General features: G+C 42.2%; 2 protein-coding genes across 2 annotated transcripts in view; one reads left to right on the top strand and one right to left on the bottom strand.

Annotated features, from left to right (window-relative positions):
- Nucleotides 1-1181: 1181 nt before the first annotated feature.
- LOC145346381 (cyclic nucleotide-gated channel beta-3-like) lies at nucleotides 1182-123429 on the top strand. The gene is made up of 18 exons (XM_080193541.1): nucleotides 1182-1277; nucleotides 1380-1467; nucleotides 14276-14417; nucleotides 30097-30263; nucleotides 34000-34191; nucleotides 40925-41133; nucleotides 54707-54757; nucleotides 54864-54950; nucleotides 62336-62400; nucleotides 66421-66543; nucleotides 72893-73034; nucleotides 78375-78534; nucleotides 78623-78720; nucleotides 85990-86073; nucleotides 96217-96335; nucleotides 109820-109966; nucleotides 121736-121907; nucleotides 123403-123429. The coding sequence occupies exons 1-18, from the start codon at nucleotides 1182-1184 to the stop codon at nucleotides 123427-123429; spliced, it is 2169 nt and encodes a 722-aa protein (XP_080049667.1).
- Nucleotides 123430-193239: 69810 nt separating this feature from the next.
- Nucleotides 193240-243793, bottom strand: part of LOC145346725 (copine-3-like) — an 84861-nt gene continuing 34307 nt past the window's right edge. Inside the window, exons 2-16 of the mRNA XM_080194370.1 lie at nucleotides 240412-240548; nucleotides 239178-239357; nucleotides 238216-238290; nucleotides 234111-234182; nucleotides 233900-233983; nucleotides 228818-228907; nucleotides 228150-228248; nucleotides 224483-224569; nucleotides 222072-222131; nucleotides 217575-217708; nucleotides 202196-202250; nucleotides 202052-202103; nucleotides 200389-200522; nucleotides 197777-198013; nucleotides 193240-194508 (exon numbers count right to left, since the gene is read on the bottom strand). Of these exons, the coding sequence (XP_080050496.1) occupies nucleotides 194401-194508; nucleotides 197777-198013; nucleotides 200389-200522; nucleotides 202052-202103; nucleotides 202196-202250; nucleotides 217575-217708; nucleotides 222072-222131; nucleotides 224483-224569; nucleotides 228150-228248; nucleotides 228818-228907; nucleotides 233900-233983; nucleotides 234111-234182; nucleotides 238216-238290; nucleotides 239178-239357; nucleotides 240412-240540 (1596 nt within the window). The 5' untranslated portion in view covers nucleotides 240541-240548 and the 3' untranslated portion in view covers nucleotides 193240-194400. The remainder of the gene's footprint in view (nucleotides 194509-197776; nucleotides 198014-200388; nucleotides 200523-202051; nucleotides 202104-202195; nucleotides 202251-217574; nucleotides 217709-222071; nucleotides 222132-224482; nucleotides 224570-228149; nucleotides 228249-228817; nucleotides 228908-233899; nucleotides 233984-234110; nucleotides 234183-238215; nucleotides 238291-239177; nucleotides 239358-240411; nucleotides 240549-243793) is intronic.

Raw genomic sequence — 243793 nt, 5'->3', positions numbered from 1 at the left:
ATAGGATTGCCTTTACTTCATCTTCTTATTTAGCTAGAAATCAAGCTTTGTAATTAAATAGAGTGAATATTAATGCTAATTCTGTCAATCACATATATCTGATATTTATTTTAATTATGCAATTAATGTTATTTTTATTATTTTAGTTGATACTAAGATACTTATCTTATTGAATGTTAATGTACATATTCATTAATATCTATTCTCCAAAATGTTACTAATATTTTAATATTATTTATTATGAATGGCATCCCAGAAGCATATAATGGGATAATGTTTTCCCATTTTGAACATTCATTTTTTTTCCCTTTCTGAAGATCCACCTTTATGACATTAGGCACCATTTAAAAGAAGCCACAGGTGGCAATGGAAAGTGAGCCCTGGCTATATGCCTTTTGGGCATATGTCAGACCAGTCCTGACATAACCCAGCACCCATACCTATACATTGCTGGCACTAAATTTTATAACAATTGAAATAGACACTGACTGATTTCCACTCACTCTAGTCTAACGACATTAAGGTCAACTAGAATAGCTCAATAATGCTACTGATGCTGGAATCAGTTATGCAGAGCCAAAGCATAATTCCAGCACAGAAGGATGCCATTCAGGCTATCGAGTCTATGCTAGCAGTTTCCCTTATAAACATGAAACAAGGAATATACAAAGGAAATTTCAAATCGGGACATAACTACGTTAAAATGAGAACTGATTTATGCCTGTGCATTCTGGTTCAACTATTTCCCAATACCAAAACCAATCATTCACTGGTGTACAAATGTCAATGTCCATAGAAAGTTTCTGTTGCAAATTTCAAGTCCGTCTTAAAAGTTTTGTCAGGATCAGTGGTGCTCTTTCCTCCTACCTACCTTATTTTCAGGAACATGTTAGTATTATCCAATATGTAATCACATGGTGGGATCAAGCGAGGTGCTATAGCAGTGCCTGTAGTGATATCAACTAAATGTAAAAGAGGAAGCTGAGGTGGAAAACCAAATTGTATTCTAAACAAAGACTTAGCTTTTTGACTGGAATCTCACTGAGGGAGCTGGGATTACTAAGACCTTAATCCTGAGTAAGCCACGATTACAGTGACAATCGCATTTGCTTTTTTTAAACTAAATCAGAAAAATGCCTTTCAGGTTGTTTGTGTTGCTACAATAAACACATTGCCACAAAATGTTTCGTAAACTGTGGTTCAGGAAAATTACACCAAAACAGGAAGAGCCAAAAGACATTCAAAAGACTGGACTTCAGCTGGAATCAAAGGGGCAGGTTAGTTAACAACTAATTGGTTTTCCTCTTGGGTTCTGTCATTATTAGTGCATGAATGCCTTATAGGTCTGTTCCCCCATGTTTGTTTTTTGTTGTTTGTAGGAACCTGAGACATGTGGAAATGACTCCAGGAATACTGAGGAAAAGGATACAGAGGCCTCAATAGCTCTCACGATCACTCATGAGCAAGGTCTGGATTGAGCTATAGATACTGTGCACTGTTAAAGCACTATCCTCAATGTTGTTAATACACTTGGGACCGAAATAATGTAAGAATTAGGTAAAAATCATTGCTATGTATGGCCTTTCAGCTTAGTACTACATTTGTTAAAATTCATAAAATACTGAATTTTAAACATGGAGATAGTGGGATAAATGTCCACAGACTGTTGCCAGTTTTAGCCCTTTGATATAGTTGTAAGTAAAAAAGATTAATGAAATCTTTGAACATAGAGGGACCTGGAGACTAAATTAACAAAATAATGAATCTGTTTAAAAATATGAGGAAAGCCTTAATTCAAAAAAATCCACATTACACGATTTCACCACTCTTTTCTTACCCTACCACAACACAAACGTGAATTAGGACTTGTAACTTAAATCTGTTTCAACACCAGTAGAAGTGTCACAGTGATTAACCAAGTTCCTGGCGCTCACTCATACGTGCAGAATGGTTTATATTAATAACAAAGTTAACCTTTCACAGTCTCTTTGATCTTCACCCTTAGCGAGTGTGGATTTGGTCCCGGAGAGGTAGGTACCAGTCTTGGTACCTACTTCCATCATAATGCAGATTGGTCACCATCCTGTTCCATATGCTTTATTAAAGGTATTTTACACTGATAATACCATTCTTTTTAAACAGTACAGCACTGTACAGGCCCTTTGTCCGAAACCAAGATCAAGCTATCCCACTCCCTATCATTCTGGTGTGCCCCATGTGCCTATCCAATAACTGCTTGAAAGTTCATAATGTGTCTGACTCCACTATCACAGCAGGCACACTCCTTTACTCTCTGAGTAAAGAACCTACCTCGGACATCCATCCTATATCTCCCACCATGAACCTTATAGTTATGCCCCCTGGTAACAGCTACATCCACCTGAAGAAATAGTCTCTGAATGTCCACTCTATCTATCCGTCTCATCATCTTATAAACTTCTATTAAGTCGCCTCTCATCCTTCTCCGCTCTAAAGGGAAAAGCCCTAGCTCCCTCAGCCTTTCCTCATAAGATCTATTGAGGAATGCTTTAATTCAAAAAAAATTCACATTACACGATTTTGCCACTCTTTTCTTACCCTACCACAACACAAATATGAATTAGGACTTGTAACTTAAATCTGTTTCAACACCAGTAGAAGTGTCACAGCGATTAACCAGCTAGTGAGGTGACCAGAACTGCACACAATATTCCAAATGTGGTCTCACCAAAGTCCTGTACAGTTGCAGCATAACTCCACTGCTCTTAAACTCAAATCTCCTGTTAATAAATGCTAACATAAATACTATAGACCTTCTTCACGGCTCTATCCACTTGAGTAACAACCTTCAGAGAGATCAGTGGATATGAACCCCAAGATCTCTCTGTTCCTCCACATTCCTCAGAACCCTGCTGTTGACCCTGTAATCCGCATTCAAATTTGTCCTACCAAAATGAATCACCTCGCAATTAATATACGTAACTATTTCACCATTTCATTTTATGGCCGCCATTTGATGTTTCTTCAGCATCTAGAATTTTCTGAAGGATGTGAACCAAATTTTGCGAAGAATTGAAGGAGTAATGTGCTATTTTAATGATATGTTTATTTCAGCTCTAACCAGGCAAACCTATGACGACAGACGGAAAGAGGCGCTCAAGTGTTTGGAAAAGAATTGAGTTCAGATGAAGAGACACAGATATGAAATATTTAGAGTTTTGTGTAGAACACAGTTTGGAACTGTGTACAATTTTGGTCAGCCAATTATAAAAAGGATATTATTAAATTAGAAAGAGTGCAGAAAAGATTTACTAGGATGCTACCGGAACTTGATAGTTTGAGTTATAAGGAGCGGCTGGATAGACTGGGACTTCTTCCTCTGAAGCGTAGAAGGCTGAGGGGTGATCTTATAGAAATCTATAAAATAATGTGGGGTATAGATCAGCTAGATAGTTAATATCTTTTCTCAAAGGTAGGGGAGTCTAAAACTATAGGGCATAGGTTTAAGCTGAGAGGGGAGAGACACAAAAGGGTCCAGAGGGGCAATTTTTTCACACAGAGGGTGGTGATTGTCTGGAACAAGCAGCCAGAGGTAGTAATGGAGGCAGGTACAATTTTATCTTTTAAGAAGCATTTAGACAGTTACATGGGTAAGATGGGTATAGAGGGATATGGGTCAAATGCAGGCAATTGGGACTAGCTTAGGGGTTTAAAAGAAAGGGCAGTGGGGACAAGTCGGGCCGAAGGACCTGTTTCCATGCTGTAAACCTCTATGACTCTATGATTCTATGATTCTATGTTTCAAAACTTTGTACAGCACTTGAGTCACAGGGTAGACAAGATGGATTACATCCATCTTACCATGTGGAAGGTTCAAGAAATAATAACTGCATCATATCCTCACAGCATTTCTAAGCTCAGCTATTTTTTGGCTCCAGTGAATTAATGCAGTAACTTCAGAAGAAGGAGTTTTCGAAAGAATCGAATTAGACTCTTGAATCAGATAGAGAGGATACAAGTCAATTGTCAATAGTTACTCCAACATAAGTTGTGCCAAAATCTAGTTCTAATTCGAGTCTGAATCAAACAAATATGTCTGATGAAGTGAAATATTTAAGTGTAAGTCTAAATCTAAATCAATCTTTGTTGGAGAAAAGTCAGTCCAAGATGAGTCATAGTCTTACCCAGTTGACATTGTCCCTTGCTTCTACTCACCCACGCACAGATTCACACATCCATTCACTCAAACACTGAGAAACTTGGGACCTTTAAACTACTTAAAAGAATATGGCGACTAGTCCTGTTAAAAAGGTCACATGACTTCTGTGCCGCTTCGGTGCTGAGGGAGTTCTTCAGAATCCTCCATTGGAATCAGAACCTTTTCAACAAATGCAAGTATTTGGGTCTTTTTTATTGTTTGATCAGAATCAGAGACATTGAGCAGGATCTCCACCCCACGACCCCCCGCCCCCTGCCCCATGGCATGTTTTGTGGTGGTGGGAGGCAATGCGCCATTTGCTGACAGTTTGACCTTATGGTCCCACCATTATCAACAAGGTTTCTCAATGAACGTACCTCTAACCTTTTGCAATTCGTACACTACGACAACCAGATCCCTCTGTATTTCAGAGCTCACTATTTAAGTAACATGCTTCTTTTATATGGCACAAATGTTATTTACCACTTAGCCCAAGCAGAACATTATCTTGGGTCTCGCTTCATATGGGCAAAGAATTGAGAAGTTGGAAATGGTGCTGAGCGATGTGCAAACAACAATATTTATTTACATATCTGATAACATGTTTGTGGATGTCTATCATCTCAGTCACAGGGAATCGTTGCAGGAGTTCCTTTGGGTTGTGTCCTATATTTGGCTGCTTCATCAATGATCTTCCCAACAACATTGTTGGAAAACCCCAATAAGACTAGGCAGAGTCAATTTGGTTTTGTGAAAGGGAGGTCATCTTTGAAAAATTTGTCAGAGTTCTTTGAGGATGTAACAGCAGGGAGGATAAAAGTGAATCCATAGAGGTAGCGTATGTGGACTTCCAAAAGTTATTTACTAAGTTGCTACCTAATAGGTTACTGCACAAGATAAGAACTCATGCTATTAGGGATGATATGACAGCATGGATAGATGATTGGTTAACTACAGGGAACAGAGTCTGAATTAATTGCTAATTTTCAGATTGACAAGTGAGTGGAAGGATCGGTCCTGGACTATTTACGACTTATATTAATGATTTGGATAAAGGGATGATTTGGATATTAGCCAAATTTGCTGATGATACAAAGATAGGTAGGAAAGCAAGATGTGGGAAGGATACAAAGAGACTGCAAAGGGATATAGCTCGGTTCAGTGAATGGGGAAAAATTTGGCATTTGGAGTACAATGTGGGAGAATAAGATATTGTCCACTTTGGCAGGAATGAATGAAAAGCTGAACATCATTTAAATGGAGAGACAACACAGAATGCTACAGTACAGTATTAAAAATCAATAATTATGGTATGAACCTACATGTGTAATTTCATGTACATTGCAGTATAAATTTTAATCTGGTGATCTGATGTCCTAGTACAAAATGTTAGCATGCAAGTGCAGCAATTAATTTGGAAGGCAAATGGAAGGTTGGCCTTCATTGCAAAGAGGGGCGGAATTTGAAGTAGGGAAGTCATTCTATTTTGTATGGCTATACGCTGTATTGATGAGATTTGAGAATGTAGTTAAGAGTCTACAGACGAGTGAAGGAGCAGAGAGAGAGATAAGATTTTACCTGTTAAAAACCTGTTTAAATAAGTTTAAAGCACTTTATTCTTTGTAGAACTGTTTAAAGCATTTATTTTATTGTATTTACTGCTTTAAGAATTCTGAGGGAATGGTTAGAAGGAGTTGTGGGCCAACAGCTTTAAATCAGCGCCAGGTTTAAAAGGAGGCCTGGTGTAGACAGCGGGCAGCGTCTGAGCGGGCAGTGGAGTGAGAGGGAAGTAGAGTGAGCATTTAGGGCTTAATATCAAAAGGGCTGGAGAGAAAAAGGGCCAGGTGGTGGAAATTTTCAACATTACTACAGTGAATAATGGAGGGGCATGTGATGTGTGGTTTCTGTATGACGTGGGAACTGGTGGACCCCAGGGTCCTCCCCAGTGACCATGTCTGCAGTAAGTGCAGGTTGCTGGAGGAGCTCCAGCTCAAGGTAGATGAGCTGGCCTCTGAGCTACAGACACTGAGGCTCATCGAGGGGAGAGAGGGTGCCATTGTCAATGGGGTGCAAGTGACATCCACCCCCCCGGACTGGCTAACTCTAAGGGTCAGGAACAAGAGGGGGCTGCTGGGAGGAGGAAGGGGGGTGGAGAGAGGAGGAAGGAGGGAGGGGAGAGGAGGAAGGAGGGTGGGGAGAGGAGGAAGGAGGGTGGGGGGAGGAGGAAGGAGGGTGGGGAGAGGAGGCCTCAGACTCTCAAGCTGCATAACAGGTTTGAGGTTCTTGCTTCCAGTCTGGATGAGGACGAGGGAGGTGAGGTCGGTGAGCAGACAGCACACGGTACAGTGAATCAGCAGGACATAGGCAAAGAGAAGGGGAAAAGGAACGTAGTTGTAATTGGGGATAGTGGGGTGAAGGGTATTGACACTGTCCTTTGTCACAATGACAAAGTGCACAGAAGGTGTGTTGTCTGCCTGGTGCTCGGGTCCGGGATGTCACATCTGGGCTGCAGAGGAACCTGGAATGGGAGGGTGAGAATCTGGTCGTTGTGGTTCATGTGGGTGCTGACAACGTAGGCAAAATGCAAAACGAGGATCTGGGGAGGGAGTATGAAAAGATGGGAATGGAATTAAAAAGTAGAACCGACAAGGTGGTCATCTCTGGGCTACTGCCTGAACCGGGTGCAGACGGGCGTAGGGTTGATAGGATTAAGGAAGTGAATGGGTGGCTCAGGGATTGGTGTGGGAGGAATGGGTTTGAATTTATGGGGCATTGGCACCAGTATTGGGGTAGGTGGGACCTGTTCGGGTGGGATGGGGTTGGTCTGAACCGTGCTGGGACCAGAGTCCTGGCGAATCGAATAAAGAGGACTGTAGACAGGGCTTTAAACTAATTAGGGGGGGGGAGGGTGCGAGGGTAGGTGACGTTACGGGGTCTAAAGTTAAGGAGACGGTACAGGTAAGGATAGAGGCCGAGGATGTCCCAATAATAGAGGGAGTAGGGGGCGTGAGTATGGTTGGCGGCATTCCAGCAAATAAGGTCCAGGTGAAGGCTGGGATGAAGGCGCTTTATCTGAATGCGCGAAGCATTAGGAATAAAGTGGATGAGTTGGTGGCGCAGATCGACACAAATGGATATGATCTGGTGGCCATTACAGAGACGTGGCTGCAAGGTGACAGGGACTGGGAGCTGCATGTCCAGGGATATCAAGTGTTTAGGAAGGATAGGCGGGAGGGAAAAGCGGGGGGCGTAGCTCTGCTGATTAAGGATAGCATCACGGTGGTAGCAAGGGATGATATTGGAGCCAAGGAGCAGAAGGTGGAATCGTTGTGGGTAGAGATTAGGAACAGCAAAGGGAGGAAGACGCTGGTGGGTGTCGTCTATAGGCCCCCAAATAATGATCTGGAGGTGGGGCGGGCTGTTAACGCGCAAATAAGTGCGGCGTGCAGGAATGGGACGGCCATAGTTATGGGGGATTTCAATCTGCACATTGATTGGTCGACCCATGTTGGACGCGGTGGGCTCGAGGAGGAGTTCTTGGAATGCTGCCGGGATAGTTTCCTGGAACAGTGTGTGTTGGAGCCGACGAGGGAGCGAGCTATCTTGGATCTGGTGCTATGTAATGAGGAGGGTAGAATTAGGGAACTTGCGGTGAAAGATCCTCTTGGGGAGAGTGATCATTGTATGGTGGAGTTTCTGCTGCAGATGGAAGAGGAGAAAGTGGGTTCCCGGACGCACGTCCTTTGTTTGAACAGAGGGGAGTACGGTAGGATGAGAGAAGAATTGGTGAATGTGGACTGGGGGAGCGCGTTGGAAGGTAGGTCTGCTGAGGAGCAGTGGAGGATCTTTAAGGAGATCTTTCTTGGTGCTCAGCAGAAATTTATTCCGATGGTCAAAAAGGAATGTAGGAGGAGAGGTAATCAGCCGTGGATAACGAAGGAGTTGAAGGAAAGTGTTAAATTAAAAGCGGAGGCGTTTAGAGTAGCTAAGAGTAGTGGGCGAGAAGAGGATTGGGAGAGGTTTAAATGTCAACAAAGATTGACAAAGAAGTTGATAAAGAAGGGTAGGAGAAACTATGAAGCTCGGCTAGCGCTTAATATAAAAAAGGATAGCAAGAGTTTTTATAAATATATAAAAAGGAAGAGGCTGGCTAGGGTGAACGTTGGTCCCTTAGAGGATGAGAAGGGGGACTTAGTGGTAGGGGATGGGGAAATGGCTGAGGTCTTGAATAACTTTTTTGTTTCGGTCTTCACGGAGGAGGACGTGAATAATTTGCCGGGTGTTAGAGATGGAAAGGTGGTAGGACTGGAGGGTCTTAATGACATTACTGTTACTAGAGAGGTGGTGCTAGACAGACTGGAGGGGGGGCTGATTGTGGACAAGTCCCCAGGACCGGATGGAATGCATCCAAGGGTCCTGAAAGAAATGGCGGAGGTGATAGTGGATGCCTTGGTGGTTATTTTCCAGACGTCGCTGGATTCCAGGGAAGTGCCGGAAGATTGGAAAGCGGCTAATGTTACGCCGTTGTTTAAGAAGGGTGCCAGGCAAAAGGCGGGGAATTATAGGCCTGTTAGTTTAACGTCTGTTGTAGGTAAAATGTTAGAATCCGTCATCAAGGAGGAAATAGCGAGGCATCTTGAGGGGAACTGCTTGATAGAGCAGACGCAGCACGGTTTTGTTGAAGGGAAGTCGTGTCTGACAAATTTACTGGAGTTCTATGAGGATGTGTCTAGGGCGGTGGATAGAGGAGAGCCGGTGGATATGGTATTTCTTGATTTTCAGAAGGCGTTTGACAAGGTACCTCACAAGAGGTTATTGCAGAAGGTCAGGGGGCATGGAGTTGGGGGTAGGGTGTTAGCATGGATAGAGGATTGGTTGTCAAATAGGAGGCAGAGAGTGGGGGTCAACGGGTGCTATTCGGATTGGCGGATGGTGACTAGTGGAGTGCCCCAGGGGTCGGTGCTGGGGCCTTAGCTTTTTACCATTTATATAGATGATCTGGAGGAGGGAACCGAGTGCAGGGTGTCGAAATTTGCTGATGACACCAAAATTGGTGGAAAGGCAAATTGTGCAGAGGGTGGTGAGAGTCTACAGAAGGATCTAGATAGGCTGGGCGAATGGGCCAGGAAATGGCAAATGGAATTTAATGTTGGCAAGTGCGAGGTGGTCCACTTTGGTAGGAATAATGGTAGGAAGGATTATTACTTACGTGGAGAAAAACTGCAGCAGGTGACGGTGCAGAGGGACCTCGGGGTCCTTGTGCATGAGTCGCAAAAGCCCAACTTGCAGGTGCAACAGATGGTCAGGAAGACGAATGGGATGCTGGCCTTCATCGCGAGGGGGATTGAATATAAAAGTAGGGAGGTCTTGCTGCGGCTGTATAGGGCATTGGTGAGGCCGCAGCTGGAGTACTGTGTGCAGTTTTGGGCGCCGTACTTACGCAAGGATATTTTGGCCTTGGAGGGAGTGCAGAGGAGGTTTACTAGGCTGATGCCGGAGTTGAGGGGGTTGAGCTATGAGGAGAGGCTGAATAAATTAGGCTTGTACTCGTTAGAGTTTAGTAGAATGAGGGGAGATCTCATTGAGACGTATAAGATGATGAATGGGATGGATAGGATAGAGGTGGAGAGACTCTTCCCGCTCAGAGAGGGTAGTAGGACTAGGGGGCACAGCCTCAAGATAAAAGGGGGGCGGTTTAGAACGGAGTTGAGGAGGAACTTCTTCACTCAAAGGGTGGTGAATCTCTGGAATTCTCTGCCCGTTGAAGTGGTGGAGGCTGCCTTGCTAAATATTTTTAAGACACGGGTTGATGGGTTTTTGATAAGCGAGGGGATTAAGGGTTATGGGGAGAGGGCGGGAATGTGGAACTGAGCCACGACAGATCAGCCATGATCTTATTGAATGGCGAGGCAGGCTCGAAGGGCTAGCTGGCCTACTCCTGCTCCTATTTCTTATGTTCTTATGTTCTTATGTTGCTGTGGATTGCAGAAAGGAGATCAATCGGCCCACTGTATCTACACCAGCTTTCCAAATGTGCAATTTATTTAGTGCCATTTTCCAACCATTTGCTCTGTAGCATTGCAGAGTCTTCCTTTCCAGACTACAGTCTAATTCCTTCATGAATGCCTTGGTTGAACCTACCTCCACCACGCCCTCAGTCTATACATTCCAGACCATTATCACTTGCTGCATGAAAAAGCTTCCCCTCAATTCACTTTTGCATCTTTTGCCAATTACTTTAGATTTGTGCCTCTCATTATCAATCCTTTCTCCCTATCTATGCTGTCCAAATCTCACATGAAATTTGTTAATTGATCCTGGCTCACTGCTTTAATATGAATGTTCTCTGCTTGAACATGAGGTGGTTGTGTCTCATGTAGGCCAGACCACATAAGGATGGCTGACTTTCTCCCCTAAAGTGCATTAATGAGCCGGATGACTTTATAACCACAATCCACTAGTTTTATGAAGTGTGAACTAATTGAGTTTACAATCTCCAGTTGGCAATGGTACGATTTGAATCAATGTCTCTGATGCTTTAACTTGGAAAATTAGTACCATACTATCTGAGGAGTGGCGCTCTTGTGCCTTTCGAATATTGCATTAATCCTCTCATCCCACTTGTAGTTCAAGTTCAGGCTTGTGTATCACAATCAAAGCATAATCTCAAGTTCATTTTCTCCTACGTAATTCAGAGTACCGTGGCACAATGTCGCTTCACAGCTGCTGCTCCAGTTTCAATCAATGAATTCAGTGCTAACACAGGATTCCATTTTTGACCTTGCTGCTTGTATAGCTTAGCTACTGATGGCTGAAATTGGTTGAACATTCAAAGAAGACCCTCATTATTTATTCGGTTTCTGTAAAGGATGTCTGGTTTCTGTCTTTACTTCTGGAATTGGCATCAAACATCATTGTTTTGTAGCCACGCACTTTATTACAACCATTTCTTTTTCTGTCCTTATTTCACCCTCCCCTGGTATGCTTATTGAAGGATTTATCTTACAACATTGCCCCTAGAGAGGAAACCATGCAATTAATAGCACATTTACTGTGTGGAACCACTCTGGAACAAGAGCAGGTGCTGCTTATAACCCCAGCTGTTGGTATATTTAATACTTCAACTTCTGCAAGACCGAGAAGCACTGACAGCTTTCTAAAGCCTCTTTAAAATTAGGATTTACAATGTAGTGTTCATGAAATTCCACATATAGTTTCATTTTATAGTTATCGATTTTTAAATACTTGTTCAAAAATAACTAAAGGGAAGTGAGGTGCATTCTGATCAGAATATGTGTAACAAAAATGCCATTGGATTTCAAGTTGTTCAGTGAATTTAGTAAGTGACTAAAGCACTAGTAGCTGGCGTCAGCAGGTAGTATTATTTAACCAATGGAATTATAACATGGTTCTCTATGTCACCAAAAACATTCTGAAACGTAATGTCTCGGGTGACAGGGAGACAGGGAGTCTCAGGTTGAGTCTTACTGGGTGCAAGCTGTCATATATCACACCTGACAACTTTCTGCTTCTAAAGATTTGGATAGAAAGGAACGAGAGAAAGGTCTGACAGAGAGAGAAAGGTCTCAGAGTCCAGCCTCCTGAACTATCTGGATCCACTGCAGTTTGCCTGCCGCCACAACAGATCTGCAGTAGACGCCATCTCCCTGGTCCTGCACACAACCCTGGAACGCCTAGATAACAAGGACACATGTCAGACTCCTATTTATTGACTACAGCTCAGCCTTCAACACTATTATTCCCATGAAACTCATCTACAAACTTAATGCCATCTCCTTCTGTAACTGGATCATGAACTTCCTAACTCACAAACCACGATCAGAAGCATAGGCAGCAATACCTCCTACATGATCACCCTCAACACCGGTGCCCCACAAGGCTGCGTTCTCAGCCCTCTATGGTACTCCTTATACATCTATGACTGCGTGGCCAAATTCCCCTCCAATTCAATTTTCAAGTTTCTGACAACACCATCGTAGAGGGTCCAATCTCAAACCATGATGTGACAGAGTATAGGAATGAGAAAGAGAATCTGGTGAACTGGTGCGCCAACAATAAACTCTCCCTCAATGTCAACAAAAGAGATCATCATCGACTTCAGGAAGCATAAAGGAGAGCATGCCTCAGTCTACATCAATGAGAATGAAGTAGAAAGGGTTGAGAGCTTCAAGTCTTTAGGTATCCAGATCACTAACAACCTGTCCTGGTTCCCCTATGCCAACACTATACTTAAGAAAGCCCACCAACTTTCTCAGGAGACTAAGGAAATTTGGCATGTCAGCTATGGCTCTCACCAATTTTTACAGATGCATCATAGAAAGCAGTTTTCTGGTTATATCACGGCTTGCTATGGCTCCTGCTGTGCCCAAGACCACAAGGAACTACAAGAGGTTGTGAATGTAGCCCAATCCATCATGCAAACCAGCCTCCCATCCATTGACTCTGTCTACACTTCCTGCTGCCTCGGCAAAGCAGCCAGCATAACTAAGGACCCCATGCACCCTGGATATTCTCTCTTCCATCTTCTGCCATCGGGAAAAAGATACAGAAGTCTGAGGTCACGTACCAACTGACTCAAGAACAGCTTCTTCCCTGCTGCTGTCAGACTTTTGAATGGATTTGCCTCGCATTAAGTTGATCTTTCTCTACATCCTAACTATGACTGTAACACTACATTCTGCACTCTCTCATTTCATTCTCTAAGAACGAGACACTTTGTCTGTATAGCACACATGAAACACTACCTTTCACTGTATATTAATACATGTGACAATAATAAATCAAATCAAATCAAATCAAACAAAGGCTACAGCTAGTGTGGTCACCAGCAAAAGGACAGTTGAGAGTTCTCTAGAAGTTTGTGGGCAGAACATGAAAGGGAGGGCTGTCTCTGGTCAAAGAAATACATTCCATGGAAATCTAGAGACTTGAGAAGATTTGCCCTGATTAAACCAGGAGGAGAAACCACCAAAATAGATCTTACTCCTCACAGTCATTTAGGAAATTCTCCAAAAAACTGAGGAAAATGCTTTTTGACCGTCAGTAAAAGTTATGACTTGGCAAAATAGGGACATGTGAACCCACTGGAAGCTGACAGTGGTGTGGACAGTTTCCTATAAAGATTGTAATCCTATGGAGAGAATGTTGTAACATATGTGTATTCAACATGAGGTCCTCTGTTCAGGTTGAAGCATTTTATTTCTTTAGTTTACAGTATTAGTTGATTACTGGAATACTGGAATTTGAAGTATCATGTGCAGTTTTTGTCTCCATGTTTCAAAAAGGATATACTTGCACTGGAGGTGATAAAATGGAATTTCATTAAGTTGATCCCTGGGATGCAGGACTGAGTAAATTGGAATTATGTTCTCTGGGGTTTAGGAAAACAAGAGGAGATCTCAGTGAAACGTACAAGATTTTGAAGGGGTTTGATAAGGTGGATGCCAAGAGATATTTTTGCTGGTCGAGGAACCTAAAATGCAGGGGCTCGGTCTCAGGATAAGAGACCGATCATTTAGGACTGAGATGAGGAGTAATTGCTTCACTCAAAACATTGTGAATCTTGGAATTCTCTATCCCAGAGGATTTTGGATGCTCAACAATTGAACTTACCTAAGGCTGAGACAGGCAGATTATTGATCTGTCAGGAACTCAAGGGATATTGGGAGCAGACAGGAATGTGGAGTTGAAACCCAAGATCAGCCATGATCAAAGTGATTGACAGAGCAGGTTTGATGGGTCATATAGTCTATTCCTGCTCCTGTTATTTGTGTGTGTTCTTGTGTATCAGGTAATATTTTGTCATATTGCTTTTAGTTGGTTTGCTGCAATAAAAGCCTTAAAACCTGAATACCTGCCACGCAATTCTTTTAATTTGTTTACTGGGAATTCAAACCTCTTGTTTAAAATTAATGGTCACTGTGGAGATCTTAACAGTATTCATATTTGTAGGTAGAGAATTACATGTTTTAATTGAAACAAACGATTTTTAATACTACCCAATTGGTTATTTTTCAAATTATAGAAGTTACAAATGCAAAGGCCTTTGGTTTAATGCACAAAATAATATTTTAACAGCATCATTTACCCAGGATCCTCCTTGTTGGAAAAGTACTGAAGAACTGAAGTCAGAGACAGCAGATAAATCTCCCCCCAAGCAGGGGCATGAATCAAACACACATATAGAGTTGGAATCAAATGATGAAGAAGTTGGATTTAAGTAAGTAGTATTCAGTTATAACAATTTATACCTTGATGTGCACAAGTGTTTGAGTTAAAAGACCATAAAACATAGGAGCAGAATTAGGCCGTTCAGCCCATCGAGTCTGCTCCACCATTCAACCATGGCTGATATTTTTCTCATCCCCATTCCCCTGCCTTTTCCCCAAAACCCCTGACCCCCTTATTAATCAAGAATCTATCTATCTCTGCCTTAAAGGCACTCAATGACCTGGCCTCCACAACCTTCTGCGGCAAAGAATTCCACAAATTCAGCACTCTCTGGCTGAAAAAATTCCTCCTTGTGTCTATTTTAAAGGATCATCCCTTTAGCCTGAGGTTGTGCCCTCTGGTTCTAGTTTTTCCTATTTGTGGAAACATTCTCTCCACATCCACTCTATCCAGGCCTCGCAGTATCCTGTAAGTTTCAATAAGATCCCCTCTCATCCTTCGAAATTCCAATGAAAACAAATCCAGAGTCTTCAACCGTTCCTCATACAACAAGCTTTTCATTCCACATTAAAATGAGTTCATATTAAAATGATCTTAATCTTTAAAATGTTAAATTCAATATAGTGTGAGACCAGATAAACTGAAACAAAAAATTAATATTCCTCACTTTGATCATAAATATAAAAGAAAAGATAATTTTGATATGGTAATGGAAAGAGCGATTTTGTTCTGCGTCATGACTAATTAAATGCAGGTTAAGAGTTTACTGGAAAATAAACAATACTTTGACAGTGATGAAATGTTCCAGGTTGCTATCACTTGCATTGAATACTCAAAGCTCACCCCTGTCCTTGGACGTAAGATTTAAGGACTGTCTGGATCGAATAAACCAGCTGAATTTAAACGTAAACATGGGTTCTGATTTTCATTTACTGGATATTCAGATTTGAATTGCTTTGTAACATGATAGATTTTAGTGGGAGCTTTAAGTGCTATCTGTTGCAACAGCTGTCCCTGTACTTACAGATTATGTTGTGGATGAAGATGAAAATAATCCTAACTGGGAAATTCAGAAAAGTCCCAGTAGACTTCTGGTGGTTTGGTTCAGACTCAAACATTTCTTCAGAGCATCAGCTACATTTTCTTTTGCGTTGCTGAGGGAACTAACCAGACTATCATTGAGTGTTTGTGTAAAATCAAAAAGAGATTTTGTTTTCATCTGATTGTACAACTTCATGGCATAAACTATCCTCCAAATATTGGGTCCTATTTAATAATTTCTGTATGCTGATTGTAATCTTAGTGCCAGCTTCTTCAAGTCTGCATTGTCATCTGAGTAGATGAATTATTTTGCTTGGCAGCATGTAGCAATGCATGTACCACTATAAAAAGTTTGGCAGTTGCGTGTGAACATATCAATTAGGAGCAGCAATATGCAATTCATTCCTTCGAGTCCCCATTGCCATTCCATAAGACCTTGGCTGAACTGATTATAATCTCAACTCCTGATAACCTTTCAGAAAATCATAGTATGAAATTTTCCCGTCCTGCTAGCCACAGGGATTGTGGCAGGCGGGACCAGAAAATCCTGCCCTTAGAATCCATATAATGCAGAAAGAGGCAATTCAGATCTTCAAGTCTGAACTGCCTCTTCAAGAGAGCCCAGCTAGACCCATCCCATCCCCATGCAGTTAACCCACTAATCTTCCTAACCTACACATCATAGAATCCCTTCAGTACAGAAGGAGGCCATTCAACCCATCGAGTCTGCACCGACAACAATCCCCACCCTATTCTCATAACTCCACATATTGACCCTGCTAATTCCCCCGAGACTAGGATCAATTTAGCATGGCCGATCAACCCAACCTGCACATCCCCAGACCGCGGGACGAAACGGGAGCACCCAGAGAATGTGCAGACTCCGTACAGACAGCGACCCAAGCCAGGCACTGAACCCAGATCCCCAGCACTGTGAGGCAACAGCACCAACCTCTGTGCTAACGTGAGAAGATATTTGGACAGGTGACCAAATGCTTGGCAAAGAGGCAGATTTTAACCCCTTAAGAAGGAAGAAGATTGAGGAAGCAAAGAAATGGAGAGAAAGTGAATAGAAATTTCTAAAATACAAGATTTTGCTAAGAGCGGCACTGTAGGTTAGCACTGCTGCCTCACAGCTCCAGGGGCCCTCACTCGACTTCCGGCCCGGGCAACCATCCACGTAGCGTCCACACGCCACTTCCCCACCGCCCCCCCCACATGGGCGGGCCTCCCCTGGGTGCCTTGGCCCCCAGCCCCACACTCCAAAGATGCGTGGGCCAGGTGGATTAGCCGCGCTAAACTGTCCCTTAGTGCCCAAAGATGTGCAGGTTAGGTGGATTGGCCATGCTAAATTGTGCTTTAGTGTCCAAAGATGTGTGGGTTCAGTGGACTGGCCATGCTAAACTGTCCCCTAGCATCCAAAATTGTGCAGGCCATGCAGATCGGCCACACCAAACCGCACCCCAGTGTCCAAAGACACACGGGCCAAATGGACCAGCGGCTACAAATTGCCCCCCAGTATCCCAAAATGTGCAGGCCAGATAGACCAGCCACCCTAAACATGTGGTCATTTCGGGGACAGAGTGGGGAGAGGGGCCTGGGCAAGACATCACATCAGAGAGTCTGCACAGATCCACTGGGCCGAACGGCCACTCTCTGCACTGTAGGGATTCTATGCTAGACTGGGAGCCATGTCCATCAGCAAGAACTGACGGAGATGGAATCGTTAAAGTGTCATCCCACGGATCACTGCTGGGGATTGTCACAGGGAAATGGCCACTCCTATGAAAAAAGCAGGGTGTTTGAAACTATACCAGCAAGGGTGAAAGTCTTTGGAGAGATAGGGAGAAAAATCAAGACTTGCATTTTGGAATTTTTTTCAAAACAGGGTGACACCAATCCCAAGAATGCCGACCTCCATTTTGCTCCTCTTTAGCTCCCTTGTGTCTAATCAAATCTCACATTTCTCCACCTTTGGGCTTCCCAATTTCTTCTTGCATTTCGTCAATGACATACCATAGGATCGAAACTGGGCAAGTTAAGACAAAGAAAAACCACACAAATAAGTCACTGCAGTTGGACCGTACAATATTCGGTTATGAAGCGTTTCTCTTGGGTCTTTCTTTCCAAAAAGCAGTCTCAGCAACACACCAGGTTAAAGTCCCAACAGGTTTTTTGGGATCACGAGCTTTTGGAGCACTGCTCCTTCATCTGGCAAGTCCAACATTATTTGTGAATAGCATGAGCATCAGTGGCTGCTATGAAACCCTCGCTCAATCCCCTTTTCACTCAACGTTATGCACACATCATCCAACAGAATATATGACAGTTTTAGGATGGAGAGAGTGTGTGTTTGTGTTGGGAGTTGGGGGAGAAGGTGAAGGATTGGATTGAGGTGAGAACTATCAAAAATAGGAGCAGGAGTAGGCCATTCAGCCCATCAAAACTGCTCCGCCATTTTGATCATCAAATTCAATAATATCCCGATCCCCCTCTTCCTTCCCATATCCCTTTAGCCCCAAGGGCTATATCCTCTTTGGCATGTCAGCTACAACTCCCACCAACTTAGAATGCACCTGGAAAGCATTCTTTCTGGTGGTGTCACAGTTTGGTACGGCTCCTGCTCCACCCAAGCCCACAAGAAACCACAAAAGGTCGTGAACGTAGCCCAATCCACCACACAAACCAGCCTCCCATCCACCGACCCCGTCCACACCCCCCCCGCAAAAACAGCCAGCACAATCAAGGACCCCACGCACTAAGGATCTATTTAGTATGGCCAATAAACCGAACCTGCACATCTTTGGACTGTGGGAGGAAATTGAAGGATCCAGAGGAAACCGACAGAGACACGGGGAGAACACGCAAACTCCACATAGTCACCAAAGGCAGGAATTGAACCTGGGTCCCTGATACTATGAAGCAGCAGTGCTAACCACTGTGACACAGTGCCTCCCATTGGCTTTTCAAGAATCTATCTACCTCTGTTTTAAAAATATTCGGGGGGGGGGTGTTATGTGATGCGAGCACGGGAACAGCTGTGCTTCCTTGAGCAGTGGCTCTACTCAGCTTGTATCCTTTCATTTATTGCTCTTATACAGCTTGTACTTGCCTAATCATGGAGTCAAAACTCCATATTATGTCCCTGGAAGATTTCTGGTTAAAACATTGGTGACAAGGTATCAAAAAATATTAAGAAAATCATCCACAAAAGAGAGCAGTCAAAAGTAAATTGATTGGAGCAAACTCTCCAAAGATGTGCTATTAGGCTGATTGGCAGTAATAAATTGTCCCTAAATTAGTTTTCCTCAATGTGGATGGCCATAAAACAATAGATAAGGGTCATGGATGGAGGGGGGGACTGGTAGTGTTAAAATGGCGGCGCGGGGTTGTTGGGTCGAAGGGCCTGTTCCCTGGGCTGTTTTGTCCTTTGTTCTTTGTTCTTTGTTCTTCAATATGGGAACATAACAAATGAACAGGCTCTCAATCCAGCACTCTCAAAGACATTACCATTGATGACTGCTAATATTATTATGGTCATTGATGAGAAACTCGGTCTATTAGCGCAAAGTATCGATGCTCATACTACAGAACTGTAGAATACTGGTAAAAGACTTGATGAAGTAGAGGAGAGAATTTTCACTATTGAAAATATAACTTCCTCCATAGAGGCCCACTTATAATCCTTGGAAAAGCAGTTGCATGATACATTAGAATTCCTTAATGATCTGGAGAATTGAGACCAGAGGAAAAAATGTTCGGACAGTCAGTTTGTCAAAAGCAGCTCCCAGTTAAATTCTTGAGAGCTGGCTACCATGTTTCCTTAATTTAGAAATGAAAGCTGGGTGCATGAAGTTAGGAGGGGGACATCATATCTTGTCTGAGGCCTAGGGACAATCAACGACCCCAGCCTGTAATTATACACTTTCATAACTTCAGGGGTGGCCAAAGAGTATTGGAGGCAGCTAGCTGTAATTGGGTCTTGTTCTATGATGGAGCAAAGGTCAGTTTATTTCAAGATTTCTCAGCAGTAATACAACAAAGGCTCAAGGACTTCAATGAAGTTCGAAGATAACTGAAAGCCATTGGAGTGCAATATGTCCTCTGTATCCTGCTAGACTGACATACAATGGGGGAATTTTCCTGTCCCCCCACCACGGGAATTCAGAGCAGATGGGGAAGACCATGCAAAGGTCCGTTGACCTCGAAAGGGATTTTCTGGTTTTGGAGCGAGCATGGAAGAAAATCCCACCCAATAATTCTATAAAGATGATCAATAATCCGACTAAAGACATGACTTTTGTCAACTCTCTGGAAGGCAATAATTTTGAGGAGCAGACGGCAGTTCGCTGTAAAATCCAGACTCTGTCTCTTGTCATTATAACTTCTTCCTGATTCTGTAGTTGTATCTATCACTCTAATAATGGGATGCCAGTAATTGAGACTACAGTGCATTTTCATTCTTAAGATTGGCAGAGATTTCCATTTGTTCTTAAAGGAAAACATCCCTCAGTATTCTCCTTCTATTTAAGGAATACACTGTGAAAACACTCGGACTGTGCAAAACATATCCTTCTTCCTTTCTTTTCATCTATATGCTTATAATAGTGGTATATGTTTTATGGTCTCTGTTGCTCTAACCATGATAAAAATGAATAGTGTCATTGATGGGAGCTGGGAGAGTAGCTTAAGTCTCAATAGGAGGGGTTAGAATGTAGAAAAGGATGTTTTGCACTCACCCTTTTGTGACATATCTTGTCTCCTCTTTTTTGATGAGAAAGACTCTTTGTTGTCATTGTGGAATGTTTGTAGGTTTAGCCGTACAGGGCCTCAGATTTGTTGGAGTGAGTGCTGCCATGAGAATGATCTCTGATCAGGATGTTGTCTCCTCAGTAGGAATGGTGGGAATGCTGCTAGGACAACACACAACTGGTCGTCTTGACCCAAAACTGTGCTGTAAAGGCATTTAATTTTTTTTCATCAATGGGATGTTAGAATTGCTGGCAAAGCTATAACACATTGGCCATTCCTAATTGCCCTTAAGAAAGTGGTGGAGAGCCACATTCTTGAACCATCTGGTGCAGTTACATCCTCAATGCCACTGGGAAAGGAGTTCCAGGATTTTGAGCCATTGACAGTGAGGGACTGGCAAACAGTTCCAAGTCAGGAGAATGTACATAACTTGGGGAGGACCTCGCAGATTGTGATGTTCTCATGCATCTGCTGCCCTTGTCCTTCTAGGTGGTAAAGTTTGTGGATTTTGAAGGTATTGTCAAAGAAGCCTTGGTGAGTTGCTGCCATGTATGTTATAGATTACACACACCGCTGCCACTGTGTGTTAGATGTGGAGGAAATTAATTATGTTGGTGAATGAGGTGCCAACCAAGTTGGTTACTTTGTCCAAGATGGTGCCAAGCTTCTTGAGTGTTGTTAGAGCTGTAGTCTTCCAGATAATAGAGAATATTCCATCATTCCATCACAATACTGACTTGCGCCTTGTAGAATGTGGACATGCTTTTGGGAGGCAGGAGTTATTTATCCGTCTCATAAATCCCAGCCTCTAATCTGGCCTGCTCTTGTAGTCACAGTATTTAAATATTTATATGGCTGGTCCAATATAAAGTGTCTGGTCAATGTAACACCCCATTCCCTACCACCTTCACCCCAGGATGTTGATAGTTGGGGTAATGCCATTAAATGTCAAGGAATCTTGAAATCCCTGTAATGCAGAGAAGGTCATTTGGCCCATCAAGTCAGCACAAAATTCCCCAACAGAGCATCTCACCGAGGCTTATTCCCCCACCCTATCCCTGTAACCCCATGCATTTATCCTGCTAATCCCCATAACCTACACATTTTAGGACACTAAGGAGCAATTTAGCATGGCCAATCCACCTGACTTGCACATCTTTGGAATGTGGTTAGAATGTATTTTGTTAGAAATAGTCATTGCCTGGAACTGTGTGGCATGAAAGTTACTTGGCACAAACTGTTCCGTGTCTGATGAGTTGTGAATTGTACTGATCACTGTACAATCACCACTGAACTTTCCCACTTCGTGATGTAAGGAAGGTCATTGACAAAACAGCTAAAGATGGTTGGGTCTCAGACACGGCCCTCAAGAACCCCTGCAGCAATATCCAGCCATTGAAATCATTGGCCTTCAACAACCACAACTTTATTTAACAAACATTCATTCCCTTCACCACAGATGCACAGCAGCAACCATGTGTAGCAGGATTCATCAAAGTTCCTTAGGAAGCATCTTTCAAACCCACAACCACTGACATCTAGGAGGATATGATAAACAAATATCTGGGAAAACTACCAGCTAGAGGTTCCTTTCCAAGTCACTCACCACCCTGACTTGGAAATAGATCACTGTTTCTTTACATCAAAATCCTGGAATTCCTTGCCTAACAGTGCTGCGGGTGTATCCATGCCTAAAGAACTGTAGCAGTTTAAGAAGGAAGCTCACCACCACTGTCTGATGGGCAACTAAGGATGGGCAATAAATGCTGGGCTAGCCAATGATGCACACATCCCATAAATGAAAAGAAAAAGCTTCCTTTTTGTTACATATGACTCCAGGAGAATTTTCCCCTGATTTCCATTGACATTGATTTTCCCAGCATTTCTTGGTGCCACACTTGGTTAATGCTGCCCTCATGTCAAGGGCAATCACTATTACCTCTCCTCTTGAGTTCAATGCTTCTGTCCATATTTGTACCACGCTACAATAAGCTCAGGAGTCCAGTGACCCTGGCAGAACCCAAACTGAGCATCATCGAGCAATTTATTACTTATCTTTTACCCAAAGCAGCCCGAGCCTCCTTTGAGCTGCTGGGTTTCCCAGGCCTGGGAAATGCACATGATCCAGTTTAAACTTGTAAGATAATCAAATGTTTGACTCCCAGACTCAGTATAATGTAGAATGGACAACCTGCCTAGTTAAACTGGGAAATGGGAAGGTTAGAAATGGGTTGGGTTCGGAACTGATATTTAAAATCCTATTCAAACTCAGCCATTTTTGGATGTTAAAATTGCTCCCACAGTGCTGCCCATTTTAATTTGATCTTCCACATTAAACCTGACTCATTTGTTTCTTGAAATAAGGCTAGTTGTCTGTCAATGAGCGAAGGATGTTCTGCTGGAACAGGAATGACATTTGGATTGTGTAAAATAACAACTTAATTTAAAAGTTGCTTTGCAATCTGTAGAAATGAGTTTGTCACTAACAGATGACAGGTATTTATTCAACACCTTGGGTACGTACTTTAAAATGATAAAATCCAATTTACATGCTCTGATATTTAAAATTCTATACAAAGTTCTTTAGAAATTCGTTAAACTCGTGCATGCCCCATGTTGTTGGAAAATATAATAATGGTACTTTGTTAACTGTGTTAAGGCAAGATTACATGAATAAAATATTGATTTTTGATAGGATAGTGCTGACATTTTCCACTCCTAATGTAGGCAAATGTCATCAAGTGTTGTATCTAACATGAACAATGGAATAACCATCCATCACTGGCTGGTGATGGCAGTGCGTGTTGTGTCCTTTGAGCACGCACAGTACAAAGACAATTAAGAGATTTATGGTGTGTCACTATTTAGGCATTAAAGGAATTGCCAGAAGCTTTGATGAGAAAAAGTAAACAGACTTAAGAATTCAGGACAACAGTGCGCTAATACTTTCCACATTGGCCATGGCTTTTTTAGCATCTCATAGCGAATCCCAGACTACAACAAAGCAATTAGGATTAGTGTGTGTGGTCATGCAGTCTCCATTTTGAAAGAATGTGTACAACCTGACCTCAGAGCCAACCTTTTACTCATGCAAGAGCTGTGAAGAAGATAAAGAGGTGATGGTGAAGGATATGTGAGCAGAATTTTTTCCAAAAAATGTCTAAGAGAGCAATCTTGAGCCCACACTTGCTATCTGTGCAAATACCAGTCATTGCTGAAGATTCAGAAATCACAGATCTCACCAATGAGATTGTGATCTCAGATCTTCCTTACCCCTCGCGGGCAAAGTTATCAGGTTCAAATCCACAACATGAGTGAACTTGTTTTACATGAATTTCAATATATTTCTATATCATTAATCCACTTCCACACCAAATATTGACCTGCCACCATATATTGACGCCGCTTGAAACGGACAAAGCTTATTTAAATATGTATTTAAATGTATTGAGATAGATATAAAATTGGTTGACAGATAGGAAGTAAGGACAAATGGGTCTTTTTCCAAATGATAGGCAGAGACCAATGCTGGGACTCCAGCTATTCACTATATATAAATGATTTAGATGAGGAAACTAAATGTACTATCCCCAAATTTGCAGATGATACAAAGTTAAGAGACAGGGTGAACTGTGAGGAGGATACAAAGACTTCAGTTTGATTTGGACAAGGAACAAAGACCAAAGAAAATTACAGCACAGGAACAGGCCCTTTGGCTCTCCAAACCTGCACTGACCATGCTGCCTGACTGAACTAAAATTCCCGACCCTTCCAGGGACCATATCCCTCCATTCCTATCTTATTCATGCATTTGTCAAGACATCCCTTAAAAATCACTATCGTATCTGCTTCCACTACCTACCCCGGCAGCAAGTTCCAGGCACCCACCACCCTCTGTGTAAAAAACTCACTCATACATCCCCTCGAAACATTACCCCTCGCCCCTTAAATCTATGCCCCGTAGTAATTGATTCTTCCACCTTGGGAAAAAGCTTCTGACTATTCACTCTGTCCATGCCCCTCATACTCATGTAGACTTCTATCAGGTCACCCCTCCACCTCCAACATTCCAGTGAGAACAAACCAAGTTTCTCCAACCTCTCTTCATAGCAAATGCCCTCCATACCAGGCAACATCCTAATAAATCTTTTCTGTACCCTCTCCAAAACCTTCATATCTTTCTGGAAGTGTGGCAACCAGAATTGAACACTATATTCCAAGTGCAGCCTAACTATGTTCTATAAATCTGCAACATGACTTACCAATTTTTAAACTCAATGCCCAAGTTGAGTGTGTGGGCGAACGAATGGCAATTGCAGAATAATTTGCATAAATGCAAGGTTGTTCGCTTTGGTAGCAAAAACAGGAAGGCAGGTTACTATTTGAATGGCTATATATTAGAAGATGGAGGTGTGCAACAAGACCTAGATGCCCTTGTACACCAGTCACTGAAGGTAAGTATGCAGGTGCAGCAGGCAGTAAAAAAGGCAAATAGTATGTTAGCCTTCATAGTGAGAGGATTTGAGTGCAGGTACAAGGTTGTCTTGATGCAATCATATAGGCCTTGATGAGGTCTTATCTGAGGAAGGGTGTTCTTGTTCTAGTGGGAGCATGGAGAAAGTTTACCAGACTGATTCCTGGGATGGCGGGACTGATGTATGGGGAGAGATTGAGTTGCTTAGGATTGTATTTGCTGGAGTTCAGAAGAATGAGGGGGGAGGAATCTCGTTGAAACATTAAAATTCTCACAAATAGACAGGGTAGATGCAAGAAGGATATTCCTGATGGTGAGAGTATCCAGAACCAGGGCCACTAATTGAGAATAAAGAGTACACTGTTTAGGACAGAGATGAGGAGAGATTCCCCCAACCAGACAGTGGTCAGCCTGTAGAATTTGCAACAACAGATAGTAGTTGAGGTCAAAATGTTGTACTCTTTCAAGGAGCAGTGAAGTATAGCACTTGTGTGACAGGGATCAAAAGATATGGTGTAAAGGTGGGATCAGCCTATTGAGATGGATAATCAGCCATGATTATAATAAATGTCAGAGATGGTTCAAAAGGCCAAACGGTCTCCTCCTGCTCTTATTTACTATGTTTCTATGTAAATATTTGTTCAAGTATGCTAATCTAGTCCCCACTCTCATTGGACGGGAACCAGATTACCAGGAGCTGTGGCTGGAAAGATTCCGAGGTTTTGCATAATCGCTGAATGTAATCGCCTGAGATTCTCCGATCCCAAGCTGCCCTGACATGATCTGTGCCAGGTGCAACATGGCTGGAAAATTGCAGCTATGAAGCCTAGTTATTGTGGCATTGTTGGATTTTTATTCTAGATATTTTTCTCAGGTTTAGGTCAAGCTCCTCATAGAAACTGATCTTTGCACTACATTGGAGCATAGATGTTCATGAGATTCATGGGCTCTGTTTGAGTTGAGAGGCTGTTGGAGTGAACACTTCTGAACAATTGTGTGGTGATTCCCATGATCAAAAGTAACAAATTCCTTACAATAAAGCCTAAATCTTGCTCATGATTTCCTCTGAACCCTCTTTCCATCAAATGAATATATAATGCTTCTCTGTCAGTAATCTGCTCTTAGCAAGTCTGGTCTCTTAAATGGAAACTATTTTAATGCTCAGTTTATCAAGTTCTTTATTATTCATGGCTGTCTCATGCACATTATTGATAGTTGCAAGTCATTCATCAGTCCCACGCTGACATTGTCAAAGAGTTGGCATGCTCCTTGTTTTCAACTTGTTTTATTTGTGATGGTCTGATAGACTCCATCCATTTGTTGAGCAGAGACTCAAATCTCCAAACATCCATCAATAGCTAGGTCCTAGGCAGTCAGAACATATTTTCTGGGTCACCTGACTCTGCCCATGTCAGGTGCTCCTTTAAATGACGGGCTATGACTTAATTCTGTGTCATGGCAATGACCTCTGACACTGGATTCCTGTCTTCCCAGATTGGTTGGGTGAAATCATCAATCCCTTTGGGGCTCAACCCACCTTTGGGATTGGGAATGTAAGAAGGTGGGAGCTTCCAGCTGCACTCGCCCAAAACTTGGAAAATCCCGCCCAAGGTCAATAGACCTTTGCATGGACCATGTCCTGTCTGTTACGATTCCCATGCTGGACAAGATAGGAAAATTCCACCCAGAATCTTTGGCGTTCATGCAGTCAGTGGCTCCCTGTACTCTGGGAAAATCTGCAATTGCCACAAACCCACTGGCTCTTTCTAGTTGTATCTGGTAGTCCATTGTGAAACAGATGTAATGTTCTGCCCTTCTGAAGCTAGCATCAATGCAGACCTTGATGCAGTGGCGTGCAGCATGTCATGTTATGTCACTACTGCCTGAAGGGACTCTGTTACAAAGAGATTGAGCACAGCAATGACCTAGACAGCGACAGCCATTGGTGGCCCCCAACACAGTTGGTCAAATCCCTTCACCCAGTATTTCACAAAGGGATGCGACTGTGGCACTTGATTTGATTTAATTTGATTTATTATTGTCACGTGTATTAACATAGTGAAAAGTATTGTTTCTTGTCCGCTATACAGACAAAGCATTTCATTCATAGAGAAGGAAATGAGAGAGAGCAGAATGTAATATTACAGTCACAGCTAGGGTGTAGAGGAAGATCGACTTAATGCAAGGTAGGTCTACTCAAAAGTCTGACAGCAGCAGGGAAAAAGCTGTTTTTGAGTCAGTTGGTGTGTGACCTCAGACTTTTGTATCTTTTTCCAAAAGGAAGAAGGTGGAAGAGAGAATGTCCAGTGCGTGGAGTCCTTAATTATGCTGGCTGCTTTGCCAAGGCAGCGGAAAGTGTAGACAGAGTCAATGAATGGGAGGCTGGTTTGCATGATGGATTGGGTCTGAGCCTCCTCTTGTATTGTGCTTCAGACAGTTGCTGATAGCTCACTCTGCCTTCATACTTGAGGAACTGTATAATTCCTCGTGTGCCTCTGATGAGGATGCACAATGGCTTCATCACCCTCTCTGTCTGCCTGGCACAGCTCAGGAATCCTCATGCACCATCAGTGCATTCTGGACCTTCTGCTCTGCCCCTCTTCCTCTCACTTTCCTCAACCTCTTCACCCTCCTCATTGGAAGATATGTATCCTTGTCAGACCCCACTTGGAGCCTTGTCAGACCCCACTTGGAGTACTGTGCGCAGTTCTGGTCCTTGTCAGACCCCACTTGGAGTACTGTGCACAGTTCTGGTCCTTGTCAGACCCCACTTGGAGTACTGTGCGCAGTTCTGGTCCTTGTCAGACCCCACTTGGAGTACTTTGCACAGTTCTGGTTGCCTCACTACAAGAAGGATGTGGAAGCTATTGAAAGGGTGCACAGGAGATTTACAAGGATGTTGCCTGGATTGGGTGGCATGCCTTATGAGGATAGGTTGAGGGAGCTAGGTCTTTTCTCCCTGGAGAGACGGGTATAGATAGGGTGGATTCTCGGAGGCTATTTCCCAGGGCTGAAATGGTCGCTATGAGAGGACACAGATTTAAGTTGCTGGGGATCAAGTACAGAGGAGATGTCAGGGGTAAGTTTTTCCCTCAGAGGGTGATGGGTGAGGGGAGTCGGCTGCCGTCGGTGGTGGTGGAGGCGAATTCGTTGAGGTCTTTTAATGGAGTCTGGATGAGTACATGGGATTTAATGGGATTGAGGGTTATAGATAGGCCTGGTAGGTAGGGATATGATCGGCGCAACTTGTGGACCGAAGGGCCTATTTGTGCTGTAGTGTTCTATGTTCTATCTCATAGACATCACAATCCCCATATTTATCCTAGCTTGAAGGCTAAGGCGATGATCGGGTCTAAATGGACTTCTGTGCCGGAGGAATAAGGCCTTTAAATAAATTAAGTCTCAAATGCAAACTCTGCTTCTTGCATGAACCACCTCCAGCAGTCACAGAAGCCTCAATTGTCAAGGTGAAACTCAGCGTGCAGCTGAAGATGTTAAACCTGCCCTAACAAGCTGCCAAATTAAAGGAACGATTAATTCATCTGGCGTGGAACACATTCTGCAAGTATTTTATCCTCTCTTGCTCTCTCTCGCTCTCTAAAGCATTCTGCATTCATTACTCATTTTCCTTGTCACTTCATAGAAAGTGAATGCCTTCAGCCTAAAGCAGCAATTGAACAAGAACTTGAACCTTAGACCTGCAGTTTAAAAATCTGGTACTCTACTGACGAAGCTGCCCAGGCCCTGCAAGCATTTTATTGCTCAAACTACACATGATTCCAGTCAATTTCCTGATTAACGAGTTTAAATACTGCTTTTAATGAAATTTGAATAATACAGGCGAACTCTCGATTCTTAGCCCTGCCCACTAGCCATGTTATCCAGAACTGACGTGATGACATTGGGAATATAACCCAAAGTCATTGCACCCCATAATACTTCGGTGGCTGTACGTCATGTTCCTGTTGTCACAATGTATTATTCAGCCCATACGGTGTGCCTAACAGCTCAATGCGATGTTTCGTGTCTATGGTTGAAGTTAGTATGTCTTCTGCTTTTATGGGCTAGTTTGCTTCTCATTTTCAACCTATACCACTGGCTGGCAGAATGTGAAAAAGACAGCAAAATGCATCAGTCTGTCTCACCATTGGGAAAGTTTCAGATGTGGCTGCTCATGGCGACGCGGGAAAAATGTGCTAACTCCACCCAAAGCCAGTACCTCTGCAATTTCCAACTTCACTTCCTCAATGTTCTTTGATGCATCCCAGCTGGTCCTGGTCGCTTATCAACTTGAAATAATTGAAAGCTTTTATAATACTATCTCTATCGATTACTAACCCATCCGGCATCTCAACTACTTCCTCTTTTACTTCTTCCTTGATAACGACAGATTCATTTAGTACCTCAAGTCATGTCCCCTTCTTCTGTGCCTCGGTCTTTTTGGCCACTAATCGTTCTACTAGTTCACCTACTAACCTTTTCCCATTTATTTGCTTGTAAAAATTTCAGATTTTGCTTTATGCTAGCTCTCAGTCTCTTCTCAAACTTCTTTGTCTCTCTTTCTTCGCTTCCCCTCTGAATTCCACATATTTAGTCTGCTTTAAATGAATTATCAACTGGTGATCTGCACCATGCCCCCTTTTTCCACTTCATTTTATTCTCTATCTCTTTCATTATCCAAGTAGCTCAGGCTTTGGTTGCTCTACCTTTCCCCTTGTGGGAATGTATCACGACTGTATCCACGACTTTACCCAAACCAGCCCAGACGTCTGTTATCACAAAGGCATTTTATTAATCTGTATCTGCACCTCTCTAGCCTTCTGCGCAGGAGAAGCTGAAAAACATTGAAGTGTGTGTCATGCTGGCATGTAGAATGGAGGTTATGCAATGATATGAGATTCTTACAAAAAGAGCAAAGTAGAAATAATGTGGCACCTTCAGTGTTCCAAGTGTGTTCCAAAGCATTTTGCAGCCAGTGAATTACTTTTGAAGTGCAATGTTGCCTAGGTGGCCACTGCCATCAATTTGCACAAAGCAAATGAACAGTCAGATAAAAGCAAAATATTGCAGATGCTGGAAACAGAAACAAAAATAGAAAATGCTGGAAAATTATAGCAGGTCTGACAGCATCTGTGGGGAAAGAATAGAGCCAACATTTTGAGTCTAGATGACATGTGATTGTCATCGGTGCAGACTCAATGGGCCAAATGGCCTCCTTCTGCACTGCAGGGATTCTATTTTAAAAAAGCCAGAATTGTCCCCCGGTCCCTGGTGCTGCAGTGCTAACCACTGTGTCATCATGCCATCCCAATCATCTCACCACTACAACCATAAGAACATAGCAACTAATTAATAACCTGATTAATGAATTTTCCAAATAGTTTGAAATAGTTTAAATATTTTTTGTGCATAAGTGTTAATTTTCATTTTTGTGTTTCTTAGCAACACTTTTATTTTGCAGCATTTCATCCTGCGATAAGTGTAACCAAGAACAACCTGTACTTAACAATGATTTAGCTGATGTACAGCTGCAGAGCTTAGTGACACGTATGCGGGACAGGACATCGCTGTATAAAGAAAAGTTACTTGATCAGGATAACTCGTCAGCAGAAGAAACTCCACCAGTTTGTAAGTTCTATCTTGAAAAGCAAAGGTCTGTTAACTAATGAATCACATAGCAGGCGGTAATTAATGTACCGTGACATTTAGTCATGTAAACTGATGAGTAATGTATCAAGAGATAATGTAATTAATAATATGCACTTGTGTTCAGAGACCAAAGCTTGTTTTGGGCTTATTTTGATTACATTAATTTTGGTTCCAAGTGCTTTAATATGATCTAAAACAGAAGCAGCTAACAATCTTGTGAAATGTTGGATTTCCACTATTAGGAAATAAAGTTTGAAGGACTAAGTAAACTTCTCTTGCTTTATGAACATCCCTTACGGAGTTCAATGAGTATGATAGAGTACATGCTAGAGTAGACTGTGTATGGTTTTCAAAATGAACTGACGTAATGGGCTAAATGGTCCTTCCTTGTTCTGTGAACCCTTTCTTTCTTCAGAAGGTGGCTGCAAGATCGCCGGAATTCTACAGCCCTGCCCACCACAGGAATTGGAGAGGGCAAGGGGCGAACAATGGGAAGATCCGTTGACCTGAAGTGGAATTTTCTGGTCTCGGGTCGAGTGAGGCTGTAATATCCCACCTGGTGTTGTCAGACTTTTTACTGTGTATATCCCACCCTCACAGAGGATGGCATGATGGCACAGTAGTTAGCATGACTGCTTCACAACGCCAAGAACCTGGGTTTGATTCCCGGCTTGGGTCACTGTCTGTGCAAAGTCTGCATCTTTTCCCTCTGTCTGTGTGGGTTTCCTCCAGGTGCTCCAATTTCCCCCCACAGTCCAAAGATGTGCTGGTTAGGTGCATTGGCCACGCTAAATTCTCCCTCAGGTGTATCCAAACAGGCGCCGGAGGATTCTCACAGTAACTTCATTGCAGTGTTAATATAAGCTAATAAATAGATTTAAAAAACTTAAATCTTTGTTACATCTGACAGATGATAGAGATTCTGTGCAACAGGAGATCATTCTTCTTCTTTTTCTCCATAATTGAACAGAAACTAGTGGTTGGATACATGGCAAGGAGCGACAGGCAGTGTGCATGTGGCTCTGCAGCCCACATTGAAATAGGGAGGTTAACACAATCGCAACAGATCCCATTCAATTATATTTTCATGCACTTGTAGGTGCGCCCTCTGCATTATCAGCTAAGTTGGAGGCATACTTCTGACCTTTCTCTTCTGTGGCCTTCGGCAATTTTGAGTGTTGACCTCTGTTTGCCTCTGAGGCCTTGTGGGTCCCAACATAGTGGGGGGGGGGGGCCTCCTGCGTGCCTCCGCCATCACAGAGGACAGTGGGACCTCCATGCAGGATCTCCCTGAGAGGAACTCCTAAATGCTTCAGGCAGTAACTCTTCTTCCCTTTCAGAACATAGTTGTTCCCCCTGATTAACCTGAAGTGTTTGAGTTCCAGACCATACTTTCAGGCATCTTGATTCCCTCTCACCTAGCCATTGCTGAACTCACAAAAAATGCGATGGCAAGCAGGTCTGCACACATCTGTGGGATCCACCGCATGGCTTGCTGGATGCGGCTCTCCATGAAAGCTGCCACTTTGTCAGTGGAGGATGTAATGGGTGGCGCTTATGCCAGAATCATGGCTACACTCATGGACTGGATAGATTCCTCCATCATTCATGCATGGGTGCAAAGCCTCTGGGAACTCTGCCAGATATATGTATCTCACCTAATGCTCACCAATCTCTGCTATCTCCATCTATGTCTGCTTGCTGTAATAAGCCAGCCTCCTCCTACCCTTTTCAGGGAACTGGACGTCCCTTTAGAACATAGAACATAGAACATTACAGCGCAGAACAGGCCCTTCGGCCCACGATGTTGTGCCGACCAGTTACAAAACAATGACCCTCTAACCTAAACCAATCCCTTTTCGTCCATAAACCTATCCACGGATCTCTTAAACGCCCCCAAACTAGGCGCATTTACAACTGCAGCAGGCAGGGCATTCCAATCCTCACCACCCTCTGGGTAAAGAACCTACCCCTGACATCTGTCCTATAACTACCCCCCCTTAATTTAAAGCCATGCCCCCTCGTGCTAGATTTCTCCATCAGAGGAAAAAGGCTATCACTATCCACCCTATCTAAACCTCTAATCATCTTATATGTTTCAATAAGATCCCCTCTTAGCCGCCTTCTTTCCAGCGAAAACAACCCCAAATCCCTCAGCCTCTCCTCATAGGACCTCCCCTCCATACCAGGCAACATCCTGGTAAACCTCCTCTGCACCCTCTCCAAAGCCTCCACATCCTTCCTGTAATGTGGGGACCAGAACTGCACACAGTACTCCAAGTGCGGCCGCACCAGAGTTGTGTACAGTTGCAACATAACGCTGCGACTCCTAAATTCAATCCCCCTACCAATAAACGCCAAAGTTGTGCAGGCTGAAAGCCTGCACAACTTAGGAGAAAACTTCCTGGGAGATATTAAATGAGCCTGGAATGTCATTATTTCCAGAGTTGCCAGACTTCCTTTGCTGTTCCCTTCCGGGCTGCTGCCTTTTAAAGATGGCCTGGCCTGATACTTCCTTCTGCCTACACCTCTTAACAGGTTGTCTGCCATGCCCTATTAGCCACTAATTGAATAGTGCTGAGAAGACCATGCTCCCATTTCTGTCTCGCTTCTATGCAACTATGCCACCTGCTTTAGGTTCTGATGTTAGGGCTTTGTTGCAGTTGGTAAAATTCCAGCCATAGTTTCTATCCTTCTGATAACTTCTTGAACCAAGACTTTTAGTACCACATCAGAAGCCTTGGAGCCTGTACATTTATCTATTACTCCACAAGGTGTCCTTTGCCTTGCAACCACTTGCACTAGAGGCATTGAAGAGTAGTTTCTGTGCAATTAATGCAGTTCCCTTTTAAGAGTAGGAGGCTGCTTTCAACAGATGAAGGAACGAACATGTGTGAGCCACTCAAGTTGCTGGACCTCCTGTGGCGTGCTCAGCCAGCCAAAAGCACAGATCACGCTCTACTGAACACTGCAATCATTCAAATGAGGAGGTAGCTTTAGGCTTTAGTGCTATCTTCCGCAACAGGACTGGTACGGGCTAATCATAAATTGCAACCCCAATGCCCAATTTTAAACAGGAGCAATTCAATTTTGATCCCTTAGTTTATAGTTCTGATGAATCCCATCAACCTGAACAATTTAACTCTTCTGTCTCCACAAAGGCTGCTGGAGCTGCTGATTTTCTGTTTCTAATTTACATTTGCAGCATCTGCAGTATTTTGCTTTTGAGCTAAAAGGAAGAACACAGCCTCTTATCAGCACCCACCATTCTTTTTACTCAATCGCAGGGCAGTTTTAAAAATGACCTCCAACCTTCTAAGAGCAGCTGGTATTTGATAATCCATTGCTTGATGGACTGGTCCTCCTAGAATTTAATGCAATCTATGATAAAAATGCTGAACATTTAATTATAATTAGCTGATTTCTTGCACAAGGTCATCAGGAAACAGCCCCACAATTAATTTAAGGATTGAAATTCTTTCAAATGTTATCTGTGAGCTACAGGAAATCCATTAGTAGCTGATTATTTCCAATTACTCTGATTAATATTGCGAAATTACATTTCACGTTTTTGTCTATACGTGTTGTCGAAGGAGTTTAATCAAGAATCTTGCAGGTTTTTTTCAAAGTAAGCTTGGAGCACAAAATATCTCAGTAGTTTGGCAAGATGCGGGAAACATGATTTAATATTTATATATATTTCTCCTTTGCTCAGCTCCAGTCAAGAAGCTTCCTCCACCAAAAGAAGACAAAAGGGAAGAAGTTAAACAAGAAGAAATAAAAGATGACAGGATCAAATCCGAAGAGGAATATCACTGTGATATGATTTGCGGAAAATTCAAGAAGCCTCTACTCAAAAAGTTCATACAAAAGTTAAGAGTCCCTGAAAGCATTGATATATACACAGGTAATTTGTTGTAATCCACAACTTCATCAGTGCAGATTGAACAGTGAACCAAGTTTTGAATTCAGGTGCCCCATTTTGATCAGCAAGGACCAGTTTGGGCCCCAGGTTCTGTCTCCGTGCCGTGGATTCTACTGTTTTATGATTCTATGATTACATTTGATCCAAAATTCTCTGGCTCCACCCTGCCACTGCTGCCAGTGAGAATGGAGAAGTTGATGCTCAACCAAATTTTCATTCACTGCAGTGGGATCAGAGACTCCCAGCTGTCCCAGGAGTCGGAGAATCTAGCCCTACATTTCCTTCCAGGGAAAGGCATTTCCTTGCTGCGGGCTAACGGAGGCATATCTAGGAATCGAGTTGAGAGCTTGGATTTCTTTTACTTATAGTTTGATGTGAGAGAAGGGAAAATCCCAGCCCAAGTGGTCTACTAATGCAATAGATATTTGCTTTACTTACCTTAGTTGGTAGACAATTCCAATTGTGGGTGCCTACTTCTACCTTGTTCATCATTTTTGTTTTTTTTATAGTATACTTGAGGAATAAATCAGTATTTTCTGGCAATGTTGAGAGGAATCATCCTTCGATTAGGATTCTATTGTTTCTATTGTCATGAGATGTGCTTTATGCCAACTAATGATTTCTAATCCGTAGGCTAGAAATTTGAATTTAATTTGAAAAAAAACAGACTTTTTAAAATAATAGAGACTAATGTGTCTTGAACTCACAGCCCAGAATGGCATGCCTCGATCTTCACTATTCTATGTTCCACGTTCCAATTCATTGGAGTGGAGTCATTTGAGCATCTCCTGTCTCATTAGTAAGGCATCTTTCACAATCAAAAATTCATAAAGTTTATTTATTAGTATCACAAGTAGGCTTACATTAATACTCAATGGAGTTACAATGAAGCAAAATTCCCCTAGTCACCACACTTTGGGCCTGTTCAGGTCAATGCACCTAATCAGCACGCCTTTCAGATTGTGAGACGAAACTGGAGCATCCGGAGGAAACCCACGCAGACACAAGGGGAACATGTAAACTCCACACAGACAGTGACCCAAGGTGGGAATCGAATCCAGGTCCCTGACTCTGTGAGGCAGCAGTGCTAACCACTGTGCCACTGTGCTGCCCCATGGAACTGAAGTATTCAGGTGTTGGAGATTGACCATTAAGGCTAATAGCTTGGACAATAGCACCCTGGCTGAGTTAGCTTATACACAAGCTAATCAAGTCACCTTTAGAATACATGAAAAATGTCTTTCATATTTTAACCCCTCTTGCAATCAGAAAGGAAGGTCACATGACAAACCAACCATTTGTACATTACAAGCACGTTTCCTGAGCAGAACTGAGGACAAGCAGCTTCAGGAGAAAACGTAAGCGAGGGCCTCCTGGTAAGCTTTGAACACTGTTTGTAACTGTGAACACTCAGGAACATTGCAGAAATAAATTTCTTGAAAGAATCCAGCCCAAAACAACCGTCTCCCGAAGAACAGACAACTCTGTCATTTACATCTTTGAATCAGAAGCATCAAGAACATTGGATTTAGCCTGAAGCCTGTTGAGTCACCAAACTACAGACGGTATTTTGTTTATAGATTCTAATTTTGTCAAACTATCCTCCCCCATTCTGTAATCTGTATTTGTACATGTGTGAACTGTGTGCGTGTGTGTGTGTGAACTGTGTGTGTGTGTGTGTGTGTGTGTGTGTATATGTGTATGTGTATATGTGTGTGTGTGTGTATATGTGTGTGTGTATGAACTGTGTGTGAACTGCATGTGAACTGTATGTGTGTGTGTGTGAACTGTGTGTATTGGCAAGGATATCTTTCACAAGGACCAAAACCTGTTGTGCTCAAAGAGAGAAGGAATTTGATCCTTCTTCAACTGGCTGTGGCACTATCATTAGGTTTAGAACTAACCACATTTGCAGAATTCAAAACTGAAAATGAACATTTCCTGACTCCCATGAACATTATTTTCCTGCAGATAGGATGATAGTTGTTGGAGGCCAATCATCTCAGTTGCAGGACATTGCTGCAGGCGTTCCTCAGGGCAGTGTCACAGGCCCAAACATCTTCAGCTGCTTTATCAGTGGGCCTTCCCTCTATCATAATGACAAAGGTGGGATGCACAAAGAAGAATGAACATTTCTCAGTACTGTTTGCAACTCCTGACATAACGAAGTAGTCCATATTAGCATGCAGCAAGATATGGACAACATTCAGTTGACATTGATAAGTGGCAAATAACATTTGCACCACACAGGAACCAAATAATGACCATCTCCAAGAAAACAACTAACAACCTTTCCTTGACAACTCAGCCATTATCATCTCCAAGCGTCCCTACCAGCAACATCCTGGGAGTCAACATTGACCAGAAACTTAGCTGGATTAGCCAAGACATATACTGTGGTGACAAGAGCAGGTCACAGGCTGGGAATTCTCTAAAAATTAACTCCCTTCCTGACTCCAAATCCTCTCCACTATCTACAAAGAACATGTCAGGAGTGTGATGGAATACACTCAGCTTGACTCAGTTAGTGCAGCTCCAACAACACTCAAGAAATGTGACTCCATCCAAGACAAAGTAGCCCACTTGACTGGCTACTCTCCAGCATCTTAAATATTCATTTGCTTCACCAACATTGCAGTGTAGATGCAGTGTGTACTACTTACAATATGTAGTGCAGCAACTCGCCAACAGCAATCTCATCAACAGCACTTTCAAAGCCTAAGACCACTATTAGAAGAACAAGGGCAGCAGGGACATGGGAAGATTAACAATTGTATATTCCCTCCCAATTCACACATTTTAAACTTGAAAATATATCACTGTTTTTTCATTGTTGCCCAGTCAGAATCTCCACCTAAAAGCACTATAGGTGTACATGCACTATATGGATTGCAATGGTTCATGAAGGCAGCTCAGTTCCACCTTCTCAAAGGCAATGTAGAGAAGGACAATAAGCGCTGGCCTTGTCAGCAACAGCCACATCCCAGAAATGAATGATTAAAAACAATGTGTTGCTGCTAAATCCAAGTGCAAGTAGTGATGATAGGTGCTTTGTAATATTGTGCAGTTCCGGTTCAGGCTGTGCTACACTACTTCCTGTGCCATCCTCTGTAGATACTAAAGCAGGTAGCTGATATGGAAAACAGATAAAACCATTCATGTTCACTGATCCACGAAACAAGAGAAATTAGCATGAATGTGCAACACAACAGGGCTCATGCATCTCTTGTTCAACTCCTTAACAGCCACTAATGGCCCCCATATCATTATAGGTCTCATTTATTGGTCAGAAATTGTTGGGAGTGTCATTGTGTTATATCCCTTTTTTGTATTACACGGTATGCTATCATCTTCTACATAAATATATTAAAAAGACTGTATTGACTTATATAAAAACAAATTAGTTTTCCTGGATTCATGGGGGGCGAACTTTTCTATCCTGTCCACCGCAGGAATTGTAGCAGGCGAGGGGTGGACCATGAAATGGTCTGTTGACCTCGAGTGGGATTTTCCAGTTTTGGGGCGAGCATGGCTGGAAAATCCCACCCATTGGAGTTTATGAAAATGAGATGCAACATTAATAAGATGTAGAGGATTCTGAGGGAGCTTGACAGGGTAGATGCTGAGAAGTTGTTTCCCCTTATGGGGAGTCTAAGACCAGAGGGCATAATCTCAGAGTAAGGGGTCACCCATTTAAAAGGAATTTCTTCTCTCAGAGGGTAGTGACTCTGTGGAATTCTTTACCACATCGAACCATAGAGGCTGGGTTATTAAGGATGTTCAAGGCTGAGATGGATAGATTTTTAATCAGTAAGGGGATCAAAAGTTATGGAAATTAGGTGGGAAAGTGGAGTTTTATCATATGAGATCAGTCATGATTTGACTGAATGACAGAGTAGACACGATGGGCTTGATGACCTACTGCTGCTTCTATGTCTTACAGTCTCATCATTGGCATTCACAATGCTAATTTTAGGAGAAAGAAATTGGAGGTGAATTTCATTGGGGCTCTCCTGATGGTCTGCCATAACTTCAGTGAAAGATTTGCAGAAACCCTGCAAAAGCAATGACCCTGAAAGTTGGAAATCAAGTCGATAAGGTTGTTAGGAAGGCATACGGTGCCTTGGCGTTTATTGGTAGGGGGATTGAATTTAGGAGCCGCAACATCATGTTGCAACTGTACAAAACTCTGGTGCAGCCGCATTTGGAGTATTGTGTACAGTTCTGGTCCCCACATTATAGGAAGGATGTGGAGGCATTGGAGAGGGTGCAGAGGAGGTTTACCAGGATGTTGCCTGGTATGAAGGGAAGGTCCTATGAGGAGAGACTGAGGGATTTGAGGTTGTTTTTGTTAGAAAGAAGGCGGCTAAGAGGAGACCTTATTGAAACATACAAGATGATTAGAGGTTTAGATAGGGTGGACAGTGATAGCCTTTTTCCTCGGATGGAGAAAGCTAGCACAAGGGGACATAGCTTTAAATTGAGGGGTGGTAGTTATAGGATGGATGTCAGAGGTAGGTTCTTTACCCAGAGGGTAGTGGGGGAATGGAATGCCCTGCCTGCTGCAGTTGTAGATGCGCCTAGTTTGGGGGCGTTTAAGAGGTCCGTGGATAGGTTTATGGATGGAAAGGGATTGGTTTAGGTTAGAGGGTCATTGCTTTTTTCTTAATTGGTCGGCGCAACATCGTGGGCCGAAGGGCCTGTTCTGCGCTGTAATGTTCTATGTTCTATGTTCCTCTGGCAAAGTGAACACGCCAGAAGGTGCTTCATGGAAATTCACCCATTTGCTTAACTATGACAGTACAATGTTTAGTGTGGTTTCTGATGTCTTTCCTTTAAGGTGCTAGGTTAAAAATTTGAATACAGTAACAAATAGAGAGGGAAGAAAAGAAAGACTTGCAGTTATACCACATTTTTCACAACCCCCTGTATCTCAAAGCACTTTACAGCCAATGAATTAGTTTTTGAAGTGTAGCCACTATTATCAAGTAGGAACCACAGCAACCGATTTGCCCACAGCAACAACCCACAGAAAGCACTATGATAATAATCAGACAATCTATTTTTTGTGATGTTGATTGTGGAATAATTATTGGCCAAGATGCTGAAGATAACTTCCTGCTCTTCAAAAGAATGCCATGGAATCTACCATGAGCAGACAGATGAGCCTCAGGTTAACATCCAGGGCAGCATGGTGCCACAATGGTTAGCACCACTGCCTCACAGCAATTCCCGGCTTGGGTCACTGTCTGTGCAGAATCTGCGTGTCCCCCCATGTCTACGTGGGTTTCGTCTGGGTTCTCCAGTTTCTTCCTACAGTCTGAAAGATGTGTTGGTTAGATGCATTGGCCATGCACAATTCTCCATCAGTATACTCTAACAGACACTGGAGTCTGTGTGACGACCAGTGGATTTTCACAGTAACTTCATTGCAGTGTTAATGTAAGTCTGTTTGTGATCCAAATTAAAATAAAATAAATAAATAAACATCTCATTGAAAGATGGCACCTCTGACTGCAATGCTGTCTCAGCACTGTGTCAGCCTTGATTTTTGTACTCAAGTCCTGGAGTGGGATTTGAACCCAGAACCTGGTGCTTCAAGTGTGGCTACACTAAATACTAAGCCACAGCTGACAAACATGTCCAAACTGCAAAATTTGTTATTCCAGTTCAACATTACCTTGGTGGGTTTTGTCAAATCATATTTATTTCTCATATCTTCCAGAACCTCGCAGGTTCAAAGAGTTCAGAGACTTGTTTAATCAGCTATCTTATGGTTGTCATGTGCTTTATCAGAGTGAATAATATAATCTTGATCTGAAGCAAAAGTATCTTTGGAAGCTGGAAACACCTAGTGCCATGTCTTCCACTTCCATCACTGCACAGTTCTATTTATTCCGAAACTGCTTAACTCCAAAATCTAGATTCCGTAGATCACGGTGGTTAAGTCAACCCATCATTTAAGACAATCCTTTTTTTAACACCAAAATACATGTTTAGACTGATATTCAGTGTTTAATTGACATCTCATTCTTTATGTACATTTAGTGCTCAATTTTAGGGCTCATCAGAAACATATGTTTAGGGTTAAACTTAGCTTATAAATCAGTGTATGGAATCAAAGAGACAATACAGGCCACGTTGCCAAGACCTTGCACAGGATTTTAAAATATGGCCACATGGACCAAACTGTGCTTGGTGACCAACAAGCAGAAATTACTCCTCCTTCACCAACATCAATGGTTCACATTTTATACTCCATGTATAAATCATACCCAACTTTAAAACTTTAAACTGCTTGTGGAAGGATTTTCCGAATGTTGACCATTATGCCACAATGTACAAAAGCTCAATAATGGCTTGATTTTTATCAAAATAAGATTCAGCAGTTTCTGTTGGGCCAGATTACCAAATTCATGAGCTATCAATCTAACCAGAAGTGACTAGATGCACTCATTAAGAGGAAAATATAGCTAATTATATTGATATTTACCTTATGGTAAAAAAAATCTGTAGATTGGCTGAGAGAATAGAATTGAAATTGAACATCAAAGTCTGTGGATTCACTGAGCCTAAAACGTGTAAAACTTTTAGCATAAGAAACATTGCCATCATAACTTTAAGATTAACATTAAACATGGCTGTAAAATATTTAAACTGTGTAGAAGTGTTTATTCTTGACATTGTGTTATAATTATGAAACATTATGTTTCAGATCGGCTTTATGTGCTGTGGCTGTTTTTTGTGGTACTAGCGTGGAACTGGAGCTGTTGGTTTATTCCTGCGCGGTGGGCTTTCAACTATCAGACACCAGAAACTCTTACCTTCTGGTTAACCATGGATTACATATGTGACTTCATCTATCTACTTGATATGTCAGTATTTCAGGTCCGACTCCAGTTCATTAAACAAGGAGACATAATAGTAAGTTTCTCTGTCATTTACCGGTTTCAAATAATCATGCAATCTTTCTGTTGAATTGATCATATTTTGATGAAAAAGGAATAGTAGTTCTAAATTCACCATTCATATGCCATGTCAGAATGGAAGATCCTTTATTTTCTCACTAGATTCTGTTGAATTAATTGGTCTTGTTTTGGGCACAAGAGGAAGTGCTCCAGTTGGCTTCACTGCATGTCACTGAGGTAGGGGAAGCAAGATTAAGTCAGAATTCCTGGTCCTGGTTGCCATCTGGTGATAAGTGCTGAAAAGTGCATGGAGCAGATTTCCTTCAATTGCATTTGGTCATTTGAAGAACTGTAGCACTTAAAGGAGGATTGGCCCCACCTCCTCAAGGAAAACTCAGGATGGAAAATCAATGTCAGCGACGCCAATATTCCATGAAGAAATTTTTTTTTTAAAATGACATGGGCAGGTTGAAGTAATAGATCCCAACTAATATTCCCATTCATTTAAGGACAGAATCAGACTCAGCAATGATCCCCTGCACAATTTCAGAAAACCATGATCAAAACTAAGACATTAAGATTAAGGGAGCTTCTGGAGACCTTCCTTTGCCCAGAGCTACATTTTAGCCATTGTAAGCACCTTTGTAAAGGAAGGTTGTAAAAAGAGAAGAGAATGAGGAAAATGCACTTTGTACCCCTAAATCCTGAAAGTAGAAAATGCTCCTGGGTCAACTTTGCTTTAACTCTGTGAAGTTGGGTTAATTATGTGTTCAGAGAGGGCTACCAGCAGTTTTTCATTTAACATATTCCAATGTGTGGAACCAGACTGTTCCAACTTTAGTGTCATATATGACACTGAAATGAGCTTCTGACCATATATCAATTTAATCACTAAAGCCAGCTGTTTCAACATCTGTAATATTGCATTACTCACCCCTGCCTCAGCTCATCTGCTGCTGAAACTCTTATCCATGCTTTTGTTGCCAATGCATCTTTGGATCATCTCCCCTATTCTACCCTTAGATGAGTTCAACAAAAAAAATTTTGCTGCCCCTGACCTTACTCCATACCTCACACCAATCCAGTGTGGTTCACTAATCAATATTAGCTTCCTGTTAAATAACAAAGCAATTGTAACATTTTCATCTTGTTTTCGAAGCCCTCCCCAGGTCTACCCCTTCCTAATCTAATCTTCTCCAACTCCACAGCCTTCTGAGATAATAAAAATAACAAATGTTGGAAATACTCGGTAGGCCAGGTAGCATCAGGGAAAAGGGAAACAACACTGACATTTCAGGCAAAGACCTTTCATCAAATCCCTTCAATATATCTGCACTCAACTAATTCTGCCCGTTTGAGCATTGCCAATTTTGACCGATCCATCATTGCCAGCCATGTCTTCAGCTGCCAAGATCTTAAGGCCTGGAATTCCCCTCTGAAATCTCTCTGGGTGGGATTTTATGAGATTGATTCTAAGTGTCCAGCTAGCATAAAAATGGGAGAGTTGTCAATCTGTTTTTTTGGTGGGTTTTTATGCCCAATCTTGTGCACATAGTGCATAGAAAAATGGCCTAGACCATTTCTAGCTGCTACAGGCAGCGGGCTGGACTTAATTCAACAGCCAGCCTACAGAAGGAGCTACTGTGCAAGTGCAGACCTCTGTGTCTACACATGCGCAATTACAGCAGCAGAGATCTGATAGTCAGAGGGAGAATTGTCAGGCCTCTCCTGCTGCAGGCAGCCTCAGCAAACCATGCAATCACAGGGGCCCACGGTTGATCGCAAGACTCATGCTGTCAAAATGCAGCCCCCGCCACCCAGACCGATCATGTCCCCCCAGTGATCATGATGCAGAGTGTGCCCCCCCATCCCTCCCCATACCAATCACCTGCGGAGTGGCAGCAGGCACCCCTTCATCCCAGAACTGAATGCAGGCAGACTGTGCAGCGGCCCAGCCCTCCTCGATCAGGCCCCCCATAGGCCACACCCACTATAAACACTACCCCGTAGGCCCCAGTGGGCAGCACCAAGATTACTGGTGGGCATTATCAAAATTCCAGGCTGGCAGGCCAAGGTGCTAAGCTGACACTGCCTAAGCAACCCCCTCTTTGCCTTCAGCCTCCCTGGGGGGTCTCAATGGCCTCTGGTTCTACCAATGAAGCCAATATCACTGTTCCATGTTCATAGTGAGCAGGAGTATTCATCACTAGAGAGAACGTCTCCTGGCGAGACCATAAAGTTAAATGAGCCCAGACGATTGAGTGCCAGGCTCACTAATGCCACACAAATCAAAAGTAAAATATTTAAATAATTTAAATGGACAAGAGGCTGACCGCACCAGAAATCTGGTTCCCATAAGATTGGGCCAAGAAACTGGACGTGATCCTGATTTCCTGGCTCTCACGTGATTTTACCAGCTCACTCCACCCATCAATGGACGGGGCAAAGCGACAAACTTCCAGCCTCTATCTTTTTCGTCCCTTTTTGAGATGCTCCTTACAACATATCCCTAATATTCCTTCATACAGTGTGTCAAAGTTTGCTTTGTAACACTCCAGTGAAGTGCCTTGGGATGTTTTATTATATTAAAAGTGCTATATAAATATAAGTTGTTGTTGTGCGAGGGACAGCCACTTAATACAACTGCTTAACAAGATTAGAAAGAAAGATTTGCATTTATTCAGCACTTTTCACAACTACCAGACATCTCAAAGCCCCCTAGAGCCAGTGAAGTACTTTTTGAAGGATAGCCACTGTACTAATGTAGGAAATTCAGCAGCCAAATTGTGCACAGCAAAATCCCACAAATAACAATGTGATAATGAGCAGGAAGCTTGTTTTTTGTGATGTTGATTAAAGAATAGTTATAGGACCAGGTGAGAATAACTCCCCTGCACTTCTTCAAAACAGTGCCTGGGATGTTTTACATTCTCCCAGCCATACACAGCCGCCGTTTTGCGTGTCATCTGAAAGACGGTACTTCTGACAGTGCAGCGCTCTCTCAGTACTCAGCCTTGATTTTCACACTTAAGGGCTGGAGAGGCATTTGAATGCAGAACCTTGTGACTTGAGGACAGAGTGCTACCAATTGAGCCAGCTGACCCACATTAGCTAAGGATAGAATAAAATGCTTTTGGTATGAAAATATTTTGATGAGATGTTTGTTCCGATTTGACTGAGGAGGTTGGAAAAGTAACTGACTCAGATTTCAAGGGCCAGCAGTCTGCCCATAATTATTATCCAGTCACTGTGAAATTGATGAGATATGGAAATAGCCTTAGATTTGTCACCATTAATATCAATTTATAAGTTGCCACTGCTTCGAATAATACACATGAGGAGGTGTGAAAACAGGTGGCGGAAGGAAGACCCCCTAATTATACTCACCATCTGGCTCCTGCTTCCATTCATGCAGATGTTATTCCCCAGAGACAGTGCAGGGGCAGTGACTAAGGAAAATGAACCATTGGACATGGCACCAACTTCTTGCCATTGTTAACGTGTGATGAGGTGAACAAACACTCCATAGGGTTTGAGGTAAATTTGAGCCGTAAGAATTCAAGCAGCATTTCTGCCCCACTTTCTTTTTATTTTCTCTCTCTGCACCAGTCAAAAGGCAAAATTCAGGAAGAAAGCCCAAAATCCACGGCTTATTATTTCCGAATTTAACATTAATTGTTGTTGAAATGTGTTATATTTCTAGATAATAAAAACATCAAAGGATATGGGATAGTAGCATTGAGGTAAACGATAAGGTATAACCTATTTGAATGTCTAAGCAAACTTGAGTAGCTGAATGACCTCTGCCTGGTCCTGTGTTCTATATTCCTAGTTGTCGCATAAGAGCGTACTTTCTTCCAAGAACGTGAATTGACCTGAACTCAAAGCATAAGTTGATTCCCTCTTGTCATGGTCTGTTCATTGGTGTCTTTATTCTTCCCACTTAAGATACTGACAGTTAAGTGTTCAGCTTCAGCCAGTCAACATCGCCTTCTCGGCCACTGCTTTATGTTATAATAACTGTTCACCAGTTAGTTAAATAATAACTGCAACATTTATTTACGTTAACACAGAGGCTTGCAGTCTCATGGCTGCCAGTCAGCTTTCAAGAAATTTCTGGAACAGAAACCTGAGCTCAGCAGGGTGATCTCCCACCCTGCTCTCTGATTGGTTTCCTGGATGAGGTGACCCTTACTCTGCAGGTGGATCCTGAAAGGGACAATCCCCACAGTTTACAATGACTGTCAGTGGTGCTCAGGGTTAACAAAAGGCAGATGAACGAACAAGTTTTCTCTTCACACGTACCACATCATTGAAGTAGTGTGGTGAAAAGCTGACATTTCAATCTTAGCAGTATGGTTCAGGAAATAACATCTCATCTGGAGGCACATAATGGCATATGTATCATTCACAACGAGCATTCTTAAAGTCAAAGTAATTTTTGCTGGCTTTGTTCCAGTATGTACAAGAAATAATATGTGTAAATAAGAAAACAGTGCCCAAGTTTTATGCCCTGAAGGAAATGATAATAAAAATGCCTGCAATACACATCTGTTAGTGCATGGGCCGTATTCATACTTTTCACTTTGGTGGTGTTTAGCAGGTAAATAGCTGACACAGGAGTCAATCATCTCCAAACTAAATGGTTGTGAGTTGAAGTCCCCAAAGAGCATGTCTCTTAAGTCTGCCTGTCACTAATTGGAGACAAATTTTGTTTTTTGTGGACAAGCTCAATAAATCGAAAGCTTTAGCTACGCTGGGACACTGTGTCAAGGGAAGGGAGGAACTAAAGCCACTTGCTCAGCTGCAATTGCATTTGGTCTCAATGAATCATAGAGCAGCAATGACAGCTATGGGACAAAAATTAAAAATCCGTAAAGAGAAGTACACATCCATCATTTCCAACTGAGTAAAGACTTTAACAATGGGAACGGCAAGTTTAATAACGCATTCACGACGCATCCCCATTAAGCTGTTATGACAACTTTGGCCATTTTGTGCAGTTACAATACTGCCATCATTTGGTGGATTCATTCAGTAGACATGACATAACAGTGAAAACAAATATCATACACAACGTCACAATAAACAGAATCATGAAGCATAACTAAAGGTCCAAGAATGAGTGAAAGAATGTGCTAATGGTGGCTATAACAATGTCGTCCATTGTCACTAAAATCCAGGGATCATAGCTGTTTGCACCACTCCATATTACCACTCCATGCTTCCACTGAACCGACCATAGTGTGTTGGTTCAGAATATAAGATCGCTAAAAATGAGCACTTGTAGTTTTGGGCTGCAAATGCAGTGTTTCCCATCTTCGACAATGATCCTGGAAATGCATTTGGAAGCTGGTTTCACTGGGAGGGGATTGCCAGGTCAACTTGTTCCATGAAGTGATAGCTTGTGACCTACATAGAACATAGAACACTACAGCACAAACAGGCCCTTCGGCCCACGAGTTGCGCCGATCACATCAACACCTACCAATCTATTGACCTATCTATAACCCCCAATCCCATTAAACTCAATATACTCATCCAGAAGTCTTTTAAAAGACCCCAGCGAGTTCGCCTCCACCACCACTGACGGCAGCCGATTCCATTCACTCACCACCCTCTGAGTGAAAAACTTACCCCTAACATCACTTCTGTACTTACCTGCCCGCACCTTAAATCTGTGTCCTCTCGTAGCGACCATTTCAACCCGGGGAAATAGCCTCTGAGAATCCACCCTATCTATTCCTCTCAACATTTTATAAACTTCTATCAGGTCGCCTCTCAACCTTCGTCTCTCCAGGGAGAAGAGTCCCAGCTCCCTCAACGAATCTTCATAAGGCATGCCTCCCAGTCCAGGCAACATCCTTGTAAATCTCCTCTGTACCCTTTCAATAGCTTCTACGTCTTTCCTATAGTGAGGCGACCAGAACTGCGCACAGTACTCCAAATGAGGCCTGACAAGGGTCTTATAAAGTTGCAGCATTACCTCCCGATTCCTAAACTCAATCCCTCGATTAATGAAGGCCAGTACACCATACGCCTTCTTGACCACATCCTCCACCTGCGAGGCCGATTTAAGAGTCCTGTGGACCCGGACCCCAAGATCCTTCTGCTCTTCAACACAGCTAAGACTCCTACCCTTGATAGTGTACTCGTTCATCCCGTTGGTTCTGCCAAAATGGACGACTACACATTTATCCGCGTTGAAGTCCATCTGCCACTTTTCCGCCCAGTCCTGCATCCTATTTATGCCCTGCTGCAACTTTTGACATCCTTCCAGACCATCCACAACACCACCGACCTTCGTGTCATCAGCGAACTTACTTACCCATCCCTCCACTTCCTCATCCAGGTCATTTACGAAAATGACAAACAGCAAGGGTCCTAGAACAGATCCCTGGGGCACTCCACTGGTGACTGACCTCCATGCCGAAAAAGACCCATCCACAACCACTCTCTGCCTTCTGCAGGCAAGCCAGTTCTGGATCCACAAGGCCAAAGCCCCTTGGATCCCATGCCCTCTCACCTTCTCAAGAAGTCTTGCATGGGGGACCTTATCAAACACCTTGCTGAAGTCCATGTACACCACGTCCACGGCACTTCCTTCATCAATGTGTTCAGTCACATTTTCAAAGAACTCAACTAGGCTCGTGCCTCTCCAAATGCTCATAAATCTTGTCCCTCAGAAGCCTCTCCATCAGCTTACCAACCACTGAGGTCAGACTCACCAGTTGGTAATTTCCCGGGCTATCTCTGTTCCCTTTCTTGAAAATAGGAACTACATCCGCAATCCTCCAATCTTCCGGAACCTCTCCTGTCTCCATTGACGACGCAAAGATCATCACCAGGGGCTCTGCAATCACTTCCCTCGCCTCCCACAGTATCCTGGGGTACATCCCATCTGGTCCCGGCGACTTATCTATCTTGATAGAATTCAAAAGTTCTAACACATCCTCCTCCTTAATATCCACATACTCAATCTTTTCCATCTGATGCAAATCCGTAGCAAAATCTCCCAGATCAGTTTCCACCGTGAATACTGAGGCAAAGTACTCATTAAGCACCTCTGCCATTTCTTCTGGTTCCACACAGACCTTTCCCCCTTCACCTTTTATAGGTCCTATCCCTTCTCTTCTCATCCTTTTACCTTTCACATATTTATAGAAGGCCTTGGGATTCTCCTTAATCTTACCCGCCAAGGTCTTCTCGTGACCCCTTCTGGCTCTCCTAATTTCCCTTTTAAGCTCCTTTCTACAGTCGTTATACTCCTCAAGATCCTTAACCTCTCTTAGTTCCCTGAACCTTTTGTACACCTTCCTTTTCCTCCTGACTAGGTTCAACACAGCCTTCGTGCACCACGGTTCCCGCGACCTACCAAAACCTCCTTGTCTCATCAGAACGTTGTCATGCAGAGCTCCAGACAAACATTCCTTGAATATCCGCCACCTTCCTTCGGTACTTTTCCCTAAGAACGCCTCCTTCCAGTTTATTTGTCCAAGTAACTTCCTGACTTCTTCGTATCTCCCCTTACCCCAGACAAACACCTTCCTAGCCTGCCTGATCCTATCTCGTTCCAATGCAATTGTGAAGGAGATAGAATTATGATCACCATTCCCAAGATGCTCTCCTACCGAGAGATTGTCACCTGTCCTGGTTCATTCGCCAGTACCAGGTCAAGTACAGCCTCTCCCCTTGTAGGCTTATCCACGTACTGTGTCAGGAAACCTTCCTGAACACACCTAACAAACTCCTCCCCATCCAAACCCCTTACCCTAGGGATATTCCAGTCGATGTTTGGGAAATTGAAGTCTCCCATCACGACAACTCTGTTATTAATACATCTCTCCAGAATCTGTTTCCCTAGCTGCACCTCAACTTCCCTGTCACTATTGGGTGGCCTATAGAATACACCCAGCAAAGTTTTCGACCCTTTGCTGTTCGTAACTTCCACCCACAGAGACTCTGTAGATAGTCCCTCCACGGCATCCTCTTTCTCTGCAGCCATGACACTGTCCCTGATCAACAGTGCCACTCCACCACCTCTTCTGCCACCCTCCCTGTCCTTCCTGAAGCATCTGAATCCTGGCACCTGAAGTACCCAGTCCTGTCCCTGAGACATCCAAGTCTCCGTAATGGCCACCACATCACATTCCCAAGCAGCAATCCACGCCCTAAGCTCATCTACCTTATTCACTACACTCCTGGCATTAAAATATATACACTTCAGCCCCTCAGTCTGGGCATTACCCTTCTCCACCCCCTGTCTAACCTCCCTCTCATACTGCCTGCAGTCCTTCCCTACCTGGGAGCTAACCTCCTCCGTCCCAGTCTCCCCATCACAATTCCCTCCCCCCATCCTTTCTAGTTTAAAGTCCCCCCGGTAGCCTTAGCCAGTCTTCCCGCCAAGATATTAGTCCCCCTGGGATTTAAGTGCCACCCGTCTTTACTGTACAGGTCACACCTGCCCCTAAAGAGGTCCCAGTGATCTAGGAACCGAAATCCCTGCCCTCTGCTCCAGTCCCTCAGCCACGCATTCAGCCTCCACCTCATTCCATTTCTTCCCTCATTCTCCCGTGGCACAGGCAGCAATCCTGAGATTACTACCTTCGCTTTCTCTTCCTCAGCTGCCTACCCAGTTCCCTATAGTCCCTTTTCATGACTGCCTCCCTCTTCTTGCCTACATCAGTAGTACCTATATGCACGACAACCTCTGGTTCCTCACCCTCCCCCTTCAGGATGTCTGGGACACGCCCAGAGACATCCCGGATCCCAGCTCCAGGGAGACAAACCACCATCCGCGACTCACGTCTACATCCACAAAAACGCCTGTCCGCCCCCCTCACTGTGGAGTCCCCTATTAGCACTACCTTTCTACTCTCTTTTTTAATTTTTTGACTTACTGGCTCAGCTCCAGAGACCTGGCCACCGCTTCCTCCCTCAGATGAGCTGTCCCCCCCCCAGTAGTACCCAGGAAGGGGGACATCCACCAGCGTGCTCTCCATCACCCGAGGTTTCCCCTTCCTAATAGTTACCCAAGTGCCCTCTTCCCGTTGCCCTGGTGTGACTACTTGCTGATAGCTCCTGTCAATTATCTCCTCACTCTCTCGAATGAGCCGAAGGTCCTCGAGCTGCATTTGCAGCTCCTTAACCTGATTCCGTAGGGTCTGCAGCTCCACACACCGAGCACAGGTGTGGATGTCTGGTAGACCAGGAGCCTCCAAGACCTCCCACATGTTGCATTGGCAACAACATACAGGTCTCACACCCATACTTGCCCCTTTTAGCAACCCAGAGGAAAAAGTAAAAAAAAAACTTATAACTTACCTTATCTCTTTGGCCCTGTGAGCCAAAGCCCTTACAGCACACACAAAAACAAAAGCAGTCTTACCTGCTCTCAGTCAGAGCCTCTCTCTCTCTCTTTTTTTAGGTTAGAGGAGGAGGGAGGGCTGGGATACTCTACCTATGTAGAATATCGGGAATCCCCTCCGGTCTAATTTATAGTAGGGTGAAAAAAAACTTGACCCGAGTGCCCTAGCAACTACTTCCGGGGTAAAATTTAAAGCAAGCAAAAAAAAACCTCTAAAACAAAGTTAGTTTTTAAAAGAAAGAAAAAGTCGCTGTACTCACCCACAAGCTCTCCACTCGCAAATCGCAGCCTCTCTTCAGTGCTCCCACGGAAAAATGAGGCTGGATCCCCGAGGTGAGTAAACTTTTAAAGGTGAAAGGTCGCTGAGGTACATGAGACAGGTCACTTTAAAAATAAAAAATAAACCTTTCCCTTCAATACCTGGAGTCTCTTCTCACTTGGAGTGCCAGTTTTCACAAATACACTTGCTCTCTTTAAGTACAGAAGAATAGCAAAGTGGACATGTCACTGGATTATTAATCCAGAGAACTGGACTAATAACCTGAAGATATGAATTTCAATTCCAACACGGCAACTCATGACTTTTAATTCAGTTAATTAGCATTTTTTCTTCATATGGCTGGGAAAGCAGTTATAGTTCATGTTGAGCTAAACAACCCAAACAATGGCTTCAGCTGATGCAATGTGAATGGTTTTGATGGAGCCAGGAATGGATCTTTCAGGGCAGAAGCTCAGTATATTCGAGATGGTCTGACTTGGATGGGCACAGACACTATTTGAGCTGTTTCTTGCATTCCACTTGTGGAGCAAGTGGCTGAAATTGTCCTAATGAAGTTTACAGCCATTCCAGTAGAGTCCCATTTGGGTTACAGCGGGAATTCATTAGAACTCCTGAACAATGTCAGAGTCAATCTTCAAAATGCTGTCTGAAGTCTCTTTTCTTGGAACTACTAATAGTTTAAACATTCAGTTCTGTGCATTGAACAAAGAAAAACAGGGTTATCATGCAATCCCAAAATCATAGCCTTATCTATGACTCTACGATGGGTAGTTGCTTTTGCCAGATAGATTGTGCAGAATACTAAAGTTTATGACCAAAGTATTCAGCATTATTTAAAGCATGAGCCGATTGCTGTGGATGCTGAAATCTGAAATAAAAACGGAAAATGCCAGAAAACTTGGCAGGTCACATAGCATCTACAGAAATAATGACAGAGACATTCTGATGACAGGTCGTTGGCTGGGATTGTAATTTTAGTGTTACTTTTCCTTTTTTTTCAGTTATTGACTAATATGTTTCCCTTAAAATTAGACCAACATTAAGTTAAATTATTTTTAAACATAACCTACACTGTTCATAAAAGGATTACACAGATCGTTCTGATTTTATTTTGTTTCCCATTTAAAAGGCACCATTTCTGCAGCAAACTTTCTTATTTAATTCTCCTTTGTACAGTCTTTTCTCCCAACATCATTAGTCTTTTGTACAACTTGTATAAAAATATGAAACAAAATTTCACTCTGGGGAATTACAAATCAGAAAACAAGATATCTTGCCATTAACTACGCTCCAGCTATGACGGCTAGCTTATTGATGACACCAGCTTACTGAGAAAATTCAATTTGTCTACTGATTGCCTCCCTGGTTTGCTTTGTCATCTTAACGCATGTGAAAGAAAAAGTTCCAGTATTTAACTTTTCATCTCAGCACATCAGGATAATAAAGCACTTATTTTTGGTTGAGGAACAGTATAAAGGAGCCAGCATGAAATCAGTAGGCAAAATAATCTTCTTTTGTGCTGTCATCATTCTATGGTCTAAATGTTCAATGAGTCAGAAGAGCTTCATGCCTTTGCCAAAGTGGCACCAAAAACTCAATTCCAGAAGACATACTTATTCGGTAGACCTTTGGTTGTGTAAGTCAGACCTCCACATTGCTTAGAGTATCATCATGGTAATGGAGTCTGAGCTGATAGAAGGCGCACTTAGAACCATTGACATTTGGAGCATTTTAAATGAGATTACAGACGTTATTGGGTTCTCTTTGGGTCTTGCTGAACCTCCTCTGGACAATGGTCCTCCTCTCGAAGCTGTGCTAGTTAGCACCAGGCTCTTCTACTTCTCCTCAATTAGTTCACTGCCATCAAGAAGGCAGCATTTAGCTTGGAATTCATTATTCTATCCTCCTTCATCCTGTGGCAGCATGAAGGCATAATGGTTAGCATTGCTGCCTCACAGTGCCAGGGACCTGAGTTCAATTCTGTGGGTGACTGCCTGTGTGGAGTGTGCATGTTCTCTCCATGTCTGCGTGCGTTTCCTTTGAGTGCTCTGATTTCCTCCCACAGTCTGAAAGACATGCTGGTTAGGTGCATTGACCATGCTAAAATTCTCCTTCAGTGTATCCAAACAGGCGCCAGAGTGTGGCCACTAGGGGATTTTCACAATAACTTCATTCCAGTGTTAATGTAAGCCTACTTGTGACACTAATAAATAAATAACTTTAAAACTGACTGATAGATCCAAAAAATTAAAGAGTAATGGCCAACTTTTGTGGACCTCCCAGTCTCCACAGGAAACCACTGTCATACCCTGGAGCCGCATTTGGGGTGGCACGGTAGCACAGTGGTTAGCACTGCTGCTTCACAGCTCCAGGGACCTGGGTTCAATTCCTGGTTTGGGTCACTGTCTGTGTGGAGTTTGCACATTCTCCTCATGTCTGCATGGGTTTCCTCCAGGTGCTCCAGTTTTCTCCCACAGTCCAAAGATGCGTGGGTTAGGCTGATTGGCCATGGTAAAATTGCCCCTTAGTGTCCTGAGGTGCATAGGTTAGAGGGATTGATGGGTAAATATGTAGGGATATGGGGGTAGGGCTTGGGTAGGATTGTGGTCGGTGCAGACTTGAGGGCTGGGTAGACTCTTTCTGCACTTTAGGGTTTTTATGATTCTAATCACCTGTCACTAATCCAGCATTCCAAATGATGCAATACTTCACAGATCTAGGTGACCAAGATGCCACCCCAGCTACTTGACATCTTAATCCCAAGAGAATGAAAGAGACTTGAGCACATCCAGGACATGTTCAACCTTACCAAAGGCATTCTTACTATGTCTAACCTGTACTATACTGTAAACCTAACCTGTACTATAGAATGACTAGACATCCTTTGGTCTGTTAACCACAATAATTGGAAAAAACACTTAGAGGCTTTGATTGATCAGCCTGCACAAATCCAGCAGCTGTTCCCCCTCCATGTTTAGCTGCATCTTCCGTTCTCATACTCTTCTTTGTTAATGCTTACCCTCCAACTCCATTGTGAACCCAATGATTCTGCAGTCTCACGTTCAAGTGCTCCAAATGTCAATGATTCTAATTGCACCTTACCTGCTCAGCTTCCATTACCATTATTCTAAGCAGTGTGACGGTACCCTCAGTTTGGATCCCTGAGTCTAGACATGGGCTGCTCCCACGCTGCCTCAGTCCCGTCCTGTGCAGATCCTTGTCCAGTTTTGATTTTAAAATGCATCATAACTTCAGGGGTCTCAAGATGGCGATGCTGCATTTTTACTTTGAAACCAGCTTCAATCCTTCCCCTGTTGGAGTACAGGATTCCCCAATCTTCCCAGAGCTTCAAGATGTGGGGGTAGAGTGAGCCTCCATCTTTCCCCAGTAATCCTGAATCAAACATCCACATCCTGAAAGCTCCAGCAGTGCAAAGATCACCCACCCAGTCCTGCACATGGTTTTCCAGGGTCCACAGTTGCTCTCCATCTTCCACTCGCCACTCCAGGCCTTCTTCCAGGTATGTCTCGACATGTCCATGCCGTGTTGGTCCGGATGTGTTCCAGACTGATATGATATCCTGCTGACTGCGTGGACAATTGGATGGTGGAGAGGACAATTCCGGACAGGCCTTCAATTATGTTGCATTCATGGGATGCAGGACGGTTTCACATTGACCTCTGGTGGAAATGGTGGCCACCATAATGGTAGGGAGAGCACATTCCTGCTATCATTTCACACAGGCAGGAAAGCAATTTTTCAGCTCCTGCCACATTTGTCCTCTTCCCCACTATGCCTGCCATTAAACCCTCCACTGCTGGGCTTGGAAAATCCCAGCCAATATCCTTCCTTCTTTGAGGAACACAAAAAAAACACAAAAAAATTAAAAAATATTTTAATTGTAAGATATTAATTTTATAATTGATGCATTTTCTTGTTTAGGCTGATAAAGAAGAAATGAGAAAGAATTATGTACAATCATTAAGATTCAAGGTAAACATGCAATTTGCCAATGAACATCCAACCAATTAGATATATTGACTAAGTTACCTTTAAAGATTTAAAAGTATGCATTTGTATTTAAATTCTGTGTCAACAGCTTGATTTGGCATCGATAATCCCATTTGATTTCTTCTACTTGGTGTTTGACTGTAATCCCTTGTTTCGACTGAATCGTGTACTTAAGGTAAATACACTTTGATTACTAGTTTCATTTTAGAACAAATTTTCATGGATTGTGTTAAACTTAAGTCATATTGTAGGTGTAAATCTCATTGCTATTTTCTTCTGAGTCTCTCAAATGTGTTTGGATTGCCAAGAGTTGGCCAGAGCTTAAATCTTGTTCAGCATGTTTTAAGTTTGACTGTCTATTGAATAAAATTGATCTTACATCATTAGACAGAGACATGGAAATATCAGAAAAATATTACACATGGGAGGGATATGCTGTAACCATTGATTTCAATTAACCTATTCATGTAAAATTTCGATTCTGTTCCAGTAAAATACAAATTATTTCTGACAATATGCAAAATATTTATATATCACCTTAATGAATGAGTTTCTAAGGCTCTCCTTTTTAATGCTTTCTCATCATATCAATCCTAGCCAATTAAAGTAATAGTTTTGTTTTGCTTTCTGTGGTAACTCAAGGCCACGCATTATGATTAGTAACAAACTAAAAGACATATTGACTGAGAACTATGTACAACTAAGGGTTTAACAGGACAACGCTACAGGTCTACTCCTCACAATACCCTGACTCCATCTGAAACCATCCTGCCCTGGGAATGTGTCCTTGTCTCTGATTCCCCCAGTCAGTGCGCTCACATTACATTGGTTCTAACGTGAGCACATGGCTCATGAAGGATCACCCATTAAAGGGACCATGCTATCTCATTTTCCTTTTCCACTCTGTATGTATGTGCATAGACCAGAAAACCATAAGATAAAGGAGCAGAATTGGGCCATTCAACTCATCGCGTTTGCTCCACCATTCAATCATGGCTGAAAAGTTTGTCAACCTCATTAATCTTTGATCCCCTTACCAATCAAGAAGTTATCTGTCTCTGTATTAAATGCCTTGCCTCCCCAGCCTTCTCTGGGAATGAATTACATAGATTCTCCATCCTCTAGCTGAAGAAATTCCTCCTCATCTCAGTTCTAAAGGGTAATCCCTTTGCTATGAAGCTGTGCCCTCGGATCCTCCTCTCTCCTACTAACGGAAACATCTTGCCCATGTCCATTCTATCCCGGCCTTTCATGATTCTGTGAGATTGGTTTAATCACTGCCAAACTCCAATTGGCTGATAGAGATTGCCTGGTATAATTATGCCAGATTTTTACTCATGTTCAAACTGAAGTTCAGAAGTGTTTTGACTGATGGATGGAGCGGGGAAGAATGACAGAGCTAGCCAATGATTTGAACTCACCAGGAGAGAAATTAAACTAGATTTGCTCACTTTTCAGGCACAGGATCATCATTGAGGGCTACAAATTTGCCTGCAAATTTCCAACACATGTTATAACTTATGCAAGTAGCTCATCAATCTTAATCAATGAGACACTCATGTCAATGCCTTTGTCAGACACCAATGAACACATGTTCTGATCATACTGCCCATTATCTCATCATTACCCAGTGCTGATTGAATATTTCCCCACATGTCAAGTCAACCCGGTGTCCTGTGGAATGACCATAATTTATAAATAAATATTGTATGGTGTCTATCAATACAAAACATCTATAATAAGTCTAGGAGTCAGCTATTAAGGATCAGCGTTTTATTGCACAAAATAAGGTAACGTAAAGCCACAAGCCTGTAGTGAATACAAACAGGCCCAAACCAGGACAATGCAATTATAGACCCACTCAGGGGCCCACTTTATACACGCCTCGCTATACGAGCTCACCTGGTGAGTTAATTACTAATCCTCAGGGAGCTCATATTCAACAAGTCCTACAGGAAGATCAATCAGTGATTTCCCCATGCAAGTCCTGGGAGTTATCACAATACCAATTAACTGTACCTATTGCTTGCAGATGATCCATCATAGAGTGATGATTTGCTGTTCTTTCTTTGGTAACAGCAGGATCCATAGCAAGTTTCTAACAGCTGGAAGCAAAAAAAAGCAGGAAGACCCCCAACTGACAGTTTTAGAGTCTATTCAAGAACACCACAATTAGTTCTTTTGTCACAACTTGACAATAGAGGGCAAAGTGAAGATATTATGCATAGAGGGGTAAGTTTAAGCCTCAGAAAAGGTAGTAAGGAGGCAGTGGTGTTACATACATAAAGCTCTAAGGATCTCCGAACCATCTTCAACTTAACAACTTTCATTTTCAAAGATGGGTTGAAAGGTAGGTGACTAACTCATGGGTGGAGAGGGGACTCGTAATGTTAAAATGGCAGCGCGGGCTCATTGGGCCGAAGAGCCTGTTTCCCCGGCTGTTTTTGTTCTTAACCTGAGCTCAGGAGGTGGGTCTGTCAGAAGATTTTTTAATGAGTTTGCATTCCTGCAATTTAACATTTAAACCCTCTAGGCGAGGTAGCCCAGGCTTCAGAATTCCAGACAGTTAAAGGTTGATTCCTCAGCCAAAGAGGTTGTCTTATGAGGAGAGATTAAACAGGGCGTATACACATTGGAGTTTAAAAGAATGAGAGATGATCATATTGAAACAAAAGATTCTGAGGGGGCTTGACAAAGTAGATGTTGAAAGAATGTTTCCCTTTGTATGGGAAATCTAGAACTAGGAGGCACAGTTTAAAAATAAGGGGTCTCCCATTTAAAGTGGAGATGAGGAGGATTTTTCCTCTCACAGAAGGCTGTTAAACTTTGGAATTCACTACCCCAGAGAGCAGTGGAGACTGGGTCATTGAATGCATTCAAAGCTAATTTCGAAACATCTTTGATCAACAATGGAGTCAAGGATTTTGGGAAGCAGACAAGAAATGGGAGTTAAGACCATAATCAGATCAGACATGATCTTATTGAATGGTGGAGCAGGTTTGAGGAACCAAATGGTCTACTCCTGCTCATATTTCTGATGTTCTTATGTTTATGCTTTGACTTTGCAATGCTGCCTGCTAGAGACCAGAATTAATCATGCACTTTGATCCCTGTGCCTGTTTTTGGGCCTTATGTAATTTTCCTACATTAACTTCTGAGTTTGGCCTGAACACATCTCCAGCATAACCATACGAATGAGGAAGGCTAGAACATGGTTCCACCATGATTCTCCTTAAGGGCCCAAAATAATTGATCTCAGAAGAGATTGATGATATTTGGAAGCTTGCACTGGTCTTCCTTTGAGATGAAGGGGAAATATTTCCCCTGTATCTGCTCTACCCAATTGGGCCTCTTCCTTCCAACATCTTAAGTGGCTTAAGTGGCAAATAACATTCATGGCACACATCAACTTCTTGGGGGTCACCATTGACCAGAAAGTCAACTGGATCAGTGACATAAACAACATGACTATAAGAGTAGGCCAAATGCTGTGCATTTTGCAGTCAGTAGTTCACCTCTTGGCTCCCCAAAGCTTTTACACAGCCTACAAGACACAAGTCAAGAACGTGATACAATTATCTCCACTTGTCTGGATGAGTGCTGTTCTAACAATATTCAAGAAGCTCAACACCATCGCTTTTTGTTGGCACCCCATCCACCTCCTTAACATTCATTCTCTGTGCAATTAGTTCAATGTGTATCATCTATATAAGTAGCAAATTGCTAAAGCTTCTTTAACAGCTGTTCAGAAAGGCCAGTGATAGTCATATAAAAGAATTTTAAAAAACCTCCCAAACCCTTGACCTCACCTACCTAAAAGGAGAAGGGAGCACATGTATTGGAGATCCTTCAAGTTCCACAAGCCATCCACCGTCCTGACCTGGAAATATATCAATCCTGATTCATCATTGTTGTGTTGAAATCTTGGAAATCCCTGCCTAACAACGCTGTGGAACTACCTGAACTATGTAGCCCTAGAGGTTTAAGAAGGCAACTCGCCACCATCTTCCCTAAAGTGACAGAGTGGTCCATAACTGCCAGCCTTGCCAGCAATGTCCACATCCTGTGAATAAACAAATAAATAACTGGTTAGGATTTTAAATTCAGTGAAATTAAATCTTAAGTCTTTGTTAACCTGGGGGCAGAGTGGAGAGCAGTGAATCAGTTTCATTATTATCAAAACGAAAAAGAGGTAATTCCATTTTCCAGCGTTTTCTCTTTTGGAATGAAAAAGAGGTTATTTGTTTTTAAAACTACTGTGATTAGCACTTAATGAATGTAGATTAAGAATGCACAAAGGTCACTCAGGAACATAACATCAACTTCAAACATGATTTCCTTTTTCTAATTTTTTAACCCATTCTTCCCCATTTTTGAACATTCTGACACGTGTTTGGGTATACCTCCGCAGGTGCCAACAGCAGTTAGTTGTTTTGCCCATACGGCACTGTTATATATGTGAGTATAATAAGCAATAAATAATAACAATTCATTTGTTTATGGAAGCTAGAGCCTGTCTTCATCTAAAATCCACAAGTACATACCTTTCAGCAAAAGTGATCATGGTCATTAGTAATGAAAACTCAATCTAATTCTGGGGCAGCATGATGGCATGGTGGTTAGCGCTGCTGCCTCACAATGCCGGGGACCCAGGTTCAGGTCACTGTCTGTGTGGGTTTTTCACATTCTCCACATGTCTACATGGATTTCCTCTAGCTGCTCTGGATTCCTCGAACAGTTCAAAGACATGCAGGTTAGGTGGACTGGCCATGCTAAATGGACCCTAGTGTCAGGGGGACTAGCAGGGTAAATGTACAGGGTTACGGGAATGGGCTTGGATGGGATTGTGTTCGGTGCAGACTCGATGGGCCAAATGGCCTCCTTCTGCACTGTAGGGATTCTATGATTCTTCACCCTTTAGGCTAATGCTCTGAAGTCAAATAACGCACTTATACTGAAGGGCATATTTGTGAGAAATTAAAAGTGGTTGAAGTGAGTTAAAGATCTCACACACATTTGACTTATTCACCTGTTGAGGACCAGATCAGAAACTAAGGTATTTTGTGAAGTTAGCCTAGATTCTAACTCTTTACATTTGATTTTTGGCATTAGGGTGAGCTCCAGGTATGATTCAAGTGACTCATCAGGAAGCTCCTACTAAAACAAACTTTATTTAAGAACACAGTTAAAGTATAACAAAAAGAATTAACCTAACTTGTACCAATAAAAACATGACAAAATCTAATTCTTAACAGCTAACTATTTCTAATGTACTCATTTAGCAGCATCCCATAAACATACACCCTAGCCTAGATTCTAACTCTTTACATTTGATTTTTGGCATTAGGGTGAGCTCCAGGTATGATTCAAGTGACTCATCAGGAAGCTCCTACTAAAACAAACTTTATTTAAGAACACAGTTAAAGTATAACAAAAAGAATTAACCTAACTTGTACCAATAAAAACATGACAAAATCTAATTCTTAACAGCTAACTATTTCTAATGTACTCATTTAGCAGCATCCCATAAACATACACCCTTCTTCAGAATTAGTTAGCACAAATCAAGTATGTTCAAGTGGTGCTGGATATTCAGCTTTTTAACACTTCTGGATAGAGATCCAGAAAGCAGTTTCCAGAGAAGGATATACCCTCAAAACAGCAAAAGTTCAGAGAACTAAAGTATGTCTCTGGCAGTTTCCAGTCTCCAGACTTCAGAGACAGAAAGGGATAGCTCTTTCTCTGCAGTTTCCAAAACAGCAACTCTCAGAGAATGATCCATCTCTGAGAAATAGTCTTACCTCCTGGCAGATTCCAGTCTCCAATTTCAGACAGGGGAAAAGAGAGGCACTGCTCTCCCTCAGCTCAAAAGCGACATCTAAGCTTGAATATTCTGTATAAGCCTAGCTTCACCTCATCACAAGATCATACTTGTTAATCATCAGAATCAAGTCCTACTCTGCAACATCGCAAAGGAGCACCAAGAACAGCAGAATAGCATTAGTTCAGATTAAAACCAACATTCTAGCAATTAGAAGCAATTATGCTTCTCCTGTAACAATACAGGATGCACCAATAAAATGGAAGGGACTGCTAAAAACATCCTGCACAAAAATTTAACTAAAATATATTCTTTAAAGGCACAGTATTGTCACACATCTCAGTTATAAAGCCACAGTTTGGACTGAGATGTTCAGGATCTGTTCTTGTGCAAGCATGAGCAACAAAAGCAGTAATTATATTTTACAGCAGTCACTTATTTGGGACATGTGTATTGTGACATCGATGAGCAATGAGGTTGTTAACAATTGATTCCTGATGGGCAGTCCAATTGTTGAGTTTGGTATCCAGAAAACTCTAAATTGCCAATCAGGAAACAGAATAAATTCAGTCAATCTACACCCCTGGCACATATAAGGACTGCAAACAAAACATTGGGTGTAGAGGTCTCACTTGATTTTCCAGGGATTAATTTTAATCCATTCTCATCAAGTGAGTCTGTAAACCCAGTTGCATAAATGCATTCAAGTTACCTTCAGATGTCCTATTTTTTTAAAAAGAGGTGATCTACTGTCCACTTAGTTTGTATCTTAGGATGAAGATATTTCAGTTACTAATGACGCTAACATGTCAAGTTACTTTTCTTACTAACAGTAAAGGAAATATTGCATGCTGCATTTCCTCTTTAAACCTTTGATTACACTGTTGAGCATTTTGGACTTAAATAAATCCATGTACACTGTATTAATGAATCATTATCTTATTTATTTTTAAAAATTGAAGATATTATTAAAATCACAAGCAGTTAAAGTAAACATTAAGCCCAAATTCTTCCTACTCCATGTCCAGTTTGGGACCTCAATCATTGAAGACCTTGGGTTGGTGATGTTAATTAGCTGTCTACAATAAACACTCTTAGCTCAACTAAGTGACTGTTTATCCAATCTCACATTGTGTTTCTATCAACACAAATTTGGCTGCAGAATAATAGGACTGCACTTTCAGGGCAGGACTTTCCCATAAAACAGCAAAGTGTCAAGGTTCTGACCAAAAGCCGATGCATTTCCCCCAGAGAAACAGGAAGGCTTTCTCTCCAAATCTTCAAAGTGGAGAGGGGAAGCATCATTCCTGAGGGACAGGGCCTAAAGACGCTGGCAAGGCCTGCTCCACAGAGATTGGGATGCCTTTTTAAAGGGCACTCAGATCTCAAACTAATGTTAGAGACCTCCCCTCCCCACCATTATTGGCAACATCAAGGCATCAGAGACCCCACCCCCTACAATGTAGGCTTCCCTGCAAGAATTAGCAGTCATGGTAGGATTTGTGTCCATGGCAAACTAGACTGGAAAATTGCCTCGTAAATGTATCTCATTGGATGTGATGCATCTGAGATTTCCTGAGGATATAATAAGGTGCTATAAAATTTCAAGCTCATTATTTGCAATAATAACAATAGCAGCGATGAAACATCCCCATAACAAAGCATTGCAGCTACCAAGAAAAAACTTTGAATGAAATATTCAACATGCTTTTTGTCCTGTTTCCTTTTATTTCCCCTAGTATTTAGCATTCTTTGAATTCAATGATCGACTTGAGGCTATACTGAAAAAAGCCTATATATACAGGTAAGCAACGATTGAGATGACAAAATCAATGCGGGTTTTGTGTGTAAATCTTTAATGATAAAATGCCACGTTTATTGAATCCATGGTAAGAAATGAGGTAAATTTGTACTTGTAAGACACAGTTGAAATTTGTGTCTCTTTTTAGTTGAAATAAATGATGCATATTAGTTCCTTGTTGTGTAAACTCTGCTATTAGATGCAGCATTGAATTATCCACTGAATATATCTTTCCAAAACTGCTGACAGGAATCAGCTTCCGTTCACCTGGCACAGAAAAAGACGTCACACATAAAACAAAAAGCAAAGAGCTAAAGGCTATAGACTATCTCAATCTTAGGCTGTCTGCACTGGCCAAAATTGATGCATAACCTTACTATCTCCACCCGTAATGCACCTAATTTGTTTTTTGAAAGCTCAATATTGACCCACCAGGTGCAGTATCGTAATGTGTGTGCTGCATACTTCGGTGACTATTCTAAAAGACTGTACTTTGCCCAGAATCAAACGCTGATATTGAGGTCAAGGGATCGTAGCAATAAGTTAATGTTAGTTTTATTCTTTTGTTGACATTGCACTGCCTTTGCCTGAGAAGGTGCAAACTAATTTCTGCAAGCGACATTTACATTTCCGTGCCAGATCTGTGACGCATAAAATAGAGGGTATTGAACACAAAGCAGTGGGAATCGCTCGCAGCTCAGATTTGGATTGCAGCTGCATACAAATCAGCCCAGATTTTCTATCTCTGTGTCATGGAGCACATGCTGGAAACCCCACCAACCACAAAGATACAGCCTCTGAACCTTGTCACAGCCTCTGAACCTTGTCCAATGTTCCAGCTTCAGACTATTTAAATAATTTGATGGGTTCACTATCAGAGATTGGTTGAGGAGACCTGTCAGCAGCATTGTATGATTGGTGACCTCTGTGCAGCCAGTTGAAGATAGCCAAACAAAAATAAAATGTTTGCAAGTCATCCTGCAGTCGATTGCACAGGCTTTCCATATTTTTAAATTTAAATTTGCTCTTCCTCTCCCAGCTTTAGCAATGCTGGACTCTGAGATAAACAGGTGCCCTTGCCTTAACAATACTTCGGTGCAAGTGTCACAACACACATAAATTGACGCGTTTCTGTCACTTGAATATCATTATACTATGCCTGCACCCATGTATTGTACATCGCCCAACAATTCTGGCAGGTATTTAGTGGAAGTGAAAAGGGATGTAGACAGGGAGTCCATCCTATTCAATTTCCAACTTCTGCCCATTCCAATTCTGTCAACAAAAATCAGGGAGGGGGTTGTGGTAATGGGGGCAAGAGAACATTCCTGTCATTTCTTCCTTCACAAAAACACTTGGTGACAGATCAGAACCATCCTAAAGTCCCTCCCCGATAACATTTGCAAGTCCAGAGGTCTTTACTGACCATTCTTAGAGACATCCCCCAGCGCTGAGGGACAATATCATCCACTGCCAGTATTGAGTGATAGGTTCCAAGTGTTCTTTTCAACAGTGAGCAGCTTAATTCAGCAAAAATACTGAGTGACAAAGCTCACCAAAACAGGATGACAATTTCCAGTATCCAAGAGCTCATAAAATTTACCCATTTTAAGATTATAAAGGTTTAAATTGAGGTTTTATAATGCACTTAAAAATTAAAAAGGGAAACAGGAAATGTTGACAATATGTAAGTCATTAACATGAAAGGAGAGGAAGACAACTTCATGGTGTCATCATTTGACACACTGAAACTGAAAGATGTGACTTCTTTACTATGCTTTTTATAACTAGAAGTGCAGGACTTTCTCTAATCCAACTGAATTTAATGGTTGGACATGATTATCATTTTTGGAATCCATCGCAGCCAGCCAAACTCGGCAACTGTGACACCAGGCAGCAGTTGTGGAGTGTGGAGGATGTGGGGAGGGAGAGATTGTGGGGTCATTAAGTGGAGGAAGGTGCTGTGATCTGGAGACCACACAGCCTTGTTAGAAAATCGGCGCTGGCCGGGGAGGGGAGGAGATCCAGGGAATGGAATGGGGTGGAGTATGCCAGGTAGAAGGTTAAGAGTGATGAAGAGCAGTGGGAAGGGATCAGAGAGAAGGGTGAAGCAGTTTATTGTGAAAGGCGTACCAATTACTGGTATGGTTAACAGTGTAGGTTGGAAAGGAGAGATAAAGCACTCCAGCTGGTCCACATCATTGCTGGAAAGATAGTCCAACTGTCTCTTCAGTTGCCAGGTTGCCAAAGGTCTGGGAACCAGATCGGCCAGTGCCAAAGCTGAAACAGGGCTATTTGAAATCACCATGCCGGGGCGATCTTAAGGTCTGCCAGGGCTAGAAGAGGCAGCCCAGCCATGAGATCCCCGTACCAGAAGAGAGTAGCAGGGTCAACTTTGCCCAGAGCATGAGGTCATCCAACACTCAGCGCCCTTGAGGGGCCCTTCCTCTGCGACCTGGGAGCAGCACAGGTGCAAATGGCCACTGGACTTACCTCTTTGACCCTTCCTTGGGCCCAGTGTACCAGGCCAGGGAGCCACAACTGGTTTGCCAGGGGGCAATGCACTTTTGGCACTGCCAATGTGCATGACTTGAAGATGGGCCTAAGTGGGCATCTGAGGGGAGAGGGACAATAAGAGGGATCTGAGGGGGGAGAGAGTGTTTGGGTGGCGGGAGTCTGAGGGGGGAGGGCACTAAAGGGGAGGGGGCTGATTGTGGATCTGACAAGAGGGAAGGGCTAAATTAGGGTCAGAGTGCAGACAGGGCTGAGGGGGAGCTTGAGTGGGAAGGGGAGCTGGATAGGATATGAGGTCTGGGGGAGAAGGGCTGAGTGGGGGTCTGAGGGTGGAGGAAGGCTGGGGGAGGTGCTGATGGGGATCTAAAGAGGGTGGGGGAATTAGGTTGGATCACCTTCACACCTATGTGATGTTGCTGGGGATGGGGGAGGTGACCCATTATTTGCCTGGTGGGGGAAGGATGCTCCTCTTTTCTGAGGGCTTGGTGGTGCTCACATTGTTAGCTGGGGGAATGGCAGGTGGGGGGGGAGGACTGGTTCACCATTTTGGATTTAATGGGGAAACCTGCCCACGAATTTGGAGAGTGGGGCATCCTTTAAAAACAGCATCCTGATCTCTGACAGCCAGGCTGGCCCCTGGGTTCCTTGGGATGCATACATTTGCATCCATTAGGTGGGTGACTCCCACGTAACAGACACTCCCAACGGCGGTGCGATTCAAGCCAGTGGGAGAATTGAGAGTGTGAAGGGGTGAACCGTGCCCTTTGGCTGGAATTCTCCAGCTGTTCATGCCCACTGCTCACTCCCCACCCCATTGCAAGCGAGGATGAAGGATTTGGTGTTCAGCCAGACCTCCCATTCACTGCAGCCAGACAGGAGAATCCAGGCTGTGAAAACAGGGCCCAAAATCAAGCAACATGATTTGTATATTTAAATGAGACACCTTCCTCCTCAGAGTAAGCTGCCCATCCCTCTGCTAAAACTGGAGGAAAATGAAATTGAGTTAGTTGGAGTTCAGGTTCAAAATTTTGAACATTTTCACTTCACGGCTGAACCAAACGCACCCAATCTGGGTGTGTAAATTTACTCTCAATGTTCAATATCTTTCATCAGACCTTATTCCAGACGTGCAGTGCATTAACACGAAGGTGGCCGGTGGGGGATTTCTCCAGCCTCCCAGCCACATGGTTCTCAGCGGCAGGGAGAGATGTTCACTGGCGGCAGGACTCTCTGGTCCCATCACTGGCAATGAAATTTCCAACTGATGTCACCCCCCACCACCGTGAAACCCATGGGAGGGGGTGGGCTGGTGGCGGGACCGAGAAAGCCGTTGCATGAATGACCAGAGAACTCCCCCCACCCCCCACCGTCTCTGTGAATATACCACAATCTGGCAAAACATTGATAATGAGATGAGCCGTTAAGTTAGATCGCGACCCTGAAAGCCATACTGCAGCAAGTGGTTCACCATTGACACTAACTAGCACATGCATTTCATTCTGTTTTCAGGATTGCACGAACAACAGGATACCTGCTTTTCCTCCTGCATATAAATGCATGTATATATTACTGGGCTTCAGAATATGAAGGCATTAGCAGCACTAAGTGGGTCTACAATGGCAAAGGAAATAGGTAAAAGTTTACTCTGATACCATTTGAGATTGCTGCTGTAGAAATAAGAAATGAGGGCAATTGGCACCGCATTAGCAGAATGAACAATAGCTGTTCGCTTTTCCAATGTTATATTTTCATATTAACAGACAATGATTTCAACTTTTGGGAATATAAGTGTGTTTTAAAATTCAAATCTACTGACATTCTGTATTTGCTGCCTCCCTTTCCATTGCTTGCGGTCCTCAGCAAATGTGCTGCTCCTGTTGTTCCTGCTTGCTTACCCACTGCTCATTGACCCTGCAATTATAGTCCAAGGATAGAGACAGCAAGAAAGAGAGAGGCTTAAGATGTAGTGGGAAGGGCCCTTGACAAAAAGTTGTTGAGATTCACTGTTCAAGGGCAGTACAGTGGCAAAGTGGTTAGCACCACTGCCTCACAATGCCAGGGATCTGGGTTTAATTCCAGCCTCAGGTGACAGTCTATGTGGAGTTTTGCCCATTCTTGTGCAAACTGCGTGGATTTCCTCCGGATGTTCTGGTTTCCCACACTCCAAAAGATGTGCAGGTTAGATGGATTGGCCATGCAAAATTCTCTTTTAGTGTTGGAGGGTGGGGGGGGAGGTGGGTGCACGGTTAGCAGGGTAAGTACTTGGGGTTACAGGGATAGAGTCAGGGGTGGGATTGATATTGCTGCAGGCTCAATGGGCCAAATGTCCCCCTCCTGCACTGTAGGAATCCTATGATTCTAAGTCAAGTGAAACTGATGGAGTTCTTTTGGATATTTTGTAAAACTTTACTGATCTTACTCAAAAACCATCATTTGTCACTTTGCTGATATTGTTTTTAACCACCAAAGATTTTCATGGTTAAATCATAGAGTCATAGAGGTTTACAGCATGGAAACAGGCCCTTCGGCCTGACTTGCCCACTCCACCCTTTTTGTTTAAACCCCTAAGCTAGTTCCAGTTGCCCGCATTTGGCTCATATCCCTCTGTACCCATCTTAACCATGTAACTGTCTAAACATTTTTTAAAAGACAAAATTGAACCCACCTCTACTATTACCTCTGGGAGCTTGTTCCAGACACTCACCACCCTCTGTGTGAAAAAATTGCCCCTCTGGACACTTTTGTATCTCTCCTCTCTCACCTTAAACCGATGCCCTCTAGTTTTAGACTCCCCTACCTTTGGGAAAAGATAGTGACTATCCAGCTGATCTATGCCCCTCATTATTTTATAGACCTTTATAAGATCACCTCTCAACCTCCTATGCCCAGAGAAAAAAGTCCCAGCCTATCCTCTCCTTATAACTCAAACCATTGAATCCTGGTAGCATCCTAGTAAATCTTTTCTGCACTCTTTCTATAATAGGGTGACCAGAACTGTACACAGTATTCCAAATGTGGCCTTACCAATGTCTTGTACAACTTCAACATGATGCCCCAACTCCTGTATTCAATGTTCTGACCAATGAAACCAAACATGCTGAATACTTTCTTCACCACTCTGTCCACCTGTGACTCCACTTTCAAGGAGCTATGAACCTGTACCCTTAGATCTCTTTGTTCTGTTATTCTCCCCAACACCCTATCATTAACTGAGTAAGTCCTGCCCTGGTTCAGTCTACCAAAATGCATCACCCTGCGTTTATCTAAATTAAACTCCATCTACCATTTGTCAGCCCACTGGCCCAGTTGATCAAGATCCCATTGCAATCCAAGATAACCTTCTTCACTATCCATTATGCCACCAATCTTAGTGTCATCTGCAAATTTACTAAACATGCCTCCTATACTCTCATCCAAATCATTAATATAAATGACAAATAACAGTGGATCTGGCACCGATCCCTAAGGCACACCGCTGCTCACATGCCTCCAGTTTGAAAAACAACCCTCTACAACCACCCTCTGGCTTCTGTCATCAAGCCAATTTTGTATTCATTTAACTGCCTCACCCTGGATCCTGTGAGATTTAACTTTATGCAACAACCTACCATGCAGTACCTTGTCAAAGGTCTTGCTAAAGTCCATGTAGACAATATCAACTGCACTGGTCTCATCTACCTTCTTGTTTACCTCTTCAAAAAACTCAATCAAATTTGTGAGACATGATTTTTCACTCACAAAGCCCTATTCACTGTCCCTATTCAGTCCTTATGTCTCTCAATGCCTGTAGATCCTGCCTCTCAAAATACCTTCCAACAACATACCTACCACAGGGGTGAATCCCACCAGCCTATAGTTCAGGCTTTTCCCTGCAGCCCTTTTTAAACAAAGGCACAACATTTGCCACCCTCCAATCTTCAGGCACCTCACCTGTGACTATCGATGATTCAAATATCTCTGCTAAGGGACCTGCAATTTCCTCCCTAGCCTCCCACAATGTCCTGGGATACACTTCATCAGGTCCAGGGGATTTATCTACCTTGATGCGCTTTAAGACTTGCAGCACCTCCTTCTCTGTAATAGGTACACTCCTCAAGGCATCACTATTTATTTCCCCAAGTTCCCTAATATCCATGCTTTTCTCAACAGTAAATTCTGATGAGAAGTATTCATTTAGGATCTCACCCAGCTCTTGTTGATTCTTAAGAGGCCCAAGTCTCTCCCTAGTTACTCATTTTCCCTTTATGTATTTATAGAAGCTCTTTGGATTCTCCTTTGCCTTATCTACCAAAACAATCTTGTGTCCCCTTTTTTTCCTCCTGATTTCTCTCCTAACTCTATATCCTCTATATTCTTCGAGGGACTCACTTGATCCCAGCTGCCTATGCATGTCATGTGCCTCTTTCTTCTTGACTAGGGCCTCAATATCCCGAGTCATCCAATGTTCCCTACTTCTACCAGCCTTGCCCTTCACTCTAAGAGGAATGTGCTTATCCTGAACTCTAGTTAACACACTTTTGAAAGCCTCCCGCTTACCACATGTCTCTTTGCCTTCCCACAGACTCCCCTAATTAATTTTTGAAAGTTCCTGCCTGTTACCATTAAAATTGGCCTTGCCCCAATTTAGAATTTGAATTTTTGGGCCCAACCTATCATTCTCCAAAGCTATGTTAAAACTAGTAGAATTATGGCCACTCGTCCCAAAATGATCCCTCACCAACACTTCTGTCTCTTGCTCTTCTTAATTTCCCAAGAGGAGGTCAAGTTTTGCCCTCTCTGTACTCAGGCCATCCACATACTGAATGAGAAATTCCTCCTGAATACACTGAACACATTCCTTTCATCCAGCCCTCTAATACTATGGCTGTCCCAGTCAATGTTGGGAAAGTTAAAATCCCCTACTATTCCCACCCTAAGTCCTCCAGTTGATTTCTTTAATGCCAAAATTATGTCAACCTTAAAAAAAGGTATGGACTATTTTAAACAACTATTTTCTGGATTATTAAAGCAGTTATCCAATCGTAGGGTCCAACTATTGACAGTAGAACCATATCTCAGCTTTCCTATTACAGTTTAGAAATTCCATTAATTCCTGGGTGTGGAGAGTCTGCAGAAGGATCTGGATAGGCTGGGCGAATGGGCCAGGGACTGGCAAATGGAATTTAATGTTGGCAAATGTGAGGTTGTCCACTTTGGTAGGAATAATGGTAGGAAGGACTATTACTTACGTGGCAAAAAACTGCAGCATGCGACGGTGCAGAAGGACCTCGGGGTCCTTGTGCATGAGTCGCAAAAACCCAGACTGCAGGTGCAGCAGGTGGTCAGGAAGGCGAATGGGATGCTGGCCTTCATAGCGAGGGGGATTGAATATAAAAGTAGGGAGGTCTTGCTGCAGCTGTATAGGGCACTGGTGAGGCCTCAGCTGGAGTACTGTGTGCAGTTTTGGTCACCGCACTTACGCAAGGATATTTTGGCCTTGGAGGGAGTGCAGAGGAGGTTTACTAGGCTGATTCTGGAGTTGAGGGGGTTGAGCTATGAGGAGAGGCTGAATAAACTAGGCTTGTACTCGTTAGAGTTTAGAAGAATGAGGGGAGATCTCATTGAGACGTATAAGATGTTGAATGGGATGGATAGGATAGAGGTGGAGAGGCTCTTCCCGCTCAGAAAGGACAGTAGGACTAGAGGGCACAGCCTCAGGATAAAGGGGGGGGCGGTTTAGAACGGAGTTGAGGAGGAACTTCTTCACTCAAAGGGTGGCGAATCTCTGGAATTCTCTGCCCGTTGAAGTGGTGGAGGCTGCCTCGCTCAATATTTTTAAGACGCGGGTTGATAGGTTTTTGATAGGCAAGCGGATTAAGGGTTATGGGGAGAGGGCGGGAATGTGGAACTGAGCCACAACAGATCAGCCATGATCTTATTGAATGGCAGGGCAGGCTTGAGGGGCTAGATGGCTTCCTCCTGCCCCTATTTCTTATGTTCTTATGTTCTTTACCATACAACCACACTCAGATATCCCTGGATAGAATACAGAACTTCAGGTCAATAATTTAATAAAACAATTACTATCTGGACTATGTATGAATTGTTTATTATTTATTTTTCAAAACCCAAATCTGTCTCCCCTTTTTAATTTGCAAACCTTTTCCCTTAAGTGCTGATTGCTTCACTGCTGAATGTTGTGACATGTTATTTTCTTCGAACCTGCAGAGTATCTGAAGTGTTTTCATTGAACCTTGAGTTTATTTATATTTTTTAGATTTTAACATGTAGCTTTGATGGCAATTTTTTTTATTATTTTAACCGTTTGACACATGTTTAGATTTATACTGGAAGTTGAAAATTTTCTATGTTTCTATTTTTTTCAATTATTTCTTTTTTTCTTCTTCTTGCCCTGTTGGTGTTTTCTTTACAGCTACCTCAGCTGTTTCCTTTATGCAGAGAAATCCCTTCTGATGATTGCTGAACTTCCATACCCCACCAATGAATTCGAGCAAATATTTCAGATGTGCAACTATTTTTTTGGAATTCTTATTCTTTCAGCCATTCTTGGCCAGGTACACTGAACAATTTTGTTATTTTTATTATAATAGCACTTTTTTTTCTTGAAAATGCTTGTGATATAATGAGAAAGAGACATTTTGGACCTTTTTTATCCTTTTTTTTCATTTTCAATTCTTTCTATGCTTCCAGGGTTTCCAATTTATTTTGGGCCAACTCAGTTGGAAACTTGGTACTGGTGATGAAGTTGACAAAGTCTTCATATCAAAATAAGGCGCACAGAAAATACACAGGGAATGAAATGTATCTGTGTAGCACCTGTTCCGATGGTGTAATGCAGACTTGCATAACTTCCCCAGGGACAGGTAGCACAGTGGGCAGCTACCTGCAAGACCTGTGCAGCAATGCTCAATTATGTCAAGTAAGGCTGCCTGGGGAGCTAAGGTAAATCTGCATAACAGGACTGGAGGTTGCTCTGCACAAACACATTTCCCCCAGTAGAGACAATACAGGTTTCAGAACTTAACGTTATATAAAAAAAACAAAGTATAATAATAAAGCAGTAGTAATACACAAGTTGCATTTATACAGCGTCCATGTGTTCAAATAGCTCAATAGACTTACATACTGGAATTTTTTCGCCTCGCCCCTGCGAGTCTCATAAGATCCCGCCCAATGCCAATGGACAATGCCATTCTGCGAGCCTCACCTGCCCCGATTCCAGGGCGGGCGTGCCGGTCAAATTCTGCCACAGAGAATAATTACTGTTTGAGTGCAGTGCTTGTTGTGTAAACAAGGACATATGCCCAGTCAACAAAATGAATGACTAGTTAATCTGTATTTTTTGTATATTTTGTTTATTTGTACTCTGGAAGTGAGTAAGGCTACATGGGTGGCAAACTGGTTAGCACTGCTGCCTCACAGCGCTAGGGACCTGGGTTCAGTTCCGGCCTCAGGTGACTTTCTGTGTAGAGTTTACATATTCTCCTTGTGTCTGCATGTGTTTCCTCCAGATGCTCCAGTTCCCTCCCACAGTCTGAATGTATGGGTTAGGTGGATTGGTCATGCTAAATTGCCTCTTAGTGTCAGAAGGATTAGCAGGGTAAATATGTGGGGCTACAGGGATTGTTGTCTCAATGGGCCAAATGGCCTATTTCTACACTGTAGGGATTCTATGTTTAGTGCCCATCTTTAGTTGCCCTGAGAAGGTGGCCTTTCCCTTGGATTGTTATAGTCCTTTAGTGATGGTGCTCCTGCACAGTTAGTTATGTATCATATTCCAGGATAAGTAATTAATTGGTTGCAATGCACTTTGAAACTTGCAGAGAATGAGAAAGGTACTATATGAATGCAACTTTTATCTTTTGTTTCAAATCTTCCTTGTTCTTCTAAATACTGATGCTTTAACCAACCACTTCCATCCTGAATGTTCCCCTGAATTTAAACATGGTTTCAACAACTGAAAAATGTTTGTGTTCTCCAGGTACCTGAGATGTTACTATTGGGCAATCCGCTCTTTAATTACTATTGGTGGTATTTCCGAACCAGTCACTCTCTTTGAAATAATCTTTCAGGGGTGCAATTATTTCCTAGGTGTCTTTGTTTTCTCCAGCTTACTTGGTCAGGTAAATGGACATACCTCAAAATGAATCACTATTTACCACAGTGCATTCATTGTGCCTTTTATAAATTGTAGATCAAGCGATAGAAGAAAAGGCTGAGTGAGAGATTTGAACCCAGTATCACTGAATCGAATACTAGCAAATAATAATGTTTTCAAACATTGAGTACACTACATTAGAAAATTCTGTTTTCCAAGTTTGACAAAAGGTGGAATTGTGCTGCAATAAACTGTTTGTCCTTTAATGGTTATTAATGCATGAATTAATAAACATTGTATTACTTAGCAAAATTGCACAACGAAGCTGGCAATGTTAAATTGCTGTGTAAATAATAGCCGACTTAAATAATATTTAAGATAATTGACAAAAAGGGAAGATGAGGACAATTCAATTTACTCAACAAGTAAGGATGAGGACGGCACAGTTATGGTACTGCTATTTCATAGCGGTGGAGATCTGACTTTGAGTCCAACATTGAGTGAATGTCTATGTGGAGTTTACATGATTTCCCCATGTCCATGTGGGTTTCCTCGTGGTTATCCAGTTTCCAAATATGTGTAGGTTAAGTGAAATAGCCATGGTAAATGCATGGGGTTATGGGGAAAGGGTGGGCAGACCTGTGTTAGATGCTCTTTCAGAGAGTCATTACAGAGGAGTAGGTTATGATATTGTGTCTATACAACCTGACTTAAACATGGGTAGGGATGGCAAGAAACATTCCCGGTTACAATATATTCTGGAGGCATAGAGAAGGAAAAAAGTGGCAGGGGTGAATATAGCAAAATACTGAAACAGCTCTTAAGATGGGGAGGCGATGCCCCTAGGCAATGACCTGGTGGTCTTATCTCTAAACTATTAATCCAGAAACTCAGTTAATGTTTTGAGGACATGGGTTCAAATCCCACCACAGCAAATGGTGCAACTTGAATTCAAGAAAAGATATCTTTTATTAAGAATCCACTGATGACTGTGAAACCATTGTCAATTATTGTAAAAACATATTTGGTTCACTAACGTCCTTTAGGGAAGGAAATCTGCCAAGCTTGCTTGGTGTGGCCTACGTGTGATTCCAGAGTCACAGCAATGTAATTGACTCTCAACTGCCCTCCAAGGGCAACTAGAGATGAGCAATAAATGTTGGCCAGCCAGCACACCCATGTCCTATAAGTGAATAAATAGTATATAATAAAGTCACAAATGACATCCTAAGGGATTGTGACAAGCATGAAGTATTCTTCTACCTCTTCCTCAAAATTTCTTCAACCTTCGACACAATTGACCACACTGTCCTCATCCAGCACATCTCTGCTATCATCCAGCTATCTGATTCCATTCTCAACTGTCTAAACATTTCCAGTGCATTGTTTGAAATGGCTTCTCTGCCCCTCTTATACAGTTAACTCCAGTGCCCCGAAAAAATCTATCCTTGAATCCTTGGTATTTCTTATGGTTGGGTCCATAAGTGTTCTCATGGAGTTGGCCACATTCCACACTGGAAAAGATGGACTCCCAGCTTCAATACTTGCTCCTGTGCAAGTTGGAACCAGACTCCTCTGTATTCCTTGAAAGTGTCTGCAGGTCTTCTGGCAGGGTTGCTAAGCATTTCTGCATTCATGCCCATCAGCCTTTTTACGTATACCACCCTACTGAGGTCGACAACTGAGTTATCTGATGTGGAATCCATGCGTAACATCACCCTTCAGGGAGCTGGTATTTGTACTGCACTTTCTCCCCGCACTATTTGCCTGACCACGTGCAGGTCACATCTCTAGGTTATGAGTAGTGTTAGCATCCGAGCTGGTAGCTGTAGTTTTCAGAGTCACTAATGGTGTTTATTTTTAATTTATTCACAGGATGAGGTGTGCATTAACAACACTGGCACTTATTGCCCATTCCTAATTATCTTTAACAGAATGGCAGCTGGGCTGTTTCAGAGGCAGTTAAGAGTCAAACATATTGCAGTGGGTCTGGAGTTACAAGTCAGTCAAATCAGGCCAGGATGGAAAATTTCCTTCCCAAAAGGACTTTTGTGAACCAAATCAGGTTTTATGATAATCCCCTCGATACAATGCTCATTATTACTAATACAAGCTTTCTGTTTGTCCCAAATTTATTTGTTAAATTTAAATTCTCCAGCTGCTTGGGTGGGATTTGAACTTATAGCCAGGATTTTACAGCCCTGCCATGGCATGTCTCCTGCCAGAGGATCCAACGGACCATTTGAATTGCTGTTTACTTCAGCAGGACAGTAATGTTCTGGCAGGCGTGAGCGGCCATAACAGCTCGTGCCACACCTCTGGATTATTAGTCCATGTTTCAGAGTTTCAAATTTATCATTTCCTTATCATTAACATTCCCTTCATCATTAATCTTCTCTATCATTTCTTATTCCTGTGATACTGCCTGTCCAGATTGCAGTTGATAGAATAGATAATAGAATCCCTACAATGCAGAAGGAGGCCATTTGGCCCATCAAGTCTGCACTGACCACAATCCCACCTAAGCCCTATCCCCTTAACCCCATGTCTTTACCCTGCTAATCCTCCTGACACTAAGGAGCAATTTAGCATGGCCAATCAACCATTGTTAGAGTTCTATATTTGAAAGGGACAAGGTTAGGAAGAGAATGCAAGAGTTGCATCCTTAATTCGCAGGTTGTAAATCAGAAAAGATGATGGGAAACTGGGATGTGAGAAGAAGGATTATGTGTGAACATGCCATCATTTTCCATGCTTTCAACCCCAATGCAGATTATAGCCTCTGTCATGATGGCACCACCACACCAATGATGGCAAGTACTGTCTACTCCAAGGGGTAAGGACATGCACCCATGTCTGTCCCCCACTAGTTAGGTGAATCATCTGTGGACATGTACCATCTTGTCCTGCAAGAGAGAAGAAAGTGTAGTGAGTATGGTGCAATGTGATTGGGTGCCATGATTAAACAATTGGCAGTGTATGCAAACTGTGAGATGTGGGTACAGGGTTTGTGAGCATATTAGTTATGTAAGACTGAGATAAAGCTATGAATGTGAAGTAGTCGTTATGACTGATAAGAAATTGTTGATGTGTGAGTGATGAGTGGGTTATGATGAACTGAGCAGTGTGTAAGTATCGTAGGATTAAGGATGGTATTTGAAAATGAATTCATTGGCCTTGAACACTCTTGCAATGTCATTGAATTTCTTGTAGCTCTGCTTCAAATATGGCAAGCAAATGGAGCCTTTACTTATAGTCATTGACGTCAGGAAGCGTAGAGGAGGACATATCCCTATCTACATCAATGGGATGAAGTAAAAGTGGTGCAGAGCTTCAAGTTTCTAGGTGTCCAGATCACCAAAAACCTGTCCTGTTCCCTCCACGCAGACACTATAGCTAAGAAAGCCCACCAATGCCTCTACTTTCTCAAAAGACTAAGGAAATTTGGCATGTCAGCTACAACTCTTACCAACTTCTACTAATGCACCATAGAAAGCATTATTTCTGGTTGTACCACGACTTGGGATGGCTTCTGCGCTGTTCAAGACTGCAAGAAACTAGAAAAGGTCGTGAATGAAACCCAGTACATCATGTAAACCAGCCTCCCATACATTGTCTACACTTCCCACTGCCTTGGAAAAGCCGCCAGCATATTCAAGGACCCCATGCACCCCAAACATCATCTCTTCCACCTTCTTCCTTTGGGAAAAAGATACAAAAGTCTGAGATCATGTACCAACCGACTGAAAAATAGGTATTGCCTCCTGGAAGTTGCACCTCTCTGCTGGTCACTCCCATTCTGCTCCCCTGTCCACTGTTCCCACTCTTCTGAGAAACAAAAGAGCTGTGAACATCAAGCTGTTTCCGATCCCATTGCTGGTGATGACACTAGGTTCTTATCTGCAGTCCAATCTGAGGTAGCAAAAGCAGCCATCTTAATGTGATCGGGCAAACCTCCAAATATAGAAAGTAACATCTCAAAAGGTACTGTGAATTCTTCACCAATAAGACAGTAAGAAAGCAACAATGAATGCTGAGCACTCAACAGTACATTTCCCTGAGATTGATTCCATTCTGTTAATTGCTGTTGTATATTCACTCTGCTGCCACTGTACAAACTTCAAGTAGCCCAGGAAACCCAGGGAATTGATTACGTGCAATTGACCCACCAGTCAAAAACATGTATTCATATCGCTCTAATGAAGTGATTAAGGATGATATTTGGTATATGGTAATTAGCAGTCCGCTTCCCTGCTGCAAAGTTAAATAGAGAAGTTGGTGAGTTAGAACAAAATGGCATTTTCCCTGGTTTTGATCCCCTGACTTGCACCCAGACCCATACTCTTCCAGGTTAGAATGCAGCTCTTTATTTCACAACATAATCCTTTATCCTGTCCCGAGTCCATTTTATTATTTCAAAGCTATTACAAACTCAGAAGAACAGTTTTGCTGGACTGCCAGAATTCACAGCGTTCAACAGCATTTTCCCAAAATAAACTTTCTTCCTTGATACAAAGCATTGGACAGAAACAGCCAAGACTGCATTTTCTGTTATAAAATATGTATTTGATTATTCCCTTAAATGTAAAGCAAATTCTCCTTTCTTGATTGCATAAGAATATCATCTGGATTTATCAAGTTAACCCCAATTTCAGGAATGAATGATGGCCAGGTTTTGTGGTTTTATAAATTAGCAACAGACGGCTTGGCATTTACTTAAGATATTGTCCGGCAGATTATTTTCCACGTCGCTGTCATAGAGATAGCAAGACAGACTTTAATAGTTTTCCTCCCCGTCGGTCACTTTTTATCACAGCCAATAATAAATTCAAAATGTGACAGCTATCACATCACTGTACAACCAAGATAATTGAAGAGGTAGGCTCGCCTCATATCTCCTAAAACTTTAGGGGCACCGACTACATCAATTGCCTTCAACATTTTCCACTTCAAACAATCAAAAACTGAAGTAATTCAAAACCGTCACAATGATGCTATTTGAAAGTCTTTGGGGGTTACTTTGACTTTGGGCAACGGAAATGAAAATCAGGAGAGACACATAACGTGCAGCTGAAGTGATAGCAGTCATTTTACATCATTACTCAAAGTCAAAATCACTATATTGCGTGTGAGCTGAAAACATGCAGAAACAGTTGGTCCAAACACCAGGCATTTCCTCAACCTGCAGATAATCCAAGGCTTCATGCATCCAGAGTCCATAAATTATTTACTCTTTAATACGTAGTTTCCAAGGTCTTAGGGCAAAGGGTAGGGTTGAAAATGCTTGACAATAGAGGATGAAGCAAACTTACTGCAGCACTTGATGGAAATATTTGATGGGTGTGCTCTTTTTCCTCATTTTCAGATGCGTGATATCATTGGGAGAGCCAATGCCGGACAGAACTATTACCAAACTTCAATTGACAACACAATGATGTACATGAATGCATATTCAGTTTCAAGAAATGTGCAAATTCGTGTACGCAAATGGTATGAATACATATGGGAATCACAAGGCCTGCTGGGTGAGTAACTGAGCCCACACTTACTTCCTCATTCAGAATTCTCTCTAGTGGCCTCTTCCATATTAACAATAAACTGTATTCCTTTCAGACTCATCTGAGCTGTTGGAAAATATGCCAGTGAAAATGCAGCTGTCCATTGCTATCGATCAAAACTATGCAATAGTCAGCAAACTTGACCTGTTTAAGGTATGTGTATTGGGATCTTTAATCAGCAAATATACGTGAGCTTTGAAATTCCTCTGTATGTTACTTGTAGGACACTGTTTCACATGTTGGAGTCAATTTCTTTACTGTGCTATTTTAACATATCTGTTAACTCATTTTAAAATATTAGAGTATACAGATGTTTGTTGCAAACATGTGAATGAGTCTACCAAAAAACAGCATCTGTTTATAACAGGAATTATTGGCCATTCCCCTGCAAAACAAGAGAATATACCACTTTGGAAATTGTTAGAGGGAATGACCTCTCAGGGGAAAGCAATAACAGACTGATTTATTGCACCATGGTTGGCTCTACTGCACGGAAGAGGAGGAGAAAGTATGGGAATGCAATAGTTATAGGGGATTCAGTTGTAAAGCGATTAGATAGGCATTCCTTTGGCTGCAAATATGGTACGTTGCCTCCCTGGTGCTGTGTCAAGGGTGTCTCAGAGCAGCTGCAGGACACTTTAGGAGGGGAGCGTAAACAGTCAATGGTCAAGGTACATATTGGTACAAATGACATAGGTTGAAAAAAAATGACTGAGATCCTAAAAGCAGAATATGGGGAGTTAGGAAGCAAATTGAAAAGTAAGACCCCAAAGGTATTGATCTCAGGATTACTACCAGTGCCACATGCTAGTCAGAGTACAAATAGCAGGAAATACCAGATGAATATATGGCTGAAAAAGTAGTGAGGGGGGAGTATTTTAGATTCATGGGATATAGAGTGGTTGTGGGGGACTTAAGTTAAAATGGCAGGGGTCTGGGAACCTATGCAAGGAGTCAGAGGAGGGGGGAAATAAAAATAAGAACAAAAGATATAAAGAGGAATAAGAAAAATGATTGGCAAAGAAATCAAGGGCTAGAATCAAACAGGGCCACAGCAAAAAATAATGGGAATGAGGCAAAGAATGTTAAAAAGCTTTATGTACGGAGTATTCGCAATATAGTGGATGGATTAATTGTGCAAATATTCCGCCTGACCTACTGAAATCCTAGCCCAGATTTTCACCATGACAGTGAGCCTTTCCATTGATTTGATTTTATTTGATTGGCTTTATTATTGTCACATGTTTTAGTATACAGTAAAAAGTATTGTTTGCTGTTATCTATACAGACAAAGCATACAATACATACAGAAGGAAAGGAAAGAATACAGAATGTAGTTTTATACTCACATCTACGGTGTAGCGAAATATCAACTTAACACGAGGTAGGTCCATTAAAAAGTCCAGTGGCAGAAGGGTAGAAGCTATTTTTCAGTCAGTTGGTACATGATCTCAGACTTTTGTATCTTTTTCCCAAAGGAAGAAGGTGGAAGAGATGATGTTTGGGGTGCATGGGGTCCTTGAATATGCTGGCGGCTTTTCCAAGGCAGTGGGAAGTGTAGACAGAGTCAATGTATGGGAGGCTGGTTTACATGATGTACTGGGTTTCATTCACGACCTTTTCTAGTTTCTTGCAGTCTTGAACAGCGCAGAAGCCATCCCAAGTCGTGATACAACCAGAAATAATGCTTTCTATGGTGCATTAATAGAAGTTGGTAAGAGTTGTAGCTGACATGCCAAATTTCCTTAGTCTTCTGAGAAAGTAGAGGCATTGGTGGGCTTTCTTAGCTATAGTGTCCGCATGGAGGGAACAGGACAGGTTTTTGGTGATCTGGACACCTAGCAACTTGAAGCTCTGCACCATTTTTACTTCGTCCCATTGATGTAGATAGGGATATGTCCTCCTCTATGCTTCCTGAAGTCAATGACTATCTCCTTCATTTTGTTGACATTGAGGGAGAGATTATTGTCATCGCACCAGTTCACCAGATTCTCTATCTCATTCCTGTACTCAAATTCCTGAATTTGAGAGTCGACTCACTACGGAGGTGTCATCAGCAAACTTGTGGTGGAAATATCAGGCCAGCCCCGAAATCCTTGGTCCTGCCCCTGAGCACAGCACAGCCTACTTACATGAAGCAAGGAGCAGAGAGCAGACTTGTGAGGGGGAAGAGCAGGACTTATGAGGGTCAGAAAGCAGTGCCTGGGAAGGGGGGCGGGAGAGTAGGACACGCAAAGATGGAGGTTTCAAGCCTCTGGAAAGGATCAGAGGGTATGGCGGGCTGTGAGCCAAGAATGGGGATATGAAGGCCACAAAAAGAGATGAGCATGTGAGAGATGAGTGTAAGAGAAAGATGAATGTGTGAGCATGATTTGTGTGAGCAAGAATGTGTTTGTGTATGTGAGGGATGAAGGTATGTGTGAATGAGAGGTGTGTGTGAGAGGGATGTGTATGTGTGTGTGTATGAGAGAGGGGTATGGGTGTGTGCATGTGTGTGTGTGTGTGTGAGAGAGGTATGAGTGTGTGTATGTGTGTGTGACAGGTGTGTGTGTGAGAGAGAGGTAGGTGTGTGGGTGTGTGTGAGAGGTGAGTGTGTGTGTGTGTGTGAGAGAGAGAGAGAGGTGGGTGAATGTATGTGTGTGTGTGTGTGAGAGAGGCGGGTGTGTGTGTGTGTGTGTATGTGTGTGTGTGTGTGGTGGGTGTGTGTGTGAATGAGAGGTGGTCATGGGTGTGAGCATCCAGTATTCCAGCAGCACCCTTCCCATTTGAACCAAAGGAGGAGCAATATTCCTCCTATTAGAAATGGCAAAAAGGTAAGACCAAAGAATATTTTAATAAAAGAATGTTTTAATTATAGTAAACATACCCATATAAGAAATAGAAAAGACTTCCACAAAATAAGTTTTTGGATGTTTGTATCTTTTTTTGTGGTTTTGCTCTTCAATGTAGTAATAATCCCAGCGATTCCTTCAATAATCTTGGGAAGTCAGATGGGTTCCACAGCTGGAAATGTTTGGGATACCCTGACATAGAGTCTTGGTGAGACTGCACCTGGAGTATTGTGTACAGATTTGTTCTCCTTATCTCCTTATCTATTACACTTGCCATAGAGCAAGTGTAATGGGGCTTCCTCAGACTAATTCCTGGGATGGCAGGATTGTTTTTTTGAGGAGAGATTGTGGAAACTGGAGTTTCGAAGAGTAAGAGGTGATTGAAACCAACAATTTCTTATAGGAGGTGAGAGGGTCGATGTACATAAAAATTTCTCATGGCCACTAAGTCAAAATCAGGGAGAACAATCTCAGGATAAGGGTTAGTCCATATAAGATAATGTTAAGGAAGAGGTTTTTTTCACACAGACAGTGGTAAATCTTTGGAATTCTCTACTCCAGAGGGCTGCGGAGATTTAGGCATTTGGCACGTTCAAGACAGCAATCAATAGGAACATAAAGGGAATGAAAGGGATGTGAGGATTAAATGTTTTCAATTTTTTTTAAATTTATGTTCCTATTTTCCTATACAGAGGGGGATGAGAGGTCGTGAGGGGTGGATATGGGGGTATGGGTTGGCATTGAGGCTATATGGGACCTTGGGAAGCAGGTGGGGATATGAGATGACTCTGATTATAATGAATGGGGCATGGGGGAATTGAAGGGGATGTAAGGCCTAGAGGGTTGTTTCTCATTTCTTATCTTTAAACCTTAATCCAGCAAAGTACCAGAGCACCATGGCAGACTTTCCACCCAGCTTGTCTCCACACCTGGCAGTCTGTAAATACCCTGACTTCTAGTCAAGCCTGTAAACCCCCAGAATGAAAGTCAGAACTGTGGGTGACTACTTTTTAAAGGTCAGATTCACAGAGCTGGAAATTCTCCCATCTCTATGCACCCGACAGCAAGGGTATATTTTATATTGCAGACAGCAAGGGTACCTTTCCCAAGTTGCCAGCTGGTTCATCCTTAAATATGGAAATCAGACTCCAGAGCACTAGAGCTCTGGCCTCATTCCATGCCCTTTCCTTTGCATCATTACCGACAGATCTCGCAACAAAAGGAGTTAGAAGGCAAAGTTGGTTAGTATACGTCCTATCAAAACTGTTTGGATTAAAGATTTCTGCTGCAACGTTACTATATAGAACTAATTTGGACAAATACATCCCAGTTTCTATGGACAGAAGTTCTACTCCACTTCTAAAATTGCACAGTGATGACACGGGCACCAAAAATATACTATTTTCAACATTGACAATTATCTCTTCCAAGCAGCAACAATAAATTTTTCTGAGTAGCTCATACTTATTATTGTTAATGGTGTGCTCTACAGAAATGAGCTTACTTCCTGTGGTGAAATGATCAAACTTATGTCAGTCCTTAGTGAAACATGCATCAGCTTCCAGCTGTGTGCAAGCATTTGTAGCAGGCAGTTAACTCTGAACAGCAATTATAGGTAACAGGGGAAGTATATCTTTTTGCTTTCTTTTCAGTGTGGAAATATTCTGTACTTTTCCAAAGAGAATCTGATATTAATCATTATAAATAACCTGTTCCACACTGCACCCTGTGTTAGTGATTTTCAACAAACATCGTTTGTTCTTAGGCAAAATCATAATAGTACATCCGCATGACCTAGATAAAATCCAGATTCGGTAGAACAGGTAACCAACTCACTGTTGCAATAGGGAAAGTGTGCCATAGTCCAGAAAACAATGAAACAAGGGACAGAATTTTCATGTAACAAACACAGTTTTCAACTCAATAACAACATTAGCATCTGTTATATATTAGATGTTTTGTCCAGTAGTAGTAATGAGATAAAAGATTAAGTGGGTTTTGAAACAACTCAACGCTGAGGTATTTAAGAGCTGTTGCCAGATTGAAGTCTGAACATGAAAGAAAGATGTTCTAAAAACCCTTAAATGCCTCTGGTCATGTCACAGCACATCACGTGACTAATCATACAGTGATGCATTGATTTACAATACAAAACAGCAACATGGGCAGTGATGGTCCAATGGTATCATCACTGGACCATTAATCCAGAAACTCAGCTAATGTTCTGGGGACCCAGTTCGAATCCCACCACAACAGAAGTTGGAATTGGAATTCAATAAAAAATATCTGGAATTAAGAATCTACTGATGACCAAGAAACTATTGTTGATTGTTGGAAAAACCTAATTGGTTCATTAATATTTTTGAGGGAAGGAAATCTGTCATCATTACTTGGCCGGGCCTGCATGTGTCTCCAGAGTCACAGCAATGTGGTTGACTCTCAACTGCCCTCTGAAGTGGCCAAACAAACCACTCAGTTCAAAGACGACTAGGGATGTGCAATAAGTGCTGGCCAGCCAACGACGCCAATGTCCCACAAATGAAAACAAAAGCATCTGACTTCTGGGTTTTCTAACCAATCACAGAATGAATGGAAAGATTTCTATTTAAAGGGATCCTAACAAGGATCAGAATGGCTGCATTCCAGCAAGCAAATATTAACGTTGTCCCCCAATTTTAACTTTTTCCTGCACTCCAACTGCAGGCTTTGGGCCCCATAGTTCTCTGCCGCAGAAGGAAGAGGTGAGCCTCTCAGACCAATCAGGTGTGGCAGATGCAGTGAGCAGGAAGAGTGTCGTCTTTCACACCTGGATACAGTGCTGCAAGAGGTTCAAAGGCCTCATGAGGGAGACAAAATGTGTGCCAGCCCTCAAAATTCTGACTTATTCACTATGCCCCTGCAAAACACTGCTCAGACTTGCAGCTTCACTCATCCCTCCCTCTCGAGGCACCTCTTCACATCACTGCCTGAACAGCCAATGGCCACACTAACCCTCAGTGCTATATCATACCCATCCCTCACAGTCACCCTGCACAAACGTTGTCATCCATCCTCTCCACAAAAACCTGAGTAAGGGAAGATGGAGAAAGGGTAATATGAAAGGGAGGACACTTCTCGGGCTACTGTCACTGCTCTTGGACAACCCATCTCCAAGTCAGAATCCCAAATGCAGCCTCCAGAGCTGGCGACTGAGTCTGCCTTTGCACAGCTACAGTATTTGGTAAGACCGTGCATGGATCACATAATACAGAAGTATGTCACAGCTGTGGTGCAGGGAATGATCAGCCTGCCTCTAGGTCTACTGCAGTCACTGTGATAGCAGTATATGGAAGTAATAGGGAAAAAAAGACTTTTTAGTTCACAGAACCATAAAATTGTTACAGCATCATTTGGTCAATGTGTTTGCACCATCTCTCTAAAGTGTCTCCTCCCTATAACCCTGCACATGCTCCCTTTACAGGTAGCAGTATAATTCCCCTTTGAATGCTTCAATTCAACCTGTCTCCATCACACTCTCAGACAGTGCATTCTAAACATTAACTACTCACTGCGTGGAAGTTTATACTTGTGTCACTTCTGCTTCTATTGCCAGTTACTTTAAATCTGTGCTCCCTTCATTCTCGATCCTGTCATAAGGAGGAATAGTTGCTCCCTTTCTATTCATCCCTGACCCCCCTCTCAAATCTCCTCTCAGCTTTCTTTTCTCCAAGGAAAACAACCTCAACTTTTCTGGTCTATCTTTATAACTGAAGTTTTTAATGCCTGGAAACATTATTTTCTGCACTCTCCCTAATACTTTCTCATCTTTCCTACAGTGCGGCATCCAGAACTGGATTCAATTCTCCATCTGAGGCTGAACTAGTGTCTTATACAAATTCAAAATCATTTTCTTTGTTCTTGTGCTCTGTATCTCTGTTAAAATAGCTTGGGATATGGTATGTTTTATTAACCATGCTGTCAACCTGCCACCTTCAGTGACTTATGTACATATATAGTAGGCTCCCCTGGTCCTGCACCTCATTTAGAGTTGGACCCTTTATTTTATGTTGCCTATAAAAGTGTCTATAAAAGTCTATAGCAAAGTAATAGAAGGTGTCATCAATATAGAAGTCCAGTGGCACTTATTCAGCAGCATCCTGATCATTGATCATAGAATCCCTACAGTACAGAAAGAGGACAGTCAGCCCAGCAAGATGGAGAGTTGACTTGCATGATTTTAGAAATATCTGTGCCTTAAATGCATTGGAGAATTTAAATAAATCATATACTTTGTTTCAAGTCTCCCTGTTAAAATCCAGAACTGAGCAGGATTGTGTTGGGTTTTGGGACATTTAATTCGAACTTGCACCCCTCCAGTTCCTGCCCAGTTAAAATTCTACCCAAGATTTCAATATAACTTTTATATTTCATGTCAATATCCCCACATCTTGGAAAACCATTTTGTTAGTTCACCCCTTCTGTTGTATCCATAATTCAGTAAAAAAAGGTAGTACTATTTCCTTGGTATTTGTAGATTTAGTACTGTCTAAAAGCCACTAAAATGTATATCTGATTAAACTTTAATCAATATTATATTCTCTTGTCTCTCCAGGAGTGTGACCAACAGATGATATATGACATGCTGCTCAGGCTGAAGTCGGTTGTATATTTACCTGGTGATTTTATATGTAAGAAGGTAAACTTCATTTTTCTCACAATTGTCAAATGTGCCTGATTAAACTGAATTGAACCTACACTTCACTTATGTATAACATTGTGTTCAAAATTAGCACTGAAGTCAAATCATAAATATCTGAAAAAAGTGAGGATTGCCAAAACCCCTTCACAAAAATATTTGATAATTATATGTCATCATGGAAATGTGATAATTGAATTACATTATAGGCATGCACTAGAGAGATGCAAAGACTGACGGAAGCTTTCACTGTTTATGTGAATTATTATTGGAAGACATAATTAAACATTATTAGAAAAGTGGATTTGATGCAGAATTTCACAGGCAGGAAAAATAATTCACATCTCCAACTTCTTTTTTTTCTTTATTATTATTTAAAATGCAAAGTAGATCTTTTTGTTTACAACATCTTTTACTGCCATACAACTAATTACAGCCTCAGACCCGTGTATGGTAGTTGTGATTGTGTTTCATGTCTGGACTTCTATTTTTAATTATTTGATTTGTTACATTCCCTCAAAATGTTTCCTTGCTCATTGATAATTATGATAAAACAGCCCATAACTGCAGAACTACAGTCCACAAAGCCTTCCAATAAATCCTTTTTTAACTGAGGGAGGCACATGAGTCATGCTTGAGTTCACTCATGATGGCATTACATAAAATGATGCATCTTAATTACATTGCTATCCTCATGCCTACTGTTTCCAAACAAGCCAAACTGTGTCAGCTGTGGCTCAGTTGGTAGCACTTTTGCCTCTCAATCAGAAGGTCATGAATTCAAGTCCCAATTCTGAGAGCATGTAATTAGGCTAATGATTAAATACCATGTTCAGGGTACTGCACTGTGTTGGGCGGCACTTTCTGGCACTTCCCTTACCACCCCCACCTGCGGTGGAATCTTCTAGCAGTGGGACCAGCAAGCCACACAAAATACCATAGCCATAGGCAGGACCAGAAGAGCCCACCGGCAGCCAATGATGGGCCACATCCACTGCTGGAAAATATGCACAGAGGGTGTCTTTCAACTGAGGCATTACACTGAGCCTCCATCTGTCCTCTAAGATAAATGTAGAAGATTTCACACAGTAGCTAAGGAAGAGTAGAGGAGTTCTTCCAGTATTCTAGCCAAAATGTGTACTTCATCCAACATCTTAAACTGGTGATCAAATCTTTAATTTCATTTCTGTTAGAACAGAGAACAGGGTGCCTGCAGTACAGAAGGAGGCCATGTGGCCCATCGAGTCTCTACCAATCACGATCCCCAGCCCTATTCCCAAAACCTCACACATTTACCCCATTAATTCCCCTGACAGTAGGGTCAATTTAGCATGGCCAATCAACCTAACCCGCACTTCTTTGGGCTGTGGGAGGAAACCAGAGCACCCGGACAAAACCCACGCAGATATAGGGGAGAAAGTGCAAACTCTGAGCAGAATCTTCCTGGGTGCAAATTCACTGTAAAAAGTCTGACAACACCAGGTTTTAGTCCAACCTATTTATTTGATAATATACTCACTAGCTTTCGGGGTTACCCCCTTCGTCAGGTGAATGGAGAGTTCTGGCCTCAGACAGAGCATATAAAGCACAGACAGTTTAGAGATTACTGATTAAAATGCGAATCCTTACACCTAACCTGCTGTTCAAGACCTGAAGTGGCTGATAATGTGAGTGGAAGGAGCACTGATCACAGTTTAAAGAGATGTGTATTGTCTCCAGACAGTACAGTAAGAACACACTCGTCAACTCAACAATCTGATCAAGACCTTTGATCCGGACCTTCAGAGCACCCTTCGTGCTCTCATTCCACGTACTCCCCGCATTGGAGATCTCTACTGCCTCCCAAAGATACACAAGGCAAACACACCTGGCCGTCCCATCGTATCGGGCAATGGGACTCTGTGTGAGAACCTCTCCGGCTACGTCGAGGGCATCCTGAAACCCATTGTACAAAGAACCCCCAGCTTTTGTCGCGACACTACAGACTTCCTACTGAAACTCAGCACACACGGAGCAGTTGAACCAGGGACACTCCTCGTCACAATGGATGTCTCAGCGCTCTACACCAACATCCCCCACAACGATGGCATTGCTGCGACTGCCTCAGTACTCAATGCTGACAACTGCCAGTTTCCAGATGCAATTTTACAACTCATCCGCTTTATCCTGGACCACAACGTCTTCACCTTCAACAACCAGTTTTTCATCCAGACACATGGAACAGCCATGGGGACCAAATTTGCACCTCAATATGCCAACATCTTCATGCACAGGTTCGAACAAGACTTCTTCACTGCACAGAATCTTCAACCAATGCTATACACTAGATACATCGATGACATTTTCTTCCTTTGGCCTCATGGTGAACAATCACTGAAACAACTATATGATGATATCAACAAATTCCACCCCACCATCAGACTCACCATGGACTATTCCCCAGAATCAGTTGCATTCTTGGACACACGCATCTCCATTAAGGACGGTCACCTCAGCACCTCACTGTACCGCAAGCCCACAGACAATCTCACAATGCTCCACTTCTCCAGTTTCCACCCTAAACATGTTAAAGAAGCCATTCCCTATGGACAAGCCCTCCGTATACACAGGATTTGCTCAGATGAGGAGGATCGTGACAGACACCTCCAGACCCTGAAAGATGCCCTCATAAGAACAGGATATGGTGCTCGACTCATAGATCAGCAGTTCCGATGCGCCACAGCGAAAAACCGCACCAATCTCCTCAGAAGGCAAACACAGGACACAGTGGACAGAGTACCCTTCGTCGTCCAGTACTTCCCCGGAGCGGAGAAGCTACGACATCTTCTCCGGAGTCTTCAACATATCATTGATGAAGACGAACATCTCGCCAGGGCTATCCCCACACCCCCGCTTCTTGCTTTCAGACAACCACACAACCTCAAACAGACCATTATTCGCAGCAAACTACCCAGCCTTCAGGAGAACAGTGACCACAATACCACACAACCCTGTCACAGCAACCTCTGCAAGACATGCCGGATCATCGACATGGATACCATCATCACACGTGAGAATACCATCCACCAGGTACATGGTGAATACTCTTGCAACTCGGCCAACATTGTCTACCTGATACGTTGCAAGAAAGGATGTCCCGAAGCATGGTACATTGGGGAGACCATGCAGACGCTACGACAACGGATGAATGAACATCGCTCGTCAGTCACCAGGCAAGACTGTTCCCTTCCTGTTGGCGAACACTTCAGTGGTCACGGGCATTCAGCCTCTGACCTTCGGGTAAGCGTTCTCCAAGGCGGCCTTCACGACACACGACAGCGCAGAGTCGCTGAGCAGAGACTGATAGCCAAGTTCCGCACACATGAGGACGGTCTCAACAGGGATCTTGGGTTCATGTCGCACTATCTGTAACCCCCATGACTTGCCTGGGTTTGCAAAACCTCACTTACTGTACTGTCTGGAGACAATACACATCTCTTTAAACTGTGATCAGTGCTCCTTCCACTCACATTATCAGCCACTTCAGGTCTTGAACAGCAGGTTAGGTGTAAGGATTCGCATTTTAATCAGTAATCTCTAAACTGTCTGTGCTTTATATGCTCTGTCTGAGGCCAGAACTCTCCATTCACCTGACGAAGGGGGTAACCCCGAAAGCTAGTGAGTATATTATCAAATAAATAGGTTGGACTAAAACCTGGTGTTGTCAGACTTTTTACTGTGTTTACGCCAGTCCAACGCCGGCACACCCACATCATGCAAATTCACTACCAGCAGTTACAACAGATTGCACCTCAAAAGTACTTCATTGCTTGTAAAGGACAGTCAAATGTCCAGAACAGCACAACATAAAATAATCATTTCATTCAGATTTGCCAGTTCATCATGCAGTAATCCTTTCACTGAATTTATCAACTGAACATAATCCTAAATGTTGCTAAGCATTGTTATGGACAGGGGAGAGATGAATGGAATGATTCCCTTGTTTTATTTTTCACCTCTCAATGAACCAAAGACACCAGGTGTGATTTTCCGACTGGCCCCATCAATGTCTGCAGAGGACGTAAACAGTGGGAAACCCCCGTTGACAGCGGCAGGTCCAGAAAATCACGCAGCCAGCCAATGGCAGGCCGTCTTAACCACAGCAAAACCAATGGAGGGGGGAAATAACACAGGCAGCCAATGGCGGGCTGTCTTCACCCGAAGGGTGGGGGGTGCGGGGGCTCCAGAAAATCCAGCCCATCATGTCTTAACAAAGATGTTTTAACCCCTAGAGTCGCTTAACTTTCATGAACAAGTTTTTTTGGTAATTATTGAAAGAAACACCCGAGAATACACAACTGCGTTCATCCATACACGCATACACACACATTGAAGAAAAGTTTGTGGTTACCCAAGTAGCCTGTGTGTGTGGCAGTTTAGGATTTCAAGCTTTCTCTGTTACACTTGTTTTTCCACAGGTCAAAAATGCAGGCCTGTTTTTGTCATCCACTGAAAGGAATCGTTTGGTAATTTCAGAAGGAATGATTTACTGTTGATTTATGTTTGCAGCAGCAGATTTCTCTTATTCCACTCCAGTCAAGATAAAATAGTGAAGTCCTGGTACAGTTTGTCAAGTAGAGTGTGCAGGCGGAATCTTACAGCCTCACTCATCCCAAAACCGAAAAGTCCTGCCCAAAGTCAGTGGACCTTTCCATGGTCCGCCCCTCGTTTGCTCCAATTCCCGTGGGATGTGGGATGGTAAAATTCCAGCAAGGTCTCTGCCTACTGGTGTAGAGTTTTTCCCTTTGCTGGTATAGATGTTGCAGTTCTACCTGCTCAGAATATGCCTTATTATATCTCCCAGTCAGAAACTAATATCTATCATGTGCCAAGACCATCTCTTTCCATGGTCCTCATGAATGGTTTCTGATGGCGAAGCTATTGTCAAGCAATGGAGTTCAAGCATCACTTATCCATGCACCATCCTGATGAAATAGAGCTTTTCATCACCGTTTTCTGGATTTCAATTTTGGAGTCGACTGCAAATCTATTGTGAAACCAGCCTTTTTAATTAGTTAGAGAAGTGCATCCATTAACCACAGGAAGGGTTCTCTGCATTTTAATGACTTCTCAGAGATATATCCAGGATGGGTCATTTGCATTTTAATGACTCCGTCAAGACTAGTCCAGACATGAGAAATAGTTCAGGGTTCCTGCAATTCCATGTGTGTTGATGGGAAAGAAAATGCCACCTAACTTCTTAGCTTCATTTTGTTTCATAAAATAGTGTCCATATTTGGTTTCTATTTTATACATTCATATTCATATCTTATAAGTTCTCAGTAAGCCCTTTAAGATTTACATTTACAATTGTTGGCAGGAAGGAAGGACCTAATGTAGAGCACTCTATCCTGTAACATGGCTAGGTTTTTTTGAGGTTTGCCACCCACCCCCCAAAATCCAAGAAGTGTTAATTAGCTTGAGACAAGACTTCCTGTCACCCCTTAAGGGAAGAGCCCTGCCTCTACGTACTGACCAGTCTGATTAACTGGAAGCACAGTAGTCCCAGCAGTGCCAGTAACACATTGGTCTTGGCTGGGAGGGCAGGCAGTGTCCAGATTCAAAGTTGCAGAGCCCAGCAGCGGCTAAGTTGAGGTGGTCTTATGGGTGATGGGCAGGTAAGACCCAAACAGGATAGGAATTATAATAGAGCAGCTAAGAAGAGGAAGCAACTGCAGGGGGCAGACTGTACGTGTGTGTACATGTAAGCGTGTGGATGTGTGCCCTCCAAGTCCAATGTGGAAAAGAAGGCCATTGAATTAGGTGGCCCCCTAACCCTCTGAGTCCTGAGCAGGGTGACTTTCTGGACTTTCCCCTGCATCTGAACTCCTCTGCAAGCCTGAAAGTTGAGGCCTAGTGGGAAATGATCTTTAAGGGGTTACTAATTACCTACTTAAGGAGCTCAATGGGGGGGAAGAGCAGGGAGGAGGGCCGATCTAGGCCACATTCAGCCCACCATAACATTGTGAATAAGTTAGAATGGGCAGGAGGTCATCCAAGGAATTTTTACAGAGGTTCCCCATGCCTGCAAAACCATCACTGGGGGGCGTCTCAATCTATAAATCTATATCTATGGGGACCCCTTAGCCCAAACCACCACATCAGTGATATCTCTGGAGCCATATTTTATGTCGCTAAAGAAAGAAGTCAATAAAAAAAGTCCCTAGACTTCCTGTACCCTGCAATTCTAACGTTTATAACTGGATGACAAGGAGTGACTCAGAGGTGAAAACATAAAAATGTTTAACAAGTCCATCAGACATGATGTAGCTGAATACACTGTTGGTTCATTCGCCAATCACTCAGTATCTTAGGAAAGATAAATTTATGAAAAAATCTAGGAAATTAACTGAGGAATCTCACTGTTTCCACTTTGCAATGTTTGAAAGACTGAAAGAAGCTGGTACTCAAAGCAATGTTGAGAGATTCTGGGATGGTATGTTGTTTCCCTGGTGCCAGAGTCCAGAATGTCTCTGAATGGGACTCTGAAGGGAGAGGGTGGACAGCCAGAGGTCGTGGTACATACTGGTACTAATGACATTGTGATGAGGCCCTGCAGCAGCAGTTTAGGGAGTTAGGTAGAAAGTTAAAACGTAGGACCTTAACGGTTGTAATCTCAGGATTATTCCCTGTGCCATGTGCCAATGAGGCTAGGAATAAGAAGATAGTGCAGCTCAACATGTGGCTAAACAGCTGGTATAGGAGGGAGGGTTTCAGATATCTGGACCATTGAGATCTCTTCAGGGGCATGTGGGACCTGTACAAGAAGGACAGGTTGCATTTAAATTGGAAAGACATAAATATTTTGGCTGGAAGGTTTGCTAGTGTCACACGGGAGGATTTAAACCAGTTTGGCAGGGAGGTGGGAACCAAAGCAAAGGTGAATTAACTAAATGGGAACCAGACAGTAGGGCCAGTAAAACTCAGAGAAAGAACACACAGGGTGTAGTTGCTAATCAAAGAGGGTCTGGTGGATTGAGGTGCATTTGTTTCAATGCGAGAAGTGTAACAGGTAAGGCAGATGAATTTAGAGCTTGGATTAGTACTAGCAGCTATGATGTTATTGCTCTTACAGAGACTTGGTTAAGAGAAGGACAGGACTGGCAGCTTAACATTCCAAGATACAGATGTTTCAGGTGAGATGGGGGTGATGCAATGGCAGGAGTTGGCTCTAAGCATCCTCCTACCACATTCCATGAGTCCCTCGCTCAGATATCAGGTATTTTTGAATAAGACACCACCCTGGACCCTTCAACAGGGTTTGCTGGAAAGTCTTCAGGAGGGACGGGAGACCAGCTGAAGTTCAGGACAATCCCTGAGCCATCACTCAATACTGGTGGGCTCAGGGGTAATGGCCTTTAAGTGTCTCAAAAGGCAAAAACAGAGTGCTGGAAAAATTCAGCAAGTCTGACCTCATCTGTGGAGGGAGAAACATTAAGTTCATATTTTGAGATCAACTTGACTGAGGATAAGTAAAAATGTTGAAATTTTATAGAAATTTTGCTTTTTTTTCAGCCAAGCACCAGTCTGTATCTTGTTTTTGTTGTCAGATTAATCTGACCTTTATTCTGCTATTAATATCTAGCTTGGACCTATTCTCTGTTTTGTTACTAGTGCCATTATCAATCCCTGTGTATTTTCTTCCATGACATCTTTGGTATTTTGTTTATTTCATCCCTGATCTTCCCTTCCCTTTTATATTCCCCCTTCTCAACAGCAAAAAAATCCATCACATTTCTACCTTTCTTTCGTTCTGCAGAAGTCACATTGAATTTGAAATGTTGACCAGAATTCTCCAATCTCATATGCCCCACCAATGTTTGCCAATAAGAACAGAGAATTTGGCACTTAACCAAAACTCCATTCACCGGAGAGTCCCAGCTGCAGGTGAGATCGGAGAATTCTGACTGCTAACTCTGTTTTTCTCCTTACAGTGCTGCCAGACTAGCTGGGATTTTCTAGAATTTTCCATTTTTCCACTTACACTTTCTTCACAAGGATGGTGGCCTCCTCCTCCCGTCAGTTGGAAACCACTCTGCGTTCCTTTTCCATCTCTAGGAGCGCCTCCAGAGAGATATACTAAATCTTGGAGCAACCCTTCCTGGCATTGCCATCATTCCTCTGCTGTGCCCCTTGTTCAGCTTTACCATGGGCCCTATGACTGCCACCAGACACCAGACTCCCCTTTAAAAATAATGCCTGCCTGACGCCCTCAATTAGCCGGCTTACCCACCTGCTGGCTGTTGATGAACTCTGCATGGCAAAACCGGTGAGAAAGTCCCAAAAGCAACCTGTGCAGCTGTTCAGTCCAGATATGATCCCGCCATTGGGTTTTTCACAATCAGTAAAATCCAGCCTTCTGTCTTTATCCCACAAGCCATAGCCTTAAATTCTCTATTAGCACTGGATTACATGCTGCTGGCTTAATGGCTCTCTAACAGTTTCATATCGAGGTTGAATGACCCACAGCTGGAAGCTAATTCCATTATGCAGCCTTGAGGCTTAATTTGCATATTAATGCTGTATTGAAGTCCCAATTAAAAGCAACCTGTGAAACCCAGATGTCCCAAAACTGGATGATCTGTTAAATGTTCCCAATTCTAGATTTATATTTGTTTCGAGCACATGCTATTACTACATGCCATACACAATGCTCATTGTGCTTCTAGCTATATTCAGTGACAGCAGTGTGAAATTGTAACAGTGGATTAAATGCTTTATTTCTCTGCATTGTTTAGGTTAAGATGATTGTGTCCTAATAATAGTAAAATTAATAATTTATTATTATTAAACTAAAATTAGGTCATTAATACTAAAATACTTCACTGGCATAAAAGACTAATAATATCACAAGAGGCAAGAAACCGAGTGTGAACCCAGTTTTTTGCCCTTCGCATTATCTTACCAGCTCGCCACATCAATCAACTGGCATGACAAGCTAGTAAGATCGCCCCCCCCAATGTATTTCCAATATCTGGCAATTTTCATGCTGTTAAGATGCATGGAATGCCTCATGAACAACTAATCACAGTTTTGAAGGAGCGCCATTGTTGAACACGAACATGGCAGCCAACATGTGCATGGAGATTGGAAATTGGAATGAAATGAAAAGTAAAGAATTGGATAAATAAGAAACCAAAACCAAACTGAGGGCTTGTAAGGTGCAGATTAGACAAGTAGCAGGGTGAAACCGATGCTTTGTTCAGCAAAGTGCCTAGATCACAGCCACACCATCTTTCTTCTCTCGGGGCGTATCAAGCTATTGTGCAAAAAGCAGAAGAAGTCTACCTGTTTCAACCCCAGAAGCTCTGTTCCAAATGAGCAGAAAGTCCCCAAAAGAAAACTACATGTTCAGTGTGATAATTATTTGCTGGGTTTCGCTCATCATGTTAAAACCTAAGGGATGTTGTTTTGGGGAAGGTTTATTCTTGGAGTTTAGGAAAGTCTAGATAGACTAGATTTAGCGGGTGGTAATTCAAGTATATTATCTAGGTAACCGTTATGGTAGTTAATTGTAAATGTTCTTTGTCGTTGCTTTTCTTGTTGTGCTTTAAAGTTTAATAAACTTTTTGCTATTTGAATATTTACAACAAGACTGAGTCCTTTCCTCACTGGGCTTCATCTCTTTTCTCACATGTTTTTCCAAGTCACAAAGATATATTGTTAAGAACCAATGTTCTAAGTTTCCCTTCTAGGATTTGGAATGTCCTAGCATTGAACATCAGCGGTGTTCATAACAATAACAAAGTCCATGAAACATCATTAAGTTAAAATAGCCAATTAAGTTTGTGGGGATTGGATGAGGAATGGATGTTGGCCTCGTTCTCAAAGAAATACCATGGTTTTCTAAAAATATGACATCTATACAAGCAGGTGGGGCTGCAGTACTCCTGACCATGTAGCTTTCCCTCAATACCACACTGCAGTATCAGACAAGGCTGTGTGCCAAGGACCCAAAATCAAATTTCAATCCACAAACTTTTGATTCAGAGATCCTAGTGCTAAGACTGAGTCAACTAATTTAAGGACTTTGACATTAGAGAACATGGGACAAGAATTTGTGATAATATTAAATGGGTCTTAACCTCGTGTTTTACATTTCAGGGAGATATAGGTAGGGAAATGTACATCATCAAGGCAGGACAGGTCCAAGTCCTTGGTGGACCGGATGGCAAAAAGATTCTGGTTACCTTGAAGGTTGGATCAGTATTTGGAGAAATCAGGTAATGTTGTTACGGTTTAGGAATTGAATTAATTAACAATAATAAATTTTAAAAATACATATATGCTACAATATTAAAGATATTATACCCAAAAGTTTTATGATGAGTCTTTTGAAATTTTTTGAAGGTTATACAATTTGAAAACAATGGCATTTGAATGTAGACATGTAAAATTTCAGGGAAGGCCTTTGGGCAAATTGGAAGCAAAACATAACTGTCCTGTGGTTAGATCCTTCACCATAGCCAAAATTAATTACTTAGCAAATGTAATTCCTCTATTCAAGAAGACAGGAAGTAAGAAACTACAGTCCAGAGGAAAAATGCCAGAATCTATGACTAAAGTAGCTTTAACAGAGTTTGTGCAATGGTAACATTCCCATCTCTAGGCCAAAGCTCTGGATTTAAGTCCCACTTCTGGACTTGATGGCCGTTCAAGGCCCATTGATAATGTGGCCAAAATAGGTTGATTATCAGCCTACAAATCCTTCTAATATACATTCCTGATGACAAATGGCAAGAGCAGACAAGTTTCCTGGTCAGCCATATGACCAAAGGGAACTGCAAATCATTGTTGTACTTTGCCAAGCATAATCATGGATCAATCCAACAGAAGTTCCTAGGCACCAACAACCTCATAGGACCTGGCAGGACATTTAGAAAATTTCAATGCAGTTAGGCATAGTCAACATTGTTTCATTAAAGGGAAGTCATGTTTCATTAATATATTAGTGTTTCTTGAAGCACCAAGCAATGTGGATAAAGGGTAACCTGCAGATGTGGTATACTTGGATTCCTAGAGGGCCTTTTATAAGGTGTCACAGCAAAGATTCCTACACAAAATAAGAGCTCATTGTGTAGAGAGTATTAGCAAGGATAGAGGATTGATTAGCAAATAAGAAACAAAGAATAGGGATAAATGGGGAATTTTCAGGTTGACAAGCTGTAACTGGTGAAGATGCACAGAGCTCAGTGCTGTAATCTCAACAATTTACAACTTATATCAATGACCTGGATCAAAGGACAAATTGTATGGTTGCTAGATTTGCTGATGACCCAAAGATAGATAGGAGAGTAACTTATGAAGAGGACACAAGGACGGGAGGGTGGGGAGCAGGAGGCAATCTTACCATTGTGCCCAGCTGGCCAGCCAGTAAGATCGCAAGAGAACCGAGAAATCAGTTTCATGCCCAATTTCCCATCTCTTGCAATCTTACCGGCACCACATATCGGGTACATTCAGCCTTACACCCGGAATGGGCATGAAGCAGAATGTTTTATGTAAATACATTTAAATCTTCATTTACATAGAATTAATGAGCCTGGGACAGAATTCACTTCAGACTCACTTGCCTCTATGACCTCAATGGAGAAGGCTCTTTCTGCGAGGATCACTCATGGTCCCCATTAATGAGGACCAGATGTTATGGCTTCACCAGGAGAAGTGGAGGCCATTGAGTACCTCCCCCCCCCCCAAGAGGTTGGGGGCAAGAGGGTTGCCTCTTGGGCAATACCTCCAGCCTGGTGTCCAGGCACTGCCCACTGGGCACCCTGGCACTGCCAGGTTGGTACTTTGGCAGTGATCCAATTTGGTGTGATCCAATTTCTATGAATAATTTCACAACAAACTCTTAGATAGGTTAAACATACAAACACACAAATAAGGAATGGAAGTAGCCTACTGAGCCCTTCGAGCCTGATTGAAACCTCAACCCCACATTCCTGCCGACCCCAGATAACCATTCACCCACTTGTTAATCAATTGTCTATCTAGCTCTATCTTCAAAAAGTTTAGAGGTTTTGCTTCCACTGCTTTTTGAGGGAGAGAGTTCAAGAGACGCACAATCCTGAGTGAAAACATCCTCATCTTTGCCTTAAATGAGCAAACATGGCCCCTTTTTCATTCATACATTAAAGGTAGGATAGAGAGAAAAGAGAAAAGGAAAAAGACCAACCACAGAGGGGAGAAAAAGCAAATCATTGTTTCACAAGAATCCAAAGTCCAGAATCAAAGTCCAACAGTGTAACAGTGTGTTCTTTCACAGAATTAGCAGGCTGAAGACTGATGCTAAATTATTCACACTTCCAGTAGTGATGAGGATCCACAAAGGAATAGGCACATGAGAAGAATTAGCCCTGGAGACAATGGGACAAAAATCCAGAAGTCCTAATAGAATGAGAGTAGATGGGAATAAGGCATTCACCTGGATTGAAACCTTGTTCTGACTCCTCCATGCTAGGTGGAAGATGGCAGACTGATTGGCAGTACAACAAGACAGTGTAATGGGTTGTCCCAGCTAAGAGAAAAATGTGACCCCCCCAACTCTGTATGTCCCTTTGTCTGGATTTTTGGGATTGGGATTGTTAGTGTTCCAATCACTAAGGACTTCAAAGGAGGTTGCAGAGTACTTTGTCCTAGTGGACACGCAGGGCAGGAATTTCAGACTGCAATCGCCCCAAGATTGGAAAATCCCATCTGAGGTCAACAGACCTTTACATGGTCTGCCCCCCCACACTACGATTCCTGTGATGGGCGGGCTGGGAAAATTCCACCCGTGGTCTCCATTGGCCAGGCCTAGCTTAGGAAATGTAAAGTGCATTTGTATTGCTCCCATTTAAGTTGGTTTCTGAAACTTACAGAGTAATTAGAACTCTGACTGCCAGAAAGTTCCTTTTGTTTGAAAGTCACAGATAGTCATGGCTTGACACTTTAAAGTCTTTATCCAGTTTTAAAATTTTAGGAAGTAGTGATTATGTATATCATAGAAAATATATTGTGAGGTCTTAGCTCCAATAAACCCCACACTGCCTTGGAAAAATAAATTCTATTTCATTTTAGTTTGTTTTAGATGGCTGTTGGAAGGAAGAATATGAAATGAGAAAGTATATACACATTCCCTCTTTCACACTGACATTTCAGGCAGGGGCAATGGCAGTTCTTTGCTGCATTTCCCTTTTGAAGTTTAAACATGGATCAGAGTATCAGCAAGGACTTTGCCTGGTTCTGGGATTTGTAAGATTTATGTGACTTGGGCAGATTCAAACTTCATCTGTCGAGTCTATTCAGAGGTAGTGTTCTGAACTTTCCTCTGGTGGGGATCAAGCGTAAGTAAACCCTTGGTTTCAGTGCTCCGCTTGTCCAACCTGGGTGTGTATGTGCATAAGTCATTAAAAGTGGCAGGGCAGGTGGAGAACATGGTTTATAAAGCATACAGTATCATTGACATTATGAATAGGAGCATAGAGTACAAGGGCAAGGAGGCTACACTTTAGGAAGGATGTGAATCCAATGGAGAGAGTATAGAAAAGGTTTACAAGATTGGTTCTGGGGTGAGAAACTTCAGTTATGAGGATTGATTGGAGAGGTTGGGACTGTTCTCCTTGAAGAGGCAGTGGTAAGAGGAGATTTGAAAGAAGTGTTCAAAACCATGAGTGGTTTGAACAGAATAAATAAGGAGAAATGGTTCCTGCTCTTAAAAGGATCGAGAAAGTGATTTGCAAAAGAAGCAAATGCAATGTGGGAAAAACGCTTTTTCAAACAGCAAGTGGTTCAGGTCTGGAATGTGCTGCCTGGAACAGTGGAGGAAGCAGGTTCAATCGAGGCATTTAAAAGGGCATTAGATGATTATTTGAATAGACACAACATGTCAAAGTACAGGGAAAAGTTAGGAGAATTGTACCAAGTTATAATTGTTTAGAGAGCCTTTGCAAATATAATGGACCAAATAGCCATCTTCTGCATTGTAACATTTCTGTGGTTCTGTGAATCTTCTAAGTTCCAATGGAAACAAGTCCTGTCTATCCAATCTATCCTCATAAGACAGCACCCTCATTCACGATATCAATCTAGTAAATCTCCTCTGAATCGCCTCCAAAGCATTTACATTCTTCCTTAAATAAGGAGACAAAACTGAAAACTATATTCAAGTTGTGGTTTCACAAATACCCTGTATAACTGAAGCATAATATCCTTACCTCTCTGTGTTGAATTTCTCCAGTAATGAAGTATAGCATTCCTCAGGGACAGTTTCACTTTTTTGGACCTTGACAGATTTCTGTTGGTTGGTGTTGGCCTCTTTCGCTGGATAGTACCTTCTGTCAGCCAACCGACAGTACCAAACAACTCAAAACAGCTTCTTCCTTGCTGCTGTCAGACTTTTAAATGGACTTTCCTTGCATTAAGTTGATCTTTCTCTACATCCTAGCTATGACTGTAACACTACATTCTGCACTCTCTCGTTTCCTTCTCCAGTAACGGTATGTTTTGTTTGTGTAGAGCACAAGAAACAATACTTCTCACTGCATGTTAAAAAATGTGATAATAATAAATAAAAATCAAATCAAAGGAGGAAAGCAATTCCTGCTACAGGTAGTTTAGGTACAATTGTGATTGTAGCAGGACCTGAAACAAGCTCACGGTCTAGGTGGACTTTATGGAGGGCAATAATACAGATCCTCCTCTCACTCTATTGATCACTCTGATTTGCAGGGTGACTTGTGGTTAGGTTTAAGTTTCCCTCTGGATGATTCCTGTGTCCCAGGCAGTACAACAGAGTTGCTCATATTTTGGGACTGATAGGGGAGCAATGTTCCTGAAAGGACAGAAATCTGGAAGTTTTCTGGGAGTTTGGTCATCTCAGACACTCATAGTGTCACGTCCTCCAGTGCATAGGTTTTAGTAGCAAGAGTCTCGGCCTGCTCTGCTGCACCACCCATTGGGGCATTCTTCGGGGCATTACGCCTGTGCAGCTCTATTAGGCAAACAGTCCTCCCACACATTCTCCAGCACTCAGGCCTGTAATATCTATTTAATTGCAGGAATTTTACCTGCCATATCATAACACCTGGCTGAGGGCATGTAAAGGGTCTTTGTATGATTTCTTTTGAAGTTGGCTTCTGAATGTCACAGGGCCATTAGTAAATCTTCAGAAATAACGAGGCATCAGCTTCCTTGATACTGCCAGAATGTTCCTTTTTGTTTGAAAGTCGCGGTTAGACATTGCTTCAGTCATTTTAAAGTCTTTGTCCAGTTTTTTTTTAATTTAGGAACTAACCATAATGATATATATAAATATCAATACATTTTATAAGAATATAGCTTGAGATCTTAGCTCCATTACAATCTTATTATCATAACATTTGATAAGAAGTGAGTTGCATCAAGATTCCAGTCTTTGTAATCTGTAATCGATATAATTTTTAAACTTGTTCATAAAACTAAAATGTAATTTAGCCGCTTTAGGCAATTCAAAGGAGGGAATGCTAGCTGCTGGCAGGATTCCAGTGGTACAACGTATGAGCCAGACAGATTTTCAGCTTCAGTAATAGATCCATTGCCAGGTCTAGATATAATTCATGCCCTGCTTCACAAACCAGTAAAGGTAATCCTCTATTAACTGCTACTGGATAAGGGGGATATTAAATCTTGGAGGATTTTTCACTTTTTAAAGTATTGTTCAAAGTACAGCTCGGAACTGCTTGTCTCCCTCTTAAATAGGATAAAACTCATGAAATGTGTAGAGTTCCATTTATACTCGTAAGTCAATTTAAGTCTTTAGTTGAATTACTGTAAACTTTTGGTTTTTAACTTTGGGTGCTGGTAAGGAAATAACTATTTCTGTCAGGGGCAGAGTAGACTGATATCTTCTGAATATGAACAATGGCAAACAGGAAAAGATCTACTGGTTCATCAAGTCAGTCCCACCTAACTGTGATGCCTATTGCAAGACAATGCATATCCCACCCTACCCTAACTAAAAGCAAGGTAATCTTAGGATTGGATTTTAGCGAGGTCTGCAGTCGTCATGCCCAACTCCTTGACTAAAAAGTTGGGGATAGGTGGCATCTCCCCTACAGCAATTTAACTCTTGAAGCAGTATTAATTGCTTTAACTTACACCCTTGTTTCTGAAGGAAGTTCAGCCTTAAAGTGCTGCCGGGCAGTCCCAGCATGCTCAGGAGGCCAAGCAAATCCGTGCTCAGTCAGGGGGAGCAAGGGGATTGGGGGTGCTGGGTTCAAGAACCCGGGGGACGGTTAAGGAGGGGTAAGTGACCTGGAAGGAGGTCATTTGATGCACCCCAGGAGCCCACAAAGGAGGTCATGCCCGCTACCTTTCCTGGTAGCGTGCAGCCATAGCTGTAAGGCTTCCTGTCACCATGGGCTAAATACCAGGGAGGAAGGGAAAGAGGGGGCGAAAGGAGGATGAAGCTCTCAAGTGGCCATTTCAAGCCATTATTAGGTTCAAGGCTGTACGGGCCACCTGACACATGTAGTGCACCCTGTAAAATCAAGCCAGATGACATGCAGGGCCCCCCCACTGGATTTTGCAGAACCCCCACCTCCAAAGTCATCAGCAGGGAGCTTAAAATCTTGCCCACAATGATCTTGGAAGTAACAGTTTGCATTTAAAGTTTGAAATTTATTTATTAGTCACAAGTAAGGCTTACATTAACACTGCAATGAAGTTACTGTGAGATTCCCCTAGTCGCTACACTCCAGCGCCTGTTAGGGTCAATGCACCTAACCTGCGCATCTTTCAGACTGTGGGAGGAAACCGGAGCACCTGGAGGAAACCCACGCAGACATGGGGAGAATGTGCAACAATGGTCACAGACAGTGACCCAAGCTGGGAATCTGAGGGGTCCCTGGCGCTATGAGACAGCACTGATAACCACTGTGCCACCCTGACGTCTCTTAACAGAAAAATGACTCAAGGTTCTACACAGAATCATAGTCAGACAAAATTAATCAGTGCTGTGTCCGAAAAGGCAAAGTCAGTAATGACAAAAAGTGTTAGTTATATGGTGGATTTTAAGCATGGTCTTAAAGAAATAGAGGTAGACAAGCAAAGAGGTTTTTTATATGAGATGTATCTATAAATTTCATTGGCCTTGCCAACATTTATTGCCCTTCCCTAACTGCCATTGTGAAGTTGAGCTACTTTCTTGAACCATTGCCATCCATGTGGTGTAGGTACAGCCATAGTGCCATCATGGAGGGAGTTCCAGGTTTTTGACCCAGGAACAGTGAGGAAAGTTGCAATGTATTTCCAAGTCAGACTGATGTGTGACTTGGAGAACCTGCAGGTGGTTGTCTTTCTATGCATCTGATGCCCTGGCTTTTCAAGGTGGTAGAGATTGCTTATTTAATCGGTGTTGTGAACGGAGGCCTTACAATTCACCGCAGAGGGTACGCACTACAGCCATCGTGTATTGGTGGTGTAGATGCCAAATGCTTAAGGTGGTGCAACGACTGCTTTGTCCTAAAAACTGGAGAATTTCTTGAGTGTTTGGATCTGCATTCAGTGAGCAACTGAATAGTATTTCATCACACAGCTGATTTGTGCCTTCTAGATGGTGGACGAACTTTGGTGATTCAGAAGGTGAATTATTCACGCAGAATTTCCAACCTCTGACCAGCTCTTGTAGTCACGGTATGTATATGGCTAGTCCAGTTAAGCTCTGGTCAATGGTAACCCAAAAGATGTTGATGGTGTGGAATACAGCAATGGTAATGCCATTGAACGTCAAGGGGAGGTGGATTAGATTTTCTTTTGTTTGTGATGGCCATTGCCTGGCATTTGATGGTTCAATTGTTATTTGCCACTTATCAGCACAAGCCTGAATATGGAGTGAAATGAATTGCTCAAGACTGGCTGAGATTGATGTAAGATAAAGCACAAAACGCACTGCAGTTTCTCCACACCAGAGGAAATAGCTTCTTTAAATCCAGCACATCAAATCCTTTAATCATTTTAAACACCAGTTAACTTCAATATTCTAAAGTCAAGAGAATGCAAACCAATTTCACACATAGGGGATTTTCACAGTAACTTCATTGCAGTGTTGGTGTAAGACTACTTTTGACACTAATAGATTAAAAAAATTCACTGCTTCAGAGGTACAGATCAGGCTACACTGATTTCGTACGGGCATATCACTGTCTGCGTGACTTGCACAGTGTTCTCCAATTAGGTAACCCATGCAGGCCACACAGGTTGTGGCACTGACTGTTCTCACGGAATTCCCAGGGATAAGCCTACATCGCACAACTTGAAGTGGTGCAAGGCAAACAGTTTTTTTTTCCACCAATATATATTTCTCAAACCTTAACTGTTGTTATATTATTAAATTTTTACTATGTATTAGATGGAACAATTCAGATTGATGCTCAGATTAATGAATGGTTATTGCAGCATGGTGGCACAATGGTTAGCACTGCTGCCTCACGGCGCCTGGGACCAGGGTTCTATTCCAGCCTTTGGTGGTATCTGTGTGGAGTTAGCACATTCTCCCCGCATCTGCGTGGGCTTCTTCCGGGTGTTCCAATTTCCTCCCACTGTCGAAGATGTGTGGGTTAGATTGATTAGCCGTGCTAAATTGCCCCTTAGTACCAGGGAGATTAGCAGGGTAAATACGTGGGGCTTTGGGAATAGAATCTGGGTGGGATTGTTGTTGATTCAGGCTCAATGGGCTGAATGACATCCTCCTGCACTGTATGGATTCTATAATACTATGAAACATTAAGGTGAATTATATAAGCACAATTTTGAATTCAAACACATTATTAATGCACATCTTTTCAGGCTTACTTAGATTGAAGATCTTTGGAATAATCTATAAGGCACTGTCCACTACTATAGTCTATATTGTTCACTACTATAGTCTATATTGTTCACGCAGGGGGACATGGATATAGCTGAGGAGGACACTGGGTTGCAGGGGAGTAGAATTGACAGTGTTACAGTTGATAAGGAGGATGTGCTGGATATTCTGGAGGGTCTGAAAATAGATAAGTCCCCTGGTCCGGATGGGATTTACCCCAGGATTCTCTGGGAGGCAAGAGAAGTGATTGCAGAGCCTCTGGCTCTGATCTTCAGGTCGTCGTTGGCCTCTGGTATAGTACCAGATGATTGGAGGTTAGCGAATGTTGTCCCATTGTTTAAGAAGGGGAACAGAGACTTCCCCGGGAATTATAGACCGGTGAGTCTCACTTCTGTTGTGGGCAAGGTTTTGGAAAAAATTATTAGGGATAGGATTTATAGTTATTTGGAGAGTAATGAGTTGATTGGAGATAGTCAGCATGGTTTTGTGGCGGGTAGGTCGTGCCTTACTAACCTTATTGAGTTTTTTGAGAAAGTGACCAAAGAGGTGGATGGGGGTAAGGCAGTGGACGTGGTGTATATGGATTTTAGTAAGGCGTTTGATAAGGTTCACCATGGTAGGCTTCTGCACAAAATGCAGATGTATGGGATTGGGGGTGATCTGGGGAACTGGATTAGGAATTGGCTAGCGGATAGGAGACAGAGGGTAGTGGTTGACGGTAAATATTCATCATGGAGTTCGGTTACAAGTGGTGTGCCTCAGGGATCTGTGTTGGGGCCACTGCTGTTTGTGATTTTTATTAATGACCTGGATGAGGGTATAGTTGGGTGGATCAGTAAATTTGCTGATGACACCAAAGTCGGAGGTGTGGTAGATAGTGAGGAAGGGTGTCATAGTTTGCAGGAAGACTTAGACAGGTTGCAGAGCTGGGCCGAGAGGTGGCGGATGGAGTTTAATGCAGAGAAATGTGAGGTAATTCACTTTGGTAGGAATAACAGATGTGTTGAGTATAGGGCTAACGGGAAGACTTTGAATAGTGTGGAGGAGCAGAGGGATCTAGGTGTATGTGTACATAGATCCCTGAAAGTTGGGAATCAAGTAGATAAGGTTGTTAAGAAGGCATACAGTATCTTGGCGTTTATTGGTAGGGGGATTGAATTTAGGAGTCGTAGCGTTATGTTGCAACTGTACACAACTCTGGTGCGGCCGCACTTGGAGTATTGTGTGCAGTTCTGGTCCCCACATTACAGGAAGGATGTGGAGGCTTTGGAGAGGGTGCAGAGGAGGTTTACCAGGATGTTGCCTGGTATGGAGGGGAGATCCTATGAGGAGAGGCTGAGGGATTTGGGGTTGTTTTCGCTGGAAAGAAGGCGGCTAAGAGGGGATCTTATTGAAACATATAAGATGATTAGAGGTTTAGATAGGGTGGATAGTGATAGCCTTTTTCCTCTGATGGAAAAATCTAGCACGAGGGGGCATGGCTTTAAACTAAGGGGGGGTAGTTATAGGACAGATGTCAGGGGTAGGTTCTTTACCCAGAGGGTGGTGAGGGATTGGAATGCCCTGCCTGCTGCAGTTGTAAATGCGCCTAGTTTGGGGGCGTTTAAGAGGTCTGTGGATAGGTTTATGGACGAAAAGGGATTGGTTTAGGTTAGTGGGTCATTGTTGTTTTTTTTAACTGGTCGGCGCAACATCGTGGGCCGAAGGGCCTGTTCTGCGCTGTAATGTTCTATGTTCTATGTTCTATGTTCTATAAATGATGGAACCAACTCTATTAGGTACAAAGAATATCTCTTTGCAATAGATTCCATTTGCAGCTCCAGTAATTGATTTAATGTGTGCTAACACTCAAAAATATTTATTAATGAATGCATTTAAACCCTGAAGTTGGGCAGCACTACTGCTTCATAGCTCCAGGGACCTGGGTTCGATTCCCAGCTTGGGTCACTGTATGTGTGGAGTTTGCACATTCTCCTCGTGTCTGCGTGGGTTTCCTCCAGGTGCTCCGGTTTCCTCCCACAGTCCAAAGATGTGCGGGTTAGGTTGATTGGCCATGCTTAAAAAAAAATTGCCCTTAGCGTCCCGAGATGTGTAGGTCAGAGGGATTAGTGGGTAAAATATGTAAGGATATGGGGGTAGGGCCTAGGTTGATTGCGGTCAGTGCAGACTCAATGGGCCGAATGGCTTCTTTCTGTACTGTATGATTTCTATGAAATCTGGCTCCATTCCCAACAAACTTATAAACTTCATCTGTTAAACTGTTCAGAATGTATGATTGTGGCTTTATGTATATTTGTAACATTCAGTTAGTGTATTCATATAAGTAATCTTTGAACTTACAACACAACTGGTTCCTAAAAACCAGGTTGTAAGTGAAAACGTTAAAGGTCAGAAGCAATTTTCTTATGGAACAAAGTCTTAGGTGGGGGATTGGTTCCTGAACCAAGGCCAGATGTCAGTCATGGGACACCAGGCGGTGTTAAATTCTCTCAGTTTTTGCCTTGTCAAGTTGCTGAGGTGACTGTTGATGCTTGCACACCTTAGCACAAGTTCCTTGGTTAGTGTGTGGGGGGTATAATGAAGCCATTCGATCACTGTCAGTTGCCTGTTTAACCTTGAATGTCTGCAAGCATGAGCACATTTTAAATGTCACATTAGTATATCAATGTATTAAAATCCTGGCAGTTGTGCCAAAAAAATTTAACAAACTAAGACACTTGTTGCCAACCTAATTAAGGTAGTTTGACCTGTCCAGTCATACAGTTAGGGAGTGCAGAACATATGAATATGCTGGTATGGCAACATAAAGTCAAAGCCAATGTTGTAAAGTCAAAATGGGGTGTCAATTTATAAATGTTTTAAGTGCCGTTTGTCATAACTTAAACATTGTAAAGTCAAGGACTGCCTGTATTTACTACAACTACTACTACAATAACTCCTTACAGTGATTGAATTTTGCAAATTAGATAAATCTGGCAAAGTTATATTTGATATTTTGCCTAAACATTTAAGATTGCTGAATCTAAACAGTGCCACTTCTCACCTGTTCTGCCAACATCAGTGGGCATTTACAGCTTCCATCATAGAGTACGAAGGATCCCAGGTTGCATAGTATTGCTTTAATTTCAAACATAAATTGTACATTTCCTGCTGACATTGGTAAATATTGCTCAGCACATTTGTTACCATCACCGAGTCACCGACCATCAATACCTAAGGCTGTTGACCAGAAACTTGACTTGAAACTCCACATAAGTATTATGGCGACAAGAGCAACTCGGAGCCTGGGTGACTTTGTAAATGTTGACTCAATTCCTGACTACCTTTCATCATCTACATGTCATAATTCCGGAGTGTGATGAAACAATTTACATTTATATCTCCAACAATACTCAAGGAACTTGACACCACCGTCTACCGCAAGCCTACCTTCACCGGTCAACACATGCATTGGAATTCTTACAGTTCCACATGCTATCAGATTGGTCTTATTGCCAACCTTGTAAATGGAGCCCGAGCCACTTGATCATGATGCAAGCTTGATGCTGAAATAATGCACATCAAAGTCATCCTGCAACACAAAGGCAGGCCTAAGATCATCTGTTTAGGTTCTGTAAAGTGTCTGGCCTACCCCAGGTTACCCTGGAAGCGCACGCTATCTCAAAATGTTTCACGTTATTACTATGTAGGTTCAGCTTGAGTGTTATTCATTACCATCAGAATACTGCTGTCAAACCAAAAAGATGTTCTGCCAATCATATAAATGAGTAAAGAGGTATAGGAATTTTAGCGATATTGCAGAGGGCTGGACACTGCAGAGGTCTGCGCACTGCAGATGACTGCACCCTGCAGAGGGCTGGACACTGCAGAGGTCTGCGCACTGCAGATGACTGCACACTGCAGAGGGCTGCGCACTGGAGAGGGCTGGACTTTCTACCTTCTGCCTCAACTTCAACCTGCATGACTCCTGCCAGAAGTGAACATTGAACCTTCAGTTGCACCTCACACAACCCAATAGCACTGATGGCAGTAATTATTTGGCAGGTTAAGGAAATTAATTTTCCTTTGTGCAGTAAGTGCATCTGAAATAGTTGTAATTTGAGCATTTAGCTAACCATCTGAATTTATCCCCTTTTGGTCTATCTGAGTTATCAATAGCTCTGTTTTCCTCCTAAATAACTATATTAATCAGTGTTACTTTAATCCATAGAAAAAAGCTCACCTGATCAAACTAGTCATTCCCTGTACCTGTGCCCCATTACAAATAGGTTGTTTTAGTCACTGTCTCCATGGACTCTTGATGATCTTGCATCATCTTGCATTAGCATCTTTGCATTAATTCAGTGATATTAATTTTTAATCTGGATTGGTTACTTATTCATGGGCAGCACAGTGGCACAGTGGTTAGCACTGCTGCCTCACAGCACCAAAGACCTGTCCTGGTTGACCGTCTGAGTGGAGTTTGTACATCCTCCCCAGGTCTGCGTGAGTTTCCTTCGGGTGCTCCAGTGTCCTCCCACAGTCCACAGATGCGCAGGTTAAGTGGATTGGCCATGCTAAATTGTCGCTTAGTGTCCAAAGATGTCTAGGTTCAGTGCAGACTGGACGGGCTTAATGGCCTCCTTCTGCATTGTAGGGATTCTATGCTTTACACACAAATGCATATTCTAGTGTTGAAAGTTCTGCACAAGTCTATCAAAACTGTTTCCCTCTACTACAAAGCAGTGGCTGTCAGTTATTTGTGTGTGACTGCAGCCATTCTATGCTTTAATCCATTACATTTGATTTGCTTGATAAAATAAACAGTTTATTTATCCAGTACAAATGCACAAGTGATGAATGAAGCACAAAGTTGGAACTGATTAGGTTCTCTTATTGTTGCAGTCTTCTGGCAGGAGTTGGAGGGAATCGACGCACTGCCAATGTAATTGCCTCTGGATTTACAAACCTGTTTATTTTGAACAAAAAGACTCTGAATGAAATTCTGCTGAATTATCCAGATTCCCAGAAAATTCTTAAAAACAAGGCCAAGTAAGTAAAGAATACCTAAAATAGGATCATTTGTGTTATGAATTATATAACTGGACGAACAGAACACCACTTACATATCTAGATGTAGGTTCATCCATGTTCCCATGTTTGGGGGGATGACCCCTTCAGAGTCATTGGTAACACAGCTCACTTTTCATTACCAAGTTTAAATGGAACAGTAAATATGCATTTATAAGTCTAAAGCAGACAAGAAATCATCCATTTAATTTTTTTTTATGGCCAAGTCACAGGCGTGTTTTAGACAACAGATACACAAAGCTACATGTGACCAAGTGACTTGCTGTGTTTGTAATTGGCGTCTTAACTCTTCTATCTTGCTTAATATCATTTATATTGTTACATATGAGGCTTATTCATTAGTAAGCATGGTCCAAGTTGGCACGAATAGAGCTTTCTTTCCTGACACATGTGATAGATATGCATTTTAAAGACCACTACTATCTGTCCCAATAATCATGACATCTCCTCAAAAGTTAATCTGCCTTTATTTCTTTGCTTCTTTGGTAACTTTTTAATCATTTGCATGTCATCTCTTCACATCATCTGAATCTAATTCCATGGGTGGAATCGTCCAGGCCAGCCAACAGTGATCCCCCACTGTGGGTTCCCTGGCTGCAGAGGGTGCAAGCAATGTTGACTGCGAGATACCACCATTGACTAATAGCAGGCCATTTCCATCAGAAGATACTGTGGGTGGGGGGTGGAGAAGGATGAGGGAGGGGGTCAGATCCCATTCCACATGATTTGCATCCTACTTCCAAGCAAGATTGTTGTAGTGTTACCAAATTGGAGTCCAACATCAGGTTGTAGAAGGGTTGAAATACCAGCAAAATAGAACCTTCCAGTTCAAGCCAGTGCCTGTATGTTAAAACATAAATTTCCCTATTTACCTATTCTGGCTGAATGCAGTATTGCAGGACTGTTTTTATATTTAACATCCCAAGTGTCACTTTGACCTTCTTCTTCCTTAGTTATATTTTGCACTGACACCTTAGAATCTCCCTTGATATTATTAAATTAGAAAGAGTGCAGAAAAGATTTACTAGGATGCTAATAGGACTTGATGGTTTAAGTTATAAGGAGAGGCAGGGGTGCTTGACTGGAACTCTTTCTCCGAGAGCAAAGGAGGCTTAGGGGTGATCTTATAAAGATCTATAAAATAATTAGGGGCATAGATCAATTAGATAGTCAACATCTTTTCCCAAAGGTAGTGGAGTCTAAAATTAGAGGGCATAAGTTTAAGGTGAGAGGGGAGAGATACAATAGGGTCCAGAGGGGCATTTTTTTCATACAGAGGATGGTGAGTGTCTAAAACAAGCTACCAGATGTAGTAATCGAGACAGGTACAATTTTGTCTCATAAAAAACTCTTTGACGGTTACATGGGAAGATGCGTATAGAGGGGTATGGGCCAAATGTAATTGGGATTAGCTTAGTGATTTAAAAAAAAGAGCGGCATGAACAAGTTGGGCTGAAGGGCCTATTTCAATGCTGTAAATCCCTATGACTCCATGACTCTGCTGAAATTATAAAGAATTTCTCTATCATTACATGCTTTTAGTTCAACGAGTTCTAAGGAATGAAATGCTGCAAACAAGGTCACGTAAGGGTAGGGAAACACTTGAGAAACAGCCACTTTAACTTAGTGGGTTCAACTTAAAATAGAAAAGAAGGGCAGATAAAGGTACCTGACTGAAAAAAGTAAATTTCAAAGTGACAAGATGTCAACTAGTCCAGATAAACTGAAAATATAAAAAGATGTTAGTAAATCCAATATACAAATAATGGGAAAGTTCAAACAGCACATTGTTAGAATAAAAAAAGAGTTCTTAGATGTTTGAATTAAAATAGGACTTACAAAGAGAACATGACAAACTTGGAGCTAACAATATTGAGAACTGGCTGGGCAATAGGAGATAGAGGGTAGTTGTGGAGGGGACTTTGTCCAGCTGGAGGCCAGTGACCAGTGGTGTGCCGCAGGGCTCGGTACTGGGACCTCTCCTCTTTGTAGTCTACATAAATGACTTGGAAGAGAGCGTAGGTGGTGTGATCAGCAAGTTTGCTGATGACACCAAGATGGCAGGGTTGGCAGGTACTGAAGTGGATTGTCAGGTGATACAACAGGATATAGATAGGTTGGTGCATTGGGCAGATAGGTGGCAGATGGAATTTAATCCTGACAAATGCGAGGTGATGCATTTTGGAAGGAATAATGTAGAGAGGAGCTATGTGATTAAAGGTAGACAAATTAGGAGTATAGAAACACAGAGGGACCTGGGAGTGCAGGTTCACAAATCCATGAAGGTTGTGACACAAGTGGAGAATGTTGTCAGGAAGGCTTATGGAATGCTAGCCTTTATAGGAAGAGGTATAGAGTTTAAAAGCTGCCGTCTAATGCTTCAGTTTTATAGGACGTTGGTTAGACCGCATTTGGAGTACTGCGTCCAGTTCTGGTCACCTTACTACCGGAAGGACGTGGAGGCTCTGGAAAGGGTGCAGAGGAGGTTTACCAGGATGTTGCCTGGCATGGAGGGGTTGGGTTACGAGGAAAGGTTGGAGAAACTGGGACTGTTCTCTTTGGAAAGACGGAGATTGAGGGGTGACATGATAGAGGTATATAAGATACTGAAGGGAATAGACAGGGTTAATAGTGAGAGATTGCTCCCTAGATTGGTTACGAATACAAGAGGACATGATTTAAGGGTGAGGGGGGAGAGGTATAATTTGGATATGAGAGGAAGGTTCTTTACGCAGAGAGTTGTGGGGGTATGGAACGCGCTACCGAGTGGGGTGGTGGAGGCGGGAACGTTGGACTCGTTTAAGGTTCAGTTAGATAGGCACATGAGTGAAACGAGGATGGAGGGTTATGGTAGGGGTTATTGAATAAGGGTTAGAACCTCGGGAGACACCGGAAAGGCAGGCTTGTGATTAACGTTTTTGTCTTTTCACTCCGCAGGTGGAGGTCCACCTCGTTGTCAAACGAGGGGCATGCACACGGTGGGTCGTGCGTGGGCTGCTCCTGGAGGTTCCGGGAGTGGCCTAGTACTTCGTGTCGGTGTGTGTGCTTGATCCTGGACCGGTAGACGGGCGCCGCAACAGCTCAGTGACTAGCACTGCTAGCTGTGCAGATACATGGATTTGGGCCTGTGTCTGTGGGAGTTTGTGCATTCTCCCTGTGGTTGCGTGGGTTTCCTCCGGGCGCTCCGGTTTCCTCCCACACCCCAAAGATGTGCTCTTAGGCTGATTGGTTTTACCAAATTGACACTATTCTCCCCTGAATCTGGCTAAGTCAGGGGTTCTATTTGTAGATACGCAGGGTAGAATAGGTGTAGGGTGTTGCGGCGGCGCGGGCTCGTTGGGCCGAAGGGCCTGTTTCCCGTGCTGGGTTGTTCTTTGTTCTTTGTTAATATACAGTGGATAAAATATAGGCCGGAAATCTCCAACCTTGCCTACAGCTGGGATTCTCCAGAGATGCTGCAGTGAATGGAGATTTGGCTGAGTGCCAAATTCTCCATTCTTGCGGCAACGGTAATGGGCGTGCAAGGCCAGAGAATTCCAGCCATAGAATGTAAACAAAGGGCATCAAAAATGCTAAAAGAATAACATTGAGAGAAAAAAGGACATGCTGATTAGGTGCATTGGCTATGCTGAATTCTTCCTCAGTGTACCCAAACAGACGCCTGAGTGTGGCGACTAGGGGATTTTCACAGTAACTTCATTGCAGTGTTAATATAAGCATACTTGTGACACTAATAAATAAACAAAGAGAAATAGTAAAATATCTTATGGATACGTAAAAAGTAGAAGAACAGTTAAAGAAGTTGTGAGACTGAAAATAAAAAGATATACTTTTATGGAGATTGAATGATGGAGATACTGGGAGCTGGATTTTCTTGTGCAATAGAACTACTGCAGGTGTCATAGATAGAATGTATTGTTTTCATAATCAAGATGTCTTACGATGTGAGGTTTTCTTGCCCTCAAAGTTCAATGTACATGAATTTTCTATGAATTCAAAAATACAAAAAATTATTTATCAACAACTTACCTTAGAGGTTTAAATGTGACATTTCACACAGACTATCACATACACAAAGAATAGATACAAATGAAGGAAAAAATACAATTATAATCTGGAATTATTTCAATCTCTTTTGTAGCAGGCCTACAGTTTCTTAGATGTATTGATGCTTTAGCTGGAGTGGAAGTCTTGTAAGAACAAAGAATTCTCAGCAATCTGTGAGTTGAATTGTTAGGAGGCCAGCTCTCAGGTGAACATGCAGTTGGAACAGGTTGGGAGGGAAAGAGACTGCCTTCCATTTTTTAAGGTTTAGCTGTATATCACCTTGGCTTGATCGCTATCTTACAGCTGGCTGGATAATTTCTAATGGAGTATGTCTCAGAACAATTTCTGCATTTATATTTAAATGCAGGTAATAAATGTGGCTGCATTAGTCATATGACCAATTATAAGTCCAAAGTTGTTTTCCGAATACAGTGGTGTGTCATCTCAGTGAATATCCTGTGTAGTGGCTGTTCACACCCTGTGAGTTTCAGACAGCCAAGGTCTTTTGTTCACAATACAATGAAAGGTCAGTGTGATTCATTTCATATTCATCTAACACCTATTGAGTTTCAATGTCTCTATTGCCCGTGAAGCAGAAAGATGAGTCAGCAGGTATGTTTTGCTTCTTTCTGTTGATGGTTCACCTGTAACAAAGGGATGTGTGAATTTGACAAGTGAGTGTGATTGTTCATATGTTCTTAGGTTTCAACACTAGAGCTGAATATTGCAAGTCACATGCAATGCAATAGCCATCTTAAACAGCTTTTGCTGTCCACTTTTTAAAAAGTTGCTTTAAAATTTGTAGCATCATCATGCCTGCACTAGGCATGGTAAGTGATAGGGTAGTTATACAGCAGTAAAGATTGGCAGGCAGATTCATTTTCCCAAACATGATGCTGGAAAATCTCAGTAGGTCCAGCAACATCTGTAAAGAGAAAAAAGAACTGACGTTTTGAGTCCAGATGACCATTTGTCAAAGCTGAGTGCTGCCAGGCCTGCTGACATTTTCCAGCATTTTCTCTTTTGGTTTCAGATTCCAGCATCTACAGTAATTTGCTTTTATGATTAGAGAAAAATTCCTGTCCACCATCTGCAGAGAGCTTGGCCTTCCACCTCTTAACCATCCCTCCAAATTGAATGATGGTGAGCAGGGTGGGGTTATACAAAATAGTTGATTGATTTGATTTGATTTATTATTGTCACATGTATTAACATACAGTGGCACATATTGTTTCTTGTGTGCTATACAGACAAAGCATACCATAAATGGAAAAGCAAAGGAGAGAATGTAGCATTTAGTGTTACAGTCATAGCTAGGGTGTAGAGAAAGATCAACTTAATGCAAGGTAGGTCTATTCAAAAGTCTGATGGTAGCAGGGAAGAAGCTATTCTTGAGTTGGTTGGTACATATCCTCAGGTTTTTGTATCTTTTTCCCAACAGAAGAAGGTGGAAGAGAGTATGTCTGGGGTGCTTTGATTATGCTGGTTGCTTTTCCGAGGCAGCAGGAAATGTATACAAAGTTAATGGATGGGAGGCTGGTTTGTGTGATGAACTGAGCTTTGTTTACAACTCTTTGTAATTTTTTACGGTCTTGGTCAGAGCAGGAGCCATACCAAGCTGTGATATAAGTAGAAAGAATGCTTTCTAAGGTGCATCTGTGAAATTGGTGAGTTGTAGCGGACATGCCAAATGTCCTTAGCCTCCTGAGAAAGTAGAGGCATTGGTCAGCTTTCTTAACTATAGCGTGCTCATGTAGAGACCAGGACAGGTTGATCTGGACACCTAGAAACATGAAGTTCTGGACCATTTCCACTTCATCCCTGTTTATGTATACAGGGGCATGCCCTCCATTACACTTCCTGAAGTCAATGATTATCTCCTTTCACTGCCTTCTTATGGCAGCAGCACTGACCCAAGGTAAGACTGGGCAGAGGTGGGGATACTGAGACAGCAATGAGGGGAGGACCCATTATTGGCCTCTTTTATTTATTTTCTGCTCTGAAAACAAATGATGGTTCACCCAGAGGCTTTCTAAACCATCTGAATTGTCAGGCTCTGGGTGCAGTTTTCCCTTTAATTGAAGTTCTTCTGCTTGAATGTCCCACTTGAGCAAGCCTTGGTCTTTCTGATTTGCCTTACAGATGCTTAATGAATCCGGGCTCAGGAAGAATGATTGGGTCATGATGAGGCCAGAATACCTAGCAGAACTCTGCTGTTGCTCATCGTCACTTACGAAACCAAGCAAGAGAAAAATCTAGCCCTCATTATGTTGGCACTGACACCAGGACTGGGAAAACTGAAGCTTTGGCACAGTCTTCATCTGAACCAAGCTGCAGCCAGAGGTTTGGTGAGGCAGATAATTAGGTAGAGAGGGCTTTAAATTAAACAGTGGGGAAAGGGAGTCATGAAAGAGGAGATGTATTAAATCAGAGAGAAATAACAATGTAATAGAGCAGAGTAGTAATTTGGTTAATGATAACCAGAGTAAAGCAAGAAGGGCCAAAGAGAATAAACTCAAAATGTACCAGCAGTTAAGGCGAGAGAGGGCAAAAATTAGAAAAAAGCAAAGGCTCTGGATCTGAATGCCTGCAGCATTCATAACAAAACAAATGAATTATTTGCACAGATAAAAATACATTTATATCCATTACAGAGGATTGCAGAGTGAACAAGGCTGGGACCAGAGTATTGAAGGATACTCAACATTTTAAAAAAAGATAGGAAGCTAGGGCAAGGTGATGGAATAGCTCTGTAAATTAAGGGAGTGTTATTACAGTAGTGAGACATTACCTTGACTCAAAAGAGCAAGCTGTAGAATAAGTTTGGGTGAAGATAAAAAAAAGTAAAGGTCGCTTGTGGGAGTAGTCAATAGGCCTCTTAACAATAGTTACATGGTAGGATAGGGTATGCAAGAAGATATAAATGGAGCATGTAAGAAAGCTGTAGCAATAATCATGAGTGATCTTAATCTACATGCAGATTGGCAAAAATAGCCTGGAATATGAGTTCATAGATTTGGGACATTTGTTTCGAGCAGTATGTTCTAGATCCAACAAGTAAGCAGGCTATTCTGGACTTGTCAATGAGTCAGGATTAATCAATGACCTTATAGTAAAGGAGCTTCCAGGCAACATCAACCATAACGTAATAGAACTTCATGCTCAGTTTGAAGGGGAGAAGTGTGAGTATAAGACTAGTGTTTTAAACCTGAAGAAAGGCAATTATAAGGGAAAGCAGACCTAGCGAAAGTGAACTGGGACACTAGGTTTTATTTGTTTATTTTATTATAACTCATTGCTCTTTACCACGTCCAGAGTAACCTGCTTCCTTGTTGGTTCTAGAACAGACTGCTCTAAACTCAAATTCCAGGCTATTTTTGCCAATCTACATCGAAAATCTAGATCTAGATTAAAATCACCTATGATTATTGCCATAGCTTTCTTGAAAGCAGACCTAGTGATGGGCTGAATGGCCTCCTCCAGCTCCTAATTCCTATGTTCTTATGTTCCTATGATTAATTGGCTCACATTAGAAAAGGTCTCATTAAGCATTTTAACTTCAGGAATGTGAGAAGGGAAGAGGCATTAAGGGAGCCTAGCTGCTGCTTATCTGCAAAATACTCATTAGACCTTGCAAAGCGCACTGTCCATGGGTTAGGGGCTAAACACCATTCAGTCATTTATAAAGTGTAAGGTAGGGATAAACTCTAATCCAAATCAGGCATTGTTTGAGTACCTTTAGGTGACACAATGGCTAGCACTGCTGCCTCACAGTGCCAGAGACCGAGGTTCAATTCTGGCCTTGGGTGACTGTCTGTGTGGAGTTTGCACATTCTCTTTGCGTCTGCATGGGTTTCCTCTGGATGCTCCAGTTTTCTCCTACGGTCCAAAGATGTGCAAGTTAGGTTGATTGACCATGCTAAATTGTCCCTCAGTGTCAGAGTAAATATGTGGGTTTACAGCAATAGGGCCTGGGTGGGATTGTTGTCGGTGCAGACTCGATACTGTAGAGATTCTGTGATTCTATAATGGTGGCTATAGCATAGCTGTGCTTTAGTTTCTTCCATCCTCTATGATATTGAGATGTCAGGTTGTTGGGGAAGCTTCTTAGGTACCAAGAATCTGCGAATGAGTACCTCAGCTACATGGCTACAACAGGAAAAGGCAAGTAGCGCAGATGCAGCAATTAGGCATTATAGTAATTCTCTGACTGAGAATGAGAGATCTACTATAGTTAGACAATTTAAATTCATTTGTCCATTGGAATAAGGAGGATTGGAGGATGGAGGCTGTGCTCAATGCTGCCTTCTTCCTGGCAGTGCTCACTTTAAGCAGGAGAAGTAGTGCCTGGTGCTGTCTAGCACAGCTTAGAGAGGACCCCCAGACTGAAGTGCATGATCCAGGGAACCCCAGGAAGAATCCAGAGGCTGAGGACCATCTCACAATGGCAACTGGCATGATCAAGGGTCTATCAAAGATGCCTTTCCTATTTGGAGATGTGGGAGAGATAATGCCATACTTGCCTATGTTTGTCAAGAGATGTGGTGGCTCATGTCTGCCACATTCTGCAGGAGGTGATGGCCTAATGGTATTATCACTAGACTATTAATCCAGAAACTCAGCTAATGTTCTAGGAACATGGGTTCAAATCACACCGCGGCAAATGATGGAATTTGAACTCAATAAAGTAAATCTGGAATTAAGAATCTACTGATGACCATGAAATCATTGTCAATTTTTGGAAAACCCATGTAGGTCACTAATGTCCTATAGGGAAGGAAATCTGCCAACCACATCTGGTCTGGCCTGGCCTGCATGTGAATCCAGAGCCACAGCAATGTGGTTGACTCTCCACTGCCCTCAGGCAACTAGGGATGGGTAATAAATGCTGGCCAGCCAGCAATGCCCATGTCTCATGAATAAATTAAAAAAACCTCTAATGCCACATAGTCTGGTAGGCGATCCTCTGCTAGCACCCCTAAAGTCTAATACTGCACTCAATTTTTTTGCATGCAGCTCATTTCAGGGACACATATGATCCAGTGCAGCATCTCACAGTCCTCAAAGCCAAAGTATATATAAGAGATGATGGGTGACCTCCACAGTAAGGCTTATCATTATATAAAGTTCATAATGGATGAAGCCAGCCAGATAGCTAGATTTCTGGGGTTTTCAATAATCTCAGGCTTCCCAATGCAATCAATTGTACGCATGTTGCTTTGAGAGCTCCATGGCAGAAGTCCCTGGATTTCATTAACAGGAAAGACTTCCTCAACATTCAGCTCCTGTGCAATCAGCAGAAACATATCATGCACGTTTGTGCTAGGTACTCTGGCAATTCTCACGACTCTTACACCTTGAGCCACTCCCAGAAGCCACAGATATTCAAAGGTTTGGTGAAGAGGTGGCTTATGACACCTGTGCATCATCCTCAAAGTTCCTCAAAGGAAAGATACAACACAGGATACTGTGCCACAAGGATCATCACTGAGCAAATCACTGGTATCCAGAAGATGCACTTCCGATGTTTGGAACGGTCAGGTGCGGCTCTGCTGTACTCTCCCCAGAGGGTGTCCCACATCATTGTAATCAGTTGATTCCCTGCATAACCTGGTGTTTCAGAGGAGAGATCATTTGGGACACATTGAGAAGATTGATAATTCCTCTGATGAAGAAGATCGGGAATGGTAGGAGCCTGAATGGTAGGCTTCCATGTGAGAATTCCCTTATGGTGGCACAATGGGGAAGCCATGCCTGTGACACAAGCCCAGCAGGAGTAAGGTGCAGGGACAGTTGGAAGTGGAACGAGTTTGAGATTGAGAATTTCAAAGTTTTCATCCTGATCACCGAGTCCACAAAATGCACCATTCATTGAGATTCAACATTTCTCCCAGTATTCAAAATATGACTTGACCAATAAATTACTCGGTGAAACTGACCCATTTTTGATGTAATTAAAGTTCATTAACATCTATCCCACTGTTAGCATTATTGATAACAGCTCACATTGATTCAATATGGGTAAGAAGTCAATAAGTTACACCTTTGTTAATACAATTGGAACACATTTATTATTAAATTTCTTATTATTGCACATTGATATGCCTTACGTCAGAATAATAATACTTTTGAATGCTATTACTATTGACCCTTTCTGTAATGCTACCATTGATATCCATGAAAAGTCATAAGGTGTATGGTAGAAACAGTGTTTCATACAACTAATCATTACAAATTAATTACAAGGAGTATGAGTGTTTTAAATGAATACTTCATCACTAAATATGTTATAAGGACTGTGTTATAAAGAATTTTCATACGCTCACTTCACAACTGTGATGCATTTGGCCGGATAGCGAAAAGCTAATGCATTTGACTTTAAATATGCCCTTTTCCATCATAGATGAACTTCCATCTGACATACTGATCTGTCCATCACTCAGACAGTTTCCACAGTAACAAACTGACCCCCCCCCCCGCCGCCCGCCCTTCCCAATGTAACTCCACCAAGATGTTGAATGTTATCATACACAAACCAGAAGCTCAGAGATTACCATTGGCCATTCCTTCCAGACATGTAGCCAGCCTGGGTTTGACCTCAGGTCAATTGTTTTTTTCTCACAAGAATTATTTCACACATGTACTCATCTTTTCCTCCTCTCTACTGATCTGGCCCTGATTCTAAAGCCAAGAGTCAGAATTCTGCAAATTTAAAAATGGCTTTAATTAGGCAGCAATAATGCACTTTTTTTGAAGATTATACCAGATTGCCAGCCCCTTGCGTATATTTTAGTGAGTTCTAAAAGAAATTACTGCTTGCAGTGAATGTGGATCTGATACCAACTGTAATATCTCGCATATGTAGATAAATTAAATTTATTAAAGTGTTGAAGTACAGAATCTAAACATCATACTCAAATTTAGATGCTGTTAATTATGTTACTGTATTTCCAAATACAGTAACATAATTAAGGACCCAATTCCTCTGTCACCTATTATTCACTCACACAGTGTGCATTTGTGGCATTGTAATTTTAAATATTATCATTGCCAAAAACCTCCTTCCTTGTTCACGGCTGGGATTCTCCAATGCCACTTACAGTGAATGGAGTTTTGGCTGGAATGCCAAATTCAGATTCTCACAGTGGTGCGGCCACGGACAAGATCGGAGAATCCCGCCCAATGTGTTTATATAGTTTGTACGTCAAATCATGTTACAAAACAGATGGTGGCCAAATCACATATTATCGAGTGGTCAGATGACTGACTGCTCAACCAAAGAAAAAGTACAAGAAATTATTGACTCTAATAGAAGACTCGATTCAAAAATTATATATATTTGTTGGTCGTGAAGAAAAGCAACAAATGAAAGCTTTGAGGCAATAAGATGTTCCAATTATTTAAATATCCTGCCCGGCTGGACTGTGAATTAAATGTAGAGTATTGCAGATTGTATAATTTATTGTACACCAGATTGAATCCAGGGATAGTGGAATTTCATATTCATTAAATAACCTGCAAATCCAAAAGAGACTACAATGGCTCAGTTGCAATAACTTTAAAATATTCCTACCTACTCTTCAAAGAACACACAGTAGTAAGATCCCTGCATGTTCTAGAGTCTCAGGAACATTGAAGTGGTTGTATGTTTTTCAAAAATTTGCTATTCATTTTTTTCTCCAGAAAATTGTTTCCAAACGAAAAGAAAGATGAAGTCAAAATTGATCCCGCTAAAGGCTCAATACTGCTAATCCCACACAGACCTGCTACTCCAAAACTTTTCCATATACTGTTGGCTACAATAAAAGAAAGAGGATCAAGTCTTCTGAAGAAATTCAGGGAAACTGAAACCAAGGTAATGGGAGTCCGTTGTGGTTACTGTTTACTAGGCTATTGATGTATCAATCGCATTATATGTAAGAATCGAAGTATAAAATTATTTAAGGATATTCGCAAGGTACAAGGTGTGCTTGACGCTGTTATGCATAGAAAATATGTTGGATGAGTTTTTGAGGTGAGTTTTGATTTAATTTATTATTGTCACATGTATTGGTATACAGTGAAAAGTATTGTTTCTTGCATGCTATACAGACAAGCATACTGTACATAGAGAAGGAAAAAAGAGAGTGCAGAATGTAGTGTTACAGTCATAGCTAGGGTATAAAGCAAGATCAACTTAATGCAAGTTGGTCTATTCAGAAGTCTGATGGCAGCAGGGAAGAAGCTGTTCTTAAGTCGGCTGTTATGTGTCCTCAGACTTTTGTATCTTTTTCCTGACGGAAGAAGGCGGAAGAGAATATGTCTGGGGTGAATGAGGTCCTTGATTATGCTGGCTGCTTTTCCGAGGCAACAGGAAGTGTAGACAGTGTCAATGGACAGGAGGCAGGTTTATGTGATGGACTGGGCTTCATTCACGACCTTTAGTAGTTCTCTTTGGTCAACCAATCAAATGTGATGTGAGGTTCTGAATATTATTTTTGAAATAAATAGTGCTTTTTATTAGTGATTCTTTAATATAAAGTATTTTTTACTTTTTAAATATTTAGCTTTATCCAATATAAAATCTTGTACTTAAGATTACTATTGTAGATTCGAAATATGGATACCAAACATTGCTTCTGTATAACTTTATTATGAGAAGGAAGTACTGACAAATGTGTATCACATGTTACAACACGTAACTTTTAAAAATATATTTGAATTTTCAGTAACATATTTAAAGGATCACATGACAAGTTTTAAGACTTCTTTTGCAATAAACAAAAAGCAACACAGTCTAAGCAACTCAGCAGGCAATTTATATTCTAAATTACATACACAAAATTCCCATTTAGCTTTCGCCATAACAGAAAATCTCTTGCCATACTTATACTTTACATTTTCTTAAATTGGCACGTCATCACCAAAACTGTCAGCTCCAAATGACTTACTTTCTTTTTCCTTTCCCAGCCTGGCAACCTCTAATCCCAGAACTGACTCTTACTGTCAGTGTTACATTGGAGATGCCTCCCTATAGCTGAAACTAGGTGAATCTTTCAGCCTCCTGGGCAGCACGGTAGCACAGTGGTTAGCATTGCTACCTCATAATGCCAGGGACCCGGGTTCAGTTCCTGGCTTGTGTCACTGTCTCTGTGGAGTTTGCGTGTTCTCCCCATGTCAGTGTGGGTTTCCTCCAAGTGCTCTGATTTCTTCCCGCGGTCTCAAAAATGGGCTGGTTAGGTGCATTGACCCAAAAAGGCACCAGAGTGTGGCGACAAGAGGAATTTCACAGTAACTTCGTTGCTGTGCTAACGTAAGCATTACTGGTGACTAATATATAACCTTTACTTTTACTTTACTTTTTACTTTAGGTTCCCATGAACTTGCCTTCAACCTGAGTGTAAGCTGCAACCTGTGTTTTGTGTGGCAACCAACAAAGTCAGCATTTTCTCTGCTTTAAGCACAGGACTGGTTGCCTCTGCCTACATGATCTCTTTTTCTCTCTCAGATTCTTGCAAAATGATTTGTGATATCTTCAGTGATACCTTGGAAAACCCACAATCAGATACTATATAGCTTTCTACTTTTCTCTTCCCAAAGCTCATCTCCATGTTGATTTGCATGAGCTTTGAATCCAGATAGAAAAACTAATAAGTGATCTTTTAGACCCCCAACTCCATCCTCCATTAATTAGAATTAAACAGATAGTTTAAAGTATAACCATTAATAAAGTCAGATATTCCTAACACCTCCCTGTGAGACTTGGAGACTAACAGGCTATCCACAGTCAGCATAACTATCCATGAGTGTGAACATCAAGAGCCTTGAACTAGTAAGTCAATTTGTGCTCACCTTGTCCTCATTGCAACCAAACCACCGAGGCTTTTTGTTGGGCAGAATGCGGAGCAAGACACATTACTGCTGCCATGAGTCCATTTTATCTTAAGTTAAAGAGACAGTGCCAAATCATAACAAATCTGTTGCTCCTCAAAAAGTAGGTTAAAAATAAGATGATAAAATAATAAGTTTATGAAAGCTGCATTAAATAGAAATGAGATGAGTTTAATTAAAATATGTTTATACTGGTTTTAATCAGGCTATAAAATTGATCTTTTACCTGATGAAGGTTACCCAGAATTTGATGAATAGTGCTTTTAAATTACAAGAAAATTTAGATCTGGAAGGTATGACATGGAATATTAACCTACAAATGCTAATTAGACTGAGCTAAAAGGTACACAACAAAAGGCACTGCTGTGCCGCCAAAAATATGTCTCTTCGTGTAAAATGTATTACTTACAAAAATTACAAAGAAAAGTCAAAAGTACTGGTGATCATTAGAATTTCATTGGAATAACATTATATACAAATTGAACCAATGTCTTCACATCCAACATATGACTTACTGCTTTTGAGATATATCAGAGGGTAATTTGCTATATATGGTTTGGTGTTGAATAATTTCTTGGCATATATCCTTCCTTGGTATAACAAATGTCTGGAGTGTATGGAGGTGATCACATTACTTCACTTTATTAGAGTCAGCATCTCACCGTAAAATAAGTGGCTTTCGTTTTGAAACATAAAACAAAACCAATCTCAAAGAGATTACATTGTAAAGGTTCACCTTTGATGGGTTGGATTTTAATATGCAGAAAGGAGCATGGTAACACAGCGATTATATAGAAACCTGCACTCATGATTCAGATCCATGAGCTCCAATCCCACCATGACTGCTGGAGATCTAAGTTCAATTAACTTAGTAAACATGAAATTTAAAGAAATATTAATATTTTTTTAAAAATCAGTAATGGCGACCACAAAACTACCAAATTACCACAAAACCTTGTTTGCTTTTATATATCCATTTGCTTTTTTAATGCTTTTCGGGAAGAAAACCTATTATCCTGACCGGACCTGAACTGGATGTGACTCGAGACCCACAGCAATGTAGTTAACTTTTAACTGCCCCCCAAAATAACCTAGCAAGACACTAGGGCCAGGATTTTCCCTGATATCAGTGGAGGCCGTTGTCAGGTAGGAAAAGTGGATTTGAAACCGCTGACAGCAATGGCAGCTTCCTTCGCTATCTCTCGCGGAACTTGAAAAAAACTCCAAGTCACAAGTCCCGTAACATATCAGTGGCGGAGGGCCTCTGATTCACCCACCCTACATTCCGGCACTCAGTGATCTGGGGTGTCATTTTTAAAGGCTGCCCTACAACAAAGCAAGAAAACCAGTTCACCCAAGTGCTCCCGGCACACCTCTAGCACTACCTGGCACGACCCAGACACTGCCCAGGCATCAAGTGGGCAGTGCCGAGGCATCAGGTAAGCAGTGTCAAAGTAGTACCCAGGCACCATCTAGGCAGTACCCAGGTCTGACCTTCACTCCTCTGTGCGCTGCCCTCACCTGAGCTCCCCTGGGAGGTTTATTCCCCAAGTTATGCCTTCTTGTACTTCATGCCATTTTGCCATCACACCACCATAGATGGATGGCATTGAGCAGCTGGGTGTGTGGTGGCAGGGGAATGATTCCAGATAATGATATATTAATTTATTATAATGATTATTATAGGGGATGATCATGTCATGCTTTCATGCCAATGTAAAATGCAACTTTGTGCTTCTTGCAATATTTCCTATTCCCATTCCTGAACCCATCCAATGTGAACAGAAGTGGCAAATCCCAGCCTATATTTTCAACAAAGCAGCACACCTTTTCCCAAGGCAATTACAGATAGGAAATAAATGCTGATCTTGCTAACAACATCCAAATCTCATGATCTATGCATGGATCGGGCATCCTTCCCCCTGCTCATTTGACCTACCATCGTCAAGAATCAGAGCCACTGCATTCATAACAATGAACATTTAAGTGCTTTTCACACAGCTGATATGTTACTTAAACAATATAAATGCTAAAAGATTTGTTCATCCATCTGTGAAGCAAACAGTTAATGTGATTGAAAACCAAATTGAAACATTGAGCTGGAAACTTCCCAGAATTATACAGAATCCCTGCAGTTTAGAAGGAGGCCATTCAGCCCATCAAGCCTGCATCAACAACAACCACACTCAAGCTCTATCCCCATAATCCCACGTAATTACTCTGCTAATCGCCACCTCCGAGGGTCAGTTAAGCATGGCCAATCCATCTAACCTGCCATCTTTGGATTGTGGGCAGAAACCGGAGCACCCAGAGGGAACTCATGTAGATATGGAGAAAACGTGCAAACTCCACACAGTGACCTGAGACTGGAATTGAACTCAGGTCCCTGGCGCTGTGAGGCAACAATGCTAACCACTGTACCACTGTGGGTAATTAGGGTGAGGGCAGAAGGAGCAGTATCAAGTCTGCTAAAGTTAAATCGGGCATATCAGCTCACACCCTTCCTGACCACGAACCTGATTAAGTCATTGGCGGGTGGCAGCTGGGAGGATTTTATTCTGAAATTTTGCTAGAGCAAATTCAATTTTTGGCCTCTTGTGAGATTTAGTGGCCATTACAGGATTTTTGCCAGTAGTCAACAGTAGATTGTGGGCAAAATTTGAAATCATCTGGGGGACTACTTTCTGACTTCATACCCCTAACAGGGTGGAGTGAAATTTTGTTGCCTATTACCTTAATGGCAGTAAAGTGTGTGCAGTATATGCCATACATTCTGAAAATGCAGGCACACTGTACTGTTATCAAATAGCTTTTCACAGGCTAGATCCTGGAGCCACTGGTCACTGTTGGTAATGGGACACAAGGTACATTTTTTGGAGGATCTCTGCTGTATCCCATATCTATTCCAGGAAGAGTGGCAGGAAGAACAGGAACAACAGTAGCTTTCGCTGGTTTAACAAGATGATGCATGCAGCCACTGAACAGTGTGGTTACTATTAGCTGCAAACACAAATCATTACAATGAGCAGGCAATGCAATATTAGAAAGGTGCTGTCATTTCAACCAATGGGTGTAGATTAATTTTGTATTGTGATCCTTGTGCTGGTTTTTGGAGGCAATACAACTGTGTCCTCTGCAGCAAAGCTGGAATATTATCTAGCCTTACAGCATCTCATGCTATCCTCCTGCCTTCGCTCCTGAGCACTTGTGCTCAGTGCTTGGTCATGAAAACCCATCCACTGACAGACCCCCTTAAGTATACCTAGTGACAGTCTCTGCTTCCCAGGATCAAAATGAGGAACATTAGATCTGCAGGAAGGCTGCCTTCTTAAATTTTCTATGTGACCTTCTACATTTTCTGTACCTGAAATGAAAGAGAACAGTAAGGGTTAGCTCTTAGTGTGAAAGGTATGCAGAGCAAAGTAGTTGCCAAAAGCAGCTGCAACTTGTCATGCTTACACGTTGGAATGACTTGGAAGTGAGAAGAGAAAAAAGAGTAAAATGTGAAGTAAAATGCCTCCTCCAGCCTAACCAGTGACTTTGACCTGTCACCCTCGTTCCAACCCCCTCTTCCCATAATGCTGGGATCCTGCTCCTCCAGCAGCAACAGGATGTGCAAGTTGCATCCTCCTCCTCCAGCTGATCTCTGCTTCCTCATGTTGTGTGGGAACGTCATCTCTATTCTCCTGCTGACTGTCTGGACAAGGACTTCCAAAGCTGCAAGTGAAAATTACCTTTAAGCCACCAACTGCTCCTCTCCCCATCATGCACAAATTCTGCCAATAAACATTGTGGGTAACATTGACAATGCTCCCCTTTCCTTACAATCAGCTGACAGAAAGAATGTTCCATGATCTTGGTGACCAGCTGAATAGGTGCTTGCAGCGGACCTATTATCCATTCAGTTTTCGATTTGAAGAAAGATACATTTGAAGTGCATGGGCACTGAGAAACATTGTCATTGTGTAAATTAATAAAATAGCAGAACAATGTAAATTACGTTACACTTGCCATAATAGCAAAGAGATTATATTGAAGGAAATCATTTGGAAGGACTGCATCACATTATTTCATTCCAATTGGTTTTATGTTTAAAGGCAGGTAGTCAAAGGTTGCAGTGTGCAATTGTCAGTGGAGACACAGAGACGGATCATTTCACATCTAACGTCAAGAGGAAGAGATCAGTAGACAATGCATGCAGAGTCATTGAAGAAGTGAGCAGAACATATGGTAGGTGTTTTGCCTGATACATTATATCAACCTGCCAACACAATAAGGAATAATTTTGACCTAATTGGACGATAATGTAAAGCAGGTGTTGATTGATCCATCAGTAACATAAATCGGATGAAAATCAGGTTAGATGGTGACAGGTAGCAGAATCAATATTGCAGTAGTAGGATCTGATACACATACAGTGCTAATGTGGGACTGATAGGCACATGACCCAGAACCACAGTCAGTCCAGAGATGTGTAAACATCTGGGATGGAGTCAACGCCATTCCTGTATCTTCTAATTTATTCAAGGTGAGAAGGCTTACTTCATGGTGTTCAAAGCCTGACATATCATGGTGGCAGCGTTGTGATCCTTATCATCACAAAATTGCAGAGAAATTAAGAAAAAGAACAGCTTCAGTGGATTCTGAACTGAAATAACCTCTCAACCAAAGTTACAGACATGGGGAAAATTTACCAGAAAGTAGAGCTCCAGGGAGAGGAAAGCCTGGAAGCAAATGATGTACTGCTATTTCAGAAAGGCTGCCAAAAACTGGCAAGTCATGATGTGGAGATGGCAGCATTGGACTGGGGTAAACACAGTAAGAAGTCTCACAACACCAGGTTAAAGTCCAACAGGTTTATTTGGTAGTAAATGCCACTTTTGTGTTTGTGTTTTTGCCTGTTTATGATCAGAACTCCCCACCCACCTGATGAAGGAACAGTGTTCCGAAAGCTAGTGGTGTTTACTACCAAATAAACCCACTGGATTTTAACCTGGTGTTGTGAGACTTCTTGCTGTAAAGAACTGGCAAGCACAGGAAGATCTATTTGGTACTGAACTGCAATGTCATATCAGAAGCCAGTGACATCAAAGATGTAGACACACTTTGAAAAATCTTCAAAATGGATCACAACTTGACACTTCCATGGATTCACCCATGGCCCAGACCAGTCAGAGAATTGTGGAGGAAAATATTTTTTAAGTTACAGCATTGCTACAGGTTTACATAAAGGAATCAGAAGCAGAACTAGTCAATACACTTCTTTACTCAATTGGGGCAAGTGCAGATGACATTATTGCATGACAAGATATCAACAAGTCATCTTCCAAATTTGATGTTTTAAAATCCTTCCACATTTATTTCAACCTGAGCTTCAATAAAATACTGGGGAGAGCTAAATTTAATGAGATAGTTCAACTGCCCAGGCAACATGTTGATTCTTTCATAAACAATCTCTACAGGCGAGCAGAGGGATGCAAAATTGGCAATTTAATGTCTGAGCTCATCCGAGCAAGAATCATTGTGAGTGTTGCAGATGATTCATTCTCTGAGGATCTCACCCGAGATAAGGTAATCCAGCTAATTAGACTGCCTGAGCTATATGAACAACACAGGACCATCCTAAGGAAAGAGGCAGAAACTTACCCTCAGTTTGCCATATCAGGTCACAGAAATGCAGTGATTTTGCAAGGAAAGCGTCTCCTAACCGCCCAGCAGAGCGACCTTGCCATCCTTGCATATAATGCACCCTCACAGGAAAGATTAACGTCCTGTGGGCACTACCAAGTGATTCCACTGCAACCAACAGGAACACTTTGGTAAAATGTGCAAGTTAAAATCCCAGCACCCCATGGCATCCTTAAAATAATCTACAAGGTCCAGACCGAAAACTCTGAGGAATCGAAACTATGCTTCTTTGATGACATCAGAGAAAGTCATTCTTCATTTTGGAATTCTGAGATAAATGGACATCTGATAATGTTAAATTTGTTTCAGGAGCCAGCATGACAATCCTGTTAAGTAATGAACCATGGCTTCAAGCCCTTAGGAGTGAAATGATGGACATTCCAATTTATGGAACAAGGGGTTCGATTCCTGGTCATCAGCGAGATCCCTGAACCACTGAGGGAGGGCAACAAATGGACCTTCAAGCTGACATTCATTGTTCTGAACCCACCTTTCTCTCTTATGAATAGAGATACCTGCAGACGACAGATGTCAGCTTACACAGGACGACAGTTCTTAGCCACCCAGAATGACATATTCCTGAAGTATTCAGACTCTAATCTCACCTGTTGTCTCTTTTCATGGAGTAGGTTTGTCCATCATCATTTCATAGAATCCACAGAATCCCTACAATGGAGAAGGAGGCCATTCAGCCCATCGAGGCTGCACTGACTCTCTGACAGGATATCTTACACAGACCCTCTCCCCACCCTATCCCTGTAACTCCACACAATTACCATGGCTAATCCATCTAATCTAAACATTTTAGGATGCCAAATGGAAATTTTACCATGGCTAATCCACCTAGCCAGCACATCTTTAAACTGTGGGAGGAAACTGAAGCACCCGGAGGAAACCCATGAAGACATGAAGAGAAAGTGCAAACTCCACACTGTCACCCAAGCTCAGAATTGAACCTGGGTCCCTGGCGCTGTGAGGCTGAAGTGCTAACCACTGTGCCACCATGTCGCTCCTTCAGATCCTAGAAAGTCTGCAGTGATCTGGCCAACCCATCACACGAGATCACCATTGCACTTCCAGTGGAATTGGTACAGAGAAGGATCATTAGTCTGAGGAGCCTTACTTCCAACTCTAGTGATGGTACAGATGGTAGAAACACCAACCATTTTGCCTAAATGGCAACTCACAGCCAGAGTGCGAGATCCACAAGGGATGTTGGAACCTGGTAGCAGTTGCGCATCATCAACAATAAAAAAACAGAGGTGAGCAGATTACTCAATCTTCTTCTACCTCATACACTGCAAGAAAAGATGTCCCGTATTCAGCAAGACCATGCAGACACTATGACAATGGACAAACAGACACTGCACAACAATCACCAGGAAGGAGTGTTCTTTTCCAATGGGGAACACCTCAGCAATCAAGGGCATTCAGCCTCCAACCTTTGGGTAAGCATTCTCCAAGGCAGTCTTCTACACATATGACAATGCAGAATTGCCGAGCAGGAACTGATAGCCAGGTCCTGCATGCATGATGACAGCTTCAACTGGGATTTTGGGTGCATGTCACACTATATATAACTCCCACCATTTAGCCTGGGCTTGCAAAATCCTACTAACTGTCCTGGCTTGAGACAATTCATGCCCTTTTAACCTGTGATTATACTTTTCTCCACTCGCATTGTCTGCCTCCTTGAAGACTTGATTACCTGTAAAGACTCACATTCCAATCATTCTTCACATCCCAATCTGAAATTATTTTGCAATTGTGTCTGCCTTTATATGCCCCGTTTGTGAACCTACCTCTCCACTCACCTGATGAAGGAGCAGTGCCCTGAAAGCACGTGATTCCAAATAAACCTGTTGGACTTTAACCTAGCGTTGTGAGACTTCTTACTGTGTCCACCCCAGTCCAATGCCAGCATCTCCATTTCAATCTTCTTCTTGCTACAGGACCACCTTTCCTCAACCTCAGAGAGCTTCCTGATGGCCAAATGGAAAAAGAAACATTTTCATCCATCCTACAAGAAACAAACAAGAGTAACAACAATCATTCATGGCCAAACTAGCCAAACAAAAAAGGCGAGGTTTAACATAAAGAAATGGAAGTTTGGGATGAAAACATACCCAAACATCAGTCCAACCTGCAAGCCAATAACAAGAACCAGAACCGCAAGAACAGTGAATGAGATGTGGAAGGATTATAAGGCCTCCAGGACGTGAGAACTTTTAACATCAAGGTCTTGAAGAGGAAGATGGGGTAGCAAGAATGTTGTTAATGTTAATACTGTAATTGCAATAATGTTGAAATAGCATTAAGGTTGTGAAAATAAGGTAAATACATAAGACTATAATATATGATACAAAATAAACTAAAATAATCCCACACTCATGCAATAAAGACTGGGGGGTAGGTGTAGTAGTAGGGTCTGGTAATGTAGAGGTTAATATGGGACTGAGTACAGTACCACCCACACAATAATGTAACAAGGAACATAACCTAGAATCAGAGTCAGTGTTGAGGTGGACAGAGATGTGGGAATCTATAATGGATTCAGCTCCATACTTGTACCTTCTACTGCATATATGTACATAGTTATAAGTTGTCAATGAGGATTTATTGCTAAAATACTCAAGACTATGAAATCTATTTCATTGTGTTCAATGTAAGATTCTTCAGATATACCCATTTCATACCTAAAATCAAAATTACCCAATTCATGTGCATGATATCCATTTAATAAAATGCAGTGTCCCAATAAATAAATGCATGTATTTATTCATCACTTGTCACCTGCCCTCTTGACAGAGCAAGAAGAATCCAGTCACCCTCAAGCTAAACCTGAAGTTCACCCCTTAACAAAACACCAGTCATCACAATCTTCACATGAGATAGAGAGCACTGGTACACGCAATGAAGAAAAGTTTGATACTTATGAAGATAAGAAAGCATAGGGTAAGTACCTGATTACTGGTGAGCTAGGAATATGGTGATTGAGGAGGGGGTCAGTTGATACAAGCAAAGGATAAACCCTCCTGAGTTGCATTATAATAAATAGTTAATTGAACTTGCTTCTACATTGATGTAGTACAGTAATAAGCCTATGCCAATGCACCCCTGTGCAAAATGAAGGATCTGAGTCATTAGATGACTATAGCACCCAGATCAGCAATTACCTTCCACCTTGAGTGCTGCTCCAGCGAAATAGTTATCTGCATTCCAATATGCCATTGAAGACACTGTATCATCACATCTCCCACAATGGAAGGCTTGTTTATCGACACACAGAAACATAGCACAGTACAGGCCCTTCGGCCCTCAATGTTGTTCCGTGCTATGTCCAAACCCAAGATCAAGCTATCCCACTCCCTATCATTCTGGTGTTCTCTATGTGCCTATCCAATAACCGCTTGGAATTTCCGAAAGTGTCCGACCCCACAATCACAGCAAGCAGTGCATTCCACACCACAACCACTCTCTGAGTAAAGAATCTACCTTGGACATCCCTCCTGTATCTCCCACCATGAACCTTAAAGTTATTCCCCCTAGCAACAGCTACATCCACCTGAGGAAATAGTCTCTGCACTTCCACTCTATCAATCCCGCTCATCATCTTATAAACCTCTATTAAGTCGCCTCTCATCCTCCTCCGGTCTAAAGAGAAAAGACCCAGCTCCCTCAATCTTTCCTCATAAGACCTACCCTCCAAACCAGGCAGCATCTTGGTAAATCTCCTCCGCACTCTCTCCAATGCTTCCAAATCCTTTTAGTGAGATGACCAGAACTGCACAAAATATTCCAAATGTGGTTTCACCAAGGTCTGGTATAGTTGCAGCATAACCCTACGGCTCTTAAACTCAAACCCCCTGTTAATAAACGCTAACACACTATAAGCCTTCTTCATGGCTCTATCCACTTGAGTGGCAACCTTCAGAGATCTGTGGATATGAACCCCAAGATCTCACTTTTCCTCCACATTCCTCAGAACCCTGCCGTTGACCCTGTAATCCACATTCAAGTTTGTCCTACGAAAATTAATCACCTCGCACTTGTCAGGGTTAAACTCCATCTGCCACTTTTCTGCCCAGCTCTATGACGGGCATTAGCACAGCAGAAGCATGAACATTGCTATAGATGTTTTGTTCAAACTGGTTCAAACTGAACTAACTTTGGTCACTTGGAAACTAGTTACAGGTATGAGAGAATGAGAGAGACACCAAGAACACATGGGCTCTCTTCAGCAACATATACCAGACCCACGTACAAAACATATTAATGTATATGTGGATAGTACGGGAAAATGATTTTGAGGTAGATGATCAGCTGTGATCTAGATGGTAGAGGAGGCTTGAATGGCCCACCCCTGCTCCTATTTCCCATGTTCCTTTGTTCAATCACCTTGAAGGAAAAGAAAATAAAGAAATGAGAATACCATCACTTCCAGATTACCTAAAGCATAATATACTGTTCCTTCATTGTGACTGAATTAAAACTCTAGAATTCTCTACCAAGCTACATTGTGAGAGCGCACCACACTGCTGTAGTTTAGGAAAGTGGCCCACTACTACCTTATCAAGGGCAACGTAAGATAGGCAGTAAATGGCACTTTTGATCAATACACAGAGAGGAGGAATCTGTTTTCAATTCTCTTAGCTACTTTGGTATAAAATATACATGATACACAATAGTGACTTCCTAATATACAATCGGCATTATAAATTTAAATAATAGGTAATACAATAAAAGACTAAATTATAACAAAGGAATTGAATGGAAAAATGTCATTTGCAGAATGAAAATAAACATATTCATCAGAATTTCAACAGATATATATGCATATAAAATTGATGTGAAGTTCGGAATGTAATAGTATTTGCATCACTCGCAGAATTAGACAATTAAGAGGTGACTTTACAACTGAGTCAAAATGCAAAAGTATATTACTTTTAATATTTTTGCTTTCAAGCACCTCAGCCAGCTCCTTCAGCTAAACCCACAAGAGGACGTTAATTGTGGCAGCATGCAATCTCCAGCCAAGCAGTGAACATGGACAGCTTATTTCCCAAGCAGCTTCTAAAGGCAAGCAACCTCTGTAGAAAGAATTCTGTATGACAAGAGGAATGACTAATAAGATAAGTTGTAATTCAAAAGCTCCTTCACTCGATGAATGGGAGCTCTGTTGTTGAGGTCAAATCAGATAAGCTAAGTTAATCACTTTTGACCTTTGTGAAGTCCATTGAACTTGAGTGATTTAGTACTTGTGTTTAATTAGGTTTTATCAAAGACTAAACTGCTTCCATATTTTTGCTATAGATGTGCACAGATATAAATATGATACTGCAATCCCATGCTCTCAGAAGTGAATTGGCCTGGAAAGTTATATTCCTAAGCTCACAACAATTTACATACACATATATATATATATATATCCACCTGTTGAAGTTCTGATGAACATAATGCTTATTTTCGCTCTGCAGTTAACATTTTCCCTTCAATCCCTTTGTGATAATTCAGTCCTTTATTGTATTATCTATCATTTAAATTCATAATACTGATGAAGGAATTATTAGGAAGTCATCATTGTGTATCAAATATATTGTATACAAAAGATAGTTAGGAGAATTAAAAACAGATTCTTAGGATCTGCATCTTGATAGAAAAATTGTATGGGTCAAGTTTTGGGCTACAAAATGTAGCCCAGAACGTCTGAATAACATTGCCTACAAGCGCAGCAAAGGATCACAGAATCACCTCGATATTATTAAAAAACAAACCATTACTAAATCACTGAAATATCTACATTTGTTTAATCTCTTAATAATCCAAATATTGAACTTGTATAGTGAGTTTTCAATCATCATATTAGTTTTCCTTGTTATATTGTACTTAGTTACTGTAGCTCAAACCTTTATAAGGCTTGTGTTGTAACCAATGTTTGTAAATGATCATGGACCTTAATTGGCAGCCCCAAGATTGTTGCAGTCCTTCAACTGAAATGTATGCTGTTCAGTAATTTCATGTCCACTTGATGTGTCTGATGTCTAGCACAAGCTACAGTGTCAGTAAATGTCCTCAGCAGAAGGACCATTTCTTCTGTCTGCTATTTGGAGTTAAATTGTCAATTAAGAACTGAGAATTTTAAATCTAGATGACAATCCTATTCTATCTCAATTTTAGTACAAGGTATTTTGACTTTCAGTTATCGTTCGTTGTGTTTATATTGCTATTCTGAAATGACTAGTGAACTAAACAATAGAGTTTGTACTTCAAGACATTTTGGTATAAATGAATTTCCAATAAACTCATGTTCAATGAAGTAAGGCTGACAATCTGGAGTAAGTTTCTCCTTTTTGTGATGTGCAGAGCAACAGCTCAGAACCATCTGGTGTTTTGGAGATCTTGAAATTTTTCTTTAAAATTTAAAAAAACCAAGAATACCAGTTTTCCCCTAATAATTAACAACCCACTCCTTCAGAAATTGCATGTTTTGAAAGTGCACATTCTTGTATTTTATTTCTAAGAAACAACCATTTCCATGCTTAAAAAAGGGGGAAACTTCACCTCCCTTATATACTGTATATCAAGGATCTGTCCGGTGAGGTGAGGCAAGGATGGTGGTGGGCAGGAGATGGGAGGTGGCGGGGTGGGTACAGGTCGGAAAGTAGAGTTAGCCCACAATCAGCCATCATCTTATTGAATGGTAGAGCAGGCTCAATGGGCTGAGTGGCCTCCTGCTCCTATTTCTTAAGATGATATTTTCTAGTCTATAATAAAAATATACTTTTGCACTTTTGACTGCTTTGATCTGTCAGTATAAGCTTAATTTCCTGTGTTCTATTGTCACAGAAAAGGCTGTGAAATTGCTTGATCTACTGCAGTCCAGTTTTTCTAATTTACTTAGGCAGCATGTTGGAAGCCGAAAAGGGTTTCTACTGATTGACCAAGTCTTTTGTTAATAATTTTATTTTTAACATCCATCAGTACTCTATAGTATGAATTTTCATATCTGTGGTACACTGTGGGAGAAAGAACTGATTATTGTAAAGCAAGAGATGATCCAAGGTGAGATCACAGGGGATTGAGGGCAGAGTACTAGATTGGATTGAGGATTGGCTGACTGCAGAAAGCAGAGGGTTGGAATAAATGGGTCTTTCTTTGGCTGGAAAAATGTACCTAGCAGGGTCCCGCATGAATCAGTCCTTGGACCTCAAATGTTTACGATCTATATCACTGATCTGCAAGCAGGGACAGAGTGTAACATAGCAAAATTTGTAGATGATACTAAAATAGGTGGGAAAGCAGGCAGTAAAGAGAATATAAAATTTTACAGGCGGATATAGATAGGCTAGGAAAATGGGCCAAAATTTGGCAGATGGAGTTCAATGTAGATAAGTGTGAGGTTATCCATTTTGGCAGAAAAATAGAAAGGCAAATTATTACCAAAATGACAAGCAGATTCAAAATGTGTCTAGGCGGAGGGATGAATATAGATCAGAGTGCCTATGTTCATCAATCACAGAAAGTCGTATGCAGGTGCAGTATGTAATAAAAAAGGCAAATGGGATGTTGGCATTTATTGCAAAGGGATGGAGTATAAAAGTAGAGAAGTGTTGTTGCAATTGTATAGGGTGTTGATGAGACCACATCTGGTTTCCTTATCTGAGGAAGGATGTGGTGGCATTGGAGACAGTTCAGAGGAAGTTGACCCGATTGATTCCAGGGATGAAAGGGTTGACATATAGGATAGATTAAACAGTTTGACCTTATACTTGCTGGAGATTAGAAGACTGAGAGGGGATCTGATTGAAGTACATAAAATTTTAAAAGGGATTGATAAGGTAAAAGTCGACCAAATGTTTCCAGTTATGGGGCAATTTCGAAAAAGAGGTCATAGGTATAGGATGAGAGGTTTTAGATTTAAAACTGAAATGAGGAGGAAATGCTTCTCAGAGGGTGGTGAATTTGTGAAACTCGCAGCCTCATAGCGCAGTGGAGTCTGCATGAATGGTTTCAAGAAGGAGATAGATATATTTCTAACAACAAAGGGATAAGGAATATGGGGAATTGGTGGATAGGTGGATTTGAGACCAGGGAGAGATTAGCCATGATCTTATTGAATGTTGGAGCAGGTTCAAAGGGCTGAATTTGCCTACTTCTGCTCCTAATTGCTATGTTCCTGACAGAAAATCTAATAACGTTCCTGTGTTTTTCAATTGTTTTAACATTATTGAAACCCGCACCATGAACATTCTAGAGGTCACCATTGACCAAAAACTTAATTGGACAGTCACATAAATACTGTTGCTACAAGAACAGGCTGGATATTCGATAGTAATTAACTCATCTCGAGACTTCTCAAAGCCTGTCCATCTACAAAGCATGAGTTAGAAGTGTGATGGAATACTCCTCAATTAACTTGGGTTAGTATAGCTCCAAGAACTCTCAAAAAACTTCACACCATCCATGGTAAAGCAGCCTGTTTAGTTGGCACTAAATCCACTATAACCATTTACTTTCTTCAGCTATCAGTGCAACATGAACACAGTGTATACCATCTACAAGATACATTGCGATAAATCACTAAAGCTTCTTCAGCAGTACCCCCAAACACACAACCTCTACCATCTGAAAGAACAAAGGTAACAGATTCTTGGGCACGCTACCGCTACAAGTTCCCCTCCAAGTCACACAGTATCCTGACTTGGAAACAGATCATGATTCCTTCATTGTCATTGGATCAAATTCCCAGAATACCTCCTTGACAGCATTGTAAGAGTGTCTGCACCACAAGGGTGTCAGTGGTTCAAGAAGATACAACCTTCTCAAGGATAATTAAGGATGGGCAATAATGCTTGTCTTTCTGGAATCACTCACATCACATAAATGAATAATAAAAAAACACAAAGATTATGATACACCTTTCTCCTTCTTTGCCAATTATAGTCAAAGGTTTACAGAATGGAAGGCCCTTCATCCCAAATTGCCTATACGGCCCAGTTTTTAGCATTGAGCTGGTCACAATTGCCTGCATTTGGCCCATATCTCTCTTTACCAATCTTACCCATGTAGCTGTTTCAATGTTCGTTAAAAGACAAAATTGTAACCATCTCTGCTACTTCTATCTCTGATGTGGATGTGCCGGCGTTGGACTGGGATAAACACAGTAAAAAGTCTGACAACACCAGGTTTTAGTCTAACCAATTTATTTGATAGTAAACGCACAAGCTTTCGAGGTTTCCCTCTTCGTCAGGTGAATGGAAAGTTCTGGCCTCGGACAGAGCATATAAAGCACAGACAGTTTAGAGATTACTGATTAGAATGCGAATCTTTACACCTAACCTGCTGTTCAAGTCCTAAAGTGGCTGACAATGTGTGTGGAAGGAGCACTGATCACAGGTTAAAGAGATGTGTATTGTCTCCAGACAGCACAGTGAGTGAGGTTTTGCAAACCCAGGCAAGTCACGGGGGTTACAGATAGTGTGACATCTTGTACAGATAGTGGGATCTTGGGTTCATGTCACACTATCTGTAACTCCCGTGACTTGCCTGGGTTTGCAAAACCTCACTCACTGTGCTGTCTGGAGACAATACACGTCTCTTTAACTTGTGATCAGTGCTCCTTCCACACACATTGTCAGCCACTTTAGGACTTGAACAGCAGGTTAGGTGTAAAGATTCGCATTCTAATCAGTAATCTCTAAACTGTCTGTGCTTTATATGCTCTGTCCGAGGCCAGAACTCTCCATTCACCTGACGAAGAGGGAAACCTCGAAAGCTTGTGCGTTTACTATCAAATAAATCGGTTAGACTAAAACCTGGTGTTGCCAGACTTTTTACTTCTATCTCTGGCAGCTCGTTCCAGGCACTCACCATCCTCTATGCAAAACATTTGCCCTTCTGAATCCTTTTGTATCTCTCCTCTCTCAATTTAAATCTTTGCCCTCTAGTTTTAGAATCCCCTAACTTTGGTAAAAGATGTTGACTATCTACCTTATCTATTTCTATGTTTCCATTTTTAATGTGACCATGCATTCCTTGGTCTGAGAAATGGGAAATTATGTATTGACCATCATTTATATACAAAATCCACTGTGATCATACAATGCCAGAAAGGTCCCAGAAGCAGCTGATAGCTTACTGGGAGATCACTGGTGTATTGCCTACAGTTTTCAATGAATGGAAACTTATAGGCCCTGTACTCCCAATGATTTAAGAGGATAGCTTTGTAAGACCCTGCCATTGGTGTGGGTTCTTGAAAAATTGATTGTAATTGAATATCAGTTTGTTGTTTGCACTCTTAGTTTAGAAATTATACCTTGTGGCACCTAGTTTATTGGTGTAAAACAGATACAAAGGACAATTTCAGAGACAACTGGGGTGGTCAATTTTCCAGCTGTCCCTGGCATAAACATTAACTCCATTCCCCAACCAGTCAAAATCTTGGCATTCCCAACCTAACATAATTGTGAAAGTACCTTCACTCCATGTACAGCAACACTACAATAAGAATGCCCACCATCTCCTTCTCAAAGCTGACTAGGAATAAGCAAAGTGCCAGCTTTCCTTGTGATGCCCACATCCACTAATTTTTTTTTTAAAAGAAATGCATGATATGATCAAGACTATAGCATTGCGGTAGCTTCTAATCTCAAGGAAGAAGACAGAAAGGAATAAAGGAGAGATAATTCTCAAAGTTAATATTTGTAATTATGCTGAAAGCATTTTACTGTTTACATCTCTCTTGAATTCAATGTCACAATTTTATTACATGGGTTATAAATACACACATAAATCCTACCTTTCACTTTTCCACTGCTTCAATTTGTAGCACAGCCACTATGATCATCTCTCTTCTGCGACAGCATTAATAGCTTGGTGTCCTCTGACTATATCATCAGGACATTCTCCTACCAACTTTTGTTTTTGATGCTGTATGACTTCTAATGCAGACACTTTTAAGACATTATATCAAGATTTCTTTTGTCCTACATTTTCTTCTCATCATTCACAGTACCTCTGCTAAAGAATTTATTTTAACAATGAGTTGAGGAAGAAAAACTAATCCAAATGTGACCAGATTAGGGGAAGACGCTGGTGTAATGGTAATGTCACTGGATTTTTTGGATGGGATTTTCTGCTTGGGATTTGCGGGAAGATGCAGCCCACCAGTGGTCAGCGGCAAAATCTTCTGGTCTCACCATTGTAAATAAAGTTTCCCATTGCATGCCCCAGGAAATCTGTGGCAGGAATGCACCATTGGCAGGACCAGAAGATTCAGCTGGCATGAACGGCTGGAAAATGTCAGCCATAATCCAGTGACCTAAGCAACATGGGTTCAAATCCTATAACGACAGCTGGAGGAATTCAAAGCTTGTCTCAGTAATGATGATCATTAAACAATGATTGTTGCCGAGATCTATCTAGTTCACTAACATCCTTTCGGGAAGGACATTTTCTGGCCTACATATAACTCCAGATCCACAGCTGCATTGTTGACTCTTAACTGCCCTCTGGAATAGCCAAACCAATTACTTAGGGATGGATAACAAATGCTTTCCCTGCCATCGAAGCCCACATTCCATGAAATAATATTTTAAAATTTGGTGATTTGCATGAGTTACTAATTTTTATTAAATATTTGAATGCAAGTCTTTGGCAATGGAAATTGTTTCAATAGAGAATGTTTCAGCTGGATTCCAATTCTCTTCCCACACCTAATGGTGCACGAAGGCAAACCTTTGTCTGTTTCCGTAACAGCTTCCCCGTCTGTCACCAGAGACTTATAGCTTGAGGGCCACCACTCCACATCAGGCATGGCTGACCAAGAGTCTTTCCTGCCCTAACCCCTGCCATCCATTGGCGTGTTTGGAAGGATTTGCAAGTTGATATATTCAAATTGTTTTACCGCGTTATGAATGCACTTTCCATGGCCAACAAGTCCTGGGGTAGGACTTGAACCCAGCGCTTTTAGCTCAGAGGCACAATACCCACTGCACCACAAAAACTCCTTCAGCTGGATGGAATGGGAGTCGTGGGTAATTTTTCAGAGATTTCCCTCTCTATATGGAGCCTCACTTAATGGGAGCCAGAGTAGAGAATGAGGTGTGGAACTGAACAAGGCAAGTTTGCAGCACTCTCAATTTTCAAATCATTACCTTAATCATTAAACTATTCATTTTACATAACATTTTTTCCAACTCACTTGTTGAAAAGATCCTAACCATTTTTGTCATCATTTTTGATGTCTCCAGGAGTTGGAAGAATAGGTCTCAGACTTTGCTGTTGACGAGCTTGTTAGTAATTCATCAATGGAGTGGGCTTTGTGCTCATCTAACTGAATCATTGCCAACCTAGAACATGTCCTGCCATCAACCTAATATGGGAAAGCTCCCAATAGCAGTTATATAGGTAATCAATGGCAACAAGTTGATAAGGGAATAAGTAGCTTTGGTCAGGTAAAACAGCCTCAACAGGTGCTTAGCACTGAAGAGTGGACAGACAAGCAGATGGATAGTTCATAGAGTCCCTACAATGCAGAAGGAGGACATTTGGCCCATAAAGTCGACACTAACTCACCGAAAGAGCTTAGGCAGGCCAACCTCTCACCCTCCACCACTGCCCTGCTTTTACCATGGCTAATTCCCCCTAACCTACACATCTTTGGAGTGTACAAGGAAACTGGACCACCCAGAGGAAACTCACGCGAACACAAGGAGAATGTGTAAACTCCATACAGACAGTCATCTAAGGCCAGATGTGAACCCGGATGTCTGGCACTGTGAGGTAGCAGTGCTAACCATTATGTTGCCTTGTTGCATCAAAGTAAAAGATAGACAGCCTTGGATTGAAGAAAACAATATTGTGCTGCCTCAGTGAATTGCAGTGATGTGGAACTGCTTAAACATTACGTCCCGTATTGCATTTTTATCCCACTTATTTAGTGTTTCAGTTATTTACATAATTGGTAACCTTGTTTCTCAATAATATTTAACAGCTGTTGAATGTGACTTGATGGGGGAAATGCTGGGAGGATGTTTCCTCATGGGGGGGATTCTAGAACTAGGGGACACAATTTAAAAGTAAGGAGTTTCCTATTAAACTGAGATTGGAAGAACTTTCTTCTCACAGAGGCCCGTTAGCCTTTGGAATTCTCTTCCACAGAGACTAGTGGAAGCTGGGTCATTGAATGTGTTCAGAGTTCCATTGGACGGAGTTTTGAGCAACAAGGGAGTTAAGAGCTAAGGGGAAAGGGATGAAAGTGGAGTTGAGGCCACAATCAGATCAGCTGTGATCTTATTGAAAGATGGCGTAGACTCAATGGTCCAAATGACTCCTATTTCCTATTTCTATGATTTTATCCTATGACAAGGAGATGAAAATGGAACGTGCTGTATTTTACGTTACTCTCATTATTGTTGAATCTTAATGTTAAATCTGCCATCACATTTGGTGGAAAATATATCAATGGCAATAAATTTTCTATATTCATGATTGCAGATTAAGATGAACAGTATTGTAGCCACGCCAGTCAGATGAGATGGCACCATCCACTGCCTGTTAACTTCCAAGCCAAATTTCCTTCGTTTATTTATTAGTATTACAAGTAGGCTTACATTAACATTGCAATGAAGTGAAAATCCCCTAGTCGCCATTTCGGCAACTGTTCGAATACGCTGAGGGAGAATTTACAGTGGCCAATACATCTAACTTTCGGACTGTGGGATGAAACCGGAACATCTGGGAGAAACCCATGCAGACACGGGGAGAACGTGCAGATTCGACACAGACAGTGACAAGTCAGGAATCGAATCCGAGTCCCTAGTGTGGTGAGGCAGCAGTGCTAACCACTATGCCACCGTACCACCCCACAAATGCAGCCAGAGGTAGGTTTATCTTGATTTCTTTGAGGAACCATGGAATGGGAATTCCTTGGCATGCAACTTAGGTGCAAAACAAGTATCCATCAGGACAACAACTACCATCCAGGGGGTGCCAGTCATTTCCCAAGAAACAGCGATCCTATCCTGATGATGGTGATGACAGTCCCACAGTAGGTTCAGGAAGGAGGAAGGAGTTTGGGTGGTGGGAGGGGCAGTGGTTAACTGCTATGACTTGCTGGTGATCCTAGTTGGTTGCAGCCTCAAGCAATCCCTTTAAGTATCACTTGCTCCAAGGCCTGAGAAGACTAACCACAGCAAGCATATTCAATCTCTGTGCTAAAGCATTTCATGCTACCACAATCTCTGTGGAAAGGACAATCCCCTCAGGTAGGATTATCTGACCGTGCTAGCCCCAAAACTGGAAAATTCCACCCAAGGTCAACGAACCTTTGCATGGTCTGCCCCCCTCCACTACGATTCCCATGGTGGGAGGGAAGGGAAAATCCCCCCCGCTAGTCTCTCATTTTGTATTCTCAATGACAATGAAATAAGGTCTATGACTTCCTAGACAGAGGAATAATCTTTCCCTATTCATTCATAATTTTTCAAAGTTCTATTATATCGCCACAGAGATACCCAATAGGGATAGTCCCAGAAGTATACCCTTTCATTTATAGTTTCCTTTCCTGACAGTATCCTGGAGAAATTTTACCATATACCAGCCTTCTAACTGTGACTTAAAATGGGTTTTGTATAATTTGATCATTACTTCTCTTCTCTTGAATTTCATATCCTATTTATAAAATCCAAAGTTCTGTTTTATTTTGTAGTTTTATTGCACTTGTACGTTCTTTGAATGATGTATTTGAATCCTTATGTCTTTCTGTTCACCTAATCCCTTCAATTTCATTCCATTAAGTGTTCCATTAATTTAAATTGTTTTCTCTCCAAAGATATTACTACCTCACACTTCCAACTTAAATTCCTTCTGCCACGTTCTGCTCACTTTGTCCAGCTCTGGATAACTTTCTGAAATATTTTGTATAGAATCCCTACAGTGCAAAAGGAGGCTATTCAGCCCATGGAGTCTGCACTAAATCTCTAACACAGCATCTTAGTCAGGTGCTACCACCATAACCCCACGCATTTATCCACCTAACCTACTCATCTTGGACACTAAGGGGCAATTTAGCATGGCCAATCCACCTAACACACACATTTTTGGACTGTGGGAGGAAACCAGGCCACCTGAATGAAAACCACACCGACACATGGAGAATGTGCAAATTCCATAAAGACAATCATCCAAGCTAGAAGTGAACCCGGGTCCTTGGCACTATGAGGCAGCAATGCTAACCACTTTCCCAACATGGCAGAATGGCTAGATCCCATGCCACTGGAAGATTTTCCTCCTAGCACTTGCCAGGCCTTATGCCAACTTCTCTATGATCCTGGGACGCAGCAACAAATGGACCAGGCAGAAGTAATGGCTATTCAAATAAGGAGGATATTTTGGAGAGGCCTCTTTTTCCTCAAATCTGAGCTCCAGTGACACCTATGTAGACCTTATATTCTGCCACATCTGCAAAGCTGCACCCCCACAGACTTGGGTTGTTTTTATCCATTTCATTCCATATTCATTATTTTGTGTGCAAGAAGGGGTGCCAGAATTTGCATTGGGGCTGATGGTGGGCTCCCAAATGGTTAATGAATATCCCATCACCAGCATGCCGTGCAAGTTCAATGAACATTGACTAAGTAAATGGGATCAGAGCTAAAGTAAAACAATAGGGGCAAGGGGAAATCCTGTTCTGCCATATTTCCAATCAAGAGAATCCCAACCATGCATCTAATGGAAACTTACTTCAATTGCTTTGCATTTAGAGGACACTATGACCATATCTTTGCTTTTATTTTAAGATTCTCCACAGGACCTTCATGAACACTGCATTTAGCAACCTCTTCAGATATAAAGAAATCTCCCTTGAAACAGAGAAATCTCCTGACAGTGTTGGATGACCCTATTTATTTTACAGGTCCTCTCAGGTGAGTTTTGACTCAAATTAAATATTTGAGGCACCGTCACTTCAATCTCCTGTCAGCATTTATAGTACTTTTCCATCCACTTGCGCTGCTGAACATTTATCTTTCCTGTACCCTTACACATCTTTCATTATCTATGTGACAACATTAGCTTTTCCAGTTGATTCTGAGAATACTATTAGCGAAAAAAAATCATATTTTTTTCCTTATTGGTGCCTCTCTCCATAAATGTTCTCTTCAACAGATTTCAAAGTATATTTTGTGGAAATGAAAAGGTTATGGTGATTCATAGACTACAAAGAAAAATAGCACCGACCTCTTTCTGGGGATAATGAATTCTGTTCCTGACCGTGAAAGAAATGAAGCATGCCTTTAGCCTTTTCCATCAAAGTTATTTGATTTAGTACTCTTGAAATTTATTGCTGCTGTCGCTCTCTTTCCTAAAATAATTGAGACTCCATTATTAAAGAGTTAAGTTAAAGCAAGAAGATAAATGCAGCACAAATCCACACGTGCGACTAAAAAATACGACTGAGGGTACTTTGTAAATCGAAAGGGAACAGTTTCATGACAAAATGCATTTAGTATACCTCACACCATGAATGGCACCTTATTAATTCTTCCACTTACTGGCCCTGGCTTGTTGGCACCATAAAACCATGAAACATGGAGAGAGATTAGCCAACAGGAAGTCAGGATGAATGTGTCGTTTTCAGGTTAGCAAATTGTAACTAATGGATTGCCACCAGGATCAATTACGAGGAGAATGGAAAGGGATTCATATATAGATTAAGTGAGTGGGTAAAGAGTTAGCAGATGGCAAATAATGGTGTAGGGGCGATGTTGAGGTTGGCATAAAACAGGAGTTAGAGACAAGTGCTAAAGGAACATCTGTAATTATGGGTGACTTTAATCTGCATATAGATTGGGCAAATCAAATTAGTAACAATACCGTAGAGGAAGAATTTCTGGTGTGTGTATGGGATGGTTTTCTGGACTAAAACATTGAGGAACTAATAGAAAACAGACCATCCTTGAGTGGGTAATGAAAAAGGAATAATTGGCAAGCTAATTGTTCAAAGCCCCTTGGAGATGAGTGACTATAATATGATAGAATTTTTCATCAAAGTGGAGAGTGAAGTAGTTGATTCTGAAACAAGGGCCCTGAATCTTAATGAAATAGACTACAATGGCATGAGATGTGAGTTGGTTCTGATGGATTGGGCAAAATTACTTAAAGAGATGACTGCAGGTGGGCAATGGTAAACATTCAAAGAACGCATGGGTGAACTGTAAAGATTTATAAAAAGTTTTAAAGTTTATTTATTAATCACAAATAGGCTTACATTAACACTGCAATGAAGTTATTGTGAAAATCCCCTAGTTGCCACACTCTGGCAACCTGTTCAGGTACACTGAGGGAGAATTTAGCATGGCCAATGAACCTAACATGCATAATATGTGGGAGGAAACCAGAGCACCTGGAGGAAACCCACACAGACACAGGGAGGATGTGCAAACTCCACACAGACAGTGACCCAAGCCGGGAATTGAACCCAGGTGCCTGGCACTGAGAGGCAACAGAGCTAACCACTGTATCACATGCCATGTATCCCTGTCTGGCGCAAAAATAAATCAGGAAAGGGGCCAAGCCATGACTTACAAGGGAAATTAGGGATAATATTAGATCCACGGAAGAGGCATACAAATTGGCCAGGACAAAAAAACAGCAGATCTGAGGATTGGGATGAGAATTCAGCAAAGGAGAACAGAGGGATTGATTAAGAAGGGGAAAATAGAATATAAGAGAAAGCTTGCAAGGAACATAAAAACTGACCATAGAATTTTCTATAGATATGGCGAAGACAAATGTAGGATCCTTATTGCCAGAAACAGAGAATTTATAGTGAGGAACAAAGAAATTGCTGACTGACTAAATAGATAATGTTCTGTCTTCACAAAGGAGGACACAAATAACATACTAGAAATGTGGGGAAAACAGGGCTTAGTGAGTGGGAGAAACTGAAGGAACTTGGTAAATGGTGTGGGGCAAATTTACAATGACACAGAGCTGGGGCAGAGTGAGTTGTGAAGAGGATGCAGAGATGCTTCAGTGTGATTTGGACAAGTTAAGTGAGTGGACAATTGCATCGGCGATGCAGTATAATGTGGATAAATGTGAGGTTATCCACTTTGGTAGCAAAAACTGAAAGGCAGATTATTATCTGAATGACTGAGAGGGGAATTTGCAAGGAGACCTGGGTGTCTTTGTACACCAGAAGGCAAATAGTATGTTTAGCATTCATAGATGATTCCAGTACAGAAGTAGTGATCTTTTGCTACAGATATACAGGGTGAGTCCATCCCTGGAATATTGTGAGAGTTTGGGTTTCCTTTTCTGAGGAAGGATGTTCATACTATGGAGAGAGTGAAGCGAAGATTTACCAGACTGATTTTTGAGATGGCGGGGCTGATGTATGAGGAGAAATTAAGTCAGTTAGGATTATTTTTGCTGGAGTTCTGAAAATGAAGGGGGAACAGTGGTTAGCATTGCTGCCTCACAATGCCAGGAACGCAGTTTCGATTCCTGGCTTGGGTCACAGTCTATGTGGAGTTTGCATGTTCTCCCTGTATCTGCATGGGTTTCCTCCAGTTACTCCAGTCTCCTCCCACTGTCAAAAGATGTGTGGATTAGGTGGATTGGCCATGCTAAATTGCCTGTTAATGCCAGGGAGATTATCTAGGGTAAATGCAAAGGGTTGTATGGATAGGGCCTGGGTGGGATGGTGGTTGGCGCAGACTCGATAGGCCAAATAGCCTCCTTCTGCACTATAACATCATAGGACTCTAGGATTCTATCTATAAATCTCATAGAAACCTATTTGGTTCTGACAGGATTAGACGGGGAACGCGATCTATTCTATATTTGATAGACTAAACACAGACTAGGTGACCAACTTGCAGAACACTTTTGGTCCATCCACAAGCAGGAGCCTGACCTTCCTTCAACACGCCATCCTGCTCTCCTATCTACTTGTCCATCCTTGGCCTGTTGCAATGTTCCAGTGAAAGCCAACATAAACTGGGGAAACAGCATCTCATCTTCCGACTAAGCATTTTATAGCCTTCTGGACTGAACACTGAGTTCAACAACTATAGAGGAGTGTTTCCATCTTCTTCAGAGGTACAGTGCCATCTAAGTAAACAATTATCATTATGTCAATATCTTTCATTCATTTCCCACAGTTCTGGTACCTGATTACAAGAAAAACGATCTATTGCTGTAAAAAGACACATATTCTTAAAACTTTTCAGCTTGTATTCAACAGGACAGATGCAAGGATGCCAAAATTTCAAAGGCAAACCATTTATACTGTTTGAGAAAAAGAATGATGAATGGTTGGCAAGGCAGGTCTGTTTGTTGCCATGGCGAATGCACCCAGGAGATTTGTCCCCCATTCTTTGGTTTTTCAAAAAGTGTACAATATTCCTTTTATCTGCAGGGACAGGAATCATATATGAAATTCAAAATTATGTTCTGAATTTTCAACCAATCCATGCTTATTGAACAATCTGAGTGTGCTAAGAATTATGTTAACAACCAATTTAAGATTATTAGTCACGCTCACTTACACTTGCTGGAAGCTACATATATTCATACGCAAGGATCTTATGTGGTATAAATTGTTGCTGCCTTTGAAATTTGACATTTTTGCAAATGTCCTAATGAGTGCAAGAGGAAAAGCTTCAACAGTATGCCTCTTTCTTCAGCACTACTCAACTTTTTGTCAAGGTACTGGTGTAAAAGGAAGATTCAAGAATTGAGTAAAATTATCGTGAGCCGATGCTGCTTGAAAGCAGCTAATTCAGTAAAAGCAAGGATCAAAATAGGAAACATTATTGTCTGTCTTGCTCAAGAGTCACAACATACAGTTAATTTACCTCAACAGCTGCTAGAATCCTTAATAAAAGATAGAGCTCTAGGATTTGCCACTCCATTGACCTAGATATTGCCCTTTATGGAGATGAATGATCTGCAGTTGATAAAAGGATTCACAGAACTGAATTTGTTTCCATTCGAGCACTGAAGGCCAGGGAGGACTGTGATCTAAGTTTGAATTACTGAGTGAAATAGGTATTGTAGATATACAATAAGCTGTGAGTGAAATACTAGAGTACACAAGCACAATATTTAAAAAAAACTCATCAGATTGAATTACTAGAAGACTTTTTTCACCCCTCCAAAACAAAAAGAATTGGATAAATATCTATTCTGCAAAGAAACTATTAATGTATAAGGAAAGATGAAATACACAAACATTCCATGGATGGCTGTGGTTAATGCAGCACTGGATTCATGGAAGTACATCTGCAAACTGAACCATTTTCAAAAATCCATGAGTATTGATAGGTATTGACATAGCAGCACTGGCGAGTTTCAGACCTTCAAAATCTGATGCTGAAATGCTGCCCCTACTACATTCCGCAGGAGTTCACTTCTGTTCTCCTGACAACAATTTGCATCTATGCAGACGTGAAGAATGCACTGGACAAAATATACAATAACACAAATAAGTTTATTTATTATCACAAGTAGGCTTACATTAGCACTGCAATGAAGTTACTGTGAAAATCCCCTAGTCGCCATAGTCCGGCACCTGCTGGGGTACACTGAGGGAGAATTTAACATGGTCAATGCACCTAACCAATGCATCTTTCAGACTGTGAGAGGAAACCAGAGCACCCGGAGGAAAGCCACGCAGATGTGGGGGGAACATGCAGACTCCACATAGGTAGTTACCCAAGCTGGGAATCGAGCCCAGGTCCCTGACGTTGTGAGGCAGCAGTGCTAACCACTGTGCCATCATACCACCTTGAGACAAAACATCCTGAGGCCTTGTTCATCAAAGCTGGGGACTTCAACCAGTCCAAGTTCAAGAGTGTCCAACCAAGATACCACCAATACGCCTCCTGTTCAACCAGAGGCCCAAACATCCTAGATCACTGCTGTACAAACGCCAAACATGCCTACTACTCTATTGCCTGCCCACACTTTGGAAAATCAGACCACAGGCTGTGTTCCTGCTCCCGGCTTACAAGGAAAGATTGAAACAGGAGAAATCTGATAAAGAAAGTTATGCAATGTTGGTCTAAGGAATCGGACGAGCTCCTGCGGGGCTGCTTCAATTCAGTGGACTGGTCAATATTTAAAAACTCAGTGACCATCCTGAACGAGTAGGTCACTACAGAAACAGAATTTATTAGTAAGTGCATAGAAAACTGTGTGCCAAAGAAGCAAATCCGTGTGTTTCAGAATGGATGAACAGGAAGGGTGGCATCATGGCACAGTGATTAGTGCTGCTGCCTTACAGCACCTGAGATCCGGGTTTGATTCCCAGCTTGTGTCATTACCTGTGTGGAGTCTGCACATCCTTCCTGTGTCTGTGTGGGTTTCCTCCAGGTGCTCCGCTTGCCTCCCACAGTCTGGGAGGAAAGACATGCTGGTTAGGTGCATTGGCCGTACTAAATTCTCCCTCAGTGTATCCGAACTGGGGGATTTTCACAGTAACTTCATTGCAGTGTTAATGTAAGCCTACTTATGACACTAATAAATAAATAAATATCCACTGCTTCCAGCTCTGAAGTGCTCAAAACAAGCAACGCAGACCTATACAAGAAATCCAGATACAATCTACAAAGAAGCATCAAAGTTGCCAAGGGTTTTCCATCCATTGACTCTGTTTACAGTTCCTCCTGCCTCGGAAAAGCAGCCAACATAATCAAGGATGCCACTTATCCTGGAAATACTTTCTTCCACCTTCTTTTGTCGATAAATTTCAAAAGTGAGAGGATATGTACCAATCAACTCAAGAGCATTTTCTTCCCTACTGCCATCAGACTTTTGAATGGACCAACTTCATCTCAAATAGACCTTTCCCTACACCCTAGCTATGACTGCAACACTACATTCTGCACTCCTTTATTTCGCTATGAATGACATGCTTTACCTGTACAGGAACAATACATTTCACTGTATCAAATCAAATGAGTATCGCAGCAAGCGCAATTTTTTTAATGGCTAGTTGCAGGAATAGTCGTGAGTTAGCAATCTATTCATTTTAAATTCAATGTGCTTGTCCTGCAATTTTCTTTATTAAATAAAGATTTCATGAATTAGAGTTGATTTTCTTTGAGGGTGCATTTATTTGTAATTTCTATTAAGTGAGAGGATAAATTCAGTATGATTGAGCAGATTGATTATGATCTGAGAAAGAGTTGCATATGCTCCATTGTCTTTTTTTCTTACCACTTGTGTTTTTATGATTGTTGAATTTTCTTCTCATTTAAATCTTTTACCCTTTTTTTAAGGTTTCTTTTGTAATGCGAGCAGTTGCTCTGGCTGTTAGCAATTAACAACATTAGAATTAAACCAGACTGCCTAAACAAAATAAGGGGATTAGTTCTGATTGCTGTCTTAGTTGCATCTATTATTTTCAAGCCTTAAAGCATTGAGGATGTACGTATCTGATGTTGATTCTGATGTGGGCTAAAGTAGCTTTGAGTACTGTCTAATTGAATATAAAATCATATGCATAATGCACTGCCTAACTATTGTAAAGTTAAAGTTTATTTATTAGTCACAAGTAAGGCTTACATTAACACTGCAATGAAGTTACTGTGAAATTCCCCTGGTCGCTACAGTCCAGTGCCTGTTTTGAGTCAATGCACCTAACCAGCACATCTTTCAGAATGCGGGAGGAAACCGGAGCACCCAGTGGAAACCGACACAGACATGTTGAGGATGTGCAAACTCCACACAGACAGTGATCCAAGCCGGGAATCAAACCCAGGTCCCTGGTGCTGTGAGGCAGCAGTGCTAACCACTGTGCTACTGTGCCGCCCACAATTGAATATCATGTAATGACTTACTTGGTGCATTTTTCTTTCAATAATTTCATACCCTCTCCCTCCAGCAGGATCTTCCAGTCCACTGCTGGAATTAATTAACTTTTGAATAGTTTGCCGCATTTCCAGCCCCACCCTGCTATGATGAGACTGTAAAATTCTGCCCAAGATATTTGAAACTTCCTTGGTCTTAAGGTTTACAGCTTATTACATATAAATGTAGTCAGTGCACAAAAGATGTTAACCATAACTCCTCTTTCCCTATGATTAAGATTGTGGATCTAGTATTGAGCAATAAATATTGGCCCAGCCAATGAAGCCCACACCCCATCGAAGAATAAATAATGAAAAGAAAAGATACAAAATAAACATTTCAACAACTATTGATTCTCTGGATTCTGATTAGACAGTCCTAAACTAATCCAGGAAATACTCAACACATCTGGCAGCATCTGTGGAGCAAGAAACAAATTCAAAGCGTTAAGAGTCATAATCAACTTCAAACGTTAATTGTTTTCTCTCCACAGATGCTATCAGACCTGCTGAGTATTTCTAACTTTCGCTGCTTCATTTGAGATTTTCAGCATACACAGTATGTTGTTTATGCATATTTACTCTAATAATGCCAAATTTTATCCCTTCAATGGGATCAAATATCCATTTTAGCATCAGCAAAAATAAATCAATTTTGCACCCACTGTCCGTTTATCATAGAATCGTAGAATCAAAGACTCCTACAGTGCAGGAGGCGGCCATTCGGCCCATCGAGTCCACACCAACAACAATCCCACCCAGATCCTATCCCCCCTAACCCCGTGCATTAAACCTGCTAGTCCCCCTGACACTAACGGACACTACCATGGCCAATCCACCGAATCCACACATCTTTGGACATTTGATGCTTTCCTTTGAATAGAAATAGGAGAAATACTTTTCATAAAACATTCCATATTGGCAGCAGCTTTAAGGGAGATTGCTTTATCCAACAAACTCTTGCAAGAAAGAATTTGTTTCTTCCAGAAGTCATATTCAAAGCTAAACATTTGGCAAATGGCATAAAGTGAAAACATACATCCTTATTGCAATTCATTTTGATAAAAAGGTTAGGCTATACCAGTACAATTCTTTTTTGGCAAGTAGGCACTAACAGTTAAAAACATTATGCTAATGGTGTCACGGTGATTGTGAATTTAGTTTATTAGCTAATCGGAGAGATATCTTGCACTGAGCTAATTTAAACATGTAGCAACAGGTAGCTTTGTAATAAGCTACAGCTACTAGTAATGAAATGTTAATGAAATGTTCAGAATTGAAGCATTTTTCTTGTGTATGGTACATAGAATGCAAAGCAAATGCCTGAAGGTAAATTGATCACTGATTAAAATATTTAATAAATTAACACGCTTTTAACTGACTCCATCATGGAGGAATCAGCATTTCAACATTCCCCTAAAAACACAGTTTAAACAATTCAAATTGTAATTTAGTGCATGATTTGTTTTTTAAATTCCAGAAGAAAAATACCTGAAGGAAATTATAAAAGCAGGGGTGGCCAAACTTTCTGAATTTTGGAGCTGCATACAATAATCGCCAAACATTCAAAGGGCACAAAACACAGTCAAGCTTTATTTTTATTACTATTGCATATACTTTTGTGCCCATCCTCCTCACTCAGACCCCACACATTCATGAATGCTCTCCCATCCACATTCACTCATTCATGCCTTCCGTTTCTATTCAGCTCCATTCACTTGTCACCTCCTCATACTCCATCCTCCCCCAAACCTGAATTTCACCACCTTTGCCCAGATATGGGAGAGCTGGAGTGGAGGGAGCAGCTATCAGCACCCAAGCCCAGACTCAGATTCTCAGCCTTCTCCCACATGGCCGCCCACCTCTATGCCTCTACAAGTTGCAGTCACTCCCGCACTTTGGGCCTTGTTCTTGGCCTTGCTCCCTCCAACAAACCCTAACACCAGTTCAACCCTTGTCACCTCCCCACCATTGACACTGTTGTTAGCCCCCATCCTATCCTCCACTACCCCCACCCTCTGCTTTATCTACTAAGTGGAAATCAAGCTTTATCCGTAAAAGAGCCCAACAGATTGGCCACTCTGTCTTAGAACTTTCTATTTGGATTTTCAATTAGATTAAGGAGACTTCAAAAACATTTTTAAAATTGTTAATCATGTCCCTTCCCTTGCTCTCCCCCACCCCAATTTAAGATAAATATTATTTCAGTATTAAATTATGTAGGCATTCATTTAGAAATTATATTGAAAAGAGTACCGTGTGCAGTTCTGATCGCCACATTATAAGAAGAATGGGAATACACTCGACAGGATGCAGAGGAGATTCACCAGGATGTTGCCTGGGCTGGAGCATCTCAGCTATGAAGAGAGGTTGGGGTTGTTCTCCATAGCACAGAGGAAGCTAAGGAGGTTCTGATCGAGGTGTACAAAATTAAAGAGGTTATAGATGGGGCAGTTGGGAAGGAACTTTTCCCCTTAATAGATGGGTCAATAACCAGGGGCCATAGATTTAAGGTAAGGGGCAGGAGATTTAGAGGGGATGTAAGGAAAAACATTTTCACCCAGGAGGTGGTGGAAATCTGGGACTCAGTGCCTGGTAGAGACGGGAACTCTCACCACATTTGAGGAGCATTTTGATGAGTGCTTGAAAGGCCATAGCATATGAGGCTATGGGCCAATACCTGGACAATGGGATTAGAATAGGTGCTTGATGGCCAGCACAGACACAATTGGCTGAAGGGCCTCTTTTTGTGCCGTAATATTCTGTGACTCTATGACTTGCAGAAATTGTTAACCAGAATAGTGGCTTTCTAGTAAATTTAATGTAGTGATTTCCTCCCATGCAGAATTATTACGTGGTTAGCATTGTGATAGAAGATTAACTACTTCTATATTCTGCAATTTCCAACTTAATTTGGAACTCAAAGGTAAAATTAAATTCTTTGGATTTAACTCAATTGGTGTCATCTGTTTCTTTGAAGGGATTGTAACAGTAGCCATTAAATAAAATAAAGTAATAAAAGGCACTGTAAATGTCTGAGATTATTAAACATTTTGGTCAGTTTGTGTAAGATAACTTCAAAATTACATTGAATAGTCAGCATGAAATGAATAAAGGCAGTAAAGGATCAAATTAGAGTAGAGAATGAAGTAGTTTAGACGCTTACCTGCAGTTAAAGTTCAATTAATAACCTATGATCTAACATAGAAACATAAAAACTAAAAACATAAAACATTCGACCCTTCAAGCCTGCTCCGCCAATCATTTTGATCATGACTGACCTTCAAGTTCAATATCCTGATCCTCTGTCCCCCATATCTCTTGATTCCTTTAGCCCCAAGAGCTATATCTAATTTCTTCTGGAAATCGCACAGTGTTTTGGCCTCAACTACTTTCTGTGGTAGTGAATTCCACACATTCATCACCCTCTGGGTAAAGAAATTTCCCCTCACCTCGGTTCTAAAATGTTTACTACCTATTCTCAAACTACGATCTCTAGCTCTAGATTCGTCCAACATTGGGAACATTCTTTTTGAATCTACTCTGTCTAACCCTGTTAGACTTTTATAAGTTTCTATGAGATCCACGCTCACTCTTCTAAACTCCAGTGAATATAATCTTAACCGACTTAGTCTCTCCTCATATGATGGACCATTCATCCTGATAAACCTTTGCTGTAGTCACTCTATGTCAAAGACAACCTTCCTCAGATAAGTACACCAAAGCTGCACATAATACTCCAAATGTGGCCACGCCAATACCCTATACAATTGCAGCAAAATGTTCCTATCCCTATATTCCAATCCTCTTGCAATGAAGGTCAATATACCATTTGCCTTCTTTACTGCCTGCTATACCTGCGCACTTACTTTCAGTGACTAATACACACCAAGGTTTCCCTGAAGTATCCACCTCACTCAATTTACACCCATTCAAATAATAATCTGTTTTTCTAAAATTGCTACCAAAATGGATAACCTCACATTTAATCACATTATACTGCATCTGCCATGCATATCCCACACACAACAGCAATGTGATAATGTCCAGATAATCTGTTTTTGTAATGTTGATGAAACAATAAGTTTTGGCCAGGACACTGAGGAAAATCATTTGCTATTCTTAAAAGCAGTGCCATGAGGTTAGTTTTCTTCCCTTGCAGCCCAAATGTCCACAAAATTTAAAGTAGCGTATCAAGGAGTTCCTCTCAATTTTCTAGCAGAAGTAAATTAATTGTGTAATTTGGCCCCCGTTCTGCACCAGGGCAAATAATAACAATTTATTCACAGTTGCTACAGTTTACTGAACATGAACTGATGTAATGTTTTGATTGCATGCAGTCTCTGTTTTTGACTAAGTCTTGAAAAGATAGATGGCTGTCTCAGAGTCCACTGATTGCTCTGCCAGTTCACTTTCATCACTTTCTCTCCCATTCAGTTATTGAGGCCAACTTCTGATTCTTTGTAAAGATGGGCACAGCACTGAAAGGTTGCATTGATTTGATGTCAGAAAATGCTTTCTTCTCCTCGAGCATCATCTCTTATTTATTTCCCTCTTCTGCTGGAAAATGACACTCAATTCTCCTTAAAGCTCCAAAATAGTATGCCCCCCAGGTGGAGTATTTGAAGGCAGTGGGGGGGGCCATAAAATTAAGTCAGTGGCCTTTCTGCTGGGTTCCCAATGAATGGCCCACTTAAAGGCTTTGTTCTGCCTCTACTGCTTTCCACATGTGGCAGAAGGCTTCCAGTACAGACTGCCCTGGGCCCATCGGAGGCATCACCTCCTCCAACCTCCTTCTCCCCGTTGCTGGGTAATTCAGCCAGGCCCATCCAAAACACTGGATTTAACTTTGAGCCCAAAGTCCATGATGCTTCTTCTGCAGGGACAGTCTAACAACTGTGCCACTGCTCAATCCTGGTACTCCTGGCACTACCAACCAATCTGTCACCTCTCCATGATGGGTGTTTATGTTAGATAGGTTCGGAATTCCCACTCTGAATAAATAAAGGCTACCCCCAGCATAATATTGCTGCAGGGCAGTCATATTCTGAGATGAGGAGTTAAAGACCAATTTTCCCATTGGGGGAGGGGGAGTAGGGCATACATTTCCCCAGAAAATCCAGTCCTTCATTCCTTTTGTTTACTTCTAAACTACTTCTCAAAATACTCTTAAGGAGAAAATCAGTCTTCAATTGCAACTGAGTACAGAGATGCAGTAATTTGTTTTTATTTAATGGTGGAGGTGCCATGTATTGATGTCAGAGTGATTACTGGCTGACTAGCCCTATATGTGTATTGTCTAGATCATAATGTATGACTGACATTTCACAAAGCTAAAAATGTACAAAAAATGGAACACTGCTTTTCCCTATTTCAGCAACTAAAGAATCTCAGATTTATTTTTCTCCAGCTAGCATTATTTAGAGAATATTCTCAATGCTGAAGGACATGATGAGGTCAACTTTAGACCATTGTTCAACTACTGCCTCTGTTTCAATTCTTGTTGATGATGGTATGGGAGTTATGCAAACCGGAGGAGGAAATCTTTCTTTCTTTATACTCATTCGTGGTCAGTGGCACAGAATATCCCCTTTAAGATGTGCCTGGCCATGGTTGGTCAGCAATCCGGTATCATAGGAATAGAATCCTAGAAACCCTACAGTGCAGAAGGAGGCCATTTGGTCCATCGAGTCTGCACCGTCCACAATCTCACCCAGGCCCTATACCCATCACCCGACATATTTACCCCACTAATCCCTCTAATCTACGCACCCCAGGGCACTAAGGGCCAATTTAGCAAGGCCGATCAACCTAACCCTCACATCTTTAGACTGTGGGAGAATGCACCACACAATGAAATAAACAGGCTTCTCACAATTCTCACCTTGCTCTTGTGCTCACAATTCTGTCTTCAGCCTGCTGCAATGTACCAATTAAGCACCACACAAACTGGAGGAATAGCACCTCGTCTCTGATTAGGCATTTTACAGCCTACAGGTCTCAAAATTGAGTTCAACAATTTCAGATTCTGAACTCTATCATCCATTTTGAATTATTGTTCTCCCCAATTGCCAGTTTGTATCTTGTTTTCATGTTTTTGCTTTCAAGCTGAGCTGCTGTTTATTCTGCTATTAACACATACTCTGGACGAATGCTTTGCTTCCTTATGACTACCATTATCACTCCCTTTGTGATAAGAACATAAGAAATAGGAGCAGGAGTAGGCCATCTAGCTCTTCGAGCCTGCCCCGCCATTCAATAAGATCATGGCTGACCTGAAGTGGATCAGTTCCACTTCCCCGCTTTCCCCCGATAACCCTTAATTCCCCTGTCCATCAGAAATCTATCTACCCATGACTTAAATATATTTAGCGAGGTAGCCTCCACCACTTCAACAGGCAGAGAATTCCAGAGATTCACCACCCTTTGAGTGAAGAAGTTCCTCCTCAACTCTGATCTAAACTGCGCCCCCCTTATCTTGAGGCTATGCCCTCTAGTCCTGCTATCCTTTCTAAGCGGGAAGAATCTCTCTACCTCTACCCTATCCATCCCCTTCATTATCTTATACGTCTCTATAAGATCCCCCCTCATCCTTCTACACTCCGACGAGTACAGACCCAGTCTATTTAGTCTCTCTTCATAGCCCAACCCCCTCATCTCCGGTAATTAATCTTCCTGCTCTCTAATCTACCTGCTGACACTCCCTTTGGTTCCTCCTGATCCCTATTTCCCCCATGAAACTATTGTTAGTATAAAAACATATCTGGTTCACTATTGACTTTAGAGAAGGAAATCTGCCATCCTTACCTGGTCTGACCTACATGAGATTTCAGATCCACAGCAAAGTGGCAAACTCTTAACCACCGTCTAAAATGGCCAAGCAAGCCATCTATGAGCATTAGGGGTGGGCAATAAATGCTGGCCCTTCCCGTATTCCATGTTAGGAATTTGTAAACTAACAGTGAACTTGAGATGAAAAACAAAAATAACAGAAAAGTAATACGACTAGCAGGGCATCGAGAGGAATACTGAGATGTGATTTACACAGCAACAAGATTAGCAGGCATCTAGAGAAATTGAGGTGTGAATTGCCATTTCATAAATATTGCTTTGCAGGGATCAGTGGGGCTAGACAAAATTGATAACTTCTAAAGGAAAGGAATTTGAAAGATAGATGGCCAAATCCATCAAGTGGGATTTAAAGTATTTGAACAGTACAACTGCTCACATCCTCAGGAGGCTAGTTTTCCATCTAACAGCCAGACAGGCCAAAATCTTCAGAGAGACCAGATACATCTATGATCAGAGCAATGGAGGCCTGTTCTATCCAACACCTAGAGCCACAGCAGATTGCAGAAAGTCTCATCTAAAAGATACAGTTTCATACCTTTGCTAAACCAGACTTGGTAATCTAAGGTGTACTATGTGGTAACTAGGAGCTGGAATTGACTAGCGGTACTAAAGCGGATGTTGTTTGGGAAAACATAGAATCATTGAAACTAGAAGCAGGGCTAGGCCATTCAGCCCATCAAAGCAGCTCTGCCATCATTTTGATCATGGCTGATCATCAAATTCAATATCCTGATCCCCTCTTTTCTCCCATATTCCTTGTTCCCTTTAGCCCCGAGAGGTATACCTAATTTCTTCTTGAAATCAGACCAAAAGGAGTAACTTAATGAGTTCAGGGAATGTGGGTACGTTTTGGGAACAAGAGGTAATTTCAAATAAAATGGCCTGTTTAGTTAATAAGATACTTAAGTGTAATTTAGTCTTGTCTGTATTTTTCTTTTATTGTAATAAAAACTCTTTATTAATTGCTTACACAACAACTGGACTTGTTCCTCACTGGGTTGCACATTGCTCCTCAATCATTCCAAACAAACATACACCACTCAGAACCAATGTTTCAAGTTATATTCAGGGTTTTGAGATAGTCTCACAGGTAACATCAGCGGGGTTTTTAACACCCACAAATGAATTGAGAAAGAATTGGAAATATAGGGGTGCAATTCTTCAATTTTGAGGTGAAGTGCGGTGAATGGTGAGATCCCACGTCAGATTCTGAGCCTGTAAGCTCATTAATTATGCATAGGTAAGTTCCCCTCCAAGTCATCTGACAGATTTGAAGGTTGTGGCGCCATATTTAAACACTCGTCCAGCACACTCACATCACTCCCTCCAGTAATGTTTCTGAAATGGCAATTCACACTTCAATTTCTCTAGATGCCTGCTAATCTTGTTGCTGCATAAATCACCTCTCAGTATCTGTCTTCACCAGAGTGTGCAGGGTGTAAGCAATCCACAAAGAAGACTAGCAGCCTCAAGAGGAACTATGTTCCTCAATTCAACCACCTTCCCCACTGAGCCCATCACATGTGAGGTGCCCATTCCCACTTGGATATCTATTCACTGCATCTAGCATCTTCGCTCATCCCTTTCCTGTAAACGATGTGGTATCCCTTGGCCCCGCTTGTTTGTGAGCTTTCCATGCAGCCTTGTCCAGCATCCTTCCCCTTGATCTTCCATCTGCCTTCTATTGTTAATCTTCTTCATCCACTTCTTTTCCCCTCTGCCTGTCATTGTGAACTCTCAGCTTCCCCCCTTCTTGTATATCCCTTCCTCCACAGCCCCTCATGTCTTCATCGGACCACCCATCCACCACCCTACACCCAGCTTCCAGCCTCACCTCACACTTCACCCCGGGACAAACTTCAAACAGTTGTTGCCATGGCTGCATGAGTCCCACAGCACAGTGCTGACCAGATGGACACTGGTGTGTGGCACGAAAGATAAGGAGGCCCTGTACTCCTCAACCACAGGTGCAGTATTAATCTAAGACGGTGACAAGGGAGGGAGCAAAGGACAAGTGGCACAGTGCTGTCCATAAAGACCATCTCAGCATTGAGATGGAGGACAGAGATGATTCTGTCCTGGCAGAGTTATGTACAGTGCATCAGGAACAACATAATGCTATCACAATGTTGCACTCACCCAGAAGTCTCTTGTGAACTGAGGATCTCATGGTGCACGCCACTTGTTAGCAGTCATGTTTTAGACCAACATAATTTCCCACTGGCATGAAGGAAAATTGGAAGGCCTGATAGGATGCCAGTGTTCAGCTGTGATAATGAGCATTCATGAGATGCAAATGAACGCAAATGGTGTTTACACGACCAGCCAGTGAGAAGGCCAGCCCACCATTAACACACCATTGGGAGAATTGCCCTGGTGAGTTTGACTTTTTGGCTCCCGCTAGATTCTCCTCTCCTGCTCACCACCAAACCCGCCACGGGAAGAGGATGGGAGAATTCAACCAAAACTACATCACACTGGGCGGCACTATGGCACAGTGGTTAGCATTGCTACCTCACTGCACCAGGGACCCGGGTTCAATTCCGGCCTCGAGTTACTGTCTGTGTAGACTTTACACGTTCTCCCTACATCTGCATGGGTTTCCTCTGGGTGCCCCAGTTCCCCCTCACAATTCAAAGATGTGCGGGTTAGTTGATTGGCCATGCTAAATTAACCCTAGTGTCAGGAGGATTAGCAGGGTAAAGATGAGGAGTTATTGGAATAGGGCCTGGTTGGGACTGTGGTCAGTGCAGACTTGATGGACCAAATGACCTTCTTCTGCACTGTAGGGATTCTCTGATATATAGCAATGGTATTCGACCATTTGCGCAGTACTAGTCAAAACAGAGAATATGATTTTATAAATTATATAAAAGCTAGTAATTAAGAAATATAAAAGCTTAATGAAGAAATTCATAGTACAGGAGTTATTAACATGACTTATGATAGTAATTAAGATATTAGCCAATTAGCAATTAATCAACAAAATAAAGTGAAAGCAGGAGAGAACTAAAGCAGTAATTGTCCAATGGTAATGGCTCACTCATTATATACAACCTGTAGTGCACAAATAAAACTAAAACAATTCTAAAACTATTGTAATAAATCAGACTAGATTGTACAGGAGGGAACAAAAGAAGCTCATAAACTCACAAGACTTATCTGCATCTTCACTCTGTCAGGCTTGGTAAAAACATTTTAATCATCAATAGTGGAGAGCATGCTCTAAAAATAGCACCTATAGAGTCCTTTAGTAGGCTGGTGCCCGGCCGGGAGGCGCACAATCAGTGGCAGGCCTAACCACATCACCCGGATTGCACGCTGGTTGTCGAAACAAATGGCAACGTGGATTCTGGCTCTCGAGCGCTGAACTTTTACCCAGGAGTGAAGCAGCCACCACATTCTTGTTTGCAAGCATGTTGAGCGTGATGCAGCCACTTGAAGGTAGACCAGTGCCCAGGCCTCCCCAGAGGCATGATCAGCACCATGTGAATCCATCTCCCTGAAAACAGCACCTGATTACACTCAGCTATTCTGCAAACTATGATCTTTCTACCATCAATCCTATTTATATGTTCAATCACTTCTAGAATGTTGATTGCTGAAGCTTCCATAATTAAGAAATTTCCAATTCATAAATGAGTCATACTTGTATCTCCATCCACTTTGATCATTTAATATAATCATTTTTTGAATGGATTACATTAGCAGTCTAGTTAAAAGCTTCGACCCTGAATCCCTGAAGACCTGTGAGACAGAATCCCATCAGTTTCATAAGGACTGGGTCCATCAGTGCCCTTTAGCTCCACCAGACTTTGAGGGGTCAATGGAATGGTATCTAATTAGCCTGGAGCCAGGTGAACATTCATACCACTAAAGATTGTTTCTAATGTACCTACCTACCATTACTGGGCTGTCACCGGAGGCTCCCTTTTGAGCCTCTGCTTACCCCTGAGTGTTGGGGAGTAGATACAGAATACTTTGGAAGAATTATTTTACAGTGTTTCAGGTATACCTGCCCCGTGTTCTCCCTGGTGAGCCTCACATGGTCTTAACCAGCCTTCCATCTATCACCAGATATATTCTGGACTAGGACACATGAATGTCCAGTGTAGGGATCCTTCTACTTTGCTGTCATTCTCCTTGTAATCAACAGGTAGACCTTCTATCCTTTAGAATGCTGAAAAGCCTTGTCTATCTCTGTCTGTATCCAGAATGTTCTTCCACGGCTCCTGCTAGAGATGTCAAATGGAACTCATGAAGAAACCCATTGCTGCAGTTAAGAAAAATGTTTGGCACACTTAAACTGCTCAGCTTTCCTTCCTAAACTCTTGCTAAGTCATATTCCAAATGATTGTTCATCAAAGCTAAATTAATAATGATCAAGCTTAAAAGTAAGAGAACATTTACCATCATGCAACTAATTATGAGAAGTAATACATGCGTGATTTAATATCTCCGAGTTTCATTTAAGAATTGCAATGTGCCCTTGAAATGTATAAACTTTGTACAGCAGAGAAATGCGACACAATTCAGCATCTGTTTTGTAAATCAGGACAAATTTCCCTGTCAAACAACAGCAAGCATCAGGACAACAAATTTTATTCAAGCTCTCTTAGGACTGACAACATTATATTCATGGCTCTTCAAAATGTCTATTTGAGAGACAAGTACAGTAAGTTTCAAAGTCACAGAGCCACTCAAAGTAGAGCAGACATATTTAAAATGTCAGGAAAGCTGTCACAGAACTCTGTATCAGAAAGCCCTACATGGTAGAAATGCACTTGCAAATGAAAAGGAGGAGAGCACAGCATTCTTCACTTATTTAAATTAAATGATGATTACTTCCTCATTTTTGAAGGCAGCATGTGGTGATTCTGCTGTACAGTGAAGGAACATAGCGACAAGAGTATAAGTGAGATAAATAGATCCAGATAAATAGATATTTCCACTTGTTTTTGTAGTTCAAACATTCTGCCAATTCACCTATGTTAAGAAAGGTTAACACCACAGATGAAGTGTTTGTTAATGTAATTGCATCGTGTTAAATCACAGATCTCTTAAAAATCTGGGTTCTTAACCTTATGAGGCCTGTCAGGGGAAAGCAAAGGAAAACCTTCTGCCGCCTGTGCACTTAAGTTAGTAACCCTTTCCTACTCACGTCTCCAAGCACTGAGGGATGATGGGGTGGGGTTGGAATTTGGCTGGGTCACATTCGTGGGAAGTGTTGCAGAACTTATAATAGTGGATAACCTGGTGAAGTCTGGAGAAACACTCCTGGCTTTTTCTAGCCCCAGAAAGAGAAATGTTTTCCCTCAACTTTGAGGGTCCCTGTTTGGTTTCTAGCAGGTATCATTGATGGGAACAACCACAACGAGTATGTCACCCATGGGATAGTACACTTTGGACAGAAGAACAGAGAAAAATACAATCGAAATGAGGAAGATGGTGGAAAGGCAGATGACCAAGGGGATTTAGGGGCACAAATACATAACTAAATATAAGCTGGTTTGCAAGTGCACAAAGTGATGAAATATCCCAATCAAATCCTGAGGTATGTAATAAGAAGTACACAAAGTATACAAAGCTAAGAATTGCTGCTGAAATTCAGACCTTATTTGGAACATTATGCTCAGATACAGGTGCTCACTTGAGGAAAAATATACTTAGAGAAAAGTAAAATTTTGTGGTTACTGGAAATAGGAACATAGGAACACAGGAGCATATGACACAGGAACAGGAGTAGGCCATTTAGCCCTTCAAGCCTGCTCTGCCATTCGATAAGACCATGATGGATCTGACTGTGGCCTCAACTGTACTTTCCTGTCTACCCTTGACACAGCTGGCTATCAAAATTCTATCTAATTCAACCTGAATAAAGTTAATAAACTGGTCTGCACAGCTTTTTGGGGAAGAGAATTCCACAGACTAAACAATTCTCTAAGAGAGAACAAAAATCTCCTCATCTCCATCTTAAACAGGAAACTTCTTATTTTTGAACTGTATTCCTTTGTTCTAGACTCCCCCACAAGAGGAAACATCCTCCTAGTATAACAAGTCCTCATAGGATCCAATATGTTTCGTTCTTCTAAATACCAACCTGTTCAATCTTTCTCCATTAGATAAGAGCTTCATTCCAGGAATGAATTGAATGGCACATCTCTGAACTGCTTAGAACGATGGAATCAAAAAGAGGTTACTGCACAAAAAGAAGCCACTTGGCTTACTAACCAGGATTTTACCGTCCTGCCTGCCACAGGAATCGGAGCAGGTGAGGGGTGGACCATGGAAAGGACGTTGACGTTGGGTGGGATTTTACAATTTCGAGACGAGCAAGACAGTAAAATCCCATCCATGGTGTCTACACCAGCCAAAAGATTAGCCACCCAGCCTGATCCAATTTTTCAGCATTTAGTGCATTGCTTTGCGGGTTACAGCACTTGAGGTGCACATCCAGAATCTTTTTAAATGAATTGAGATTTCTAACTCCACTAGCTTTTCAGGCAGTGAGTTCCAGAGCCCCACAACCCACTGGGTTAAAAATATTTCTTCATCTCCCTTCTAATCTTTCTACCAATCATTTTGAACCTATGCCCCCTCGTTGCTGACCTCTCTGCTTAAATAAATAGGCCCTTTCCATCCACTCCATCTAGGCTGTTCACAATTTTGTATATCTCAATCAAACCTGCCTTCAGCTTCCTTGTTTCTGCAGAGAACAACCCCAGCCAATCCAATCTTTCATCATATCTACAATTTCATTCTTTCCATAAAGAGGTGACCAGGACATTACATGTTGTGGCCTAACTAATGATTTATACAGTTCCAGCATAACCTCTCTGCTTTCATTTTATAACCTCAGCTAATAAATAAAAGGATTCGATGGGCGGGATTTTATGGCCTCGCTCAACCTGGGACTGAAAAATCCTGCCCAGGGTTAACGGACCTTCCCATTGTCCACCCCTGCCCGCTCCGATTCTCATGGCGGAAAAGGCAGTAGGATTCCGCTGATTACATCTTCTTTATCACGTTATCAACCTCTCCTGCTACCTTCGCTGATCTGTGGACATTCATTGCAAGATCTTTCTGTGCCTCTACACCTCTCAGTATCTTGCCATTTACTATGCAATCCTTTGCCTTGTTTGACCTCACACTTCTCTGGAATAATTCCGCAGAACACCACTGGAAATGTTCCTACAATCACAACAGCATCCATCAACAAATATTCTTTGTTTCCTGCCACGGAGCTGATTCTGTGTCCAGCTTGCTATATCCCTTTGGATTCCATGGGCTTTTTTTTTTAACTAGTCTGTATATGAGACCTTCCAAAATTTTTATATCTTTTTACAATATGGAAACCAAAGCTATACGCGGTATACCAGATGTGGTCTCGACAATCCCTGTACAGCTGTATTATAACTTCTCTACTTTAGATTGGGCACGATTCTCTGGCCACCCCTCAGCATTTGTCTCAGTGGCTGGCACACCAATCTCCCTTCACTGGGATCCAATTGCTGTCAATAGGAATTCTCAGTGCTTCCGGGAAACCCACAGCAGTGGCTGCATTGCCAGCAAGACCAGAGAATCCCACCAGTGTGAACGGCCAGAGAATTCCGGCCATTAATTCTCCTTGCAATAAATGCCAACATTCCACTTGTTTTCTTATTTACTTACTGAACCTGCATAATAACTTTAGTGATTTATGTGCCACTGTATAGCATGGACAAGCAAGATTGTCAATATTTTTTCTCAAATGTAGGGGAGTCTAAAACTAGAGGGCATAGGTTTAAGGTGAGAGGGGATAGATACAAAAAAGTGTCCAGAGGGACAATTTTTTCACACAGAGGGTGGCGAGTGTCTGGAACAAGGTGCCAGAGCCGGGTACAATTTTGTCTTTTAAAAAGCATTTAGACAGTTACATGGGTATGATGGGTATGGAGGGATATGGGCCAAATGCAGGCAATTAGGATTAGCATAGGGGGTTAAAAAAAAGGATGGCATGGACAAGTTAGGCGAAAGGCCTGTTTCCATGTTGTAAACCTCTATGACTCTATGTATATGTACACAGAGTTCTACAACCTGTCCTCATTGAAATAATACACTGCTTTTCTATTCTTCCTGCCGTGTGAATAAGTTATTTTTTTCCCACACTATGCTCCACCTGCCAATTGTTTTTCCACTCACTTAACATATCCATATTCCTTTATAGACTCTTTACCTTCTCTTGACATCTTAGTTCCTACTTCTGTAGACTCTTTACCTCCTCTTGACAATTTACTTTTTACTTATCTTTGTGTCATTGGCAAATTAGGTACCATACAGTTGGTCCCCTCATCCAAATCATTAATATTGATGTAAATAGTTCAGTTCCCAGCATTGACCCTTGTGGTTCTCCACTAGCTACAGCTTGCCAACCTGAAAAGATCCATTTTATGTCTATGCTCTGCTTCTCATTAGCTAACAAATCCTCTAATCACACCAATATGCTTTCTCATATGCCAGGAGCTCTTTTATTATATAACAGCCTTTGATGTGACATCTTATCAAATGTGTTAGGGAAATTCTGATACACCATATCTACAGGTTCCCCTTTATCCATCTTGTTTGTTACTTCCTCAATGAACTCTAATAAGTTAGTTTAAAAAGGCTTACCTTTCACAAAGCTATGTTGACTCTGCCTGATCCCATTGCAATTTTCTAAGTATCCTGCTAGAACTTCCTTAATAATTCTAGCAATTTCCTGTGATAGATGTTAGGCCAACTGATCTATTGTTTCCTGATTTCAGCCTCTCTCCTTTCTTGAATAAAGATGTTACACTTGATATATTCTAATCCACCAAGAACCTTCCAGGTCCTGAAGAATTTTGCAAGATAATAGCCAAGGCCTCTCCTAACTCTGCAGGTATTCCTTTTAAGATCCTAGGCTGCAGGCCATCAGGCCCCAGAGGACATGTGGTGGCTGAATCACTCCCAGTGCCTTTTCCCCAGTAATGGCCAGTTCACCTTTTGATTTTGAAAATAAGGACCAAAAATGCTTTGAATTTTTCCTCAGGCAGCATCTGGGGAGAGAGAACCAGAGTTTGCATTCAGATTGATTATCTTAAGAAATTGAAAAAAGATAAAGATGTAACAGGTATTTACCAAGTACAGAGAGAGCCGAAGTAGGGAGGAGAGGAAAGAAATAAAGGAAGATTTGTGATACATAGAAAAGATTAAAGGAGGTGGTGTAAGGCAAATGGGATGGTAATGAGATTTGTAAAGAGACAACAGATGGATATCGAGAAGAGGTATATGACAGAAGTAAAATCATTGCTAAGAGTTGCTGTCTGAAAAAAAATGGAGACAATTGTTATGATCTGAAATTATTGATCTCAATGCTAAGTCTGGATGCTTGTAAATGCTGAACCGAAAGATGAGGTACTGTTCTCAAGCATGTGTCAAGTTCCATTAGAACAGTGTAGGATGTCAAGGTTGTGAGGTCAGAGGAAATGGAGTGAAGAATTAAAACAATAGGTGAACAGAAGCTCAGGATCACCCTTGTGGACTAAATGGAGATGTTCACAAAGTGCTTGCCACATCTAAACTATATTTGATTTTCACAACATAGAACAGATTGCATTGTGAGCAGCGAACACAGTAGACTAAATTACATGCACAAGCAAATTGCTGTTTCATCTGGAAGGAGTGTTTAAGGTCAAATCAGAAGGTGCTTTAGGAAGGAGAGGAGAAGGAGGGGAGTATTGAAGGTCATTAAAGAGCAGCTTTGGATGCCACAGAGGGAATGCTCCCTTCAGAAGGTCGATTGGGGAGGAGATGTGTTTGGTAGCAGCATTGTGACGGAGGTGCAGAATGGTAGAGAATGATGCTGAATGTTAATGGAGACACACAATGGAAAGTGAGGATAAAGGCAACTCTTCTATGGCTCTGGGAGAGCAGGGAAAGGGTGAGAGCAAAAGTGCAAGAAATGGAGATGGTCAAGGTAGAGGGAAATCCTCAGTTAAGGAGAAAGGAAGACATATTGGAAGCATTGGCATCATCAGAACTGACACAATGAATAAGAAACTGGGAGCATGGAAAAGTATCTCTACAGGAAGCGAAGTGGGAAGAAGTGTCATAAAAGCAGCTGGGGGAGTTGGGCTTATCAATGATATTGGTCAATACCTGTTTCTAAAAATGGAGATAGGAGGGGGCGATTCTCCCCAAAAAATTCGAAGGGCCCTATTTTACCATTTTGATTCTAAATGCTGAGCAGACTTGAAACTAGGAGTGTTTCAGATCCACCTTTAGATCCATTCTCAGGTGCCCCCATACGCACTCTGCCTGAAAAAATATCAGTGATTCCGAATCGCGCTGCCGAAGCCTGTGGGCGGGGCTTAACGTGCCCAAAACCCAGCAGCTCTGATTGACGCCTCTAACTACACATGCGCAAAAAAAGGATTGAATGCTGTTTTCCTGCCACATCCCTCCTAGGCCGGCTAATGCCTGCCTCCAGCCCCACTGACATTGCCCCATCCCAACAACATTACTGACCCCCTTATCCCCCCACCCCCCACCCCCCACCACCTAGACCGATTGCAGGACTTTCCCCCTTCTCCCCTCCACCGATTACAGGCAGAGTGGCAGCGGACCCCCCTTCCCCTCCACTGATCTTAGACAGAGTGGCAATGGGCCCCCCCTTCCCCTCCACCCTTCCACTGGGCACCTACCTCCTCACTAGCTGGAGTGCCTGAATTTAACTGCTATGGAGTATGTCTGTTTCGCGCCGATTCTGGATGAGTGAATGTGGGAGTTTGGCAAGCGGCCTGTTAAGTCAATTTAAATGCATGTCCCCATTGATCCCAATGCAGAGCGGCAACAGGACACCCCACTCCCACTGATTGCCCCTAAGCCCCTCCCACCTAGCCCTGCCCCCTATAAGTGCTACCCCCTTGGCACTGCCCCATACCTGATGGACAGTGCCAAGTGCCCCCTGGGCATTGGCACTTTGCCCCTTAGGCAGCACTGGGGGCACTGCCAGGGTGCCCATGCCCAGGGAGCACCAGTCCCCACCACCCAACCCCCGGGTCCCCGATTTCCCCCCTTTATTCCACCAGGGAGTCCCTATAGTTCTCCAAAAGTGGGGACCTACTGTAAACCCCACTGGAGTGAAATATTTCCAGTGAGAATTCTGCTAATCACGTTAAAATGACATTAAAAATAGATGTAAATGACTTATCTGGTGTTTCCGCCAGTTTTCAGTGCATATCTGATGGCATTGGAAATCCGGCGCTGGGAGATGCATGCGTGGCGGGAATGCATGCTCTTGCTCATGCCCTGATGTGAGATTCTCCCACCTCTCTGCACTAGAAAACCAGTGTAATGTGGTGGCTGAATCACCCCCAGAGAAGTCAGGAAAGCAAGGGTTGGAAATGGACCATATAACGGCAAGGTAGGGGTGGAAGCAAGGTTGATGAAATGTTTTGGGTCAGGACAAGAGCTGCAACAAGTACTAACAGTTTTCAATGTACTAGAATAAAAGGTGAGGAAAGGGTTATGAGTAGTACTGGAACAAAGCCATAGTAACGACTTTCATTTGGAGACAGTGGGTGAACATAGAACACCACAGCACAAACAGGTCCTTCGGCCCACAAGTTACGCCAATCACATCTATACCTACCAAGCCATAGAACTATCTGTAACTTCCAGTGCCATTAGATCCCATATACTCATCCAGAAGTCTTTTAAAAGACCCCAGCGAGTTCGCCTCTACCACCACCGACGGCAGCCGATTCCACTCACTCACCACCCTCTGAGTGAAAAACTTTCCCCTAATATCTCCGCTGTACTTGCTTCCCAGCACCTTAAACCTGTGTCCTCTCATAGCAACCATTTCAGCCCTAGGAAATAGCCTCTGAGAATCCACCCTATCTATTCCTCTCAACCTTCGTCTCTCCAGGGAGAAGAGACCTAGCTTCCTCAACCTATCTTCATAAGGCATGCCTCCCAATCCAGGCAACATCCTTGTAAATCTTCTCTGCACCCTCTCAATAGCTTCCACATCCTTCCTGTAGTGAGGCAACCAGAACTGCGCACAGTACCCCTAGTGGGGTTTGACAAGAATGGAGTTAAAGGATAATTGTTTAATGTAAGAACATTCTGAGGCAGGATGAGGAAGGTGACACTGGATGTGGCTTGGTTGAGCCTTCATTTACTACATCGGCCTTTAGGGAAAGAGCAGTAAAGCTGAAAGATTGAGTCATCAGTAACTTTGAGTTCTGATTCATGGACATGAGGAGGTTGGGAGATAATTTACTTTTTTTTATTCATTCATGGGACATGGATGTCGCTGGCTGGCCAGCATTTATTGCCCATCCCTAGTTGCCCAATGCAGTTGAGAGTCAACCACATTGTTGTGGTTCTGGATTCACATGTAGACAAGACCAGATAAGGACAGCAGATTTCCTTTCCTAAAGGACATTAGTGAACTAGATGGGTTTTTTTCCAACAATCGACAATGGTTTCATGGTCATCAGTAGATTCTTAATTCCAGGTATTTTTATTGAATTCAAATTCCACCAACTGCTGTGTGGGATCCAAACGCAGGTCTCCCAAACATTGGTTGAGTTTCTGGATTAATAGACTAGTGAAAGTACCTCTAGGCCATCGCCTCCCCTGTGGGTTCCCTATTAAATTGAACATTAAAGATAATGAGAAGAATTGTCAAGATAGATAGGAAGCATTTAATCTTTTGGAGTAAAGAAATCCATAAGAATTTCTACTCTTGGAACTTAACCTAAGTTGACAAAATGAATCCCAAAATAACTCACAAAGAGCTGTAAAAATGTGGCTCAGTGCTGCTCCAGATGTTTATAAGCATCTATTTAATTGAATAGTTTTAACTACAATAATTGGATTTTTATAAAACCTTTAAGACAATGCTTTGCTGAGGCGTAATCAGTCAAAGGTTACATAAAAGGAAAATATTAAGGAAAGAAAGCTATTAAGAGATGCAGACTAAAGGCAAGTAATTGGAATTTAAAAGACAGAATTCATATAAATACTGGGATCAATATTGCAACAAGAATATTCATGAAATACATCAGACAAATCCTTAACCTATTCACCAAATTCCTCATCAATCTGAGGTTTACCATCCATACTCTGCCTAGGAATTAATGAAACTCAAAACTGTCTCATAAAACAGTCTTACATCAACCAGTTCTGATTATATTTGCATTTAAACTCTCAGCCTCTATCCAGGATCCATACTGAATGAATGATAATTTTCAAGGGAATGGCTAATTCAAAGGAGAGTTCAACCAGTTTCATGAACTTTTAATTGCTTATTAAGCATAGAATCATAAATTAGCAGCTCAGACATTGAGGGCGCTCTGTCCACAGGATGGCAGTGGGAGCTCAAGATCTGGCGAAACCCAGAAGTCATGGAACTCACTTGTGAGATCGCGCCCGTTGTGGGCTTGAACCTGATTTTAATATGTTTCAATTAATTTCAATACCATTAAAGAACTAAGTGCATTTTCAAACCTGTCGTGGGGATCCCTCCCCAGGGCACAAGCATGAATATAGCCCCTGGTGGGAAAGGGACATGGCCAGGCTGTGCCCTTGGCACAAGCCTTGGCACAGGTTGGCACCATGTCCATGCCAACTTGGCAAAGCTATTTTGTTTCAGAAGGCAGTGTCTGGCATGGACCCTAGAGGGAGCTTCATGAGGTGGGAGGGGAATCATTTGTCTGTTTGGGGGGGATGAGATCAGACATCAGTGATATTTGGGGGGAAAGGGGAAGTGCTGACATTGACTGAGGGCTTTACAGATATCTCTGATTGCAGGGTGGGAGGAGGTGGGGGGGGGGGGCGGTGGCGGGGGGGATGGGGTCGCAGGCGGAGATCCATGCTGGGAAGGTTAGATCTTGCTCTGATCGGGATGTCCCATCTCAATGCAGTCGGGTTTTACTGATGTGTTTAGGCCCCATCCCTCAACATGACAGCATTAAACGCACCCACCTGGTTTTTAATAAAGTGCCATAAGATCTGAGAGAAAAGAGATTGTTTCGGTCAGACGTGACGTTTTGCCATTTTTTGGTAAGATTCCGCAAATTTAGTATATGAATAAAAAATATATAACATTAATTGGCAAAATAAATAAGAATTTGCAAAGGCAGTTCAGCTATGCCAGTAATCCAGTGTTAACTGCTTGTAACCAAGCACTTAGTTATAGCTGAGATTAATGTCTGAGATTGATATAAATTGGTGAGATTTACTTAAGTTTTTAATCTTTAGATATTCGACAATTTAACAACATTTGACAGCTAATCTATTAGGTCGTTTAAAATCTATAAGCTTACAGTTAACAACATTTTCAAAATGCGTAAGTCCTTATGAGTTGAAATTTGTTACCCATCTTACTCTGGGAGGTTGATGTTAGGGTGATGAACCTCTATCCACAAAACTGTTGTCCATTCTTCCTGCATGATCTCTTTCTAGGTAAATTCATTAATCATAAGACCATCAGATATAGGAACAGAATTAAGCCATTCAGTTCATTGAGTTCAATGAGATCATGACTGATTTGATGTGATAGTGTTTTATTCCACTTTCCCACCTTATAAGAATATAAGAAATAGGAGCAGGAGTAGGCCATCTAGCCCTTCGAGCCTGCCCCGCCATTCAATAAGATCATGGCTGATCTGTCGTGGCTCAGTTCCACTTTCCCGCCCTCTCCCCATAATCCTTAATCCCCTCTCTTATCAAAAACCCATCAACCCGCATCTTAAAAATATTTAGCGAGGCAGCCTCCACCACTTCAACGGGCAGAGAATTATCTCCCCATCACCCTTGACTCCATGACGCGTTACGCTTGTCGCTGTATCTACACCAGCTAACATAAATTTTATCTCCCTTATTCTAAAGGAAAACCTGTACACCTACATCACACACTAACAGCTGGCTGGTATAACGACACAATGTTCAGTTCTGCAACTGTTCTCACTCTCAGTCAGAGATGGTTTTTCCATTTTACTGTGACACCTTTTTATTCCCAGAATTCCATGTTGAAACTGAAATACTTACCTTGGTGCAGACAGTGCATAGGTCAGGAATTCTGGTTCCTAATGACCCTCAGGCCTCTACTGCATATATCTGGAATTCACTGCCTGAGTTGGTGGTGGAGACAGAGACCATAAAGTCCTGGATCTGCATCTTAAATGCCGTAAGCTACAGGGTTATAGGCTGGGTGCGGGAAGGCAGGATTAGCAAGGGCACCTGGGGGTCCTTGGTCTAGCATGGACAAGCTGGGCCAAATGAACTCCTCTTGTGCTGTTATATTTTTATGGTTTTATTGTTTTACATGCAGTTTAGAAAATTGCATAGTTAGGCTAGACCAGTCCTGCTTGTATGCACAGAAAGGAAAGAAGTAGAACTAGTAGCAGAAGTAGCCCCAGGCAGGGGATAACAGCTAGCAGACAGAAATATCCTTGAGTGAAGTTAGTGCATTGACTCCAAATTTAAGAAAGAGCTGCATGGAACAGACTTCGAGCAAAGTGGGTATGAAAAGGCCTTGAGATTCTGAGAAGGCAACCAAAGACTGGTGACTCCATGCTGAAGGCTGTTGGGAGAAATGTACCCTTTTGAAGCAGTGGTACTCTGCTTGACATAGCTGAAGATCTAAGATTGTGTATGAAAAGTGAAGCTTGAGTGAACTCAGAGATCCAGAGGGAAGGAATCTCGGAAGGTGAGATAGAAACACTCTGTGACATAGGTCATTGTTGAAAATGTCTGGGTAGGAGCAATGTTTGGAGAGAATTCCAAGGCAAGATCTTCAGATCTGGAAATTGGAAACCCTCATGAGGAAGACAGAGTTGCATTGAGATTTGGTTGACTCACAACATGACAAGTGTTGAGTTGGGTTATTGAGAAATCCACAGAATCTATTTTGGTCACATCTGTCACCTATGGTGTAGGGTGGTATGTTCAACCACTGTTTGCCTGTTAATGCTAATTAACTTTCATACTTAATCTGAGTGTTAGATAATAAGATATATATTGTAAATTGTTATTCTCTAATCAATGAGGAATATAGTATATCATCAAGTTCTCTCTGCTGTCCTCTCTGTTGGGGAGGTGTAAATGAAGTGCTTTAGCATGACTGCCTGCAGTTGATCACGTGTGAGCCTTTCCTTGGTGCAGACAGTACAGAAAAATGGTGACAAGGATGAGATTGAGTTCTCCTCTACATTTAAAATGAGAAATGAAGGACCAAAGGACATTGTGATGCACTTTCGGAACTCCTAAAGTAGATTTTGAGACATTTTGAACAGGTTGGGAGATTATTCCCCATCCATGTCATGTTAATAACAAATGAAGGTTACTCATTTGGCTGAAAACCAATATAATAAGAGATGACAAGAAAGTAAATATTTTCTTCACCATGCTGGGGCCAGATGCTTCTGATACGGTGTCTAATCAATGTTGCCTGAGAGATCCAAGCACATTGCAGCATGCTAAAAGTAATGAGGTTCTGCACTCTAAATGCAGCAGAACTAATAATGTAATTGCACTGAGAGTTGCATCCTTTAACGGGAACAGTTGCCAAGTGTTACAGATTACATTCTTGAGTTAAAGAAACTCTCTCACCGCTATGGGTATAACTCAAAATTAGAAACTAGCCTTAGAGATGCTTTCAAGGAGGCCTAAAGAACAATATAATCTAAGCCAAGCTTCTGAGTAAAGACAGTATGTTGACATGGAAGGAGGCCTGTAATGAGGTCCAAGCCATGGATTTAGCAGAAAGAGATGATTGCAAATAGCAGGGAAGTTTTGTTCCGGAGCAGACTGGGGAGGTCGACCGGATTTCAACAAGATCCAGAATCCAGCAGCCAAGATCACAGATTCAGTCAGAAATTCAGATGTTACAGTTGCCATGGTAGACATCATAAGAACATAAGAACATAAGAAATAGGAGCAGGAGTAGGCCATCTAGCCCTTCGAGCCTGCCCCGCCATTCAATAAGATCATGGCTGATCTGTCGCTGCTCAGTTCCACTTGCCCGCCCTCTCCCCATAACCCTTAATCCCCTCTCTTATCAAAAACCCATCAACCCGCGTCTTAAAAATATTTAGCGAGGCAGCCTCCACCACTTCAACGGGCAGAGAATTCTAGAGATTCACCACCCTTTGAGTGAAGGAGTTCCTCCTCAACTCCGTTCTAAACCGCCCCCCTTTTATCTTGAGGCTGTGCCCCCTAGTCCTACTGTCTTTTTTGAGCGGGAAGAGTCTCTCCACCTCTATCCTATCCATCCCATTCATCATCTTATACGTCTCAATGAGATCTCCCCTCATTCTTCTAAACTCTAACGAGTACAAGCCCAGTTTATTCAGCCTCTCCTCATAGCTCAACCCCCTCAACTCCGGTCTCAGCCTAGTAAACCTCCTCTGCACTCCCTCCAAGGCCAAAATATCTTTGCACAGGTGCGGCGCCCAAAACTGCACACAGTACTCCAGCTGCGGCCTCACCAATGCCCTATACAGATGCAGCAAGACCTCCCTACTTTTATATTCAATCCCCCTCGCTATGAAGGCCAGCATCCCATTCGCCTTCCTGACCACCTGCTGCACGTGCATCAACAAACTAAATGCCTCCAATTTCCAATCAAAATGCCATTTCACTGGGGAATTCAGTCATATCTAGATGGAAGATAAAAGCAAAATACTGCACTGGAATCTGAAACAAAACAGAAAATGCTGGAAAATCTCAGCAGGTCTGACAGCTCCTGTGGAGAGAGAATAGAGCCAATGTTTCGAATCTGGATGACCTTACGTCAGAGGTAACGTCAGACCTGCTGAGATTTTCCAGCATTTGCTGTTTTTGTATCTAGATGGAATGCAGGAGTAGAGGAAACAATAAAGCTCCAGGTCACGGTAAAGCAGCAGTTCATAGCAGTGTACCAGGCCAAGGTTGTGGTAGATCTAACATAATGGAGCCTAGAATTCTTCAAATGATAGATATGGAAACAGAAGCTAGTGTTATCAAGCAGGAAGGTAAAAGATTATACTCAGTTAATGAGTAAGAAAAATAGCACACTGAAGAGAAAAATTTGAAGGTATAATTCCAGTGCTCATGGTAGAAATGCTATAGTTATACCTGTTATCTCTGAAGAAATAAACAAGAAGTCCCTCAGTCACACTCTATTCTACAAATCTGGTGTGTATCTGATTAGTTATCCCATAACTGCATTCCAGTATTAGGTGAAGTCAGTATTAGGGTGGGATATCATGATACATCCCATAACTTGCCATTAGTATGAATATAAGAAAATTAATTTGTCCAAATGGAAAGGAATTGGCTTGAGAAGATACACTTATACTGAAGCAAATTATTCACAGTAAGCATCAGCGAGTCCAGCATTGAGAAAGTATCAAAAAAGCACATTGAGCAAGGAGGTGTAAAATGATAAAATTAGACAACACAAGGCCTAAACCAAGAGAAAGGATAATGTACAGCTGACAATTTGTAAGGTTAGCCATGAGCTTTAAAAGCTGAGGGGATTTGAAAGAACTGGGGCAATTCAGAAGGTGATGAGCAGCGATTGTGTTGTATATGACTTGTGATAATTCTAAAAGCAGCCAGGACAAATTGGGTTTGTGGAGATTTTAAACTAACAGTAAATCAGGTGGATTCACTGCCTACCAGTGAAAATTTGTGTTCAGAAAGGTGGGTCTTCAATGTTGGAATTAACTGACAAGAGCAAATAATTGCCTACCATTCATCCATACAGAGATGTCCCAGTTTGAAAGATTTGAAAGACACCATTTGAGGTGTCTATGCCTTTCACCATGTTCCCGAACACTATAGATCAGGTACTAAGTGGGATAAAGGGAGCATGCTTCTTCTTAGATGACATTCCAATTAATAGTAAGACAGAGAAAAAGGAACTTGTACAGTGTAAAGTTGAACTAAATCCTAAATGAACTGCAAGAGTAAGACATCCAAGCTAAAAAGCACGTGCTTCATGGTGTCTAGTGTAACCTGTGTCACAAAATAAATGGTGAAGGTATCCATTTATTACAGGAAAACATTGAGGGGGTTTTGAAAGCAAAAAGACCAGAGAGCAAAGAAAAACCTGGGGATTGTTATGTCCCATTCTGAGTTCATCCCCAAATTAGCCAATATATTCACTCTACTGTATCAACTGCTCAAAGATAGAAGAGATTGAGAGTGGTATGTGGAATGTTAGAAAGCATTTATAAAATGAAGGAAGTACTGATTAGCGATTATATTTTGACCCAATATGATTCCAAGAAACAATTATTATTTTGTGTGTAATGCCTCAACTTAAAGTACATTATCTCGCACAGTGGAACATGGTGTGGAGAAGAATATAGCTAGCATCTGCTTCACAGAATCACAGAAGAGTTACCATGCAGAAGAAGGCCACTCAGCTATCATGTCTGCATTTTGCACATGAGCATTATGACTTAGTACTAATCTTCTATCTTTTCTTGTAACCCTGCACTTTGTTTCTATTCAAGTAAACATTGTTTGCCCTTTTGAATGCCTCAATTGAACATGCCTTCACCACACGTCCAGATCCACATCACTTGAGTGAAAAAAAAATTTTCTCACATCACATTTCCTCCTTTTGCAAATAACATTAAATCTCTACCCTTTCATTCTCAATCATTTTCCAAGCGGGATCATTTTCTCCCTATCTACTCTGTCCCTAATGATTTTGAACATCTTTACTAAATCTCCTATTAGTCTTCTTCTGTCCAAGGAGAACAGTCCCAATCTCTCCAATGTACCTTCATAACTGAAGTTTCTCATCTCTGAAACATACATAGTTTAATGAAGTCAGAGCAAGCACCAGTTGAGAAAGAGACATTAGCAATCATACATATTGCAAAGTTCCACAAATACCTGTACGCTGGTTAGCATCAATTTGCTAACTGATGATCAAGCATTTTGAAGGAGTTTTGCAGGATCTTCCGGAAGTTCCTGTATCATGTTCTTCAGCTATAGAAGCTCTGTATCTTGGGCTTCCACTACTTCACCGAAAGAAGATTTGAGTGTATCCATGAGCTGCTGGTGAGATCCAAATGTGAGCTGTAGCTGACATTTATACACATTAATAAGCTTTGAACTTCCTCGATCAATTTGATCCAACTTGGAATTAAGCATCTCATTCTCCTGGGATAGCTGATTACTAGCTGCTTGCAATTGCTGATGCACCTCATCATTGGGCTCAGTGGAATAGGTGGACAAATTCTCTCTTTATTACCTTCTTCAACACAAAGAGGCAGCAAAGACTTGATAAATATTAACAATAGAGTCAAAGTGCCTAGCAAGTTTTAGGACCTCTTCTTCCAACAGATCATCTTCTGCGGATGTTTCAACAAATTATAGAACACTACAGTGCAGAAAGAGGCCCTTCAGCCCATCGAGTCTGCACTGAACACAATCCCACCCAGGTCCAACCCCCATATCCCTACATATTATACCCACTAATCCCTCTAACTTACACATCCCTGGACACTAAGGGGCAATTTCTTAGCATGGCCAATCAACCTAACCCGCACATCTTTGGATTGTGGGAGGAAACCGGAGGAAACCCACACTGACACAAGGAGAATGTGCAAACTCCACACAGACAGTGACCTGAGCTGGGAATCAAACCCAGGACCCTGGAGCTGTGAAGCAGCAGTGCTAACCACTGTGCTACCATGCCGCCCAATTTCATGCTCTTGAACTCTGTCCAACAAGAGCCAACCAAGGTCAAGAAGCTGCTTCTTGCAGAATAGTTACAGCACAGAATTCTGTACAGATACCCAGAAAAAGAAATCAGATAGGGTAATTTGAAAGTACGTAGGAAGGAAAAAAGAAAAAGCATTGCTCTTCTCGTCAAATGATGATACTTAAGTTAAACCCAGGGAGTCTGCACATTCTCCTCATGTCTGCATAGGTTTCCTCTGGGTGCTTCAGTTTCCTCCCACAATCTGAAAGACATGCTGTTAGGTGCATTGGCCATGCTAAATTCTCCCTCAGTGTGCCGGAACAGGTGGCAGAGTGTGGTGACTAGTGGTTTTTCATGGTAACTTCATTGCAGTGTTAATGTAAGCCTACTTGTGACACCAATAAATACACTTATGAGGAAGAATATCCTCTCTCAGAGGATTGTGAATCTTTGGAACTCCTTGCCACAGAAAGCTGTGAGTGCAGAGTTTTCATTTATATTTAAGGCTGAGAGAGATAGATTTTTGATCAGTGAAAGATCAAGGATTACGGGGAAAGGGCAAGAAAGTGGACGTGAGGAATGTCAGATCAGCCATGATTCAATGATTGATCTGACATTCATCTGACATGAATGGTGGAGCTGACTCAAGGGGCTTAAAGACCTACTTCTGTTCCTATTTCTTGTGGTCATATGATGTTAAGGAAAGTCATTTTTTTGACATGTAAGTTATTCTGGTTGTATCACACATATATGTGATTAACCACTAATTTACAATCCAACTTGTGAAATTTCAAGTATTGTTAGCTATATTTTATTCTGGGAAATTAAAATGTAAAATTGTACAGGTTAATAATGTGTGAGTTGTGGGAGGGGTAGTATATTGTAGCGCTATCTCAGTGCTACCCTTTCTGATGGAGAGGTGTAAATGAAGTGCTTCAACATGGCTGTTTGCAGTTAAGAATGTGCGACTCTCTCAGTGCAGTACACAATAGAGTTTTCTTCTTGATTCTAAATGATTTTGATTTTGCTAGTTCTTCCTGATCTCAGTCAAATGCAGCTTTAATTTCAAGGACAATCTCTCTCAACTTCAGAACTTAGCTCTCTTGTCCGTGTTTGGACCAAGGCTGCTAAGAGGTCAAGAGCTGAGTAACCCTGCTGGAACCCAATGCAAGTTGCCATAATGGAGTAGGGTCAGTGAGACAAATGGTTTACGCCTATTTTTCTTTCTACCAGTGAGAGAATAGAAAGGCCAAATGCTAGCTTGGTGGTCTGTGGACAAAAATGGAATTTCAGTGTATTCAGAGGTGACCCATGGGGCAGAATTTTACAATCTCATCGCACCCATTTTTCAGCACGAAAATGTCATAAAATTGGGAGTGAGCCGACTAGCAGGACTGGTGCTTGTTTTCACGTCCGTTCCAATCTTACCAAAAAAAAAATTGACACAATCGAGACCCCACCCAAATCCAGCAAAATGTCAATTTGCACTTTTCTGCATTCATCACAATATAGTTAGCCAGCTTCACTCTCAATCGGCCCAGCTCACCTGTCTTAATGACCTCTTTCACTGCAGCTCCAACCAGGGAGCAAAACACCTCATGTATAAAAGTCAGCTTCAGGCACTGGAGCAGTGAGGGTAAGCAAGGAAGTAGGTCCCTATTTTAAAAGAGCTCTGCGCTGTGGGGCGGTCCTCATGTTAGCAGCAGCAAGCAATGTTGGTGGTGGGGAATGGACTGGAAACTCTCTGAAGTGGCAGTGCTGCAGCCTCAGGACTTGTCAAGCAGCAGTCTCTGGGACCACTACTGCTTGGGTTCTGGGTGTGTGTGTGTAGGTGGGGCAGAATGGGAGGGGCTCTGTAGCTTTTCAGGCAGGATGTGGACAGGGTTGTGTTGCCATCCTGGGGTCTGTGATGGGGACAGTGTGGGGAGTGTGTGTTGCTGAGTTTTGGGGAGGGGGGGGTAGTTGTGAAGTGTGTGTTGCTGGGGGGCTGGGGGATGGGGGGACGGGGGGACGGGATACGTGCCTCTGTGATAGTCTGGGACAGGGGAGAGAGAGGGTAATGTTACTTAGCAATTGGGGCCAGGGGAGCGATGAGATGGTCTTGTGCAAGGGAGTCCCAGGGAGCTGGGGGAGTGGTAAAGGAGTCAGTAATGTTGAGAGGGGATTCCCCGATGTCCATGGGGAGAGAGGGGGAATCTGTCCCCCGGGGGCAGGGGGAGATCTGTCAGGAGAATTGCTAACTTTTAGCTTTTTTTGGGCATGCGCCATTTGTGGCTCCGATGTAAGATGCTCGCTGTCTGGTGAGCTAAGCCCCGCCCATTGCCTGTAGAGGCTAGAAATGGTCTAGCCCGTATTTTTAATATTGAAATACATAAGATTGGGAGTGAAAGCTCACCCAAAAAGCAGATCAAGAATGCTCCCATTTTCACGCTAGCTGGACCCTTGGGAAAAATTCCGTAAAATTCCACCTGTGTACTATGATTTGGTAATGACTACAGTGCTGTCATTAGAAGTGGGGAAGTGGAAAATGGTTGATTCCCCAAATTATTTTGAAGTCAGTTTTGTGTGCCAGAACTCAATTAGAACATTAAACTACTTTTAAATTTCTGATCAAGACCATGTTGCAATTTTGAGTCTGATATGGACTTTAAGATAGAAACATAGTAACTTGGGAAATAGGAACAGAGGCCATTTGGCCCTTTGAGCCTGCTCTGCCATTCGGTGTGATCATGGCTTTCTCTCGGTCGCAAAGCCATACTGCAGCTCTCTCCCCATACCCTGGTGACATTTTTAGAGTATAGAAATCCATGCGTCTTTCTTAAATATATTCAGTGATTTGGCCTTCAGAGCCTTCTGGCTGTAGACATGACATTGGAAGACATTGGCTGGGCTGTGTCAAGTTGTCTAAATTTAAACTTCGACTTCCTCACCTTCAACATAAACTGTGCCCCGAGTTAATGGGGAAGACTTACTTTTACCACCAACCATAATGAGGCAGACATTATCAGGAAAAATATACTTCACAGAAGTAGCAAACTTTGAGCAAGGGACATTGATATTCATGTTTTGGCCTGACAAATGTCAAAGTGTGAAATAGCCACAGAAATTCTCAGCAGAAAGAAATCCTAATCAGCAATGAAACACCATGACAAACTCTGTGAGCCAATCTGTCCTTAAAGACTACTTTAATCACATCAGATATTTGAGTTACGTAAGCCTCACTGTCTTCGATCATTCAAAATCTGTAATGTGAAGTATGGAATTTCAACTGAAGGTTTGAAAATCTTTGCAAAGGTATAAAAGTTTAAGCAGTGTCACCAAGGAATTCACGAACAGATGGGTAGGTACAGTAAGGCTATAGGGATTAACATCTATCTGGAGCTGAGGTAACTGGAAGTGAGCCACACCTCCACTACTGGAGACAGATATGTTCAAATACTGATGTTAAGATGGGAATGCCAACCTACACAGGACAGCTGCTATTACCAGATTTACTCAAAAGAGCATTCAAGATAAAACTATTCAGAGAAAATGATCAAAACAAAAGCTGCATTTTGACATCCAATGGTACTAAGTGAATGCAAAGCAACATACATGGCAGATGGAATTCAATGACTGTGAAGGGTGAGGCATAGAATCATCATTCATACATTGTGCAAACAGCAGATGGGATAGCCAAATACTCCTCTGTAATGCAGTCAACGATAACTAAACGATAGATAATTTGCAGGTTATCCAATGACTAGGATGGCCAAAAATCCTCTTTCAGCAGTAAATGAAGATCCAGAATTACAGTGGAGTCATAGAGGCTTACAGCATGAAAACAGGCCCTTCGGCCCAACTTGTCCATGCTGCCTGGTTTTTAATCACTAAGCTAGTCCCAGTTGCTCACATTTGGCCCATATCCCTGTATGTTACAGGAATTAGTACTGGGCTGACACCAGGCAATCCAACAGCATGAGTCAACTCTTCATTTACTGTAAAGAAAAAGAATGACAACCTCAAATGTATAATTGCATAAATCATCTGGGTAAGCAATAAAACATAGATATTGTGGGTCATGTTTCAGTCATGCAATTAGATCATTTAGAAATGAGATAAGGAGACATTACCTCATTCAGAGTGCTGTGAATCTTTTACCCCAGATTGTGGTAGATGTTTCATTGCTGCATGCATTCAAGATTGAAACTGACAGATTTTTGGTCTCGTAGGAAAGCAAGTGATACAGAAAAAGGGCAGAAAAGGCAGTTATCATAAAAGGACCCTTCAGCCCAATGTGTCCATGCCATCCTTTTTTTTAAACCCCGATGATAGTCCCAATTGCCCATATTTGGCCCATATCCCTCCAAACCCATCTTACCTATTGCTTTACCCGCCTCTACTACTACCTCTGGCAGCTTGTTCCAGACACTCACCATCCTCTGTGTGAAAAAATTGCCCCTCTGGACACTTTTGTATCTCTCCCCTCTCACTTAAACCTATGCCCTCTAGTTTTAGATTCCCCTACCTTTGGGAAAAGATATTGACTATCTAGCTGATCTATGTTCCTCATTATTTTATAGACCTCAATAAGATCACCCCTCAGCCTTTTATGCTCCAGAGAAAAAAGTCTCAGTCTATCCAGCTTCTCCTTATAACTCAAGCCATCAAATCCCAGTAGTATCCTAGTAAATCATTTCTGCACTCTTTCTAGTTTAAAAATATCCTTTCTATAATGGGATGACCAGAACTGTACACAGTATTCCAAGTGTGGCCTTACCAATGCCTTGTATAACTTCAACAAGATATCCCAACTCCTGTATTCAATGTTCTGACCAATGGAACCAAGCTTGCTGAATTCCTTCTTCACCATTCTGTCCACCTGAGACTCCATTTTCAAGGAGCTATGAACCTGTACCCCTAGATCTCTTTGCTCTGTAACTCTCTCTAGCTCCTTACCATTGACTGAGTAAGTCCCGCCCTGGTTCAAAATACCAAAATGCATCACCTCTCATTTATTTTAATTAAACTCCATCTGCCATTCGTCAGCCCACTGGCCCAATTGATCAAGATCCCGCTGCAATCCAAGATAACTTTCTTCACTGTCCACAACACCACTAATCTTGGTGACATCTGCAAACTTACTAACCATGCCCTCTATATTCTCATCCAAATCATTAATATAAATGACAAATAACAGTGGATCCAGCGCTGATTCCTGAGGCACACTGCTGGTCACAGGCCTCCAGTTTGAAAAACAACCCTCTACAACCACTTTCTGGCTTCTGTCATCAAACTAATTTTGTATCCATTTAGATACCTCAGCTTGGATCCTGTGAGATTTAACCTTATGCAACCATCTGCCATGCGATACCTTGTCAAAGGCCTTGCTAAAGTCCATGTAGATAACATCAACTGCACTGGCCATCATCTACCTTCTTGGTTACCCCTTCAAAAAACTCAATCAAATTTGTGAGACATGATTTTTCACTCACAAAGCCATGCTGACTGTCCCTAATCAGTCCTTGCGTTCCTAAATGCCTATAGATTCTACCTCTCAAAATACTTTCCAACAACTTACTCACCACAGATGTGAGGCTCACTGGCCTATAGTTCCCAAGCTTTTCCCTGTTTTCTTTTTAAAGAGAGGCACAACATTTGCCACCCTCCAATCAGGCACCTCACCTGTGACTATCAATGATTCAAATATCTCTGCTAGGGGACCTGCTATTTCCTCCCTCGGCTCCCACAATGTACTGGAATACACTTCTTCAGGCTGAACGGTGGAGCAGGCTCAAGGAGCTGTAAGGCCGACTCCTTTGTGTATTTGAATACAGCAATATCAAGAAACATAGAAATGCAGGAAAATTGTAAATCCATATTTGCAATGAACTTGATTGATGTTTTATGTTAGATGTGAGCATTCTCAATACATTAATAGTTAAAATGTTTTGACTGTTGATGTTCTGGTATAACTTGTGTCATTTGTTGATTTATAGATTCTCATTATTCTAAATCTTAAGAGACACGTATTTGATGAGCCTTCTGTCTATTATTCAGTGAAATGCTGCCACTGTGTGGTGGATATCTAAGCTACTTTGTGAAAAGTACATACAGATGATTGACTTCACATATTCTTCATAGATTTTCCTTTGGGCTGTGCAGTAAGAGTGGTGTGAACATATGACGTATTTTAGTCACAGTTATATATCTAAAAATTGAACACTTAATAACATATATTGAATTTGGCATAAATCAGTTACCAACAAGATTCATAAAGAAGTAACTATGTGTATATGTTATTGTTTCTGATCAATTTGACAACAAGGAAAAAGGATTTCTGCCACACAATGGCTTACTTAAACAAATCACTGCAGATTTATTTCAAAGCTGGTTGCCTGATTAAAGTCTAACATGAAAAAGAGATAAAAAACCTGCGAATGCCTCTAGTGATGTCACAGCACATCATGTGATTTATCACACAAGTGCATTACTTTACAACACAGAACAACAACACAGAAGTTCATTTGCAGAGACACCAAGGGGCGATTCTCCCAAAAACATTCTAAGTGCTGAATTGGCGAGAAAACTGGTGTAAATCACAATTGTTTTTTCAGTGGTAGTTCAGACTTGAACCTGCCACGCACTGTGCAATGTAGAGGTCATAATCGTGAATATCATTCAAAGCTCAGGGGGATGGGGCCTATTCATGCCACAGTCTGACAGTTCTGGGCCTCTGCACATGCGCAGTGGTCCCAAACTGTCAGCCTCCTGTTTGCTGGCCAGCTCGATCGCTGGCCAGCCCGGGATCCTCGCAGCGCTGCCCCTCCAACCCCATCATGGCCCAATCGTGGCCCCCACCGATGAATTCGCGACACCAACACCCCCATCCAGGAGCACCCAGATCTCTGACACCCTCCCAACAGTGATGATCCCTCCCCAACCCCTCCACCCCAGCAGATCCTCCTCCCCCCCCCACTGAAGGCAGACCCCTCCCAGGATTCAGGCCTCTTCATCCTAGCAGAACCCCCTCCCAGCAGATCCGAGCCCACCCCATTCGCTGGCCTCCCTCCAGTCCCGACCGGGTCCCAGTGCAGAGTGGGAGAAAGAGCCCCCACTGATTGCCCCTAAACCCCGCCCTCTCTCTCCATTCTGTAGGTCCCACCCCCTTGGCACTGCATGATGCCTAATGGCAGTGTCATGGTACCCTCTGGGCATGGGCACTTTGCCCCTTGGGCAGTGCCAAGGATACAGGCTGGCATTGCCAGGGTGCCCATACACAGGGGCACCAATCCCTGCCACCTGAACCCCAGGAGACAATTCCCCCGCCTCCACTCCAGCGAGGTCTCCCACTACTTCCTCAAAAGTGAGGAGCTACTCTGAACCCCACCAGGGTGAAATTATACTGGCAGGGTGGGAGATGCTACCTGTCCTGAGATTTCAGTTCTAGGCCCGGTAATCACATTCAAATAACAGTAAAATAAGGTTAAAATTACTTTCCAGCAGTTCCTGCCAGTTTCCGGTGTGGTCCTGACAATGCTGGATATCTGTCACTGGCAGATGTGCACACATTGGGAACATGTGCAAATCCCACGAATCGGCGCGCACGCAATTCTCCTGGCCCGACCCTGCAAAAAATGAGTCAGTTGAGATGGGAGAATCCCGGCCACCATCTTGACTTTCTTTGGAGCAACTGTTTTATTAAATAGACATTGAGATACTGCAAGATTTACACCATCCCATACATGGAAAACTTCCACCTTGATTCCCACAGTGCATCGTGTATTGTAGATTCACCTTAATTTTAAGTACGCCAGGTGCTACTTCTGGCACGCCCTCCTGTACTCTTCAATGACCCAGTGTTGATCAGGTTGAGTGAGGAATATGTCAGGTCCAGAACAATAATAGGCCCTTCTTGTCCTCATTTTTCATTCCACCAGTCTCCACACTCAAAGGATCGTCCTCTGCTATTTCCGCCAACTCCAGCATGGTGCCACTTTCCAATACATCTTTCCCTCACCTCACCATCAGCATTCTGTAGGGACCACTCCCTCCGTGACACCTTGCTCCACTTCTCTATCATCCCAACACTTCATTCCCCTCTCACGCAATTGCAGAAGGTGCAACACCTAGCCCTTTGCCTCCTCCCTCTCCGAGGGCCCAAACATTCCTTTCAGGTAAAGCAACATTTCACCTGCACCTCTAATTTGGTCTACTGTATTCATGGTTCCCGGTGCAGTCTCCTCTACATTTGGGAGACTAAATGCAGACTGGATGATCACTTTATGGAATACCTTCTCTCAGTCCACAAGCATGACCCCAACCTTCCTGACGCTTGACATTTCAACTTACCTCTTGCTCTCACACATCTGATGTCCTCATTCTGCTGCAATACGCAAACCGGCAGAAAAATGTCATCTTCCGATTAGGCATGTTACAGTCTTCTGGACTTGACATCAAGTTCATCAACCTTTGACTGTGACCTTCAGTTCAGGTGTTTCTAATGTGTCCGTGCAGACGCGATAGGCCGAAGACCCTCATTGCACTGTATGATTCCATGATCATTCTCCTCCATCTTGAATCATTTGCTGTTTTCTCTGAACTGGTGCGTTTCAACGTGGCAGAGTACAGGGTCATCAACGGAAGGAGAATGGTCATGGCAATCAGCAGGCTTAATGCAATGCCATGAGACTATATGGGGTCTAAAGTCAATACTGAGAACGCTGGACTGTATACTGCTGTTCCATTGCCTCTTCCGGGTCTACATATTGAGGACTTAGCTAGGGATGGTGGATCCTGGGACACTGGCTATCACTATGACTGTCAGGCTGTTGCTTGACTATTCTGTGGGACATCCGGCCAGATAAGGTACAAACAGCAGATTTCCTTCCCTGAAGGATATTAGTGAACCATTTCAAGATTTTTATGAAGTAATTGCATTTACATTATTGTCATGGGGATTAGCCTGGGCCTCAGGATTACTAGTCCGATGATATTACTACCACACCACTGGCTCACATTGGCAATAATTATTTCCTTATTACTGTTGGTGCTTTAAAAATCCACAAGAGGAGTTGAAACGAGTTATTAGATGAGACTTAGTTTAACTACAGGTGATTAACAAATGCCTGTAACTAATTGTGATGAATGTTGATCAGATTTTCTTCAGAAGATGATGTGTTGAGCACATTGAGTTCATTTCCTTAGGCCTCTCTCTCTCCATGCTACTGACCCAGCCCTGTGAGACTCAGTGGAGACTTTTATCTTCAGTTAAAGTCTACATAGCCTCAGCGATTTCAAAAGAGTGAGGCAAATGTTTTATTAATAAGATAAATGGGAAATTATCAGCAAGCTGGGAAGTAATACATCTTACTCATGCTCTCCCGAAGGCAGAGAAACTCACGGCATATGATTTTCTGAATGCTCTCATTAATCTATTTGCTAAAATATGCAAATTAAAGGATCATTCATCTTCTCACCTACGCCGAAATGCATTACTGCTGTTCAGGGGAATTGGTTAGCTCAGTTGGCTGGACAGCTGGTTCATGATGCGGAGCGACATCAACAGTGCAGGTTCAATTCGTGTACTGGCCAAGTTGTTCACGAAGGCCCACCTTCTCAACTTTGTTCTTCACCTGAGGCAAGGTGATCTAGAACTCCCATTCACCTGATGAAGGGGCTGCGCTCCAAAAGCTAGTGGCCTGTGCTACCAATAAACCTGTTGGACTTTATTGTGAGACTTCTTACTGTATTCAGTTTCACATATTTTAAATCTGCATAATTTATACAAGACGACATTCAGATGGGTCAAAATTATATTACTTTGATCACGTCATGATTTCCAAAGTGCTGCTCACAAAATATAATCATGCCTTAGAGACACACAAACATAAAAAACTTTGGCAAAGACATCCCTACTTAGATCATTATTCCTCCGTTCATTGCATGACTACACGTACGTGCATTTTAGTCAACATGGCTGTGTATATTTTACAAAGATTGCAAAACAAAATGTCCCAATTAAATTCAAAGGCTAACTTCTTTTAAGACCTGAAATTGCCAAGTGCTCCACCGTGGACTGCAATGTTGCAAAAGCATCATGAAAAGCTTCGCACATACTACTACTGCATTTCTCCAAAAGAGTTGCCACCTGCGACAGGCTGGTCAACATGAGCCCCATTGGAAGCACCAAATTTCAATTCTAGGAAACCATCTCTCTTAAATACAGGCCCTATAAAGGTCTGTATTCCTAGGTTCAACCATCAAGGCATTAACATCACTAATAAGAACTCTCACTCACTTACACTGTAGTTCATTCGCTAATTTGTTCTTTAAATTTTCAGTGGATGGATAGCTTGTATTTGCAATGGATGAGTAAAACTGGGAAGGGGCGAAACAGACAGGAACATTGTAACATTGAAACTTGGGCTTGGCTTCCTACAAACATCTCAAAAGAGAAGCAGAGCAGGGCGGTCATCCGTTCAAACAGCTTCTACATAGAGCTGGCAGTAGGAAGATTGTCATGAATGAGTAGCTTACACTGCGGACTGAGTTAGAATCACTCTTCAGCAGTTTCAGCAGATCCACTCGTCACACTGATTGGTGGTCTCCCTAAAATTTGTAAGTCTTCATCACATGAAACTGCATAATGACTATTCGTACGCTGTCATCTGAACTATCTTCTGGCTACTTTCAGTGTGGCTCAAGCAGCACATTGTAACAGGACAAGGTCCATCATGGTTTCACTATGATAGGGACGGAAGAGGTGGGCGGTGCTCAATAGAAGGTCTCACACATTTAGGATTTTCAAGGAGCAGTTCACCTAACTCCACCTCAGCCAGGAGCAGTAGTGATGTGAATACAATTCACCTAGGAGGCCATCACTAGATTGCACCTCTCCAACCAGAACTGCACTCACAAAGCAGGGGAAGGAGGACGCTGACTTTAACCATGAACATCACCAACACACTCAATTTCTATGCAACTGATATCCCCAGGCTGGAGCCAACAACATTGACAAATCTCTCAGTTCACCATGTATCACTATCAGAGAGAAAGAGAAGGGAAGGGACTTTATGTCCTTCTCTCTAACCAGTAGAAATAAAGGGCAGCAGACATGTGTTATTTCCAGGGTAGGGGGAAATTCCCATTGTTGCAGGGAACCTTTAGGTATATGGGTCTGAGGGTGCTACAGGTACCACTCCCTTAACATGCAGCTGGTGTGCAACCATGCATAGAGCGTGTTGTCCGTGAATTCCTGCTGTCCTCACAGCAGCCACAGGGATGCTTTCATCCTGAAGCAGTCAGTCAGACATTCCCACAACAATCGAGCCACTAATAAAGGCTATTTTGCTCTGAATATGACTCGTGTGTGAACAGCTATCACCAAGAACACAGTGAAGAAAATTATCAGCATTCTTAAATAAATGTCTCACTGCTTGGACCACTCGCAGGCAACCCTCTAGTACACACTAGAGCACATCTCTGGCTTCTATTCAGAGTTGCCTCTGCACTCCCCTGGAATTCTGTGGTGCCTTGAGGTCAGCAACAGTGAATTATGATCCTGTGCATAATGTTCCTATTTTGATCGTTTTAATTCACATCTTTCATCTTCCATAGCATTTTCATGTAACCGGCACAAGCTGGCACTATTTATTTGATAGTAAACTCACAAGCTTTGGGGGTTTGCCCCTTCGTCAGGTGAATGGAGAGTTCTGGCCTCAGACAGAGTATATAACAGCACATACAGTTTACAGATTACTGATTAGAATTCGAGTCTTTACAACTAACCTGCTATTCAAGTCTTAAAGATGCAGACAATGTAAGTGGAACTGCTTTCTTGCATCTTTGTAAAAACATGATGTCTGTGTCGATATGCGCAATCTTCTTGGAGATCCTCTCCACTTGGATCCAGCAGTTTGCGGTGTCGATAGTAGTCATGATGTGGAGACGCCAGCATTGGATTGGGATAAACACAGTAAGAAGTCTCACAACGCCAGGTTAAAGTCCAACCAATTTGGCCAGCAGAGGGCAGGGCACCTTCCTAAATGGTCTTTTTGCTTTGTACGCAAGCAGAAACAGGAATGCCACCCCACCATTTTTGAAGCCAAATTTTCATTCTGCCACCCTCCCACGTCAGGTATTAAATCTGGCTTGGTGTCAAACACATTTCCAGAAAGTTTGATTTAACCAACCTCTCCAGCTGGAGCTCCCTTCTGCAACTTGGATTACACACACAGATCTTACCACCCCATAAAATTAGAGACCAAGGTCTTTCCTGAGACCGATTATCTGACCAATCTCACATTGAGGTTAATAGTCCCATATCAATCAAGGACTGATTTTGTTCAGTCCTAGATCCAGCATTTTCTTTATAAGGCGGACACAGAACATAAATGTTAAGGATCAATTGTTAGAATTGCAAAATGAAGAGGGCCAATTGTATGGTCTGGATTTTTACTCCTGTGTTGGGAATGACGTATCTGGATATTTGCCAACTGGGGAAGAGTGGCCCAGTCAGCTTTTCATTCAGGAGTGGTAGGGTTTCCTGGGAGCCAGGTTGGGCAACATAAGAATGAGTGTGGACGATCCTGGTGTAGGTGCACTGGCAATGAATCAAAGTTTTAGAAAAATGGTAAAACCCAAGCCCTCACCCTCCCTGGCTCATCCCTGCCAACCATCCCCCATGGCCCTTTGTACATGCCATGCTAACTTATACATCTGTCCACACCCCATGAACCTTTATTGCTCCAAGCCAACTCAGTAAGAAATTCATGCTAACTCGTGTACCTCCTGCAACCCCACTCCCCTCCATTACCCCATCCACCATCTTTTGTCTTTATACCTACCACACCTACAAGCTCAGTATCCATCATGGGTAGGCTTCAGGACCCATGCTGAGATTTAAAGTTTGAAGTACCTAGTGCAGACTTCGCCTTTTAAAAGATACACTATTATTCAAAAAAAAGTACATTCCTTCAATTATGTTAACCATGATAACAATGAACATTTAGTTTAATTGCATAATCTGTTATAAAAAGCATTTTTAGTGCTTGGAATTCATAGTCCTTGTTCAAAGAGCCCGTAACCACTTTGAGCAGTCAAACAAACTGAAATGCCAAAAACCTAATTGCAATAAATCGACCATTGTAAAATCAGTCATGCAGCAATAATTCAGAAAATGGGAGCTCTAAGGTTTATGTCAATAGACAGAATTAAATAGTAATTAATCATTTTATTAACATTCAAGACAGTTTTTTCAAAGAATTAAAGGGTAGGAGTTTTAAATGCTGTGACAGTACTCCCTTTGACAGTTCATCTTGACACTGACAGTTCCAATGAATTTCGCAGTTCATGAACTTGTTATACACATCCGTGCCTACTTATAGCAATCCCAAAATGGCACCCTGGCTACCCAAGCAAATCCACAAAGTTCAGACCTGCTTCTATGAGGTATAATCTGCGCACAGGCCACTGTGTCATGATGATGCAAATCAGGTTTCAGACACCTCTCCATCAAAATTACAAATGGGTGGGAGCAGCTGCTGATTCCTAAGGGCAGCTGCCTCCCATGAAATGCACATGCACGATTCCTGATCTGGGCCCATTCCCACCGCTGCCAAAATGGTACATGCCACATTCCAAGGTGAGATTTCGGGATTCAGGTCTCTTCTGCCATTTTCGCAACAGGGAGGCTCTCCAACATTGCGAAAATCCAGGTCTGAATCGACATAATCTTACATCAACAATTTTTAAAACTGCATACATAGAACATCATAGGTGGATAACCTCACCCACAGTATAATTACTTTTAGCTTTACTTCATCGTATCTTCAAATATTAAACCTAAAAAATGTAAAACCAGTAGTAAATACAATTACATGACGCTGTAATATGAAGCATGATATGCAATCACTTCTCATTTTTAGAATTAGACATCAAAAATTGCTGTGTCATATGCAGGCATATTATCCAAAAATCCAAAAGTTAAATCATTCAAAACAACAATATAAAAATTGTAAAAAGTATTGGAGACTAACAAAAAATGTTTTTTTTGAGCATTACTAAAACTTTATCAAATACAATGAACAATTTTACACTGACAGCAGCTGCTAAATGATTATGATACAATGAATGGTTTGACCTCATCGAATTTTACTGGATTGTTTCAACTTCAACAAAAAAAGTTGCCTTAAATTCACATACAAAATATTTATAATGAACTAATTAAAATTAAATAATTTCAAAACTATTACAAATTTCATATATTATATAATACAGTGTTGATGCATGCATTCCTAAATCTATTTAGAAGATAAAGTATAGATTTATTTGATGTCGTAAAGTACAAACATTTGGCTGTGAATCCAGAACACTTAAGGATTAGGCTCATTCGGAGGACGAAGTTTGCGTGTGTTGAAGTAGCACACGACTTGCTGAGGCAATTCAGCCAGCACACTTTGTGCAAGAGCTTCTTTCGTTGCCTGTGGAGATACAAAAGTTAATCCAATTAATATAACAGGCCAATTTAATCTGAAATCTGAAATTAACAATTGTTTAAAGGAACAAAGTTTCAAGTTTCTGCTCAAGCTCACTGGCATTGCCACAAACAAAGCCCAGAATTGGATCAGTGTTGACATTGGCAGGATTTCTTCATCCACTGCAGTGAATGGAGATTTGGCTGGCTGCCAAATTCTCCGACCTTGCTGCAGAGGGAGCATGTTGTGGGTGGCAGGTAAGATTGCATCCAAAATCTTTCATAACCAGCACAATTGGACAGTTTAATAACATTTTATTCCCTTGCTTTAAAAAAATGTTGACATATTTAAGAGTGGTAACTTTATGTACTTTAATGAATATACATGTAGTGTATCCTTTATCCGGAAATCGGAAAACCAAATGCTGCACATTTTTTGAACCCCATCGACATTTGTCGTAGGAAGTCCAGTTGTTTGTCTGCACCATTTATCTTGTGTTTTTTGTGGTTAATGTCAAAAATAAACTTATTTTAAGTACTCCACATTATTCAGCTATATATCTTATTTTTCTAACCATTTTATTTAGACTATAACTTGCCTAAGTCTAGGCTATTGTAATGCAAGCTAATTTGTGGCATCCAAAAACCAGACTTTTTTTTAAAAAAACTTCATTCAAGGGATGTGAGGGGCTGGCTGGGCTAGCATGTATTGCCCATCCCTAATTGCTCTTGAACTGAGAGACCTATCCATATCAGAGACGAGGACATTTACAAGTCAGCCACGTTGCTATGGATTTGGAGTCAGCCAGATCAAATAAGGATGGCAGACTTTCTTCCCTAAAGGACATTAGTGAACTATATATAGGTTTTTACGACAATCAACAATGGTTTTGAGGTCATCATTAGACTTTTAATTGCATTTTCTTTTCATTGAATCCAAATTTCATGCTATGCCATGGTGGGATTCAAATCCAGGCCCCGAGAGCATTATCTTTGGTCTCTGGATTACTTGTTTAGAGATAATACCACCAAGCCAAGTACGATCGGTCCAAAAGTTTCAGATAAGGGATACTTGACTTGTATTCGAAAATGTGTTTATCATGAAAATAATAATAATCTAATTCTCCACCTGTGTGTAGCCCAATTTTAAGTAACTGTTAATGACATTGAAAAATCACATAGAACCTTTCATTAGCTTAGTGAAGGTAACTATTTAAGCTTATGAATTTTCTTGATGTTCCACAAATGGATATGTAGAAACTCACCATGTTGATTCAGGTGGGGAAATTTGTGGGTGGGACTGACCTTCAGTACAATTTTTTTTTTAAACCAATGCAAAATGTTTTTTAAACTATGCAAAAGATCACAGAAATTCAATTTTGATTGGACGTAACCTTTCAGACGGTCATTAATCTTTGAAATTTTCTCGGAGAGCAGTGAATGCTAGGTCATTGAAATATATTCAATGTTTGACAAATTTTAGATCTACAATGGAGTCAAAGGTTATAAGAACATAAGAAATAGGGGCAGGAGTAGGCCATCTAGCCCTTCGAGCCTGCCCCGCCATTCAATAAGATCATGGCTGATCTGAAGTGGATCAGTTCCACTTTCCCCCCATAACCCTTAATTCCCTTGTCTGTCAAAAACCTATCTACCTGTGTCTTAAATATATTTAGCGAGGTAGCCTCCACCACTTCAACGTGCAGAGAACTCCAGAGATTCACCACCCTTTGAGTGAAGGTGTTCCTCCTCAAGTCCGATCTGAACTGCACCCCCCCCCACTTATCTTGAGGCTGTGCCCTCTAGTCCTGCTATCCTTTCTAAGCTGGAAAAATCTCTCTACCTCTACCCTATCCATCCCTTTCATTATCTTATACGTCCCTATAAGATCCCCCCTCATCCTTCTAAACTCCAACGAGTACAGACCCAGTCTATTTAGTCTTTAGTTTATGGGAGATTGGAAGTGGAGTGGGCACTAAATTGGAGTTAAGGACACAACTCAGATTAAGCCTGAGCTTATTGATTAGAGGAGCACATTCAAAGGATCAAATGACGTACTCCTACCATGTTCTTATGCTGCTGAATGCATCATCCGGTGCCTCGCAATTTGACTAATCCAACACTCTCTTCAGCTTACACCAGCTGTAAAGCACTGCTGCCCAAAATCTAATTCACACCCATTTCCTTTAGTCAGCTTCACTCTCCTACATAGGCTCCCAGTCCAGCAATGCCTTGATTTGGAAATTCTTGTCCTTGTTTATCATAGATAGAATCTACAGTGCAGGAGGAGGCATTTGGGTCATCAAGCCTCCACCAACCACAATCCCACCTAGGCCATATCCCTGTAGCTTCACACATTTACTCTCCTAATTCCCCTGACACTAAGGGGTATTTTATCATGGCCAGTCAACCTAACCTGCATCTTTGGAATGTGGGAGGAAGCTGGAGCATCCGGAGGAAACCAGAGCATCTGGAGGAAACCCATGTAGACACAGGGCAAATTTGCAAACTCCACAAAGACCCGAGGCCATAATTGAACCTAGGCCCCTGGTGCTGTGAGGCAGCAGTGCTAACCCCACTGCAGTTTTCAAATCCTTACATGGCCTCACCATGTCCGAGCTTTGTAACCTCCTCCCGTTCTACAACCTGGTGAAACCTCTTGAATTTTTCTAATTTTGCTGCTTTGCACGTGCCCAATTTTCATCAGTTCATCAATGATAGCTGTTCCTTCACCTGCCAAGACCCCAACCTTTGGAATTCCCCTTCCCCAAGCCTACCTGGCTTCCTTTCAGAAACTCATTCAGACTTAAATCCACTGTACTAATACTTTATGTCGCTCAGTATGAAATTCTGTTTGCTAACACTCCTATGTAGAGATTTGGAATATTTTACATCAATACAATATAAATGTTAGTTATTGCTGCAGTTGTACTTGACTAAAACTAGATGCCCCTGAGCTATGTAAGTGGTCATAGTAAAAATTTATTTTAGTGGACTTTACAATTGTTTTAAGACACTACTTTAAATTTGCAACAATCTGGAAATGGAGTTTGAACTGCACCTGGGACCAACAATAGAATAGGCAGGATAGAAGCTATTGCAGTAAATGGGCTGGCGACATTTACACAGGTAGGTATGGATATTCGCCAAACATTCTCTCCCCATGCATAAATCTTTACACAAAATCGGTTTTCACAACAATTTTTAACACACAAGATAAAATTAAATCTTGTAAGTGGTGCAATCTTGTTACACCGTAACCATGTAAGACTTACATTATGAAACTTTCTAAATGGCACAAACTGGACAATATCTCGGATAGCTATTTCCCCAGTGGGCGATTTAAGAACACATTCATCACCATCCAGAAATTCCATGGCACTGAAGTCTGCTCCACCAACACCAACAATGATGATGGACATTGGCAACTTAGCAGCATTAACAATGGCCTGTCTTGTATCATCCAAATCTGTTATCACTCCATCTGTGATGATGAGGAGGATGAAATATTGCTGTTAAAGAAAAGGAAAATGCAATTCAATATGCTGCAAATGCATTTTATATCAGGCACAATAAATTTAATGGACACAGTTTGAGATACATAGTGTAACTGCATTTATAGTACAAATGTAATAACATCATACAATAATTTTGCTTCACATCATTGCTAACCCATTGCCAGGAGTAGAAATCATGGCTGAAATTTTAAACTTGGGAATGATGGAGATATTAAATGGGTGCAGCAGCAGAGTGGGGAACTCAGAGATTCGAATGCATTTGTCCAGATTTGGGTACAACATTTTAAGAAAGAAAGTCTTGGGGAAAATATATACAATTTGCTAAAATTACGTCAAAATGAGATGCTTTAAATTATAAAATAAGGAAACTGGAATTTGAAAGAGACAAACATTTGTAAAGAAATTGAAAAAACATATTGGGACAAAGCTGTGGAATGAAACCAATTTGACACCTCTTTTAAGGAGCCAACACAGGCATGAAGGGCCAAATGGCCTCATTTCATTCTATAAATTTACTACAATTAAACTAATATTTAATTTCTAATATACTTTTAAAATAGTTCTGAAATAATTGAAGTCAGAGGAGAATTCCCTTCTGTAAATCACAGCCAAAAATCAAATGACATTGCAGGGGTGAATGTTGGAAAATTCAGGTGAAGAATGGAAAGTTTTTAACCAGGAATTTGCTTGGTATGGAGGGCATTAGCTATGAGGAGAGGTTGGAGAAACTTGGTTTGTTCTCACTGGAACGATGGAGGTTGAGGAGCGACCTGATAGAAATCTACAATATTATGAGAGGCATGGACAGAGTGGATAGTCAGAAGCTTTTTCCCAGGGTGAAAGAGTCAATTACTAGGAGACACAGGTTTAAGGTGTGAGGGGCAAGGTTTAAAAGAGATGTAAGAGGCAGGTTTTTTTTTAAATACAGAAGGTGATGGGTGCCTAGAACTCGCTGCCAAGGGAGGTAGTGGAAGCAGATACGATAGTGAGTTTTAAGGGGTGTCTTGACAAATACATGAATAGGATGGGAGGGGAGGGATATGATCCTCAGGAGGGTCAGGGGTTTCATTAGGGGCAGCATGGTAGGGTTGGAGGGCTGAAGGCCCTGTTCCCATGCTGCAATTTTCTTTGTTCTTTGTACTTTCCTTGTTCAGGCTGAGATTGTCTTCCTCAATGTCCACGACTGCTTCCCTGCACACTATGTGCAAATGAGCTGATTGCTCACCAGATTTCCATCCTTTCCCTCCCAACTACTGTTTTCCAAGGCTGACAAGTAGTAGGTGGCAATAGGCCATGGATAGCAACAACAGCTTCATTATAGCTGCTTCCTCTTTCCAGTTGGCCCTTATTACTACAATCTAGGCCAAAGCCATCAACAGATGCCTTCATTCTGACCTTCAGAGAGAACCTGCCTCCTTAAGGATGTTCATTGCAAGCCTGTAGGCTTGCTCCTAATGATGGCCAGTGGCCTGTCACGGACATGCAATGTGTTTCAATCCAGAAAAACGGGATTGAGATTGGGAAGATTTAACTCTGCTCTGATGGAACTCTGCCTCAAAGAGGAGAGCTCATCTCAAGATGTCTTGTTACCTGTATAAGTTCTCAATTAATTTTAGATTATCTATTCATGACAAAAAGCTTTTCACACAAAACGAACTCCATAGCAGTTCCATCAGCCTCCAGCAGTGGAGAGAGAAAGGAATTAGCCTTCAAAGGCTCCATGCCAATATCTCTTTCTCTTTCCTTTAATGAAAGATAACAGAAATATTGTGTACAACTTTTTTTAGACTAACCCCACTGCAATACTTCTTACAGTAATCGAAAATACTCAATTTGAGATTTGGGATGCCTTATCTCAGCAAAGTTTATTGATCATATGCAGCTGAAAATCCACCACTTTGGCAAATAAGAGGCCAGCTTGTTTCTTTAAGTAAGCACTGCTCACAGGTTCCATCTTAACCTGCGATGCTCCAGTCTACTTTTAAACCAAATCAAAGTTTCTCATTTGTAACAACATAATGTCAGCCACGGTTGTCACTGACATCATGCCATTCAATCTAAAACACATTTCTTCCATGGCTAAAATATTCAAAACCACAGACAGTAAAATTTTACTTCAAGCATTTACCAGAAACTACTTATTGCTTGTTTGTACTATTTTTTATGGTATGCACCAACATATTGGCACAAATTGTATATTGCTTTAGAAAAATAAAATATTTCATGATTGTAACAGTAGTAGCTTCCTGAGATAAACCTCATTAAAAAACTGAACAAAACGATGGTGCCTTTCACAGTAGATCCTGACTTTTTTTTTCTGCGGGTCCTTGATGGAAAGGGACTTCACTTGTACACAGAGAAATACTCACAGATGCTATCGGCTGTTGTGCTGCCGCAGCTGCAAAGCCTGCCACGTGGTTTATAATGGGCGAGAAGTTCGTAGGTCCATGGAGCTTGACTTGAGGCAGGCAGTTACGATAGGCATCAACTATCCCCTCCACTCCTACCAAACACAGATCATAATGAATCATCAAATTTCATGCAAGAAAGAGAACTTATCATTCTCACCACAACCTGTAGTCGAATAAGTAACTAATTTTGCAGAACAAACTACTCAAAATGCAAGTCCATTTTTAATGCTTCATAAAACATTTTATAGAAGTACCAGTTAGACAATACAAGATGAAAAAGAACCACCTGCATTTATATTGCACCTTTCATGGCCTCAGCTCATTCCAAAGTGCTTTACAGGCCATGAAGTATTTTGGCAGTGTACTTTGGGTGGTAATGTAATAGGGGAGGTTATTATCACTAGACTAGTAATCCAGAGACCTAAATTAATGCTCGAGGGGCCCAGGTTCAAATCCCACTATAGCAGGTGGTGAAATTTGAATTCAATAAAAATCTGGAATTGAGTGTCTAATTACTCAAGTCTAATGGTGACCATGAAGCCATTGTCAATTGCTGTAAAGACCCATCTAGTTTACTAATGTCCTTTAAGGAAGCAAATCTGCCATCTTTACCTGGTCTGGCTTACACGTGACTCTAGATCCACAGCTGTGTAGTTGACTCTTAAAAAAATGTCCCCTGAAATGGCCCAGCAAGCCATGTAGCTCAAGGCAAATAGGGATGGGCAAAAAAAAAATTGGGCAGCACAGTAGTTACACTGCTGCTTCACAGCTCCAGGGACCTGAGTTCAACTCCCAGCTCAGGTCACTGTCTGTGTGGAGTTTGCACATTCTCCTCGTGTCTGTGTGGGTTTCCTCCAGGTGCTCCGGTTTCCTCCCACAGTCCAAAGATGTGCAGGTTAGGTTGATTGGCCATGCATGGTCTTAACTGAAGAAGAATTTGTAGGATTGGAATCATCTTGTATCTTAATCTGAATGTTTACAAACTAATTTTCCAAAACTGAATCCTATATAAAAGCAATTGAACCATATTCTATTCAAGTAAAGTGAACCATAAAGAAACAGCCGAAAAGACCATTTTTCTTTCTCTTGGCATCAGTGCTTGCAGGTCACAAGCAAGCAGTGTTAGCAGCACAGCATAATCATTATCATTTCGCACCATATGCTATACTAATTATATAACTTAGCATAACACTGAGCATTTAAATTAAATAGTCCTTGCTTATTCATAACTATATGACAACTTTCCATAGTGCAATTAAGTACATGATACTTTATCCTTTACTCTATCTTTTGTAGTCACAAAATGTACACTTTCAAATAATTCAAAGTATTATTATTCCATTAAGAAACCCTTTTATGTTTTCAAATACAAATGAAACATGATGCAAACTTCCTTACAAATGTATAACTGAAGTAAATAGAGTTGTTCTTCAAAAGGTTTGGGATTTTGACTCTTATTAACCACATTTGACCAACCCCATGCTGATCATGTGACCTCAGTGCTACAAAATATCTCCATCTTGCCCAATACTGTTAAACATTATTTTCAAAAGTAGTTTTGTATTGCCACAACTGTAATTTTAAAACATATTAAAAACGTAACAGAGAGACAATGTCATACCTGCACAGAATGGATTGGCAGGGTTGAAATTTAGTGGAAATTCATGCGATACCTACATGGGGAAGGAAAACCATCAAAGTATAAATAATTCACAAAATATGAAATCAAATTAGCAACACCTTTCATTAATTGGTCCATACTTACTTGCCAATTAGGGGGTATCTGTGCACCAAATCCAAACGCAGGGAACAATTTGTCTCTAAAATAATCATAATCAGACATTCACCAGTTAATTGATAGCAAAAAAAACATAACCAGCAACAAGTTACAATAAATATTCTGCAAAAGTTCATCTAGCATTGCATCTCCATCATTTACATTGCAGAGCAAATTGCTCCAGCTCCTTGAACTCCACCTTGGTGAAATTATGAACAGGGTTCATAAATTCAGAATACGAGACTGGATTGAGGATTGGCTGACTGACAGAATGCAGAACGGTGAGATAAATGTGTCCTTCTCTGGCTGGTGAAATATAACTAGCAGGGTGTGTCAGGGGTCAGTCCTCACACTTTCGGTGTTTACAATCTATATAAGTGACTTGCAAGCAGGGACGGAGTGTAATATAGCTGAATTTGCAGATGATACTAAAATTGGTGGGAAAGCAGGCAGTAAAAAGGATATAAAGTTTCTACATTCGGATATCAATATACTCGGAGAATGGGCCAAAATTTGGCAGATGGCGTTTTAATGTGGATAAGTGTGAGGTTATCCATTTTGGCCAAAACAATGGGCAAATTATTACCCAAATGGAAAGCAGACCTGCGTGCCTACGTTCATGAATTGCATAAAGTCAATTTGCAGGTGCCGCATGTAATATAACAAGCAAATGGATATTGGCATTTATTGCAAAGGACTGGAGTATAGAAGTACAGACGTGTTGTTGAAATTGTATAGGATGTTGGTGAGACCACATCTGGAGTATTGTGTCCAGTTTTGGGCTCCTTATTTGAGGAAGGATGTAGTGACATTGGAGACAGTTCAGAGATTCACCAGATTGATTCCAGAGATGAAAGGGTGGATGTATGAGAAGAGATTAAACAGTTTGGGTTTATACTCACTGGAGTTTAAAAGGATGAGACGGGATCTGATCGAGATATAGAAAATTTTAAACAAGATTGATAAAGTAAATGTAGATCAAATGTTTCCTCTTACAGGGCATTCTAGAACAAGGGGTCACAGGGATAGGTTGAGAGGCGATAGATTTAAAACTGTGATGAAGAAAACTATTTCTCACAGAGAATTCTGAATTTGTGAAACTCACTGCCCCATAGCGCAGCGGAGCCTGAACCACTGAATGGTTTCAAGAGGGAGTTAGACATATTGCTAATAAAAAAGGGAAACAGGGATATGGGGAACAGGTGGGGAGGTGGATTTGAGTCCAGCGAGAGATCAGCCATGATCCAATTGAATGGCGAGCAGGCTCAAAGGGCTTAATTTGCCTATGTTTGCTCCTAACTCCTATGTTCCCATGTTCAGACGATTCAACGGAAATCAGACATAATACTCCTGACCTCAAAACAGTTTTAAACTTTCAAGTTCCCAGACCCATGGAACTGCTGAAGGCAAGGCTAAATTCCTCCCAATAGGCACAGGCTGTAGAGTGAGTTTTTAACATACGAGGGATTATAAAGCTAACTGTTCAAATTAAATAGTGTTCTAGAATTAGAAATGATGAGCGAAGAAAATGAATTAGAGGTATATAAGTGATAAGGCAAAAATATAAAGGTCATCTTGCTCTAGTTCTCATTTATTCACCACAAGGATAATGAGCTTGCATCCCAAAAACAAGTTTTACAACACGCAGAAGGTGAAGTGGCAAATGATAAGGCAGAAACAAGCTATGATGTGTTTGTAGATCGATGAATCTAGCAAAAATGTTATTTTATTTTGTAAATTAGTCAGGCCAATTGCTTTTTGTAATATATATTAACTTCTTGAGGTCAGATTTTTGCTGCTGAGGCAAGTAGTTCAAGCCTGGACCCAGCTTGGTTTAAAGAGCCCCAAATCAGATGACTCTCACTCCGATGAGGCAAGTGCAAGATCAAGTCAGGCTCGCCAACTCAGGAAACAGATCAGACATTGCCACGTGGGGAGGCATGTGCCAAGGCAGGCTGGTTAGAAGGCCCACCATGGTTCTCTGGCACTTCATCCCAGTTGCAACAAAAGCAGCTCAGTGCTGCAGCCCCGACTCTTCGCAGTCCCTCAACCCTCTACCAGTGCACCTCATACTGCATTGCTGGCTAAGAACCCAAATGAATAAAAGTGAGACTCAGCAAGGATTCAGTTTTGACACTCAAAATGAATTGTTAGCTTTGCTTTATTGAGCAGCACAGTTGCATAAGGGGTGCTGCCTCACAGCCCCAGGGACCCAAATTTGATTCCAGCCCTGGGTGACCGTGTGGAATTTGTACATTCTCTCCACGTCTGTGTGGGATTTTCTCCGGGTGCTCTGGTTTCTTCCCAGAGTCCAAAGATATGCAGGTTATGTGAGGCTACAGGGATAGGGGAGTAGGCATAGGTGAAATGCTGACTTGATGGGCTGAATATCCCCCTTCTGTACTATAGGGATTCTATGGTTCTATTGACATCTTTAACTGGTTATAATGGGTGTTTTTTCGTGATAACTTTTATCAATGTCTCAATATTTATTTGGACAAAATTAAGAGGTGTGAGTGCTTGCTGCATTAACGTGTCTGACTAACATGTTACAGTTTTATAGGAACAGCAGGATCTGTTTTGCAAAGAACATTTCTGAATAGATCTTTATTTTCTCCTCGGCAACTTGTCAGTGTTATGATACGGCTCACTGGTTACATTCACAGGCCATGATTCTTCCATTAGCACTTCGGGCTGGGAGAATTCCATGGAAGCCGATTTGCAGAGTTCATTGTTCCGTGGGAGCACGGAAGAGAGGCAGCGATTTGCGAGTGGAGAGCTTGTGGGTGAGTACAGCAATTTTTTAAAACTAACTTTGTACTTGTTTTTTTTTAAGTTTTGCACCGGAAGCAGTTACTAGGGCACTTGGGTGGAGTTTATTTTACCTTACTATAAATTAGAGCGGTGAGGAATCCCGATATTCTACATAGGTAGAGTATCCCAGCCCTCCCCCCTCCTCTAACCTAAAAAAGAGAGAGAGAGAGGCTCTGACTGAGAGCAGGTAAGTTTGTTTTTGTTTTTGAATGTGCTGTAAGGGCTTTGGCTCACAGGGCCAAAGAGATAAAGGTGAGGCAAGGTAAGTTATAAGTTTTTTTTACTTTTTCCTCTGGGTTACTAAAAAGGGGCAAGTATGGGCGTGAGGCCAGTATGTTGTTGCCAGTGCAACATGTGGGAGGTCTTGGAGGCTCCTGGTCTACCACACCTGTGCTCGGTGTGTGGAGCTGCAGTCCCTACGGAATCAGGTTAAGGAGCTGCAAATGCAGCTCGAGGACCTTCGGCTCATTAGAGAGAGTGAGGAGGTTATAGATAGGAGCTATCAGCAAGTAGTCACACCAGGGCAACGGGAAGAAGGCACTTGGGTAACTATTAGGAAGGGGAAACCTCAGGTGATGGAGAGCACGCTGGTGGATGTCCCCCTTCAAAATAAGTACTCCAGCCTGAGTACTACTGGGGGGGGGGGACAGCTCATCTGAGGGAGGAAGCGGTGGCCAGGTCTCTGGAGCTGAGCCAGTAAGTCAAAAAATTAAAAAAGAGAGCAGAAAGGTAGTGCTAATAGGGGACTCCACAGTGAGGGGGGCGGACAGGCGTTTTTGTGGACGTAGACGTGAGTCGCGGATGGTGGTTTGTCTCCCTGGAGCTGGGATCCGGGATGTCTCTGGGCGTGTCCCAGACATCCTGAAAGGGGAGGGTGAGGAACCAGAGGTTGTCGTGCATATAGGTACTACTGACGTAGGCAAGAAGATGGAGGCAGTCATGAAAAGGGACTATAGGGAACTGGGTAGGCAGCTGAGGAAGAGAAAAGCGAAGGTAGGATTGCTGCCTGTGCCACGGGAGAATGAGGGCAGGAATGGAATGAGGTGGAGGCTGAATGCGTGGCTGAAGGACTGGTGCAGAGGGCAGGGATTTCGGTTCCTAGATCACTGGGACCTCTTTAGGGGTAGGTGGGACCTGTATAGTAAAGACGGGTGGCACTTGAATCCCAGGGGGACTAATACCTTGGCGGGAAGACTGGCTAAGGCTACCAGGGGGACTTTAAACTAGAAAGGATGGGGGGGGGCGGAGGGAATTGTGATGGGGAGACTGGGACGGAGGAGGTTCGCTCCCAGGTAGGGGAGGACTGCAGGCAGTATGAGAGGGAGGTTAGACAGGGGGTGGAGAAGGGAAATGCCCAGGCTGAGGGGCTGAAGTGTATATATTTTTAATGCAAGGAGTATAGTGAATAAGGTAGATGAGCTTAGGGCGTGGATTGCTGCTTGGGAATGTGATGTGGTGGCCATTACGGAGACTTGGATGTCTCAGGGACAGGACTGGGTACTTCAGGTGCCAGGATTCAGATGCTTCAGGAAGGACAGGGAGGGTGGCAGAAGAGGTGGTGGAGTGGCACTGTTGGTCAGGGACAGTGTCATGGCTGCAGAGAAAGAGGATGCCGTGGAGGGACTATCTACTGAGTCTCTGTGGGTGGAAGTTAGGAACAGCAAAGGGTCGAAAACTTTGCTGGGTGTATTCTATAGGCCGCCCAATAGTGACAGGGAAGTTGAGGTGCAGCTAGGGAAACAGATTCTGGAGAGATGTATTAATAACAGAGTTGTCGTGATGGGAGATTTCAATTTCCCAAACATCGACTGGAATATCCCTAGGGTAAGGGGTTTGGATGGGGAGGAGTTTGTTAGGTGTGTTCAGGAAGGTTTCCTGACACAGTATGTGGATAAGCCTACGAGGGGAGAGGCTGTACTTGACCTGGTACTGGCGAATGAACCAGGACAGGTGATGGATCTCTCGGTAGGAGAGCATCTTGGGAATGGTGACCATAATTCTATCTCCTTCACAATTGCATTGGAATGAGATAGGATCAGGCAGGCTAGGAAGGTGTTTGTCTGGAGTAGGGGGAAATACGAAGAAGTCAGGAAGTTACTTGGACAAAAAAACTGGAAGGACGCGTTCTTGGGGAAAAGTACTGAAGGAAGGTGGCGGATATTCAAGGAATGTTTGTCTGGAGCTCTGCATGACAACGTGCTGATGAGACAAGGAGGCTTTGGTAGGTCGCGGGAACCGTGGTGCACGAAGGCTGTGGTGATCCTAGTCAGGAGGAAAAGGAAGGTGTACAAAAGGTTCAGGGAACTAGGAGAGGTTAAGGATCTTGAGGAGTATAAGGATTGTAGAAAGGAGCTTAAAAGGGAAATTAGGAGAGCCAGAAGGGGTCATGAGAAGGCCTTGGCGGGTAAGATTAAGGAGAATCCCAAGGCCTTCTATAAATATGTGAAAAGTAAAAGGATGAGAAGAGAAGGGATAGGACCTATAAAAGGTGAAGGGGGAAAGGTCTGTGTGGAACCAGAAGAAATGGCAGAGGTGATTAATGAGTACTTTGCCTCAGTATTCACGGTAGAAACTGATCTGGGAGATTTTGCTACGGTTTTGCAGCAAATGGAAAAGATTGAGTATGTGGATATTAAGGAAGAGGATGTGTTAGAACTTTTGAATTCTATCAAGATGGATAAGTTGCCGGGACCAGATGGGATATACCCCAGGATACTGTGGGAGATGAGGGAGGTGATTGCAGAGCCCCTGGCGATGATCTTTGCATCGTCAATGGAGACGGGAGAGGTTCCGGAGGATTGCGGATGTGGTTCCTATTTTCAAGAAAGGGAACAGAGATAGCCTGGGAAATTACCAACCGGTGAGTCTGACCTCAGTGGTTGGTAAGCTGATGGAGAGGCTTCTGAGGGACAAGATTTACGAGCATTTGGAGAGGTTTGACATGATCAGAAATAGTCAGCATGGTTTTGTCAAGGGCAGGTCGTGCCTTACGAGCCTAGTTGAGTTCTTCGAAAATGTGACTGAACACATTGATGAAGGAAGTGCAGTGGACGTGGTGTACATGGACTTCAGCAAGGCGTTTGATAAGGTCCCCCATGCAAGACTTCTTGCGAAGGTGAGAGGGCATGGGATCCAAGGGCCTTTGGCGTTGTGGATCCAGAACTGGCTTGCCTGCAGAAGGCAGAGAGTGGTTGTGGATGGGTCTTTTTCGGCATGGAGGTCAGTCACCAGTGGAGTGCCCCAGGGATCTGTTCTAGGACCCTTGCTGTTTGTCATTTTCATAAATGAGCTAGATGAGGAAGTGGAGGGATGGGTTAGTAAGTTCGCCGATGACACGAAGGTCGGTGGTGTTGTGGATGGTCTGGAAGGATGTCAGAAGTTGCAGCAGGACATAAAAAGGATGCAGGACTGGGCGGAGAAGTGGCAGATGGACTTCAACGCGGATAAATGTGTAGTCGTCCATTTTGGCAGAACCAACGGGATGAATGAGTACACTATCAAGGGCAGGAGTCTTAGCAGTGTTGAAGAGCAGAAGGATCTTGGGGTCCGGGTCCACAGGACTCTTAAATCGGCCTCGCAGGTGGAGGATGTGGTCAAGAAGGCGTATGGTGTACTGGCCTTCATTAATCGAGGGATTGAGTTTAGGAGTCGGGAGGTAATGCTGCAACTTTATAAGACCCTTGTCAGGCCCCACTTGGAGTACTGTGCGCAGTTCTGGTTGCTATAGGAAGGACATAGAAGCTATTGAAAGGGTACAGAGGAGATTTACAAGGATGTTGCCTGGATCGGGAGGCATGCCTTATGAAGATTCGTTGAGGGAGCTGGGACTCTTCTCCCTGGAGAGACAAAGGTTGAGAGGCGACCTGATAGAGGTTAATAAAATGTTGAGTGGAATAGATAGGGTGGATTCTCAGAGGCTATTTCCCCGGGTTGAAATGGTCGCTACGAGAGGACACAGATTGAAGGTGCGGGGAGGCAAGTACAGAGGTGATGTTAGGGGTAAGTTTTTCACTCAGAGGGTGGTGAGTGAATGGAATCGGCTGCCGTCAGTGGTGGTGGAGGCGAACTCGCTGGGGTCTTTTAAAAGACTTCTGGATGAGTATATGGGATTTAGTGGGATTGGGGGTTATAGATAGGTCTATGGATTGGTAGGTGTTGATGGGATTGGCGCAACTCGTGGGCCGAAGGGCCTGTTTGTGCTGTAGTGTTCTATGTTTAAGCCCCGCTTGCATTTCCCAACACCAGATTTCTAGCAGCGTCTGCTTCGTGCTGGAAATCAGCAGGAAGACGCGGAAATGATTTGAATAATCATTTCCCTACAATTTAAATGAGATTAGAGAGCCCGGAACTGAGGTCTCCGGCCCACTAATTTCTCCCACCCCACTAGCGTTTCACTCCAGCAGGGATTACCATAGCTCCCCATTTTCAAGAACTAGTAGCCCAGCCCTGCTGGAGTGAAGGGGTCAATCAGGCCCCCCCACCGCCAGGAGTTGGATGGGGGCGGGGGGGGGGGGGGGGTGCCCCTGGATAGGAGCACCCTGGCAGTGCCAGCTGTACCCCTGTGTGCCCAAAGTGCCATTGCCCAGAGGGCACTTTGGCACTGCCCATCGAACGTTGGGCAGTGCCTCAGGGCTGGGGGCCCTTGTGCCACTCTACCTAGGTATCGGTCAGGGAGGAAGGAGGCCAGCGATCGGGGCTGACTGCGGCCGGTGGGGGGGGAGGGGCCTCAACCTGCTGGGAGGGTTGGAACTGTAGGGGGAGGAGGGAGTCACTGTTGGCGGAGGGGAATCTGAGACAAGGGGGGCTGGAAAGATCAGGGCTGGATGGTGGGGGGGGGGGGGGAGGGGGAGTCAGGGTTGGGCCCAGGAATTGTCAGGGGGCTAGCCATTGGGTATTTTTTTGGGGGGCGGGGGGGGGGGGGTGGTGCGTGCAGAAGGTTGGCATTGCGGGGCTGGCCAGCAATCAAGCCCCCTGAAATTCAATGTTATTCACGTTGGTGGGTTCTGCAGTGCAGATCGTAGGTGATGTTTCTCTGAAGTCCCACTGAAAAAAAACAAACAGGAATTACTCCAGTTTTCTCATGAATTTGACACTTCAAAATTTTGAGAGAATTCCATCCATAGTGTATATTGGGTGAATGGGATGGAAGGGTCATGAGTTGGCATTGAGAAGGTGAGAAGCTATGGGGAGTGGCTGGGAGAGTATGGGTGAGATCTTTTGAACTTGGCTTTCAAAAGGTTGCCAGGCACAGACTATGGTGCTCTGAGGGGATGTGAACCACTGGCTAAGGAGAAGCTCAACACTCTGAAAATTGTGGAATGCTGGGAAATGCTACCCCTGTAATGGGGCCGGCCATGTGGGAGGATGGGAGTTGCTACCCACACCCTTGTCCCACAACGACAAAAATTGCTCCACCAGAATGGGGGCTTGTATTCCTGAACTGGGTGAGCCTGCCATTTTCACATGGCCCCAAGAGCAAAATATCAGTCCTGGGGAGTTGGGCGTACAGGGTACACTTTCAAAACTTGCAGATGATAAAAAAAACTTGGAAGCACAGTGACCGGTGCGGAGGATTGTGATAGATTTCAGGGGAGACAAAAAGGTTATAACAGCTGAGAATGAACTCAGAAATGCGAACAGATACATTTTACTGGGAAGAAAAAGGACAGGCAATATGAACCAAATGCTACAATTCTATAGGGGGTGAAGGAGCACAGACACCAAAGAGTGACAGTGGCAAGGCACATAGAGAAAGAGTTTTTAAAAAATGGCACACAGGATCCCAGTCTTTATAAATAGACAACAAGTACAAAAACAAGGAAATGATCATGAACCATTATAAAACACGAATTCTACCAGAATTATATATTATGTCCAATTCTGGGCACCACATTTTAGGAAGAATATGAAGGCCTTGGAGAGGATGCAAAGGAGATTTAGTACAATGTTTCCAGTTAAGTAGATGGATTGGAAGTCTTTAAGGTTGTTTTTAATCAGAGCAGAAAATGTTGAGATTTGACGGAGATATTCAGAATCATGGGTGGTATATAACGGAGGCCGCAGGGATCTTGCCCATTGGCTGGAAGGCCGGCAAGAGGCCAATATTGCCTCTATCAAGGACATCGGGGCTAGAAATGCTGCACATCATGGTCTATCAGCCAATCCGAGATGGCATTTCTGGATTTGGGGGGGGCGCAGGGAGGAGAGAAAGAGGGGTGGTGATACATAGTGGTTCATGTAGTTACGCTGAGGTTGTTGGAACATCATCTTCAAGGATATGGGGAGGGAGGAGTGGCTTTCAGCAGGCACCTCCTTCCCGATGCCAAGTCATTTATCAGCCACTGCGTCTGATGCAGAGGAGCCCTATCCAGGCTCCTGCATGCAACCCCTACATGATTTGCTTTTCAGACTCCCCACAAGGCAGGGCCTCCCCACCAACCCTGTCACTGGCTGAATGCAACCAGCAGCAGGGTTAGGCCCACGTGTGAGTATTAACAACATCAAATTCTGCCCCACGGATAATGTAAACAGAGCAGATAGTAATAAATAGTTCCCACTGGTGAAAACATAGCAAACTATAGGCCCCAGAGTTAAGGTGATTGGCAGAAGAACAAACGATGACATGAGAGTAGAGAGATTCTTCCCGCTTAGAAAGGATAGCAGGACTAGAGGGCACAGCCTCAAGATGGGGCGGAGGGGGGGGAATGCAGTTTGGATCAGAGTTGAGGAGGAACTTCTTCACTCAAAGGGTGGTGAATCTCTGGAATTCTCTGCCCATTGAAGTGGTGGAGGCTACCTCGTTAAATATATTTAAGTCACGAGTAGATATTTTTCATAGACAAGGGAATTAAGGGTTATGGGGAGAGGGCGGGAAAGTGGAACTGATCCACTTCAGATCAGCCATGATCTTATTGAATGGCGGGGCAGGCTCGAAGGGCTGGATGGCCTACTCCTGCTCCTATTTCTTATGTTATGTTTTTGATGCAACGAGTGGTTATGATCGGGAATGCACCATCTAAATGTACGGTGGAAGTGATTCCAATGTCACTATTCAAAGGGGAATTATGTAAGTACTTGAAAGGCTACAGGGAAACTGTAGGGAAGTAGAACAAGCTGTGGTGCTCTTGCAGAGAGCAGGTACAGTCTTGACTGGCTGAATAGCCTCCTTCTGTGCTACAATAATTGTATGATTCTAGTAAAGGAGTGAGCAATTATTCAAATAGCCACATCATACAATATCTTCAGCAGTCTGTTCACATAAAATGGTCACAGTTGCATTAATAGCTGGTTTCAGTTCATGTAGTAATTACTAAGCTGTCCACATGGAACAAAGATGTACATTTACATGGCACAGTAAGCTAGAATTCTAATGCGCCAAAACTACAGAGACCCATGTCAGTAATTTTAGCAGCATAATCTATTGAAATACTTCTAAAAATAACCTGAGCCATGGAACAAGAGGCAAATCTATTCTGAGGGTTTATAGCCAACTAGCTAAGTATAAAACAATAAATGGAATTTAGAGTTGGTGATTAATCTCCCACAGATTGGAATCCTTTGTCGCTTCTCTCTGAGAAGGCCACCTAAGGTTAGCAGCTCTCCTATGCCAACAATATGGCACCTCTCGGTCCAACATTCAGGCCCCCAACAGGGATTGATGTTGTATCCCTAGAGAGACAGAGAGAGAGAGAGAAAGGAAAGTGTGGACAACTGCAGTTCACAAGGGTGGGGTGGAAAGCGGGGGGTGGTCACTCTTTGGTGAGGTGAGGGGAGTCAGAAACAAGATTTTTCAGCAGGCTTCCCCTTCCCAGTATAGAGTCCTTTGATTAGGCATAGCGTGCCCAAGATTAAGGGATCCCCCACTCGAAGATGCTGCAGGAAAACCAAATAGGTTTTGCCATGCTGTGCAGTCTCCCTATATGGTATGTTTCTCATCCATGGTGGTCGGATAAGGCCCTTAAGCAGCGTATTAAGGGCCTCAAAATTCCTCCAAACAGTAAGACTGCCCTCCACTCTTCCTGCGCTGAGCTTCATCAGGAAGAAGCAGGATCCACATCCTGCAATTTCCCCCAATCAACTGCAGCCCCCATCCCAATTCCAAACTTGCCTTGAGGAGCACCACACCCACATCATGCGACCCAATGATGCAGTCATCACCCCTCTCTCACTACCCGCCTACCCACTCCCAGGTATGGGAGCGTGGGGCATTCACATACCAACTCAAGAACAGCTCCTTCCCTGTTGCTATCAGACTTTTGAATGGACCTACCTCACACTAAGTTCATCTTTCTCTACACCCTAGCCAAGACTGTAACACTACATTCTGCAGTCTCTCCTTTCTTTCTCTATGAACGGTATGCTTTGGCTATATAGCACGCAGGAAACAATACTTTTCACTGTATACTAATACATGTGACAATAATAAACCAAATCAAAATCAAAAAGGAAAGTCTTAGTCTTTATGTGAGTGATCAACCATCAGAGCACCAACTGGCAACTAACCAAATGATGTGGAAATGCCAAATAACATAACAGGAAGACACAAAAGCCTATTATTGGTCCCAGATATTATTTCCCAGGTGAACAGTTCACCACACTTACAACAAGAGAGTAGCCCATCAAACCCATCCCTTGGCTGACTGCTCTAACTTGATATTGCATACAGTATTAATTTCAGCATTATGAGATTACACATTTCAAATATTGAATGATCTTCCTGGCAGCAAGTTCTTATTCACTTAGGGTTCAACAGCAAAATGCAGCCTATTGATAGATCAGTTGTAGAACCAATCCGTCAGATTATGTTTTAAGAGCCCATGTCATTTCCAAATCCATTTCACCACCACCCACTAAAACAGGTTAATTAACAAGTGTATCATAGGGTCTGTACAAATCTATAACCGCACAGCTAAACATGAATCAAAATTAAACCTGTTAAAATTTGCATGTTGTGTTTCATGCAGGTGCCTATTCACCCCTCTCATTACACACAAAAATTAAATCATTTCCATTTGGAACACAATTAATTACAATTTCTACAAAATGCAGAAGCTAGATGCCTATCAAAATAGTCTGCAAAACATACATTAACTTGAGAACTAATGTATGACAATTTATGCATGAACTGGCAGGTGTGTGTGAAGATTTGAATATGAAGATGTGCAGAATTGACACAGACTGTGATGAATTCTTTGCATCAGTTTCTTAATCACCAGCTTGTATGAGGTTTAACAGGGTCAATAGTGAATATACAAACATACAAACTAGAAGCAGGACCAGGTCACTAAGCCCCCTCAAGCCTGGTTTGCCATTAAGATCATGGCTGATTTGATTGTAACCACAATCCCAAATTTCTGCCTACCCTGATAACTGCTCACTCCCTTGTTAATTAAGAATCTTTCTAGTTTTGCCTTAAAATTATCCAAAGACTCTATTGCCTTTTGAGGAACAGAATTCCAGAGACTTATGACCCTCACAGGGGAAAAAAGTTTCCTCATCTCTGTCCTAAAGAGAATCCCATTTTATCTAAACAACGACCCTGAGTTCTAGATTCTCCAACAAGAGGAAACATCGGGCCCGATTTTACCACTGCGTTGCATCCATTTTCAGGCACAAAAACTTGGTTAAGTCGAATGTGAGACAAGTAGCGCAGTCTGTGCCCACCTCCGCACAAGTTCCCCCTTTACCAAGGCCCAAAAATGCCTGTGATCAGGACCACGCCCGAAACAGGCACGACGGCCATTTAAATGCATATGTATGCATTTAAATTGCCTTAATGAGCTGCATGCCCAACTTTACCAGCACTTCCCCTTTACCACCACGTTCGCCTGTCCAGAATCAGCAAAAAACAAGCTCCACATAAGTCCAATTCAGGCATTCTGTCAGTGAGGGCTAGTGATGAGGTAAGTGCCGAGCATCTGACAGCTCTCTGCTCGAGATCGAGGAGATGGGGGGTCCGCTGCCACTCTGCCCAAGATCAGTGGGGGGAAAGAGAGGGTCCGCTGCCGCTCTGCCCGAGATCAGTGGGGGGAAAGGGGGTCTGCTGCTGCTCTGCCTGAGATTGGTGGGGGGGAAGGGGGACATGCGATCAGTCTGAGTGGCGGAGGTGTGGGGAGGATAATGGGTCTGTAACACTGTGGGGGTGCAGCAATCTCTGTGGGGGCCAGGGGGAGGCACTATCCGGCCCGGGAGGGACATGGCAGGGAAGCAGCATTCTTTTATTTTTTTCTGCTCATGTGCAGTTGGAGCTGCAGGGTTTCGGGCACGTTTAGCCCCACCCACAGGTTTGTGCAGCGCCATTCGGCCTCACTCATATTTTTGCAAGCACAGTGCGTAAGGGAGCACCTGAGAACATGTCTAAAAGTAGGATCTGAAACACTCCCAGTTTCTAGTCTGCCCAGAACTTAGAATAAAAATAGTAAAATAGGGCCTATCCTCTCCACATCCACTCTCTCAATACCTTCAGGATCTTAAAGGTTTTGATCAAGTCGCCTCTTATTCTTCTAAGCCCAAGTGGAAAAAAGTCTAACCTCTCCCAGCCTTTCCTCATAAGACAATCTGCCCATTCCTGGTATTATTCAAGTAAACCCTCTCTGAACTGCAACTAATGCATTTACATCTTTCCATAAATAATGAGACCAGTACTGTACATAGTACTCCATGTGGTCTCACCAACACACTGTATAACTAAGCATAGCATCCTTACTTTTGTAATCATTTCGATAGTACCACAGAATTCCTACAACGCAGAAAGAGGCCTTTCGACCCATTAAGTCTGCACCAACTCTCCAAAAGTACATTTTACCCAGGCCCAGCCCCTATCCTATCACCATAACCCTGTGCATTTACCTTCAACAATCCACCAAACCTGCACATCTTTAACACTAAGGAGTGATTTAGCATGGCCAATTCACCTAACCTGTGCATTTTTGGACTGTGGGAGGGACACAGTAAGAAGTCTCACAACACCAGGTTAAAGTCCAATCTTGGCAGTCCAACATCTGTGGGAGGAAGCCAGAGCACCTGGAGAAAAGCCGCAGGAAATTTCCTTGCAATAAGCAATAATATTCTATTAGTTTCCCTAATTGCCTACTGTATCTGCACACAAGCTTTTTGTGATTCATGCACTAGGACAATCAGATCCCTCTGCACCTCCTAGCTCGATATTGTTTCACTAATAAGATAAGCTTTTTTATTCTTCCTGCCAAAACGGACAATTTCACATTTTCTCACATTAAGTCTATTTATTAGTGTCATAAAGAAGCTTCCATTAACACTGCAATGAAATCTCTGTGAAAACCCCCTAGTCTCCACAGTCCAGCAACTGTTCATATATACTGAGGGAGAATTTGGCGTGGCCAATGCACCTAACCAGCACATCTTTCAGACTGTGGGAGGAAACCTATGCTGATGCGGGGAGAATGTGCAAACTCCACACAGATAGTGATCCAAGCTGGGAATCGAACCTGGGCTCTGGCGCTGTCAGGCAGCAGTGCTAACCACTATGGCACCGATTATATTCCTATTTGCAGATTTTTGTCAGCTCCTTCAACCTATATCCCTTTGTAGCCTCCTTACATCTTCTTCACAACTTACTTTCCTACCTATCTTTGTGTCATAGGCAAATGTAACAACTAAAGCATCAGTCCCTTCATCCAAGTCACTTATATAAATTGTAAAATATTAAGGCCTCAGAACTGATCCCTGTGGCTCACATCCTGCAAACCAAGAAAACACCTATCATGCCAACTCTGTTTCCTGTTAGGTAGCCAATCTGCAATCCATATCATTATCCATTAAACCACTGACGTATTATTTTATCCCAAGAATACTTAAAATGTGAACTCAGTACCATAAGGATTAGTTGAGGAAATAGCGTACCTGCATTCAAGAGGATGTTAGATAAGTATATGAGGGAACAAGAAACAGAAGTGTATACTGATGGGGTTAGAGGCAGAATAGTGAAGGAGGTTTCTGGAACATAAAGAACAGCATGGTTCTGTCAGACCAAATAGCCTGTTTCTCTGCTGTAAATATTTTGTAATATAAATTTGTATTTCACAAGACCTTAGAAATACAGGCCGCATTGTTTCTCTTTTAAAATGTGCAGCTAAAATTCAAATTTGTATTGGGAATTAGAATGACTAAAAATGACAATAAAGTCATTATTCACAATTCTGTATCTGGATCAGTTAATGATCAACTGCTGCCTCACAGCATCAGGGACCTGCATTCAATTCCAATCTCGAGTGACTGTCTGTTTGGAGTTGGCACATTCTCCCCATGCAAAGATTGACACCTTTAAACACAGCTGCAAAGAACTGCCAAGTAAAAATAAGATTCTTTTGTAGAGGAAGAGAAAGCAAAAGACTGATCTCACACTTTTCAGCCTTTTTTTTAAAAAATAGGAAAATAACTGGTAAAATTTTGGGATCAGTTCATCCACACATCCTCAGGGCAAGGAACTGGGAGTAGCCCAAGGAGACCAAGAAAATGGGTGCATAATAAAAGGCAAAAAGCCAGACTGATATAAGAAAAAACAGGAATGCATTACGTATCGTAGTCTTGAATGATCATTCCAACAGACCAGATTGCCATCAGGTATTCATTAAATCCATTAGGACTTATATAATGTAGAGAGTCAGGTTTGCGAGGGTCTCCATTTGAGCCTGTGAAATCAATACCAACCTGCAATTAAGAAGCAAGAAAACATTTGCTAGAAATTATTTTAAAACACAACACAGATAATTAATGTAGCCCAATCAATGTTAAATGGAGTTCATGTTTGTTGAATTATGGGCGGAACCCCTCAACTTTTGTTCCCTCAGGACTACATTTATTTGATCAAAAACTGAAGCCGATTTTTGTTTTAATTTTTCCCCTTAATGAGCATGCTTCAAATTCATAGAATCATAAAGTTCCTACAGTGCAGAAGGAAGCCATTCAGCCCACTGAGCCTACACTGAAACCAATCCCATCCAGGCCCTATCCACATTGTATTTACCCTGCTAATCCCCCGAACACTAAAGGGCAATTTAGCATGGCCAATCAACCTTACGCGCATATCTTTGGAGTGTGGGACGAAACTAGAGCATCCGGAGGAAACCAACGCAGGTGAGGGGAGAATGCGGCAAACTCCAAACAGACAGACAATCACCCAAGACCAGAATTGAACCCAGGTCCCTGATGCTGTGAGGCAGCAGTGCTAACCACTGTGCTGCCGTCCCACCCAATTAACAGAACAAATTAAACAAACGGTTATTTGCTTTACTATCCAATAATAGTGGAATTATTAAATACAAATTAATTTGGTATTACCATGATTTATAATATGTTTCCATGATCTAAAGCACCCAGGAGGGAGTGCACCTCTGGCAAGCCCAAGTATGAAGCTCATGACTTTTCCAAAAACAAAACCATTTGGCTTTCATTTTGCACTCAGCTGCGAAGGAACTGCACTCTCCACTAACTTCAAAGAAAGCGGCCCACAAAAGGTTAGTGGCCTCTAAAGTATCAATTTCCCCATTCTTAACATGACTTTCAATCTGACACCATCCACTAGGGATCCAGGGTGTTCAGTAATCAGCGAAGCGAACAAGGAGGCTGAAAAGCCTCTGATCGAAGCATTCTCACTGATGGAAAGTTAGGATGTAAAAAGCACAAATTGTAACTCAATTTTCAATTATTTTTCTGAAAGCAAAATAAAGATTGGAACCCACACATGGCTTTAAAGTGAAAACTGAAGTATCATTAACTTGAAAAACTGAAACAATTATTTTACAGATCAGTAAATTATTATGGAGTGAAGAGAAAGGCATTCTACACTTACAAAATCAGGTTTTTCATGAGCAAAGATATTGTTTAGAACACGATTTAAAGTTTAGTTACAATTCATTCAAGACTTAACATTTTTAATTCTTTTTACAGCAAGAATAGCATATAAAATGTTGATGTTCACGTCAATTCACTGATTTTGTGCTGACTGTACCTCTGAAGATTGAACAGTGCATCCTGTTGTCATGATCACTGACAACAACTTGTGGATTTCTACATTTAACTAATGTTCTGTTAGTTTCAAACTGTAAGGATAATCAGAGCATTATGGGGGGAGGGGGGGGATTTCCCATTCCATTTTCGGCTGGCGAGAACAAAGGAGGAAGCGGAGAATTGAAGGGACTCCCAAAACAGCCTTTAACCTGCCAGATTTCCCCCACTCAATCGTCCCTACCCCTCTACAGTGACATAACAGAATTCCCGCAATGCAATGAAGGAAAGCCAATTTGAATATATTTTAATGTAACTAGCAGGCATCCACACTCTAACATTCCCCCTACGTAGGAAAGGCAGCATGCCATCAGGTCAGTGGGGTTCACAACAAAGTTTTTAAAATGGGGAACTGATGAACAGAACCAGCCAGGTACGTACAGCACTCAGGAGGGTGAGGATATTGCCCAGGTGGTACCCTGGCACTGCCCCCTGGGGCTAGACTTCCATGCCCACCTGGGGCGGGGGGGGGGGGGGGGGGGGGGGGGTGTGGCCGCAGATGGAGTCGGAACATGTTTGTGTCCGCTGGGTGATTTTTTTTTCATCGTTTTACATCAGAGTGCCCTTTCTTTCAGGAGCCAAATTTGCTGGTTCATTCACAGTCTGGCCCATCAACATAACATTGGGGGATCATGCCCAGGCAGTACCTTGGCACTTGTCTCAAAGTGTTAAAAAATTCAACCGGAAAAGTCGGTAGCCAGAGTTGACACTTCTAAAAGGATAAAAAAAAGACTATGAGAGAAAGTGAGCTAGTGATATCAAGGCAAATATGAGGATAGATATTTAAATAAGTAAAGAGTAAGCATTGGTCAGATAGAAAAAGTGTGCCTGGGAAATTGATAATGGAAAGTAGGGCTATGACAGATGTATTAAACAGGTATTTTACATCTGTCTTCATTACAGAGGATACAAACAACATTCTTTTTATAGTTGTAAATCAGGAATTGGATAGGAGGGAGGAAAATTACAATCACCAGGAAAATAGTCTGGAGCAAATTGTTGAACATAAGAAATAGGAGCAGGAGTAGGCTATCTGGCCCTTCGAGCCTGCCCTGCCACTCAATAAGATCATGGCTGATCTGTCGTGGCTCAGTTCCACATTCCCGCCCTCTCCCCATAACCCTTAATCCCCTTGCCTATCAAAAACCTATCAACCCGCGTCTTAAAAATATTTAGCGAGGCAGCCTCCACCACTTCAACGGGCAGAGAATTCCAGAGATTCACCACCCTTTGAGTGAAGAAGTTCCTCCTCAACTCCGTTCTAAACCGCCCCCCCCTTTATCTTGAGGCTGTGCCCCCTAGTCCTACTATCCTTTCTGAGCAGGAAGAGTCTCTCCACCTCTATCCTATCCATCCCATTCATCATCTTATACGTCTCAATGAGATCTCCCCTCATTCTTCTAAACTCTAACGAGTACAAGCCTAGTTTATTCAGCCTCTCCTCATAGCTCAACCCCCTCAACTCCGGCATCATCCTAGTAAACCTCCTCTGCACTCCCTCCAAGGCCAAAACATCCTTGCGTAAGTACGGCGCCCAAAACTGCACACAGTACTCCAGCTGCGGCCTCACCAATGCCCTATACAGCCACAGCTAGACCTCCCTACTTTTATATTCAATCCCCCTCGCTATGAAGGCCAGCATCCCATTCGCCTTCCTGACCACCTGCTGCACCTGCAAGCTAGGTAACATGATTTTATGGAAGGAAATTATGTTTAAAACCTATTTGAGCTTTTTGAAAGCGTCATATCTACTGCAGATTAAATGGAACCAGTGGATGTAGTGGACTTTGATGTGCCACCTTATCAAAAGCCTTCTGGAAATCTAAGTTATTGCAGAAAATTAAGTCCAGGTTGTAGGGGTTCAGAGGGGTCAGGGTGTCCTTGTGCATGAATCACAAGAGGCTCATTTACAGCTACAGCAAGTAATTTGGAAAGTTAATAGAATGCTATTGTTTATTGACGGTGGCACCAAATACAAAATTAGGCCTTCAGTTTTACAGGGCATTGGCAAGACCACATCCAGTGCATTGTGTACAGTGTTGGTTTCCTTCTTTAAGAGGAGACGTAAATGCATTAGAAGCAGTTCAGAGAAGGTTTATTCAAATAATATCAGGAATTGGTAAGTTGTCTTATTAAAGGTTGGAGAGGTTAGGTTGGTATCCACGAGAGTTTAGAAAAGTGAGAGATGTTTTGATTGAAACCGTTAAAATCCTGAAGGGTATTAACAGGGTGGATTTGGAGAGGATGTTTCCTCTTGTCAGAGAATCTAGAATTGTTTAAAATTAAGTTGCACATTTAGGACAGAGATGAGGAGAAATTTGTTTCTCTCAGAGATGACAGTTTGTAGAACTTCCTTCTTTAAAAGGCAAAGTGAAGTTTTTGAATAGTCTTCCAGCAGAGCTAGATAGATTCTTGATTAGCAAGTGAGTGAAAGGTTATCTGGGGTAGGCATGAATGTGGGGTTGAGTTACAATCAGATCAGCAATGATCTTATTGAATGGCAGAGCAGGTTCAAGGGGTCAAGTGGCCTATTCCTGTTCCTAATTTATCTGTTTGTATGTTCGTAATATCACCAGTACGTACAAATATAACTATCAGAATCAGAAAGTCTCATCAATGTCAATGGACTTTTGGCTGAACCACCAGATTTTCTGTCCAGGATGATGTCATTTGCTTAATCAATATTAATGCAAACAATATTAATGCAAAAATTTTAGAGCACAGTTTATTCCCTATTTCCATTTTACACCATTGCTTCCAAAAGATAGAATGGGGAGGTTGTCAATGAGAATTCTGAAAAGAATCAAGGGTGAAGGTAAACTCCAAGGATTGAAAGTAATGAGGCCAATTCATTAATTTGTTGCAGAAAATAAATTCATTAATTCCAACTCATTAAAAAAATAGGTTGAGTGTTAAAATAAATCTCTACATCTCTCATTTTCATTCCCAAAAAAAGTGCAAACTTCAGCTAATATTTTTGATCAGTTGACATTAGCAATTTACTCACAATGAAGTTCATTTGACAGCCACCCATAATATAGTCCAAGAAAGAATATTCTTTCACAATCTGCAAATTAAACATTTAGAAGCATGTCAGGTATTTTATTGTGTAACAACATGACCTATTACATAATCCATCAATTAATATTCTTACCCAAGTATTAATAGGTGCTAGGGATGGGCAACAAATACTGATATTACCTGCTACACTCGTCACCCATGAATTTTTAAAACACTGTTAAAAAGCAGTTGTTTCAACCAGTGAGAAGTATTGTCAATCTTAATTTTTAATTAAAAAGGGAAACATTAATTGTCTCTGTTGACAAATTTCCACTGTAGCAGCAACATTGAGAAATAAATAACTTGCATTTATACAATATCTTTCCCACCTTCGGGTGTCTCAAAGTATTAACATCTTGCTCCCCATTTTCTACAGAACAGGTCACCCACCAGGAGATGTAACAAACTATACTGTTGAAAGTCTCTGTTCTCCAAGATTGACATCTCTACCTGAGATTTTTTTGTACCAATTGCTTTCATTTGATGCCAATTACTCTCAATTGTTATCATATTGTCATCATTTGATATCACTTGCATGCATACACAATCACTTGTCCATCATTCTATCGCATTTAACTCCGATCAGACCATTTAGCAATCATTTTCACACTGGACCACACTTGCAACGTCAAATGATATTTATCAGCTGACATCACTGCCTTCATATGCCGTCTTCCAGTGAACATAACAAAATATGACTACACAAACACAATTTTCCTAACTCCTAATTGATTATATATCCAGCATGTAGGGTCACATCCCCCCAATGTTGGGGTGAGGCGGAGGGAGCAGGAGGAACGCCGAGAAGGCGGAGGGAGCGGGAGGAACGCCGAGAAGGCGGAGGGAGCGGGAGGAACGCCGAGAAGGCGGAGGGAGCGGGACAACGAGACAGTAGGGGGAACAATGAGAAGGTGGAAGGGAACAATGAGAGAGTGGAGGGGGAGTGACAAGAGGGTGATAAGGGATCTTATTACGTAATACATAATTAAATTTCCTTATATTTTTCAATCAGTTGCTGAACGTGTGGAATAGCTGTGAGTATGTGTCAAAGTAATTCCAAATTAGAATTACTGATGTCAAGTTGTAACTGAGAGCATTGATTACACATGAAAACAAAAATGATGTGGAAATTTCCGGGCAGGGATGTATCTCCCAATGTACTTCCCTGAGCAACATCGTGAGAGTGGGAATTTGTTGGTGTTCATAGGCACAATGTACATAATGACATGTAATGGTGGTGTAATATATCATGCCAATGTTGTCTCACTGGCACAAAAATAACTGGCATGGGAGAAAGAATGGGAAATGTGCTCAAATTAATGAATCCATTGCAACTGAAGAATAGGTAGAAGTGTGTGTGCAGATAATACTAAAACAAGACCAATTTTCCTTTTAGTATATTCGTTAGAAAGTAAAAGTCATAAACCACTGGAGCGATTTAAACTTCAGATGTTTAACAGAACAAGTTGTGACCGGCCTGATGTGGATTTGGCTCTATTTTTCTTACAAACACAAAACTACATTCATGGGATTTTGTAATGGCACTTTTAGTGCCGAACAATACCATCTTGTTTTGAAAAGCATGTTGCATTCCTTGTTTTTTCTGTAAGAAAACAGAGCTATTTCCCAGATGAGAGTGGAAGGTCAGTTTAACTGGTCTATTTAATCTGTGTTCAGCCAAATTAAGGTGAGGAAATCAAAGCCAAAGTAACAGCTAGTTACACACTGCAATTTACAACTCATTGTAATTTTCAAGGCAGGGAAAATTATGCAGTTGAAACTGAAATTACCAGTCAATCCAGGCCCTACTGAGCTTGATTCATATCTGCAGAAAATACTGTACTTTTCATAGTATTATATGTGATTTTTAAAATTTCACACTCTGTCAAACACAGTGTTAGTGAGGAAAAGTAAGTATGGTGATAAACTGGGTGGGGCAAGAAGGTCACTAAAAATACTTGATAGGGGTGTAGTAACCATATTATGGTTGGCACAGTGGTTAGTACTGCTGCCTCAGCGCCAGGGACCCAGGTTCAATTCCTGGCCTGGGTCACTGTCTGCGTGGGTTTCCTCCAGTTGCTCCGGTTTCCTCCCACACTCCAAAGATGTGCAAGTTTGGTGGATTGGCCAAGATAAATGGCCCCTTAGTGTGAAGGAGGACTAGCTAGGGTAAATGGATGGGGTTAATGGGGATATGGCCAGGGCGGGATTGTGGTCAGTGCAGACTTGATGGGCCAAATGCCCTTCTTCTGCCACTGTAGGGATTCTATGAATAGAGGTGGGAAGGTATAAAATGCCAGACAGATTTTGTTTAAAAAAAAAATGAATTCTTGGAAATAAAAACTGTGAAATCCTTACCTGACACAATTTGAAACTCACTATTCCTGAGTTTCTGTATCTTCTCTTTTTCTGCTTCTTCTTTGGATTAATGCACTCAAACTCTGCCTGCAAAAGAAATACCAAGAGAAATGTTGTACCAGGTCATTTTTTAAAATTATTTTATTTATTATTGTCACAACTAGTTGTACATTAACGCTGCAATGAAGTTACTATGAAAATTCTCTGGTCACCACACTCTGCCGCCTGTTCGGGTACACAGATGGAGAATTTAGCATGGCCAATGTACATAACCAGCACATCTTTTGGACTGTGGAAGGAAACCAGAGCACCCGGAGGAAAACCACACAGACACGGGGAGGCCTGTACAGGCTCCGCACAGACAGTGACCCAAGCCAAGAATTGAACCCGGGTCATGAGAAATGGATACAGCACCATTCTGGTATTTAATATGAAAACAGAAACATTACTGTGCATAGAGAATGCAAGGAATGTGATTAGCATTGACTAATCCAACAGAATTTTATTCACACAGATTATTTTTATATGTGGAATTACTCTGACATTAAGTTTGCCAAGAATGTGTCAAAGCTTCTTTAGAACCACAATGGCAGCTCACAGGGAGTTGCAGCGAGTAAAGTGCAATTAGAGATAAGTTCATTCCCAAAATAAGGAGGGCCAGTCATACTTGTGGGGAGTTAATCACACCAGTTGCCTGCCACAGAATGGTATTTACCAGGAGGCTTATTTTCAGATTGAATAGCTGTCTTCTTGGCCAGTAACAGTCCCAGTTGTAGAGGAAGTGAAAAGATGGAGCATCATAGAGAAGGAAAAGAACTGGTTTGCTATTGGAAATACTTAGGTCTGGATTAATTAAATTGTAATTGGTGAGTCCACACCTATCAAGGGCAGGATTGGATTCTCAAAACCTCTGATCAGAGTCCAAAATTAGAGGACAGCACACTGCTTTTAATGTAACCACCTTCGTGGGCCAATTTCATAGTTTTCTAAACTCTCAGTGGCATGCTTTGTAATGACTTATGTGACAAGCTATGTTAACTTGGAAAGATTTCTGGCCAATTTAAACATATCTTTTAAATCTGATTTCTACTGGATTACAATTTAAAAACAGCTGGTTACCAAAATATTATTTCAAAAAACACGGTCAATCTTGTTGAATGTTATTTTACAAAGGACTTGAATTTCCAGGATGGCGTTTAGATAGACATTATAATAAGAACTACACCAGTTTTCCCATAGTTTTGGCGATGGGAAATTAAAACCAGCCTGCAGGTGCAGCAGGTGGTCAGGAAGGCGAATGGGATGCTGGCCTTCATAGCGAGGGGGATTGAATATAAAAGTAGGGAGGTCTTGCTGCAGCTGTATAGGGCATTGGTGAGGCCGCAGCTGGAGTACTGTGTGCAGTTTTGGGCGCCGCACCTGCGCAAGGATATTTTGGCCTTGGAGGGAGTGCAGAGGAGGTTTACTAGGCTGATACCAGAGTTGAGGGGGTTGAGCTATGAGGAGAGGCTGAATAAACTAGGCTTGTACTCGTTAGAGTTTAGAAGAACGAGGGGAGATCTCATTGAGACGTATAAGATGATGAATGGGATGGATAGGATAGAGGTGGAGAGACTCTTCCCGCTCAAAAAAGACAGTAGGACTAGGGGGCACAGCCTCAAGATAAAGGGGGGGCGGTTTAGAACGGAGTTGAGGAGGAACTTCTTCACTCAAAGGGTGGTGAATATTTGGAATTCTCTGCCCGTTGAAGTGGTGGAGGCTGCCTCGCTAAATATTTTTAAGAAGCGGGTTGATGGGTTTTTGATAAGAGAGGGGATTAAGGGTTATGGGGAGAGGGCGGGAAAGTGGAACTGAGCCACGACAGATCAGCCATGATCTTATTGAATGGCGGGGCAGGCTCGAAGGGCCAGATGGCCTACTCCTGCTCCTATTTCTTATGTTCTTATGTTCTTATTTCCTGGGCAGATTATTTAGCTTTGCTGACATAGTTTTTAAAAAATGTAAAATGAACATAAATGCAGCATTAATTGTTGAGTTATAACACTAGAGGAGATTTTATGTCCTCCTGCATGTTTGGAATTGGGGAGAGCAGTCAATCCCTGCTGCCTTCCTGTCTCTGCCAGAATTAAGTTTAGAGCGGGTAGGCCTATGGTAGATGGACATCCTGACCTGCTGCCAATTGAGGTCCATAAGTGGCCAATTAAAGCCCATTTATGGTCTATCACCACGTGGTGGGCACAATCACTAAACCTGTCAGGGCTGCTTGGAGATCCCTCATTCAAAGAAACTCAATGCCTGAGAGAAGGACCTAGGAAGGGGAGGAGCAGCTAAGTGCTCCCCCTTGCTGTTGATGTCCCTCCACTCCCCACCATAACACTGCTCCCATCACAAACTACCCCTAGCTTAAGTCACTTCTCTATTCTGCTGTGGGCCTGAAGCTGTGGGGCAGGGCAGGGTGGGCAGGGGGTGGGGCAAGGCAGTGGGGGGGAGCGGGGAGTGGGGATTGACCTGTTTAAGAACATTGCTAATAATTTTAAATAAATAAACAGTTGCCTTCCAAATAATACATTTATAGAATGGACTGCTAAGGACAGCTTTCCTGCCACCATCTGCTAGAATTTTATTTCAATTCCTCCCACAGTTGCTTGGCTCCCTCAGAAAATTAGTAACTTTCTTCCTATAGGATTCCTATAGCGCGGAAAGAAGCCATTCGTCCCGTCAAGTCTGTGTCGACTCTGCGAACAAGCATCTTACCCAGGCCCACAGCACCCAGTGCTTTGTTTTACACCCTGTCAAATTTTCTTTTTCATTGAAGTCCATAAGAAGGTAAAGTAGACAGGCTGCCAATTTACTATTGTCCAATTTTGCATTACTGCCAAAGTTAAATTTTACCTGCCTTGGCTGTCTCTTGTGCCCTGCCAAACAAACATTCCAATGCTTCACTACTGCTAGGCACAGACCCTGCAGCCTACTGCCAAGCTACCTTAAATCAGAAAGCATTCCTTTCATCTTCATTTGTGTCCTGGGCTCTAAAACTCAAAACACAAATATACCATTACTATATTCTGTATTAAAAATTGATTTGTTCACTCACTATAAATGAGTGGTCCTGATAATTCATGCTGCATTTTACAGCATGAAGCCAAGGTTGGAATCTTGTGCTCTCTGGCAAGAAGTTTGGAGGCTGCATCCCTCATTCCTCTGACTTGAGCTTACTAATTATTTCTCACTTCACCATCATAGGCCAATATGCTCCACCCTCTGGCAATCTTTTTGGAAAGCCCTTGGCTGTATTTCACCTCTCCCGTGCTGCTTTTCTGATTCAACACGTGACATGATATCAGCTAACAACCAGAATGTTCCCGACACAAAAATAAACAGTGAAGTGAAATAAATGCAAATACAAAGTACAAGTCATTTTGGTCGTCCTCGCCCACTTTCTCACAGCTAGCTGAAAGGATGACATTAGCAAAGGCTGAAAATCAAAGCATCTCACCAACCTGTCAGATGGTGCAGAATGGAGACTTAATGGAGAAATGATAAAAGAAAAATTACACTGTAATCTAAAGCAACTTGCTGCAATTTTATTTTTTTTTAAATAAAGCAGAATAGCTGAATGTTTCTGTAGTATTAAACAGGAATTCTATAAAGAAAAATGCAAACTTACTGGTGAACTATGCGATGCCATTTGCAACATCTGCATATTTGTTTCAAATGTTCCTATTAGATCATGTGATCCATCATTGTCATAATCGTAGCAGGTTACCTGAAAGAGAGATGTTCATTAAATAGGCTGAAGATTATAAAAAATGTAGAGGAGTTTATAGTATCTTGCTATTTCCCAAAATACCCAATATTTCAGTATGTGACCTTTACAAATAGTTATGTGGATGTAACAAATGTGATAGAGAAGCAGCAATAATAATGCAAGTAAATACAATGCTTAACAAAAGCAGCAGTGAACATGTTTAACAGATATAAAATTAGGCAATTAGTTTGCTTATAGACAATCACGAGCTACAAGGTTATTTTCTTCAAGTGTCAAATTGTTAAGGCAGTTTGATAATTGGAAACAGGAAGGAGAGCATGTGAAAAGAGAGAATGAAAGAGATCCAGAAAAAAGGGAAAGTATGAGGATGCTCTTTTGCATGAGGGAAAGTATGAGGATAAGTTGAAGAGTTTACACTTTAAACCATATTTTCAATATTTGTTTAGTCTTGCAACTCAATTACTAATATCAATACAAATTCTCATCAGATTCTTTGATTAGTAATCTTTTCAACAAGCAAAATGCTAAATATTTCTTAGCTATCTAGTAATAAACATTAGAAATACCTTGATTGGTTTCTGCAAATCACTATTGCACAGTGACTGCAAAGGAATTTTAAATGGTTTCCATGTGGGGTTTAAATTCCTTTTAATGACCTGAAAATAATTTTTGAAAAACAGTAAATGCATTATCTGAAGTACCGCATAAGTATTTGTTGTTCAATTTTTTTTATCATAATAACTGCATTGAAGTATAGTTCAGGAGATGCATGCTATGTAGTACAGGAACTGGAATTGTTACATTTGTTTAAGGATGTGATTGAAGACAGATAAATATATAAACATTGCATATACACACACCATTTGTTGGACAGACAAGGAAAGAATCCCATTATGGAATAAATGTCTTGGACTGCTTTATTCCATTATTCGGCTTAATGATACTCAGTAGAAACTAATTTGCTCAGTGCTAATTCAAGCACCTAATTTTCACAGTCCAAAGACATATGTGCAACTGTCTTTGGATCTTGAAAATTAGGTACTTGAACTAGCACTGATGAATAATAATTGTGTTATCCTAACTTCCCATCCTTCTTACTCCATAAACTGCAGATCATCTTAAACTCATACCACTTAAACATCACCCTAGTATTCATTGAAGACCCTGACTCATAATCACCACCCTCAGACTTAAAACCCTCATCCTCCCATCTAAATCCCTTCATGTCCATTTAATGTAATCAATTTCAGTCTTACAACCCTTTGGGAACTCTATGTCCTTCTGGCCCTGGTCTTATTCTTCCTCCCATTCCCTTCATCCTTCCACAGTCAGTTGACTCTTCAACCATCTAGAAGCTAGAAATTCCTCTGTAAAGCATCGTGTCTCTCAACTGTTCTTTGCTCTTTTAAGGCCTCGTCCAAATTCATCTCCTTGACCAACTTTTGGTCAACCCTCCTAATTCTGTTGGCTCAACATCCATGTTTATCTGATTATACCTCTACAAAACACCAACGGACACTTTTCCACATTACAGGGAGCTACATAATTCCACATTATTTTTGTAGGATGAGCTTATTTATGTTAATAGTCCAGAGAAATGTTGAGAGAATGTTACATTGTCAAAGTTTAGAATGCAAATTTTTAAAACTTGCAGCATAAGATAATTAATTGTTCTTTCCCTCTCACTGCATACATGAAAAAGGGTGAAAGCACTTACATTTGGCCATGCAAAAGTGTTCAAATACCACAGAAAGAATATGGAATATAGCCAAGTTCTAGAAATCTTTAGGCCAACTGTCACTTATTTTTTGCCTGGTATTTCTTTTTTGGTACCAACGTAATTAACTCAAATTAACTTAGGCAGTAGCATTACTTGGTAGAAAACAAATGCATCAGAGGATACAGGATTCTTGCATTCCAGTTGGTGGTTTTGGAAAGCGGCATTTCCATTATTGGAGACCTGAGTCAGAAGTTTATTACTTCTAAGTTTCTGAGCACAAGCAGTTTGCCAAGGGAAAACCATGCAGTATAGATAATCTAAGCCCAGCAATGTATATGAATCAGGAAGGGAAGAGTGCACTTCATGGGCTGAACCTAATAGCTGCTATGGTCACCTTGAAAATCATTGGCCTGGATTGGCCATTTTCAGAAGCACAAAGCAATTCTACGCCCATCAGGCAATTAAATATTCAACATCGAGACTCCCACCCTTTAAGGGCAAACACCCAACCTCCAAGAGCTGACAATTAATCTGAGGGCTGGTTACATTTCAGTCCCAGCAGTGTCATCAGGAGTGTTGGTCACAGCTGGTACTGCAATCAGCTAGGACAAGCAACAATGTCGGAGGCCCAGAATATAGGCAAGTGTGTTAGACTTGCCAAGGCTGGCCTGACGGGGGAGGGGGGAGGGGGGAGAGGGGGAGAGGGGGGAGGGGGGGGAGGGGGGAGGGGGGGGGAGAGGGGGGGGGGAGAGGGGGGGGGGAGAGGGGGGGGGGAGAGGGGGGGGGGAGAGGGGGGGGAGGGGGGGGGGGAGGGAGGGAGGGAGGGGGGGGGAGAGAGGGGGGGGAGGGAGGGAGGGAGGGGGGGGGGGAGAGAGGGGGGGGAGAGAGGGGGGGGAGAGAGGGGGGGGAGAGAGGGGGGGGAGAGAGGGGGGGGAGAGAGGGGGGGGAGAGAGGGGGGGGAGAGAGGGGGGGGAGAGAGGGGGGGGAGAGGGGGGGGGAGAGGGGGGGGGAGAGGGGAGAGGGGAGGGGGGAGAGGGGAGGGGGGGAGGGGGGAGAGGGGAGAGGGGAGAGGGGAGAGGGGGGGAGAGGGGGGGAGAGGGGAGAGGGGAGGGGGGGGAGAGGGGAGAGGGGAGGGGGGGGAGAGAGGGGGGAGAGAGGGGGGGAGGGGGGAGGGGGGAGGGGGGAGAGGGGAGGGGGGAGAGGGGAGGGGGGAGAGGGGAGAGAGGGGGGGAGAGAGGGGGGGAGGGAGGGGAGAGGGGAGGGGGAGGGAGGGAGGGAGGGGTTAGAGAGTGGGGGGGAGGGGGGGGAGGGGTTAGAGAGTGGGGGGAGGGGGGAGGGGGGAGGGGGGAGAGTGGGGGGAGAGAGTGGGGGGGGGTGGGGGGGGAGGGGGGGAGGAAGGGGGGGAGGAAGGGGTTAGAGAGTGGGGGGGGGAGGAGGGGGGAAGAGAGTGGGGGGGGAGGGGGGGGGAGGGGGGGGAGGGGGGGGGAGAAGAGAGTGGTGGGGGGGGGGGAGGGGAAGTCATTCTTGAGGAAAACAACGGGCACTCGTGTCACAGTGGCAAATAAAGGAAAATTCTGATAGGGGACCTAAAATGTGAATTGCTAATTACCATTAATGGGCACACATAATTAGAAATAGGGATTTCATATATAAAGTTAGAGACATGGCTGCTGCGCTGAATGGTTAATAATGTGCCTAGGGTAATCAAGAAAACCTTAAGCCATTAGGAATTGAGAAGCAGGCTCCTGCTTTTCCAGAAATTTGAAGATGGTCTGAGGTCATTCACAGATTTGATAACAATGTGTTTTCTTGAGAATACAACACAAAATAACAGCCAGTTACAAGCTCAGCTGAACTCTATCTTCAAAATGACACACAATGAGGGAACACATTAATCAATAGGTCAGCCATCTTTGGACACAGATTGCATCTTAGTTTAGTATCCCTATAACTGAGACAGAGGCATGTCAAAATCTAAGATAATTAGTAATGTCTTTTTCAAAAACCAATATTTATTTAATTATCCAATAACATTGCTAACTATGGTGGATTCTGGTGGTAATTTTAATTCCTATCCATAATTGTTATGTATAAACTAATCTATAATTCGTTTTAATAAAAAAATTGAAATATACAAGTTGCAATCACAAATCTATGTTCTCGACAGCCCACATATATAATATTATGCTAGAAATCTGTTAGAATTCTAAGAGCTGATATTTGGAAATATCCCAATAATTCTGCTTTAAAACATCTCCATGCATGTTCTGTCCTCAGATAACATTGTTAAATTGGAGACTCCCGGTGGAGGGTATCTTTTATTGGAGGACTGAGACTATGTTCCTTCAAGACTTGGAAATTTATTTCACTGAGGTTCTAAACTAGCAATAGCTTCAAGGGAATAGATTTACTTTCTGTGGCTGGGTGACAGTGGGTTGGGGGATTAGCAAAAATAATAGAACCATTAACAAGGAGAATTCCCATCTTCAAGCCATCAAGGATGCCATCAGCTTTTATTGGACAACCTCCCATATAGCCACCCTGGATATTGGTAAAATACCAGCTGCTATCATGGGATGAGGCCATTAATCATAGAATCAGAAAATGTTTACCGCACCAGGAGGCTACTAGGCCAGTTATATTTGTGTTGTTTCTCTGCGAGAGCAATTCATCTAGTGTCAACCTCCCGTCTTTTCTCCATAATCCTGAAATGTTTTCCTCTTGAGAAAATGATCCAGTTATTTCAAAGCTGTAATTGAAAGCCTCCACCACACACACAGACATGTATTTGAAATCCCAACCAACCATTGTGTACAGGATGATTTTCCTCATGTCGCTATTGCTTCTTTTGCCAATTACTTTATATTGGTGTCCTCTGGTTTTCAATGCTTTCATGATTGGAAATAGTTTCTCCCGATCTACTCTCTCCAGACCTCATAATTTTGAATACGTCTATCAAATCTCCATTTAATCGTCTCTTCCCTAAGAACAACAACCCGAGTTTCTCCAATCTATCCAGCATCTGAGGTTCCTTATCATTGGTACCAATCTTGTGAATCCCTTCTGGATCAATGCCTTTATATCCTTCTTGAAGTGTGGTTCTCAGACCTGGATGCACTGGCTGCAATACTTCAGTGGAAGTCAAATCAGTTTTTATACAAGTTTATCAGGACTTCCTTGTACTTTATGCCCCTATTGATAAAGTACATGTAATCCTGGGTTTTATTACCTGTGCTCTCAACCTGCCCTGCCACAATCAATGATTTGTTCACATATACTCCCCAGGTACCTCTGCTCCTGCACCCCTTAACTGGTCGTCAGAAGGGCCTCAATTGGTCTCTGGATGGGAAGGCCATCCAGAATGGACAACAATAGGGACTCCACCCTCTTCCTTCCCTCCCTCCCACTTTAACTGCACCCCAGCTTAGCAGCCCACTCTCACAAGGATGGAATTACTTTCCAAGTTGTGCTCTGTCTTAGCAAGGCGGGGTGGGAAAATCCGAGAAAAATTAGCCTTCTTATATTTGCCTTTTACGAGAAACCGGATATCGCATATCTACTTACCCTTTTGGATTAAGGGGCCAGATTTTATAGGAAATCAGTTCAAAACACTGGTAATACATTTTAACTGGCTAAAGTGAAATTAAGCTTCAACACCCTCAAAATGTGACCAACTTTCAGTGTAATGATAGCAGTAATTACCTCAATTCTTTACGCTGACACAAAGAGTGTACTTTGATTGAAAACATTGACCTGCGATATTGACACAGCTTCATAACTACATTGTAAATGGACCAATTAGATATGAAATGGGGGAAAAGTGACCATGATCCCACTACTTATATAGAATCAGAACATTGTATGAAGTAGGAAGAATCATTATGACTGATATGGAATTTACAGCATCATTTCAGAAAACATCTCACACCTCTGTCCTATGCACCATTTGCCATTTTCCATCTTCCGTCTGTTTGCAGAATTCCAAGTAAGGGTCTGATTTTCCCCAAAAGTCCTGTTTATTACAAGTAAAACACCCCAGGTTAGTTAAAGAGATTTTTTAAAAAGTAACAGTATAAAATAATAATAGTAAAACTAACTTTCTACAGCAGTAATGATTTCTTTTTTAAAAAAAGTCCTACCTTTTTATCCAACTTGCGTGCTTGAACTTCAAAGTTGACCACTCGGTTATCTTTTACTTCTTCTGCAAAGATCTAAATGGATAAAACGTAAAGAGGCATTTTAGAAAAGGGTTACATCATCTCTTCTCCACTAATTATTTGACCCAGAAACTGCCTGCATGAGAGTCAGCAGAGATAGCCTGCTCCCAGGAAGTCAGCTATGCTGCTCACACCTGGTTAACCAAGAAAAGCTTTCAAAATGTCCCGCCTCGTCAAAAAGAATTTCCCTACAGCCCTTCCTTACAGCAAAGTAGCTGACATCAGGTATTTGAATGGGAAAAAGGAAAGTTTATTCATGTTTGAACATAAGTGCTACAATGCGTCTGTCATTTTTAAATTAGGTTTATTGAATGTGAACAGCACTGGCAAGGCAAGCAGTTATTGCCCTTTAAAAGTTGGATCGTGAGTTGTCTTCTTCAACTGCTGCTGTCCAAGTGCTGTGTTCCCATGCAGCCCTTGGTCTTCCAGATGTTAAGAAGTTCCAATTTGGACGTGCTGCTGAAGGAGGATTGGGCTGTTTCGGCAGTGCTTCTTGTAGATAGTACACACGGCTGCCGTACAGTGGTAGAGATACAGTAGTTTTAAAAGTAATGAATGGGATGCCCATCAAGTGGGTTGCTTGCCATGAATGGTGTTAAGCTTCCTGAGTATTGTTTGGGCTGCATATCCAAGCAAGTGGAGAGTATTCTCTTGAGTTGTACCTTATAGATGATGGAAAGGTTTGGGGAGTCAGGAAGTGAGTTACTCACTTCACTTGCTGTCAGGGGCAACACCAGGCATATCTAAAAAATGTGGTGTCAACTGGTGAAACTACAATACAGGACTGCTTGCATATCAATGGTCAGAAACACCATGCAATAGACAGAGCCAATCGATCCCACGTCCAACTGATCAGACCCAGGCCCATCAATCCTGCCACATCAACTGTTAATGAGGTAAAAAATTAAATAAATGGAGGAAGAAGTTCCACAAATATTCCCATCCTCGATGATGGGGGAGGCCAGCACCACAGTGCAAAAAGCAAGGCATAAACATCTGCAACGATCATCAGCCAAAAGGACCAAGTATCCATCACTTCCTCCTCCTGAGGTCCCCAGCATTACAGCTGCTAGTCTTCATTCAATTCAATTCATACCACCTGATGTCATGATATGGCTGAAGGCAATGGAAGCCAACAACAGTACTGAAGACATATGCTCCAAATCTAGCTTTGTTCCAAGCCAAGCTGTTCTATGCAGCTATAAAACTGGTATCCATCCCAAATCCATCCTCTCCACACAAAATAGGACTGAACCAATCTGGCCCATTACCTTCCTATCATGAGCAAAGTGATATAGGTTGCCGTCAATGCAATGTAGCACTACTTATACTGCAATAACCTCCTCACCAATGCTCAGTTTGTTTCCCCAGTGTCACTTGACTGCTGACCCCATTACAGCATTAGTCCAAACATGAACAAAAGAGCTGAACTCCAAAGGTGAGCTGAGAGTGACTGTCCTTGATATCAAGGGAATATTTGTCCAACTGTGGCATCAAGGAACCTAGCAACATTGAAGTTAATGGGAAATGTTGGATAAACTCAGCAGGTCATGCAGCATCCGTGGAGAGAGAAAAACAGTTAACATTTCTAACCCTGTTCTGTAGAAGTATCAACCCAAGGCTGAATGTTGTCCACATCTTGCTGGATGCTGTTATTTACCGTCACTACCTGAAGAGATGTGCGAGCTGCCATGATGCAGTAGTCTCAATGAGACAAATGGTTTACACCTATTATTTTAATTGTGGTAGAATGGAAGATTTAAATCAGTGGCCTGTGGACCAAAATGATATTTTAAAGCATTCAAAGTTGAATCTCATGAAGCACTATTTGTAGTGCAAATAGGTGGTGGTGGGGGCAGTTTGAAAAGTTTGTGACTCCTGCAACCCCTTCGAGGTCAACCAAATTTGGATGTGAGGGCTCAGTTAAAATTACTGCAAATAACATCCAAGTTCCTGATCATGAGCATTTGATGTGACTGAAAAATATTGGCAGGGAGTGGATTATCCCTGGTGGAAAACAAACTGAGCAGGTTAATCCTGGATAAGTGTCGCTTGATAACACTGTCAATAACACATTCCAACACTTTGCGAATGATCAAGAGTAGATTGATGGGACAGTAATTGGCCAGGTAGAATTTGACCTGCTTTTTACACATATGTTTTTTCCACATTAATCGGGACTATGCCAGCATTGTATCTGTACTGGAATAGCTTGGCTAGGTACAGCTTGTTCTGTAGCACACACCTTCAGTACTACTGCCAAGGCCCATTACCTTTGATTTATCCAGCGTATTCAGCCATTTCTTGCTTTCGCATGAGTGAACAGAATCAGCTTAAGATTGGCATCTGTGATGCTGAGGACCTCAGGAGAAGGCAAAGATGGATCATCCAAACAGCACTTACAGGTGAAGATTAATGCAAATGATTTCAGTCTTGGCTCTTGCACTCACGTGCTTGTCGTGTTTTTATAATGATATAAAGGCACCAAATGCTCGGAACAATAGCATCCAAATGAGGCATGAGACTTCTCAGTGAGATTAACGAACCAGTAACCATGCTTGATTTCAGGCTCAGAGATAAATTCTGCATCTGCAAGTTGTAGATTTAACACTTCTAATGTGGGTATTTTGTAAGGACAATGTTTCAAAGCTGTGTTTAAACATTGTAGATCAAGGCAAACGTTCCATGATCCATCCTTCCTTATGAGGCAGGTAACAGTTGCATCAGTCTGTGAGATCCCATACTTCATCTTGCTGCCAGGTTGAACATCATGTCTTTTGGAAGGAACCACTGCTGCACACCATGCCATGATTTAAAAATGGTATAAAGGCACTAATCACCCAAGGGATTGCGCAATCATGCTGTAGGTTCATTTATTGAGATTAGACACATGGCAGCTACTGAGACATAAAGCTTAAAAGACACTTAGTTTCACTTTTGCTTTTAAGCAGAGCTGTCTGCGTGTGCTCTGCTTAAAAGCAAAAAGTGAAACTAAAATGGAATCACGTGACACACTTCCTATCTAGTGGCGTCAAGCTACAACCCCTTACAACAGTGCTGGTCTCCCCATCATAGAGGATAGGGATGTTTATTGAGTCCCCTCTTACCGACGTTTATTTGTCCATCATCATTCATGACTGAATGTGGAAGAACTGATCTGATCCACTAGTTGTGGGATTGCTTTATTCTGGCTTTAGCATGCTGCCATATAATTGCAAAGGATGTTCTGCTCCATGGCAGTGTAAAAGTCACTTTTTATATCGGAGCCAGACACTGACCTCACAACAACAAATGTGACTGAGAGCAATCCACCTCCAACCCACACTGGTGAAGCAGCTACTCAGTGCATGAGGTACAACCACCAACCTGGTTTAAGGAAGATCGTTCACAACTTCTGATCACTTAACAAACCTATACATGGTTGATTTAAATGTCTGGATGAAGTGGGTACTCAAGATATCTAAAAGTCCAGGGTCAGAAGTGAAGCTCTATAAACAAGGTACAGGTTGGCTGCAAAACATATAACCAATATTCTTTTGCCAGTATCTGAAGCATGAATATATTCTCAGAATAAACTTCAAAGCACATATCAATCTGAAATTTAGTTCTGATGAGCCTTACAATCAATGACACTGACATTATATTCATCACTCCCACTTCCTCATTGTTATTTTGCTTTCTTAAATGATTGTCACCACAATTTGCTTGTTGAAGCTGCAGCGTCCTTAATTAAATTGCCTTTGTTGATTTTCCTGGTGATCACCTGTAAGGCTCAATAGATTATGTCTGTTAAATCAGCCAGGTTACATGCTCCACACAAAGTTCCATTTTCTGGGAGGTGCACTCCACTGATTTCATTAAAGGAGCCTTTCCAAAATGTAGTGATGAACCCCACCCCATTATTTCCCAAGTTGTCAACCTTGGGCCTGTCAATGTGCCGAACTTCCAGTGGTGCAACAAACCATCAGAATTTGAGAGTTCATTTTACCATCAAGCTCTAGTAACTATATGGTGTTTGGTTCTGTACCGTGATCGTTCCTTTTCCTGCTGTTTTTCCATTATGCAGCACAAGGGGTCTGGTCAATTTCTTGCTGGAGACAATCTATCAAAACAATTCAAAAGCTTGTATTATTAATTTATCATAATAATTAATACAGAATCATTGCATTCTTAAAGTGCAGAAGGGAGCTACTTGGCCCATTGAGCCTGCACCGACGACAATCCCAACCAGACCCTATCCCCGTAATTCCACATATTTACCCTGCTAATCTCCATCACACGAAGGGGCAATTTAGCTTGGCTAATCAACCTAACCCGCACATCTTTGAATAGATGTATAGAAAGAAATGTTCTGTACCAATCAGCTGAAGATCTCATTTTCCGCAAACATTAAATCTAAAATACAAGCATTGCAGATGTGGAATTTAAAAATCATTCCAATGGTGGCACTGAAAATGACAAAAGCAGATCAATATTAACAACAGTACACAGATTAGTTACATGTTCCCCAGTTCCCCTGACTTCCCATTTTCTGCTCTAAACTGCACCCATATGTCTGCCCACCCACGAAGCTGTCTTAGGGTCACTTGCAAACTTCCACAATTTGCTGTGGCTCTTAATTAGATAGCATTAATTAGCTTTAACATCAGCCAAAAGAAAATTCTCATCCACTTCAGCAATGTATATCAGCAGACAGTTGGATATCAATAATTTTCAAAATACATCAGATACAGAAATGTCATTCTAATGATTGTACGGCTTTCTGTGGGCAGAGAGGCAATTTACAATAAAATCCAATACATTGATGTATTATATTGTAACATTTTCACCATGGAAGAATTATTCATGAACATTACTGCAGTGCAAAATATTTACTATAGTGAAAGAAAAAGTTCTATTTTTTACTTGAATGATAAAACACAAACTAAACAAGCTTTGCAAAAGTACTCAGTGTCTTAGCAAACAGAAGAATGAAATATTTATATTTACCTGACCCAGAGTACACTCAAATTCTCCCAGGAAATCATCATCACCCAGGTCAAAAGTTTCATTGTCAATATCGTAAACTCCAAATTTCAGTTTCTGTACTTGCTCAAAGTAATAGTCTATCAGAAATTTCTTTGAAAATTTTGGATCAAGGCAGTTTTTAACCATTTCTGTACGGCCAATCTGGGAAAGATTAAAAGGTCAAATGAATCTTCAACATAATAATCTCTTCAACTTATATTTACTAAACCCAATCAAAATAGATTCATCGGTGCAATTTTCCAGCTCCTCTTGCCAACGGATTTTCCAGTCCCACCAATGTCAATGGACTTTTGAATGACTTATTGCCTTTTACAATCTCACCCCTGCCATGACAAGGCTGTACAATACTGCCCAGGGAGTCATTTCATTACAGGAGGCCATTCAACCAATCGCTCCCATGCCACAGAAATCTTTGAACCAGTTAGGAACCAAATTACAATCTTTTGGTCCCTAGGCAGACACATTCGCCGGAACCCAGCCCGCCACAGAATTAGAGCAGGCAAGGGGTGGACAAAAGAAATGCCCATTGACCTCGAGGGAATTTTTTGGCCATGCTTGTCCCAACACCAGAAAATCGAAAATGGACCTTGTCTGCCCCCGATTCCAGTGGCAGGCAGCACGGGAAAAGTCCTCCATTATCTATAGTACACTGATCCTATTCCCACAGAATCAAAGTCCACTCATGGAGATTATACAAAGTAATGACACAAAAATTCTGAACTGGCTATAATATGTCACTTATATTTCTTTTATCTGTAACAAAATATTTATAAAAGTATCAGTCACTATGTTTGGCCAATCACATTTTCTTAGAAGATATTAATGCATAGCATTAATGACCCATTACTTGGCACAAACTGACCATCAGTCAAAGACCAAGAATGCGGTTGCTGTAAAAAGAATACCAACACATATTGGTTGGCGTAGGAAGTCACTCTTCTACCAATATATTCTCTGTTGAATGGTGGAAAACAATTACACGTATGAAAACAAAATATAAAAAAAGCGATTTACGAATGTAGAAACAAACAATAACCATTACATTTTTCAGCATGTTCTGTAGTATCGGTTACTGAAACAATCGTAGAGTTAAAATCCAATTCGAAGTCCATACCAAGATACCAAAAACATAATTAAAAAGTTAATCTTTTCACATATAGGCTAGCTGAGTAAGACGCTTAAAGATTTTCCTTACCTCAACCCACTGATTTCCACCAGTATTTAGAAGGAGTGCACAGAGTGGATCAGATTTCGAGAAAACATCTTTATCCAGTAGATTTTCACAGGAAATGCTTAGTTCCACCTTACTCACACAATCTGCCATCTGCTATCCTGAAAAGTAGTAATACATGGAAAGCAATAATATTAATATTTTAAGCTTTTATGTTATTTATTTATTAAAAGTAAGCTGAACACAAAACCTTTGCATCAGCCTTAAATACATTTGCTTTTGAACCAAACTAGAGCAGATTTTGACATTAAGAAAACATACTATATTTCCTTGTGTTTATTAATCACGAGATTTGCTGAAGGAACACATTTTTCAATAGAACATATAAATCAAACTAAATAAAAGTTCAATTCCTGGTCTGTGTTGGATATGTTGCTGTTTGCCAAGTGACAATATACAAAGGGCTTCAGAGTTCCTTGGTTTCGGGGGAAGAATCAGTTAGAAATTCAGTCTATGGTATGAATGTCAGGTTAGGAATGGTTTTCAGTCCATTAGAAAGTACACATCTCAATAGATCTCAATGCAAGACACATTGCCAATAGCTCATTTGGAACAGTGTTGACGACTGGGACATATGTCTTCAAGAGAAGAGAAAAAGCGATCACGTAAGTTTGGCAAAGTACAATAAAGTTTCCTCTGAATCCAAGACTTGAAGGTTTTTAAAGTCTTTCTCTTCACCTCCACGTTGGTTTTACTTCTATCAGCAAATTCTGGCCAATGACCAATAATGATGTTATGACTGCAGATGGTCTGTTTGCTGTACAATCATGTTTTTTTTGGGGGGGGAAAAAAGACTATTACAGCGCTGTTTGTTTTCCGTGATTTGTACATTAAACAGCAAGAGTGAAGTTTGTGTCACCAGACACATGTCATCAACAAACAAGCCCATGAATTTGTGGGACTTTTTATAGACCTCTCCAAGTCATTACAAGATCTTTATCTATAAAGTCTCCACAATTCTTGCTGCACTTTTTTTTAAATAAAGCATCTCTGGGTGTATGTAATGCAGATGAGGCCATATTTATTATCTATTCCACCTTGCATGAGAAGATGGTGGTGGTAGGCCTTCAGTTGAATCCTTGCAGTGATGGTGCTCCCACAATGATATTGTGTAGACAATATTCTGACCTTTTCATCATGCGCCATGAATGGAAGGTTAGATGGCAATCTTAAAGCTCGTCATCTACGCCATGTTCTAAAATGTGGTTGCGCTCAGAAGAAAGATCAAGTAACCCGAAAGTTGTCGTATCTGTGTGGTGACAATAGTGCATTCTGGAAATTATCTTCTCACATGTCCAAGCCTTTTCATTTGACAAGCTGATGGTTAACAGCAGTAACTATGAAGAGCCTTTTAAACTCAAAAGCAGAGAAAAGATTTTGCCTAGCCAATATTTATTCCACGTCCAAAAGATTATCTGGCTGTTTATCTCATTGCTGTTTGTGGGAACTTGCTGTTAAACACAAACTGACTGAATTATTGCTATCGTCGAGGCCAATATTAAAATGCGCCGTAAAACAATTTAAGTCATTAAGAAAATAAAAGGCACTATAAAAACACAAGGGACACAATTTTACCAGCTCACCCTACCTGGCAGTGTGGTAAGCTGGGAAAATAGCATGAGATGCCAAAAATGCAATTCCTCCGGCTCCATTTTACTGGTGAGATCGGCTTCATGCAAAACATAAGATCGTCTGCATCTCTATGTAATTATTGAGTCCAGAACAAGTGTGTTTCCCTCCCAGATGCTTCCCACCTTATCTGTGAGCCATCACACTGGCAAGAATCACTACTGCTCTGCAGAGACCAGGCGCCACGGCTACACCAGGGGAATCAGAGGCCACTGAAGCCCCCAGTTGGTCGGGAGTATGGCTGGGCAGTGCTCAGACAGTACCCACCTGACCGCATGGCGGTGTCCGGTTGAGCACTGTAGATGACTTGGGGCAGTACCGGGGGTGCAGCCTAAGTGGGAGTGGGGGCTAAGTGGGGATGGTGCTGTGATTGAAGCGATATGATGGGGGCAGTCACATAAAATGACAAGGGGGGGGGGGGATGGTGGGCATGCACAAAGATGGGGGCTATGCATGGGGGGCCTGTGTAGGAAGGGATCATGCAGGGAGGGAGGCTGGGACCAGCCAAGGGGCCCACTCATCCTAACACCCCAATGCCAGCAAACTGTGTCAGTGTGGGGGTGACAATGCCGCAGACAAAGACAAAGGTCTGATGTCCACTGGAGGGGGGGGGACAGTGGTAGACTGGAACCCCCTGCGAAATGGCCAACTTCACCAACATGTTTAGGTCTGCACCGCTGCCCCACCACCACCATGCACTAGTGCAAAGTTCCTAGCCATCAAATAAATTGACAGAATGCCAGAAGATTGCAGTGCCGAGCTCATCCAAAAGACTTCTGGAACACTCCCATTTTCTCATTGTTGCGACACTTTAGAATTTTTGGGGGGGAAGCTCCACCCACGAACTTTTATTCTTTTTGGGAAACACAATTAGACCAAAATCCCGCATGGATCAACCATCTCAAAACATTTGTTTTTCTGATCTCAAAATTGTTGAAGGGATCCAGGAGAGATTTTTATCACTACTGCATGTATTATTCTCTGAAAATAAACAAGTTATTTGCCTAGCTGACTGCCTGCTCTGACATCAAAGGCGGCTTCACAATTTTGAGCACCTCATGTAAATTTCACTAGCAGGGTATAATGTGCTAAACTGGCGTCCAATGGAGCTTGCCCAACTGGGGCCTCAAGGATGGACCAGGGCTGTTATAGAACATAGAACACTACAGCACAAACAGGCCCTTCGGCCCACGAGTTGCGCCGATCACATCAACACCTATCTATAACCCCCAATCCCATAAAACCCCATATACTCATCCAGAAGTCTTTTAAAAGACCCCAGCGAGTTCGCCTCCACCACCACTGACGGCAGCCGATTCCATTCACTCACCACCCTCTGAGTGAAAAACTTACCCCTAACATCACTTCTGTACTTTCCTCCCCGCACCTTAAACCTGTGTCCTCTCGTAGCGGCCATTTCAACCCGGGGAAATAGCCTCTGAGAATCCACCCTATCTATTCCTCTCAACATTTTATAAACCTCTATCAGGTCGCCTCTCAACCTTCGTCTCTCCAGGGAAAAGAGTCCCAGTTCCCTCAACCTAACTTCATAAGGCATGCCTCCCAGTCCAGGCAACATCCTTGTAAATCTCTTCTGTACCCTTTCAATAGCTTGTACGTCTTTCCTATAGTGAGGCGACCAGAACTGCGCACAGTACTCCAAATGAGGCCTGACAAGGGTCTTATAAAGTTGCAGCATTACCTCCCGACTCCTAAA

This window comes from Carcharhinus amblyrhynchos, chromosome 8, assembly GCF_965287045.1.
Source record: "Carcharhinus amblyrhynchos chromosome 8, sCarAmb.v2.hapA, whole genome shotgun sequence".
In the NCBI taxonomy this organism is placed as follows: domain Eukaryota; kingdom Metazoa; phylum Chordata; class Chondrichthyes; order Carcharhiniformes; family Carcharhinidae; genus Carcharhinus; species Carcharhinus amblyrhynchos.
The sequence above is the reverse complement of the archived record's forward strand: the minus strand, read 5'-3'. Positions and strand labels throughout refer to the sequence as shown.

Coding starts and splice junctions, on each gene's coding strand:
- LOC145346381 (XM_080193541.1), top strand. CDS start 1,182: ATGTTTCGTAAACTGTGGTTCAGGAAAATTACACCAAAACAGGAAGAG. Junction 1,468..14,275: donor CACGATCACTCATGAGCAAG/GTCTGGATTGAG, acceptor ATATTTTAACAG/CATCATTTACCCAGGATCCT. Junction 54,758..54,863: donor TACAATCATTAAGATTCAAG/GTAAACATGCAA, acceptor CTGTGTCAACAG/CTTGATTTGGCATCGATAAT.